Here is a 257,372-nt window from a genome sequence, read left to right on the forward strand (position 1 = left end):
AAGGATGAAATCTACAATTGGATTACACATAAATAAACAAAGGTACATAAATTAAGTATTAAAAGGAACAGGACAGATTAACCAGTGACACTGACTTCATGGACTCCTTAGGTGCGCATGGCATAAAAAGTTTGAAAACCCGTGTTCTAAGCCTTTGTTGCTCATGTATCTGTCAAAATGTCTTTTGAATGTTGTAAATGTATCCCTTTCTATGGATTGCTATGGCAGATTGTTGCATACACCTGAGACCTTATGTGTATAACATTGCTTCTTAGGTACTTACCCCACTAAACGGAAGCCTGCACCTGCTTGCTTTACCATACCCTCCCCTTGTAAAATGACAGTGATCATTCACCTTATCGATGCCCCTCATGATTTTATATACCTCTAATAAATGTCCGGTCAATATTCTAAGCTCCAGGGCAAAAATCACTGTCAATCCAACCCTCCATTGTGACTCTAGCCCTCCATCTCAGGAATGTCCTCATGATTTTTCTGCTCCACACTTTCCAGTCTCATGATATCATTCCAGTAACCTGAAGACCACAACTGCACATGCTATTTGAAGAGTGGTCTCACTAACAGCTTGTACAGACATAACATAACATAACAATCTTGTACAGAGTGTCCAAACAAAATAAATGTTCCAAATGGCTTCTTCATCATCCTGTCTACCTGTTTCATCACTTTCCGGTAACAATGTCCCTGGATGACTAGATCACTTTTTTGTAACATTCTCCATAGCTTCCTCCTACTATTTACTGTACATGTCTTGCACTGTTTTAACTTGCCAAAAAGCAAAACCTCCAATTTGAAAAACCCCACGGCAATCCACTAACTCATTCCACCAAGCCAATGTTATATTCAATTTGTTTGCTCAGCCTGAACATTTGGGTCGTTATCAAAGGCCTTGCTAAGTCTCAGATAGACAACATCCACTGCCCTTTCCTCATGAATCTGCTCAGTCTGTAATGAGCTCATGTGATTGTCAAACTGCTTGCCCTGGGGCATTCACTGCAGGACTTCTTCTGGGTCTGTTGAAGATGTTCCACAGTCCAGATGAGAAAAAATTTTGACATGACATTAGCAACAGTGCAACAATGAATGTGGAAACTGGTGTGGGATTTGGGGGAAGTTGACTTTTGTAGGAGAGCTGGTTTTAAGCAGATACAGTGTTTCCTTTATTAGATCCTTCAATGGTGAGTGCAGCGAGATTTGTAGATATTAACTCAGCTTCTCCCCATATGCTGATTGGTAAACACAAGTGTTCATACATACATAATTATACTATTTGGATCTTTTTAATAATTTATAATTTTTATGGATTTTAATTACTTTCAATGACTTGGTAAAGCACCCAATCTAACTGAAGACCCAACTTCCATTGACATGCTTTCTTGCTCTCCCCTCCTATTGGGCAGATATTACTGAAGTCTGAAAGCATGTACTACAAACTTCAAGGACAGCTTCTTTCTCACTGTTATAAATCTACCGGATGTTCTCCCAGTATAATAAAATGGGCTTTTGATCTTCTAATCTACCTGGGCTTGCACCTTACAAGAACATCCTTTCTTTTTATTTATTGAAAGATTTGGTCCAGAATAGGCCATTCTGGCCCTTCAAGCCACACTGCCCCTTTATAATCATGTTGACTATCCAAAATCAGATCTTGCCTTTGCATATTCAGGTAGAACCTGTCTCAGAGAATTGCTTCTGGTAATTTACCCACCACAGATCTTTTGCTCACTAGCCTGGAAAGGGATTAGTTCAGTAATCTGTTGATTCAGAATTTTGGAAACACACTGAGACATCACTGGGCAGTGATAACGATGACTCCAATCAAATAAAAATCGTTACTTGTTCTGAGGACATGATGAGGGACGATGCTGTTCTCTTTCCAGTCAATGTGGAATTCAATTACATCAATTGACATTGTGGTAGATTCCTTAGAACACATTATTTTTGCTTTCTTTATCATTTGTTTTTTTCTGTTTTGCTTCGGATCTAGAGGAACAATGATTTTGTTCTCCTTTACAATTGTGTACAGGAAATGACATTAAGTAATCTTGAATCTGCTTGTGTAAATTTGATTTTACCCATCCATTTTCAGAAGAATTTCTCCCTCAGTTTCGAGTGATTTATGGGCAGATGATAAAGTAAGAGGAGTTGTGGGAAGAGCGATCAGAATCGATTGTCACTATGCACCAATGTACCGTTCACACACAAAGTATTTCTGCCGCATAAGGAGTCACCAGTGCACATCCTTAGTGAATACAAATGGGCAAACTGAGCAGACTGGAAGAATGACAATCAGAGATAAGACATCCCAAGGAATATTTACTGTTACAATGGAGAATCTTGTCTTTCAAGATACAGGAGTTTACAGATGTGGAATTGCAACATCTGGCAAGACTCTGGTGATTGATGTGCAGCTACAAGTATATGACGGTAGGTTTCTCATTGATTACCTTTATGTCTCCAGTGAAATGTCTGATGCATATTTGTTCCAGGAAGTGCCAGGGAAGCATGGATATCCTGAGGCTCCTCAGCAGTGCAGACGCTGTGGGGAGTGGGCAAGGGTCGGGGAACCCCACATGTTGTCCGTCCACTGACTGGCCAACAATTTCCACTGGAAGGCTCAGCACACTTTCCTGCCGTCTTATAGCACGTGGTCCACATCCCTCAAATCCCTCATTTTCATATCCTCGTCCAAAAGCTTCTTAAATATAGTTATGATATCCCTTTCTACCAGCTCATCTGACTGTGAGTTCCATGCAGTCAGCACCATCACTGTAAATATAACTCATCTTGCAAACATTCTTTAAACGTTCCACCTATTGCCTTCAAACTATGCTCACTATTATTTGATATTTCAACCCAGGGAAAAGATTCTGACCAACTTCCCTACTGAGACTTCTGTAACTTTAAAAACCTCCATCAGGCCTCTCCTCAGCCTACTATACTGCAGCAAAAACAATCCAAGTTGATCAAACTTCTCCCTGTAGTTTCAATCCGGGTAACATTTAGTCATTTATTTATTTATCTATCTATCTATTTATTTGTTTGTTTGTTTATTTGTTTGTTTGTTTATTTATTTCATTTATTCATTGATTAAGATAAAGCGTGGAATGGACATTTCAAGCCCATAGAGCTGTGCCACCCCGTAATCCCCCAAACTTAACCCCAGCCTAAACCTCCGACAATCAGCAATGCCCAATTAACCTACCAACTTCTCGGTCGTTCGATTGTGGAAGGAAACTGGAGCACCTGAAAGAAACCCACACAAACATAGGGAGAGCATAGAAACTCCTTACACACAGAAGCAGGAATTAGCTTGGGAAAGCCTTGTGCTAACCATTAGACTACAATGCCACCCTTGTGACATTCTGGTGACATCTTTACCATCACTCTTTACCCTCAACTCCACATCTTTTCTATCGCGTTGCAATCAGATTTACAAATTACTGTGTGTCGCAAAAGTGCCCTAACCAGGGTCTTTTGAATCTACAAAATGCCTTTTCAGCTTTAGTTTCCAGTATGGAAAATGAAGAAGGAGAATGTGCTGAATGCTTTCATTTACATTATATCCACGAGGGTGCACTTTCAGTGAGCAATGGACTAGAACCCCAAGAACTCTCCTCATATCAATTCAAAAGGGATCCAGACATTAAATTCCAGGTGATGTAAAACTCCCCAATGCACGAGCAGCATTTGACGCCTCAGGGCCTCTACTTGCAGGAGCTTAGAAGAATGAGCACGGAAAAGCTGCTGGTTGCGGAGAGGATGTTTCCTAAACTGTGGATCACTAGGACCAGAGGGCACAGACTCAGAAACAAAGAGAGATGAGGAGGAATTTATTTTGACAGAGACTGGCGAATCTGTGGAATTCATTACCACAGGCAGCTGTGGAGGCCAAATGGTTGGGTATATTTAAAGCAGAACTCGACAGTTTTCTAGGATAACCACCAATGCTGTCTTTGCGAGTCAGGCTGTTGGGTGGCATTTAAACTGTGTCCTTGCTGCTGAGAGAGATTGTAACTCTGATTTTCACGCAGATACATACTCAGTGTCGTTACTGCTGTCCTCATCTGGAGACCTGCTGTGTTCAGGGATAATGGCAGACAAGGCAGTTCAGTCAGGTACAAGGATGTAGAGACACAGAGAGGTAGAGGAGCTGCTGAGATTCCAGATGTGTGTGTCCTGGTTGAGATACAGAACTGCTGAAATTTTTAGTGTGTTTGATTTTCGTATGTTTTTTGGTTGTTTTCCACAGAACCCGTGTCTGTTCCATTACTTCGATTTTCACCACTAACAAGAGGCTCAAGTTGTGGGAACTATGTGTCAGCGTTCTGTGAGCCTGTGCATGGATCCCTTCCCATTCAGTACTCATGGTACGAAAAGACCCCATCTGGGGATTCAAAGATCTCTGATACCAATAAACTGGATCTACATTGTCAATCCTTAAAATACAATAACTATCTGTATTATTGCAATGCCTCAAATGCGAATGGAACAAAGTCCAGTGAAATGATCAGAATGTCCACTTCCAACAATGTCAGGAACTGCAGATATGTGATTGAAGTCAACAGAATGGGTAAGTAGTGCAGAGATTGATTCGTTTTGATGGTCAATGGAGTACAACTGAATGACTGATGTGTACTGGATATTGTATTATTGGAACACAATATCCAATACATATGGCTTAGATGGTAAGGGGCTCCTGCTGCTTCGATACGCACCTGTGCCTGGGACTCGCTGCCTTGATTTGACCCATACCTGTCCTTTACTTTCCGGCCTGAAGTTTAAATCAGTCAGACTATCTCTTCTTCCTCCCTCTCATTCTACCAACTGTTTTGGTCTGATGAAAGATGTTCTTGTTCTGGAAGGAAGCCAGCAAAGGATCAGCAGACTGATTTCTGGGATGTCATGAGTGACACAGAACAGAGAAGCGGTTGATTAGCTTTTCATTTGCTAGTGTTCAGCAGGCTGAAAGGTGATCTCAGAGAAACCTGCAATATTTTACCAGGCTGATACAAACGCAGTTAGGACACTTCCATTACCCAGGAATTCTGGATAGTCAAGAGAATCTCAGCTCCAAGAGGATCACAAACTTGTTCTTAGATTTGGAGTCTTGCATGCCTCAATAACCTGTAAATGTATGTTGGCTGGAGTGAGGGCTTTATGCATTGGCTCTTTGTAGGGTCACCCATGCCTAAATAGGTCAAAGTGCAGAGGCCAGACTCAGAGTGATCCACCACTCCTCCAGGTTCGGGGATTTAGCTCAGGACTAATAAACCTGTGTGTTAAAACAAAATGGTTATGGAAACAGGAATGTAGAATCCTTTTACTTCAGTGACTTATGGTATTGCTCCATCTCGATTCGGGATGTGCATGACTGTCAGCAGTGAAGACCAAGAGGAATCTACTGACATGTTGAGGGAAGCCCTGAACAACTCCAGAGATGGAAAACCTGCACTGTTTCCCTCAAGCCCAGTGGTGTAATGGGCAGTAAGTAAGTAAGCATGGAGGATCAGAAATTATCTGAATGGTGAGACACTTAGGTCAGGGATTAGGAAACATTTCTTCTCCCTGTATTCAAGAAAGGTAGAGTTATTTTTCTCAGAGGTAGACGGATCAAGAGATCTGGGAAACAAAAGACTTGCCTTTTCATTGAAAATGTCCCCTGCATTATCCTGTTGGACAAAAAGTGTACTTGAACCATTATCTCCCTGAATACTCAAGTACAGCTATGACCACATCTGCAGAGAGTGTTGGGGAACTTGAAGGAGATTTCCGGATGCTGGCTGAGGCTATCTCCCTGTCTGGACCCTTACCTAATTAGACAGAATTTGAGTCTCCTCATTCCAAGACCTTTAACTTCTCCAGATGCATCTCCACAACATCAGTTTCTGAGTATGGGGAAGAATCTAAGGCGTCTGTAAATGTAATTGGGTGCACAGTAGAACAGCAATTAGTGATCAGTGATCAGTGATCATGGCCCAATTCCAGCCACTGTCTGCAAGTTGTTTGTAAGTTCTCCCAGTGACTGCAGGTGATTTCTTCGGGTGACGTGATTTCCTTCAGCATTACAGAGACACACAGGTTAGCTTTGGTAAGTCATAGGCAAGCTGTTCTGGCACTGGAAGCATGGAACAATTGCAGACTGCCCCCAGCACTTATTTTGTGATGGTCATTGTATATGATGAATTTCACTGATTGTTCTGATGTACATATAACGAAAAAAGGTTATCTTTAATATTTTATTGTGTAGTAAGTATTGATCACTTTTGGTCCACCATGCTCAGGTACCTATTGGTCTAACAATTGTGCTCTTTTGTTCCTCTAAATACAAAACAGACAAAATTGAATTTTATTTTCTTTTAACAGGGAGAATTCATTTCTGTGAAAACACAGTGACAGAATCGATGACAACTGCACAAAGAGAAAAAACTACTTCACCTGAAATGTAAAGTATAAGATTCTCTCTACAGGTGGTTTCAATGTTACTGCTTGAAAATAGAGCCAGTTGGGAGAAAAATATGTTTCTCTTTAACTGGTGTTAAACATATTTGACAGGATTAACATTGATGAAATGATGTATTGGAAACTGCGTATTCCTGATTTTCTTGCATATGCATCAATCCTGAGATCAAAGATAAATTTCTTTTTCCAAATATTTAAAAATTTAAATAACACAGTTGAAGCTCATGTTTTGATTCATAAAGTGCTTGTTGTGTGTTAGAACAACTGGCCCATCAGCCTGACACATCCAAATCAACCAAGATGTTCAAGTAGTTCAGCACATTTAATTTTATTTATTCCATACCCTCCTCTGCCAGGGATTCCCAACCTAGGATCAAGTTGAATCGAGTGAAGACAAGCTTATGGTCATATAACTGTAGAATGCATACCATCAAATGAAACAATGTTTCTCCAAACAAAGGTGTAACACACATAGCACTTAGTAACATATGAAAGTAAGGATGAAATCTACAATTGGATTACACATAAATAAACAAACAAAGGTGCATAAATTAAGTATTAAAAGGAACAGGACAGATTAACCAGTGACACTGACTTCATGGACTCCTTAGTTGCACATGGCATAAAAAGTTTGAAAACCCGTGTTCTAAGCCTTTGTTGCTCATGTATCTGTCAAAATATCTTTCGAATGTTGTAAATGTATCCCCTTCTATGGATTGCTATGGCAGATTGTTGCATACACCTGAAACCCTATGTGTATAACATTGCTTCTTAGGTATTTTTCCCAAATAAACGGAAGCCTGCACCTGCTTGCTTTTCCGTACCCACCCCTTGTAAAAAGACAGTGATCATTCACCTCATCAATGCCCCTCATGATTTTATATACCTCTAATAAATGTCCCGTCAATATTCTAAGCTCCAGGGCAAAAATCACTGTCAATCCAACCCTCCATTGTGACTCTAGCCCTCCATCTCAGGAATGTCCTCATGATTTTTCTGCTCCACACTTTCCAGTCTCATGATATCTTTCCAGTAACCTGAAGACCACAACTGCACAGGCAGGTGGTCTCACTAACAGCTTGTGCAGCCATAACATAACATAATAATCTTGTACAGAGTGCACAAACAAAATAAGTGTTCCAAATGGCTTCTTCATCATCCTGTCTACCTGTTTCATCACTTTCCGGAAACAATGTCCCTGGATGACTAGATCACTTTTTTGCAACATTCTCCGTAGCTTCCTCCTACTATTTACTGTACATGTCTTGAACTGTTTCAACTTGCCAAAATGCAAAACCTCCAATTTGAAAAAGCCCACGGCAATCCACTAACTCTTCCCACCAAGCCAATATTATATTCAATTTGTTTGCTCAGCCTGAACATTTGGGTCGTTATCAAAGGCCTTGCTAAGTCTCAGATAGACAACATCCACTGCCCTTTCCTCATGAATCTGCTCAGTCTGTAATGAGCTCATGTGATTGTCAAACTGCTTGCCCTGGGGCATTCACTGCAGGACTTCTTCTGGGTCTGTTGAAGATGTTCCACAGTCCAGATGAGAAAAAATTTTGACATGATATTAGCAACAGTGCAACAATGAATGTGGAAACTGGTGTGGGATTTGGGGGAAGTTGACTTTTGTAGGAGAGCTGGTTTTAAGCAGATACAGTGTTTCCTTTATTAGATCCTTCAATGGTGAGTGCAGCGAGATCTGTAGATATTAACTCAGCTTCTCCCCATATGCTGATTGGTAAACACAAGTGTTCATACATACATAATTATACTTTTTGGATTTTTTTAATAATTTATATTTTTTATTGATTTTAATGGCTTTCAGTGACTTGGTAAAGCACCCAATCTAACTGAAGACCCAACTTCCATTGACATGCTTTCTTGCTCTCCCCTCCTATTGGGCAGATATTACTGAAGTCTGAAAGCATGTACTACAAACTTCAAGGACAGCTTCTTTCTCACTGTTATAAAACTACCGGATGGTCTCCCATTATAATAAAATGGGCTTTTGATCTTCTAATCTACCTGGGCTTGCACCTTACAAGAACATCCTTTCTTTTTATTTATTGAAAGATTTGGTCCAGAATAGGCCATTCTGGCCCTTCAAGCCACACTGCCCCTTTAAAATCATGTTGACTATCCAAAATCAGATCTTGCCTTTGCATATTCAGGTAGAACCTGTCTCAGAGAATTGCTTCTGGTAATTTACCCACCACAGATCTTTTGCTCACTAGCCTGGAAAGGGATTAGTTCAGTAATCTGTTGATTCAGAATTTTGGAAACACACTGAGACATCACTGGGCAGTGATAACGATGACTCCAATCAAATAAAAATCGTTACTTGTTCTGAGGACATGATGAGGGACGATGCTGTTCTCTTTCCAGTCAATGTGGAATTCAATTACATCAATTGACATTGTGGTAGATTCCTTAGAACACATTATTTTTGCTTTCTTTATCATTTGTTTTTTTCTGTTTTGCTTCGGATCTAGAGGAACAATGATTTTGTTCTCCTTTACAATTGTGTACAGGAAATGACATTAAGTAATCTTGAATCTGCTTGTGTAAATTTGATTTTACCCATCCATTTTCAGAAGAATTTCTCCCTCAGTTTCGAGTGATTTATGGGCAGATGATAAAGTAAGAGGAGTTGTGGGAAGAGCGATCAGAATCGATTGTCACTATGCACCAATGTACCGTTCACACACAAAGTATTTCTGCCACATAAGGAGTCACCAGTGCACATCCTTAGTGAATACAAATGGGCAAACTGAGCAAACTGGAAGAATGACAATCAGAGATAAGACATCCCAAGGAATATTTACTGTTACAATGGAGAATCTTGTCTTTCAAGATACAGGAGTTTACAGATGTGGAATTTCAACATCTGAAAAGACTCTGGTGATTGATGTGCAGCTACAAGTATATGACGGTAGGTTTCTCATTGATTACCTTTATGTCTCCAGTGAAATGTCTGATGCATATTTGTTCCAGGAAGTGCCAGGGAAGCATGGATATCCTGAGGCTCCTCAGCAGTGCAGACGCTGTGGGGAGTGGGCAAGGGTCGGGGAACCCCACATGTTGTCCGTCCACTGACTGGCCAACAATTTCCACTGGAAGGCTCAGCACACTTTCCTGCCGTCTTATAGCACGTGGTCCACATCCCTCAAATCCCTCATTTTCATATCCTCGTCCAAAAGCTTCTTAAATATAGTTATGATATCCCTTTCTACCAGCTCATCTGACTGTGAGTTCCATGCAGTCAGCACCATCACTGTAAATATAACTCATCTTGCAAACATTCTTTAAACGTTCCACCTATTGCCTTCAAACTATGCTCACTATTATTTGATATTTCAACCCAGGGAAAAGATTCTGACCAACTTCCCTACTGAGACTTCTGTAACTTTAAAAACCTCCATCAGGCCTCTCCTCAGCCTACTATACTGCAGCAAAAACAATCCAAGTTGATCAAACTTCTCCCTGTAGTTTCAATCCGGGTAACATTTAGTCATTTATTTATTTATCTATCTATCTATTTATTTGTTTGTTTGTTTATTTGTTTGTTTGTTTATTTATTTCATTTATTCATTGATTAAGATAAAGCGTGGAATGGACATTTCAAGCCCATAGAGCTGTGCCACCCCGTAATCCCCCAAACTTAACCCCAGCCTAAACCTCCGACAATCAGCAATGCCCAATTAACCTACCAACTTCTCGGTCGTTCGACTGTGGAAGGAAACTGGAGCACCTGAAAGAAACCCACACAAACATAGGGAGAGCATAGAAACTCCTTACACACAGAAGCAGGAATTAGCTTGGGAAAGCCTTGTGCTAACCATTAGACTACAATGCCACCCTTGTGACATTCTGGTGACATCTTTACCATCTCTCTTTACCCTCACCTCCACATCTTTTCTATCGCGTTGCAATCAGATTTACAAATTACTGTGTGTCGCAAAAGTGCCCTAACCAGGGTCTTTTGAATCTACAAAATGCCTTTTCAGCTTTAGTTTCCAGTATGGAAAATGAAGAAGGAGAATGTGCTGAATGCTTTCATTTACATTATATCCACGAGGGTGCACTTTCAGTGAGCAATGGACTAGAACCCCAAGAACTCTCCTCATATCAATTCAAAAGGGATCCAGACATTAAATTCCAGGTGATGTAAAACTCCCCAATGCACGAGCAGCATTTGACGCCTCAGGGCCTCTACTTGCAGGAGCTTAGAAGAATGAGCACGGAAAAGCTGCTGGTTGCGGAGAGGATGTTTCCTAAACTGTGGATCACTAGGACCAGAGGGCACAGACTCAGAAACAAAGAGAGATGAGGAGGAATTTATTTTGACAGAGACTGGCGAATCTGTGGAATTCATTGCCACAGGCAGCTGTGGAGGCCAAATGGTTGGGTATATTTAAAGCAGAACTCGACAGTTTTCTAGGATAACCACCAATGCTGTCTTTGCGAGTCAGGCTGTTGGGTGGCATTTAAACTGTGTCCTTGCTGCTGAGAGAGATTGTAACTCTGATTTTCACGCAGATACATACTCAGTGTCGTTACTGCTGTCCTCATCTGGAGACCTGCTGTGTTCAGGGATAATGGCAGACAAGGCAGTTCAGTCAGGTACAAGGATGTAGAGACACAGAGAGGTAGAGGAGCTGCTGAGATTCCAGATGTGTGTGTCTTGGTTGAGATACAGAACTGCTGAAATTTTTAGTGTGTTTGATTTTCGTATGTTTTTTGGTTGTTTTCCACAGAACCCGTGTCTGTTCCATTACTTCGATTTTCACCACTAACAAGAGGCTCAAGTTGTGGGAACTATGTGTCAGCGTTCTGTGAGCCTGTGCATGGATCCCTTCCCATTCTGTACTCATGGTACGAAAAGACCCCATCTGGGGATTCAAAGATCTCTGATACCAATAAACTGGATCTACATTGTCAATCCTTAAAACACAATAACTATCTGTATTATTGCAATGCCTCAAATGCGAATGGAACAAAGTCCAGTGAAATGATCAGAATGTCCACTTCCAACAATGTCAGGAACTGCAGATATGTGATTGAAGTCAACAGAATGGGTAAGTAGTGCAGAGATTGATTCGTTTTGATGGTCAATGGAGTACAACTGAATGACTGATGTGTACTGGATATTGTATTATTGGAACACAATATCCAATACATATGGCTTAGATGGTAAGGGGCTCCTGCTGCTTCGATACGCACCTGTGCCTGGGACTCGCTGCCTTGATTTGGCCCATACCTGTCCTTTACTTTCCGGCCTGAAGTTTAAATCAGTCAGACTATCTCTTCTTCCTCCCTCTCATTCTACCAACTGTTTTGGTCTGATGAAAGATGTTCTTGTTCTGGAAGGAAGCCAGCAAAGGATCAGCAGACTGATTTCTGGGATGTCATGAGTGACACAGAACAGAGAAGCGGTTGATTAGCTTTTCATTTGCTAGTGTTCAGCAGGCTGAAAGGTGATCTCAGAGAAACCTGCAATATTTTACCAGGCTGATACAAACGCAGTTAGGACACTTCCATTACCCAGGAATTCTGGATAGTCAAGAGAATCTCAGCTCCAAGAGGATCACAAACTTGTTCTTAGATTTGGAGTCTTGCATGCCTCAATAACCTGTAAATGTATGTTGGCTGGAGTGAGGGCTTTATGCATTGGCTCTTTGTAGGGTCACCCATGCCTAAATAGGTCAAAGTGCAGAGGCCAGACTCAGAGTGATCCACCACTCCTCCAGGTTCGGGGATTTAGCTCAGGACTAATAAACCTGTGTGTTAAAACAAAATGGTTATGGAAACAGGAATGTAGAATCCTTTTACTTCAGTGATTTATGGTATTGCTCCATCTCGATTCGGGATGTGCATGACTGTCAGCAGTGAAGACCAAGAGGAATCTACTGACATGTTGAGGGAAGCCCTGAACAACTCCAGAGATGGAAAACCTGCACTGTTTCCCTCAAGCCCAGTGGTGTAATGGGCAGTAAGTAAGTAAGCATGGAGGATCAGAAATTACCTGAATGGTGAGACACTTAAGAAAGGGAATTAGGAAACATTTCTACTCCCAGAATGTGTTGAATCAGTATTCAAGAAAGATGGAGTTATTTTTCTCAGAGGTAGACCCATCAAGAGATATGGGAAACAAAAGACTTGCCTTTTAATTGAAAATGTCTCCTGCATTATCCTGTTGGACAAAAAGTGTACTTGAACCATTATCGCCCTGAATACTCAAGTACAGCTATGACCACATCTGCAGAGAGTGTTGGGGACCTAGAAGGAGATTTCCGGATGCTGGCTGAGGCCATCTCCCTGGCTGGACCCTTCCCTAATTAGACAGAATTAGAGACTCCTCATTCCAAGACCTTTAACTTCTCCAGATGCATCTCCACAACATCAGTTTCTGAGTATGGGGAAGAATCTAAGGCGTCTGTAAATGTAATTGGGTGCACAGTAGAACAGCAACTAGTGATCAGTGATCAGGGCCCAATTCCAGCCACTGTCTGCAAGTTGTTTGTAAGTTCTCCCAGTGACTGCAGGTGTTTTCTTCGGGTGCCGTGATTTCCTTCAGCATTACAGAGACACACAGGTTAGCTTTGGTAAGTCATAGGCAAGCTGTTCTGGCACTGGAAGCATGGAACAATTGCAGACTGCCCCCAGCACTTATTTTGTGATGGTCATTGTAAATGATGAATTTCACTGATTGTTCTGATGTACATATAACGAAAAAAGGTTATCTTTAATATTTTATTGTGCAGTAAGTATTGATCACTTTTGGTCCACCATGCTCAGGTACCTATTGGTCTAACAATTGTGCTCTTTTGTTCCTCTAAATACAAAACAGACAAAATTGAATTTTATTTTCTTTTAGCAGGGAGAATTCATTTCTGTGAAAACACTGTGACAGAATCGATGACAACTGCACAAAGAGAAAAAACTACTTCACCTGAAATGTAAAGTATAAGTTCCTCTCTACAGGTGGTTTCAATGTTACTGCTTGAAAATAGAGCCAGTTGGGAGAAAAATATGTTTCTCTTTAACTGGTGTTAAACATATTTGACAGGATTAACATTGATGAAATGATGTATTGGAAACTGCGTATTCCTGATTTTCTTGCATATGCATCAATCCTGAGATCAAAGATAAATTTCTTTTTCCTAATATTTAAAAATTTAAATAACACATTTGAAGCTCCTGTTTTGATTCATAAAGTGCTTGTTGTGTGTTAGAACAACTGGCCCATCAGCCTGACACATCCAAATCAACCAAGATGTTCAAGTAGTTCAGCACATTGAATTTTATTTATTCCATACCCTCCTCTGCCAAGGATTCCCAACCTAGGATCAAGTTGAATCGAGTGAAGACAAGCTTATGGTCATATAACTGTAGAATGCATACCATCAAATGAGACAATGTTTCTCCAAACAAAGGTGTAACACACATAGCACTTAGTAACATATGAAAGTAAGGATGAAATCTACAATTGGATTACACATAAATAAACAAACAAAGGTGCATAAATTAAGTATTAAAAGGAACAGGACAGATTAACCAGTGACACTGACTTCATGGACTCCTTAGTTGCACATGGCATAAAAAGTTTGAAAACCCGTGTTCTAAGCCTTTGTTGCTCATGTATCTGTCAAAATGTCTTTCGAATGTTGTAAATGTATCCCCTTCTATGGATTGCTGTGGCAGATTGTTGCATACACCTGAGACCCTATGTGTATAACATTGCTTCTTAGGTATTTTTCCCAACTAAACAGAAGCCTGCACCTGCTTGCTTTTCCGTACCCACCCTTTGTAAAAAGACAGTGATCATTCACCTCATCAATGCCCCTCATGATTTTATATACCTCTAATAAATGTCCCGTCAATATTCTAAGCTCCAGGGCAAAAATCACTGTCAATCCAACCCTCCATTGTGACTCTAGCACTCCATCTCAGGAATGTCCTCATGATTTTTCTGCTCCACACTTTCCAGTCTCATGATATCTTTCCAGTAACCTGAAGACCACAACTGCACATGCAATTTGAAAAGTGGTCTCACTAACAGCTTGTGCAGCCATAACATAACATAATAATCTTGTACAGAGTGCACAAACAAAATAAGTGTTCCAAATGGCTTCTTCATCATCCTGTCTACCTGTTTCATCACTTTCCGGAAACAATGTCCCTGGATGACTAGATCACTTTTTTGCAACATTCTCCGTAGCTTCCTCCTACTATTTACTGTACATGTCTTGAACTGTTTTAAATTGCCAAAATGCAAAACCTCCAATTTGAAAAACCTCACGGTAATCCACTAACTCATCCCACCAAGCCAATGTTATATTCAATTTGTTTGCTCAGCCTGAACATTTGGGTCGTTATCAAAGGCCTTGCTAAGTCTCAGATAGACAACATCCACTGCCCTGTCCAGATGAATAGTAATGAGCTCAGTCTGTAATGAGCTCATGTGATTGTCAAACTGCTTGCCCTGGGGCATTCACTGCAGGACTTCTTCTGGGTCTGTTGAAGATGTTCCACGGACCAGATGAGAAAAGAATTTGACATGACATTAGCAACAGTGCAACAATCAATGTGGAAACTGGTGTGGGATTTGGGGGAAGTTGACTTTTGTAGGAGATCTGGTTTTAAGCAGAGACAGTGTTTCTTTTATTAGATATTCAATGTTGAGTGCAGCGAGATCTGTAGATATTAACTCAGTTTCTCCCCATATACTGATTGGTAAACACAAGTGTTCATACATACATAATACATCCATACATACATACATCTTGAATCTGCTTGTGTAAATTTGATTTTACCTGTCCATTTTCAGAAGAATTTCTCCATCAGTTTCGAGTGATTTATGGGCAGAAGATAAAGTAAGAGGAGTTGTGGGAAGAGCGATCAGAATCGATTGTCACTATGCACCAATGTACCGTTCATTCACAAAGTATTTCTGCCGCATAAGGAGTCACCAGTGCACATCGTTAGTGAATACAAATGGGCAAACTGAGCAGACTGGAAGAATGACAATCAGAGATAAGACATCCCAAGGAATATTTACTGTTACAATGGAGAATCTTGTCTTTCAAGATGCAGGAGTTTACAGATGTGGAATTGCAACATCTGGCAAGACTCTGGTGTTTGATGTGCAGCTACAAGTATCTGACGGTAGGTTTCTCATTGATTACCTTTATGTCTCCAGTGAAACGTCTGATGCATATTTGTTCCAGTACGTGCCAGGGAAGCATGAATATCCTGAGGCTCCTCAGCAGTGCAGACGCTGTGGGGAGTGGGCAAGGGTCGGGGAACCCCACATGTTGTCCATCCACTGAGTGGCCAACAATTTCCACTGGAAGGCTCAGCACACTTTCCTGCCGTCTTATAGCACGTGGTCCACTTCCCTCAAATCCCTCATTTTCATATCCTCGTCCAAAAGCTTCTTAAATATAGTTATGATATCCCTTTCTACCAGCTCATCTGACTGTGAGTTCCATGCAGTCAGCACCATCACTGTAAATAAAACTCATCTTGCAAACATTCTTTAAACGTTCCACCTATTGCCTTCAAACTATGCTCACTATTATTTGATATTTCAACCCTGGGAAAAGATTCTGACCAACTTCCCTACTGTGACTTCTGTAACTTTATAAACCTCAATCAGGCGTCTCCTCAGCCTACTATAATGCAGCAAAAACAATCCAAGTTTATCAAACTTCTCCCTGTAGCTTCAATCCGGGTAACATTTAGTCATTTATTTATTTATCTATCTATCTATCTATTTATTTGTTTGTTTGTTTGTTTGTTTATGTATCTATTTATTTATTTCATTTATTCTTTGATGAATAATGAGACCTGCTGTGTTCAGGGATAATGGCAGACAAGGCGGTTCAGTCAGGTACAAGGATGCAGAGAAACAGAGAGGTAGAGGAGCTGCTGAGATTCCAGATATGTGGGTCCTGGTTGAGATACAGGACTGCTGAAATTTTTAGTGTGTTTGATTTTCGTATGTTTTTTGGTTGTTTTCCACAGAACCCGTGTCTGTTCCATTACTTCGATTTTCACCACTAACAAGAGGCTCAAGTTGTGGGAACTATGTGTCAGTGTTCTGTGAGCCTGTGCATGGATCCCTTCCCATTCAGTACTCATGGTACGAAAAGACCCCATCTGGGGATTCAAAGATCTCTGATACCTTTAAACTGGATCTACATTGTCAATCCTTAAAAGACAATAACTATCTGTATTATTGCAATGTCTCAAATGCGAATGGAACAAAGTCCAGTGAAATGATCAGAATGTCCACGTCCAACAATGTCAGGAACTGCAGATATGTGATTGAAGTCAACAGAATGGGTAAGTAGTGCAGAGTTTGATTCGTTTTAATGTTCAATGGAATACAACTGAATGACTGATGTGTACTGGATATTGTATTATTGGAACACAATATCCAATACACATGGCTTAGATGGAAGGGGTTCCTGCTGCTTCGATATGCACCTGTTCCTGGGACTCGCTGCCTTGATTTGTCCCACACCTGTCCTTTACATTCTGGCCCGAAGTTTAAATCAGTCAGACTATCTCTTCTTCCACCCTCTCATTCTACCATCTGTTTTGGTCTGATGAAGGATGTTCTTGTTATGAAAGGATGCCAGCAAAGGATCAGCAGACTGATTTCTGGGATGTCATGAGTGACACAGAACAGAGCACCGGTTGATTAGGTTTTTATTTGCTGGTGTTCAGCAGGCTGAAAGGTGATCTCAGAGAAACCTGCAATATTTTACCAGGCTGATACAAGTGCAGTTAGGACACTTGCATTACCCAGGAATTCTGGATTGTCAAGAGAATCCCAGCTCCAAGAGGATCACAAACTTGTTCTTAGATTTGGAGTCTAGCATGCCTCAATAACCTGTAAATGTATGTTGGCTGGAGTGAGGGCTTTATGCATTGGCTCTTTGTAGGGTCACCCATGCCTAAATAGGTCAAAGTGCAGAGGCCAGTCTCAGAGTGATCCACCACTCCTCCAGGTTTGGGGGTTTAGCTTAGGACTAATAAACCTGAGTGGTAAAACAAAATGGTTATGGAAACAGGAATGAAGAATCCTTCTACTTCAGTGATTTATGGTATTGCTCTGTCTCGATTCGGGACGTGCATGACTGTCAGCAGTGAAGACCAAGAGGAATCTACTGACATGATGAAGGAAGCCCTGAACACCGCCAGAGATAGAGAACCCTCACTGCCGCCCTAAAGGCCTGTGGTGTAATGGGCAGTAAGTAAGTAAGCATGGAGGATCAGAAATTATCTGAATGGTGAGACACTTAGGTCAGGGATTAGGAAACATTTCTTCTCCCTGTATTCAAGAAAGGTAGAGTTATTTTTCTCACAGGTAGACAGATCAAGAGATATGGGAAACAAAAGACTTGCCTTTTCATTGAAAATGTCTCCTGCATTATCCTGTTGGACAAAAAGTGTACTTGAACCATTATCTCCCTGAATACTCAAGTACAGCTATGACCACCTCTGCAGAGAGTGTTGGGGCCCTAGAAGGAGATTTCCCGATGCTGGCTCAGGCCATCTCCCTGGCTGGTCCTTTCACTAATTAGACAGAATTACAGTCTCCTCATTCTAAGAACTTTAACTTCTCCAGATGCATCTCTACAACATCAATTTCTGAGTACGGGGAAGAATCTAAGGCGTCAGCAAATGTAATTGGGTGAACTGTAGAACAGCAATAATAAATGTAATTGGGTGTACAGTAGAATCAACAGTGATCAGGGCCCAATTCCAGCCACTGTCTGCAAGTTGTTTGAAAGTTCTCCCAGTGACTGCAGGTTTTCTTCGGGTGCTGTGCTTTCCTCTAGCATTACAGAGATGCACAGGTTAGCTTTGGTAAGTCATAGGCAAGCTGTTATTGCACTGGAAGCATGGAACACTTGCAGGCCCAGTAAGTGCCCCCCAGCGCTTATTCTGTGATGGTCATTGTAAATGATGAATTTCACTGAGTGTTCTGATGTACATATAACGAAAAAAAGTTATCTTTAATATTTTATTTTGCAGTAAGTATTGATCACTTTTGGTCCACCATGCTCAGGTACCTATTGGTCTAACAATTGTGCTCTTTTGTTCCTCTAAATACAAAGCAGACAAAATTGAATTTTATTTTCTTTTAACAGGGAAAATTAATTTCTGTGAAAACACTGTGACAGAATCGATGACAACTGCACCAAGGGAAAAAACTACTTCACCTGAAATGTAAAGTATAAGATTCTCTCTGCAGGTGGTTTCAATGTTACTGCTTGAAAATAGAGCCAGTTGGGAGAAAAATATGTTTCTCTTTAACTGGTGTTAAACATATTTGACAGGATTAACATTGATGAATCATGTATTGAAAATGGAGTATTCCTGATTTTCTTACATATGCATCAAGCCTGAGATCAAAGATAAATTTCTTTTTCCAAATATTAAAAAATTTATATATCGAAGTTGAAGCTCATGTTCTGAGTCATAAAGTGCTTGTTGTATGTTAGAACAACTGGCCCATCAGCCTGACTCATCCAAGTCAACCAAGATGTTCATGTCGTTCAGCACATTTAATTTTATTTATTCCATACCCTCCTCTGCCAGGGATTCACAACCTAGGATCAAGTTGAGTCAAGTGAAGTCAAGTTTATTGTCATATAACTATAGAATGCATTCCATCAAATGAGACAAAGTTACTCCAAAGAAGGGTGTAACGCACATAGCACATAGTAACATATGAAAGTAAGGATGAAATCTACAATTGGATTACACATAAATAAACAAACAAAGGTGCATAAATTAAGTATTAAAAGGAACAGGACAGATTAACCAGTGACACTGACTTTATCGACTCCTTAGTTGCACATGGCATAAAACGTTTGTAGACCCCTGTTCTAAGCCTTTCCCGCTTATGTATCTGTCAAAATGTCTTTTGAATGTTGTAAATGTATCCCCTTTAATGGATTTCAATGGCAGATCGTTGCATACACCTGAGACCCTATGTGTATAACATTGCTTCTTAGGTACTTTCCCAGCTAAACGGAAGCCTGCACCTGCTTGCTTTACCGTACCCTTCCCTTGTAAAAAGACAGTGATCGTTCACCTTATCAATGCCCCTCATGATTTTATATACCTCTAATAAATGTCCCGTCAATATTCTAAGCTCCAGGGCAAAAATCACTATCAATCCAACCCTCCATTGTGACTCTAGCCCTCCATCTCAGGAATGTCCTCATGATTGTTCTGCTCCACACTTTCCAGTCTCATGATATCTTTCCAGTAACCAGAAGACCACAACTGCACATGCTATTTGAAGAGTGGTCTCACTAACAGCTTGTACAGACATAACATAACATAACAATCTTGTACAGAGTGCCCAAACAAAATAAATGTCCCAAATGGCATCTTCATCATCCTGCCTACCTGTTTCATCACTTTCTGGTAACAATGTCCCTGGAGGACTAGATCACTTTTTTGCAACATTCTCCATAGCTTCCTCCTACTGTTTACTGTACATGTCTTGCACTGTTTTAACTTGCCAAAATGCAAAACCTCCAATTTGAAAAACCCCACGGCAATCCACTTACTCATCCCACCAAGCCAATGTTATATTCAATTTGTTTGCTCAGCCTGAACATTTGGGTTGTTATCAAAGTTAAGTTTCAGATAGACAACATCCACTGCCCTGTCCAGATGAATAGTAATGAGCTCAGTCTGTAATGAACTTATATGATTGTCAAACTGCTTGCCCTGGGGCGTTCGCTGCAGGACTTCTTCTGGGTCTGTTGAAGATGTTCCACAGTCCAGATGAGAAAAAAATTTGATAAGACATTAGCAAGAGCGCCACAATCAATGTGGAAACCGGTGTGGGATTTGTGGGGAGTTGACTTTTGTAGGAGAGCTGGTTTTAAGCAGTCATAGCGTTTCCTTTATTAGATCCTTCAACTGCGAGTGCAGTGAGATCAGCTTTTCCCCATATCCTAATGGGTACACAGAAGTGTTCATACATACATAATTATACTTTTTCGATCTTTTTAATAATTTATATTTTTTATTGATTTTAATGCCTTTCAGTGACTTGGTAAAGCACCCAATCTAACTGAAGACCCAACTTCCACTGACATGCTTTCTTCCTATGGGGCAGGAATTACTAAACTCTGAAAGCATGAACTACAAACTTCAAGGACAGCTTCTTTCTCACTGTTATAAAACTATCGGATGGTCTCCCAGTATAATAAAAAGGGCTCTTGATCTTCTAATCTCCCTGGGCTTGCACCTTACAAGAACATCCTTTCATTTTACTTATTTAAAGATTTGGCCCAGAATAGGCCATCCTGGCCCTTCAAGCCACACTGCCCCTTTATAATCATGTTGACTATCCAAAATCAGATCTTGCCTTTGCAAATTCAGGTAGACCCTGTCTCAGAGAATTGCTTCTGGTAATTTACCCACCACAGATCTTTTGCTCACCAGCCTGGAATGGGATTGGAGCAGTAATCTGTTGATTCAGAATTTTGGAAACACACTGAGACATCACTGGGCAGTGATAACGATGACTCCAATCAAATAAAAATCATTACTTGTGAACAGCTCTGAGGACATGATGAGGGACGATGCTGTTCTCTTTCCAGTCAATGTGCAATTCAATTACATCAATTGACATTGTTGTAGATTCCTTAGAACACATTATTATTGCTTTCTTTATCATTTGTTTTTTTTTCTGTTCTGCTTCAGATCTAGAGGAACAATGATTTTGTTCTCCTTTACAATTGTATACAGGAAATGACATTAAGTAATCTTGAATCTGCTTGTGTAAATTTGATTTTACCTGTCCGTTTTCAGAAGAATTTCTTCCTCAGTTTCGGGTGACTTATGGGCAGAAGATAAAGTAAGAGGAGTTGTGGGAAGAGCGATCAGAATCGATTGTCACTATGCACCAATATACCGTTCACACACAAAGTATTTCTGCCGCATAAGGAGTCACCAGTGCACATCCTTAGTGAATACAAATGGGCAAACTGAGCAGACTGGAAGAATGACAATCAGAGATAAGACATCCCAAGGAATATTTACTGTTACAATGGAGAATCTTGTCTTTCAAGATACAGCAGTTTACAGATGTGGAATTGCAACATCTGGCAAGACTCTGGTGTTTGATGTGCAGCTACAAGTATATGACGGTAGGTTTCTCATTGATTACCTTTATGTCTCCAGTGAAACGTCTGATGCATATTTGTTCCAGGAAGTGCCAGGGAAGCATGGATATCCTGAGGCTCCTCAGCAGTGCAGACGCTGTGGGGAGTGGGCAAGGGTCGGGGAACCCCACATGTTGTCCGTCCACTGAGTGGCCAACAATTTCCACTGGAAAGCTCAGCACATTTTCCTGCCATCTTATAGCACATGGTCCACATCCCTCAAATCCCTCATTTTCATATTCTCGTCCAAAAGCTTCTTAAATATAGTTACGATATCCCTTTCTACCAGCTCATCTGACTGTGAGTTCCATGCAGTCAGCACCATCACTGTAAATATAACTCATCTTGCAAACATTCTTTAAACGTTCCACCTATTGCCTTCAAACTATGCTCACTATTATTTGATATTTCAACCCAGGGAAAAGATTCTGACCAGCTTCCCTACTGTGACTTCTGTAACTTTAAAAACCTCCATCAGGCCTCTCCTCAGCCTACTATACTGCCGCAAAAACAATCCAAGTTTATCAAACTTCTCCCTGTAGCTTCAATCCGGGTAACATTTACCCGTCTATTTATTTATTTATCTATCTATCTATCTATCTATCTATCTACCTACCTACCTATCTATCTATCTATCTATCTATTTATTTATTTATCTTTCTATTTATCTATTTCATTTATTCATTGATTAAGATAAAGCGGGGAATAGTCATTTCAAGCACACAGAGCTGTGCCACCCCGTAATCCCCCAAATTAACCCCAGCCTAAACCTCCGACAATCAGCAATGTCCAATTAACCTACCAACTTCTCGGTCGTTCGACTGTGGAAGGAAACTGGAGAACCTGAAAGAAACCCACACAAACATAGGGAGAGCATAGAAACTCCTTACACACAGAAGCAGGAATTAGCATGGGAAAGCCTTGTGCTAACCATTAGACTACAATGCCACCCTTGTGACATTCTGGTGACATCTTTACCATCACTCTTTACCCTCAACTCCACATCTTTTCTATTGCATTGCAATCAGATTTACAAATTACTGTGTGTCACAAAAGTGCCCTAACCAGGGTCTTTTCGAAATACAAAATGCCTTTTCAGCTTTAGTTTCCAGTATGGAAAATGAAGAAGGAGAATGTGCTGAATGCTTTCATTACCATTATATCCACGAGGGTGCACTTTCAGTGAGCAATGGACTACAACCCCAAGAACACTCCTCATATCAATTCAAAAGGGATCCAGATATTAAATTCCAGGTGATGTAAATCTCCCCAATGCACGAGCAGCATTTGACGCCTCAGGGCCTCTACTTGCAGGAGCTTAGAAGAATGAGCACAGAAAAGCTGCTGGTTGCGGAGAAGATGTTTCCTAAACTGTGGATCACAAGGACCAGAGGGCACAGACTCAGAAACAAAGAGAGATGAGGAGGAATTTATTTTGACAGAGACTGGTGAATCTGTGGAATTCATTGCCGCAGGCAGCTGTAGAGGCCAAATTGTTGGGTATATTGAAAGCAGAACTCGATAGTTTTCTAGGATAACCACCAATGCTGCCTTTGCGAGTCAGGCTGTTGGATGCCATTCGGACTGTCACCTTGCTGCTGAGAGAGATTGTTACTCTGATTTTCACGCAGATACATACTCAGTGTCATTACTGCTGTCCTGATCTGGAGACCTGCTGTGTTCAGGGATAATGGCAGACAAGGCAGTTCAGTCAGGTACAAGGATGCAGAGACACAGAGAGGTAGAGGAGCTGCTGAGATTCCAGATGTGTGGGTCCTGGTTGAGATACAGAACTGCTGAAATTTTTAGTATGTTTGATTTTCGTATGTTTTTTGGTTGTTTTCCACAGAACCTGTGTCTGTTCCATTACTTCGATTTTCACCACTAACAAGAGGCTCAAGTTGTGGGAACTATGTGTCAGCGTTCTGTGAGCCTGTGCATGGATCCCTTCCCATTCAGTACTCATGGTACGAAAAGACCCCATCTGGGGATTCAAAGATCTCTGATACCAATAAACTGGATCTACATTGTCAATCCTTAAAACACAATAACTATCTGTATTATTGCAATGTCTCAAATGGGAATGGAACAAAGTCCAGTGAAATGATCAGAATGTCCACCTCCAACAATGTCAGGAACTGCAGATATGTGATTGAAGTCAACAGAATGGGTAAGTAGTGCAGAGTTTGATTCGTTTTGATGGTCAATGGAGTACAACTGAATGACTGATGTGTACTGGATATTGAATTGTTGGAACACAATATCCAATACACATGGCTTAGATGGTAAGGGGTTCCTGCTGCTTCGATACGCACCTGTGCCTGGGACTCGCTGCCTTGATTTGGCCCATACCTGTCCTTTACATTCTGGCCCGAAGTTTAAATCAGTCAGACTATCTCTTCTTCCTCCCTCTCATTCTACCAACTGTTTTGGTCTGATGAAAGATGTTCTTGTTCTGGAAGGAAGCCAGCAAAGGATCAGCAGACTGATTTCTGGGATGTCATGAGTGACACAGAACAGAGATGCGGCTGATTAGGTTTTTATTTGCTAGTGTTCAGCAGGCTGAAAGGTGATCTCAGAGAAACCTGCAATATTTTACCAGGCTGATACAAACACAGTTAGGACACTTCCAATACCAGGGAATTCTGGATAGTCAAGAGAATCCCAGCTCCAAGAGGATCACAAACTTGTTCTTAGATTTGGAGTCTTGCATGCCTCAATAACCTGTAAATGTATGTTGGCTGGAGTGAGGGCTTTATGCATTGGCTCTTTGTAGGGTCACCCATGCCTAAATAGGTCAAAGTGCAGAGGCCAGACTCAAAGTGATCCACCACTCCTCCAGGTTTGGGGGTTCAGCTCAGGACTAATAAACCTGTGTGGTAAAACAAAATGGTTATGGAAACAGGGATGTAGAATCCTTTTACTTCAGTGATTTATGGTATTGCTCCATCTCGATTCGGGACGTGCATGACTGTCAGCAGTGAAGACCAAGAGGAATCTACTGACATGTTGAGGGAAGCCCTGAACAACTCCAGAGATGGTAAACCTGCACTGTTTCCCTCAAGCCCAGTGGTATAATCGGCAGTAAGTAACTAAGCATGGAGGATTAGAAATTATCTGAATTGTTAGACACTTAAGAAAGGGATTAGGAAACATTTCTTCTCCCAGAATGTGTTGAATCAGTATTCAAGAAAGATGGAGTTATTTTTCTCAGAGGTAGACGGATCAAGAGATCTGGGAAACAAAAGACTTGCCTTTTCATTGAAAATGTCCCCTGCATTATCCTGTTGGACAAAAAGTGTACTTGAACCATTATCTCCCTGAATACTCAAGTACAGCTATGACCACATCTGCAGAGAGTGTTGAGGAACGCAAAGGAGATTTCCGGATGCTGGCTGAGGCCATCTCCCTGGCTGGACCCTTCCCTAATTAGACAGAATTAGAGTCTCCTCATTCCAAGACCTTTAACTTCTCCAGATGCATCTCCACAACATCAGTTTCTGAGTATGGGGAAGAATCTAAGGTGTCTGTAAATGTAATTGGGTGCACAGTAGAACAGCAATTAGTGATCAGTGATCATGGCCCAATTCCAGCCACTGTCTGAAAGTTGTTTGTAAGTTCTCCCAGTGACTGCAGGTGTTTTCTTCGGGTGCCGTGATTTGCTCCAGCATTACAGAGACACACAGGTTAGCTTTGGTAAGTCATAGGCAAGCTGTTCTGGCACTGGAAGCATGGAACACTTGCAGGCTGCCCCCAGCACTTATTTTGTGATGATCATTGTAAATGATGAATTTCACTGAGTGTTCTGATGTACATATAGCGAGAAAAGTTTATCTTTAATATTTTAATGTGCATTAAGTATTGAACACCTTTGGACAACCATGCTCAGGTACCTATTGGTCTAACAATTGTGCTCTTTTGTTCCTCTAAATACAAAGCAGACAAAATTGAATTTCATTTTCTTTTAACAGGGAAAATTCATTTATGTGAAAACACAGTGACAGAATCGATGACAACTGCACAAAGAGCAAAAACAACTTCACCTGCAATGTAAAGTATAAGTTCCTCTCTACAGGTGGTTTCAATGTTACTGCTTGAATATAGAGCCAGTTGGGAGAAAAATATGTTTCTCTTTAAATGGTGTTAAACATAATAGACAGGATTAACGTTGATGAAATGATGTATTGGTAACTGAGTATTCCTAATTTTCTTGCATATGCATCAATCCTGAGATCAAAGATAAATTTCTTTTTCCAAATATTTAAAAATTGAAATATTGCAGTTGAAGCTCATGTTCTGAGTCATAAAGTGCTTGTTGTGTGTTAGAACAACTGGCCCATCAGCCTGACACATCCAAATCAACCAAGAGTGTTCATGTAGTTCAGCACATTGAATTTTATTTATTCCATACCCTCCTCTGCCAGGGATTCCCAACCTAGGATCAAGTTGAGTCGAGTGAAGTCAAGTTTATTGTCATATCACTGTAGAATGCATACCATCAAATGAGACAATGTTTCTCCAAACAAAGGTGTAACACACATAGCACATAGTAACATATGAAAGTAAGGATGAAATCTACAATTGGATTACACATAAATAAACAAAGGTGCATAAATTAAGTATTAAAAGGAACAGGACAGATTAACCAGTGACACTGACTTCATGGACTCCTTAGTTGCACATGGCATAAAAAGTTTGAAAACCCGTGTTCTAAGCCTTTGTTGCTCATGTATCTGTCAAAATGTCTTTCGAATGTTGTAAATGTATCCCCTTCTTTGGATTGCTATGGCAGATTGTTGCATACACCTGAGACCCTATGTGTATAACATTGCTTCTTAGGTACTTACCCAACTAAACGGAAGCCTGCACCTGCTTGCTTTACCATACCCTCCCCTTGTAAAAAGACAGTGATCATTCACCTTATCGATGCCCCTCATGATTTTATATACCTCTAATAAAGGTCCCGTCAATATTCTAAGCTCCAGGGCAAAAATCACTGTCAATCCAACCCTCCATTGTGACTCTAGCCCTCCATCTCAGGAATGTCCTCATGATTTTTCTGCTCCACACTTTCCAGTCTCATGATATCTTTCCAGTAACCTGAAGACCACAACTGCACATGCAATTTGAAAAGTGGTCTCACTAACAGCTTGTGCAGCCATAACATAACATAATAATCTTGTACAGAGTGCACAAACAAAATAAGTGTTCCAAATGGCTTCTTCATCATCCTGTCTACCTGTTTCATCACTTTCCGGAAACAATGTCCCTGGATGACTAGATCACTTTTTTGCAACGTTCTCCGTAGCTTCCTCCTACTATTTACTGTACATGTCTTGAACTGTTTCAACTTGCCAAAATGCAAAACCTCCAATTTGAAAAAGCCCACGGCAATCCACTAACTCTTCCCACCAAGCCAATATTATATTCAATTTGTTTGCTCAGCCTGAACATTTGGGTCGTTATCAAAGGCCTTGCTAAGTCTCAGATAGACAACATCCACTGCCCTGTCCAGATGAATAGTAATGAGCTCAGTCTGTAATGAGCTCATGTGATTGTCAAACTGCTTGCCCTGGGGCATTCACTGCAGGACTTCTTCTGGGTCTGTTGAAGATGTTCCACAGTCCAGATGAGAAAAAATTTTGACATGATATTAGCAACAGTGCAACAATGAATGTGGAAACTGGTGTGGGATTTGGGGGAAGTTGACTTTTGTAGGAGAGCTGGTTTTAAGCAGATACAGTGTTTCCTTTATTAGATCCTTCAATGGTGAGTGCAGCGAGATCTGTAGATATTAACTCAGCTTCTCCCCATATGCTGATTGGTAAACACAAGTGTTCATACATACATAATTATACTTTTTGGATTTTTTTAATAATTTATATTTTTTATTGATTTTAATGGCTTTCAGTGACTTGGTAAAGCACCCAATCTAACTGAAGACCCAACTTCCATTGACATGCTTTCTTGCTCTCCCCTCCTATTGGGCAGATATTACTGAAGTCTGAAAGCATGTACTACAAACTTCAAGGACAGCTTCTTTCTCACTGTTATAAAACTACCGGATGGTCTCCCATTATAATAAAATGGGCTTTTGATCTTCTAATCTACCTGGGCTTGCACCTTACAAGAACATCCTTTCTTTTTATTTATTGAAAGATTTGGTCCAGAAAAGGCCATTCTGGCCCTTCAAGCCACACTGCCCCTTTAAAATCATGTTGACTATCCAAAATCAGATCTTGCCTTTGCATATTCAGGTAGAACCTGTCTCAGAGAATTGCTTCTGGTAATTTACCCACCACAGATCTTTTGCTCACTAGCCTGGAAAGGGATTAGTTCAGTAATCTGTTGATTCAGAATTTTGGAAACACACTGAGACATCACTGGGCAGTGATAACGATGACTCCAATCAAATAAAAATCGTTACTTGTTCTGAGGACATGATGAGGGACGATGCTGTTCTCTTTCCAGTCAATGTGGAATTCAATTACATCAATTGACATTGTGGTAGATTCCTTAGAACACATTATTTTTGCTTTCTTTATCATTTGTTTTTTTCTGTTTTGCTTCGGATCTAGAGGAACAATGATTTTGTTCTCCTTTACAATTGTGTACAGGAAATGACATTAAGTAATCTTGAATCTGCTTGTGTAAATTTGATTTTACCCATCCATTTTCAGAAGAATTTCTCCCTCAGTTTCGAGTGATTTATGGGCAGATGATAAAGTAAGAGGAGTTGTGGGAAGAGCGATCAGAATCGATTGTCACTATGCACCAATGTACCGTTCACACACAAAGTATTTCTGCCGCATAAGGAGTCACCAGTGCACATCCTTAGTGAATACAAATGGGCAAACTGAGCAAACTGGAAGAATGACAATCAGAGATAAGACATCCCAAGGAATATTTACTGTTACAATGGAGAATCTTGTCTTTCAAGATACAGGAGTTTACAGATGTGGAATTTCAACATCTGGCAAGACTCTGGTGATTGATGTGCAGCTACAAGTATATGACGGTAGGTTTCTCATTGATTACCTTTATGTCTCCAGTGAAATGTCTGATGCATATTTGTTCCAGTACGTGCCAGGGAAGCATGGATATCCTGAGGCTCCTCAGCAGTGCAGACGCTGTGGGGAGTGGGCAAGGGTCGGGGAACCCCACATGTTGTCCGTCCACTGACTGGCCAACAATTTCCACTGGAAGGCTCAGCACACTTTCCTGCCGTCTTATAGCACGTGGTCCACATCCCTCAAATCCCTCATTTTCATATCCTCGTCCAAAAGCTTCTTAAATATAGTTATGATATCCCTTTCTACCAGCTCATCTGACTGTGAGTTCCATGCAGTCAGCACCATCACTGTAAATATAACTCATCTTGCAAACATTCTTTAAACGTTCCACCTATTGCCTTCAAACTATGCTCACTATTATTTGATATTTCAACCCAGGGAAAAGATTCTGACCAACTTCCCTACTGAGACTTCTGTAACTTTAAAAACCTCCATCAGGATTCTCCTCAGCCTACTATACTGCAGCAAAAACAATCCAAGTTGATCAAACTTCTCCCTGTAGTTTCAATCCGGGTAACATTTAGTCATTTATTTATTTATCTATCTATCTATTTATTTGTTTGTTTGTTTGTTTATTTGTTTGTTTATTTATTTCATTTATTCATTGATTAAGATAAAGCGTGGAATGGACATTTCAAGCCCATAGAGCTGTGCCACCCCGTAATCCCCCAAACTTAACCCCAGCCTAAACCTCCGACAATCAGCAATGCCCAATTAACCTACCAACTTCTCGGTCGTTCGACTGTGGAAGGAAACTGGAGCACCTGAAAGAAACCCACACAAACATAGGGAGAGCATAGAAACTCCTTACACACAGAAGCAGGAATTAGCTTGGGAAAGCCTTGTGCTAACCATTAGACTACAATGCCACCCTTGTGACATTCTGGTGACATCTTTACCATCACTCTTTACCCTCAACTCCACATCTTTTCTATCGCGTTGCAATCAGATTTACAAATTACTGTGTGTCGCAAAAGTGCCCTAACCAGGGTCTTTTGAATCTACAAAATGCCTTTTCAGCTTTAGTTTCCAGTATGGAAAATGAAGAAGGAGAATGTGCTGAATGCTTTCATTTACATTATATCCACGAGGGTGCACTTTCAGTGAGCAATGGACTAGAACCCCAAGAACTCTCCTCATATCAATTCAAAAGGGATCCAGACATTAAATTCCAGGTGATGTAAAACTCCCCAATGCACGAGCAGCATTTGACGCCTCAGGGCCTCTACTTGCAGGAGCTTAGAAGAATGAGCACGGAAAAGCTGCTGGTTGCGGAGAGGATGTTTCCTAAACTGTGGATCACTAGGACCAGAGGGCACAGACTCAGAAACAAAGAGAGATGAGGAGGAATTTATTTTGACAGAGACTGGCGAATCTGTGGAATTCATTGCCACAGGCAGCTGTGGAGGCCAAATGGTTGGGTATATTTAAAGCAGAACTCGACAGTTTTCTAGGATAACCACCAATGCTGTCTTTGCGAGTCAGGCTGTTGGGTGGCATTTAAACTGTGTCCTTGCTGCTGAGAGAGATTGTAACTCTGATTTTCACGCAGATACATACTCAGTGTCGTTACTGCTGTCCTCATCTGGAGACCTGCTGTGTTCAGGGATAATGGCAGACAAGGCAGTTCAGTCAGGTACAAGGATGTAGAGACACAGAGAGGTAGAGGAGCTGCTGAGATTCCAGATGTGTGTGTCCTGGTTGAGATACAGAACTGCTGAAATTTTTAGTGTGTTTGATTTTCGTATGTTTTTTGGTTGTTTTCCACAGAACCCGTGTCTGTTCCATTACTTCGATTTTCACCACTAACAAGAGGCTCAAGTTGTGGGAACTATGTGTCAGCGTTCTGTGAGCCTGTGCATGGATCCCTTCCCATTCAGTACTCATGGTACGAAAAGACCCCATCTGGGGATTCAAAGATCTCTGATACCAATAAACTGGATCTACATTGTCAATCCTTAAAATACAATAACTATCTGTATTATTGCAATGCCTCAAATGCGAATGGAACAAAGTCCAGTGAAATGATCAGAATGTCCACTTCCAACAATGTCAGGAACTGCAGATATGTGATTGAAGTCAACAGAATGGGTAAGTAGTGCAGAGATTGATTCGTTTTGATGGTCAATGGAGTACAACTGAATGACTGATGTGTACTGGATATTGTATTATTGGAACACAATATCCAATACATATGGCTTAGATGGTAAGGGGCTCCTGCTGCTTCGATACGCACCTGTGCCTGGGACTCGCTGCCTTGATTTGATCCATACCTGTCCTTTACTTTCCGGCCTGAAGTTTAAATCAGTCAGACTATCTCTTCTTCCTCCCTCTCATTCTACCAACTGTTTTGGTCTGATGAAAGATGTTCTTGTTCTGGAAGGAAGCCAGCAAAGGATCAGCAGACTGATTTCTGGGATGTCATGAGTGACACAGAACAGAGAAGCGGTTGATTAGCTTTTCATTTGCTAGTGTTCAGCAGGCTGAAAGGTGATCTCAGAGAAACCTGCAATATTTTACCAGGCTGATACAAACGCAGTTAGGACACTTCCATTACCCAGGAATTCTGGATAGTCAAGAGAATCTCAGCTCCAAGAGGATCACAAACTTGTTCTTAGATTTGGAGTCTTGCATGCCTCAATAACCTGTAAATGTATGTTGGCTGGAGTGAGGGCTTTATGCATTGGCTCTTTGTAGGGTCACCCATGCCTAAATAGGTCAAAGTGCAGAGGCCAGACTCAGAGTGATCCACCACTCCTCCAGGTTCGGGGATTTAGCTCAGGACTAATAAACCTGTGTGTTAAAACAAAATGGTTATGGAAACAGGAATGTAGAATCCTTTTACTTCAGTGACTTATGGTATTGCTCCATCTCGATTCGGGATGTGCATGACTGTCAGCAGTGAAGACCAAGAGGAATCTACTGACATGTTGAGGGAAGCCCTGAACAACTCCAGAGATGGAAAACCTGCACTGTTTCCCTCAAGCCCAGTGGTGTAATGGGCAGTAAGTAAGTAAGCATGGAGGATCAGAAATTATCTGAATGGTGAGACACTTAGGTCAGGGATTAGGAAACATTTCTTCTCCCTGTATTCAAGAAAGGTAGAGTTATTTTTCTCAGAGGTAGACGGATCAAGAGATCTGGGAAACAAAAGACTTGCCTTTTCATTGAAAATGTCCCCTGCATTATCCTGTTGGACAAAAAGTGTACTTGAACCATTATCTCCCTGAATACTCAAGTACAGCTATGACCACATCTGCAGAGAGTGTTGGGGAACTTGAAGGAGATTTCCGGATGCTGGCTGAGGCTATCTCCCTGTCTGGACCCTTACCTAATTAGACAGAATTTGAGTCTCCTCATTCCAAGACCTTTAACTTCTCCAGATGCATCTCCACAACATCAGTTTCTGAGTATGGGGAAGAATCTAAGGCGTCTGTAAATGTAATTGGGTGCACAGTAGAACAGCAATTAGTGATCAGTGATCAGTGATCATGGCCCAATTCCAGCCACTGTCTGCAAGTTGTTTGTAAGTTCTCCCAGTGACTGCAGGTGATTTCTTCGGGTGACGTGATTTCCTTCAGCATTACAGAGACACACAGGTTAGCTTTGGTAAGTCATAGGCAAGCTGTTCTGGCACTGGAAGCATGGAACAATTGCAGACTGCCCCCAGCACTTATTTTGTGATGGTCATTGTAAATGATGAATTTCACTGATTGTTCTGATGTACATATAACGAAAAAAGGTTATCTTTAATATTTTATTGTGTAGTAAGTATTGATCACTTTTGGTCCACCATGCTCAGGTACCTATTGGTCTAACAATTGTGCTCTTTTGTTCCTCTAAATACAAAACAGACAAAATTGAATTTTATTTTCTTTTAACAGGGAGAATTCATTTCTGTGAAAACACAGTGACAGAATCGATGACAACTGCACAAAGAGAAAAAACTACTTCACCTGAAATGTAAAGTATAAGATTCTCTCTACAGGTGGTTTCAATGTTACTGCTTGAAAATAGAGCCAGTTGGGAGAAAAATATGTTTCTCTTTAACTGGTGTTAAACATATTTGACAGGATTAACATTGATGAAATGATGTATTGGAAACTGCGTATTCCTGATTTTCTTGCATATGCATCAATCCTGAGATCAAAGATAAATTTCTTTTTCCAAATATTTAAAAATTTAAATAACACAGTTGAAGCTCATGTTTTGATTCATAAAGTGCTTGTTGTGTGTTAGAACAACTGGCCCATCAGCCTGACACATCCAAATCAACCAAGATGTTCAAGTAGTTCAGCACATTTAATTTTATTTATTTCATACCCTCCTCTGCCAAGGATTCCCAACCTAGGATCAAGTTGAATCGAGTGAAGACAAGCTTATGGTCATATAACTGTAGAATGCATACCATCAAATGAAACAATGTTTCTCCAAACAAAGGTGTAACACACATAGCACTTAGTAACATATGAAAGTAAGGATGAAATCTACAATTGGATTACACATAAATAAACAAACAAAGGTGCATAAATTAAGTATTAAAAGGAACAGGACAGATTAACCAGTGACACTGACTTCATGGACTCCTTAGTTGCACATGGCATAAAAAGTTTGAAAACCCGTGTTCTAAGCCTTTGTTGCTCATGTATCTGTCAAAATATCTTTCGAATGTTGTAAATGTATCCCCTTCTATGGATTGCTATGGCAGATTGTTGCATACACCTGAAACCCTATGTGTATAACATTGCTTCTTAGGTATTTTTCCCAAATAAACGGAAGCCTGCACCTGCTTGCTTTTCCGTACCCACCCCTTGTAAAAAGACAGTGATCATTCACCTCATCAATGCCCCTCATGATTTTATATACCTCTAATAAATGTCCCGTCAATATTCTAAGCTCCAGGGCAAAAATCACTGTCAATCCAACCCTCCATTGTGACTCTAGCCCTCCATCTCAGGAATGTCCTCATGATTTTTCTGCTCCACACTTTCCAGTCTCATGATATCTTTCCAGTAACCTGAAGACCACAACTGCACAGGCAGGTGGTCTCACTAACAGCTTGTGCAGCCATAACATAACATAATAATCTTGTACAGAGTGCACAAACAAAATAAGTGTTCCAAATGGCTTCTTCATCATCCTGTCTACCTGTTTCATCACTTTCCGGAAACAATGTCCCTGGATGACTAGATCACTTTTTTGCAACATTCTCCGTAGCTTCCTCCTACTATTTACTGTACATGTCTTGAACTGTTTCAACTTGCCAAAATGCAAAACCTCCAATTTGAAAAAGCCCACGGCAATCCACTAACTCTTCCCACCAAGCCAATATTATATTCAATTTGTTTGCTCAGCCTGAACATTTGGGTCGTTATCAAAGGCCTTGCTAAGTCTCAGATAGACAACATCCACTGCCCTTTCCTCATGAATCTGCTCAGTCTGTAATGAGCTCATGTGATTGTCAAACTGCTTGCCCTGGGGCATTCACTGCAGGACTTCTTCTGGGTCTGTTGAAGATGTTCCACAGTCCAGATGAGAAAAAATTTTGACATGATATTAGCAACAGTGCAACAATGAATGTGGAAACTGGTGTGGGATTTGGGGGAAGTTGACTTTTGTAGGAGAGCTGGTTTTAAGCAGATACAGTGTTTCCTTTATTAGATCCTTCAATGGTGAGTGCAGCGAGATCTGTAGATATTAACTCAGCTTCTCCCCATATGCTGATTGGTAAACACAAGTGTTCATACATACATAATTATACTTTTTGGATTTTTTTAATAATTTATATTTTTTATTGATTTTAATGGCTTTCAGTGACTTGGTAAAGCACCCAATCTAACTGAAGACCCAACTTCCATTGACATGCTTTCTTGCTCTCCCCTCCTATTGGGCAGATATTACTGAAGTCTGAAAGCATGTACTACAAACTTCAAGGACAGCTTCTTTCTCACTGTTATAAAACTACCGGATGGTCTCCCATTATAATAAAATGGGCTTTTGATCTTCTAATCTACCTGGGCTTGCACCTCACAAGAACATCCTTTCTTTTTATTTATTGAAAGATTTGGTCCAGAAAAGGCCATTCTGGCCCTTCAAGCCACACTGCCCCTTTAAAATCATGTTGACTATCCAAAATCAGATCTTGCCTTTGCATATTCAGGTAGAACCTGTCTCAGAGAATTGCTTCTGGTAATTTACCCACCACAGATCTTTTGCTCACTAGCCTGGAAAGGGATTAGTTCAGTAATCTGTTGATTCAGAATTTTGGAAACACACTGAGACATCACTGGGCAGTGATAACGATGACTCCAATCAAATAAAAATCGTTACTTGTTCTGAGGACATGATGAGGGACGATGCTGTTCTCTTTCCAGTCAATGTGGAATTCAATTACATCAATTGACATTGTGGTAGATTCCTTAGAACACATTATTTTTGCTTTCTTTATCATTTGTTTTTTTCTGTTTTGCTTCGGATCTAGAGGAACAATGATTTTGTTCTCCTTTACAATTGTGTACAGGAAATGACATTAAGTAATCTTGAATCTGCTTGTGTAAATTTGATTTTACCCATCCATTTTCAGAAGAATTTCTCCCTCAGTTTCGAGTGATTTATGGGCAGATGATAAAGTAAGAGGAGTTGTGGGAAGAGCGATCAGAATCGATTGTCACTATGCACCAATGTACCGTTCACACACAAAGTATTTCTGCCACATAAGGAGTCACCAGTGCACATCCTTAGTGAATACAAATGGGCAAACTGAGCAAACTGGAAGAATGACAATCAGAGATAAGACATCCCAAGGAATATTTACTGTTACAATGGAGAATCTTGTCTTTCAAGATACAGGAGTTTACAGATGTGGAATTTCAACATCTGAAAAGACTCTGGTGATTGATGTGCAGCTACAAGTATATGACGGTAGGTTTCTCATTGATTACCTTTATGTCTCCAGTGAAATGTCTGATGCATATTTGTTCCAGTACGTGCCAGGGAAGCATGGATATCCTGAGGCTCCTCAGCAGTGCAGACGCTGTGGGGAGTGGGCAAGGGTCGGGGAACCCCACATGTTGTCCGTCCACTGACTGGCCAACAATTTCCACTGGAAGGCTCAGCACACTTTCCTGCCGTCTTATAGCACGTGGTCCACATCCCTCAAATCCCTCATTTTCATATCCTCGTCCAAAAGCTTCTTAAATATAGTTATGATATCCCTTTCTACCAGCTCATCTGACTGTGAGTTCCATGCAGTCAGCACCATCACTGTAAATATAACTCATCTTGCAAACATTCTTTAAACGTTCCACCTATTGCCTTCAAACTATGCTCACTATTATTTGATATTTCAACCCAGGGAAAAGATTCTGACCAGCTTCCCTACTGTGACTTCTGTAACTTTATAAACCTCCATCAGGCCTCTCCTCAGCCTACTATACTGCCGCAAAATCAATCCAAGTTTATCAAACTTCTCCCTGTAGCTTCAATCCGGGTAACATTTACCCGTCTATTTATTTATTTATCTATCTATCTATCTATCTATCTATCTACCTACCTATCTATCTATCTATCTATCTATCTATTTATTTATTTATCTTTCTATTTATCTATTTCATTTATTCATTGATTAAGATAAAGCGGGGAATAGACATTTCAAGCACACAGAGCTGTGCCACCCCGTAATCCCCCAAATTAACCCCAGCCTAAACCTCCGACAATCAGCAATGTCCAATTAACCTACCAACTTCTCGGTCGTTCGACTGTGGAAGGAAACTGGAGAACCTGAAAGAAACCCACACAAACATAGGGAGAGCATAGAAACTCCTTACACACAGAAGCAGGAATTAGCATGGGAAAGCCTTGTGCTAACCATTAGACTACAATGCCACCCTTGTGACATTCTGGTGACATCTTTACCATCACTCTTTACCCTCAACTCCACATCTTTTCTATTGCATTGCAATCAGATTTACAAATTACTGTGTGTCACATAAGTGCCCTAACCAGGGTCTTTTCGAAATACAAAATGCCTTTTCAGCTTTAGTTTCCAGTATGGAAAATGAAGAAGGAGAATGTGCTGAATGCTTTCATTACCATTATATCCACGAGGGTGCACTTTCAGTGAGCAATGGACTACAACCCCAAGAACACTCCTCATATCAATTCAAAAGGGATCCAGATATTAAATTCCAGGTGATGTAAATCTCCCCAATGCACGAGCAGCATTTGACGCCTCAGGGCCTCTACTTGCAGGAGCTTAGAAGAATGAGCACAGAAAAGCTGCTGGTTGCGGAGAAGATGTTTCCTAAACTGTGGATCACAAGGACCAGAGGGCACAGACTCAGAAACAAAGAGAGATGAGGAGGAATTTATTTTGACAGAGACTGGTGAATCTGTGGAATTCATTGCCGCAGGCAGCTGTAGAGGCCAAATTGTTGGGTATATTGAAAGCAGAACTCGATAGTTTTCTAGGATAACCACCAATGCTGCCTTTGCGAGTCAGGCTGTTGGATGCCATTCGGACTGTCACCTTGCTGCTGAGAGAGATTGTTACTCTGATTTTCACGCAGATACATACTCAGTGTCATTACTGCTGTCCTGATCTGGAGACCTGCTGTGTTCAGGGATAATGGCAGACAAGGCAGTTCAGTCAGGTACAAGGATGCAGAGACACAGAGAGGTAGAGGAGCTGCTGAGATTCCAGATGTGTGGGTCCTGGTTGAGATACAGAACTGCTGAAATTTTTAGTATGTTTGATTTTCGTATGTTTTTTGGTTGTTTTCCACAGAACCTGTGTCTGTTCCATTACTTCGATTTTCACCACTAACAAGAGGCTCAAGTTGTGGGAACTATGTGTCAGCGTTCTGTGAGCCTGTGCATGGATCCCTTCCCATTCAGTACTCATGGTACGAAAAGACCCCATCTGGGGATTCAAAGATCTCTGATACCAATAAACTGGATCTACATTGTCAATCCTTAAAACACAATAACTATCTGTATTATTGCAATGTCTCAAATGGGAATGGAACAAAGTCCAGTGAAATGATCAGAATGTCCACCTCCAACAATGTCAGGAACTGCAGATATGTGATTGAAGTCAACAGAATGGGTAAGTAGTGCAGAGTTTGATTCGTTTTGATGGTCAATGGAGTACAACTGAATGACTGATGTGTACTGGATATTGAATTGTTGGAACACAATATCCAATACACATGGCTTAGATGGTAAGGGGTTCCTGCTGCTTCGATACGCACCTGTGCCTGGGACTCGCTGCCTTGATTTGGCCCATACCTGTCCTTTACATTCTGGCCCGAAGTTTAAATCAGTCAGACTATCTCTTCTTCCTCCCTCTCATTCTACCAACTGTTTTGGTCTGATGAAAGATGTTCTTGTTCTGGAAGGAAGCCAGCAAAGGATCAGCAGACTGATTTCTGGGATGTCATGAGTGACACAGAACAGAGATGCGGCTGATTAGGTTTTTATTTGCTAGTGTTCAGCAGGCTGAAAGGTGATCTCAGAGAAACCTGCAATATTTTACCAGGCTGATACAAGCACAGTTAGGACACTTCCAATACCAGGGAATTCTGGATAGTCAAGAGAATCCCAGCTCCAAGAGGATCACAAACTTGTTCTTAGATTTGGAGTCTTGCATGCCTCAATAACCTGTAAATGTATGTTGGCTGGAGTGAGGGCTTTATGCATTGGCTCTTTGTAGGGTCACCCATGCCTAAATAGGTCAAAGTGTAGAGGCCAGACTCAAAGTGATCCACCACTCCTCCAGGTTCGGGGGTTTAGCTCAGGACTAATAAACCTGTGTGGTAAAACAAAATGGTTATGGAAACAGGGATGTAGAATCCTTTTACTTCAGTGATTTATGGTATTGCTCCATCTCGATTCGGGACGTGCATGACTGTCAGCAGTGAAGACCAAGAGGAATCTACTGACATGTTGAGGGAAGCCCTGAACAACTCCAGAGATGGAAAACCTGCACTGTTTCCCTCAAGCCCAGTGGTATAATCGGCAGTAAGTAACTAAGCATGGAGGATTAGAAATTATCTGAATTGTTAGACACTTAAGAAAGGGATTAGGAAACATTTCTTCTCCCAGAATGTGTTGAATCAGTATTCAAGAAAGATGGAGTTATTTTTCTCAGAGGTAGACGGATCAAGAGATCTGGGAAACAAAAGACTTGCCTTTTCATTGAAAATGTCCCCTGCATTATCCTGTTGGACAAAAAGTGTACTTGAACCATTATCTCCCTGAATACTCAAGTACAGCTATGACCACATCTGCAGAGAGTGTTGAGGAACGCAAAGGAGATTTCCGGATGCTGGCTGAGGCCATCTCCCTGGCTGGACCCTTCCCTAATTAGACAGAATTAGAGTCTCCTCATTCCAAGACCTTTAACTTCTCCAGATGCATCTCCACAACATCAGTTTCTGAGTATGGGGAAGAATCTAAGGTGTCTGTAAATGTAATTGGGTGCACAGTAGAACAGCAATTAGTGATCAGTGATCATGGCCCAATTCCAGCCACTGTCTGAAAGTTGTTTGTAAGTTCTCCCAGTGACTGCAGGTGTTTTCTTCGGGTGCCGTGATTTGCTCCAGCATTACAGAGACACACAGGTTAGCTTTGGTAAGTCATAGGCAAGCTGTTCTGGCACTGGAAGCATGGAACACTTGCAGGCTGCCCCCAGCACTTATTTTGTGATGATCATTGTAAATGATGAATTTCACTGAGTGTTCTGATGTACATATAGCGAGAAAAGTTTATCTTTAATATTTTAATGTGCATTAAGTATTGAACACCTTTGGACAACCATGCTCAGGTACCTATTGGTCTAACAATTGTGCTCTTTTGTTCCTCTAAATACAAAGCAGACAAAATTGAATTTCATTTTCTTTTAACAGGGAAAATTCATTTATGTGAAAACACAGTGACAGAATCGATGACAACTGCACAAAGAGCAAAAACAACTTCACCTGCAATGTAAAGTATAAGTTCCTCTCTACAGGTGGTTTCAATGTTACTGCTTGAATATAGAGCCAGTTGGGAGAAAAATATGTTTCTCTTTAAATGGTGTTAAACATAATAGACAGGATTAACGTTGATGAAATGATGTATTGGTAACTGAGTATTCCTAATTTTCTTGCATATGCATCAATCCTGAGATCAAAGATAAATTTCTTTTTCCAAATATTTAAAAATTGAAATATTGCAGTTGAAGCTCATGTTCTGAGTCATAAAGTGCTTGTTGTGTGTTAGAACAACTGGCCCATCAGCCTGACACATCCAAATCAACCAAGATGTTCATGTAGTTCAGCACATTGAATTTTATTTATTCCATACCCTCCTCTGCCAGGGATTCCCAACCTAGGATCAAGTTGAGTCGAGTGAAGTCAAGTTTATTGTCATATCACTGTAGAATGCATACCATCAAATGAGACAATGTTTCTCCAAACAAAGGTGTAACACACATAGCACATAGTAACATATGAAAGTAAGGATGAAATCTACAATTGGATTACACATAAATAAACAAAGGTGCATAAATTAAGTATTAAAAGGAACAGGACAGATTAACCAGTGACACTGACTTCATGGACTCCTTAGTTGCACATGGCATAAAAAGTTTGAAAACCCGTGTTCTAAGCCTTTGTTGCTCATGTATCTGTCAAAATGTCTTTCGAATGTTGTAAATGTATCCCCTTCTTTGGATTGCTATGGCAGATTGTTGCATACACCTGAGACCCTATGTGTATAACATTGCTTCTTAGGTACTTACCCAACTAAACGGAAGCCTGCACCTGCTTGCTTTACCATACCCTCCCCTTGTAAAAAGACAGTGATCATTCACCTTATCGATGCCCCTCATGATTTTATATACCTCTAATAAAGGTCCCGTCAATATTCTAAGCTCCAGGGCAAAAATCACTGTCAATCCAACCCTCCATTGTGACTCTAGCCCTCCATCTCAGGAATGTCCTCATGATTTTTCTGCTCCACACTTTCCAGTCTCATGATATCTTTCCAGTAACCTGAAGACCACAACTGCACAGGCAGGTGGTCTCACTAACAGCTTGTGCAGCCATAACATAACATAATAATCTTGTACAGAGTGCACAAACAAAATAAGTGTTCCAAATGGCTTCTTCATCATCCTGTCTACCTGTTTCATCACTTTCCGGAAACAATGTCCCTGGATGACTAGATCACTTTTTTGCAACATTCTCCGTAGCTTCCTCCTACTATTTACTGTACATGTCTTGAACTGTTTCAACTTGCCAAAATGCAAAACCTCCAATTTGAAAAAGCCCACGGCAATCCACTAACTCTTCCCACCAAGCCAATATTATATTCAATTTGTTTGCTCAGCCTGAACATTTGGGTCGTTATCAAAGGCCTTGCTAAGTCTCAGATAGACAACATCCACTGCCCTTTCCTCATGAATCTGCTCAGTCTGTAATGAGCTCATGTGATTGTCAAACTGCTTGCCCTGGGGCATTCACTGCAGGACTTCTTCTGGGTCTGTTGAAGATGTTCCACAGTCCAGATGAGAAAAAATTTTGACATGATATTAGCAACAGTGCAACAATGAATGTGGAAACTGGTGTGGGATTTGGGGGAAGTTGACTTTTGTAGGAGAGCTGGTTTTAAGCAGATACAGTGTTTCCTTTATTAGATCCTTCAATGGTGAGTGCAGCGAGATCTGTAGATATTAACTCAGCTTCTCCCCATATGCTGATTGGTAAACACAAGTGTTCATACATACATAATTATACTTTTTGGATTTTTTTAATAATTTATATTTTTTATTGATTTTAATGGCTTTCAGTGACTTGGTAAAGCACCCAATCTAACTGAAGACCCAACTTCCATTGACATGCTTTCTTGCTCTCCCCTCCTATTGGGCAGATATTACTGAAGTCTGAAAGCATGTACTACAAACTTCAAGGACAGCTTCTTTCTCACTGTTATAAAACTACCGGATGGTCTCCCATTATAATAAAATGGGCTTTTGATCTTCTAATCTACCTGGGCTTGCACCTCACAAGAACATCCTTTCTTTTTATTTATTGAAAGATTTGGTCCAGAAAAGGCCATTCTGGCCCTTCAAGCCACACTGCCCCTTTAAAATCATGTTGACTATCCAAAATCAGATCTTGCCTTTGCATATTCAGGTAGAACCTGTCTCAGAGAATTGCTTCTGGTAATTTACCCACCACAGATCTTTTGCTCACTAGCCTGGAAAGGGATTAGTTCAGTAATCTGTTGATTCAGAATTTTGGAAACACACTGAGACATCACTGGGCAGTGATAACGATGACTCCAATCAAATAAAAATCGTTACTTGTTCTGAGGACATGATGAGGGACGATGCTGTTCTCTTTCCAGTCAATGTGGAATTCAATTACATCAATTGACATTGTGGTAGATTCCTTAGAACACATTATTTTTGCTTTCTTTATCATTTGTTTTTTTCTGTTTTGCTTCGGATCTAGAGGAACAATGATTTTGTTCTCCTTTACAATTGTGTACAGGAAATGACATTAAGTAATCTTGAATCTGCTTGTGTAAATTTGATTTTACCCATCCATTTTCAGAAGAATTTCTCCCTCAGTTTCGAGTGATTTATGGGCAGATGATAAAGTAAGAGGAGTTGTGGGAAGAGCGATCAGAATCGATTGTCACTATGCACCAATGTACCGTTCACACACAAAGTATTTCTGCCGCATAAGGAGTCACCAGTGCACATCCTTAGTGAATACAAATGGGCAAACTGAGCAAACTGGAAGAATGACAATCAGAGATAAGACATCCCAAGGAATATTTACTGTTACAATGGAGAATCTTGTCTTTCAAGATACAGGAGTTTACAGATGTGGAATTTCAACATCTGAAAAGACTCTGGTGATTGATGTGCAGCTACAAGTATATGACGGTAGGTTTCTCATTGATTACCTTTATGTCTCCAGTGAAATGTCTGATGCATATTTGTTCCAGTACGTGCCAGGGAAGCATGGATATCCTGAGGCTCCTCAGCAGTGCAGACGCTGTGGGGAGTGGGCAAGGGTCGGGGAACCCCACATGTTGTCCGTCCACTGACTGGCCAACAATTTCCACTGGAAGGCTCAGCACACTTTCCTGCCGTCTTATAGCACGTGGTCCACATCCCTCAAATCCCTCATTTTCATATCCTCGTCCAAAAGCTTCTTAAATATAGTTATGATATCCCTTTCTACCAGCTCATCTGACTGTGAGTTCCATGCAGTCAGCACCATCACTGTAAATATAACTCATCTTGCAAACATTCTTTAAACGTTCCACCTATTGCCTTCAAACTATGCTCACTATTATTTGATATTTCAACCCAGGGAAAAGATTCTGACCAACTTCCCTACTGAGACTTCTGTAACTTTAAAAACCTCCATCAGGATTCTCCTCAGCCTACTATACTGCAGCAAAAACAATCCAAGTTGATCAAACTTCTCCCTGTAGTTTCAATCCGGGTAACATTTAGTCATTTATTTATTTATCTATCTATCTATTTATTTGTTTGTTTGTTTGTTTATTTGTTTGTTTATTTATTTCATTTATTCATTGATTAAGATAAAGCGTGGAATGGACATTTCAAGCCCATAGAGCTGTGCCACCCCGTAATCCCCCAAACTTAACCCCAGCCTAAACCTCCGACAATCAGCAATGCCCAATTAACCTACCAATTTCTAGGTCTTTGGACTGGGGAGGAAACCGGAGCACCTGAAAGAAACCCACGCAGACAAATGCAAAACATACAAACTCCTTGCGCACAACAGCAGGAATAGGCACGGGAAAGACTTGTGCTAACCTTTATGCTACAATGTCACCCTGGTGACATCCTGATGACATCTTTACCCTCACATTTTACCCTCTCTGAAACCTCCAGATCTTTTCTATGGTTTTACCATCAGAATTACAAATTACTGTAAGTTGCAAATGTGTACTAACCAAAGTCTTTTGAAGCTACAAAATGCCTTGTTAGCTTTAGTTTCCGGTATGTAACATGAAGAAGGAAAATGTGCTAAATGCTTTCATTACCATTAAATCCACTTGCGTTGTCACTTTCAGGGAGCAATGGACTTGTTTCCCAAGAACTCTCTGTACATCAATTCTAAAGAGATCCAGATATTAAATTCCAGGTGATGTCAAACTCCCCAAATGTATTAGGAGTGTTTGAAACCTCAGGGCCTGTACTTGCAGGAGCTTAGAAGAATGAGCACGGAAAAGCTGGTGGTTGTGGAGAGGATGTTTCCTATAGTGTGGACCTCTAGGACCAGAGGGAACAGACTCAGAAACAAAGGGAGATGAGGAGGAAGTTACTTAGCCAGAGGCAGGTGTATCTGTGGAATTCATTGCCACAGGCAGCTGTGGAGGCCAAAGTGTTGGGTATATTTGAAGCAGAAATCAATAAGTTTCAAGGACACCCACAAGTGCTCCCTTTGCAAGTCAAGCTGTTGGATGCCATTCGGACTGTCTCCTTGCTGCTGAGAGAGATTGTTACTCTGATTTTCACGCAGATGCATACTCAGTGTCATCACTGTTGCCCTGATCTGGAGACCTGCTGTGTTCAGGGAAAATGGCAGACAAGGCAGTTCAGGAAGGTAGAAGGATGCAGAGAAACAGAGAGGTAGAGGAGCTGCTGAGATTCCAGATATGTGGGTCCTGGTTGAGATACAGGACTGCTGAAATTTTTAGTGTGTTTGATTTTCGTATGTTTTTTGGTTGTTTTCCACAGAACCCGTGTCTGTTCCGTTACTTCGATTTTCACCACTAACAAGAGGCTCAAGTTGTGGGAACTATGTGTCAGTGTTCTGTGAGCCTGTGCATGGATCCCTTCCCATTCAGTACTCATGGTACGAAAAGACCCCATCTGGGGATTCAAAGATCTCTGATACCAATAAACTGGATCTACATTGTCAATCCTTAAAAGACAATAACTATCTGTATTATTGCAATGTCTCAAATGGGAATGGAATAAAGTCCAGTGAAATGATCAGAATGTCCACCTCCAACAATGTCAGGAACTGCAGATATGTGATTGAAGTCAACAGAATGGGTAAGTAGTGCAGAGTTTGATTCGTTTTAATGTTCAATGGAGTACAACTGAATGACTGATGTGTACTGGATATTGTATTATTGGAACACAATATCCAATACACGTGGCTTAGATGGTAAGGGATTCTTGCTGCTTCGATACGCACCTGTGCCTGGGACTCGCTGCCTTGATTTGTCCCACACCTGTCCTTTACATTCTGGCCCGCTTTAAATCATTCAGACTATCTCTTCTTCCTCCCTCTCATTCTACCAACTGTTTTGGTCTGATGAAAGATGTTCTTGTTCTGGAAGGAAGCCAGCAAAGGATCAGCAGACTGATTTCTGGGATGTCATGAGTGTCACAGAACAGAGAAGCGGCTGATTAGGATTTTATTTGCTAGTGTTCAGCAGGGTGAAAGGTGATCTCAGAGAAACCTGCAATATTTTACCAGGCTGATACAAACACAGTTAGGACACTTCCATTACCAGGGAATTCTGGATTGTCAAGAGAATCCCAGCTCCAAGAGGATCACAAACTTGTTCTTAGATTTGGAGTCTTGCATGCCTCAATAACCTGTAAATGTATGTTGGCTGGAGTGAGGGCTTTATGCATTGGCTCTTTGCAGGGTCACCCATGCCTAAATAGGTCAAAGTGCAGAGGCCAGACTCAGAGTGATCCACCACTCCTCCAGGTTCGGGGGTTTAGCTTAGGACTAATAAACCTGTGTGGTAAAACAAAATGGTTATGGAAACAGGGATGTAGAATCCTTTTACTTCAGTGATTTATGGTATTGCTCTGTCTCGATTCGGGACGTGCATGACTGTCAGCAGTGAAGACCAAGAGGAATCTGCTGACATGTTGAAGGAAGCCCTGAACAACTCCAGAGATGGAAAACTGCACTGCTGCCCTCAAGGCCAGTGGTATAATCGGCAGTAAGTAATTAGCATGGAGGATTAGAAATTATCTGAATGGTGAGACACTTAAGAAAGGGAATTAGGAAACATTTCTACTCCCAGAATGTGTTGAATCAGTATTCAAGAAAGATGGAGTTATTTTTCTCAGAGGTAGACCCATCAAGAGATCTGGGAAACAAAAGACTTGCCTTTTCATTGAAAATGTCTCCTGCATTATCCTGTTGGACAAAAAGTGTACTTGAACCATTATCGCCCTGAATACTCAAGTACAGCTATGACCACATCTGCAGAGAGTGTTGGGGACCTAGAAGGAGATTTCCGGATGCTGGCTGAGGCCATCTCCCTGGCTGGACCCTTCCCTAATTAGACAGAATTAGAGACTCCTCATTCCAAGACCTTTAACTTCTCCAGATGCATCTCCACAACATCAGTTTCTGAGTATGGGGAAGAATCTAAGGCGTCTGTAAATGTAATTGGGTGCACAGTAGAACAGCAACTAGTGATCAGTGATCAGGGCCCAATTCCAGCCACTGTCTGCAAGTTGTTTGTAAGTTCTCCCAGTGACTGCAGGTGTTTTCTTCGGGTGCCGTGATTTCCTTCAGCATTACAGAGATGCACAGGTTAGCTTTGGTAAGTCATAGGCAAGCTGTTCTGGCACTGGAAGCATGGAACAATTGCAGACTGCCCCCAGCACTTATTTTGTGATGGTCATTGTAAATGATGAATTTCACTGATTGTTCTGATGTACATATAACGAAAAAAGGTTATCTTTAATATTTTATTGTGCAGTAAGTATTGATCACTTTTGGTCCACCATGCTCAGGTACCTATTGGTCTAACAATTGTGCTCTTTTGTTCCTCTAAATACAAAACAGACAAAATTGAATTTTATTTTCTTTTAACAGGGAGAATTCATTTCTGTGAAAACACTGTGACAGAATCGATGACAACTGCACAAAGAGAAAAAACTACTTCACCTGAAATGTAAAGTATAAGATTCTCTCTACAGGTGGTTTCAATGTTACTGCTTGAAAATAGAGCCAGTTGGGAGAAAAATATGTTTCTCTTTAACTGGTGTTAAACATATTTGACAGGATTAACGTTGATGAAATGATGTATTCCTGATTTTCTTGCATATGCATCAATCCTAAGATCAAAGATAAATTTCTTTTTCCAAATATTTAAAAATTGAAATATCGCAGTTGAAGCTCATGTTCTGAGTCATAAAGTGCTTGTTGTGTGTTAGAACAACTGGCCCATCAGCCTGACACATCCAAGTCAACCAAGATGTTCATGTAGTTCAGCACATTGAATTTTATTTATTCCATACCCTCCTCTGCCAGGGATTCCCAACCTAGGATCAAGTTGACTTGAGTGAAGTCAAGTTTATTGTCATATAACTGTAGAATGCATACCATCAAATGAGACAATGTTTCTCCAAACAAAGGTGTAACACACATAGCACTTAGTAATATATGAAAGTAAGGATGAAATCTACAATTGGATTACACATAAATAAACAAAGGTACATAAATTAAGTATTAAAAGGAACAGGACAGATTAACCAGTGACACTGACTTCATGGACTCCTTAGGTGCGCATGGCATAAAAAGTTTGAAAACCCGTGTTCTAAGCCTTTGTTGCTCATGTATCTGTCAAAATGTCTTTTGAATGTTGTAAATGTATCCCTTTCTATGGATTGCTATGGCAGATTGTTGCATACACCTGAGACCTTATGTGTATAACATTGCTTCTTAGGTACTTACCCCACTAAACGGAAGCCTGCACCTGCTTGCTTTACCATACCCTCCCCTTGTAAAATGACAGTGATCATTCACCTTATCGATGCCCCTCATGATTTTATATACCTCTAATAAATGTCCGGTCAATATTCTAAGCTCCAGGGCAAAAATCACTGTCAATCCAACCCTCCATTGTGACTCTAGCCCTCCATCTCAGGAATGTCCTCATGATTTTTCTGCTCCACACTTTCCAGTCTCATGATATCATTCCAGTAACCTGAAGACCACAACTGCACATGCTATTTGAAGAGTGGTCTCACTAACAGCTTGTACAGACATAACATAACATAACAATCTTGTACAGAGTGTCCAAACAAAATAAATGTTCCAAATGGCTTCTTCATCATCCTGTCTACCTGTTTCATCACTTTCCGGTAACAATGTCCCTGGATGACTAGATCACTTTTTTGCAACATTCTCCATAGCTTCCTCCTACTATTTACTGTACATGTCTTGCACTGTTTTAACTTGCCAAAAAGCAAAACCTCCAATTTGAAAAACCCCACGGCAATCCACTAACTCATTCCACCAAGCCAATGTTATATTCAATTTGTTTGCTCAGCCTGAACATTTGGGTCGTTATCAAAGGCCTTGCTAAGTCTCAGATAGACAACATCCACTGCCCTTTCCTCATGAATCTGCTCAGTCTGTAATGAGCTCATGTGATTGTCAAACTGCTTGCCCTGGGGCATTCACTGCAGGACTTCTTCTGGGTCTGTTGAAGATGTTCCACAGTCCAGATGAGAAAAAATTTTGACATGACATTAGCAACAGTGCAACAATCAATGTGGAAACTGGTGTGGGATTTGGGGGAAGTTGACTTTTGTAGGAGAGCTGGTTTTAAGCAGATACAGTGTTTCCTTTATTAGATCCTTCAATGGTGAGTGCAGCGAGATCTGTAGATATTAACTCAGCTTCTCCCCATATGCTGATTGGTAAACACAAGTGTTCATACATACATAATTATACTATTTGGATCTTTTTAATAATTTATAATTTTTATGGATTTTAATTACTTTCAATGACTTGGTAAAGCACCCAATCTAACTGAAGACCCAACTTCCATTGACATGCTTTCTTGCTCTCCCCTCCTATTGGGCAGATATTACTGAAGTCTGAAAGCATGTACTACAAACTTCAAGGACAGCTTCTTTCTCACTGTTATAAATCTACCGGATGTTCTCCCAGTATAATAAAATGGGCTTTTGATCTTCTAATCTACCTGGGCTTGCACCTTACAAGAACATCCTTTCTTTTTATTTATTGAAAGATTTGGTCCAGAATAGGCCATTCTGGCCCTTCAAGCCACACTGCCCCTTTATAATCATGTTGACTATCCAAAATCAGATCTTGCCTTTGCATATTCAGGTAGAACCTGTCTCAGAGAATTGCTTCTGGTAATTTACCCACCACAGATCTTTTGCTCACTAGCCTGGAAAGGGATTAGTTCAGTAATCTGTTGATTCAGAATTTTGGAAACACACTGAGACATCACTGGGCAGTGATAACGATGACTCCAATCAAATAAAAATCGTTACTTGTTCTGAGGACATGATGAGGGACGATGCTGTTCTCTTTCCAGTCAATGTGGAATTCAATTACATCAATTGACATTGTGGTAGATTCCTTAGAACACATTATTTTTGCTTTCTTTATCATTTGTTTTTTTCTGTTTTGCTTCGGATCTAGAGGAACAATGATTTTGTTCTCCTTTACAATTGTGTACAGGAAATGACATTAAGTAATCTTGAATCTGCTTGTGTAAATTTGATTTTACCCATCCATTTTCAGAAGAATTTCTCCCTCAGTTTCGAGTGATTTATGGGCAGATGATAAAGTAAGAGGAGTTGTGGGAAGAGCGATCAGAATCGATTGTCACTATGCACCAATGTACCGTTCACACACAAAGTATTTCTGCCACATAAGGAGTCACCAGTGCACATCCTTAGTGAATACAAATGGGCAAACTGAGCAGACTGGAAGAATGACAATCAGAGATAAGACATCCCAAGGAATATTTACTGTTACAATGGAGAATCTTGTCTTTCAAGATACAGGAGTTTACAGATGTGGAATTGCAACATCTGGCAAGACTCTGGTGATTGATGTGCAGCTACAAGTATATGACGGTAGGTTTCTCATTGATTACCTTTATGTCTCCAGTGAAATGTCTGATGCATATTTGTTCCAGTACGTGCCAGGGAAGCATGGATATCCTGAGGCTCCTCAGCAGTGCAGACGCTGTGGGGAGTGGGCAAGGGTCGGGGAACCCCACATGTTGTCCGTCCACTGACTGGCCAACAATTTCCACTGGAAGGCTCAGCACACTTTCCTGCCGTCTTATAGCACGTGGTCCACATCCCTCAAATCCCTCATTTTCATATCCTCGTCCAAAAGCTTCTTAAATATAGTTACGATATCCCTTTCTACCAGCTCATCTGACTGTGAGTTCCATGCAGTCAGCACCATCACTGTAAATAAAACTCATCTTGCAAACATTCTTTAAACGTTCCACCTATTGCCTTCAAACTATGCTCACTATTATTTGATATTTCAACCCAGGGAAAAGATTCTGACCAGCTTCCCTACTGTGACTTCTGTAACTTTAAAAACCTCCATCAGGCCTCTCCTCAGCCTACTATACTGCAGCAAAATCAATCCAAGTTGATCAAACTTCTCCCTGTAGCTTCAATCCGGGTAACATTTACCCGTCTATTTATTTATTTATCTATCTATCTATCTATATATCTACCTACCTATCTATCTATCTATCTATCTATTTATTTATTTATCTTTCTATTTATCTATTTCATTTATTCATTGATTAAGATAAAGCGGGGAATAGACATTTCAAGCACACAGAGCTGTGCCACCCCGTAATCCCCCAAATTTAACCCCAGCCTAAACCTCCGACAATCAGCAATGCCCAATTAACCTACCAACTTCTCGGTCGTTCGACTGTGGAAGGAAACTGGAGCACCTGAAAGAAACCCACACAAACATAGGGAGAGCATAGAAACTCCTAACACACAGAAGCAGGAATTAGCATGGGAAAGCCTTGTGCTAACCATTAGACTACAATGCCACCCTTGTGACATTCTGGTGACATCTTTACCATCTCTCTTTACCCTCACCTCCACATCTTTTCTATCGCGTTGCAATCAGATTTACAAATTACTGTGTGTCGCAAAAGTGCCCTAACCAGGGTCTTTTGAATCTACAAAATGCCTTTTCAGCTTTAGTTTCCAGTATGGAAAATGAAGAAGGAGAATGTGCTGAATGCTTTCATTTCCATTATATCCACGAGGGTGCACTTTCAGTGAGCAATGGACTAGAACCCCAAGAACTCTCCTCATATCAATTCAAAAGGGATCCAGACATTAAATTCCAGGTGATGTAAAACTCCCCAATGCACGAGCAGCATTTGACGCCTCAGGACCGCTACTTGCAGGAGCTTAGAAGAATGAGCACGGAAAAGCTGCTGGTTGCGGAGAGGATGTTTCCTAAACTGTGGATCACTAGGACCAGAGGGCACAGACTCAGAAACAAAGAGAGATGAGGAGGAATTTATTTTGACAGAGACTGGCGAATCTGTGGAATTCATTACCACAGGCAGCTGTGGAGGCCAAATGGTTGGGTATATTGAAAGCAGATCTCGACAGTTTTCTAGGATAACCACCAATGCTGTCTTTGCGAGTCAGGCTGTTGGGTGGCATTTAAACTGTGTCCTTGCTGCTGAGAGAGATTGTAACTCTGATTTTCACGCAGATACATACTCAGTGTCATTACTGCTGTCCTGATCTGGAGACCTGCTGTGTTCAGGGATAATGGCAGACAAGGCAGTTCAGTCAGGTACAAGGATGCAGAGACACAGAGAGGTAGAGGAACTGCTGAGATTCCAGATGTGTGTGTCCTGGTTGAGATACAGAACTGCTGAAATTTTTAGTGTGTTTGATTTTCGTATGTTTTTTGGTTGTTTTCCACAGAACCCGTGTCTGTTCCATTACTTCGATTTTCACCACTAACAAGAAGCTCAAGTTGTGGGAACTATGTGTCAGCGTTCTGTGAGCCTGTGCATGGATCCCTTCCCATTCTGTACTCATGGTACGAAAAGACCCCATCTGGGGATTCAAAGATCTCTGATACCAATAAACTGGATCTACATTGTCAATCCTTAAAATACAATAACTATCTGTATTATTGCAATGTCTCAAATGCGAATGGAACAAAGTCCAGTGAAATGATCAGAATGTCCACCTCCAACAATGTCAGGAACTGCAGATATGTGATTTAAGTCAACAGGATGGGTAAGTAGTGCAGAGTTTGATTCGTTTTGACAGTCAATGGAGTACAACTGAATGACTGATGTGTACTGGATATTGTATTGTTGGAACACAATATCCAATACACATGGCTTAGATGGTAAGGGGTTCCTGCTGCTTCGATACGCACCTGTGCCTGGGACTCGCTGCCTTGATTTGGCACATACCTGTCCTTTACATTCTGGCCCGAAGTTTAAATCAGTCAGACTATCTCTTCTTCCTCCCTCTCATTCTACCAACTGTTTTGGTCTGATGAAAGATGTTCTTGTTCTGGAAGGAAGCCAGCAAAGGATCAGCAGACTGATTTCTGGGATGTCATGAGTGACACAGAACAGAGCACCGGTTGATTAGGATTTTATTTGCTGGTGTTCAGCAGGCTGAAAGGTGATCTCAGAGAAACTTGCAATATTTTACCAGGCTGATACAAATGCAGTTAGGACACTTCCATTACCAGGGAATTCTGGATAGTCAAGAGAATCTCAGCTCCAAGAGGATCACAAACTTGTTCTTAGATTTGGAGTCTTGCATGCCTCAATTACCTGTAAATGTATGTTGGCTGGAGTGAGGGCTTTATGCATTGGCTCTTTGTAGGGTCACCCATGCCTAAATAGGTCAAAGTGCAGAGGCCAGACTCAGAGTGATCCACCACTCCTCCAGGTTCGGGGGTTTAGCTCAGGACTAATAAACCTGTGTGGTAAAACAAAATGGTTATGGAAACAGGGATGTAGAATCATTTTACTTCAGTGATTTATGGTATTGCTCCATCTCGATTCGGGACGTGCATGACTGTCAGCAGTGAAGACCAAGAGGAATCTACTGACATGTTGAGGGAAGCCCTGATCAACTTCAGAGATGGAAAACCTGCACTGCTGTGCTCAAGGCCAGTGGTATAATCGGCAGTAAGTAAGTAAGCATGGAGGATTAGAAATTATCTGAATTGTTAGACACTTAAGAAAGGGATTAGGAAACATTTCTTCTCCCAGAATGTGTTGAATCAGTATTCAAGAAAGATGGAGTTATTTTTCTCAGAGGTAGACGGATCAAGAGATCTGGGAAACAAAAGACTTGCCTTTTCATTGAAAATGTCCCCTGCATTATCCTGTTGGACAAAAAGTGTACTTGAACCATTATCTCCCTGAATACTCAAGTACAGCTATGACCACATCTGCAGAGAGTGTTGGGGACCTAGAAGGAGATTTTCGGATGCTGGCTGAGGCCATCTCCCTGGCTGGTCCCTTCCCTAATTAGACAGAATTAGAGTCTCCTCATTCCAAGACCTTTAACTTCTCCAGATGCATCTCCACAACATCAGCTTCTGAGTATGGGGAAGAATCTAAGGTGTCTGTAAATGTAATTGGGTGCACAGTAGAACAGCAATTAGTGATCAGTGATCTGGGCCCAATTCCAGCCACTGTCTGCAAGTTGTTTGTAAGTTCTCCCAGTGACTGCAGGTGTTTTCTTCGGGTGCCGTGATTTGCTCCAGCATTACAGAGACACACAGGTTAGCTTTGGTAAGTCATAGGCAAGCTGTTCTGGCACTGGAAGCATGGAACACTTGCAGGCTGCCCCCAGCACTTATTTTGTGATGGTCATTGTAAATGATGAATTTCACTGAGTGTTCTGATGTACATATAGCGAAAAAAGTTTATCTTTAATATTTTAATGTGCATTAAGTATTGAACACCTTTGGACAACCATGCTAAGGTACCTATTGGTCTAAAAATTGTGCTCTTTTGTTCCTCTAAATACAAAGCAGACAAAATTGAATTTCATTTTCTTTTAACAGGGAAAATTCATTTATGTGAAAACACAGTGACAGAATCGATGACAACTGCACAAAGAGAAAAAACTACTTCACCTGAAATGTAAAGTATAAGTTCCTCTCTACAGGTGGTTTCAATGTTACTGCTTGAATATAGAGCCAGTTGGGAGAAAAATATGTTTCTCTTTAACTGGTGTTAAACATATTTGACAGGATTAACATTGATGAAATGATGTATTGGAAACTGAGTATTCCTAATTTTCTTGCGTATGCATCAATCCTGAGATCAAAGATAAATTTCTTTTTCCAAATATTTAAAAATTGAAATATCGCAGTTGAAGTTCATGTTCTGAGTCATAAAATGCTTGTTGTGTGTTAGAACAACTGGCCCAACAGCCTGACACATCCAAGTCAACCAAGATGTTCATGTAGTTCAGCACATTGAATTTTATTTATTCCATACCCTCCTCTGCCAGGGATTCCCAACCTAGGATCAAGTTGAGTCAAGTGAAGTCAAGTTTATTGTCATATCACTGTAGAATGCATACCATCAAATGAGCCAATGTTTCTCCAAACAAAGGTGTAACACACATAGCACATAGTAACATATGAAAGTAAGGATGAAATCTACAATTGGATTACACATAAATAAACAAAGGTACATAAATTAAGTATTAAAAGGAACAGGACAGATTAACCAGTGACACTGACTTCATGGACTCCTTAGGTGCGCATGGCATAAAAAGTTTGAAAACCCCTGTCCTAAGCCTTTCCTGCTCATGTATCTGTCAAAATGTCTTTTGAATGTTGTAAATGTATCCCCTTCTATGGATTGCTATGGCAGATTGTTGCATACACCTGAGACCCTATGTGTATAACATTGCTTCTTAGGTACTTTCCCAACTAAACGGAAGCCTGCACCTGCTTGCTTTACCATACCCTCCCCTTGTAAAAAGACAGTGATCATTCACCTTATCGATGCCCCTCATGATTTTATATACCTCTAATAAATGTCCCGTCAATATTCTAAGCTCCAGGGCAAAAATCACTGTCAATCCAACCCTCCACTGTGACTCTAGCCCTCCATCTCAGGAATGTCCTCATGATTTTTCTGCTCCACACTTTCCAGTCTCATGATATCATTCCAGTAACCTGAAGACCACAACTGCACATGCTATTTGATGAGTGGTCTCACTAACAGCTTGTACAGACATAACATAACATAACAATCTTGTACAGAGTGTCCAAACAAAATAAATGTTCCAAATGGCTTCTTCATCATCCTGTCTACCTGTTTCATCACTTTCCGGTAACAATGTCCCTGGATGACTAGATCACTTTTTTGCAACATTCTCCATAGCTTCCTCCTACTATTTACTGTACATGTCTTGCACTGTTTTAACTTGCCAAAAAGCAAAACCTCCAATTTGAAAAACCCCACGGCAATCCACTAACTCATTCCACCAAGCCAATGTTATATTCAATTTGTTTGCTCAGCCTGAACATTTGGGTCGTTATCAAAGGCCTTGCTAAGTCTCAGATAGACAACATCCACTGCCCTTTCCTCATGAATCTGCTCAGTCTGTAATGAGCTCATGTGATTGTCAAACTGCTTGCCCTGGGGCATTCACTGCAGGACTTCTTCTGGATCTGTTGAAGATGTTCCACAGTCCAGATGAGAAAAAATTTTGACATGACATTAGCAACAGTGCAACAATCAATGTGGAAACTGGTGTGGGATTTGGGGGAAGTTGACTTTTGTAGGAGAGCTGGTTTTAAGCAGATACAGTGTTTCCTTTATTAGATCCTTCAATGGTGAGTGCAGCGAGATTTGTAGATATTAACTCAGCTTCTCCCCATATGCTGATTGGTAAACACAAGTGTTCATACATACATAATTATACTATTTGGATCTTTTTAATAATTTATAATTTTTATGGATTTTAATTACTTTCAATGACTTGGTAAAGCACCCAATCTAACTGAAGACCCAACTTCCATTGACATGCTTTCTTGCTCTCCCCTCCTATTGGGCAGATATTACTGAAGTCTGAAAGCATGTACTACAAACTTCAAGGACAGCTTCTTTCTCACTGTTATAAATCTACCGGATGTTCTCCCAGTATAATAAAATGGGCTTTTGATCTTCTAATCTACCTGGGCTTGCACCTTACAAGAACATCCTTTCTTTTTATTTATTGAAAGATTTGGTCCAGAATAGGCCATTCTGGCCCTTCAAGCCACACTGCCCCTTTATAATCATGTTGACTATCCAAAATCAGATCTTGCCTTTGCATATTCAGGTAGAACCTGTCTCAGAGAATTGCTTCTGGTAATTTACCCACCACAGATCTTTTGCTCACTAGTCTGGAAAGGGATTAGTTCAGTAATCTGTTGATTCAGAATTTTGGAAACACACTGAGACATCACTGGGCAGTGATAACGATGACTCCAATCAAATAAAAATCGTTACTTGTTCTGAGGACATGATGAGGGACGATGCTGTTCTCTTTCCAGTCAATGTGGAATTCAATTACATCAATTGACATTGTGGTAGATTCCTTAGAACACATTATTTTTGCTTTCTTTATCATTTGTTTTTTTCTGTTTTGCTTCGGATCTAGAGGAACAATGATTTTGTTCTCCTTTACAATTGTGTACAGGAAATGACATTAAGTAATCTTGAATCTGCTTGTGTAAATTTGATTTTACCCATCCATTTTCAGAAGAATTTCTCCCTCAGTTTCGAGTGATTTATGGGCAGATGATAAAGTAAGAGGAGTTGTGGGAAGAGCGATCAGAATCGATTGTCACTATGCACCAATGTACCGTTCACACACAAAGTATTTCTGCCGCATAAGGAGTCACCAGTGCACATCCTTAGTGAATACAAATGGGCAAACTGAGCAGACTGGAAGAATGACAATCAGAGATAAGACATCCCAAGGAATATTTACTGTTACAATGGAGAATCTTGTCTTTCAAGATACAGGAGTTTACAGATGTGGAATTGCAACATCTGGCAAGACTCTGGTGATTGATGTGCAGCTACAAGTATATGACGGTAGGTTTCTCATTGATTACCTTTATGTCTCCAGTGAAATGTCTGATGCATATTTGTTCCAGTACGTGCCAGGGAAGCATGGATATCCTGAGGCTCCTCAGCAGTGCAGACGCTGTGGGGAGTGGGCAAGGGTCGGGGAACCCCACATGTTGTCCGTCCACTGACTGGCCAACAATTTCCACTGGAAGGCTCAGCACACTTTCCTGCCGTCTTATAGCACGTGGTCCACATCCCTCAAATCCCTCATTTTCATATCCTCGTCCAAAAGCTTCTTAAATATAGTTATGATATCCCTTTCTACCAGCTCATCTGACTGTGAGTTCCATGCAGTCAGCACCATCACTGTAAATATAACTCATCTTGCAAACATTCTTTAAACGTTCCACCTATTGCCTTCAAACTATGCTCACTATTATTTGATATTTCAACCCAGGGAAAAGATTCTGACCAACTTCCCTACTGAGACTTCTGTAACTTTAAAAACCTCCATCAGGCCTCTCCTCAGCCTACTATACTGCAGCAAAAACAATCCAAGTTGATCAAACTTCTCCCTGTAGTTTCAATCCGGGTAACATTTAGTCATTTATTTATTTATCTATCTATCTATTTATTTGTTTGTTTGTTTATTTGTTTGTTTGTTTATTTATTTCATTTATTCATTGATTAAGATAAAGCGTGGAATGGACATTTCAAGCCCATAGAGCTGTGCCACCCCGTAATCCCCCAAACTTAACCCCAGCCTAAACCTCCGACAATCAGCAATGCCCAATTAACCTACCAACTTCTCGGTCGTTCGACTGTGGAAGGAAACTGGAGCACCTGAAAGAAACCCACACAAACATAGGGAGAGCATAGAAACTCCTTACACACAGAAGCAGGAATTAGCTTGGGAAAGCCTTGTGCTAACCATTAGACTACAATGCCACCCTTGTGACATTCTGGTGACATCTTTACCATCTCTCTTTACCCTCACCTCCACATCTTTTCTATCGCGTTGCAATCAGATTTACAAATTACTGTGTGTCGCAAAAGTGCCCTAACCAGGGTCTTTTGAATCTACAAAATGCCTTTTCAGCTTTAGTTTCCAGTATGGAAAATGAAGAAGGAGAATGTGCTGAATGCTTTCATTTACATTATATCCACGAGGGTGCACTTTCAGTGAGCAATGGACTAGAACCCCAAGAACTCTCCTCATATCAATTCAAAAGGGATCCAGACATTAAATTCCAGGTGATGTAAAACTCCCCAATGCACGAGCAGCATTTGACGCCTCAGGGCCTCTACTTGCAGGAGCTTAGAAGAATGAGCACGGAAAAGCTGCTGGTTGCGGAGAGGATGTTTCCTAAACTGTGGATCACTAGGACCAGAGGGCACAGACTCAGAAACAAAGAGAGATGAGGAGGAATTTATTTTGACAGAGACTGGCGAATCTGTGGAATTCATTACCACAGGCAGCTGTGGAGGCCAAATGGTTGGGTATATTGAAAGCAGATCTCGACAGTTTTCTAGGATAACCACCAATGCTGTCTTTGCGAGTCAGGCTGTTGGGTGGCATTTAAACTGTGTCCTTGCTGCTGAGAGAGATTGTAACTCTGATTTTCACGCAGATACATACTCAGTGTCGTTACTGCTGTCCTCATCTGGAGACCTGCTGTGTTCAGGGATAATGGCAGACAAGGCAGTTCAGTCAGGTACAAGGATGTAGAGACACAGAGAGGTAGAGGAGCTGTTGAGATTCCAGATGTGTGTGTCCTGGTTGAGATACAGAACTGCTGAAATTTTTAGTGTGTTTGATTTTCGTATGTTTTTTGGTTGTTTTCCACAGAACCCGTGTCTGTTCCATTACTTCGATTTTCACCACTAACAAGAGGCTCAAGTTGTGGGAACTATGTGTCAGCGTTCTGTGAGCCTGTGCATGGATCCCTTCCCATTCAGTACTCATGGTACGAAAAGACCCCATCTGGGGATTCAAAGATCTCTGATACCTTTAAACTGGATCTACATTGTCAATCCTTAAAAGACAATAACTATCTGTATTATTGCAATGTCTCAAATGCGAATGGAACAAAGTCCAGTGAAATGATCAGAATGTCCACCTCCAACAATGTTAGGAACTGCAGATATGTGATTGAAGTCAACAGAATGGGTAAGTAGTGCAGAGATTGATTCGTTTTGATGGTCAATGGAGTACAACTGAATGACTGATGTGTACTGGATATTGTATTATTGGAACACAATATCCAATACATATGGCTTAGATGGTAAGGGGCTCCTGCTGCTTCGATACGCACCTGTTCCTGGGACTCGCTGCCTTGATTTGGCCCATACCTGTCCTTTACTTTCCGGCCTGAAGTTTAAATCAGTCAGACTATCTCTTCTTCCACCCTTTCATTCTACCATCTGTTTTGGTCTGATGAAGGATGTTCTTGTTATGAAAGGATGCCAGCAAAGGATCAGCAGACTGATTTCTGGGATGTCATGAGTGACACAGAACAGAGCACCGGTTGATTAGGTTTTTATTTGCTGGTGTTCAGCAGGCTGAAAGGTGATCTCAGAGAAACCTGCAATATTTTACCAGGCTGATACAAGTGCAGTTAGGACACTTGCATTACCCAGGAATTCTGGATTGTCAAGAGAATCCCAGCTCCAAGAGGATCACAAACTTGTTCTTAGATTTGGAGTCTAGCATGCCTCAATAACCTGTAAATGTATGTTGGCTGGAGTGAGGGCTTTATGCATTGGCTCTTTGTAGGGTCACCCATGCCTAAATAGGTCAAAGTGCAGAGGCCAGTCTCAGAGTGATCCACCACTCCTCCAGGTTTGGGGGTTTAGCTTAGGACTAATAAACCTGAGTGGTAAAACAAAATGGTTATGGAAACAGGAATGAAGAATCCTTCTACTTCAGTGATTTATGGTATTGCTCTGTCTCGATTCGGGACGTGCATGACTGTCAGCAGTGAAGACCAAGAGGAATCTACTGACATGATGAAGGAAGCCCTGAACACCGCCAGAGATAGAGAACCCTCACTGCCGCCCTAAAGGCCTGTGGTGTAATGGGCAGTAAGTAAGTAAGCATGGAGGATCAGAAATTATCTGAATGGTGAGACACTTAGGTCAGGGATTAGGAAACATTTCTTCTCCCTGTATTCAAGAAAGGTAGAGTTATTTTTCTCACAGGTAGACAGATCAAGAGATATGGGAAACAAAAGACTTGCCTTTTCATTGAAAATGTCTCCTGCATTATCCTGTTGGACAAAAAGTGTACTTGAACCATTATCTCCCTGAATACTCAAGTACAGCTATGACCACCTCTGCAGAGAGTGTTGGGGCCCTAGAAGGAGATTTCCCGATGCTGGCTCAGGCCATCTCCCTGGCTGGTCCTTTCACTAATTAGACAGAATTACAGTCTCCTCATTCTAAGAACTTTAACTTCTCCAGATGCATCTCTACAACATCAATTTCTGAGTACGGGGAAGAATCTAAGGCGTCAGCAAATGTAATTGGGTGAACTGTAGAACAGCAATAATAAATGTAATTGGGTGTACAGTAGAATCAACAGTGATCAGGGCCCAATTCCAGCCACTGTCTGCAAGTTGTTTGAAAGTTCTCCCAGTGACTGCAGGTGTTTTCTTCGGGTGCTGTGCTTTCCTCTAGCATTACAGAGATGCACAGGTTAGCTTTGGTAAGTCATAGGCAAGCTGTTATTGCACTGGAAGCATGGAACACTTGCAGGCCCAGTAAGTGCCCCCCAGCACTTATTCTGTGATGGTCATTGTAAATGATGAATTTCACTGAGTGTTCTGATGTACATATAACGAAAAAAAGTTATCTTTAATATTTTATTTTGCAGTAAGTATTGATCACTTTTGGTCCACCATGCTCAGGTACCTATTGGTCTAACAATTGTGCTCTTTTGTTCCTCTAAATACAAAGCAGACAAAATTGAATTTTATTTTCTTTTAACAGGGAAAATTAATTTCTGTGAAAACACTGTGACAGAATCGATGACAACTGCACCAAGGGAAAAAACTACTTCACCTGAAATGTAAAGTATAAGATTCTCTCTGCAGGTGGTTTCAATGTTACTGCTTGAAAATAGAGCCAGTTGGGAGAAAAATATGTTTCTCTTTAACTGGTGTTAAACATATTTGACAGGATTAACATTGATGAATCATGTATTGAAAATGGAGTATTCCTGATTTTCTTACATATGCATCAAGCCTGAGATCAAAGATAAATTTCTTTTTCCAAATATTAAAAAATTTATATATCGAAGTTGAAGCTCATGTTCTGAGTCATAAAGTGCTTGTTGTATGTTAGAACAACTGGCCCATCAGCCTGACTCATCCAAGTCAACCAAGATGTTCATGTCGTTCAGCACATTTAATTTTATTTATTCCATACCCTCCTCTGCCAGGGATTCACAACCTAGGATCAAGTTGAGTCAAGTGAAGTCAAGTTTATTGTCATATAACTATAGAATGCATTCCATCAAATGAGACAAAGTTACTCCAAAGAAGGGTGTAACGCACATAGCACATAGTAACATATGAAAGTAAGGATGAAATCTACAATTGGATTACACATAAATAAACAAACAAAGGTGCATAAATTAAGTATTAAAAGGAACAGGACAGATTAACCAGTGACACTGACTTTATCGACTCCTTAGTTGCACATGGCATAAAACGTTTGTAGACCCCTGTTCTAAGCCTTTCCCGCTTATGTATCTGTCAAAATGTCTTTTGAATGTTGTAAATGTATCCCCTTTAATGGATTTCAATGGCAGATCGTTGCATACACCTGAGACCCTATGTGTATAACATTGCTTCTTAGGTACTTTCCCAGCTAAACGGAAGCCTGCACCTGCTTGCTTTACCGTACCCTTCCCTTGTAAAAAGACAGTGATCGTTCACCTTATCAATGCCCCTCATGATTTTATATACCTCTAATAAATGTCCCGTCAATATTCTAAGCTCCAGGGCAAAAATCACTATCAATCCAACCCTCCATTGTGACTCTAGCCCTCCATCTCAGGAATGTCCTCATGATTGTTCTGCTCCACACTTTCCAGTCTCATGATATCTTTCCAGTAACCAGAAGACCACAACTGCACATGCTATTTGAAGAGTGGTCTCACTAACAGCTTGTACAGACATAACATAACATAACAATCTTGTACAGAGTGCCCAAACAAAATAAATGTCCCAAATGGCATCTTCATCATCCTGCCTACCTGTTTCATCACTTTCTGGTAACAATGTCCCTGGAGGACTAGATCACTTTTTTGCAACATTCTCCATAGCTTCCTCCTACTGTTTACTGTACATGTCTTGCACTGTTTTAACTTGCCAAAATGCAAAACCTCCAATTTGAAAAACCCCACGGCAATCCACTTACTCATCCCACCAAGCCAATGTTATATTCAATTTGTTTGCTCAGCCTGAACATTTGGGTTGTTATCAAAGTTAAGTTTCAGATAGACAACATCCACTGCCCTGTCCAGATGAATAGTAATGAGCTCAGTCTGTAATGAACTTATATGATTGTCAAACTGCTTGCCCTGGGGCGTTCGCTGCAGGACTTCTTCTGGGTCTGTTGAAGATGTTCCACAGTCCAGATGAGAAAAAAATTTGATAAGACATTAGCAAGAGCGCCACAATCAATGTGGAAACCGGTGTGGGATTTGTGGGGAGTTGACTTTTGTAGGAGAGCTGGTTTTAAGCAGTCATAGCGTTTCCTTTATTAGATCCTTCAACTGCGAGTGCAGTGAGATCAGCTTTTCCCCATATCCTAATTGGTACACAGAAGTGTTCATACATACATAATTATACTTCTTCGATCTTTTTAATAATTTATATTTTTTATTGATTTTAATGCCTTTCAGTGACTTGGTAAAGCACCCAATCTAACTGAAGACCCAACTTCCACTGACATGCTTTCTTCCTATGGGGCAGGAATTACTAAACTCTGAAAGCATGAACTACAAACTTCAAGGACAGCTTCTTTCTCACTGTTATAAAACTATCGGATGGTCTCCCAGTATAATAAAATGGGCTCTTGATCTTCTAATCTCCCTGGGCTTGCACCTTACAAGAACATCCTTTCATTTTACTTATTTAAAGATTTGGCCCAGAATAGGCCATCCTGGCCCTTCAAGCCACACTGCCCCTTTATAATCATGTTGACTATCCAAAATCAGATCTTGCCTTTGCAAATTCAGGTAGAACCTGTCTCAGAGAATTGCTTCTGGTAATTTACCCACCACAGATCTTTTGCTCACCAGCCTGGAATGGGATTGGAGCAGTAATCTGTTGATTCAGAATTTTGGAAACACACTGAGACATCACTGGGCAGTGATAACGATGACTCCAATCAAATAAAAATCATTACTTGTGAACAGCTCTGAGGACATGATGAGGGACGATGCTGTTCTCTTTCCAGTCAATGTGCAATTCAATTACATCAATTGACATTGTTGTAGATTCCTTAGAACACATTATTATTGCTTTCTTTATCATTTGTTTTTTTTTCTGTTCTGCTTCAGATCTAGAGGAACAATGATTTTGTTCTCCTTTACAATTGTATACAGGAAATGACATTAAGTAATCTTGAATCTGCTTGTGTAAATTTGATTTTACCTGTCCGTTTTCAGAAGAATTTCTTCCTCAGTTTCGGGTGACTTATGGGCAGAAGATAAAGTAAGAGGAGTTGTGGGAAGAGCGATCAGAATCGATTGTCACTATGCACCAATATACCGTTCACACACAAAGTATTTCTGCCGCATGCAGAGTCACCAGTGCACATCCTTAGTGAATACAAATGGGCAAACTGAGCAGACTGGAAGAATGACAATCAGAGATAAGACATCCCAAGGAATATTTACTGTTACAATGGAGAATCTTGTCTTTCAAGATACAGGAGTTTACAGATGTGGAATTGCAACATCTGGCAAGACTCTGGTGTTTGATGTGCAGCTACAAGTATATGACGGTAGGTTTCTCATTGATTACCTTTATGTCTCCAGTGAAACGTCTGATGCATATTTGTTCCAGGAAGTGCCAGGGAAGCATGGATATCCTGAGGCTCCTCAGCAGTGCAGACGCTGTGGGGAGTGGGCAAGGGTCGGGGAACCCCACATGTTGTCCGTCCACTGAGTGGCCAACAATTTCCACTGGAAAGCTCAGCACATTTTCCTGCCATCTTATAGCACGTGGTCCACATCCCTCAAATCCCTCATTTTCATATCCTCGTCCAAAAGCTTCTTAAATATAGTTATGATATCCCTTTCTACCAGCTCATCTGACTGTGAGTTCCATGCAGTCAGCACCATCACTGTAAATATAACTCATCTTGCAAACATTCTTTAAACGTTCCACCTATTGCCTTCAAACTATGCTCACTATTATTTGATATTTCAACCCAGGGAAAAGATTCTGACCAACTTCCCTACTGTGACTTCTGTAACTTTAAAAACCTCCATCAGGCCTCTCCTCAGCCTACTATACTGCAGCAAAAACAATCCAAGTTGATCAAACTTCTCCCTGTAGCTTCAATCCGGGTAACATTTACCCGTCTATTTATTTATTTATCTATCTATCTATCTATCTATCTACCTACCTATCTATCTATCTATCTATCTATTTATTTATTTATCTTTCTATTTATCTATTTCATTTATTCATTGATTAAGATAAAGCGGGGAATAGACATTTCAAGCACACAGAGCTGTGCCACCCCGTAATCCCCCAAATTAACCCCAGCCTAAACCTCCGACAATCAGCAATGTCCAATTAACCTACCAACTTCTCGGTCGTTTGACTGTGGAAGGAAACTGGAGAACCTGAAAGAAACCCACACAAACATAGGGAGAGCATAGAAACTCCTTACACACAGAAGCAGGAATTAGCTTGGGAAAGCCTTGTGCTAACCATTAGACTACAATGCCACCCTTGTGACATTCTGGTGACATCTTTACCATCACTCTTTACCCTCAACTCCACATCTTTTCTATCGCGTTGCAATCAGATTTACAAATTACTGTGTGTCACAAAAGTGCCCTAACCAGGGTCTTTTGAATCTACAAAATGCCTTTTCAGCTTTAGTTTCCAGTATGGAAAATGAAAAAGGAGAATGTGCTGAATGCTTTCATTACCATTATATCCACGAGGGTGCACTTTCAGTGAGCAATGGACTACAACCCCAAGAACACTCCTCATATCAATTCAAAAGGGATCCAGATATTAAATTCCAGGTGATGTAAATCTCCCCAATGCACGAGCAGCATTTGACGCCTCAGGGCCTCTACTTGCAGGAGCTTAGAAGAATGAGCACAGAAAAGCTGCTGGTTGCGGAGAAGATGTTTCCTAAACTGTGGATCACAAGGACCAGAGGGCACAGACTCAGAAACAAAGAGAGATGAGGAGGAATTTATTTTGACAGAGACTGGTGAATCTGTGGAATTCATTGCCGCAGGCAGCTGTAGAGGCCAAATTGTTGGGTATATTGAAAGCAGAACTCGATAGTTTTCTAGGATAACCACCAATGCTGCCTTTGCGAGTCAGGCTGTTGGATGCCATTCGGACTGTCACCTTGCTGCTGAGAGAGATTGTTACTCTGATTTTCACGCAGATACATACTCAGTGTCATTACTGCTGTCCTGATCTGGAGACCTGCTGTGTTCAGGGATAATGGCAGACAAGGCAGTTCAGTCAGGTACAAGGATGCAGAGACACAGAGAGGTAGAGGAGCTGCTGAGATTCCAGATGTGTGGGTCCTGGTTGAGATACAGAACTGCTGAAATTTTTAGTATGTTTGATTTTCGTATGTTTTTTGGTTGTTTTCCACAGAACCTGTGTCTGTTCCATTACTTCGATTTTCACCACTAACAAGAGGCTCAAGTTGTGGGAACTATGTGTCAGCGTTCTGTGAGCCTGTGCATGGATCCCTTCCCATTCAGTACTCATGGTACGAAAAGACCCCATCTGGGGATTCAAAGATCTCTGATACCAATAAACTGGATCTACATTGTCAATCCTTAAAACACAATAACTATCTGTATTATTGCAATGTCTCAAATGGGAATGGAACAAAGTCCAGTGAAATGATCAGAATGTCCACCTCCAACAATGTCAGGAACTGCAGATATGTGATTGAAGTCAACAGAATGGGTAAGTAGTGCAGAGTTTGATTCGTTTTGATGGTCAATGGAGTACAACTGAATGACTGATGTGTACTGGATATTGAATTGTTGGAACACAATATCCAATACATATGGCTTAGATGGTAAGGGGTTCCTGCTGCTTCGATACGCACCTGTGCCTGGGACTCGCTGCCTTGATTTGGCACATACCTGTCCTTTACATTCTGGCCCGAAGTTTAAATCAGTCAGACTATCTCTTCTTCCTCCCTCTCATTCTACCAACTGGTTTGGTCTGATGAAAGATGTTCTTGTTCTGGAAGGAAGCCAGCAAAGGATCAGCAGACTGATTTCTGGGATGTCATGAGTGACACAGAACAGAGATGCGGTTGATTAGGTTTTTATTTGCTGGTGTTCAGCAGGCTGAAAGGTGATCTCAGAGAAACTTGCAATATTTTACCAGGCTGATACAAACACAGTTAGGACACTTCCAATACCAGGGAATTCTGGATAGTCAAGAGAATCCCAGCTCCAAGAGGATCACAAACTTGTTCTTAGATTTGGAGTCTTGCATGCCTCAATAACCTGTAAATGTATGTTGGCTGGAGTGAGGGCTTTATGCATTGGCTCTTTGTAGGGTCACCCATGCCTAAATAGGTCAAAGTGCAGAGGCCAGACTCAGAGTGATCCACCACTCCTCCAGGTTCGGGGGTTTAGCTCAGGACTAATAAACCTGTGTGGTAAAACATAATGGTTATGGAAACAGGGATGTAGAATCCTTTTACTTCAGTGATTTATGGTATTGCTCCATCTCGATTCGGGACGTGCATGACTGTCAGCAGTGAAGACCAAGAGGAATCTACTGACATGTTGAGGGAAGCCCTGAACAACTCCAGAGATGGAAAACCTGCACTTTTTCCCTCAAGCCCAGTGGTATAATCGGCAGTAAGTAACTAAGCATGGAGGATTAGAAATTATCTGAATTGTTAGACACTTAAGAAAGGGATTAGGAAACATTTCTTCTCCCAGAATGTGTTGAATCAGTATTCAAGACAGATGGAGTTATTTTTCTCAGAGGTAGACGGATCAAGAGATCTGGGAAACAAAAGACTTGCCTTTTCATTGAAAATGTCCCCTGCATTATCCTGTTGGACAAAAAGTGTACTTGAACCATTATCTCCCTGAATACTCAAGTACAGCTATGACCACATCTGCAGAGAGTGTTGAGGAACGCAAAGGAGATTTCCGGATGCTGGCTGAGGCCATCTCCCTGGCTGGACCCTTCCCTAATTAGACAGAATTAGAGTCTCCTCATTCCAAGACCTTTAACTTCTCCAGATGCATCTCCACAACATCAGTTTCTGAGTATGGGGAAGAATCTAAGGCGTCTGTAAATGTAATTGGGTGCACAGTAGAACAGCAATTAGTGATCAGTGATCATGGCCCAATTCCAGCCACTGTCTGCAAGTTGTTTGTAAGTTCTCCCAGTGACTGCAGGTGTTTTCTTCGGGTGCCGTGATTTCCTTCAGCATTACAGAGACACACAGGTTAGCTTTGGTAAGTCATAGGCAAGCTGTTCTGGCACTGGAAGCATGGAACACTTGCAGGCTGCCCCCAGCACTTATTTTGTGATGATCATTGTAAATGATGAATTTCACTGAGTGTTCTGATGTACATATAGCGAGAAAAGTTTATCTTTAATATTTTAATGTGCATTAAGTATTGAACACCTTTGGACAACCATGCTCAGGTACCTATTGGTCTAACAATTGTGCTCTTTTGTTCCTCTAAATACAAAGCAGACAAAATTGAATTTCATTTTCTTTTAACAGGGAAAATTCATTTATGTGAAAACACAGTGACAGAATCGATGACAACTGCACAAAGAGCAAAAACAACTTCACCTGCAATGTAAAGTATAAGTTCCTCTCTACAGGTGGTTTCAATGTTACTGCTTGAATATAGAGCCAGTTGGGAGAAAAATATGTTTCTCTTTAACTGGTGTTAAACATAATAGACAGGATTAACGTTGATGAAATGATGTATTGGTAACTGAGTATTCCTAATTTTCTTGCATATGCATCAATCCTGAGATCAAAGATAAATTTCTTTTTCCAAATATTTAAAAATTGAAATATCGCAGTTGAAGCTCATGTTCTGAGTCATAAAGTGCTTGTTGTGTGTTAGAACAACTGGCCCATCAGCCTGACACATCCAAATCAACCAAAATGTTCATGTAGTTCAGCACATTGAATTTTATTTATTCCATACCCTCCTCTGCCAGGGATTCCCAACCTAGGATCAAGTTGACTCGAGTGAAGTCAAGTTTATTGTCATATAACTGTAGAATGCATACCATCAAATGAGACAATGTTTCTCCAAACAAAGGTGTAACACACATAGCACTTAGTAACATATGAAAGTAAGGATGAAATCTACAATTGGATTACACATAAATAAACAAAGGTGCATAAATTAAGTATTAAAAGGAACAGGACAGATTAACCAGTGACACTGACTTCATGGACTCCTTAGTTGCACATGGCATAAAAAGTTTGAAAACCCGTGTTCTAAGCCTTTGTTGCTCATGTATCTGTCAAAATGTCTTTCGAATGTTGTAAATGTATCCCCTTCTTTGGATTGCTATGGCAGATTGTTGCATACACCTGAGACCCTATGTGTATAACATTGCTTCTTAGGTACTTACCCAACTAAACGGAAGCCTGCACCTGCTTGCTTTACCATACCCTCCCCTTGTAAAAAGACAGTGATCATTCACCTTATCGATGCCCCTCATGATTTTATATACCTCTAATAAATGTCCCGTCAATATTCTAAGCTCCAGGGCAAAAATCACTGTCAATCCAACCCTCCACTGTGACTCTAGCCCTCCATCTCAGGAATGTCCTCATGATTTTTCTGCTCCACACTTTCCAGTCTCATGATATCATTCCAGTAACCTGAAGACCACAACTGCACATGCTATTTGAAGAGTGGTCTCACTAACAGCTTGTACAGACATAACATAACATAACAATCTTGTACAGAGTGCACAAACAAAATAAGTGTTCCAAATGGCTTCTTCATCATCCTGTCTACCTGTTTCATCACTTTCCGGAAACAATGTCCCTGGATGACTAGATCACTTTTTTGCAACATTCTCCGTAGCTTCCTCCTACTATTTACTGTACATGTCTTGAACTGTTTCAACTTGCCAAAATGCAAAACCTCCAATTTGAAAAAGCCCACGGCAATCCACTAACTCTTCCCACCAAGCCAATATTATATTCAATTTGTTTGCTCAGCCTGAACATTTGGGTCGTTATCAAAGGCCTTGCTAAGTCTCAGATAGACAACATCCACTGCCCTTTCCTCATGAATCTGCTCAGTCTGTAATGAGCTCATGTGATTGTCAAACTGCTTGCCCTGGGGCATTCACTGCAGGACTTCTTCTGGGTCTGTTGAAGATGTTCCACAGTCCAGATGAGAAAAAATTTTGACATGATATTAGCAACAGTGCAACAATGAATGTGGAAACTGGTGTGGGATTTGGGGGAAGTTGACTTTTGTAGGAGAGCTGGTTTTAAGCAGATACAGTGTTTCCTTTATTAGATCCTTCAATGGTGAGTGCAGCGAGATCTGTAGATATTAACTCAGCTTCTCCCCATATGCTGATTGGTAAACACAAGTGTTCATACATACATAATTATACTTTTTGGATTTTTTTAATAATTTATATTTTTTATTGATTTTAATGGCTTTCAGTGACTTGGTAAAGCACCCAATCTAACTGAAGACCCAACTTCCATTGACATGCTTTCTTGCTCTCCCCTCCTATTGGGCAGATATTACTGAAGTCTGAAAGCATGTACTACAAACTTCAAGGACAGCTTCTTTCTCACTGTTATAAAACTACCGGATGGTCTCCCATTATAATAAAATGGGCTTTTGATCTTCTAATCTACCTGGGCTTGCAACTTACAAGAACATCCTTTCTTTTTATTTATTGAAAGATTTGGTCCAGAAAAGGCCATTCTGGCCCTTCAAGCCACACTGCCCCTTTAAAATCATGTTGACTATCCAAAATCAGATCTTGCCTTTGCATATTCAGGTAGAACCTGTCTCAGAGAATTGCTTCTGGTAATTTACCCACCACAGATCTTTTGCTCACTAGCCTGGAAAGGGATTAGTTCAGTAATCTGTTGATTCAGAATTTTGGAAACACACTGAGACATCACTGGGCAGTGATAACGATGACTCCAATCAAATAAAAATCGTTACTTGTTCTGAGGACATGATGAGGGACGATGCTGTTCTCTTTCCAGTCAATGTGGAATTCAATTACATCAATTGACATTGTGGTAGATTCCTTAGAACACATTATTTTTGCTTTCTTTATCATTTGTTTTTTTCTGTTTTGCTTCGGATCTAGAGGAACAATGATTTTGTTCTCCTTTACAATTGTGTACAGGAAATGACATTAAGTAATCTTGAATCTGCTTGTGTAAATTTGATTTTAACCATCCATTTTCAGAAGAATTTCTCCCTCAGTTTCGAGTGATTTATGGGCAGATGATAAAGTAAGAGGAGTTGTGGGAAGAGCGATCAGAATCGATTGTCACTATGCACCAATGTACCGTTCACACACAAAGTATTTCTGCCGCATAAGGAGTCACCAGTGCACATCCTTAGTGAATACAAATGGGCAAACTGAGCAGACTGGAAGAATGACAATCAGAGATAAGACATCCCAAGGAATATTTACTGTTACAATGGAGAATCTTGTCTTTCAAGATACAGGAGTTTACAGATGTGGAATTTCAACATCTGGCAAGACTCTGGTGATTGATGTGCAGCTACAAGTATATGACGGTAGGTTTCTCATTGATTACCTTTATGTCTCCAGTGAAATGTCTGATGCATATTTGTTCCAGTACGTGCCAGGGAAGCATGGATATCCTGAGGCTCCTCAGCAGTGCAGACGCTGTGGGGAGTGGGCAAGGGTCGGGGAACCCCACATGTTGTCCGTCCACTGACTGGCCAACAATTTCCACTGGAAGGCTCAGCACACTTTCCTGCCGTCTTATAGCACGTGGTCCACATCCCTCAAATCCCTCATTTTCATATCCTCGTCCAAAAGCTTCTTAAATATAGTTACGATATCCCTTTCTACCAGCTCATCTGACTGTGAGTTCCATGCAGTCAGCACCATCACTGTAAATATAACTCATCTTGCAAACATTCTTTAAACGTTCCACCTATTGCCTTCAAACTATGCTCACTATTATTTGATATTTCAACCCAGGGAAAAGATTCTGACCAACTTCCCTACTGAGACTTCTGTAACTTTAAAAACCTCCATCAGGCCTCTCCTCAGCCTACTATACTGCAGCAAAAACAATCCAAGTTGATCAAACTTCTCCCTGTAGTTTCAATCCGGGTAACATTTAGTCATTTATTTATTTATCTATCTATCTATTTATTTGTTTGTTTGTTTATTTATTTCATTTATTCATTGATTAAGATAAAGCGTGGAATGGACATTTCAAGCCCATAGAGCTGTGCCACCCCGTAATCCCCCAAACTTAACCCCAGCCTAAACCTCCGACAATCAGCAATGCCCAATTAACCTACCAACTTCTCGGTCGTTCGACTGTGGAAGGAAACTGGAGCACCTGAAAGAAACCCACACAAACATAGGGAGAGCATAGAAACTCCTTACACACAGAAGCAGGAATTAGCTTGGGAAAGCCTTGTGCTAACCATTAGACTACAATGCCACCCTTGTGACATTCTGGTGACATCTTTACCATCTCTCTTTACCCTCACCTCCACATCTTTTCTATCGCGTTGCAATCAGATTTACAAATTACTGTGTGTCGCAAAAGTGCCCTAACCAGGGTCTTTTGAATCTACAAAATGCCTTTTCAGCTTTAGTTTCCAGTATGGAAAATGAAGAAGGAGAATGTGCTGAATGCTTTCATTTACATTATATCCACGAGGGTGCACTTTCAGTGAGCAATGGACTAGAACCCCAAGAACTCTCCTCATATCAATTCAAAAGGGATCCAGACATTAAATTCCAGGCGATGTAAAACTCCCCAATGCACGAGCAGCATTTGACGCCTCAGGGCCTCTACTTGCAGGAGCTTAGAAGAATGAGCACGGAAAAGCTGCTGGTTGCGGAGAGGATGTTTCCTAAACTGTGGATCACTAGGACCAGAGGGCACAGACTCAGAAACAAAGAGAGATGAGGAGGAATTTATTTTGACAGAGACTGGCGAATCTGTGGAATTCATTGCCACAGGCAGCTGTGGAGGCCAAATGGTTGGGTATATTTAAAGCAGAACTCGACAGTTTTCTAGGATAACCACCAATGCTGTCTTTGCGAGTCAGGCTGTTGGGTGGCATTTAAACTGTGTCCTTGCTGCTGAGAGAGATTGTAACTCTGATTTTCACGCAGATACATACTCAGTGTCGTTACTGCTGTCCTCATCTGGAGACCTGCTGTGTTCAGGGATAATGGCAGACAAGGCAGTTCAGTCAGGTACAAGGATGTAGAGACACAGAGAGGTAGAGGAGCTGCTGAGATTCCAGATGTGTGTGTCTTGGTTGAGATACAGAACTGCTGAAATTTTTAGTGTGTTTGATTTTCGTATGTTTTTTGGTTGTTTTCCACAGAACCCGTGTCTGTTCCATTACTTCGATTTTCACCACTAACAAGAGGCTCAAGTTGTGGGAACTATGTGTCAGCGTTCTGTGAGCCTGTGCATGGATCCCTTCCCATTCTGTACTCATGGTACGAAAAGACCCCATCTGGGGATTCAAAGATCTCTGATACCAATAAACTGGATCTACATTGTCAATCCTTAAAACACAATAACTATCTGTATTATTGCAATGCCTCAAATGCGAATGGAACAAAGTCCAGTGAAATGATCAGAATGTCCACTTCCAACAATGTCAGGAACTGCAGATATGTGATTGAAGTCAACAGAATGGGTAAGTAGTGCAGAGATTGATTCGTTTTGATGGTCAATGGAGTACAACTGAATGACTGATGTGTACTGGATATTGTATTATTGGAACACAATATCCAATACATATGGCTTAGATGGTAAGGGGCTCCTGCTGCTTCGATACGCACCTGTGCCTGGGACTCGCTGCCTTGATTTGGCCCATACCTGTCCTTTACTTTCCGGCCTGAAGTTTAAATCAGTCAGACTATCTCTTCTTCCTCCCTCTCATTCTACCAACTGTTTTGGTCTGATGAAAGATGTTCTTGTTCTGGAAGGAAGCCAGCAAAGGATCAGCAGACTGATTTCTGGGATGTCATGAGTGACACAGAACAGAGAAGCGGTTGATTAGCTTTTCATTTGCTAGTGTTCAGCAGGCTGAAAGGTGATCTCAGAGAAACCTGCAATATTTTACCAGGCTGATACAAACGCAGTTAGGACACTTCCATTACCCAGGAATTCTGGATAGTCAAGAGAATCTCAGCTCCAAGAGGATCACAAACTTGTTCTTAGATTTGGAGTCTTGCATGCCTCAATAACCTGTAAATGTATGTTGGCTGGAGTGAGGGCTTTATGCATTGGCTCTTTGTAGGGTCACCCATGCCTAAATAGGTCAAAGTGCAGAGGCCAGACTCAGAGTGATCCACCACTCCTCCAGGTTCGGGGATTTAGCTCAGGACTAATAAACCTGTGTGTTAAAACAAAATGGTTATGGAAACAGGAATGTAGAATCCTTTTACTTCAGTGATTTATGGTATTGCTCCATCTCGATTCGGGATGTGCATGACTGTCAGCAGTGAAGACCAAGAGGAATCTACTGACATGTTGAGGGAAGCCCTGAACAACTCCAGAGATGGAAAACCTGCACTGTTTCCCTCAAGCCCAGTGGTGTAATGGGCAGTAAGTAAGTAAGCATGGAGGATCAGAAATTACCTGAATGGTGAGACACTTAAGAAAGGGAATTAGGAAACATTTCTACTCCCAGAATGTGTTGAATCAGTATTCAAGAAAGATGGAGTTATTTTTCTCAGAGGTAGACCCATCAAGAGATATGGGAAACAAAAGACTTGCCTTTTAATTGAAAATGTCTCCTGCATTATCCTGTTGGACAAAAAGTGTACTTGAACCATTATCGCCCTGAATACTCAAGTACAGCTATGACCACATCTGCAGCGAGTGTTGGGGACCTAGAAGGAGATTTCCGGATGCTGGCTGAGGCCATCTCCCTGGCTGGACCCTTCCCTAATTAGACAGAATTAGAGACTCCTCATTCCAAGACCTTTAACTTCTCCAGATGCATCTCCACAACATCAGTTTCTGAGTATGGGGAAGAATCTAAGGCGTCTGTAAATGTAATTGGGTGCACAGTAGAACAGCAACTAGTGATCAGTGATCAGGGCCCAATTCCAGCCACTGTCTGCAAGTTGTTTGTAAGTTCTCCCAGTGACTGCAGGTGTTTTCTTCGGGTGCCGTGATTTCCTTCAGCATTACAGAGACACACAGGTTAGCTTTGGTAAGTCATAGGCAAGCTGTTCTGGCACTGGAAGCATGGAACAATTGCAGACTGCCCCCAGCACTTATTTTGTGATGGTCATTGTAAATGATGAATTTCACTGATTGTTCTGATGTACATATAACGAAAAAAGGTTATCTTTAATATTTTATTGTGCAGTAAGTATTGATCACTTTTGGTCCACCATGCTCAGGTACCTATTGGTCTAACAATTGTGCTCTTTTGTTCCTCTAAATACAAAACAGACAAAATTGAATTTTATTTTCTTTTAGCAGGGAGAATTCATTTCTGTGAAAACACTGTGACAGAATCGATGACAACTGCACAAAGAGAAAAAACTACTTCACCTGAAATGTAAAGTATAAGTTCCTCTCTACAGGTGGTTTCAATGTTACTGCTTGAAAATAGAGCCAGTTGGGAGAAAAATATGTTTCTCTTTAACTGGTGTTAAACATATTTGACAGGATTAACATTGATGAAATGATGTATTGGAAACTGCGTATTCCTGATTTTCTTGCATATGCATCAATCCTGAGATCAAAGATAAATTTCTTTTTCCTAATATTTAAAAATTTAAATAACACATTTGAAGCTCCTGTTTTGATTCATAAAGTGCTTGTTGTGTGTTAGAACAACTGGCCCATCAGCCTGACACATCCAAATCAACCAAGATGTTCAAGTAGTTCAGCACATTGAATTTTATTTATTCCATACCCTCCTCTGCCAAGGATTCCCAACCTAGGATCAAGTTGAATCGAGTGAAGACAAGCTTATGGTCATATAACTGTAGAATGCATACCATCAAATGAGACAATGTTTCTCCAAACAAAGGTGTAACACACATAGCACTTAGTAACATATGAAAGTAAGGATGAAATCTACAATTGGATTACACATAAATAAACAAACAAAGGTGCATCAATTAAGTATTAAAAGGAACAGGACAGATTAACCAGTGACACTGACTTCATGGACTCCTTAGTTGCACATGGCATAAAAAGTTTGAAAACCCGTGTTCTAAGCCTTTGTTGCTCATGTATCTGTCAAAATGTCTTTCGAATGTTGTAAATGTATCCCCTTCTATGGATTGCTGTGGCAGATTGTTGCATACACCTGAGACCCTATGTGTATAACATTGCTTCTTAGGTATTTTTCCCAACTAAACAGAAGCCTGCACCTGCTTGCTTTTCCGTACCCACCCTTTGTAAAAAGACAGTGATCATTCACCTCATCAATGCCCCTCATGATTTTATATACCTCTAATAAATGTCCCGTCAATATTCTAAGCTCCAGGGCAAAAATCACTGTCAATCCAACCCTCCATTGTGACTCTAGCACTCCATCTCAGGAATGTCCTCATGATTTTTCTGCTCCACACTTTCCAGTCTCATGATATCTTTCCAGTAACCTGAAGACCACAACTGCACATGCAATTTGAAAAGTGGTCTCACTAACAGCTTGTGCAGCCATAACATAACATAATAATCTTGTACAGAGTGCACAAACAAAATAAGTGTTCCAAATGGCTTCTTCATCATCCTGTCTACCTGTTTCATCACTTTCCGGAAACAATGTCCCTGGATGACTAGATCACTTTTTTGCAACATTCTCCGTAGCTTCCTCCTACTATTTACTGTACATGTCTTGAACTGTTTTAAATTGCCAAAATGCAAAACCTCCAATTTGAAAAACCTCACGGTAATCCACTAACTCATCCCACCAAGCCAATGTTATATTCAATTTGTTTGCTCAGCCTGAACATTTGGGTCGTTATCAAAGGCCTTGCTAAGTCTCAGATAGACAACATCCACTGCCCTTTCCTCATGAATCTGCTCAGTCTGTAATGAGCTCATGTGATTGTCAAACTGCTTGCCCTGGGGCATTCACTGCAGGACTTCTTCTGGGTCTGTTGAAGATGTTCCACGGACCAGATGAGAAAAGAATTTGACATGACATTAGCAACAGTGCAACAATCAATGTGGAAACTGGTGTGGGATTTGGGGGAAGTTGACTTTTGTAGGAGATCTGGTTTTAAGCAGAGACAGTGTTTCTTTTATTAGATATTCAATGTTGAGTGCAGCGAGATCTGTAGATATTAACTCAGTTTCTCCCCATATACTGATTGGTAAACACAAGTGTTCATACATACATAATACATCCATACATACATACATCTTGAATCTGCTTGTGTAAATTTGATTTTACCTGTCCATTTTCAGAAGAATTTCTCCATCAGTTTCGAGTGATTTATGGGCAGAAGATAAAGTAAGAGGAGTTGTGGGAAGAGCGATCAGAATCGATTGTCACTATGCACCAATGTACCGTTCATTCACAAAGTATTTCTGCCGCATAAGGAGTCACCAGTGCACATCGTTAGTGAATACAAATGGGCAAACTGAGCAGACTGGAAGAATGACAATCAGAGATAAGACATCCCAAGGAATATTTACTGTTACAATGGAGAATCTTGTCTTTCAAGATGCAGGAGTTTACAGATGTGGAATTGCAACATCTGGCAAGACTCTGGTGTTTGATGTGCAGCTACAAGTATCTGACGGTAGGTTTCTCATTGATTACCTTTATGTCTCCAGTGAAACGTCTGATGCATATTTGTTCCAGTACGTGCCAGGGAAGCATGAATATCCTGAGGCTCCTCAGCAGTGCAGACGCTGTGGGGAGTGGGCAAGGGTCGGGGAACCCCACATGTTGTCCATCCACTGAGTGGCCAACAATTTCCACTGGAAGGCTCAGCACACTTTCCTGCCGTCTTATAGCACGTGGTCCACTTCCCTCAAATCCCTCATTTTCATATCCTCGTCCAAAAGCTTCTTAAATATAGTTATGATATCCCTTTCTACCAGCTCATCTGACTGTGAGTTCCATGCAGTCAGCACCATCACTGTAAATAAAACTCATCTTGCAAACATTCTTTAAACGTTCCACCTATTGCCTTCAAACTATGCTCACTATTATTTGATATTTCAACCCTGGGAAAAGATTCTGACCAACTTCCCTACTGTGACTTCTGTAACTTTATAAACCTCAATCAGGCGTCTCCTCAGCCTACTATAATGCAGCAAAAACAATCCAAGTTTATCAAACTTCTCCCTGTAGCTTCAATCCGGGTAACATTTAGTCATTTATTTATTTATCTATCTATCTATCTATTTATTTGTTTGTTTGTTTGTTTGTTTATGTATCTATTTATTTATTTCATTTATTCTTTGATGAATAATGAGACCTGCTGTGTTCAGGGATAATGGCAGACAAGGCGGTTCAGTCAGGTACAAGGATGCAGAGAAACAGAGAGGTAGAGGAGCTGCTGAGATTCCAGATATGTGGGTCCTGGTTGAGATACAGGACTGCTGAAATTTTTAGTGTGTTTGATTTTCGTATGTTTTTTGGTTGTTTTCCACAGAACCCGTGTCTGTTCCATTACTTCGATTTTCACCACTAACAAGAGGCTCAAGTTGTGGGAACTATGTGTCAGTGTTCTGTGAGCCTGTGCATGGATCCCTTCCCATTCAGTACTCATGGTACGAAAAGACCCCATCTGGGGATTCAAAGATCTCTGATACCTTTAAACTGGATCTACATTGTCAATCCTTAAAAGACAATAACTATCTGTATTATTGCAATGTCTCAAATGCGAATGGAACAAAGTCCAGTGAAATGATCAGAATGTCCACGTCCAACAATGTCAGGAACTGCAGATATGTGATTGAAGTCAACAGAATGGGTAAGTAGTGCAGAGTTTGATTCGTTTTAATGTTCAATGGAATACAACTGAATGACTGATGTGTACTGGATATTGTATTATTGGAACACAATATCCAATACACATGGCTTAGATGGAAGGGGTTCCTGCTGCTTCGATATGCACCTGTTCCTGGGACTCGCTGCCTTGATTTGTCCCACACCTGTCCTTTACATTCTGGCCCGAAGTTTAAATCAGTCAGACTATCTCTTCTTCCACCCTCTCATTCTACCATCTGTTTTGGTCTGATGAAGGATGTTCTTGTTATGAAAGGATGCCAGCAAAGGATCAGCAGACTGATTTCTGGGATGTCATGAGTGACACAGAACAGAGCACCGGTTGATTAGGTTTTTATTTGCTGGTGTTCAGCAGGCTGAAAGGTGATCTCAGAGAAACCTGCAATATTTTACCAGGCTGATACAAGTGCAGTTAGGACACTTGCATTACCCAGGAATTCTGGATTGTCAAGAGAATCCCAGCTCCAAGAGGATCACAAACTTGTTCTTAGATTTGGAGTCTAGCATGCCTCAATAACCTGTAAATGTATGTTGGCTGGAGTGAGGGCTTTATGCATTGGCTCTTTGTAGGGTCACCCATGCCTAAATAGGTCAAAGTGCAGAGGCCAGTCTCAGAGTGATCCACCACTCCTCCAGGTTTGGGGGTTTAGCTTAGGACTAATAAACCTGAGTGGTAAAACAAAATGGTTATGGAAACAGGAATGAAGAATCCTTCTACTTCAGTGATTTATGGTATTGCTCTGTCTCGATTCGGGACGTGCATGACTGTCAGCAGTGAAGACCAAGAGGAATCTACTGACATGATGAAGGAAGCCCTGAACACCGCCAGAGATAGAGAACCCTCACTGCCGCCCTAAAGGCCTGTGGTGTAATGGGCAGTAAGTAAGTAAGCATGGAGGATCAGAAATTATCTGAATGGTGAGACACTTAGGTCAGGGATTAGGAAACATTTCTTCTCCCTGTATTCAAGAAAGGTAGAGTTATTTTTCTCACAGGTAGACAGATCAAGAGATATGGGAAACAAAAGACTTGCCTTTTCATTGAAAATGTCTCCTGCATTATCCTGTTGGACAAAAAGTGTACTTGAACCATTATCTCCCTGAATACTCAAGTACAGCTATGACCACCTCTGCAGAGAGTGTTGGGGCCCTAGAAGGAGATTTCCCGATGCTGCTCAGGCCATCTCCCTGGCTGGTCCTTTCACTAATTAGACAGAATTACAGTCTCCTCATTCTAAGAACTTTAACTTCTCCAGATGCATCTCTACAACATCAATTTCTGAGTACGGGGAAGAATCTAAGGCGTCAGCAAATGTAATTGGGTGAACTGTAGAACAGCAATAATAAATGTAATTGGGTGTACAGTAGAATCAACAGTGATCAGGGCCCAATTCCAGCCACTGTCTGCAAGTTGTTTGAAAGTTCTCCCAGTGACTGCAGGTTTTCTTCGGGTGCTGTGCTTTCCTCTAGCATTACAGAGATGCACAGGTTAGCTTTGGTAAGTCATAGGCAAGCTGTTATTGCACTGGAAGCATGGAACACTTGCAGGCCCAGTAAGTGCCCCCCAGCGCTTATTCTGTGATGGTCATTGTAAATGATGAATTTCACTGAGTGTTCTGATGTACATATAACGAAAAAAAGTTATCTTTAATATTTTATTTTGCAGTAAGTATTGATCACTTTTGGTCCACCATGCTCAGGTACCTATTGGTCTAACAATTGTGCTCTTTTGTTCCTCTAAATACAAAGCAGACAAAATTGAATTTTATTTTCTTTTAACAGGGAAAATTAATTTCTGTGAAAACACTGTGACAGAATCGATGACAACTGCACCAAGGGAAAAAACTACTTCACCTGAAATGTAAAGTATAAGATTCTCTCTGCAGGTGGTTTCAATGTTACTGCTTGAAAATAGAGCCAGTTGGGAGAAAAATATGTTTCTCTTTAACTGGTGTTAAACATATTTGACAGGATTAACATTGATGAATCATGTATTGAAAATGGAGTATTCCTGATTTTCTTACATATGCATCAAGCCTGAGATCAAAGATAAATTTCTTTTTCCAAATATTAAAAAATTTATATATCGAAGTTGAAGCTCATGTTCTGAGTCATAAAGTGCTTGTTGTATGTTAGAACAACTGGCCCATCAGCCTGACTCATCCAAGTCAACCAAGATGTTCATGTCGTTCAGCACATTTAATTTTATTTATTCCATACCCTCCTCTGCCAGGGATTCACAACCTAGGATCAAGTTGAGTCAAGTGAAGTCAAGTTTATTGTCATATAACTATAGAATGCATTCCATCAAATGAGACAAAGTTACTCCAAAGAAGGGTGTAACGCACATAGCACATAGTAACATATGAAAGTAAGGATGAAATCTACAATTGGATTACACATAAATAAACAAACAAAGGTGCATAAATTAAGTATTAAAAGGAACAGGACAGATTAACCAGTGACACTGACTTTATCGACTCCTTAGTTGCACATGGCATAAAACGTTTGTAGACCCCTGTTCTAAGCCTTTCCCGCTTATGTATCTGTCAAAATGTCTTTTGAATGTTGTAAATGTATCCCCTTTAATGGATTTCAATGGCAGATCGTTGCATACACCTGAGACCCTATGTGTATAACATTGCTTCTTAGGTACTTTCCCAGCTAAACGGAAGCCTGCACCTGCTTGCTTTACCGTACCCTTCCCTTGTAAAAAGACAGTGATCGTTCACCTTATCAATGCCCCTCATGATTTTATATACCTCTAATAAATGTCCCGTCAATATTCTAAGCTCCAGGGCAAAAATCACTATCAATCCAACCCTCCATTGTGACTCTAGCCCTCCATCTCAGGAATGTCCTCATGATTGTTCTGCTCCACACTTTCCAGTCTCATGATATCTTTCCAGTAACCAGAAGACCACAACTGCACATGCTATTTGAAGAGTGGTCTCACTAACAGCTTGTACAGACATAACATAACATAACAATCTTGTACAGAGTGCCCAAACAAAATAAATGTCCCAAATGGCATCTTCATCATCCTGCCTACCTGTTTCATCACTTTCTGGTAACAATGTCCCTGGAGGACTAGATCACTTTTTTGCAACATTCTCCATAGCTTCCTCCTACTGTTTACTGTACATGTCTTGCACTGTTTTAACTTGCCAAAATGCAAAACCTCCAATTTGAAAAACCCCACGGCAATCCACTTACTCATCCCACCAAGCCAATGTTATATTCAATTTGTTTGCTCAGCCTGAACATTTGGGTTGTTATCAAAGTTAAGTTTCAGATAGACAACATCCACTGCCCTGTCCAGATGAATAGTAATGAGCTCAGTCTGTAATGAACTTATATGATTGTCAAACTGCTTGCCCTGGGGCGTTTGCTGCAGGACTTCTTCTGGGTCTGTTGAAGATGTTCCACAGTCCAGATGAGAAAAAAATTTGATAAGACATTAGCAAGAGCGCCACAATCAATGTGGAAACCGGTGTGGGATTTGTGGGGAGTTGACTTTTGTAGGAGAGCTGGTTTTAAGCAGTCATAGCGTTTCCTTTATTAGATCCTTCAACTGCGAGTGCAGTGAGATCAGCTTTTCCCCATATCCTAATGGGTACACAGAAGTGTTCATACATACATAATTATACTTTTTCGATCTTTTTAATAATTTATATTTTTTATTGATTTTAATGCCTTTCAGTGACTTGGTAAAGCACCCAATCTAACTGAAGACCCAACTTCCACTGACATGCTTTCTTCCTATGGGGCAGGAATTACTAAACTCTGAAAGCATGAACTACAAACTTCAAGGACAGCTTCTTTCTCACTGTTATAAAACTATCGGATGGTCTCCCAGTATAATAAAATGGGCTCTTGATCTTCTAATCTCCCTGGGCTTGCACCTTACAAGAACATCCTTTCATTTTACTTATTTAAAGATTTGGCCCAGAATAGGCCATCCTGGCCCTTCAAGCCACACTGCCCCTTTATAATCATGTTGACTATCCAAAATCAGATCTTGCCTTTGCAAATTCAGGTAGACCCTGTCTCAGAGAATTGCTTCTGGTAATTTACCCACCACAGATCTTTTGCTCACCAGCCTGGAATGGGATTGGAGCAGTAATCTGTTGATTCAGAATTTTGGAAACACACTGAGACATCACTGGGCAGTGATAACAATGACTCCAATCAAATAAAAATCATTACTTGTGAACAGCTCTGAGGACATGATGAGGGACGATGCTGTTCTCTTTCCAGTCAATGTGCAATTCAATTACATCAATTGACATTGTTGTAGATTCCTTAGAACACATTATTATTGCTTTCTTTATCATTTGTTTTTTTTTCTGTTCTGCTTCAGATCTAGAGGAACAATGATTTTGTTCTCCTTTACAATTGTATACAGGAAATGACATTAAGTAATCTTGAATCTGCTTGTGTAAATTTGATTTTACCTGTCCATTTTCAGAAGAATTTCTTCCTCAGTTTCGGGTGACTTATGGGCAGAAGATAAAGTAAGAGGAGTTGTGGGAAGAGCGATCAGAATCGATTGTCACTATGCACCAATATACCGTTCACACACAAAGTATTTCTGCCGCATGCAGAGTCACCAGTGCACATCCTTAGTGAATACAAATGGGCAAACTGAGCAGACTGGAAGAATGACAATCAGAGATAAGACATCCCAAGGAATATTTACTGTTACAATGGAGAATCTTGTCTTTCAAGATACAGGAGTTTACAGATGTGGAATTGCAACATCTGGCAAGACTCTGGTGTTTGATGTGCAGCTACAAGTATATGACGGTAGGTTTCTCATTGATTACCTTTATGTCTCCAGTGAAACGTCTGATGCATATTTGTTCCAGGAAGTGCCAGGGAAGCATGGATATCCTGAGGCTCCTCAGCAGTGCAGACGCTGTGGGGAGTGGGCAAGGGTCGGGGAACCCCACATGTTGTCCGTCCACTGAGTGGCCAACAATTTCCACTGGAAAGCTCAGCACATTTTCCTGCCATCTTATAGCACATGGTCCACATCCCTCAAATCCCTCATTTTCATATCCTCGTCCAAAAGCTTCTTAAATATAGTTATGATATCCCTTTCTACCAGCTCATCTGACTGTGAGTTCCATGCAGTCAGCACCATCACTGTAAATATAACTCATCTTGCAAACATTCTTTAAACGTTCCACCTATTGCCTTCAAACTATGCTCACTATTATTTGATATTTCAACCCAGGGAAAAGATTCTGACCAACTTCCCTACTGTGACTTCTGTAACTTTAAAAACCTCCATCAGGCCTCTCCTCAGCCTACTATACTGCAGCAAAAACAATCCAAGTTGATCAAACTTCTCCCTGTAGCTTCAATCCGGGTAACATTTACCCGTCTATTTATTTATTTATCTATCTATCTATCTATCTATCTACCTACCTATCTATCTATCTATCTATGTATTTATTTATTTATCTTTCTATTTATCTATTTCATTTATTCATTGATTAAGATAAAGCGGGGAATAGACATTTCAAGCACACAGAGCTGTGCCACCCCGTAATCCCCCAAATTAACCCCAGCCTAAACCTCCGACAATCAGCAATGTCCAATTAACCTACCAACTTCTCGGTCGTTTGACTGTGGAAGGAAACTGGAGAACCTGAAAGAAACCCACACAAACATAGGGAGAGCATAGAAACTCCTTACACACAGAAGCAGGAATTAGCTTGGGAAAGCCTTGTGCTAACCATTAGACTACAATGCCACCCTTGTGACATTCTGGTGACATCTTTACCATCACTCTTTACCCTCAACTCCACATCTTTTCTATCGCGTTGCAATCAGATTTACAAATTACTGTGTGTCACAAAAGTGCCCTAACCAGGGTCTTTTGAATCTACAAAATGCCTTTTCAGCTTTAGTTTCCAGTATGGAAAATGAAAAAGGAGAATGTGCTGAATGCTTTCATTACCATTATATCCACGAGGGTGCACTTTCAGTGAGCAATGGACTACAACCCCAAGAACACTCCTCATATCAATTCAAAAGGGATCCAGATATTAAATTCCAGGTGATGTAAATCTCCCCAATGCACGAGCAGCATTTGACGCCTCAGGGCCTCTACTTGCAGGAGCTTAGAAGAATGAGCACAGAAAAGCTGCTGGTTGCGGAGAAGATGTTTCCTAAACTGTGGATCACAAGGACCAGAGGGCACAGACTCAGAAACAAAGAGAGATGAGGAGGAATTTATTTTGACAGAGACTGGTGAATCTGTGGAATTCATTGCCGCAGGCAGCTGTAGAGGCCAAATTGTTGGGTATATTGAAAGCAGAACTCGATAGTTTTCTAGGATAACCACCAATGCTGCCTTTGCGAGTCAGGCTGTTGGATGCCATTCGGACTGTCACCTTGCTGCTGAGAGAGATTGTTACTCTGATTTTCACGCAGATACATACTCAGTGTCATTACTGCTGTCCTGATCTGGAGACCTGCTGTGTTCAGGGATAATGGCAGACAAGGCAGTTCAGTCAGGTACAAGGATGCAGAGACACAGAGAGGTAGAGGAGCTGCTGAGATTCCAGATGTGTGGGTCCTGGTTGAGATACAGAACTGCTGAAATTTTTAGTATGTTTGATTTTCGTATGTTTTTTGGTTGTTTTCCACAGAACCTGTGTCTGTTCCATTACTTCGATTTTCACCACTAACAAGAGGCTCAAGTTGTGGGAACTATGTGTCAGCGTTCTGTGAGCCTGTGCATGGATCCCTTCCCATTCAGTACTCATGGTACGAAAAGACCCCATCTGGGGATTCAAAGATCTCTGATACCAATAAACTGGATCTACATTGTCAATCCTTAAAACACAATAACTATCTGTATTATTGCAATGTCTCAAATGGGAATGGAACAAAGTCCAGTGAAATGATCAGAATGTCCACCTCCAACAATGTCAGGAACTGCAGATATGTGATTGAAGTCAACAGAATGGGTAAGTAGTGCAGAGTTTGATTCGTTTTGATGGTCAATGGAGTACAACTGAATGACTGATGTGTACTGGATATTGAATTGTTGGAACACAATATCCAATACATATGGCTTAGATGGTAAGGGGTTCCTGCTGCTTCGATACGCACCTGTGCCTGGGACTCGCTGCCTTGATTTGGCACATACCTGTCCTTTACATTCTGGCCCGAAGTTTAAATCAGTCAGACTATCTCTTCTTCCTCCCTCTCATTCTACCAACTGGTTTGGTCTGATGAAAGATGTTCTTGTTCTGGAAGGAAGCCAGCAAAGGATCAGCAGACTGATTTCTGGGATGTCATGAGTGACACAGAACAGAGATGCGGTTGATTAGGTTTTTATTTGCTGGTGTTCAGCAGGCTGAAAGGTGATCTCAGAGAAACTTGCAATATTTTACCAGGCTGATACAAACACAGTTAGGACACTTCCAATACCAGGGAATTCTGGATAGTCAAGAGAATCCCAGCTCCAAGAGGATCACAAACTTGTTCTTAGATTTGGAGTCTTGCATGCCTCAATAACCTGTAAATGTATGTTGGCTGGAGTGAGGGCTTTATGCATTGGCTCTTTGTAGGGTCACCCATGCCTAAATAGGTCAAAGTGCAGAGGCCAGACTCAAAGTGATCCACCACTCCTCCAGGTTCGGGGGTTTAGCTCAGGACTAATAAACCTGTGTGGTAAAACATAATGGTTATGGAAACAGGGATGTAGAATCCTTTTACTTCAGTGATTTATGGTATTGCTCCATCTCGATTCGGGACGTGCATGACTGTCAGCAGTGAAGACCAAGAGGAATCTACTGACATGTTGAGGGAAGCCCTGAACAACTCCAGAGATGGAAAACCTGCACTGTTTCCCTCAAGCCCAGTGGTATAATCGGCAGTAAGTAACTAAGCATGGAGGATTAGAAATTATCTGAATTGTTAGACACTTAAGAAAGGGATTAGGAAACATTTCTTCTCCCAGAATGTGTTGAATCAGTATTCAAGACAGATGGAGTTATTTTTCTCAGAGGTAGACGGATCAAGAGATCTGGGAAACAAAAGACTTGCCTTTTCATTGAAAATGTCCCCTGCATTATCCTGTTGGACAAAAAGTGTACTTGAACCATTATCTCCCTGAATACTCAAGTACAGCTATGACCACATCTGCAGAGAGTGTTGAGGAACGCAAAGGAGATTTCCGGATGCTGGCTGAGGCCATCTCCCTGGCTGGACCCTTCCCTAATTAGACAGAATTAGAGTCTCCTCATTCCAAGACCTTTAACTTCTCCAGATGCATCTCCACAACATCAGTTTCTGAGTATGGGGAAGAATCTAAGGCGTCTGTAAATGTAATTGGGTGCACAGTAGAACAGCAATTAGTGATCAGTGATCATGGCCCAATTCCAGCCACTGTCTGCAAGTTGTTTGTAAGTTCTCCCAGTGACTGCAGGTGTTTTCTTCGGGTGCCGTGATTTGCTCCAGCATTACAGAGACACACAGGTTAGCTTTGGTAAGTCATAGGCAAGCTGTTCTGGCACTGGAAGCATGGAACACTTGCAGGCTGCCCCCAGCACTTATTTTGTGATGATCATTGTAAATGATGAATTTCACTGAGTGTTCTGATGTACATATAGCGAGAAAAGTTTATCTTTAATATTTTAATGTGCATTAAGTATTGAACACCTTTGGACAACCATGCTCAGGTACCTATTGGTCTAACAATTGTGCTCTTTTGTTCCTCTAAATACAAAGCAGACAAAATTGAATTTCATTTTCTTTTAACAGGGAAAATTCATTTATGTGAAAACACAGTGACAGAATCGATGACAACTGCACAAAGAGCAAAAACAACTTCACCTGCAATGTAAAGTATAAGTTCCTCTCTACAGGTGGTTTCAATGTTACTGCTTGAATATAGAGCCAGTTGGGAGAAAAATATGTTTCTCTTTAACTGGTGTTAAACATAATAGACAGGATTAACGTTGATGAAATGATGTATTGGTAACTGAGTATTCCTAATTTTCTTGCATATGCATCAATCCTGAGATCAAAGATAAATTTCTTTTTCCAAATATTTAAAAATTGAAATATCGCAGTTGAAGCTCATGTTCTGAGTCATAAAGTGCTTGTTGTGTGTTAGAACAACTGGCCCATCAGCCTGACACATCCAAATCAACCAAAATGTTCATGTAGTTCAGCACATTGAATTTTATTTATTCCATACCCTCCTCTGCCAGGGATTCCCAACCTAGGATCAAGTTGACTCGAGTGAAGTCAAGTTTATTGTCATATAACTGTAGAATGCATACCATCAAATGAGACAATGTTTCTCCAAACAAAGGTGTAACACACATAGCACTTAGTAACATATGAAAGTAAGGATGAAATCTACAATTGGATTACACATAAATAAACAAAGGTGCATAAATTAAGTATTAAAAGGAACAGGACAGATTAACCAGTGACACTGACTTCATGGACTCCTTAGTTGCACATGGCATAAAAAGTTTGAAAACCCGTGTTCTAAGCCTTTGTTGCTCATGTATCTGTCAAAATGTCTTTCGAATGTTGTAAATGTATCCCCTTCTTTGGATTGCTATGGCAGATTGTTGCATACACCTGAGACCCTATGTGTATAACATTGCTTCTTAGGTACTTACCCAACTAAACGGAAGCCTGCACCTGCTTGCTTTACCATACCCTCCCCTTGTAAAAAGACAGTGATCATTCACCTTATCGATGCCCCTCATGATTTTATATACCTCTAATAAATGTCCCGTCAATATTCTAAGCTCCAGGGCAAAAATCACTGTCAATCCAACCCTCCACTGTGACTCTAGCCCTCCATCTCAGGAATGTCCTCATGATTTTTCTGCTCCACACTTTCCAGTCTCATGATATCATTCCAGTAACCTGAAGACCACAACTGCACATGCTATTTGAAGAGTGGTCTCACTAACAGCTTGTACAGACATAACATAACATAACAATCTTGTACAGAGTGCACAAACAAAATAAGTGTTCCAAATGGCTTCTTCATCATCCTGTCTACCTGTTTCATCACTTTCCGGAAACAATGTCCCTGGATGACTAGATCACTTTTTTGCAACATTCTCCGTAGCTTCCTCCTACTATTTACTGTACATGTCTTGAACTGTTTCATCTTGCCAAAATGCAAAACCTCCAATTTGAAAAAGCCCACGGCAATCCACTAACTCTTCCCACCAAGCCAATATTATATTCAATTTGTTTGCTCAGCCTGAACATTTGGGTCGTTATCAAAGGCCTTGCTAAGTCTCAGATAGACAACATCCACTGCCCTTTCCTCATGAATCTGCTCAGTCTGTAATGAGCTCATGTGATTGTCAAACTGCTTGCCCTGGGGCATTCACTGCAGGACTTCTTCTGGGTCTGTTGAAGATGTTCCACAGTCCAGATGAGAAAAAATTTTGACATGATATTAGCAACAGTGCAACAATGAATGTGGAAACTGGTGTGGGATTTGGGGGAAGTTGACTTTTGTAGGAGAGCTGGTTTTAAGCAGATACAGTGTTTCCTTTATTAGATCCTTCAATGGTGAGTGCAGCGAGATCTGTAGATATTAACTCAGCTTCTCCCCATATGCTGATTGGTAAACACAAGTGTTCATACATACATAATTATACTTTTTGGATTTTTTTAATAATTTATATTTTTTATTGATTTTAATGGCTTTCAGTGACTTGGTAAAGCACCCAATCTAACTGAAGACCCAACTTCCATTGACATGCTTTCTTCCTCTCCCCTCCTATTGGGCAGATATTACTGAAGTCTGAAAGCATGTACTACAAACTTCAAGGACAGCTTCTTTCTCACTGTTATAAAACTACCGGATGGTCTCCCATTATAATAAAATGGGCTTTTGATCTTCTAATCTACCTGGGCTTGCAACTTACAAGAACATCCTTTCTTTTTATTTATTGAAAGATTTGGTCCAGAAAAGGCCATTCTGGCCCTTCAAGCCACACTGCCCCTTTAAAATCATGTTGACTATCCAAAATCAGATCTTGCCTTTGCATATTCAGGTAGAACCTGTCTCAGAGAATTGCTTCTGGTAATTTACCCACCACAGATCTTTTGCTCACTAGCCTGGAAAGGGATTAGTTCAGTAATCTGTTGATTCAGAATTTTGGAAACACACTGAGACATCACTGGGCAGTGATAACGATGACTCCAATCAAATAAAAATCGTTACTTGTTCTGAGGACATGATGAGGGACGATGCTGTTCTCTTTCCAGTCAATGTGGAATTCAATTACATCAATTGACATTGTGGTAGATTCCTTAGAACACATTATTTTTGCTTTCTTTATCATTTGTTTTTTTCTGTTTTGCTTCGGATCTAGAGGAACAATGATTTTGTTCTCCTTTACAATTGTGTACAGGAAATGACATTAAGTAATCTTGAATCTGCTTGTGTAAATTTGATTTTAACCATCCATTTTCAGAAGAATTTCTCCCTCAGTTTCGAGTGATTTATGGGCAGATGATAAAGTAAGAGGAGTTGTGGGAAGAGCGATCAGAATCGATTGTCACTATGCACCAATGTACCGTTCACACACAAAGTATTTCTGCCGCATAAGGAGTCACCAGTGCACATCCTTAGTGAATACAAATGGGCAAACTGAGCAGACTGGAAGAATGACAATCAGAGATAAGACATCCCAAGGAATATTTACTGTTACAATGGAGAATCTTGTCTTTCAAGATACAGGAGTTTACAGATGTGGAATTTCAACATCTGGCAAGACTCTGGTGATTGATGTGCAGCTACAAGTATATGACGGTAGGTTTCTCATTGATTACCTTTATGTCTCCAGTGAAATGTCTGATGCATATTTGTTCCAGTACGTGCCAGGGAAGCATGGATATCCTGAGGCTCCTCAGCAGTGCAGACGCTGTGGGGAGTGGGCAAGGGTCGGGGAACCCCACATGTTGTCTGTCCACTGACTGGCCAACAATTTCCACTGGAAGGCTCAGCACACTTTCCTGCCGTCTTATAGCACGTGGTCCACATCCCTCAAATCCCTCATTTTCATATCCTCGTCCAAAAGCTTCTTAAATATAGTTATGATATCCCTTTCTACCAGCTCATCTGACTGTGAGTTCCATGCAGTCAGCACCATCACTGTAAATATAACTCATCTTGCAAACATTCTTTAAACGTTCCACCTATTGCCTTCAAACTATGCTCACTATTATTTGATATTTCAACCCAGGGAAAAGATTCTGACCAACTTCCCTACTGAGACTTCTGTAACTTTAAAAACCTCCATCAGGCCTCTCCTCAGCCTACTATACTGCAGCAAAAACAATCCAAGTTGATCAAACTTCTCCCTGTAGTTTCAATCCGGGTAACATTTAGTCATTTATTTATTTATCTATCTATCTATTTATTTGTTTGTTTGTTTATTTGTTTGTTTGTTTATTTATTTCATTTATTCATTGATTAAGATAAAGCGTGGAATGGACATTTCAAGCCCATAGAGCTGTGCCACCCCGTAATCCCCCAAACTTAACCCCAGCCTAAACCTCCGACAATCAGCAATGCCCAATTAACCTACCAACTTCTCGGTCGTTCGACTGTGGAAGGAAACTGGAGCACCTGAAAGAAACCCACACAAACATAGGGAGAGCATAGAAACTCCTTACACACAGAAGCAGGAATTAGCTTGGGAAAGCCTTGTGCTAACCATTAGACTACAATGCCACCCTTGTGACATTCTGGTGACATCTTTACCATCACTCTTTACCCTCAACTCCACATCTTTTCTATCGCGTTGCAATCAGATTTACAAATTACTGTGTGTCGCAAAAGTGCCCTAACCAGCGTCTTTTGAATCTACAAAATGCCTTTTCAGCTTTAGTTTCCAGTATGGAAAATGAAGAAGGAGAATGTGCTGAATGCTTTCATTTACATTATATCCACGAGGGTGCACTTTCAGTGAGCAATGGACTAGAACCCCAAGAACTCTCCTCATATCAATTCAAAAGGGATCCAGACATTAAATTCCAGGTGATGTAAAACTCCCCAATGCACGAGCAGCATTTGACGCCTCAGGGCCTCTACTTGCAGGAGCTTAGAAGAATGAGCACGGAAAAGCTGCTGGTTGCGGAGAGGATGTTTCCTAAACTGTGGATCACTAGGACCAGAGGGCACAGACTCAGAAACAAAGAGAGATGAGGAGGAATTTATTTTGACAGAGACTGGCGAATCTGTGGAATTCATTGCCACAGGCAGCTGTGGAGGCCAAATGGTTGGGTATATTTAAAGCAGAACTCGACAGTTTTCTAGGATAACCACCAATGCTGTCTTTGCGAGTCAGGCTGTTGGGTGGCATTTAAACTGTGTCCTTGCTGCTGAGAGAGATTGTAACTCTGATTTTCACGCAGATACATACTCAGTGACGTTACTGCTGTCCTCATCTGGAGACCTGCTGTGTTCAGGGATAATGGCAAACAAGGCAGTTCAGTCAGGTACAAGGATGTAGAGACACAGAGAGGTAGAGGAGCTGCTGAGATTCCAGATGTGTGTGTCTTGGTTGAGATACAGAACTGCTGAAATTTTTAGTGTGTTTGATTTTCGTATGTTTTTTGGTTGTTTTCCACAGAACCCGTGTCTGTTCCATTACTTCGATTTTCACCACTAACAAGAGGCTCAAGTTGTGGGAACTATGTGTCAGCGTTCTGTGAGCCTGTGCATGGATCCCTTCCCATTCTGTACTCATGGTACGAAAAGACCCCATCTGGGGATTCAAAGATCTCTGATACCAATAAACTGGATCTACATTGTCAATCCTTAAAATACAATAACTATCTGTATTATTGCAATGCCTCAAATGCGAATGGAACAAAGTCCAGTGAAATGATCAGAATGTCCACTTCCAACAATGTCAGGAACTGCAGATATGTGATTGAAGTCAACAGAATGGGTAAGTAGTGCAGAGATTGATTCGTTTTGATGGTCAATGGAGTACAACTGAATGACTGATGTGTACTGGATATTGTATTATTGGAACACAATATCCAATACATATGGCTTAGATGGTAAGGGGCTCCTGCTGCTTCGATACGCACCTGTGCCTGGGACTCGCTGCCTTGATTTGACCCATACCTGTCCTTTACTTTCCGGCCTGAAGTTTAAATCAGTCAGACTATCTCTTCTTCCTCCCTCTCATTCTACCAACTGTTTTGGTCTGATGAAAGATGTTCTTGTTCTGGAAGGAAGCCAGCAAAGGATCAGCAGACTGATTTCTGGGATGTCATGAGTGACACAGAACAGAGAAGCGGTTGATTAGCTTTTCATTTGCTAGTGTTCAGCAGGCTGAAAGGTGATCTCAGAGAAACCTGCAATATTTTACCAGGCTGATACAAACGCAGTTAGGACACTTCCATTACCCAGGAATTCTGGATAGTCAAGAGAATCTCAGCTCCAAGAGGATCACAAACTTGTTCTTAGATTTGGAGTCTTGCATGCCTCAATAACCTGTAAATGTATGTTGGCTGGAGTGAGGGCTTTATGCATTGGCTCTTTGTAGGGTCACCCATGCCTAAATAGGTCAAAGTGCAGAGGCCAGACTCAGAGTGATCCACCACTCTTCCAGGTTCGGGGATTTAGCTCAGGACTAATAAACCTGTGTGTTAAAACAAAATGGTTATGGAAACAGGAATGTAGAATCCTTTTACTTCAGTGATTTATGGTATTGCTCCATCTCGATTCGGGATGTGCATGACTGTCAGCAGTGAAGACCAAGAGGAATCTACTGACATGTTGAGGGAAGCCCTGAACAACTCCAGAGATGGAAAACCTGCACTGTTTCCCTCAAGCCCAGTGGTGTAATGGGCAGTAAGTAAGTAAGCATGGAGGATCAGAAATTACCTGAATGGTGAGACACTTAAGAAAGGGAATTAGGAAACATTTCTACTCCCAGAATGTGTTGAATCAGTATTCAAGAAAGATGGAGTTATTTTTCTCAGAGGTAGACCCATCAAGAGATATGAGAAACAAAAGACTTGCCTTTTAATTGAAAATGTCTCCTGCATTATCCTGTTGGACAAAAAGTGTACTTGAACCATTATCGCCCTGAATACTCAAGTACAGCTATGACCACATCTGCAGAGAGTGTTGGGGACCTAGAAGGAGATTTCCGGATGCTGGCTGAGGCCATCTCCCTGGCTGGACCCTTCCCTAATTAGACAGAATTAGAGACTCCTCATTCCAAGACCTTTAACTTCTCCAGATGCATCTCCACAACATCAGTTTCTGAGTATGGGGAAGAATCTAAGGCGTCTGTAAATGTAATTGGGTGCACAGTAGAACAGCAACTAGTGATCAGTGATCAGGGCCCAATTCCAGCCACTGTCTGCAAGTTGTTTGTAAGTTCTCCCAGTGACTGCAGGTGTTTTCTTCGGGTGCCGTGATTTCCTTCAGCATTACAGAGACACACAGGTTAGCTTTGGTAAGTCATAGGCAAGCTGTTCTGGCACTGGAAGCATGGAACAATTGCAGACTGCCCCCAGCACTTATTTTGTGATGGTCATTGTAAATGATGAATTTCACTGATTGTTCTGATGTACATATAACGAAAAAAGGTTATCTTTAATATTTTATTGTGCAGTAAGTATTGATCACTTTTGGTCCACCATGCTCAGGTACCTATTGGTCTAACAATTGTGCTCTTTTGTTCCTCTAAATACAAAACAGACAAAATTGAATTTTATTTTCTTTTAGCAGGGAGAATTCATTTCTGTGAAAACACTGTGACAGAATCGATGACAACTGCACAAAGAGAAAAAACTACTTCACCTGAAATGTAAAGTATAAGTTCCTCTCTACAGGTGGTTTCAATGTTACTGCTTGAAAATAGAGCCAGTTGGGAGAAAAATATGTTTCTCTTTAACTGGTGTTAAACATATTTGACAGGATTAACATTGATGAAATGATGTATTGGAAACTGCGTATTCCTGATTTTCTTGCATATGCATCAATCCTGAGATCAAAGATAAATTTCTTTTTCCTAATATTTAAAAATTTAAATAACACAGTTGAAGCTCCTGTTTTTATTCATAAAGTGCTTGTTGTGTGTTAGAACAACTGGCCCATCAGCCTGACACATCCAAATCAACCAAGATGTTCAAGTAGTTCAGCACATTTAATTTTATTTATTCCATACCCTCCTCTGCCAAGGATTCCCAACCTAGGATCAAGTTGAATCGAGTGAAGACAAGCTTATGGTCATATAACTGTAGAATGCATACCATCAAATGAGACAATGTTTCTCCAAACAAAGGTGTAACACACATAGCACTTAGTAACATATGAAAGTAAGGATGAAATCTACAATTGGATTACACATAAATAAACAAACAAAGGTGCATAAATTAAGTATTAAAAGGAACAGGACAGATTAACCAGTGACACTGACTTCATGGACTCCTTAGTTGCACATGGCATAAAAAGTTTGAAAACCCGTGTTCTAAGCCTTTGTTGCTCATGTATCTGTCAAAATGTCTTTCGAATGTTGTAAATGTATCCCCTTCTATGGATTGTTGTGGCAGATTGTTGCATACACCTGAGACCCTATGTGTATAACATTGCTTCTTAGGTATTTTTCCCAACTAAACAGAAGCCTGCACCTGCTTGCTTTTCCGTACCCACCCTTTGTAAAAAGACAGTGATCATTCACCTCATCAATGCCCCTCATGATTTTATATACCTCTAATAAATGTCCCGTCAATATTCTAAGCTCCAGGGCAAAAATCACTGTCAATCCAACCCTCCATTGTGACTCTAGCACTCCATCTCAGGAATGTCCTCATGATTTTTCTGCTCCACACTTTCCAGTCTCATGATATCTTTCCAGTAACCTGAAGACCACAACTGCACATGCAATTTGAAAAGTGGTCTCACTAACAGCTTGTGCAGCCATAACATAACATAATAATCTTGTACAGAGTGCACAAACAAAATAAGTGTTCCAAATGGCTTCTTCATCATCCTGTCTACCTGTTTCATCACTTTCCGGAAACAATGTCCCTGGATGACTAGATCACTTTTTTGCAACATTCTCCGTAGCTTCCTCCTACTATTTACTGTACATGTCTTGAACTGTTTTAAATTGCCAAAATGCAAAACCTCCAATTTGAAAAACCTCACGGTAATCCACTAACTCATCCCACCAAGCCAATGTTATATTCAATTTGTTTGCTCAGCCTGAACATTTGGGTCGTTATCAAAGGCCTTGCTAAGTCTCAGATAGACAACATCCACTGCCCTGTCCAGATGAATAGTAATGAGCTCAGTCTGTAATGAGCTCATGTGATTGTCAAACTGCTTGCCCTGGGGCATTCACTGCAGGACTTCTTCTGGGTCTGTTGAAGATGTTCCACGGACCAGATGAGAAAAGAATTTGACATGACATTAGCAACAGTGCAACAATCAATGTGGAAACTGGTGTGGGATTTGGGGGAAGTTGACTTTTGTAGGAGATCTGGTTTTAAGCAGAGACAGTGTTTCTTTTATTAGATGTTCAATGTTGAGTGCAGCGAGATCTGTAGATATTAACTCAGTTTCTCCCCATATACTGATTGGTAAACACAAGTGTTCATACATACATAATACATCCATACATACATACATCTTGAATCTGCTTGTGTAAATTTGATTTTACCTGTCCATTTTCAGAAGAATTTCTCCATCAGTTTCGAGTGATTTATGGGCAGAAGATAAAGTAAGAGGAGTTGTGGGAAGAGCGATCAGAATCGATTGTCACTATGCACCAATGTACCGTTCATTCACAAAGTATTTCTGCCGCATAAGGAGTCACCAGTGCACATCGTTAGTGAATACAAATGGGCAAACTGAGCAGACTGGAAGAATGACAATCAGAGATAAGACATCCCAAGGAATATTTACTGTTACAATGGAGAATCTTGTCTTTCAAGATGCAGGAGTTTACAGATGTGGAATTGCAACATCTGGCAAGACTCTGGTGTTTGATGTGCAGCTACAAGTATCTGACGGTAGGTTTCTCATTGATTACCTTTATGTCTCCAGTGAAACGTCTGATGCATATTTGTTCCAGTACGTGCCAGGGAAGCATGAATATCCTGAGGCTCCTCAGCAGTGCAGACGCTGTGGGGAGTGGGCAAGGGTCGGGGAACCCCACATGTTGTCCATCCACTGAGTGGCCAACAATTTCCACTGGAAGGCTCAGCACACTTTCCTGCCGTCTTATAGCACGTGGTCCACTTCCCTCAAATCCCTCATTTTCATATCCTCGTCCAAAAGCTTCTTAAATATAGTTATGATATCCCTTTCTACCAGCTCATCTGACTGTGAGTTCCATGCAGTCAGCACCATCACTGTAAATAAAACTCATCTTGCAAACATTCTTTAAACGTTCCACCTATTGCCTTCAAACTATGCTCACTATTATTTGATATTTCAACCCTGGGAAAAGATTCTGACCAACTTCCCTACTGTGACTTCTGTAACTTTATAAACCTCAATCAGGCGTCTCCTCAGCCTACTATAATGCAGCAAAAACAATCCAAGTTTATCAAACTTCTCCCTGTAGCTTCAATCCGGGTAACATTTAGTCATTTATTTATTTATCTATCTATCTATCTATTTATTTGTTTGTTTGTTTGTTTGTTTGTTTATGTATCTATTTATTTATTTCATTTATTCTTTGATGAATAATGAGACCTGCTGTGTTCAGGGATAATGGCAGACAAGGCGGTTCAGTCAGGTACAAGGATGCAGAGAAACAGAGAGGTAGAGGAGCTGCTGAGATTCCAGATATGTGGGTCCTGGTTGAGATACAGGACTGCTGAAATTTTTAGTGTGTTTGATTTTCGTATGTTTTTTGGTTGTTTTCCACAGAACCCGTGTCTGTTCCATTACTTCGATTTTCACCACTAACAAGAGGCTCAAGTTGTGGGAACTATGTGTCAGTGTTCTGTGAGCCTGTGCATGGATCCCTTCCCATTCAGTACTCATGGTACGAAAAGACCCCATCTGGGGATTCAAAGATCTCTGATACCTTTAAACTGGATCTACATTGTCAATCCTTAAAAGACAATAACTATCTGTATTATTGCAATGTCTCAAATGCGAATGGAACAAAGTCCAGTGAAATGATCAGAATGTCCACGTCCAACAATGTCAGGAACTGCAGATATGTGATTGAAGTCAACAGAATGGGTAAGTAGTGCAGAGTTTGATTCGTTTTAATGTTCAATGGAATACAACTGAATGACTGATGTGTACTGGATATTGTATTATTGGAACACAATATCCAATACACATGGCTTAGATGGAAGGGGTTCCTGCTGCTTCGATATGCACCTGTTCCTGGGACTCGCTGCCTTGATTTGTCCCACACCTGTCCTTTACATTCTGGCCCGAAGTTTAAATCAGTCAGACTATCTCTTCTTCCACCCTCTCATTCTACCATCTGTTTTGGTCTGATGAAGGATGTTCTTGTTATGAAAGGATGCCAGCAAAGGATCAGCAGACTGATTTCTGGGATGTCATGAGTGACACAGAACAGAGCACCGGTTGATTAGGTTTTTATTTGCTGGTGTTCAGCAGGCTGAAAGGTGATCTCAGAGAAACCTGCAATATTTTACCAGGCTGATACAAGTGCAGTTAGGACACTTGCATTACCCAGGAATTCTGGATTGTCAAGAGAATCCCAGCTCCAAGAGGATCACAAACTTGTTCTTAGATTTGGAGTCTAGCATGCCTCAATAACCTGTAAATGTATGTTGGCTGGAGTGAGGGCTTTATGCATTGGCTCTTTGTAGGGTCACCCATGCCTAAATAGGTCAAAGTGCAGAGGCCAGTCTCAGAGTGATCCACCACTCCTCCAGGTTTGGGGGTTTAGCTTAGGACTAATAAACCTGAGTGGTAAAACAAAATGGTTATGGAAACAGGAATGAAGAATCCTTCTACTTCAGTGATTTATGGTATTGCTCTGTCTCGATTCGGGACGTGCATGACTGTCAGCAGTGAAGACCAAGAGGAATCTACTGACATGATGAAGGAAGCCCTGAACACCGCCAGAGATAGAGAACCCTCACTGCCGCCCTAAAGGCCTGTGGTGTAATGGGCAGTAAGTAAGTAAGCATGGAGGATCAGAAATTATCTGAATGGTGAGACACTTAGGTCAGGGATTAGGAAACATTTCTTCTCCCTGTATTCAAGAAAGGTAGAGTTATTTTTCTCACAGGTAGACAGATCAAGAGATATGGGAAACAAAAGACTTGCCTTTTCATTGAAAATGTCTCCTGCATTATCCTGTTGGACAAAAAGTGTACTTGAACCATTATCTCCCTGAATACTCAAGTACAGCTATGACCACCTCTGCAGAGAGTGTTGGGGCCCTAGAAGGAGATTTCCCGATGCTGGCTCAGGCCATCTCCCTGGCTGGTCCTTTCACTAATTAGACAGAATTACAGTCTCCTCATTCTAAGAACTTTAACTTCTCCAGATGCATCTCTACAACATCAATTTCTGAGTACGGGGAAGAATCTAAGGCGTCAGCAAATGTAATTGGGTGAACTGTAGAACAGCAATAATAAATGTAATTGGGTGTACAGTAGAATCAACAGTGATCAGGGCCCAATTCCAGCCACTGTCTGCAAGTTGTTTGAAAGTTCTCCCAGTGACTGCAGGTGTTTTCTTCGGGTGCTGTGCTTTCCTCTAGCATTACAGAGATGCACAGGTTAGCTTTGGTAAGTCATAGGCAAGCTGTTATTGCACTGGAAGCATGGAACACTTGCAGGCCCAGTAAGTGCCCCCCAGCACTTATTCTGTGATGGTCATTGTAAATGATGAATTTCACTGAGTGTTCTGATGTACATATAACGAAAAAAAGTTATCTTTAATATTTTATTTTGCAGTAAGTATTGATCACTTTTGGTCCACCATGCTCAGGTACCTATTGGTCTAACAATTGTGCTCTTTTGTTCCTCTAAATACAAAGCAGACAAAATTGAATTTTATTTTCTTTTAACAGGGAAAATTAATTTCTGTGAAAACACTGTGACAGAATCGATGACAACTGCACCAAGGGAAAAAACTACTTCACCTGAAATGTAAAGTATAAGATTCTCTCTGCAGGTGGTTTCAATGTTACTGCTTGAAAATAGAGCCAGTTGGGAGAAAAATATGTTTCTCTTTAACTGGTGTTAAACATATTTGACAGGATTAACATTGATGAATCATGTATTGAAAATGGAGTATTCCTGATTTTCTTACATATGCATCAAGCCTGAGATCAAAGATAAATTTCTTTTTCCAAATATTAAAAAATTTATATATCGAAGTTGAAGCTCATGTTCTGAGTCATAAAGTGCTTGTTGTATGTTAGAACAACTGGCCCATCAGCCTGACTCATCCAAGTCAACCAAGATGTTCATGTCGTTCAGCACATTTAATTTTATTTATTCCATACCCTCCTCTGCCAGGGATTCACAACCTAGGATCAAGTTGAGTCAAGTGAAGTCAAGTTTATTGTCATATAACTATAGAATGCATTCCATCAAATGAGACAAAGTTACTCCAAAGAAGGGTGTAACGCACATAGCACATAGTAACATATGAAAGTAAGGATGAAATCTACAATTGGATTACACATAAATAAACAAACAAAGGTGCATAAATTAAGTATTAAAAGGAACAGGACAGATTAACCAGTGACACTGACTTTATCGACTCCTTAGTTGCACATGGCATAAAACGTTTGTAGACCCCTGTTCTAAGCCTTTCCCGCTTATGTATCTGTCAAAATGTCTTTTGAATGTTGTAAATGTATCCCCTTTAATGGATTTCAATGGCAGATCGTTGCATACACCTGAGACCCTATGTGTATAACATTGCTTCTTAGGTACTTTCCCAGCTAAACGGAAGCCTGCACCTGCTTGCTTTACCGTACCCTTCCCTTGTAAAAAGACAGTGATCGTTCACCTTATCAATGCCCCTCATGATTTTATATACCTCTAATAAATGTCCCGTCAATATTCTAAGCTCCAGGGCAAAAATCACTATCAATCCAACCCTCCATTGTGACTCTAGCCCTCCATCTCAGGAATGTCCTCATGATTGTTCTGCTCCACACTTTCCAGTCTCATGATATCTTTCCAGTAACCAGAAGACCACAACTGCACATGCTATTTGAAGAGTGGTCTCACTAACAGCTTGTACAGACATAACATAACATAACAATCTTGTACAGAGTGCCCAAACAAAATAAATGTCCCAAATGGCATCTTCATCATCCTGCCTACCTGTTTCATCACTTTCTGGTAACAATGTCCCTGGAGGACTAGATCACTTTTTTGCAACATTCTCCATAGCTTCCTCCTACTGTTTACTGTACATGTCTTGCACTGTTTTAACTTGCCAAAATGCAAAACCTCCAATTTGAAAAACCCCACGGCAATCCACTTACTCATCCCACCAAGCCAATGTTATATTCAATTTGTTTGCTCAGCCTGAACATTTGGGTTGTTATCAAAGTTAAGTTTCAGATAGACAACATCCACTGCCCTGTCCAGATGAATAGTAATGAGCTCAGTCTGTAATGAACTTATATGATTGTCAAACTGCTTGCCCTGGGGCGTTCGCTGCAGGACTTCTTCTGGGTCTGTTGAAGATGTTCCACAGTCCAGATGAGAAAAAAATTTGATAAGACATTAGCAAGAGCGCCACAATCAATGTGGAAACCGGTGTGGGATTTGTGGGGAGTTGACTTTTGTAGGAGAGCTGGTTTTAAGCAGTCATAGCGTTTCCTTTATTAGATCCTTCAACTGCGAGTGCAGTGAGATCAGCTTTTCCCCATATCCTAATGGGTACACAGAAGTGTTCATACATACATAATTATACTTTTTCGATCTTTTTAATAATTTATATTTTTTATTGATTTTAATGCCTTTCAGTGACTTGGTAAAGCACCCAATCTAACTGAAGACCCAACTTCCACTGACATGCTTTCTTCCTATGGGGCAGGAATTACTAAACTCTGAAAGCATGAACTACAAACTTCAAGGACAGCTTCTTTCTCACTGTTATAAAACTATCGGATGGTCTCCCAGTATAATAAAATGGGCTCTTGATCTTCTAATCTCCCTGGGCTTGCACCTTACAAGAACATCCTTTCATTTTACTTATTTAAAGATTTGGCCCAGAATAGGCCATCCTGGCCCTTCAAGCCACACTGCCCCTTTATAATCATGTTGACTATCCAAAATCAGATCTTGCCTTTGCAAATTCAGGTAGACCCTGTCTCAGAGAATTGCTTCTGGTAATTTACCCACCACAGATCTTTTGCTCACCAGCCTGGAATGGGATTGGAGCAGTAATCTGTTGATTCAGAATTTTGGAAACACACTGAGACATCACTGGGCAGTGATAACGATGACTCCAATCAAATAAAAATCATTACTTGTGAACAGCTCTGAGGACATGATGAGGGACGATGCTGTTCTCTTTCCAGTCAATGTGCAATTCAATTACATCAATTGACATTGTTGTAGATTCCTTAGAACACATTATTATTGCTTTCTTTATCATTTGTTTTTTTTTGTTCTGCTTCAGATCTAGAGGAACAATGATTTTGTTCTCCTTTACAATTGTATACAGGAAATGACATTAAGTAATCTTGAATCTGCTTGTGTAAATTTGATTTTACCTGTCCGTTTTCAGAAGAATTTCTTCCTCAGTTTCGGGTGACTTATGGGCAGAAGATAAAGTAAGAGGAGTTGTGGGAAGAGCGATCAGAATCGATTGTCACTATGCACCAATATACCGTTCACACACAAAGTATTTCTGCCGCATGCAGAGTCACCAGTGCACATCCTTAGTGAATACAAATGGGCAAACTGAGCAGACTGGAAGAATGACAATCAGAGATAAGACATCCCAAGGAATATTTACTGTTACAATGGAGAATCTTGTCTTTCAAGATACAGGAGTTTACAGATGTGGAATTGCAACATCTGGCAAGACTCTGGTGTTTGATGTGCAGCTACAAGTATATGACGGTAGGTTTCTCATTGATTACCTTTATGTCTCCAGTGAAACGTCTGATGCATATTTGTTCCAGGAAGTGCCAGGGAAGCATGGATATCCTGAGGCTCCTCAGCAGTGCAGACGCTGTGGGGAGTGGGCAAGGGTCGGGGAACCCCACATGTTGTCCGTCCACTGAGTGGCCAACAATTTCCACTGGAAAGCTCAGCACATTTTCCTGCCATCTTATAGCACATGGTCCACATCCCTCAAATCCCTCATTTTCATATCCTCGTCCAAAAGCTTCTTAAATATAGTTATGATATCCCTTTCTACCAGCTCATCTGACTGTGAGTTCCATGCAGTCAGCACCATCACTGTAAATATAACTCATCTTGCAAACATTCTTTAAACGTTCCACCTATTGCCTTCAAACTATGCTCACTATTATTTGATATTTCAACCCAGGGAAAAGATTCTGACCAACTTCCCTACTGTAACTTTATAAACCTCCATCAGGCCTCTCCTCAGCCTACTATACTGCCGCAAAATCAATCCAAGTTTATCAAACTTCTCCCTGTAGCTTCAATCCGGGTAACATTTACCCATCTATTTATTTATTTATCTATCTATCTATCTATCTATCTACCTACCTATCTATCTATCTATCTATCTATTTATTTATTTATCTTTCTATTTATCTATTTCATTTATTCATTGATTAAGATAAAGCGGGGAATAGATATTTCAAGCACACAGAGCTGTGCCACCCCGTAATCCCCCAAATTAACCCCAGCCTAAACCTCCGACAATCAGCAATGTCCAATTAACCTACCAACTTCTCGGTCGTTCGACTGTGGAAGGAAACTGGAGAACCTGAAAGAAACCCACACAAACATAGGGAGAGCATAGAAACTCCTTACACACAGAAGCAGGAATTAGCATGGGAAAGCCTTGTGCTAACCATTAGACTACAATGCCACCCTTGTGACATTCTGGTGACATCTTTACCATCACTCTTTACCCTCAACTCCACATCTTTTCTATTGCATTGCAATCAGATTTACAAATTACTGTGTGTCACAAAAGTGCCCTAACCAGGGTCTTTTCGAAATACAAAATGCCTTTTCAGCTTTAGTTTCCAGTATGGAAAATGAAGAAGGAGAATGTGCTGAATGCTTTCATTACCATTATATCCACGAGGGTGCACTTTCAGTGAGCAATGGACTACAACCCCAAGAACACTCCTCATATCAATTCAAAAGGGATCCAGATATTAAATTCCAGGTGATGTAAATCTCCCCAATGCACGAGCAGCATTTGACGCCTCAGGGCCTCTACTTGCAGGAGCTTAGAAGAATGAGCACAGAAAAGCTGCTGGTTGCGGAGAAGATGTTTCCTAAACTGTGGATCACAAGGACCAGAGGGCACAGACTCAGAAACAAAGAGAGATGAGGAGGAATTTATTTTGACAGAGACTGTTGAATCTGTGGAATTCATTGCCGCAGGCAGCTGTAGAGGCCAAATGGTTGGGTATATTGAAAGCAGAACTCGATAGTTTTCTAGGATAACCACCAATGCTGCCTTTGCGAGTCAGGCTGTTGGATGCCATTCGGACTGTCACCTTGCTGCTGAGAGAGATTGTTACTCTGATTTTCACGCAGATACATACTCAGTGTCATTACTGCTGTCCTGATCTGGAGACCTGCTGTGTTCAGGGATAATGGCAGACAAGGCAGTTCAGTCAGGTACAAGGATGCAGAGACACAGAGAGGTAGAGGAGCTGCTGAGATTCCAGATGTGTGGGTCCTGGTTGAGATACAGAACTGCTGAAATTTTTAGTATGTTTGATTTTCGTATGTTTTTTGGTTGTTTTCCACAGAACCCGTGTCTGTTCCATTACTTCGATTTTCACCACTAACAAGAGGCTCAAGTTGTGGGAACTATGTGTCAGCGTTCTGTGAGCCTGTGCATGGATCCCTTCCCATTCAGTACTCATGGTACGAAAAGACCCCATCTGGGGATTCAAAGATCTCTGATACCAATAAACTGGATCTACATTGTCAATCCTTAAAATACAATAACTATCTGTATTATTGCAATGTCTCAAATGGGAATGGAACAAAGTCCAGTGAAATGATCAGAATGTCCACCTCCAACAATGTCAGGAACTGCAGATATGTGATTGAAGTCAACAGAATGGGTAAGTAGTGCAGAGTTTGATTCGTTTTGATGGTCAATGGAGTACAACTGAATGACTGATGTGTACTGGATATTGAATTGTTGGAACACAATATCCAATACATATGGCTTAGATGGTAAGGGGTTCCTGCTGCTTCGATACGCACCTGTGCCTGGGACTCGCTGCCTTGATTTGGCACATACCTGTCCTTTACATTCTGGCCCGAAGTTTAAATCAGTCAGACTATCTCTTCTTCCTCCCTCTCATTCTACCAACTGGTTTGGTCTGATGAAAGATGTTCTTGTTCTGGAAGGAAGCCAGCAAAGGATCAGTAGACTGATTTCTGGGATGTCATGAGTGACACAGAACAGAGATGCGGTTGATTAGGTTTTTATTTGTTGGTGTTCAGCAGGCTGAAAGGTGATCTCAGAGAAACCTGCAATATTTTACCAGGCTGATACAAATGCAGTTAGGACACTTCCATTACCAGGGAATTCTGGATAGTCAAGAGAATCCCAGCTCCAAGAGGATCACAAACTTGTTCTTAGATTTGGAGTCTTGCATGCCTCAATAACCTGTAAATGTATGTTGGCTGGAGTGAGGGCTTTACGCATTGGCACTTTGTAGGGTCACCCATGCCTAAATAAGTCAAAGTGCAGAGGCCAGACTCAGAGTGATCCACCACTCCTCCAGGTTCGGGGGTTTAGCTCAGGACTAATAAACCTGTGTGGTAAAACAAAATGGTTATGGAAACAGGGATGTAGAATCCTTTTACTTCAGTGATTTATGGTATTGCTCCATCTCGATTCGGGACGTGCATGACTGTCAGCAGTGAAGACCAAGAGGAATCTACTGACATGATGAAGGAAGCCCTGAACAACTCCAGAGATGGAAAACCTGCACTGCTGTGCTCAAGGCCAGTGGTATAATCGGCAGTAAGTAAGTAAGCATGGAGGATTAGAAATTATCTGAATGGTGCGACACTTAAGAAAGGGAATTAGGAAACATTTCTACTCCCAGAATGCGTTGAATCAGTATTCAAGAAAGTTGGAGTTATTTTTCTCAGAGGTAGACGGATCAAGAGATATGGGAAACAAAAGACTTGCCTTTTCATTGAAAATGACCCCTGCATTATCCTGTTGGACAAAAAGTGTACTTGAACCATTATCGCCCTGAATACTCAAGTACAGCTATGACCACCTCTGCAGAGAGTGTTGGGCACCTCGAAGGAGATTTGCCAATGCTGGCTCACGCCATCTCCCTGGCTGGACCCTTCCCTAATTAGACAGAATTACAGTCTCCTTGTTCCAAGACCTTTAACTTCTCCAGATGCATCTCCACAACATCAGTTTCTCAGTATGGGGAAGAATCTAAGGCATCAGTAAATGTAATTGTTTGCACAGTAGAACAGCAATTAGTGATCAGTGATCATGGCCCAATTCCAGCCACTGTCTGCAAGTTGTTTGTAAGTTCTCCCAGTGACTGCAGGTGTTTTCTTCGGGTGACGTGATTTCCTCCAGCATTACAGAGACACACAGGTTAGCTTTGGTAAATCATAGGCAAGCTGTTCTGGCACTGGAAGCATGGAACACTTGCAGGCTGCCCCCAGCACTTATTTTGTGATGGTCATTGTAAATGATGAATTTCACAGAGTGTTCTGATGTACATATAACGAAAAAAGGTTATCTTTAATATTTTATTGTGCAGTAAGTATTGATCACTTTTGGTCCACCATGCTCAGGTACCTATTGGTCTAACAATTGTGCTCTTTTGTTCCTCTAAATACAAAACAGACAAAATTGAATTTTATTTTCTTTTAACAGGGAAAATTCATTTCTGTGAAAACACTGTGACAGAATCGATGACAACTGCACAAAGAGAAAAAACTACTTCACCTGAAATGTAAAGTATAAGATTCTCTCTGCAGGTGGTTTCAATGTTACTGCTTGAAAATAGAGCCGGTTGGGAGAAAAATATGTTTCTCTTTAACTGGTGTTAAACATATTTGACAGGATTAACGTTGATGAAATAATGTATTAGAAACTGAGTATTCCTGATTTTCTTGCGTATGCATCAATCCTGAGCTCAAAGATAAATTCCTGTTTACAAATATTTAAAAATTTAAATATCGCAGTTGAACCTCATGTTCTGAGTCATAAAGTGCTTTTTGTGTCTTAGAATAACTGACCCATCAGCCTGACACATCCAAGTCAACCAAGATGTTCATGTAATTCAGCACCTTCAATTTTATTTATTCCATACCCTCCTCTGCCAGGGATTCCCAACCTAGGATCAAGTTGAGTCGAGTGAAGTCAAGTTTATTGTCATATAACTGTAGAATGCATACCATCAAATGAGACAATGTTTCTCCAAACAAAGGTGTAACATACATAGCACTTAGTAACATATGAAAGTAAGGATGAAATCTACAATTGGATTACACCTAAATAAACAAACAAAGATGCATAAATTAAGTATTAAAAGGAACAGGATAGATTAACCAGTGACACTGACTTTATCGACTCCTTAGTTGCACATGGCATAAAAAGTTTGAAAACCCCTGTTCTAAGCCTTTGTTGCTCATGTATCTGTCAAAATGTCTTTTGGAAGTTGTAAATGTATCCCCTTCTATGGATTGCTATGGCAGATTGTTGCATACACCTGAGACCCTATGTGTATAACATTGCTTCTTAGGTACTTTCCCAACTAAACGGAAGCCTGCACCTGCTTGCTTTACCGTACCCTCCCCTTGTAAAAAGACAGTGCTCATTCACCTTATCGATGCCCCTCATGACTTTATATATCTCTAATAAATGTCCCATCAATATTCTAAGCTTCAGGGCAAAAATCACTATCAATCCAACCTCCATTGTGACTCTAGCCCTCCATCTCTGGAATGTCCACATGATTTTTCTGCTCCACACTTTCCAGTCTCATGTTATCATTCCAGTAACCAGAAGCCCACAACTGCACATGCAAATTGAAGAGTGGTCTCACTAACAGCTTTTCCAGCCATTACATATCATAATAATCTTGTACAGAGTGTCCAAACAAAATAAATGTTCCAAATGACTTCTTCATCATCCTGTCTACCTGTTTCATCACTTTCCGGAAACAATGTCCCTGGAGGACTAGATCACTTTTTTGCAACATTCTCCATAGCTCCCTCCTACTGTTTACTGTACATGTCTTGCACTGGTTTAACTTGCCAAAATGCAAAACCTCCAATTTGAAAAAGCCCACGGCAATCCACTAACTCTTCCCACCAAGCCAATGTTATATTCAATTTGTTTGCTCAGCCTGAACATTTGGGTCGTTACCAAAGGCCTTGCTAAGTTTCAGATAGACACTGACCTTTCCTCATGAATCTGCTCAGTCTGTAATGAGCCCATGTGATTGTCAAACTGCTGGCACTGGGGCATTCACTGCAGGACATCTTCTGGGTCTGTTGAAGATATTCCACAGACCAGATGAGAAAAAAATTTGACATGACATTAGCAACAGTGCAACAATCAATATGGAAACTGGTGTGGGATTTGGGGGAAGTTGACTTTTGTAGGAGAGCTGGTTTTAAGCAGATACAGTGTTTCCTTTATTAGATCCTTCAATGGTGAGTGCAGCGAGATCTGTAGATATTAACTCAGCTTCTCCCCATATGCTGATTGGTAAACACAAGTGTTCATACATACATAATTATACTTTTTGGATTTTTTTAATAATTTATATTTTTTATTGATTTTAATGGCTTTCAGTGACTTGGTAAAGCACCCAATCTAACTGAAGACCCAACTTCCATTGACATGCTTTCTTCCTCTCCCCTCCTATTGGGCAGATATTACTGAAGTCTGAAAGCATGTACTACAAACTTCAAGGACAGCTTTTTTCTCACTGTTATAAAACTACCGGATGGTTTCCCAGTACAGTAAAATGGGCTTTTGATCTTCTAATCTACCTGGGCTTGCACCTTACAAGAACATCCTTTCTTTTTATTTATTGAAAGATTTCGTCCAGAAAAGGCCATTCTGGCCCTTCAAGCCACACTGCCCCTTTAAAATCATGTTGACTATCCAAATTCAGATCTTGCCTTTGCATATTCAGGTAGAACCTGTCTCAGAGAATTGCTTCTGGTAATTTACCCACCACAGATCTTTTGCTCACTAGCCTGGAAAGGGATTAGTTCAGTAATCTGTTGGTTCAGAATTTTGGAAACACACTGAGACATCACTGGGCAGTGATAACGATGACTCCAATCAAATAAAAATCATTACTTGTGAAGAGCTCTGAGGACATGATGAGGGACGATGCTGTTCTCTTTCCAGTCAATGTGCAGTTCAATTACATCAATTGACATTGTTGTAGATTCCTTAGAACTCATTATTATTGCTTTCTTTATCATTTGTTTTTTTCTGTTCTGCTTCAGATCTAAAGGAACAATGATTTTGTTCTCCTTTACAATCATATACAGGAAATGACATTAAGTAATCTTAAATCTGCTTGTATAAATTTGATTTTACCTGTCCATTTTCAGAAGAATTTCTTCCTCAGTTTCGGGTGATTTATGGGCAGATGATAAAGTAAGAGGAGTTGTGGGAAGAGCGATCAGAATCGATTGTCACTATGCTCCAATGTACCGTTCACACACAAAGTATTTCTGCCGCATGCGGAGTCACCAGTGCACATCCTTAGTGAATACAAATGGGCAAACAGAGCAGACTGGAAGAATTACAATCAGAGATAAGATATCCGAAGGAATATTTACTGTTACAATGGAGAATCTTGTCTCTCAAGATACAGGAGTTTACAGATGTGGAATTGCAACTTCTGGCAATACTCCAGTGTTTGATGTGTATCTACAAGTATCTGACGGTAGGTTTCTCATTGATTACCTTTATGTCTCCAGTGAAATGTCTGATGCATATTTGATCCAGTACGTGCCAGGGAAGCATGGATATCCTGAGGCTCCTCAGCAGTGCAGACGCTGTGGGGAGTGGGCAAGGGTCAGGAAACCCCACATGTTGTCCGTCCACTGACTGGCCAACAATTTCCACTGGAAAGCTCAGCACATTTTCCTGCCATCTTATAGCACATGGTCCATATTCCTCAAATCCCTCATTTTCATATCCTTGTCCAAAAGCTTCTTTAATATTGTTATTATATCCCTTTCTACCACCTGGTCTGTCTGTGTGTTCCATGCAGTCAGCACCATCAGTGTAAATAAAACTTGTCTTGCAAACATTTTTTAAACGTTCCCCCTATTGCCTTCAAATGATGCTCACTGTTATTTGATATTTCAACCCTGGGAAAATAATTCTGACCAACTTCCCTACTGTGACTTCTGTAACTTTATAAACCTCCATCAGGCCTCTCCTCAGCCTCCTACACTGAAGCGAAAACAATCCAAGTTTGTCAAACTTCTCCCCATAGCTACAAACTGGGTAACATTTATTTATTTATTTATTTCTACATTTATTTGATTTATTAATTGATTAAGATACAGCGTGGAATAGCTATTTCAAGCCCTGTGAGCCGTGCCTCCCAGTGAACTCCCAGATTTAACCCCAGCCTAATCCTCAGACTATCTACAATGACCAATTTCTAGGACTTTGGACTGTGGGAGGAAACTGGAGCACCTGAAAGAAACCCACATGGACATAGGAAGAGAATACAAACTCCTTACTCACAGAAGCAGGAATTAGCATGGTAAAGGCTTGTGCTAACCATTATGCTACAATGCCACCATGGTGAAATCCTGATGACACCTTTACCCTCTCTAAAAACTTCACATCTTTTCTTTAGTGTTGCAATCAGAATTAGAAATTATTGTATGTTGCAGATGTGCCCTAACCAAAGTCTTATGAAGCTACAAAATGCCTTGTCAGCTTTAGTTTCCAATATGGAAAATGAAGAAGGAAAATGTGCTGAATGATAGCATTACCATTATATCCACTTGTGTTGCCACTTTCAGAGAGCAATGGACTTCAACTCCAAGAACTCTCTGTACATCAATTCTAAAGGGATCCAGATAATAAATTCCAGGTGATGTCAAACACCCCAAATGTATTAGGAGAGTTTGAAACCTCAGGGCCTGTACTTGCAGGAGCTTAGAAGAATGAGCACGGAAAAGCTGGCGGTTGTGGAGAGGATGTTTCCTATACTGTGGACCTCTAGGACCAGAGGGAACAGACTCAGAAACAAAGATAGAAGAGGAGGTATTTATTTAGATAGATAGATAGATAGATAGATAGATAGATACTTTATTCATCCCCAAGGGGAAATTCAACATTTTTCCAGTGTCCCATACACTTATTGTATCAAAACTAATTACATACAGTATTTAACTCAGTATAATTATGATATGCATCTAAAATCACCCTCCCAAAAAGCATTAATAAATAGCTTTTAAAAATTTCTTAAATAGTTTACTAAAGTGCATTGAGTGGTAACTTAAGCTCAGTCCTAACCCCGGCACTTTAACATGTCTTGCCCCTGGTGGTTAAGTTGTAGAGCCGAATGGCATTGGGGAGTAATGATCTCTTCATCCTGTCTGAGCAGCATTGCATTGACAGCAACCTGCCGCTGAAGCTGTTTCTCTGTCTCTGGATGGTGCTGTGCAGAGGATGTTCAGGGTTTTCCATGATTGACCGTAGCCTACTCAGCGCCCTCCTCTCTGTCACCGATGTCATACTCTCCAGTTCTGTGCCCACAACAAAGCCCGCCTTCCTTACCAGCTTATTAAGATGTGAGGCGTCCCTCTTCTTAATGCTGCCTCCCCAGCACGCCACACAAAGAAGAGGGCGCTCTCCACAACTGACCGATAGAACATCTTCAGCATCTCACTACAAACATTGAATGACGCCAGCCTTCTGAGGAAGTACAGTCGACTCTGTGCTTTCCTGCACAGGGCATCTGTGTTGGCAGTCCAGTCTAGCTTCTCGTCTAACTGCACTCCCAGATACTTGTAGGTCTTAATCTACTCCACACATTCTCCATTAATGATCACTGGTTCCATATGAGGCCTAGGTCTCCTAAAGTCCACCACCATCTCCTTGGTCTTGGTGATATTGAGACGCAGGTAGTTTGAGTTTCACCATGTCACAAAGTCCTGCATCAGTTTTCTATACTCTTCCTCCTGACCATTCCTGACACACCCCACTATTTAGCCAGAGGCTGGTGAATCTGTGGAATTCATTGCCACAGGCAGTTGTGCAGACAAAATTGTTGGGTATATTTAAAGCAGAACTTGATAGTTTTCCAGGACACCCACAAATGCTGCCTTTACAAGTCAAGCTTTTGGGTGCCATTCAGACTATCTCCTTCCTGCTGAGAGAGATTGATTTTCACGCAGATACATACTCAATATCATCACTGTTGTCCTGATCTGGAGACCTGCTGTGTTCAGGGATAATGGCAAACACAGCAGTTCAGGCAGATACAAGGATGCAGAGACACAGAGAGGTAGAGGAGCTGCTGACATTCCAGCTGTGTGGGTCCCGGTTGAGATACAGAACTGCTGAAATCTTTAGTGTGTTTTATTTTTGGATGTTTTTTGGTTGTTTTCCACAGAACCCGTGTCTGTTCCGTTTCTTCGATTTTCACCACTAACAAGAGGCTCAAGTTGTGGGAACTATGTGTCAGTGTTCTGCGAGTCTGTCAATGGATCCCTTCCCATTCAGTACTCATGGTACGAAAAGACCCCATCTGGGGATTCAAAGATCTCTGATACCAATAAACTGGATCTACATTGTCATTCCTTAAAATACAATAACTATCTGTATTATTGCAATGTCTCAAATGGGAATGGAACAAAGTCCAGTGAAATGATCAGAATGTCCACCTCCAACAATGTCAGGAACTGCAGATATGTGATTGAAGTCAACAGAATGGGTAAGTGGTGCAGGGTTTGATTCTTTATGATGGTCAAAGGATTACAACTGAATGACTGATGTGTACTGGATATTGTATTGTTGGAACACAATATCCAATACACATGGCCTAGATGGTAAGGGGGTTCCTGCTGCTTTAATACACTCCTGTGCCTGGGACTCGCTGCCTTGATTTGGCCCATACCTGTCCTTTACATTCTGGCCCGAAGTTTAATTCAGTCAGACTATCTCTCCTTCCTCACTCTCATTCTACCAACTGTTTTGGTCTGATGAAAGTTGTTCTTGTTATGGAAGGAAGCTAGCAAAAGATCAGCAGACTGATTTCTGGGATGCCATGAGTGACACAGAACAGAGAAGCAGTTGATTAGGTTTTTAGTTGTTGGTGTTCAGCAGGCTTAAAGATGATCTCAGAGAAATCTGCAATATTTTACCAGGCTGATACAAATGCAGTTAGGACACTTCCAATACCAGGGAATTCTGGGTAGTCAATGGAATCCTACCTCTAAGAGGATCATAACCTTGTCGTTATATTTGGAGTCTTGCATGCTTCAGTAACCTGGAAATGTACGTTGGCTGGAGTGAGGGCTTTTTGCTTTTGCTCTTCCTAGGTTCAACCAACCCCAAATAGGTCAAAGTGCAGAGGCCAGAGTTCGAGCGATCCACCAGTCCTCTAGGTTTGGGGGTTTAGCTCAGGACTAACAAACCTGAGTGGTAAATCAAAATTGTTACGGAAAAAGGATGAAGAATCCTTCTACATCAGTGAATGATGGTATTGCTCAGTCTCCATCTGGGACTTGCATGACTGTCAGCAGTGTAGACCAAGAGGAATCTACTGACATGATGAAGGAAGCCCTGAACACCGCCAGAGATAGAAAACCTTCATTGCTGCCCAAAATGCCAGTGGTGTAATGGGCATCATGTAAGTATGCATGACTGCTTAGAAATTAGCTGAAGGGTGAGACATTTAATACTGGGTTTAGGAAACATTTCTTCTCCCAGAATGCGTTAAACTTGCATTTAAGAAAGACTGACGTACTCTTTTCAGAACTACAGAGATCAAGAGATATGTGAAATAAAAAATCTTGCCTTTTCATTTGAAAAGCCACCTTTATTATCCTATTGGACAAAATGTGTATTTGAACCATTATCTCCCTGTATACTCAAGTACAGCTATGGCCACCTCTGCAGAGGGTGATTCAGCCTAGAAAGAGATCTCCCCATGCTGGCTGAGTCCATCTCCCTGGCTGGATCTTTCTCTAATTGGATAAAATTCCAAGTCATTTAACTTCTCCAGCTGCATCTCCACACCATCAGTTTCTGAATATGGGAAAGAATCCAAGGTATCAGTAAATGTAATTGGGTGCACAGTAGAACAACAATTAGCGATCTATGATTGGGGTCCGATTCCCACCATTGTTTGCAAGTTGTTTGTACGTTCTCCCATTGACTGCATATTTTTACTCCGGTCGCCGTGCTTTCCTCCTGCATTCCAAAGACACACAGGTTAGTATTCGTTATTCACAGGCAACCTTTTTTTTGTCACTGGAAGCATGGAACACTTGCAGGCTGCCCCCAGCACTTATTCTGTGCTGGTCATTGTAAATAATGCATTTCACTGTTTGATCTGATGTACATGTGATGAAAAAAGTCATCTTTAATATTTTAATGTGCATTAAGTGCTGATCACCTTTGGCCCACCATGCTCAGATACCTATTGGTCTAACAATTGCGCTCTTTTATTCGTCTAAATACAAAGCAGATGAAATTGAATTTTATTTCCTTTTAACAGGGCAAATTCATTTCTGTGAAAATACTGTGACAGAATCAATGACAACTGCACAAGGGAAAAAAGCAACTTCATCTCAAATGTAAAGTATAAGGTTCTCTCCACCAGTGGTTTCACCTTAATTAGTTTCAAATAGAGCCAGCTATGAAAGAAATGTTTCTCTTTAACTGGTGTTAAACATATTCGACATGATTAACGTCGATGAAATGATGTCTTGGAAACTGAGTATTCCTGATTTTCTTGTATATGCGTCAAGCCTGAGATCAAAGATAGATTTCTTTTTCCAAACACTTAATTTTTTTTATTTTAAAATCTTTTTTATTAATTATTATTGAAGAGCAACAAAAAAAGATGCATTAAGTCAATATGTCACTATGTGAAATGATGAATTAAATTAGCAAATAACTGATTAACAAAGCAAAGCAATATATCAATAATAAGAAAAAAATAAAGTGTTGAGAATATTTTTTGCAAGCGTAAGGAAGGGAAAAAAAAACCCTTCAATCTTAAAAAAACCCTACTAACTGAAAAAAAAAACCCAAAAAAATACCATTGCGAGTACAACCTCATTGCTATACATCATACATGCTTCCATAAAAATACCATCAATCCACCAACTCAAATCATTTTAAATAAAAATCAGAAGGAAGCCATATTAATTAACTCAAATCAGAGGATAGTAGCGGGTGAATGAAACCCAAATTTTCCCAAAGTCAAATCAAAAGTTCAACTTCTGATTTTCTCCAAACCAAGACATAACATCACCTGAGAAAACCATTGTATCAAATTAGGAGCAGAAGCATTTTTCCATTTCAGCAAAATAGCCCTTCTGCCCAATAATTTAACAAATGCAATTACACATTGGTCTGATGGAGAAATACCATGAATATATTGAGGGATTATACCAAATAAAACTGTCAATTTATTAGGTTGTAAATTAATTTTTAAAACGTTAGAAATTGTAGAGAAAATGGACTTCCAAAAATGTTTCAATACAGAACAAAACATATGTGTCATTGTGGCTGTCTCGGTTTTACAGCTATCACACTGACTATCAACATTAGGAAACATTTTAGACATTCTTTCCTTTGTTAAATAGTAACGATGTACAATTTTAAATTGAATTAAAGAGTGACTGGCACAGATTGAAGAAGAGTTAACCAACTTCAAAATCCGCAACCAATCTTCTATTATCAAGGACATGTTAAGCTCCCTCTCCCAACCTTGCTTAATCTTAAGTGAAGGGTAATTGTGCTGTTGAAACAATAAATTATAATTTTTCCCAATAAAAACCACTGAAGGATTAATTTTTAAAATAATATCCAACAGGTCAGAATCCTGTATATATGGGAAATTACTCAAATATTCCTGTAAGAAGTGTCTGACTTGAAGATATTGCAGGAAATGTGAATACGAGAGAGAGTATTTAGTTACTAATTTCTCAAAAGATATCAATTGGCCATCTTGGAACAATCCGTGAAGGAATAAACTCCTTTATTCCTTCAAAGAAGAAAGGCAGGATCACTTAATGAAGGTTTAAATAAATAATTTTGATAAATCAAACTGAAAAGTTTAAATTTTTTGAGATTAAAAAAATTACGAAACTGGAACCAAATTCGTAATGACTGCTTAATCACAGTATATAAATTTAAATTAATAATTTAGAGAACTACTTATTAAGCTCCTAATAATGAGGTTAAGTGAAACTGTTTCAGAGCATTCAATTCCAAATCAGCCCAAGGTGGTCATTCATTTTTATCAGCCCAATATAACCAAAAACACATATAACATATATTTACATTCTTAAATTAGGCACACCAAGACCTCCATTTTTTTGATTTTTTGTAAATGATATTTACCAATTCTTGGTCTTTTATTATTCCAAACAAAAGATGAAATAATAGAGTCAACCTGATTGAAAAACTTCTTAGTTAAAAAATAGGGTATTTTGAAATACAAATAAAAATTTTGGTAAAATCATCATTTTAACTGCATGAATTCAGCCAACTAACAAAAGTATAAGTGGATTCCAGCTACAAAATAATTGTTTCATAAAATCCACTAAAGGAACCAAATTACCTTTATAAATATATTTATGATTTTTAGTAATAATGAAACCTAAATATTTAAATGAGTCTGTAACTCTAAAAGGAATATCATCAGAAAGAAACAGAATCATTTAGGGGAAATAATTCACTTTTATGAAGGTTTAGTTTATATACCAAAAACTTTCCAAAGTCGTCTAATAGTTTCAATAAACCAAGAATGGATTCTTCGATAAAAATCTAAGCAATTGTCAGCATAAAGGGTGATTTTGTGAACAGTCGCATTTATGAGAATTCCGTGAATATCTTTAGCTTCACGAAGTGCAATAGCCAAGGGTTCCAGCACTAATTTAAATAACAAAGGACTTAACGGACATCCTTGTCTCGTACCCTGTGAAAGCTGAGAAAAAGTAGATCTGCAATTATTAGTAATAACAGTAGCAACAGGGCTTTTATATATCATACTGATCCACTTATTAAAATTAATACCAAAGCAGAATTTCTCTAAAATATTAAATGTATTTCCATTCAACTCTGTCAAATGCCTTTTCAGCATTGAGAGAGACAACACATTGGGGAGACTTAGAAAAGGATGAATATAGAACACTTAACAATGTCCAAACATTAGAGAAGGAATTACAGCCTTTTATAAAACCTGTTTTCTCTTGAGAGAGAATTGTAGTTATAAAATTCTCCAGCTGATTAGCCATTATTTTTGAAAGAATTTTAGCATTCACATTTAATAATGAAATAGGTCTATATGAAGCACAATCAGAAGGGTCTATGTCTTTCTTAAGAATTAAAAAAATAATAGAAGCTACCTAAAATGTAGGAGGTCACTCTCTCCTATCAAAAAAGCATCTTTAAGCATTTCCAACATATATGAAGAGAGCAATTTTTCAATTTTTTTAAAATAAAATCCTACAGAATAGTCATCCAGTCCAGGAGCATTACCAGATTGCATTGAAAAAAATAGCTTTCTGAATTTCATTTTCAGTAGTAGGAGCATCAAGAGTTTGTTGATCTTCAACAGAACTTCGAGGAAAATCGACCTTTTGTGAAAAGGCATTCATTTTAGAAGAATCAACTGGAAACTGTGATTTATAAAATTCAATATGAAATTCTTGAAAAATTTTATTAATATCTTCATAATTAAATGCTAAAATACCATCCTCCTTATGAATTTTTAAAACTTGTCTTTTAGCTCTAGTTGCTTTTAATTGAGATGCTAATAGCTTATTATTTTTATCTCCGAACACATAAAATTGACTTTTCAATTTAAGCAAATTTCTTTCAATAGGATGTTAATAATAAATGATATTGTGTTTGGAGTTCAACTCTTTAAATAAATCAATGTTAGGAGAGATTGCATAAATATTATCCAAGTCTTTAATTTGTTTGGAAATCTTATCTAAGCCAGTTTTTGTCTGTTTCTTAAGCTTAGCTGAATAGGAGCTCATATGATGTGCAAACGTGCTTTAAATGTATCCCATATAATCAATTTTGACACATCTCCAGTATTATTAAAAAGTAAAGAATCTTTTATCTGTGTCTCTATAAATGTGACGAAGTCCAAACTTTGCAATAAATTTTCTGGAAAACATCAAGGCAAATTTGTAATAACGACTTCATTGAATTCAAAAGCTAAGGCATATGATCTGAGAGACCTACAGCATATTCACATTTCTGGATTTTGGACAAAAATCGAGAATCAACTATAAAGTAATCGATTCAGGAATATTTTTTGTGAACATGTGAAAAAAAAGAATAATCTCTATCATTATGGTGTCAATGTCTCCAAATTTCAACCAGGCCAAAATCAATTGAAAAAGAGTTAATAAGTGATGCAGCACGACTTGGAAACCGCTGATTGGTTGAACTCTTGTCAATGAAAGGATTTAAACAACAGTTGAAATCACTACCCATTAACAACATATATTAATTTAAATCGGGCAATAAAGCAAATACATTTTTGAAAAAAGAAGGATCATCTACATTAGGTCCATATAGGTTAACCAGAACAAGTTTTCTATTACAAATTTTTCCTTTAACAATTAAAAATCTACCAGTAATATCTGACACAATGTCTTCTTGGATGAATTAAGTATTAGATTTAATAAAAATAGATACTCCCTTTGTTTTATTTTGACAAGTAGCATCAAATTGAAGTCCCTTCCACATTTTAAAAAATCTGTTTTGATCGCCCATTTTGATATGCGTTTCTTGAGCAAAAATTATATTGGGTTGGAATCAATTAATGATTTTAAAAGTCTTCTTTCGCTTAGTAGGATGATTCCAACCACATATGTTCCAACTTATAATGTTTATCTGTTTAGTTACCATAAAACAATTATTTTATTTAACACATAAATACATGCATACCAGCGCGAGCTAATCAAAAGTGGTGGTGGCAAGTATAGCCATATATAAAACATGCATGCTCCGGAACTCTGTAATGGAAAAAAAAAATACAAAAAAGAAAACTAAAATTTGTTTTACAGTTAATCCTATAACTCAAAACTAACTCCAATCCTCCCACCACCCCAAAATCCCGAAATTTGGCAAAAAAATCTGAAATGCATACCCATAGTGTAAAAAAGAGAGAGACTCCACCAGCTGCCCATTTTATAATAATGATTTTAAAAGCTTTCCTTAATTCCTCCCCCAGTTACAAAAAAAAAATACGGCCCTAAAATAGAAAAGCCCTGCAAAGATAAAACGTATTTTGCTAAATATAAAAAGCCAAACACTACAGAACAACACACCACTATATCAAGTCATGTTAACTGTTTCTTCTGCCCACTTACAGGCCTTGCTTCTAACTGATAAATATGCAATTTAAATATCAATTTACTTTGATGCCTTCCATTGCTTTATATAGTACTATTGTGCTGGTACAATGGACACTGGTGAGGCTGAGTAATCATTAAAACATGGAACAGATTCCTAGCACAAATGGCTAATACAAGAGGGCACAATTTTACGGTGATTAGGGAAAAGTATAGGGATCTCAGAGATGTGTTCTTTTTAATAGACCAGTGTATACGTGGAAAGATCTGCCATGGGTAGTCATCGAGGCAGACACAGTAAGGACATTTAAGAGACTCCTAGATAGGCTCATAATGAAAGACAAATGCAATACTCTACAGGACGGAAGCATTAGATTAACCCTGAAGTAGATTGAAAGGTCAGCAGAACCTCATGGGTCAAAGGGCCTGTACTGTGCAGTATTGTTCTACAATATCTAGCTCCCCACATTCAGCATAAAAATTCAGAGAAAATTTTTTTTATACTTAATCCTTAAAAACAATCTGTGGAATGCAGAAACAATCTCCAAAAACACCAAAACAATAAAATTAAACAAAGAGAAAAATGCCTATGTAATCCCTAATGAAGAAAAATCAGCACCATTTTCCATTTAACTTACACGCCTAATTAAAAATTGTTTTTAGAAAAAACTAAATATCTATCTACTAAGCACTCGCAACTATGTGTATATAAGAAAAAGTCCTTATGAACTATGAAAACTATCACTTAATTAATGAAAATAAAGGAGGATAAAAACAAATAATCAAACAATCTGTCCATTGTGTTAATTCGCTCAGTAGACCAAACAGATTTTGGAAAAGTCATTCATCATTCACATCAAAAAGTTAACATCTTCTTTAAATGGTCGAGAGATCAAAGGACATCTTAAGCAAATCAGAAATCTTCAAAGCTTAACTTCTTTCCGAAATATCAATTATTCAGCAGACCTAAAACCACTCAAACCTCAGCTACAACTGAAAGATAGTTAACATAGTCCAGTACCTCTTTGGGGTCCAGAAAAACACATGGAGTCAAATCTTTTGGAGATAATTTTAATCAGGCTGGATATTGAAGTGATAGGAATAATCCCTTATCATTGGCTATCTACATGGTTGGAATGAATTAAGACCACAGGTCCATAACTTTCCATGGATAATCCTCATAAAAACGAATCTCAGAACCTTTAAATTTAAAAATTCTGTGCTTCCTTGCATATTTTATGATTTGATCTTCAACTCTGAAATGAAGGAAGCAGACCAAAACTGACCTTGGTTTATTCAGAGTCCACGATTCCAAAGTGATAATTCTATGCGCTCTTTCGATATCAGGAGGTTGAGGTAAAATATCCGGAAACAGAGATTGAAACAAGTTAGCAAAATAGCTCAATAAATCTCCACTCTCAGATCCTTCCTTCCGTCCAACAATCCAAATATTTTTCTGATGAGATCTTGCTTCCAAATCAATAATCTTATGTTGAGATTTTTCCAAGTGAGCTGAAATATCCACTATTTGACGCTTCGCATCTTTAAGTTCAAAGTTCAGGGTATTAGTATTTTCTAGCACAAGTTGAAAACTCACTCATAATGACTTCATCACAGAAGAGGTAACATCAAGTTTTCCTGTGTTGTTGTCTATTTTCTTGTTGAGAACCATCTGCCCAAGCTGCGTATCCTCTGATTTTTTTTCCCTTTCCATGCTGGATTCAGGAATCTGCTTTCCACTTCTTAAATATTGTGGCATAGTAACATCTATTCCACTCTAAGATCTGACAAATAAAAGTATGAAATTCAAAGTTTAAACTGGGGAAAAGGAAGAATTAATAGGAGCCACACAAAACTGTGTGTCACTCCATTATACAGTAGGCAGAGTCTCCCTATATCAAGTGAGACAATGTTTCTCCAAACCAGGATGAATATGCTTGTGTAAATTTTGTTTTACTTGTCCATTTTCAGAGGAGTTTTTCCTGCAGTTTCACGTGCTTTATGGGCAGAAGATAAAGTAAGAGGAGTTGTGGGAAGAATGGTCACTATTGATTGTCACTATGCACCAATGTACCGTTCACACATCAAGTGTTTGTGCCGCATGCGGAGTTACCAATGCGCATCATCAGTGAATACAAATGGGACAAATGAGCTTTATGGAAGAATGACAATCAGAGATAACACAGCCCAAGGAATATTTACTATTACTATGGAGAATCTTGTCCCTCAAGATACAGGAGTTTACAGATGTGGAATTGCAACATCTGGCAAGACTCTGGTGTTTGATGTGCAGCTACAAGTATCTGACGGTAGGTTTCTCATTGATTACCTTTATGTCTCCAGTGAAACGTCTGATCCATATTTGCTTTCGGAAGTGTCAGGGAAGCATGGATATCCAAAGGCTCCTCAGCAGTGCAGAGCCCTGCGGGGAGTGGGCAAGGGTGGGAAACCCCACATGTTGTCCGTCCACTGACTGGCCAACAATTTCCAGTGGGAGGATCAGCACATTTTCCTGCCTCTGAACTGTATGAATTGCCACCATGATTTCATGTTCTCTGGCCCCGAGCATCTTATTTTCACTATGCATGCATGTTCCCTATTTACCTCTATCCTCCACCAGAAAGGCTTCAAAGATCTCTGCTTCTGTCTCGACACCAGAGCCACCCAGTTCCTCTCCACCACCACGCTCCTCCATCTTGCGGAACTTGTTGTCACTCTCAATAATTTCTCCTTTGGCTCCTCCCATTTCCTTCAGACAAAAGCTATGGGTACTTGCATGGGACCCAGCTATGCCTGCCCTTTTGTTGGCAGCATGGAACAATTTGCGTTCCGAGCCTACACTGGTCACATTTCCTACGCTACGTCGAAGACTGCATTGACTGCATTGGTGCTGCTTCCTGCCCCCATGCTGAGCTAATCGACTGCATCAACTTTGACTCCAGATTTCCAGGTCAATTTTCGACACCTCTCTCCCCTTTCTTGAACAGTCTGTCTCTATCTCTGGAGACAGTTTATCTCTGATGATTGCTACAAACCCCATGACTTATGCAGCTACCTGGACTATACCTCTTCCCACCCTGTTACTTGTAAAAATGCCAAACCCCTTCTCTCAATTTCTCTGTCTCTACCGCATCTGCTCTCAGGATGAGGCTTTTCACTCCAGAAGTATAGAGATGTCCTCCTTCTTGAAAGAAAGGGGCTTCCCTTCCTTCACTATTAAATCTGACGCTACTGCATCTCTTCCATTTCACACACATTTGCCCTCACCCTGTGCTCCCACCACACCACCAGGGCTAGGGTTCCTCTTGTTCTCCCCTACCACCCCGTAAAGCTCCGCATCCAGCATATATTTCTCTGAAATTTCCACCATCTCCATTGGGATCCCATCACCAAGTACTTCTTTCCCTCCCCCCCACTTTCTGCTTTCTACAGGGATCGCTTCCTACACAACTCCCATGTCCATTCACACCTCCCCAATGACTCCCTCCTGACATTTATCCTTGCAAGCGGACAATTGCTACACCTGCCTGTACACCTCCTCCCTCGCTATCATTTAGGATCCAAAACTGTCCTTCCAAGTGAAGCAACACTTCATCTGTGAGTCTGTTGGGGTCATCTATTGTATCCAGCACTCCCGGTGTTACCTCTTGTATATCAGTGAGGCCCAGCGTAGAACGGAAGCCCACTTTGCCGAGCACATACACTCCATCCCCCAGAAAAAGCAGGACCTCCCAGTGGCCACGCATTTTAGTTCCACTTTCCAAACCTATTCCAACCTGTGAGTCCCTGGCTTCTTCTATTGCTGTGATGAGGCCACACTCAGGTTGGAGGAGCTACACCTTATGTTCCATTTGTGTAGCTTCCAACCTGATGGCATGAACATTGATTTCTCAAATTTCCAGTGATGTTCTCCCCCTTCTCTATTGCCCATTCCCATTTCCCTCTCTCACACTTTCTTGCCTGACCATCACTTCCCTCTGGTGCTCCTCCCCGTTTTTCTTCCTCCATGGCCTTCTATCCTCCCCTATTAGATTCTGCTTTCTCCAGCCCTGTATCTCTTTCACCAATCAACTTCCCAGCTCTTTACTTTACCTCTCCCCTCCCTCCTGGTTTTGCCTGTCTCTTTATGTTTCCCCCTACTGGTTTCAACTATCACCTTGTGCTTCTCCCTCCACTCGCCCAACCTTCAAACTCTGACTACTCACCTTTTTTTCTCCTGTCCGGCTGAAAGGTCTGAGCCTGAAATGTCAACTGTATTCTTTTCCATAGGTGTACCCTGGTCTGCTGAGTTCCTCCAGCAATTTGCCTGGGTTCCTTAGATCAATGCAATCATTGTAGCAAAAGTGCTTGTCTCACAAATTCACATTAAACTGTCCTCATCTCACCTTCGAATAATGCTTGCATTAATTTTTTTGAACACCACTGGTGCCTGTGTCCTTGTAGCTGTGAGAGATTGTACCATGATTTTCACACTGACACATCATATCCTCAGTGTCATTGCTGCTGTTCTGATCTGGACTCCTGCTGTGGTTTGGAATAATGGCAGACGTGGCCACTCAGGCATCTGGGATTGATGTGGAGTTCAGATGCCCACCTATTGATTTCAATATGTTCACTGATTCTTTCCCACAGAACCGGTGTCTGTTCCTGTGCTTCAATTTCTCCCTACTGCAAATATTGTGTGCGTTGGGGGCTCTGTGACAGTGTCCTGTGAGTCTGTCCAGGGATCCCTTCCCATTCAATACACATGGTATGAAAACATCTCATCCGTGGATTCAAAGATCACTGAAAACAGTAAACTGGATCTATGTTGTCAATCCTTCAATCACCAGCACCTTCAATATTACTGCACAGCCTCGAATACTTGTGGAGCAAAGTCTAGTGAAATAGTGAATGTGTCCACCTACACCAGAGGAGGCAATTGCAGTCTTGTGATTCAATTCAATGGCACTGGTAAGTGGTGGAGGCTGTGAATCATCAGGGAGATTGATTGAGTATCATGTACTGCTTTCAAGATTCAAGATTGCTTAATGTCGTTTCCAATATGCAAGTGTAAGGACAACAAAATAATAGTTACTTTGGATCTAATACATCCCAACAAAAAATAACAATAAGATATGGAACACAATCATTAATAAACACGACACATATAAATACATAAAATTGTTTATATACATTAGTTGTATGTAAGTAAAGAGCTGCTAGGCACAATAGTGTTTCTACTTAAGGTGCCTGACATGAAATGATAAAGTGGTGATGGTGGGGGTTGTGGAGGGGTGAATTACTGAATGGGAGTGTTCACCTGTTACGTTTGTTAAGCTGCATTGTGACAAGTCTTGCAGGGAATAACATGCGATGTCTGGTAGCTGAGAAGTGAGTCCCTCACCAGAGAGCTTTCTGTCTGTAGCCTGCTCTTGCCATGCATGGCGGCTGGTGTAAATTGCTGAAGCTTCGAGTTGCTGACTGAAATTTTCTCATCCTTGAGAACCAGCAAATACACAAACTCACACCTTCTGGCTTTATAATCAGTTTCCAGTAGTTGTTTCATGGAAAATAGAGAGAATTATACAGGCTAAAGAAGGAATGGAAGTCACACACAATTGGTGTAAGAAGCGAACTCAAGAAAACAAGCAGGCTGTTTGGTGTCTCAAGACTACTCCACTATTCAATATAATCTTGGCTGATCTATACCAGGCTGTCTTTGCTCTTCTGTGTCATTTTCCTACAGTACTCCATTCCCTGATCTATATCAAAAAATATCTACTGTACTTTCTGTTTAAGTATCCCCACTGATCCAACCTCCACACCCATCCAGGTGTAGGACTGCTAGGATTGTGAATTTAAATCTAAATTTAAATTACCTGATCCTTACCTTGTTACAGTGCCTCTTCAATTGAGATACTCTAACAATTGAAATTTGTTTTCCCACAGAAGACAGAGGGTCTCAGTAGATAGTGTATTCTGCTAGGAGATAGTGACCGGGGATATTAAACAATTACCTCACAAATGTTGATCTCAATCCTCTGATTAATGTAGGCCTGTCCTTTTCAGGGACGAGCTTATTGTGAGCATTTCTGTGCCTATTATCTAAGATAAGATGTGTTGGCATTGGAGATAGTTAAAAGGAGGTTCACAAGAACAATTCAGGAATGAAAAGATTATGATATGAGCAGCAATTGAAGGCTCAGGACTTGTACTCACTGGAATTTAGAAGGATATGGGGAGATCTGATTGAAACTGATTGAATGTTGAAAGGCCTGGACACAGTGGATGTGAAGAGGATGTTTCCATTGGTGGGAGAGTCAAAGACTAGAGGGCACAGCCTCAAAAGAGAGTGATGTCCATTTGGAACAGTGATGAGGAGGAATTTCTTTAGCCAGAGGGTGATGAGACTGGAATTTGTTGCAGCTGTTAGTGGTGGAGGTCAGATCACGAGATACCTTTATGGCAGTGGTTGATAAGTTCTTGATTAGTCAGGACATGAAAGGTTATGGGGAGAAGGCAAGAAAACTAGGTTGAAAGGGAAATGGATCAGCTGTGCTAAAATGGTGGAGTAGACATGATGGGACTAGCTCAAGCTGGCTAGTGTGGATGAGTTGAGATGAAGGGTGAGTTCCCATACTGTATAATTCTATGGTGTTCAATGATATTTGCAATCCCACTATTACAACAGGAACAGAAGAGATTCTGTAGATGCTGGAGAACAAGAACAACATATACAAAATGCTGGAGGAACTCATCAGCTCAGGCAGCATCTATGCAAAGAACTAAACAGTCAACTTTTCCTGCCAAGATCCTTCATCAGAACGTTCTTGGTCTGAAACGGTGACAGTTTATTCTTTCCATAGATGCAGCCTGAACTATTGAGTTCCTCCAGCATTTTACATTATACACGGAGATGTTTTTTCATTGTGAACAGAAGCATTATCCTGTTGTATCAACAACTGTACTTGGTCCAATATCTCCACTTTCTTTCAGTGCAGAGCTGTGTACGTCTTTCTGGTGTGTGTTGCAACCCCAGCAACAGATCTCCCAGACCTGGAAGATGTCAATTGCCTGGCTGGAACTTTTATTTCTGCTTGCTTAGGATTATGGTTTGCAAACCATCCAAATCAAGCCTTATAACTTCCATAGCAACACTGGTGTTAAAATACTCACAGGAAACAGAAATTACTCATCTCCATGTAACCAATCAGCCTTTTACTCAAACCATGAGTTTCCACCTGCCAATCGTGTACTCTTGCTTGACTGCACTCGGAAAACACGCGAGACTGAATTTTTCTTTCCTTGCCTCAACAGGACATGAATATTCATGTGAAACATTTACAACAGCATCAACGGCAAGGTAAATCACTTGATCCAGTTCTGCTGAAAGGTACTGTACAATGTTCTCATTGCTAGTGCCAGGATTGGCCCCGCTCTCATGTGAGAGATAATTCAGGGAAAAATTAAAATTTTTATTTACTTGTACAAAATTCCTGTGAGAATATTGTTTTCAATTACACAACCAATGCTCGAAGACATGTTTTAATCCCAGGAGTCCAAGATAAATTAACCTCTCTAAATATTCTGTAATAAGTTCGACATGAAAGTTAATATATGTTTTCACTTTGGAAGTAGATTATTGGAATGGATAATGGAAAACCAAAGGAGATAACTTCATTCAACTCCACTTGCCGTATCATTGATTGGCGTATGCAATAAATTGACTCATTTTAAAGGACACTTCATCTTATGTACTCAATATTTTTAGCTTCTTTATTTATTATTATTATCTCTTCTTTTACACTTTGCACAGTTTGTTGTTTATTGCGCATTGGTTGAACACTCTAGTTGAGTGGTTTTCCTTTGATTCTGTTGTCGTTATTAATCTATAAATTTATTGAGTATGCCCACAAGAAAATGAATCTCAGAGTTGTATATGGTGACAAATATGTATTTTGATAATAAATCCACTTTGAATTTTAAGCTCAGGATTCACAACCTGCTGTTGTGTAACAGATTCATATGGTCCCAGAGTCATACAACACAGACAAAGATTATGTGGATTTCCATTGCACATCCATCTACAGTATATTGCAAATGCCTTCGGCACCTTCAATTCTTATATGGATTCAGATGGCATGATCTTCACAGAGTCCTGGTCACAACATTGAGGCTGTCTGGGATTGCTTGGACAGAAAGAAGACAAAGTCTGCAAAAGAAGGGTGGCAATTTCTCCAAGACCCCTGGAAAAACTTAACAGCTGATCTTCAAATAAAATTACATGACAGGATACCTGAAAGAATTGAAGTAGTTTTAAAGGCAAAGTGTGGTGCCACCAAATTTTGATCTGGTTTAGTTTATTGCTGCTTGATGCACATTACAGTATTTTTTAATATTTAAAAATTCTTCATTTCATTACTTTTGAAAGCATCGTCACTGTACAGAATTCTTCTACATGCACCTAAGTCTTTTGCACAGTAATTTATCTAATCTCTATCTTCCAGCACAAGGTCAAAAGCCTCCTATGGAGATGTGGCTTGAGATCTCATTCAGGCACTTCACAAACACTGACTGTGTCTCTGTTTCCACCATTGTCTTGCTGAAAACAATCCCTTCAAATCCCTTCTAAATCTATGTCATCTTGTTTTATTCATCTCTGAGAATGGGCAAGTTTGCTGTCGCCTATCCAACCTGTACATCTCATGATTTTATATCCCTGGTGAAAAGGATTTTGGAGAATTACAGAGGATCGTGATCAGCTGGGTATTTGGGCTGAGGAATAGCAAATGGAGTTCATTTCAGAATTGTCTGAAGTCTTGTATTTTCAAAAGTCAAATCAAGTAAGACTTTCAAAGTGATTGGTTGGGCCCTGGGAAGTATTAAAGAACAATGGGATCTTGGAATTCAGGTACATGGCTCCTTGAAAGTGGAGTCACTGTACTGAAGAAGGTTTCTGGTATCAGTCAGAGTAGAGAAGTTGGTACTCTGCTAAAAAAAGAATTGTTATTCAACTGGATGAAGTGCAGAAGAAATTTCAAAGATTAAAGTAAATTTATTATCAAGGTAAAGTTATTATACGACCCTGAGATTCATATTCTAGTTGACATACTCAGTAATTCCTACAACCATAATAGTATCAGTGAATGAATGCTTTGTAAGATATTGCCATTGCCTCGAGAAAATTAGGTTTTATTTCAACTGATAATGTTTTTCTCCCTTCTCCAATCTGCCATTCAGTCAACATTATTTACTCCTCTGGCTCTGCTTATTGACCTCGCTCCACTCCAGTAAGCTTACAAAGGAAACAGGAGGTAAATATCTCAAACACAAAGCCATCTAATTTCTGTATCTAATCAGTTCTGTTACTCTTCCCCTTTGCTCAGTTCCATGATGTGGAAGGTGGGTCGTTGGCTGCTCTTTGCCCTCCTGATGATCAGCATTATTTCAGTCACATAGTTCACAAGAAAACTAAGGTAGGTTTATGGAAAACAATAGAATTTGCATTCAAATATACTGATTATTTGAGGAAAGACATTTAAACACACTGATGTTTTCTTATCCAATGGTCAATGCAAAGCTACTTGCAGATGATATTGACACAATGTATGTGTACAGAATGCTTGATGTGAATATAATTGAATTCAAGCTCCAGCAGAGTTCCCAGTGTCGATGATTCTGATGATTTGACCATTTCCTTTTGCAGAGACAGGATAAATCAGATCCTCCTAGACAGGTCTATAAGGTAAAGTGAAGGCTTCTGGATCACACAGATTGTGCCGGAATTTTGGACCAAGATCAAATATTCATACTACTTCAGAATTAGTGCAAATTTAACATTTGTGGAGAATTAACCTCTCATCATTCATTTTCAACTTCATGAAGCTGAAGAAATAATGTTACCATTGACTTTCTTTAACCATTTCCAAAATGTCACCCCCATTGCTCTAAATCATATGGCACCTTTTCACAATTAATTTTTTTTTCATTGCACAAGCAACAATTTTTAACCCTATCATGGCTGTGAGCTGCTTAAGATCATTTTACTCCATTAAATGCTGTTCTATGGACTCAAATGCCTGAGGTTGTTGTTGTATGTTTCAATAACTAATAAATAATCAGTTAATATTCTTATGAACAAATTGTTGATGTTAATAGTTAATTTACCCTTTGATTTAGTTGAGAATGATATTCAAACATAATGAACAGATCACATTTAGGCTCCTGGATTTTCTTGATGGAATCAAGAACATGGGGCCATAAACACAGGACCAGGATAAAGCCATTCAGCCTGTAAAGTTTGCTTCGGCATTCTATCATAGCTGATTTATTATCCCAGTAAATCCTATTCTGCCTTCTCCCTGTAAGCTTTAATGCCCTCACTAATGAAGAACCTCTCCGCCTTTGCTTTAAATATACACAATAACTTGGTCTTCTCAGCCATCTGTGGTAATGAATTCCACAGATTCACCACCCCCTGGCGAAGGATATTCCTCCTCATTTCTGTTCTAAAGGGATGTCCCTTCATTCTGAGACTGTCCTCTGGCCCTTGGCTCCCCTACTAGTGGAAACTGTATTTAATATTTCAGTTCTATTTGAGTAAATGTGTGTGTGTGTGTGTGTGTGTGTGTGTGTGTGTGTGTGTGTGTGTGTACAAATTATAAAAATAATATATAATGGGTTACAGGTATAAGTATGAGGTAGAATGAAGATGTATTTAATTCACACGATACATGCATGCCTCACTTAAAGTGAAGAATGAGGTGAAAACTTACCCCGACTCCCGTATTTTCTTTAGATTTAGTTTGATGTTTTGAAGTTACAAAACATAGCACAGGCAATGGTGTAGCTTTAAAATGAATGCTAGATAGCTGTGAACCTACTGAAACGCAGCAAAAGGTTTGACTAAAAAAAGCACTCCAAGTTAAAAAAATCGTAGCCCAGTACATGAAGAGATAGACAATAGACAATAGGTTCAGAAGTAGACCATTCGGCCCTTTGAGCCTGCACCGCCATTCTGAGATCATGCCTGATCATCTACTATCAATACCTGGCTCCTGCCTTGTCTCCATATCCCTTGATTCCCCTATCCATAAGATACCTATCTAGCTCCTTCTTGAAAGCATCCAGAGAACTGGCCTCCACTGCCTTCCGAGGCAGTGCATTCCAGACCCCCACAACTCTCTGGGAGAAGAAGTTTTTCCTTAACTCTGTCCTAAATGACCTACCCCTTATTCTTAAACCATGCCCTCTGGTATTGGACTCTCCCAGCATCTGGAACATATTTCCTGCCTCTATCTTGTCCAATCCCTTAATAGTCTTATATGTTGCAATCAGATCCCCTCTCAATCTCCTTAATTCCAGCGTGTACAAGCCCAGTCTCTCTAGCCTTTCTCGGTAAGACAGTCCGGACATCCCAGGAATTAACCTCATGAATCTACGCTCCACTTTCTCTACAGCCAGGATGTCCTTCCTTAACCCTGGAGACCAAAACTGTACACAATACTCCAGGTGTGGTCTCACCAGGGCCCTGTACAAATGCAAAAGGATTTCCTTGCTATTGTACTCAAATACCTTTGTAATAAAGGCCAACATTCCATTTGCCTCCTTCACTGCCTGCTGCACTTGCTCATTCACCTTCAGTGACTGATGAACAAGGTGTCAGGGTCTGGTCTGGTCCGGAATCTGCGTTCCGGATCTCGATCCGGTCTGAGGGCTCCGGACTCCGGGTCCTGCAGTTGTCCCTCCCATCACCCATGATCTAGTTAGGGCCCTCCTAACTCAAGGAAACACACCTGTGACTCATTGAGCTGCAAGTGTTCATAAGGGGCCTTGGGACTGGGATGAGGTGGGTGGTTGTTTTGTTCTGTTTCCTGTTCTCTGCTGGCTCTGGACTCTTCTCTGTATTCTGTTATCCTGCCTGGGCTCAGATCTACTCCTCATCATGCTTCTGTGCCCCGTACCAGTACTGCCAGGTTGGTCCTCTCCCCCACCTTTCTTCCCAAGCGCTGGTCCCAATTCTCCGCTTGTTTGTGTTGTTTGCGCGGTTGTGCTGTCTGCCTGCCTTTCCCGATTTTCCTGTTATCATGGCTGTTGTGTTGGTCACCCTGAACCTATGCCTATTCCTATCCCTTGCCTCCGTCGGGCAGGTCCGGCCGACCTGCTGCTGCCCGGCGGTGGTTCTGCCCATTCCTATCCCTTACCTCCATCGGGCAGGCCTGGCTGGTCTGCTGCTGCCCTGCAGGAGTTCTGCCCTGTCCTCCTCTTCTGCCTGAACCCTGGGATTGTGCCCCGCACCCGCCTAGGGGTCTGCGTCTTGCCCAGGCTTCCAGTGTTTCCACCTGGGAGGCGGCCCTATCTGGGATATATGCCACCCATCCAAAGTATGAACATATGTTTACACATGACACAAAGGTTGTTGGTGTGTTGGATTGTAGAGAAGGTTATTGTCAGTCACAAGAGGACATAGTTGAAGTAGTTGACATTGTCACAAGTTGAAGCTCTGAGGGTTGAAATGGTAGATGGAGTTTAACTCTAAAAAATGTGAAGTGATACACTTTGGATGATCAAGCTTGGATGCAGATTACAAGTTTAATGCAGAAATCTTTTTTTATTAGTTTTTTTAATACATTTTCTACATCGCTACAGATAAAAAAAACCCAGATCAAAATGAAGAACATTGATACAGTGCAAAAATAAACATACAATAATAATATGGTACAAAAAAAAATCATTGAGAAAGCACCCAAATTGAAGACATGTAAAATTAGTATCCTCCCCAAGCCCCGCAACAAAATAAAAAGAACTACAGACCAACCACAACACAATATAGAGAATATAAATCAGGACAATCAAACCCCCATACTGTAAATACACTTAGCAACAGAAGATATTAATGCCTAGTACCAAAAAAAAAGGAGCTGAAAGCAAGGGACCGGGAAAAAAAGCCTTAGTTAAGAGGAAGGTTATGAAAGTACTCAATAAAAGGTCCCCAGACCTTATGGAACTTTATATCCGAATTAAGAACTGAATAATGAATTTTTTCAAGGTCTAAGCAGGCCATAATATCGTTAAGCCATTGAGCATGCATGGGCGGGGCATCATCTCTCCATCTAAGGAGGATTAAATGTCTAGCCAGGAGAGAAGCAAAAGATAATATTCAAAGAGAGCACAAAGAGAGGCTGAATTAACCAATTTGAGAATCGAGTCCCAAGTCTCATCAGATAAGGAGGTACTTAAATCATGCTCCCATGCCATTTTAATTTTATCCACAGGGGCATGTCGTAAGGCTGCTAATTTATCATGAATAAATGATATTAAACCTTTACCTAGTGGATTAATAGAAAGAAATAAATCCATAACATTTTTCTCAGGCATTTCAGGGAAGTTAGAAATTAAAGGATTAATAAAGTGTCTAATTTGGAGATATCTAAAAAAATGAGCATTGGGCAGATTGAACTTAGCAGAGAGCTGTTGAAAAGAAGCGAAGCGATTATCAATAAAAAGATCTTCAAAATGTCTAATGCCCTTCCCATACCAATCATGGAATGCTGAATCATACGTAGTAGATAAAAAAAAAAGGTGATTATGTAAGATAGGGCTAGTAAAGGAAAAACCATGGAAACCATAAAATTTCCTAAACTGAGCCCATATACGCAAAGTGTGTCTAACAGGAGGATTAACTATTGATCTGGACAAACTACTAGGGAGTACAGAGCCAAGAAGTGCAGAGATAGATAAATCTTTAGTGGAGCTCAACTCCATTGCCACCCAATTAGGGCACTCGGGTTGGCCATGGAAAAAAGACCAAAAGGTAGCACAACGTATATTGGCTGCCCAATAATATAAACGAAAGTTAGGTAAAGCCATGCCGCCCTCTTTTTTAGATTTTTGGAGGTAAACTATTAATTCTAGAGCACTTATTCTTCCACAGATATGACAAAATAATAGAGTCTAAGGAATCAAAATAAGATTTAGGAATAAAAATTGGGATTGATTGAAATAAATATAAAAGTTTAGGGAGAACGTACATTTTAACAACATTAATATGACCTACCAAAGACATAGATAGAGGTGACCATTGTAACAGACTCTGTTTTATAGTATATGAAAGATTGGCAAAGTTTTCACGAAAAAGATCTTTAAACTTCCTTGTGACTGTAATCCCAAGATAAGAAAATTGATTATGAACTACTTTAAAAGGGAGATCACGGAATGTTAATTCTTGTGCTTCTTTATTAATTGGGAAAAGTTCACTCTTATGCAAATTAAGTTTATAGCCAGATATCTGGCTAAGTTGATCAAGAAGTGAAAACATTGGAGGTAAGGATGTAGACGGATTTGAAAAGAAAAGTAATAAGTCATCAACATAAAGAGAAACTTTATGCTCAACACCCCCTCTCCAAATCCCGGTCAATTCAGGACAATTTCGAAATGCTATCGCCAAATGTTCTATAGCCAAATCAAAGAGAAACGGACTTAAAGGGCATCCCTGACGGGTGCCAAGTTTGAGGTTAAATAACTGGGATTTCTGAAAATTAGGCAAAACAGAGGCAGTAGGACACGGATACAGCAATTTGATCCAAGAGATAAAACTTTGACCGAGGTCAAATTTTTCTAAAACTGCGAAAAGGTAGTTCCACTCTATACGATCGAATGCTTTCTCCGCATCGAGGGAAATAACACATTCAGGAATCCCAGTTGGAGGTGAATATAAAATGTTAAATAAATGCCTAATGTTAAAAAAAGGAAGACAGTTTTTAATAAAACCACTTTGATCCTCAGAAATAATAGAGGGAATAACAATTTCTAATCTATAAGCCAAAACTTTGGCCAAGATTTTAACATCAACATTAAGCAAAGAAATCGGCCTATACGAGGAACACTCTGTTGGGTCTGTACCCTTTTTTAATAAAAGATTAATAGATGCCTCATTAAAAGAGTGTGGCAATTTACCATAATTAAACGAATCAGATAATACTGAGAATAACTGAGGAGAAAGAAGTGAAGAGAATGATTTATAGAATTCTATGGGGAACCCATCAGGTCCAGGAGATTTCCCTGAAGATAATGCAGAAATTGCAAAAGATATTTCTTCTGATGATATAGGCGCATTAAGTTTAGCTTTAAAATCAGATGATAGCGAAGGAATATTCAGATTATTTAAAAATGATCAACAGAGATATTCTCATTCAGAGATTCAGAGGAATAAAGTCGAGATTAAAAATTTTTAAATGCGTCATTGATTTCTAAGTGATCCGATGTAAAGTCTCCATTCTCCTTCCGGCTCTTTGTAATATGTTGTTTGGCTTTGGAACGCCTCAGCTGATTGGCTAGAAATTTACCAGACTTGTCACTATGAATATAAAAGTGACTCCTACATTCAAGGAGTTGGCGTTCAACAGGTTGAGTAGACAGAAGATTAAATTTAGTTTGAAGTTCTACACACTTCTTGTATAATTCAGGATTCTTAGTTTGAGCATACAGTTGATCCAATTCTTTAATCTGATTAATGAGATCTAATCGATCTGCACGGGACTTTCTATTAAGATTTGCTGTGTAGGAGATTATTTGACCCCTCAAATATGCTTTCATGGCATCCCAGACAATCTGGGATGACACTTCAGATGATGTATTGGTGTTAAAATAAAAGGTTATCTAATCCTTAATAAGTTTTAGAAAATCATCGTCCGATAATAAAGTCGAATCAAACCACCAGTGCTTATTCCTCTGAGGGAGACCAGGAAAATTTAAAGACAGAGTAATTGGGGCATGGTCAGAAATCAGTATACTCTGATAATCACAACAATAGACAAATGGAATAAGTTGATTATTGAGTAAGAAGTAGTCAATTCCGGTAAAGGTATGGTGAACATGTGAAAAAAAAAGAATAATCTCTCTCAGTAGGATGAAGGAAATGCCATATATCAGAGATACCATAATTAGAGAGAAACGATTGAATAGCTAAGGCAGATTTAGTAGGTAGTCTAGTAACAGAGGAAGATTGATCCAAATTAGGATCTAACCAACAATTGAAATTGCCACCCAGTATAAGAGAGTATGAGTATAAGTCTGGTAGTGAGGAGAAAAAACGCTCAAAAAAATTAACATCATCAAAATTGGGAGCATACAGGTTTGCTAGTACAACTTTAGTATTACATAATTTACCAGAAACAATAATAAAATGGCCATTTGTATCAGATATCTTATTATGGAGTTGAAAAGGAATATTTGAGTTAATAAGAATGGAGACCCCCCCCCCCTAGCTTTGGCGGCAAAGGATGAATGAAAATGCTGACCCGCCCACTTTGACAAAAGCCGAGAGTTATCAAAACTACGAATGTGAGTTTCTTGAAGGAAAGCAATGTCAGCTTTGAGTTGTTAAAAATGTGAGAGGACCTTCCTTCTTTTAACAGGGTGATTCAATCCCTTTACATTCTAGCTCACAAATTTAAGTGTATTAACCATTATCAATTGTTAGTGCATAGAAGGCAGCAGGCATATAAAAAATCGAGCAGTACAATAACAGTCTGGGAGCAAAAATGTAAACATAGATCCGTAGAATCAAAACAGAGACATGTCCTGAATAACAAAGGAAAGCAAAAGCAACAGTGAGTAGTGTTGGAACTGGAGAACCCACCCCGCCCTCGCAACCCAAAACAAGACAGCTACCTAAAAAAGCAACTAGCTCCATCAAAAAAATTAACCCAAGTATGACATCCAGTTCTGTGTCGTTAACAACAGTTCCGTCTAAATACTATAGCAAATAGTAACTAGTTTATGCACTAGGAAATATAATTACAAATAGGAATAACTTCAACAGAAGTATAAAACTTAATACAAAGAAAATCAGAAGAAAACCAAAACTAACCTACCCATGAAAAATTATAAAAGATTAAAAGAAAAAAAAAGGGAGGGAGAAAAGGGGGAAATTATAGATTCGAAGAGAGTACTTATCAACCATTTAGAGAAAAAAAAGCAAAACTTAAACTATGAATCAACCAACAGGGAGGCCTTCAATAAAAACTCCAAACCTCCAAAACAAGTTAAAGTCAATTGTTGAACTCTATAGATAAAGTTATACAAAAATAAAATAGATTACTCAAGTACAATCTAAATGTCCGCAGGGAAACATTAAACTCAGATTATCTATTTAGTAATAAAGCACCAAGTCCAGGGAGAGATTGTCTACAGCCCTTAGAGTTTCAATAGATAATGTCTGAATTATTCAAGTAAAGTCTGAGTCCGGAAAAAATAGTTTTACTTCAAGAGGTACTCATCAACCATTTTAGAAGGTCAGGCCAGTTCCGAAGAAGACGGGGTGGCCAGAAGACTTCCAACAAACGCCTCAGCCTCCTTCACTGATTTAAACCACTTATAATCTCCAGTGGAAAGCGTAATTCGAAGATCGGCTGGATTTCGGAGAGAGGGTCTGAGTCCACGATCAAAAAGCACTTTCATTACACCTTTAAACTCAGCACGCATCTTCAGAACCTGGGGGGCAAAATCCTCCAAAAAACAAATGACCGTATTTTGAAAAGCAAAAGTACCTCTGCGGCGTGCCTCCATAATCAAACGGTTTTTCACCTAGTATTGATGAAAGCACAAAATTACCGGCAGTGGACGGGAACCCAGAGTTGCACGGGGAACATACATCCTGTGAGCCCTTTCAAGCTCAGGTGGAGTCGGAAGAAATTCTTTCCCAAATATCTCACAGAGAAAATCGGAAAAAAAAATTCAAGGGAGAGCCCTGTTTGGTGGCCTCTGGCAAACCAAGAATTCGTAGATTGCAACGTCTGCTCTGGTTTTCAAGATCCAACATTTTGGAAAAAAGTTTACTATTCTTCTCCTCTAGGCTGGAGCAGAGAGTTTCAAGATATTGAACAGGGCGTTTTAAATCTTCAGAAGTTGAGTCAATGCGAGATAAATGTTCAGCATGTTCATTCACTCTAGCATTGATCCGATCCAATTTGACATCCAGCTGGTTGAAAGAAGTTCTAAATTCCTTTAAAATATCTTGTCGATGTTGTTCCAAAGCAGCGAGAATGTCAGCTGGCAAAGCCGTAGAGGTTTCCTTTTTCCTGGTTTTAGTACTTTTGGTAGCCATTATAAGATAGATGTGTTCGCAGGCAGGTAAAAGAGAACAAATAAAATACCTAACTAAGGTTTAAGAAGGGAGACATATAGTGCAAAGATAGGAAGAATGATGAAGCAAAAGTTCGGAGCAGTTAAACAATCGCCATCTTACTGGAAGTCCCATGCAGAAATCTTAACAATGTTAGGGTCCAGAGTGATATTCAATTCCAAGTCCGTAAATTCCCCAAAGTTGCTGTACAATTTGTCAGGGTGTGAAAAACGTATAGAATGTGCTTGACCTCAGCAGATTTGGGGAATGCTACAGCTTGGTAAAACACTGGTTTGATCATTCTATTGTGGAGTATAGAGCATAGATTCAGTGAACAGCCAGCACCTCTTTCTCATGGTGACAATGACCAATACCAAAGGACATCCATTTTAGGTGAGCGGAAGAAAGTTTCAGGGAGATATAAGAGGTAAGGTTTTTTTTTACAGTGTTTGATGGGTCCCTGGAACACACTGCAGCCATTGTGGTAGAGGCAGATACAACAGGGACATTTAGAGACTTTTAGAAACTTACAGAACCAGTACAGAGCCTATGAAAAGTGTTCTACCCACCCCCCCACCCCTTGGAAGTTTTCATGATTTAAAATTTTACAACATTGAATAACACTGGATTTAATATGAAAAGTGTTCTACCACTTTGGAAGTTTTCATGTTTTAACGTTTTACAACATTGAATAACAGTGGATTTAATTTGGCTTTTTGACACTGATCAATGGAAAAAGAACTTCTCATGTCAAAGTGAAAACAGATCCCTATGAAGTGTTTTAAATTAATTAAAGATAGAAAACACAAACTAATTGATGGGAACAGCTTGTCCATAAGCCCACTGGGGATCAGCTGTTTTTGGATTGGGTGCTGTGTAATAAGCCTGAGGTGATTAGGGAGCTAGAGGTAATGGAACCCATTGGAAGTAGTGATCATAATATGATCGAGATCAGTTTCAAATTTGAAAAGGAGAAGCTGGTATCAGGTGTATCAATAGTTCAGTGGAACAAAGGAAATTGCAGTGGTATGAGAGAGGAACAGGCCCAAGTTGATTGGAAAAGTAAGCTAAATGGAGGGACAGTAGAGAAGAATTGGATGAAATTCCTACAAGAAATAAGGAAAGTGCAGGAAAAATATATTCCAAGAAAAAAGAAAGTCATAAAAGGAAAAATGACACAAATTTGGCTAACAAGAGAAGTTCAGGCCAAAATAAAAGCAAAAGAGGAAGCAAAAATTAGTGGGAAAACTGAGGGCTAGATGAATTTTAAAAATTTACAGAAAGAAACTAAGAAAGTCATTAGGAAAGAAAAGATGAATTATGAAAGGAAACTGGCAATGAATATAAAAAGGACACTAAGAGCTTTTTTAAAAATATATGAATAAAAAAATAGTGACACAGGTAGATATAAGACCTACTGAAAAGAATGCTGGAGAAGTTGTAATAGGTAACAAAGTGATGGCAGAGGAACTAAATGAGTATTTTGCATCATTCTTTACAGTGGAAGACATTAGCAACATACCTGATAGCCAGAGGTCTCAGGGAATAGAATTAGGTACAGTCAAGATCACTAGAGAGAAAGTGCTCGAGAAGCTAAATGGTTGCCAGTTACTAGTGGTGTTCCGCAGGGGTCAGTGTTGGGGCCTCTTCTTTTTACACTGTATATCGATGATTTAGATTATGGATTAAATGGTTTTGTGGCTAAGTTTGCGGATGACACCAAGATAGGTGGAGGAGCAGGAAGTGTTGAGGAAACGGAAAGGTTGCAGAGAGAATTGGTCAGTTTAGGAGAGTGGACAAAGAAATGGCAGATGAGATACAAGGTTGAGAAATGTATGGTTGTACATTTTGGAAGAAGAAACAATCAGGCAGATTATTATTTAGAAGGGGAGAAAATTCAAAAGTCGGAAGTGCAAAGGGATTTGGGGGTCCTAGTGCAGGATACACTAAAGGTTAACCACCAGGTTGGATCGGCAGTAAAGAAAGCGAATGCTATGTTGGTATTCATTTCAAGAGGAATAGTGTATAAGAGTAAGGAGGTGTTGATAAGGCTCTATGGGGCACTAGTGAGACCCCATTTGGAATACAGTGTGCAGTTTTGGGCCCCCTATCTTATAACGGATGTGCTCATGTTGGAGAGAGTTCAGAGAAGATTCACGAGGATGATTCCTGGAATGCAGGGACTAACATATGGGGAACGTTAGTTGGCCTTTGGATTGTATTCATTAGAGTATAGAAAAATGAGAGGGGATCCTATAGAAACAGTTTGAATGTTGAAAGGGTTGGACAGAGTAGATGTGGAAAGGCTGTTTCCCTTGGTGGTTGAATCCAGGACAAGAGGTCACAGTCTTAGATTTAGAGGGTACTCATTTAAAATAGAGATTAGGAGAAATATTTTTAGCCAGAGGTCCGTGGATTTATGGAATTTGTTGCCACATACATCTGTGGAGGCCCAATCATTGAGGGTTTTTAAGGAGGAGATTGACAGATATCTAATTAGTCAGGGTATCAAGGGATATAGGAAAAAAGCCGGAAATTGGAATTAGACAGGAGAATAGTTTAGCTCATGGTGGAGTGGCAGAGCAGAGTCGATGGGCCAAATGGCCTGCTTCTGCTCCTTTGTCTTGTGATCTTGTGATGGCCTTTGGTCCTATTTATTCTCTTTCTCATCTACTGTGTGGAAATAACTTATGCTATACCACATCGTTATCTGATTACAAAGAATCTTCTAATATTTTGCACTTTGTTATCATGCAGTGATGATTTTGACATTTGCAAACAGCTCCCTTCATGAGGCACATCCATTGGTTACAGTTACATGTCAACTCTGAAAAAAGTAGCACCTTCCATTTGCAGCTTCACACCCCACTGACCTTTACAAGCTGCAGCAAGTTCAGCTTTTAATTCCATTGTTCATTAATCTTTAAGTCCTTTGAATATTCACTGGAAATGTACCCAATTTCAATCATTTTAAATGTTATGTTGATGAAATGATCGGTGAAATTATCCACTCTGGTTTAGGAGCCTAATGGTTAAGGGGTAAGATCTGTTCCTGATCCTGGTGGTGTGGGACATGAGGCTCCTGTCCTTGCTTCCTGACAGCAACAGGAATAAGAGAGCATGGCCTAGTTCAGGGGTCGGCAACGTTTACCACTGAAAGAGCCAATATGGACCCATTTCCCACAGAAAAGAAAACACAGGGAGCCACAAAACCCGTTTGACATTTAAAATGAAATAACACTGCATACAACGGTATTTTTTTGCCTTTATGCTATGTATAAACAAACTATAATGTGTTGCATTTATGAAATTGATGAACTCCTGCAGAGAAAACAAAATTACATTTCTACATGCAACAGAAACATTTTGAACTCCGAAAAAAAGACGTTGGGTTGAAGGTTACTCCATAGTTAGCCTACCTTGGATCGAAGAATTAAAAGAAAGCGCGCACTGGCGGGTGTCAGGCATTGGCAGTGGTGATGTATATTAATAGTGATAAAAATCACATTGTAGCGTTGTGCTACACGCAGCGCTAAAATAAAGACACTGCAGTCAAAGGTAACTTTATTCGAACTAAACAGCCTTGCTTTAAAGCCTCCCTCAACCCGTCCCCGTGGGCGCGGATGCGCCAAAAGACACGTACTCACAAACCCCCGTAGGCTATCTCCCTTAGCCGGAACGCTGGTTAATTCTGAGCCGGTTCGGATGTGCCAGGAAATGGGGACTCCACAACGTTTTTAGATTGTACAAGATCACCATAATCTTCAAATTTCGAATTACATTTCAAAAACTAACAAACCACGGGGAGCCGCAGCACAGAGATGAAAGAGACGCATGCGGCTCCAGAGCTGTGGGTTGCCGACCCCTGACCTAGTTGATTATGGATGCTGTTTTTAGTGTGACAATGTGCTCCACAGTGAGGAGGGATTAATCTGTGATCAACTGGACTTTATCCACTACCTTTTATAGGTTTATCCATTCAAGAACATTAGTGTTTCCATACCATGCCATGATGCAACCAATAAGAATACTCTCCACTATGCATCTATAGAACTTTGTCGGTTTTAGGTGACAGTCTGATATTTGCAAACTTTTAAGTAAATAACGAGGTGCTGTCCTTGCTTTGTAATGACAATTGCAAGGTGGACCCAGGACAGACCCTCTAAAATGATAACGCCAAGGAATTTAGAGTTACTGACCCTTTCCACCTCTGAATCCCTGCTGAGTGCTGGCTCATAGATCTCTGGATTCCACCTAATGCAGTCTTTGATTTTGCTGATGTTGAGTGAGAGATACAGTGTCCCCCCCTTTTACGAAGGTAGAGAGTTCCTATAAACCTTTTTTAAGCTGAAATGGCATAAAGTGAAGAACCATTAATTTATATGGGTAAAATTTTCATAAAAGCAAAAATCCTCTTTGTAATGCGAAACCAGGTAACTAATGTAGGTCTTTCGTAAAAGTGGCGTAAAGTGAATCTTTGTAAAGCGGGGTGCGCCTGTAGTTGTGACACCATTCGGTCAGATTTTCAACCTCATTCCTAAATGCTGATAGAACAGACACAAGTGCAGAAGGAACTCAGCAGATCATGCAGCATCTACAGAAAGGAATAAGCAATTCATGTTTTGGGCCAAATCCCTTCATTGAACCCAGTTTAAGATCAGGGACCCCTCCTCAGATCTGGATTAAAAATGGAAAACTGTCAGTTTAGGAAGCAGATCTGGTCAGAGGAAAGATGTGTAAGATAAAAGATGAAATAGTTCAGTCCCAGGTTATGAACTCCTGATTTATGGACACTTCTATATCTGAAGAAGCCTCTATAATGTTACTTAATTCAAAAGTCGGGAGTATGTACATATGTTTACACATGACACAAAGGTTGTCGGTGTGTTGGATTGTAGAGAAGGTTATTGTTAGTTACAAGAGGACATAGAAAGGTTGAAGCAATGTGGGGTGAAATGGTAGATGGAGTTTAACTCTAAAAAAATGTGAAGTGATACATTTTGGGTGATCAAGCTTGGACGCAGATTACAAGTTTAATGCAGAATTCTTGACAATGCTGAGGTCCAGAGTGATATTCAATTTCAAGTCCGTAAATTCCCCAAAGTTGCTGTACAATTTGACAGGGTGTTAAAAAGGTATAGAATGTGCTAGACCTCAGCAGATTAGGGGATTGAGTTCAAGAATAATGAGGTAATGTTACAGCTTGGTAAAACACTGGTTTGATCATTGTATTGTGGAGTATAGGGCATAGATTGAGTGAACAGCCGGAACCTCTTTCTCATGGTGACAATGACCAATACCAGAGGACATCCATTTTAGGTGAGCGGAAGAAAGTTTCAGGCAGATGTAAGAGGTAAGTTTTTTTTTGCAGTGTTTGATGGGTCCCTGGAACACACTGCAGACATTGTGGTAGAGGCAGATACAACAGGGACATTTAGAGAGTTTTAGGCACTTACAGTACCTCTACCGAACCTATGAAAAGTGTTCTCCCCCCTTGGAAACTTTCATGTTTTAACGTCTTACAACATTGAACGACAGTGAATTTAATTTGGCTTTTTGGCACTGATCAATAGAAAAAGTGAAAACAGATCTCTACTAAGTGTTTTAAATTAATTAAAGATAGCAAACACAAAGTATTTGATTGCTTAAGTATTCACTCCCCCCTCCACCTTCAAGTCAGTATTTAATAGATGCACTTTTGGCAACAATTACAGCCTGGAGTCTGTGTGGCTAGGTCTCTGTCAGATTTGCTCATCTGGACACTGCAATTTTTCCCCATTTTTCTTTACAAAACTGCTCATGAATGCCTCACATAAACAAACTGCCCCATCCTCTTCCTGCATTGCCTAAGGACTTCAGACTGTAAGACAATGACACATAGGAGCAGAAGAAGACCATTGAATCTGTTCCACCATTCTATTATGGCTAAATTATTCCCCGTCAATCCCAATTTCAGTAATTTTTGACACCCTATCTAATCAAAAACCTATCAACCTCTGCTCTAAATATATCCAAGGACTTGGTCTCCACAGTTGTCTGTGATAATGAATTACTGGCCAGGGAAACGTCCTCGTCACAACACTCTATCCCACTTCTAGGCCCTTCATTATTCAAGAGGTTTCAATAAGAAACCCCACACCCCATCCCCAGTTTTCTTAACTCCAGCAATTACAGACCCAGAGTCATCAAACACTTCTCATACATTAACCCTTTCATTCCTGTGATCGCTCACGGGAACCTCCTCTGGACCCTCTCCAATTACAGCATATCCTTTCGAAGATAAGGGTCACAAAACTGTTCACTATATTCCATCTGCAGTCTGACGAATAACTTATAAAGCTGCAATTTTTATATTGCTTCTCAACAATAGAATGGAAAATGTTTTACAATCCCACGGTTGTATTTACAGGTTGTATGTTGTATGCACTGGCATTAGTTTTAAACACAATGATTAAATGGCTTTTCTCTTATCTTCAAATAATTATTATTTTTGTTCAGTGGTTTAGTTGTTGAAAGAAAAATGCTTTGCTGAAGATGTGCTAAAAACAAATGTAACAACCACAAAATTACAAAAGGTCTCCATGTATCCTGAATTATTTTATCATTTATCTCTTCATATACAATGTGAAATTAATTGTTTATAAACAATTGCAAAGTCAGCAACAAAAATTCAGGAAAATATATATCAGCCACATTCATGCATCACCTCAACCTTCACACTACAATGACATCAAAAGCAACACATAAAATACTGGAGGAACTCAGCAGATCAGGCAGAATCTATGGAAATGAATAGATAGTCGATATTTCGGATCAAGGCCATTCCTCTCCTGTTCCCACTTGTCTTTTACTTCCCCCGGTTCCCTTTTCCTTCCATTTCTCCTTTGATTCACTCTATCCTCCTATCATATTACTTCTTTACAGCCTTTACCACCATTCCCGTCCACCTGGCTTCACCGATCATCTTCCAGATAGCCTTCCTCCTCTCCCCCATTTTTTATTCAGACAGCTTCCAACTTCCTTCTCAGACCTGAATAAGAGACCAGGCCTGAAAAGTTGATTATCTATTCATTTCCACAGATGCTGCCTGAGCTCCTGAGTTTCCTCCAGCTTTTTCTGTGTGTTGGTTTGGATTTCCAGCATCTGCAGATTTTCTTGTGCTCACAATGAAATTAAAGTTAAACGGTTATCATTGTTCAGTTAAAATTCAGGATGACATCGATAAGTGGTGACTCTGTGCAGAACCCCAATGGTAATCATCGAATATTCCCATTTAGGACTGCTATATTTAATTTCATGACATACAGTATGTTGGTGTTATTAAAACTGATTCTGATTCTGAATCTGTATTACTTCTCCAACATGTGTGACATCTGAGAATTGTTATCCCTTGTACTGAAGCTCTCCTCAGACTTCATCTGCCCCAGGGAATCACACAGCATGAATCTGGATAGATCACTCTTTGACTGACAGAGTGATGCACCATCAATAACTCTTGGAGACGTGAGGTGAGATATAGGCTTTTATTGACTGGAAGAAAGAACAAGCAGCAATTGACCACCACACTACATCCTGGAGAATGAGACCAGGGCTCAGGCTCCAATCACCTTTATACCGGGGTCCGTGGGAGGAGCCACGGTCAGAAGGAGGAGCCACAGGAGCAGTCAAGGGTGGGGGGCATGTCCAGACAGGTATATGTAGTTCACCACATTCACCTCCCCGCCTTTATTTTAAAAGAGAGTCCCCATGGGGCGAAGTTTCTTACAAGTATATTTACAAGTTAAGTCTATCAGGTGGTCGAATCTGTCGCTGCGATCTACGTAGCACCGGCTGTGATTCTACAGGTGCCAGTGGTGATTGCACCGGAGACGATGGTTGTGCTGGTTCCGGCCTGACTGGAGGTGTCAGCCCACTAGGCGTCAGTGATCCCTCATGCGTGTGCGAGGCACCTGGTATATGCGTGTGCGAGACACCCGGTATAGGAGTGTCATGAGCAGTCTGTGTAGGGCTCGGTGTGCGCGGTTTCACCTCAGGTACAGGGTTCATAGTTACTGTGGAGTGTTCGGGGTAGTGGTCTGCTGCTCCTGCGGGTGCCAGGTCGCGGATGGAGACCGTGTCCTCCCGCCCATCAGGTAAGACCAAGTAGACATACTGGGGGTTCGCATGTAGAAGGTGAACCCTCTCACCCAGCGGGGAGTATTTATTGCTCCTCACATGTTTCCAGAGCAGCACTGGCCCTGGGGATGTCAGCCAAGCTGGTAGGGTGGTCACTGTGGCAGACTTCCTGGGAAAAGAAAATAGGCATTCGTGAGGGGTGGCATTGGTGGACGTACATAACAGGAAGCAGATAGAGTGGAGTGTCTGGGGAGGACCTCCTGCCATCGAGAGACTGGTAATTTCCACACTGCGGCATTCTCCCTTTCCACCTGTCCATTTCCCCGGGGATTGTAGCTCATGGTCCTACTAGTAGCAATGCCCCTAGCCAGCAGGTACTGGCGCAGCTCGTCACTCATAAAAGAGGACCCTCTATCACTGTGGATATAGCAGGGATATCCAAACAGAGGGAAGAGCTGGTGTAGGGCTTTTATGATGGATGTGGCAGTGGGGTCGGGGCAGGGAATGGCAAAGGGGAACCGTGAGTACTTGTCGATAATGTTGAGAAAGTAGACATTGTGGTCAGTGGAGGGAAGAGGGCCCTTAAAGTCAACACTCAGTCACTCAAAGGGGCGGGTGGCCTTGATAAGTTGTGCCTTTTCAGGACCGTAGAAGTGTGGTTTGCACTCAGCGCAGACTTGGCAGTCCCTGGTCATCATCCTGATGTCCTGAAGGGAGTAAGGCAGTTTCCGGGCTTTCACAAAATGGTAAAATCGGGTGACCCCTGGGTGGCAAAGATCTGCATGGAGGGCGTATAGCTGGTCAATCTGTGTGCTGGCGCACGCTCCTCGGGATAGGGCATCAGGGGGCTCATTGAGCCTTCCAGGCCGGTACAGGATATCATAGTTGTAGGTGGAGAGTTCTATTCTCCACCGCAAAATTTTATCATTTTTGATTTTGCTCCGCTGTTGGTTGCTGAACATGAACGCAACTGAGCACTGGTTGGTCAGCAAGGTGAACCTTTTGCCGGCGAGATAGTGCCTCCAGTGCCTAATAGCTTCCACTATGGCCTGGGCTTCTTTCTCCACTGTGGAGTGCCGAATTTCAGACCCTTGAAGGGTACGAGAAAAGAATGCTACTGGCCTGCCTGCCTGAATGAGGGTAGCAGCCAGTGCAAAATCGGAGGCATCACTCTCTACTTGGAAGGGAATGGTCTCATCCATCACATGCATCGTTGCTTCAGCAATGTCCCCTTTAATGCGGCTGGAGGCTGCGCTGGTCTCGGCAGAGAGGGGAGATGTGGTAGACTTGACCGGGGGGGGGGCCTTGTCTACATAATGGGGGACCCATTGGGCGTAATAGGAAAAGAAGCCGAGAGACTGTCTGAGGGCTCTGAGGGTGGTGGGAAGAGGGAGTTCTAACAGGGGGCTAATAAGGTCGGGATCCGGGCCAATGACCCCGTTTTCCACGACATACCCAAGGATAGCGAGACGGGTGGTTCGGAACACACACTTGTCCCTGTTATAAGTAAGGTTCAGGGCTTTGGCCACTTGGAAAAATTGTTGGAGGTTGGTGTTGTGATCCGGCCAGTCGCGACCACAGATGGTGATGTTATCCAGATAGGGAAATGTGGCCTTCAGCTGGCACTGGTCCACTATCCGGTCCATTTCCCTCTGGAAGACAGAGACACCATTTGTGACACCGAAGGGGACGTGCAGGAAGTAATAGAGCCTGCCGCCTGCATCGAAGGCGGTGAAGGGGCGGTCCTCTGGGCGTATGAGGAGCTGGTGATAAGCGGATTTCAGATCTATTGTCGAGAACACCTTGTACTGAGCTATCTGGTTGACCATATCCGCGATGTGGGGTAGGGGGTACGCGTCAAGCTGCGTGAACCTATTGATGGTTTGACTATAGTCCACCACCATCCTATTTTTCTGCCCTGTCCGAACAATAACCACCTGGGCCCTCCAAGGACTTGTGCTTGGCTCAATGATCCCCTCCCTGAGCAGCCACTGCACCTCTGACTGAATGAAGGCCCTGTCCCCCGCGCTGTACCTCCTGCTTTTAGTTGCCACAGGTTTACAGTCAGGGGTCAGGTTGGCGAACAGCGGTGGGGGAGGGATCTTGATGGTGGAGAGGCTACAAGTGGTGTCAGTAGCTGAGCTGTCAGCACGGTGCTGGGAGGGATGTGTGGGTCGGTGTATGTGTGTGGTCAGTAGCGGGGTATATGACAAAGCCCCACAAAACTGAGGATTCCTGACAGTGAGTGGTGGGAGGGGCCCATCATATGCCATAGTCACACTTTCTAGGTGGCTCTGGAAGTCCAGCCCCAATAGCATAGGCGCGCACAGTTGAGGCATGACCAGTAGCGCAAAGTTCCGATATTCTGTACCACCAATGTCACTACACAGCCCACACGGATGTCTGTGGAATGCGACCCAGAAGCCATGGTGACCCTCTGGCTTACCGGCCGTGTCATGAGTCTGCAGCGTTGCACCGTGTCCAGGTTAATAAAACTCTCAGTGCTGCCAGTGTCAATCAGGCAGCTAGTCCTGTGCCCCTCCACCAGGATGTCCATCATTGACCTTGCAAGCTGGTGTGGGGCGCTTTGGTCGAGGGTTACGGAGGCCAGAGTTGAACTACCGTCTTGGTGCCCGGTAAGCACCGGTGGGTCTGGGGCAGGGCAAGGTGGCGCTGACAAAGATGGTTGCCCCCTTGCCTCGCACGAGGCGGGCAGGCAAGATGGCGGCGACCAAGATGGCGGCCCCCATGCCTCACACGCAGTGCTGCCCAACCCCGCTTGAGGTTCCGACTTACAGACCTTGGCGAAATGGCTCTTCTTCCCTCAGCTGGAGCAGGTAGCTTCTCGGGCTGGGCAGCGTTTTCAGGGGTGCTTTTCAAATCCGCTGAAATAACACTGCATGGACTTGCGACTGGCAGCAACTGTGGTCAGTTTCAGGGGGTTCGTGGACTCGCGACTGGCAGCAGCGGTGGTGAATTCGCTCATGGGAACCTGCGGCGGCAGGCTCTGCAGTGTCCACAGAACCGGCGGGGGATCACACGGCTGGACAGCGTCAGCATTGTGCAGAGCAGCCTCCAGTGTGTCGGCCGTCTTGATCACCAAGCGTAAGGTAAGATCGGCATTTTCCAGCAGCAGCTGGCGCACGTACACTGACCTGATCCCCGTAACGAAGGTGTCTCGTATTAGCAGCTCCTCATGTTGTTCCGCTGTCAGTCCTTTGCAGTCGCAGGCCTGCACGAGTGTCTGTAGGGCTCGGAGAAACCCAGCGCTCGACTCGTTGGTTCGCTGTCACCGCGTCGCTAAGCGATGTCTTGCGTAGACGGTGTTCACCGGCCGCAGGTACTGTCTTTTGAGGGTGTCCAGTGCCCCTTGGTCGGTCGGCAGGTCCCTGATAAGTGAGTAAACTTTGGGGCTGACCCTCGAAAGGAGGATTCTATGCATAATAGCGGGCTCAGTCACACAAACCTCCTGCAAGTATGATTGGAAGCATGCAAGCCAGAGTTCAAAGGCAAGAGCTGCTTCTGGGGCTTGGGGGTCCAAGTCTATTTTTTCCGGATGTAAAATACTTTCCATGTTTTAAAACTTCCAGCCAATAAAATTGATGCACCATCAATAACTCTCAGAGACTTGAGGCGAGATATAGGCTTTTATTGGCTGGAAGAAAGAACAAGCAGCAATTGACCACCACACTACATCCTGGAGACTGAGACTGGGGCGGTGTCTCCAATTGCCTTTATACCGGGGTCCGTGGGAGGAGCCACAGGAGGAGTCAGCGGGGGGGGTGTGTCCAGACAGGTATATGTAGTTCACCACACATGGAACGATCTAACCTGGTGAACAGGGATACTGTGATACTGGAGACTGAGAGTCTGAGCAAAGGTATGTAGGGTTAGGGGAAAGGGAGACCGTGGAGCTGAGCTAGGTAATATAGTAATGTCTTCTCCTTGGATACGTGTGACCTGCCCATTTACTGTGCCCTATGATTCTATGAGAAATAGAAAACTACAGGGGTCGTCTACTTAACACAGACAATTTCCTGTCAAAATGGAGTTGATTTGTTTTAAGAACATTTCTGACAAGGATTTTACTCCATTGTGACTGTGTAATTCCTTTCACTTGGTTTCCCCTCACATCAAAGTGAAATTCCATCAGAGCTCTTGAAATTGCATCAACAAATGGAACAGAATTCAGAAGGGGTGAGTTTTAAAGTTTCCTTCAAATGGCAGACACAGCTTTCAGAGAGGATAGGGAATGAAGTGAAGTACTGTATGCTGAGTTTGCATAAAAAGCCCCTTCAACATCACACCTATTTCCTACTTTGCTCCCTCTTCAGCATCAAGTTCCCCAAAACATATTTGATTGAATTATCAAAATCAGAATGAAAATCACGGTTATTATTACCAGCAAGTGTCGTAAAATTTGTTAACTTAGCAGTTGCAGTTCAACTGAATATATAATACAGAAGAGAAATAATAATTATAAATAAATAAAACATTTACAGAAAAGATGCTATCGCAACATCTTGGGCATCTCATACTTGGACCACATCACAAACGAGCAGGTCCGCAAGTCCATCCAGCACAACACTGGCCCCCATGAAGACCTTCTCACAACAGTGAAGAAAAGAAAGCTGAGATGGTAACAAGATCCAGTGGCCTTGTGAAGACCGTTCTACAAGGAACTGTGGAGGGGAAAAGAAGGAGAGTCAGACTGAGGAAAAGTGGACAGACAACATTATAGAATGGACAGGGAAAACATTTGCGGTGACCCAGGCTCTGGTACACAACCGCGACAGATGGAACAGACTGGTGCAAAGCTTGTCATGACGGCATCCCAACATCTCCACCAGGAGTTACGGGTGCAAAAAGAAGAAGATTCAGTATACTTTATACGGTATATGTATATTGAATAGATTAAGAATCATGTAGAAACAGAAATAATATGTATTTAACAAGTGACGTAGTGTTCACGGGTTCAATGTCCATTTATGAATCAAGTAGCAGAAGGGAAGCTGCTGTTCCTGAATCGCTGAGTGTGTGCCTTCAGGCTTCTGTTTCTCCTAACTGATCGAAACAATGAGAAAAAGGTATGTCCTGAGTGCTGGGGGTACCAAGGCAAGATCCAGAATGATGTACACATCTTGGAGTGTATGTCCATAACTCCCTGAAATCTGGAACAGAAAGAGATTGTAAAGTAGCTGATAAAGAGAGTTTATGACAATGGACCAGCATTGTGCATATCAGAATTCATGTTGCAAATTTTAAAAATAAGGTTAATACACACTTTAGGTTGGTGTGTCGTTGTGTCTGCAGCATAGCATTAAGGGTGTGGAAACATTGGAAGGACTGCAGAAGAGATTCAATAGATTTTGCCTGTAATAGCAGACCATAAGATCAAAAGATTAGGCCATTCTTCCATTTGAGTCTATTCTACCATTCCATCATGCCTGATTTATTTTCTCTCTCAACCTTATTCCCCTGCCTTCTTTCCTTAATCTTTGATGCCCTTAATATTCAAGAACTTATCAATTTCCACTTTAAACATATCCAGTAAATAGGCCTCCACAGCCATCTGTGGCAGTGAATTTGACAGATTCACCACCCAGCAGCTAAAACAGTTTTCCCTCATCTCTGTTCTAAAGGAACGTGTATGTACTCAGAAGCACTGCCCTCCAATCCTAGAACTCCCCATCACAGGGAACATCCTCTCCACAGCCACTCCCCCTTGTCCTTTCAATATTCAATAGGTTTGAATACGATTCCCCCTCTCCGCCTCATTCTTCTAATCTCCAGTGAGTACAGACCTAGAGCCATCAAACTTTCTACTCACTCCCACAACACTCAATATGGGCTCTTTCACTTTCCATCATTAACTTTCATCATGAACACTTTCCCTAATGACACCCCACAGCTAACATTATCAGTCAAGCAGAAAATAAATTGAGCTTCAGGAGTCAAGTGGTCAACGTTTCAGATTAATTCCCTGCTTCAGGGCACATCCAGTTGTTTATTTTGACTTCAGATTAGAACATTTACTGTTTTTTGTGTATAATATTTTAACCCCTCTCAGCATTTTATTCAGCCTTTGAGAATTGTTCAGATGTTCCTGTCCTGTTAAATATAACAAAAAGCTTTTCAGATTGTCACGTACCACACACCAATTGTTTTACTATAGATTTTGATCGAACTTCCTGCTGCCTTCTTCCTTATTTTTATTTCAGTCATTTCTCTCTGAGGACAGACAGGTCCTGGTTGTGTCTCTGTGAATAAAATGCTGTGGACATTGATTCTTCTGATTGGTTTCCTACCTGGTGAGTGACAGACAGCACAGGACAACTGCATAATCAGTGTTGGATTGGGGGTCGTACAACATTTCCACATCAGTGCTTGAATAATTGTAGACACTAAAGATGTCGGAAACTGGAGTTAAGAGTACACTCCTGGAGGAAATCAGTGGGTCAAGCACCTTCTGTCAGTGGGAGGAGGAGGGGAGATGTCAAATGTTTGTGTCGAGACCTTGTGTCATGTGTGAGTGGAGAGGGAGAAGGTGTAAATAGGAGAGGGGGAGGCGTGTAACTGGGTCCACAAGCTAGTCGGGGCTAACGAATTGTGAAGCACAACAGACAAATGAAACGGGGTGAGAAAGGGATGGTGTTTGGAGGTGGGTGAGAGGTGGAAGCAGATAAGAAGAACAGAGGAATAGTGTAGACCCAGGATTGGGGAGAATATGTCCAGCTGGAGAAATCTCCTGGAACCTGTTAAGCAAGACCATCAGGTCTACCATTGCTGGAATCTGATCTCACTCTGTAGGGATCACTATGACATTCAACATTATTGTCTTGAAATCAGAGTTCTTCCTGGGCCACTCCAGTGGTGCAGTTAGCAGAGAACGTTATCAGATCTGGAGTCAAAGTAAACCAGGGTTTTAGGGATGCGAGATTTCTCTCGCTAAAAGCCTTTCCAATCCAGATAGAATTTTGACAATCTGGCAGTTCATCATTGTCATTATTGATATGTTTTTTTTCAATTCCAGAAATAATAAGTTACTGAAGTCACACCTGAATTTCTAGACACTAAAGTACTAATGAACTAATGAGGACTGTTGCACCACCTTCTAACTACCCACAGAAATACTTGATAGGTACAATAATTGCAATTTGCTTCAGAACCAGATGGCAGTTTCAGACATCATGAGGGGTCCCTTTCTGTAGTTTATAAACTTGTCTGAACACACACGCACACTCACTCACTCACTCACTCACACACTCACACTCACTCACTCACTCCCATTTGGGAGCATCTTAAATGAAATAGCTGGGACCTGTGTGGACATTCTGAAGCAACTGAAATTTCAACACTTTCAGGGCCTCAGAAGCCATGTATGGTATTGAATTCCATGGATTCAGCACACGCTGTCTACACTGCCACTCTCCCTCAGTACTGCACTGGAATATCAACCCTCGGTTTCTGCTCAGGACTCTGGAGTGGGAAGTGTACTGAGACAGGGGAGAGTTCACTGACACGACTGACAGAGTAACAGCACTGAAAGCACCTCAAGCCAAAATCATTGGCTGTGGTGTTATTGTCCACATGCTGGGCATGACCTGCACCTGTTTTCACCGGCATGTTCAAAAATATGTGTTGCATTAAGTTGTTACTTTTTCCTCAAATCGGAAAATGCCTCCCTCAGTTTCAGGTGCATTGTGGGCAGAGCAGTATGTAAGAGGAGTTGTGGGAAGAGTGATCACAATCGATTGTCACTATGAAGCAAAGTACCGCTCACACACAAAGTATTGGTGCCGTGGATGGAGTCAACAATGTTCAGTTTTAGTGGAAACAAAAGGGCAACATGGATGGAGTGGACGAGTGTCAATCACAAATAACCCGGAACGGGGAATATTTACTGTTACTATGGAGGATCTTTGCTCTGGAGATACAGGATGGTACAGCTGTGGAATTACAACACCAGGTGCTGATCCGATGTTTAATGTAGATCTACAAGTATTTGATGGTAGGTTTCCCAGTGATTGATTTCTGCCTTTCATAAAATAAATGTCTCATGATCTTTGTCCAGACCCTGTCCATCCCTCACTATCTCTGCATTAATATCAGTGCCAAATGTTTCCCTTTAAACACCAGGTCACTGAACCCGGACACTATTTCATTCTCTCCTGAAAGCCACCAAGCTTGTGAGAGATTTCTGAAAAGTTGCTGCCTTAAACAATTAGTGGCTGCTTTATTAGGCATCTCCTGTACATAATAGAGTGGCCATGGAGTGTATGTTCATGGTCTTTTGCTTCTGTGTCCCATCCACTTCGAGGTTTGACGTGCTGTACTTTCAGATGCTTTTCGGCACAACGCTGTCGTAACGCCTGGTTATTGAATTACTGTCACATTTCTGTCAGCTTGAACCAGTCCGGACATTCTCCTCTCTCATTAACAAGGCATTTTGTTCACAGAATTACTGCTCTCTGGATGTTATTTCATGTTGTTAGCTCCATTCTCTGTAAACTTTAGAGACAGCTGTGTGTGAAAATCCCAGTAGATAAATAGAACCTGAGATATTTAAACTACCCTGCCTGGCCCCAGCAATTATTTCATGGTCAAAGTTACTTAGATCAAATTTCTTTCTCATTCTGATATTTGGCCTGAACATTGACTAAACCTCTTGAATACTTCTGCATGCTTTTATGGGCGGAGGTGCTGCCACATGATTGATTAATTAGATGTTTGCATTAATGATCAGGTGAATATTTATACCTGATAAAGTGGCAGAAGAGTGTATGATTTTCAGATGTTCATTCAGTGTCTGAATGTTTAATTCTTTCCCACAGAACCTGTGTCTGTTCCTGTGGTTCGATATCTATCACCAGCAAATGTCTCACGTCTCGGGGGCTCAGTGTCAGTTTCCTGTGAGTCCCTCCAGGGATCCCTTCCCATTCAGTACAGCTGGTATGAACAAACCTCATCTGGGCATCGAAAGGTATCAGGCACCAATGAACTGGCTCTGCATTGTCAATCCTTCAACCACCAGCACTATCAATATTACTGTGGAGCCTCAAATTGGAAGGGAGCAAGATCCAGTGCAATGGTTAATGTGACAGTCTTCAACAATGGAGAGATCTGCAGTCATGTGACAGCAATCAATGGCACCAGTAAGTTCTCCTTTCAAGAGCAGATACTTTTAAATCTTTCTTTATGTTACTCTGTTACTGCAGCTCTTGTACTGTTGGTGAGGGCAAGGCATATCTTTGCATTTGTAGAAGCTACACATTGCAGCCTCCATGGGGTAGAAATAAAGTGCAGTGAACAGTTAAGTCTGTCACTTCCTCCTGGAAGATGTGGAACATCTCAAACATAGTTGGACTTGTGTATCCAGACTGATTGAGAACATTCTATTAATACTTTACTTTGAAAAGCATAGTATAGTTGTTGAGTTGTGAGACAGTGTCATTCTCATGAAAGCAAAAGGAAGGATTTATAATATTGCAAATATTATTGGGAATGACAGAAATTGGGCAATGTCAGGGGTCAGAAATGAGTGTGGTTGCTATTACTAAGCTGGAGGTGCTTAGGAAGCTGTGAGATCTGAAGGCAGATCAGTCACTTGGACCAAAAGGACTACACCCCTGCGTCCTGAAAGGGTTATATAAAGAAATTGTGGAGGCATTAGTGGTGACCTTTCAAGATTCACTAGACTCTGGAATGTTCAAAGGACTGGAAAATTGGAAATATCAACACCACTCTTTAAGAAAGAATGGAGGCAAAAGGAAGGAATTTGTCAACCAGCTAAAGTGAATTCAGTGGCTGGGAAGATCCTGGAGTCCATTATTAAGAACAGGATTTTGGGATAGTTGAAGGTAAATGATCAAATATGGTTCCTTTATGGGGAAATCTTACCTGAAAAATCAACCTCGGAATGCACGGACATCCATTTATTTTATTTGTCTTCTGACCGAGTGCAGAATAGGTCCTTCCAGCACTTTGGACCACAACACCGAAGGAACTCTCGACAAACCCAATTAACTGTAACCTAATCACAGGGCAATCTCCAAGACCAATTAACTTAATCTGAATATCTTTGGACTGTAGGAAGAAACAGCACCAGCCAGGGAGACCCCATACATTCCACATGGAGAATGTACAGATTCCATACATCAGAACAGAGATGAGGAGGATTTTCTGTGGCCAGCAGGTATTGAATCTGTGGAATTCAATATGATGCATGGCTCTTGAGGCCAAGTCATTGGGTTTATTTAAAGCGTAACTTAATAGTTTATAGTATAGGAAAGGCATCAAAGATTATGAGGAGAAGTCAGGAGAATGGAATTGAATGGGGTAATAAATCAGCCTTGATGGAATAGTGGAGCAGACTGTATGGGCCAAATGGCCTAATTCTCCTCCTATGTCTTATGATCTCACTGTCTATGGTCGTCTCTAGTTTGTGACTATCTGAGCAGCCTAGGTAAATTACTAACTGCTGAAACTGAGTTTCTGATTGTTGAATAAAAAACCTCACTCACTTTGAGACATGAGCAGGGAATCCATTACTTCAATTTAAGTTTACGTACGATATGAACAAGGCTGCTGTATTTCATGATTACAACAAGGTAACTAAACCTTGGGTTTGATTGTTATTTTTGTTTTATGGTTGCCTGGAAGGAAGTAAATCTCAAAGTTGTGTATGGAATAGGTTTTTTGATAATAAATATACTTCGAACTTTGAACTTTGAAATTGCAGTGCAGACTGGCTGTGATTCCATAAGCTGTCACATCTATGCAATGAAATAGAATTCTGAATTTAACCTTTCAAAAGTGTGTTCCAGTTTAGAGAGGATGCTGCAGAGTCAGAGAGTTACAGGTTATGGGTACAGGAGCTTCACTCCAAATCGTCCATGCTGATTACAGTGTCTTCCTGAGCTTCTCCCATTTCCCTGCACATCTAAAACCTTCCTGTACATGAACTTGTCCAAATGTATTTTAAATAGTTTATTTTACCCTTCTCTAGCATTGCTTGTTGCAATTTTTCCATGCACACACTGCTCTGTGGAAAACACTGCCACTCCAGGCTCTCTAAGAATTTCCCCTCACTCCTTGAACCGAGAGTCTCTAGTTTTCAACACCCCTACCCTGGAATAAAGACAGTGATTATCCACCATACCTTTGTCAACAAAGTAACACAATAGAATCCACTTAAAACCACACACAACAAAGGCTGACAAACAAACTATGTGCAAAAGATGACAAATCGTGAAAATAATAAAAATACTTAAACAAATAATACATAGAACATGATAGGCAGAGTCCCTGAAAGTGATTTCACAGCTGCAGAGTCAGTTCAGAGCTGTGGCGTGTGAAACTAATCCAGGGGCCTGATTGCTGTCGGACAACAACTGTTTACGAACCCTGTGGTGTCGGCCCTAAGACTCCTGCACCTTCCACCTGATGGTAGTACCGAGAAGAGAGGGAGACGGGTCAAATACAAGCAGACAGGACAGGCTCAGGTGGGGGGGGGGGGGAGCTTGCTGGCACTGAGTATTGGGGCTGAACACCGGCTCATTTTCAAGATCCTGTTTTAAACTTAGAAAACTCATGTCCACTCCACTATAGTGTCATCCATAACGTAGAAATCATGCTGTCTGCATTATCATTCTAATTATTAAAATTGATGACAAATAAGAGTGGTTAACAAATAGCAGCACTGATCCCGATGGCACACCACTGGTGATAAAGTCTGACGTTGTCAGAAAACCAACACTGCACCACCACAATCTGACTCCTTACACGAAGCCTATTCAGTATCCATCCAGCGAGCTTATCATGTGATCTCACATTACAAATCAGTCTACTATGCAATGCATGGTCATAAGCCTTGCTAAACTCAACTGCTAAATTCTAAGGTCCTGTCCTCATTAGTTCCTTTGATCATCTCTCAAAGAAAACTCAGTCAAATATTTATTTTTGTAATTCAAATTTTTATTATTATTTATTCTTATTTTACAAAGCAGCACAGCATATCATAGAGCAGGTACAGTACAGCATATTTATACAGCCATCCCACGACAGGAAAACATTTAAAACTAAGAAACAGAAAAATTCTAATTTAAGTTTAAATTAACATAAACCAAAATTGATCCCATGTGTCTTGCTCTTTTCCCTCACTGTTAATTCTTCCCAACATGCATTCATAAGATGAACTCTTCATCATTCCCTCACAGTGGGACATCTGGGTTTTTTCCAGTTTTGCAATATAATTTTTGCAGCTGTGTTGAGACCCACCTTTAAAATCGTAAATATGTCATTGTTTACTTTAGGTATCAGAGGATTTACCATGCACAAAATCATGTTGACTATCCAAAATCAGATCTTACCTTTGTAAATACAGGCCTCACTCAATCACCTCCAGCACGTTAGCCACCACTGATCTTATACTCACCTGCCTGGAATGTGACTGAATCAGTAATCTATTGACTCAGAACCATAGAACCATAGAAAATTACAGCACAGAAACAGGCCTTTTGGCCCTTCTTGGCTGTGCCGAACCATTTTCCTGCCTAGTCCCACTGACCTGCTCCTGGGTCATATCCCTGCAAACTCCTCTCATCCATATACCTGTCCAAGTTTTTCTTAAATGTCAAAAGTGAGCCAACATTCACCACTTCATCTGGCAGCTCATTCCACACTCCCACCACTCTCTGTGTGAAGAAGCCCCCTCCAATGTTCCCTTTAAACTTATCTCCCTTCACCCTTAACCCATGACCTCTTTTTTTCTCCCCCACTCTCAGTGGAAAAAGCCTGCTTGCATTCACTCTATCTATACCCATCATAATTTTATACACCTCTATCAAATTACCCCTCATTCTTCTACACTCCAGGGAATAAGAACTGTGGAAACACACTGAAACATTATTGGGCAGTGACAATAATGACTCTAATCAAATAAAAATCATTACTTGTGAAGAATTTTGAGCCCGTGATGAGGGACGTTGCTGTTGTCTTTTTTCAGTCCATGTGGAATTCAATTATACCAATAAACAGTGTGGCAGATTCCTTAGAACACAACGACAGCTTTAAATAAAATACCTTTATTTTTACTATGATGATTGCATTTCTTATTTTTTGTGTCGATCCAATGTGATAATAACTTTGTTCTCCTTTACACCTTTGTACAGTAAATGACATGAAATGATCTGGAGTCTTGCATCTCCCTGTGTTGATTTGATTTTTCCTGTGCATTTTCTGAGAAACTTCTCCCTCAGTTTCAGGTGCTTTGTGGGCAGAAGATGAAGTAAGAGGAGTTGTGGGAAGAGCGGTCACAATCGATTGTCACTATGCTCCAGTGTACCGTTCACACACAAAGTATTTCTGCCGCAAGTGGGGTCGCAAGTGGGGTGCACATTGTTAGTGAATACAAATGGGCAAAATGAGCAGTCTGGAAGAGTGACAATCAGAGATAACACATCCCAGGGAATATTTACTGTTACTATGGAGAAGCTTGTCTCTAATGATAAAGGAGTTTACAGATGTGGAATTACGACATCTGGCAAGCATCCAGTGTTTGATGTGCATCTACAAGTATCTGACGGTAGGTTTCTCATTGATTCACTTGATATCTCCACTGAAATGTCTGATTCATGTTTTCTCTTGGAAGCGTCAGGGCAGCAGGAATATCCTGAAGCTCCACAACAGTACAGAGCCCTGTGGGGAATGGACAAGTGTAAAGAAACCCCCCTCATGTTGCTCTCACCCAGTTCAGGGTCTGACCCACTGATGAGACACCAATTTCCAGTGGAAGGCTCGGCACACGTTCCTAGCTCTGAACTCCATGAAACATCGCCCCGTCAAAAGAGGAGGTGTTTGCCATCCTGAGGCAAATCAATGTGAATATATCCCCAGGGCCTGCTAATTAGACAGATAGACGGACAGACATACTTTATTGATCCCGAGGGAAATTGGGTTTCATTACAGCCGCACCAAGAATAGTGAAGAAATATAGCAAAATAAAACTATAAATAATTAAATAATAATGTTAATCTTGCCAAGTGGAAATAAGTCCAGGACCAGCCTATTGGCTCAGGGTGTCTGAAACTCAGAGGGAGGAGTTGTAAAGTTTGATGGCCACAGGCAGGAATGACTTCCTATGACGCTCAGTGTTACATGTCTGTGGAATGAGTCTCTGGCTGAACGTACTCCTGTGCCTAACCAGTACATTATGAAGTGGATGGGAGTCATTGTCCAAGATGGCATGCAACTTGGACAGCAGCCTCTTTTCAGACAACACCGTCAGAGAGTCCAGTTCCACCCCCACAACATCACTGGCCTTACAAATGAGTTTGTTGATTCTGTTGGTGTCTGCTACCCTCAGCCTGCTGCCACAGCACACAACAGCAAACATGATAGCACTGGCCACCACAGCCTCATAGAATATCCTCAGCATCGTCCAGCAGATGTTAAAGGACCTCAGTCTCCTCAGGAAATAGAGACGGCTCTGCCCCTTCTTGTAGACAGCCTCAGTGTTCTTTGACCAGTCCAGTTTATTGTCAATTCGTATCCCTAGATATTTGTAATCCTCCACCATGTCCACGCTGACCCCTTGGATGAAAACAGGGGTCATTGGTGCCTTAGCCCTCCTCAGGTCCACCACCAGCTCCTTAGTATTTTTCACATTAATCTGCAGATGATTCTGCTCACACCATATGACAAAGTTTCCCACCGTAGCCCTGTACTCAGCCTCATCTCCCTTGCTGATGCATCCAACTATGGCAGAGTCATCAGAAAGCTTCTGAAGATGGCAAGAGTCTGTGTTGTAGTTGAAATCCGAGGAGTAGATGGTGAAGAGAAAGGGAGACAGGACAGTCTCCTGTGGAGCCCCAGTGCTGCTGACCGCTCTGTCTGACACACAGTGTTGCAAGCGCACGTACTGAGGTCTGCCAGTCAGGCAATCAATAATCCATGACACCAGGGGTTTCCTCTGACCTTACTGGAGGCAACTGCAGAGTTTACCAGGGCCCTGGCAGACATATTTAAACAATTCTTAGTGACAGGAGAGGTACCAGAAGACTGGAGTGTGGCCAATGCTGTTCTGCTGTTTAAACAAGGTTCTTAACATAAACCAGGAAGTTCTAGGGCAGTGACGATCAGATGTAGAAAAGTTATTGGAAGGTATTCTAAGAGTTTGGATGTATATAATATTTGGATAGACACGGACTGAATAATCATAGTCAGCACAGCTTTGTGCGTGGTAGTTTACGTCTAACTAACCTTATAAAGTTTGTGAGGAGGTTCCCAGGAAAGTGGATGAAGGCAAGACAGTGGATGTTGTTCACATGGACTTTAGCAAGGCTTTCACTGAAACCCTGCATGGGTGGTTGGTTAACAAAGTTCAATCGCTGAGCATTCAAAATGAGGTGGTAAATTGCATAGACATTGCCTTTGTGGGAGAAGCCAAAGAGTGGTATTAGAAAGTTACCTCTCTGACTTGAGGCCTGTGACTAGTGGAGTGTCGCAGGGACTGGAGCTGGGTCCATTATTGTTTGAATCTGTAGTGGTGATCTGGATGATAATGTAAACAGCATCAGCAACTTTGTGAATGACACCAGGACTGGGGATGGTGCATTGGACCATGAGGAAGGTGATCATGGCTTGCAGAGAGATCTGCAACAGATGGAAAAATGGGCGGACAAATGGCAGATGGAATTTAATGCGGACAAGTGTGAGGTTTAGCACTTCGGTAGGACCAACCAGGGTAGGTCTTACACAGAAAATGGTAGGGCTCTGAGGAGTGTGGTAGAACAAAGGGAATACTGGTCAATAATTTTTGTAAGTTGTGTCACAGTAAGATAGGATTGTAAAGAAAGCTTTTGGCACATTGACCATCATAAATCAATGTATTGAGTACAATAGATGGATGTCATGTTGAAGTTGTATAACATGTTGGTGAAGCGAAATTTGAAGTATTGTGTGCAGTTTTGGTCACCTACCTGGAGGAGAGATGTAAATGAGGTTGAAAAAGTACAGAGAAAATTTACAAATATTTTGCCAGGTCTGAAGGACCTTATCTAGAAGGAAAGAATGACTAGGTTATGCCTGTATTACTTACAACGTAGAAGCTGGATAGGAGATTTGATGGAGGTGCACAAAATTATGAGGGGTATAGAAAGGGCAAATGGAAGCAGGCATTTTCCACCAAGGTTGTGTAGAAGAACAACCAGTGGTCATGGGTTAAAGGTAAAAAGTTTAAAGGGAACATGAAGGGAAACTTTTTCAGTCAGAGGATCTTAAGTGTGAGGAATGAGCTGTCAGCGCAGGTGGTCTGTGCAAGCTTAATTTCAATAAGAGAAATTTGGATTGGTGTATGGATGTTAGGGTTTGGAGGGTAATTGTCCCAGTGCAGGTGGATGTGAGTAGGCAGGTTAAATGGTTTAGCATGGATTAAATGGGCTGAAGGGCCTGTTTCTGTGCTAAATTACTCCATGACTCTGTAGCATGCAGTCCACATCCCTCCAATCCCTGCCTTTTCATGTCCTTGTGCAAAAGCCTCTTAAATATAGTTCTTATCTGTTTCCTCCAGTTGGTCTGACAATGGGATCCACGCATTCACCAACAACTTGTCTCGCAAAAGTCCTTTAAACTTTCCCCCTATCACCTTAAAACTATGTTCACTATTATGCAATATTTTAACCTTGGAAAATATGTCTAATTATCTTCCCTATCTTTGACTTCTCTAACTTTATAAACCTCTATCAGTTCGCACCTCAGCCTCCTGAACTCCATTGAAAACAATCTAAGTTTGTCCAATTTCTGCCCACAGCTAACACACTCCAATCCAGGTGACATCCTGATGAACCTCTTCACCCTCTCCAAAAACATCCACATCCTTTTTATCGGGTTGCCAATAGAAGCACACATTATGTTCTAATTGTGCTCTAAACAAAGTTTTATGAAGCTACAAAATGCCCTGTCAGATTGAGTCTCCAACATGTAGAATGAAGAAGGTAAATGTGCTGAATGCTTTCATTACCATTATGTCCAGTTGTGTTGCCACTTTCAGGGAGCAATGGACTTGTACCCCGAGAACTCTCTGTACATCAGTTCTAAAGGGATACATCTGTTAAATTCCAAGTGACGTCAAACTCCCTGAATTTGTGAGCACCATTTGATGGCTCTGGGCCCGTCCTTGCTGGAGTTTAGAAGAATGATTGGATTTTATTGAAAGCTATTGAGCTTTGCCAAGCCCAGTGGATGTGAAGAGAGGTTTCCAACAGGGTGGCATCTAGGACCAGAAGGCACAGGCTCAGAATAGAAGGATGACCCTTTAAAAGAGAGATGAGGAGGAACTTTTTCAGCCAGAGGCTGGTGAATCTGTGAAATTCATTGTGACGAGTAGCTGTGGAGGTTAAGTCATTGGGTATATTTAAAATGCAATTTCATAGGTTCTTAATTAGTAAGGGCATCAAAGGATACGGGGAGAAGGCAGGAGAATAGATTTAGAGGGATAATAAATCAGCCATGATGGAATTGTGGAGCAGATTCAATGGAGAGAGTGGCCTAACTCTGCTCCAATGTTTCATGGTGTTATGGTCTATGATCTCACATGATTCCTTGTTGGCTTTATATAGTTATCAGTCCCTTGCTGCTGTAGGTCACTGAAAGCAAATCACAATTACACTCTCTCTTTAAAGTCACCATTCATTTTGTATGTATCTGACAATTTCCTGCTTTCAGATTAGGGTGAGTTTTCCAGGACACACACAAATGTTGCCATTGCGAAGTCACACTGTTAGGTCTCACTTCAGACTGTCTCCTTGCAGCTGAGAGAAACTGAAGCTCAGATTTTCACACTGACACTGTTGTTCTGATCAAGAATCCTGTTGTTTTCAGTGATACTGACAGACATGGCAGTTCAGGCAGATGTGAGGATGCAGAGACACAGTGAGCTAGATGAGCTGCTGAAATTCCAAACTTGTGGGTTCTGGTTGAAATACAAACTGCTGATATCTTTAGTGTGTTTGATTTTCAGATGCACACTGATTCTTTCCCACAGAACTCGTGTCTGATCCTTTGCTTCAATTTTCTCCACCAACAAGTGGCTCAAGTTGTGGGGACTCCGTGTCAGTGAGTCTGTCCATGGATCCCTTCCCATTCAGTACTCATGGTATGAAAAGACGCCATCTGGGGATTCAAAGATCTCTGACACCAACAAACTGGATCTACATTGTCAATCCTTAAAATACAAAAAATATGTGTACTATTGCAAAGCCTCAAATGTTAATGGAGAAGAGTCCAGTGAAATGGTCAATGTGTCCATCTCCAACAGTGTCAGCACCTGCAGAAATGTGATTGAAGTCAACAGCACGGGTAAGTGATGCAGGGGTTGATTCTTTATGATGGTCGATGTAGTACAACTGAATGACTGATGCGTGTTGGATATTGTGTTGTTGGAACACTCTCAGGAGCATGAAGTGTATATTGTCACCACCTTTCAGAGAATGAAAAACTTTTCAGCACAGCAGTTCAAATGTGAGTCACTCACCACAGTGTCTCCAGCCTCTGATCTGATCTCACTGGCTGGGTGTGAATGTGACTCATCTGGCAATATTTCCAGACATTAATTAAGATAGTCCTTCCAGGAATAACCACTTCAAAGTTCAAAGTAAATTTATCGTCATAGTACATATATGTCATCATAATTTACTCTGAGATCCATTTTCTTGCAGGCATTCACAGTAGATACAAATAAATACAATAGAATCAATGCCAAACTACATATAATCAAAGATGGACAAAAAACCAAAAGAAGAAAATCTGTGCAAATATAAAAGAAAAAAATGATTAATAATAAAATTAATAAATAAAACAAACTGAAAACGTAAGTTGCAGAGTCCTTGAAAGTGTCCACTGGTTGTGGAATCTGTTGAAGTGAGTGAAGGTATCCATGCTGGTTCAGCAGCCTGATAGTTGAAGGGTAATAACTGTTTCTGAACCCGGTGGGGTGAGACCACCTCCTCACTGGCAGCAGCGTGAAGCAAGCATGGCCTGAATGGTCGCAGTCCTTGATGATAGATGCAGCTTTTTCATGGCAATGTTCCTTGTAGACTTTTATCCACATTTGCTCTGCCTGTATTTATAAGCAACTATCCGTTCTGTATTTTATGGCAAATAGACTGAATCATAAAATCAAAGCAGTTGTATCTTGATGAAAAGTACAGAAATCACATGGATTGTGAATGTCTGTGTCCTGAAAGCCAACATATCTTTTCCTGGCAAGTGGGATTGTGAAATGTGACCTCAAAAATCTATGCATCCTCGTTCACTGAGTCTCCAAGCAGAAGTGTGGAAAAAAGGAGCTCAAGTGAATTCTATGGTGAGCAGTTTCAAGGATAGAAACATTATTGAAGAGGGTAGGTTTATATTGGAACCACTGAAACACTCAACCACTGGGGCTTGGATTGCCTTATTTCCCCTATTCAGTGAATTGAAAATTCTTGGGCAAAAATATTAGTATTGCTTAGACTGGCAAAAACAGGAAGGTAGATAATTACCTGGATGGCAATAGAATAGAAAAAGGGGGAATGTTTTGCGTGTCCTTGTACATCTTTCACTGAACGGAAACATGCAGATGCAGCAGGGCATAAAGAATGCAAATTGTATTCAGATTTTCAGAGCGAAGATCCAAGGAAAGGAACAAGCATGAAACACTACATTGAGACAGAGCCATTATCATTTGGTACCAAAGTTCAAAGTATAATTTTTTATCGATGTATACCATATACAACCTTGAAATTTGTCTCTTTCCTGATAGCCACAACAAAAAGAAACCCAATGGAACCTATCAAAAAAAGACCATCAACCACCCAATGTACAAAAAATAAACTAATCAATCAAACAATAATAGTAAGCAAATAACATTCAAAACTGAAGTTCATACAAGTGAGTCCCCAGCCATGAAGCCAGTCACAGCCAATCTCAGAGCCCGTTAGTTGCAGGCCTCAGCCTCAGTTCAGTGCAGAGATGAGTAAACACTGTGGAGAAGTTAGCCTCACATCAGCCCGTCCCTCACGTCCAGCCTTGACCACCCTGAACTTTTCAATCTGGCTCCGTGTTTAAGTAAGCCAATCCGAACGTTGTTCCTCACACTTACACTCAGGCCCTGTCGCTCGATGTGCTCTCATGCTCGGGACCCGCTGACTCGATTCAATTTATACCCAAACTTTCTATTCTGGCCCAAAGCTTAAATCAGTGAGACATCAAATTGTTCCTTACTCTCGGCTACTAGAACTGTGTGCAGATCTGGTCCGATGAAAGATGTTCTTGTTATAGGTGAGCAGTTCATTCCTCGCTCTCTGACACGTGGCCCTGCCACTTCGATATGCTCTCATGCCCAGAACTCAATGCCTTGATTAGGCCCATAGCAGACATTTCCAATCTGGCTCAGCACCCAAATTCATCTCAGGGAACCAGCGTTATGTGCAGTTTTGGTCCGATGACAAATGTTCTTGTTCTGGACAGAGCTGAGCAAAAGACCAGCAGACTGATTTCTGGAATGTCACAAGTGACAAAAGATCAGAGGTTTCATTAACGAGGATTTTATTTGCTGCAGTTTAGAAGGTTGAGAGGTGATCTCATAGAAATCTGCAATATTTTAGCCGGGTGATACAGATTCATGTTAGATGCTTCCAATGCCAGGGAATACAGGATTGTCTCCGGACTCTAAGAATAATCTAAAGGGTGAGTCATTTAAGACTGAGATTAGGAAAGGTTCTTTCTCCCAGAAAGTGGTGAACCTGTATTTAAGAAAGATTTGAGTTATTTTTCTCAGAGGTAGAGAGATCAAAAGATATGGGAAACAGTTAGTCTCCCAGAGATCTCCAGGTTCTATTATTCTACGCCCAGAACATAAAGAATCAGCACAAGAAAGAAATAGATGCATTGCTGGCCATTTCTAATTTCAATGGGTTGGGAGGAAGATAACAACTCTATTTTTAAAAAGCGGTAGAGATAAAAGAGGAAATTATAGAGCAATTAGCCTGACATTGGTGATAGGAAGAAGAACAAAAGGCAAAGCCAATGTATTGAATTGCTCTTGGGTTTCTTTGTGCCCATTATAAACTCCCCCAACTCTGTCTGTTACTTGTTTTAATTCACAGTCTCTTTATGTACTGATTGAAGCGTTCATGTAAGTATATATATTCCCTACAAACCTCTCATTTTCTAAAGTTTCAATGTTTTAATCAATTGCTTTGCTTGATTTTGAATTCTGAACTTTTTCTTTGCAGCTTTTGCTGAACGTGACATATTTCCTTGGATCTAATTAATTCACAAGTTTCTTTTGAACGTCATGCATGGTCATCAAAAAGCTTCTGAGGGGATCGCTTTAATAATGAAATATTCCCTGGGGGATGGTTGGAGTTCATGTTGAAAGGAATGTTTCACAGGCTACAGGGTCTGGAATGGGGAAAATTCCAGGAGAATATTGATCATCATTTTGTTATTGTACATTTTGTTAAGTCTATTACTCTGTGCAGTTTGAACGGATGTTTCAGAAATGAAGAGCTTTATTTAAATACCAGAGTGCTAACTGGAGGGTTAGAAACTCTCCCACCAGCAAGAAAATCAGCAGAATTATATGCACAGAAAATTATTGCCAGGATTTTACGACTGCTTCTGAGAATGGTTGAGGTTTCTGTCACTAGTGCAAATACAGAAAGCTAGAGATATATTTTACACACACATTGTACAAATGATTGAATTTAATTGGAGTTTGTATTGAGGAGCAGTTTATTGAATATACTTCCAAATTCAAAAGCTCATTGCCCCAATGGGTGAAACCATCTCAATCTTTCTTCTACCCATCCTCTTGGTTCTCTGCCATTCCACACCTGAAGTGAAATTCCATCACTTCATTTATTCAGCAATACAGCATGGTATTGCATGGAATTGCATGGTATTCCAGCCCTTTGAGACATGCTGCCCCAGCAAACCCTACGAAACCCAATTAACCCTAACTGAATTATGGGACAATTTACAATGACCAATTTCTTTACTCAGTTGTCTTTGGATTCTGGGAAGAAACCAGAGGACCCGGAGAAAATTCACACATTCCACAGGGAGGACATACCGAGATTCCTTACAGAGCAGTGGCAGAATTGAACTCCAAGCTTTGGAATGCCCTGAACTGTAATAGCATCACTCTAACTGCTGAGCTACCATGGCACACAGGGTACATTGACTTTCTGTTTATTGTTTTAAAAGACTTTGTCTTTTCATTGAGAAAACTTCCTGCATTATCCTGTTGGACAAAAAGTGAAATTGAACCATTATCTCCTGAATGCTCAAGTACAGTTATGACCATGCCCCTGCAGTAGGTGATGGGGCCCCGGAAAGAGGTCTCCCCATGGCTGGCAGAGGCCAGCTCCCTGGCTGGAACTTTCCCTTATGATTAGGATTACAGTTCCCTCAGTCCAAGTCCCCAGCAGCATCACCAGTGCCTGAATATGGGAAAGAATCCAAATTGTAAGTGAATGTAATTGGGTGCTCAGGAGAACAGCAATAAGCATAACGCTGTTACAGAGCCAGTGATCAGCGATCGGGGCCCAATTCCCACCACTGTTGCACGTTGTTTGTGCACTCTCCCTGTGACTGTGTGGGTTTCCTCTGGGTGCTCTAATTTCCTCTTACATTCCAAAGGCACACAGGAAAGTATTAGTAATTCAAAGGCAAGCCATTTTGGTGCTGGAAGTGGAACACTTGCAGGCTTCCCCCAGAACATATTCTGTGTTGGTTGTTATTGCTATTGATGCATTGCACTGTGTGATCTGATATACATGTGACAAATAAATTCTCACCTTTAATCTGTAAATGTGTATTGGATAACAGATCACCTTTGGTCCACCATGCTCAGGTACCCATTGGTCTAACAATTGTGCTCTCTTGTTTTTGCAAGTAGAAAGTAGATAAAATTTAATTTGATCTTCTTTTAACAGGGCCAATCCATCTCTGTGAAAATACTGTGGCAGAATCTATAACTACACAAGGGGATGAATCTACATCAGATGAAATGTAAAGTATAAGTTTCTCTCTAAGGGTGGTTTCACTGCTACTCCTTCCAAATAGAGCCAGTTGGGAGAGAAACTGTTATTATAAACATCTAACATGATTAACTGCAATGAAATGATGTGTTAGAAACTGATTTTCTTCTACAGGTGTCAAGCCTGAGATCAAAGATAATTTTCTTACCCTGGGGCAGTGTTGGATCTCCTGTTAGGGAATGAGATAGGACAGGTGACGGAGGTATGTGTTGGGGTGCACTTCAGGTCCAGTGATCAAAATGCCATTAGTTTCAATATAATTATGGATAAGGATAGGACTGGACCCAGGGTTGAGATTTTTGATTAGAAAAAGGCTAACTTTGAAGAGATGTGAAAGGATTTATAAGGAGTGGATTGGGACAATTTGTTTCATGGGAAGGATGTAATAGAGAAATGGAGGTTATTTAAAGGTGAAATTTTGAGGGTACAGAATCTTTATGTTCCTGTTAGGTTGAAAGGAAAGGTTAAAAGTTTGAGAGAGCCATGGTTTTCAAGGGATATTGGAAACTTGGTTCAGAAAAAGAGAGAGTTCTACAATAAATATAGGTAGCATGGAGTAAATGAGGTGCTCAAGGAATATAAAGAATGTAAAAAGAATCTTAAGAAAAAAATTAGAAAAGCTAAAAGAAGATATGAGGTTGCTTTGGCAAGTAAGGTAAAAATAAATCCAAAAGGCATCTACAGTTATATTAATAGCAAAAGGATAGTAAGGGATAAAATTGGTCCCTTAGAGAATCAGAGTGGATAGATATGTGTGGAGCCAAAAGAGATGGGGGGGATTTTGAACAATTTCTTTTCTTCGATATTCACCAAGGAGAAGGATATTGAATTGTGTAAGGTAAGGGAAACAAGTAGGGTAGTTATGGAAACTATGATGATTAAAGAAGAGGAAGTACTGGTGCTTTTAAGGAATATGAAAGAAGATAAGTCTCTGGGTGATGGGGTGGTAAATTGGATTAGTAAGTATGCAGATCATACTAAGATAGGTGGCGTTGTGGGTAATGAAGTAGGTTTTCAAAGCTTACAGAGAGATTTAGGCCAGTTAGAAGAGTGGGCTGAAAGATGGCAGATGGAGTTTAATGCTGATAAGTGTGAGGTGCTACATTTTGGTAAAACTAATCAAAATAGGACATACATGGTAAATGGTAGGGCATTGAGGAATGCAGTAGAACAGAGTGACCTAGTGCATAGTTCCCTGAAGGTGGAATCTCATGTGGATAGGGTGGTGAAGAATGCTTTTGGTATGCTGGCCTTTAAAAAACAGAGCATTGAGAATGGGAGTTGGGATGTAATGTCAAAATTGTACAAGGCATTGGTGAGGCCAAATTTGGAATATTGTGTACAGTTCTGGTCACTGAATTATAGGAAAGATGTCACCAAAATAGAGAGAGTACAGAAGAGATTTACTAGAATGTTACCTGGGTTTCAACACCTAAGTTACAGAGAAAGGTTGAACAAATTAGGTCTTTATTCTTTGGAGCGTAGAAGGTTGAGGGGGGACTTGATAGAGGTATTTAAAATTATGAGGAGTATAGATAGAGTTGATGTAGATAGGCTTTTTCCATTGAGAGTAGGGGAGATTCAAACAAGAGGACATGAGTTGAGAGATGGCAGGCAAAAGTTCAGGGGTAACACGAGGGGGAACTTCTTTACTCAGAGAGTGGGAGCTGTGTGGAATGAGCTTCCAGTAGAAGTGGTAGAGACAGGTTCGATTTTGTCATTTAAAAAATAATTGCATAGGTATATGGACAGGAAAGGAATGGAGGGTTATGGGCTGAGTGCAGGTCAGTGGGATTAGGTCAGAGTAAGCGTTCAGCACAGACTAGAAGGGCTGAGATGTCCTGTTTCCATGCTGTCATTGTTATATGGTTATATGGTTAGACTTTGTTATATACTAGAACAACAGGCCTTTCAGCCTGACTCATCCAAACCAACCAAGAGTCTAGACAGTCAGGAAACAAAGAAAACTATGGAAGCTGTTCAAAGAAGAGGTACAGCTTCATGGTCGGCAATGCTGTCTCTCTGAGAAGAAGCCTCTAATCAATCCTTTAATGTAACAGTTCCAATGAAATGTTTGTAAAAGAACATGGGAGTGTTCGCAAATGGCCTGGACAATAATTACTTATTAACCAACATCATTATCATTGGTCATGATCCCATTTCTGCTTGTGAGACCTTGCTGTGATCAGAATAGTTGTTGCAATTTCCCACTGCTGTCAACAGTGTGTAATATTCATTTCTGAGTTGCAGACATCCTGAGTTCATGAAAAATGCTGTGTAAATGTCAGACTTTACAAATGGCCAAGAATAAGTGATGAACCAGGACTGACCTTTTCCTATTCTTTACCACAGACCCACTTACATAATTGTGCTCACTGTCATTGGGATTCTTCTTGTACTAATTATCGTTTGTCTACTTTGCTACCTGAAGAGAAAAAACAGGGGTAGGTTTCTTTTTTCCTTTAATTATTTCATGATGAATACGATAGCTAGCTGCTGAATCTTAAGGAGCTTGATGTGGCTTCAGTCAACAAAAAGCCAGGATTAGAATGCCAATGTGTGGGTTTACAACACATGAATGAATGGTGTTGTTTCCACTGTAACCTGGTGACTCCATTATTCCCAAAACATCAGGCGATGGAATCTGACCTCAAACGTGGAGTGGTAGAGGACCAAGCTGTTGGGTAGAAGAAAGATTTAGATGGTCTCACCTGTACTACTCAGGTTTGGGGAATTAGCTGTTGAATTTGAAAGTGTATTCAATAAGCTCTTCCTCAGTACAACTTCCAATTAAAAGCAATCATTGGGACAGTTTATGTGTAAGATCATTCTCTCATGTCATTCTCAAAAAAAAGATCAGGAGTATCTTTCACCTATCTACCACTCACTATATGTCACTGGACAACATACCCTGCTCTCATTGTACAAAGTTGCTGTAGATTAAGTCACAAGTCTGCTTTACGGAGATGATCCTGAGATGGGCACCATGGTAGTGTAGAGGTTAGCACCACACTGTTACTCCTCGGGGCTTTTTGGAGTTTGGATTTCAATTCCGATGCTGTCCTGTAAGGAGTCTCTGTGTCCACCCCACTGAATGGTTCCCTGGGTGCTCCAGTTTCCTCCCATTGTCCAAAGACAGTTCTTTGGTTGTTATAAATTGTTCCATGATGGATGAAGTTTAATCAGGCTTGGCGGGGTCACTGGGTCAGCATGGCTCAAAGGGCCGAGAGGGCTTACTCTGCGATGTATAAATAAATAAATAATCTTATGTCCTTTAAATAGACTTTGTAAACCAGTGAAGAGAACAGTGAGTACAGTGATCATCTGTGTGTTATTATCAGATGGGGAAATGGAGTTGATCACTGGAAAATAAAGCCCCTGCAGCCTCCAGTTCACTGGCTGATGGAATATAACACTTTGGCTGAAAATTAAAACAACTAGTAATTCAACTGCCCCCCGTGATGTAGTTCCTGGCCTCTCTCTCTCCCGCCAACAAACCAAACAGCTACTTTCAACGTAGTATTATCCCCTAATCTTTGTTTATTGCAAAGATCTGAACAAAAGGAATGCATTGTTTTCTAAAGAGAAATTACCTAAATGATCAATACCTGAGATATTGGCAGAAAGTGCTGGGAATGCTCAGTATGTCAGACGGCAGCTGTGGAGAGAGGAACAGCTGATCCTTCAAGGCAATGACCTTACACCAGAACTGGAAAATGTGAGCGATAACATGTCTTGAGGTGCAGAGAAACAATGGAAGGAAGCACAAAAGGGAGGGTTTCTGAGGGAGTACAAGACAGAAAAAAGTATGTCAGGAAAGACGCTGTGTGAGGCAAAAGGTGTGTGATAATAGGATAAATGAAGATTTAAAGATGGGCTAGCTTTGAAATTTGATTTTTGCATTGGTGACATTATCCTCATCAGTAACAGTACTGCTCTTGATTTCCTTTGATATTTCTCCTTATATGGTTAGCTACTATTAATAACAAAAAATGGAACAGGTTTTGGGAAATAAAATCTGTTCACAATTCAACTTGCACTATTCTGCCCTCACTCAAGAGTTTTCCCCATTTTCTTAAGCTGGTCAGATAGGTGAACTCCAGTCCAGGTGTAGTAGTTTGAAGGCAGTTCTGTTGTTCAGCAACACATTACAGTAAGCCAAAATCTGAGGGAAAAAAAGTGTTTCTAGGTATTTTCACAAGTGATGGATTCAAATGTAGATTAAAATTCCTTTGATTCATAACAGATGAATGAGTAAATATACAAGCAATTATAAAATGGCTGACCTGATGTTGAAGGTCAATTGCTTAGAAACACAGTAGTAAGAAATGAACAACCGCTGTAAACTTACAAGTAAGCAGTGATTTCTAGTGGCTAGAAATAAAATGGCAAACCAGATTCGGGGGAACACAACGTTCACTAATCGTCTCAAGCCATAAAAACAGTTCATTGAGGATAGGACATTCAGTTTCCATATGAAATTGTTGATCTCCGTGTTGAATTTGAAAGCAGGCTTTGTGGCCAGTAGGAAATTGAGATGATTTTTCTTTTGGACAGTTTGTTCCTTCTTTCTGAGGGACAATCTGCCACAGTGTCCGAGAGAGATCAGTGAGATGTTCATGGGACAGTGTGAATATAGTCAGGTAATCTGCTCCATCATATTGTGAAGTAGAAATATTAGCTAAACACACACACAAACAATGTAGAAAATGTAGGTAAATCAGACAGAATTTGTAGCAATAAAAAGAAAAATTAAATTTTAAATCCAAATTCTTCATTACAATGTTCGAAGATGAAATACGTTAGCTTTCAGTAGCAGAGGAGGTGGGGTATAACACAACATGATCCTTTCTGAATATTGTGCAGTAACCGGAGCAGAGGTTTGCTCTGTAAGGAGAATCATTATTGTGTTGCAGCCTGGGTTCCCGTGTTTCTGAGATTCAGTATGGGGGCCATGCTACTGTCATGGTAGCATACTGATTCACACAAAGCTATTACAGCTTGGGGCGTTCCGGAGTTTGCAGTTCAATCCCAGTGCCGTTCTGAAAGGAGTCTCTGAATGTCATCCCTGTGGGATGCATGGATACACTCCGGGTCCTCCAGTTTCCTCCCACAGTCCAAAGACATACCAAGTAGGTTAATTGGTCAATGGAAATGTCCCGTGGTTAGGTTTGGGTTAATCTGGATTGTCGGGGGTTGCTGGGTGGTGAAGTTCAAGGGTTGCAAGTGCCAACTCTATGCTGTATCAATCAACCAATCAATAAATACATACATATACACATAGATGTTTATGTCCGTAACAGCCATGGAATTTTTAGCAGTAATGTTGTATTTTCCAGAATCCAAGCTCATCACACCTCACGGAGAAGGCAGCAATGAAACCCAGGTATGGACATGATGTATAAATTGTCTGAACATTTTGGAATGTTTAAAATTTGGATTACATGGGAGTTTACAGATCAACCATCCCCCCCACAGTCCAGTCCAGTATTAATATTAGACACAGACCTCCGAACACCCCTCTCATTGAATCCCATCAGCATATCCTTCCAGTTGTTTGTCCCTTGCTCATCCAACTTTTCCTTCAGTCTATCCACAATACTTTACGTGACTAATCTTCAAAGTGCTTCAGTCCTTATTACGTTACTGAAAGGTGAAAAGCGAAACTGGTCATTTCTCTACTGTTGGAGATGGAACACCTAATTGTGTACATCTCCCTTTGGGTTCAATGACTTTTCAGTTTACGATTTGTGTATTCCCCCTGAGTCTCAAAGTCTGATGTGAAATCAGAAAAAATAGGGCAGGTCTATTCAGAATAATAAATTGGGGGTGGCATGGTAAGGTCGCAGTTAGCATAACTCTATTGCAGTGCCAGTGACTTGGGTTCAGTTCTGCTCCTGTCTGAAGGAGTTTGTATGTTCTCCCTGTGACCATGTGGGTCTCCTCTGTGTGCTCCAATTTCCTCCCACATTCCAAAGAGGTTACTATGTTAATTTGGTCACATGGGTTTAATTGGGTGATGTGGGCTTGTTGGGCCAGAATGGCCTGCTTCCATGCTGTATCTCTAAATAAGTAAATATCTGTTCTGTGCTGACCTCACCCACCCACTTTCTCACTCTACCCTTCAATCCTGACAGCAGTACTAATACTCTAATGTCTCTTTGGACTGTTATGAACAACCTTTGTTAGTGATATTTTCCACAGTTTTTAGCTTGCTAGTTATTCTTACCTTCTTAATTAATGTCTCAATTGATTTATCTTTTTTCCCTATTGAATGATTGGGTTCAATATTATCAAAGAGCTTCAATTGTTTTCTCAACTTCATCAGTTGCCTTTCTTATTCCCAAAGGTAACTGCAGGGTGGAGACTGTTGAAGGATTCTGCTCTGCCGTACATTTTCCCTTGTTGGCATCACTTTCCCACCAAGAGCTGTACCCTCAGAGAACTCTTATCCATCCTCCACTCTCTGAATTCCACCCCCAATGTCAGTAGCTTCAGCTGCCCAAATCCCACAACCTAGGAAAATCCCTCAAATCCCCGAACTCCTGCAATTCTGTCCTCTTAACTTTTGTTCACTAGGGATACAGCAGAGAAACAGGTCCTTCTGGTCCACGAGCCACCCAATTACACCCATCCGATCAATTTATCTACTACGACAAACCATTTAAACTGAACCATAAAAGTATTGTAATTTGCCCAAGTAATTCCCAACTTCATTTTCAACCTCTTCTCTTGCTGAACCCCTGTGAAACACCTCGGACCTTGTGAAGCAACATGCTAATGTTGTACATTTAGTAGTGGGTCCTCACTGAGGATCACTACCACGCAGTCATAAACTGTTATCAAACATTCTGAAAAAATATATTCTACAAGCTGATTGAAAAAATTGGGATTTATTTAAAAGCAGAAAACTGAGGGTGCTCTGGTAGATGTCTGCAACAGTATCCAATTGTTTTATAGAGTAGAAAACATGTTTCTATCTAGAGATGAGAGCAGAAGTCAAGCTATAAACATAAGATAAATAATAAAAATCCACTGACAAGTCCATAAACCATAAGGTATAGGAGCAGAATTAGGCCTTTTGGCCCATCAAGACTTCTCTACACATCAATCATGGCTGATTTATTTTCTTTCTCACCCTATTATCCCACCTTCTCCCAGTAACTTTTCACACCCTCACCTTCCACAATCATCAGACATAAAATAGATCTTGGAACTTGTTTATCATTTCAGGAAATGGCCACGTTGGAAGAAAACGTCGTTTATGCAGATCTGCACCATGTTCGAAACAATAAGGCAGCTGCCCAGTCGGCTAACAATGAAAATGGAACTGTGTATGCAAACATGAAATTTAAAAGGAAATCAAGAGCAGGATGCTCTGTTATGTATGAGGACAACACCACCTATGCAGATATCAAATTTCAAAGCCAACCCACAAGGCCCAAATAAAAAGCTTACTTTCCTGGTACTCCACTGGACTCAGAATAAGATTGATAATATCATTATGTGGATCGATTTAAGGCAGAAGAGTTACACACAGAAGCCACTTTATTAAGTGCACCTGGACACCTATTTGTTAATGCAAACATCTAATCAGCCAATCATGTGGCAGCAGCTTGATGCATAAAAGCATGTGTATTGGCATGTTGTGCATTGAAAGGTATTCTTCTGCACACCACTGTTGTAATGCATGTTTATTTTGTTTACTGTCACATTGAACCAGTCTGGCCATTGTCCTCGATTGGACCGCTGTTAATTTACTGATCCTTCGGGTTCTTGCAGCAGTCAGGAATGTTAAACAGTCTTAATTCTAATGGTCATTTATTTTAAAGTACAAGAATAACATACAAATACTAAGGAATGCACACAAAATGCTGCAGGAACTCAGCAGATTAAACAAACTAAATAAGGTGCTGAGAAATTATGCTGAGAGGTAAATGAACGGCATAAAATGTGAAGTCAAAATGATGGGGCCACTGAAAAATCCATGACTTATAGGCAAGATCAGGAAAATTCCTTCGATAGAAATAAACTAGTTAATAGGCCACAGAATAAAAACAATTACCTCATGTGCATAATGTGCTAATACCTCACCAGTGAGAGTGGATAAACCACGACATACTGTGAAAAATATATGAGTATGTTAAAAAATACATACCTTAAAAGAAGTATGGATTAAAAAAGCAGTTGTTTCCATCACCTCTGCACTCTCTCAGCAACAAGGACTTTGCGCGCACAGAACTGCCACTCACTGGCATTTTGTTTATCGCTTATGTCACATTTATTCTCCATTCCAATGTTTGACCTGAACAACAACTGAACCCCTTGATCACATCTGCACGCTTCTATGCATCGTGTGGCTGCCCCGTGATTCGCTGATTATGGTATTCACATTAACGAGCAGGTGTACAGGTGCATCCAATAGAGTGACCACCGAGTGTAACTCTTCCGCCTCAATCTATCCACTTAGTGACTCTGTCAAACTTAACTGAAAGTCAGCTGCCCTACGGCAGCTCGAACAGTTCCTAAAGCAATAATGTAAAAACATTCCTTAGAGTGATAATGTAAAAAGTCCAAGTGATTTATACAATCAGTTAGGAGAGATTTTCCTAGAAGTAACGAATTCCTCGATGTCAGGACATTACTGCTGATCCCAGCCAAAATTTGCCTTGCCCAAAGGATTTATGATGAAGGAAATAAAAACGGCTTAAAGGCACTGACCTTTCCTTGGCGAAACCCTGCTCCAGTCCTTTCTGCTCTTTAGCAGGGACTATCTTGGATTGCAGGTGAATAATTCTTCCAAATGAAGATCAAATAAGGTTGGACCAGCAGCTAGTCTACTAAATTTCAGATGTGCTGTTCATTTGGGATGTTCTCCCATTGTAAATATACAATTCTGCAAAAGTTACCTGTCTATTTTCAGCAATTAAAGTTAAAGGTTAACTAACAATAACTAATAAAATGCATTTAATCACTGATTGTTGTCTTTTTGTTTACAAAGTATAAAACATCCCTGTATTGTTATATGTGGAGAGAGCAGAAATAGATTTTCTCGATCTGCTGCCTTGAATAAAGTTCTTCTATATCTCACATGTTCCGTTTCCATGTCACTCAGTTCAGCACTCACAACAATCTCGTAGAGTTACAGAGCAATACAGCATGGGTAAAGGCCTTTTGGCCCAGTCTGTCCTTGCTGACCAGTGCCCATCCCAGCTGGTCCCAATTCAGGAAGGGAAGTGGAGTGAACACACATCAGTCCACAGCGCGGTATCAGCAGTGGAAAGGGTGAACAGTTTCAAGTTCCTCAGTGTCAACATTTCCAAAACATCTTCAACCCCTCCACCAGCAGCCCTATGAATGGACAGTGAACCCATGAACATCACCTCACTATTTTTCCTCTCTTTTTGCATTGCTTACATATAGTAATTTACACGAGAGCCTCCTCTACATCCTCTCTAAAACATCTACGTCCTACATATAATTGTCATAAGGGGGGTGTTGGGACTGGACCCAAATGCAGGACACAGACACTGAAGTACAAGGAACAGGACGTGAGAAAACTAAAGGACGGGACATGTCAGACAAGGCTAGGGAAGCAGGAGCAGGAGGAGGAGGAGGGATTGGGAAAAAGGATCCTGGGGTGAACTCCAAGCCCAAGACTGGACATGGACCCAGAACCTAGGTCTTGACTCGAGCTCGGGCTGGGACACCAAACCAGGCGAAGACGTGACAAGGCCTGGGTTCAAAGGATCTTGAGACTTGAATAACTCGGAGGCTGGAGCATGGAGGCTTGAGGCGTGGGTTCTTGGAGACCAGGCTTGAGGCTTGGGTTCTTGGAGACCAGGCGAAGATGTGACGAAGCTTGGTTTCTTGGAGCTTGAGGCTTGAGGCTCGGGTTCTTGGAGACCAGGCAAAGACATGACAAGACTTGGAGCTGAACACAACACTCCGAGTCTGGCATAACCAGGGTCTTTATAGAGTTGCTACAATACCTAATAGTTTTTAAACTTAGTAATCATGATGCTGTTGCTGCCTGTCATCACAGATTGTGGTTTGTTGGTCAGGAAGTTAAGGATCCTATTGCAAAGGGAGATGCTGTCCCCCATATCTAGGAGTTTTGAAATGATTGTACTTCGAATTATTGTATTGAAAATTTAGCTTTATTCAATAAGCAGTCTAACATAGGTGTTTTTACTGTCTGAAGCTCCAGAGAAGAGTATAAGGGAAGGAAGGTAGCCTGCACCATAGAGTTGTTTTTGCAGTAGTTGAACTACAGTGGGTTGAGATTGTCCAGGTGGCTAATGTTAATGTGTGCCACAACCAGCCTCTCAAAGCACTTCAGGATAGTGAATGTCAGAGCTAACAAGCGATGGTGGTTAAGGCAAATTACTTTGTTTTACTTTGGTATCAGGATGATAGTGTTCTTCTTAAAGCAGAAAAGAACATCAAGATGGAGGCAGGAAGAAATTAAAAATGTCTGCCAAATCCTCACAGGATCTGAGAGCATGGCCAGGTCCACCATTCAGGCCAAACACTTTCCGCACATTGGGTCTCCAGACTGAATTGACATCTGTAACATTGATTGTGGGATCAGGAGCACAGGAGGCTGTCAGGGCAAGTGATGACATTCCAAACCCTTTCTGTTTAAAAACAGTTCCGGAGTGGCCCAAACCATCTACATTCAAACAGGTACGGTGATTAATGGGGTTTGTGAACTTTTATCTACGCTTCATCCGAAATTTCGGCCCAATCGCTACTCCCATAAACAGACTCAGCAGAAAGACTTTGGAAGGATTCCTGGACGAACGCTACCGACCGAGCATTCCCGGATTGAAAGCGACATTTCACCACTACCCCAGTGCTGCAACACCAGTACCCTTCAAGGCCTTTCACAGTCAAGGTCGATGCATCCGGCATTGGTGATATCCTCTCTCCGTGCTCTTTGGCGGATAGCCGGCTGCACCGCCGCGTCTTTATTTCTCGTCGCTTGTCTCCGGCCGAGATAATTATAATGTTCAGAACAGGGAATTTATGGCTGTCAATGAGGCCTTGGAGGAATGGCGACACTGGCGGGAGGAGGCTGAGAAGCCTTTCTTGGTTTAGTGACAGATCAATAAAACCTTTCCTACATTCAGAATGCAAAAAGACTCAACTCAATTCAAGCCTGTTTTGCTTCACCTGGATTAATTTTATCCTCACCTATCGTCCTGGCAGCAAAGATACCAAGGCCAATGCTCACTCTTCATAGTTGAAGACAATGTCAATCCAGAACCCGTTATCCTCACTCCTGATTGCTGTTCCGGTGATCTGGAAAATATAGGCAGAGGTGAGGGCTGCCCAACAGTAAGGAGCTCCCAAATGGTTTGGGCAGAGATCACTCACAATAACTTCCACAGCTATGTCCCCACTCTTCCCTGACCAGGAGATTGTTGTAGGAGTTCCTGATGCTGAACATCTGACTCAACGCAACAGCGCACTTTGAGACCAGCCGAAGCTTCTCACCTGCGCGCCCGGAAACAACATGCCCGACAGGCTGATCGGCTCCGCCGACATATGCGCACTTTCATGCCAGGAGAGGAGATCTGCTGGGCATCAGGGAATCTTCCCCTGAAAGTTGAGAGCCACAAATTGATCCCGCGACACACAGGGCCATTTGTCGTGGAAAAGGCTGCAACAAGGTCTGGGACAGATTTTGTCTACCAGCATTATAAAAGGTCCACCCAAAGTCCCAAGTTTTTTAGCTCTTACCGGTTACCAGTACCCTCCTCCTCCCCGCTTGGTAGATCGTTCATTGGTCAATACTGTACGGCACCTCCTGTTGTCTCACCGGAAACGGGGTGAGGTTCAGTACCTTGAGGATTGTGAAGGGTACGGGCCTGAAGAACGTTCTTAGCTCCCGGTGCAGGAATTCTTGGACAAGTCTCCCATTCGAGTCTTCCAGCGGGCAGAGGTTTGTAGCGACTCAGCAGCTGCACCGAGGGAGGGATCACAGTCACAACCACGGACTCTGTTGCAGTGTTAAGGCTGATTTATGCTTCTGCCTCAAATGAATGGCATAGGTAAGGTGTAGCTACGTAACCTATGCTTTACCCTACGCCATATCCTGACGTGCACCTCTCCAAAAATGTAAATTGTGTCATGGCGACGCAGACCGCAACAACTGTGATTGGTCCACTTTGGTGGCATTGCATTTCCTCCTGTCTATAGGCCTGCTGTGTGTGCACTGATGCAAAATAAATGGTTGGAGATGATGAACCAAATTGTCAAAACTACCTGCCGACATCTGAAAATATTTGAAATGCATTTCCTTGTCCATGTCTCTCAGTGGCCGGACAAGCACAGGAAATTCACCCTCCTTCTGCCTCAATCCGTTCAATGGTCATACACACCATCTCCTCCGACGTCTTCTCTCTTTTCTGCATTGCAGTAATTTCAATAAAAGTAACCCTTGTTCAACATTTATTAGCTCCAACTCCAACATGATGTGCTCAGTACACGAAGAAGCTCTACACAGTGGCATAGAAACCCCACTGCCAACTAGAGTTTTGGCTTTGAATTGCAGAGCAACGCAGACACACGAACGCACAGGTATAAATGTCCACAACGGTGCAGGCCACTTACAAAGGCTACGGCATAGGCTACCACGCAGAAGTATAAATCAGCCTTTACACTGCCTGCTTGCAGTCAACTGACGCCACTAACTCACGGTATTCACTGTATATTTAGATATTCCTTTCAGCCGCGGTGTTTACCATCTGAGAGTTTTGGTTAACTAACCTGCCTGATTTTGTGTTTATTGTTTTCTTTTCCATTAAAATCCTGTTCGCATTAAAGTCTGTAATCTGTAAAGTCCTAGATTCCACCACCATGGGAAACAACTTTGCCACATCCACTCTGTCCATGCCTTTCAACATTCAAAATGTTTCTATGTGGTCACCCCTCATTCTTCTAAACTCCAAGGAGTACAGACCAAGAGTGGTTAAACATTCCTCATATGTTAACCCTCTCATTACCAGAATCATTCTAGTGAACCTTCTCTGAACCCTCTCCAAAATCAGCACATCCTTTCTTAAATAAGGAGCCCAAAACTGAACACAGTACTCCAAGTGATGTCTTACCAGTGCCTTTTAGAGCCTCAACATCACATCCCTGCTCCTATACTCTATTCCTCTAGAAATGAATGCCAACATTGCATTCGCCTTCTTCACCACCGACTTAACCTGGAGGTTAAACTTAAGGGTATCCTGCACGAGGACTCCCAAGTCCCATTGCATCTCAGAACTTTGTATTCTCTCCACATTTAAATCATAGTCTGCCCATTTATTTCTTCTACCAAAGTGCATGACCATACATGTTCCAACATTGTATTTCATTTGCCTCTTCTTTGTCCATTCTCACAATCTACCCAAGTCTCTCTGCAGACTCTCTGTTTCCTCAGCACTACCAGCACCTCCACCTCTCTTTGTATCATCAGCAAACTTAGCCACAAATCCATCTATTCCATAATCCAAATCATTGACATACAATGTAAAAAGAAGCAGCCCCAGCACAGACCCCTGTGGAACACCACTGGTAACTGGCAGCCAACCAGATGGGATGCCTTTATTCCCACCCTCTGTTTTCTGCCAATCAGCCAATGTTTTATCCATGTATGTAACTTTCCCGCAACTCCATGGGCTCTTATCTTGTTTATCAGGCTTATGTGCGGTACCTTGTCAAAGGCCTTCTGAAAATCCAAAAACACAACATCCACTGCAACTCCCTTGTCTAGCTTACTTGTAATTTCCTCAAAAAATTGCAATAGGTTTGTCAGGCAGTATTTTCCTTTAAGGAAACTCTACTGAGTTCTGCCTATCATGTCATATACCTCCAGGTACGCCATAACCTCATCCTTGACAATCGACTCCAACAACTTCCCAACCACCGATGTCAGGCTAACAGGTCTATAATTGCAAACATGAGGAAATCTGCAGATGCTGGAAATTCAAACAAAAACACACACAAAATGCTGGTGGAACACAGCAGGCCAGGCAGCATCTATTTTTGCCTATAATTGCCTTTTTGCTTCCTGCCACCTTCTTAAATAGCAGAATTACATTTGCAATCTTCCAGTCCTCCGGAACCACGCCAGAATCTATTGACTTTTGAAAGATCATTGCTAATGCTTCCGCTATCTCCACAGCTACTTCCTTCAGAAAACAAGGGTCCAGGAAATTCATCTACCCTTAGACTATTCAGCTTCCTGAGTACTCTCTCTGTCGTAATTGTGACTGCGCATATTTCTCTTCCCTGACACCCTTGAATGTCCGCTATATTGCTGATGTCTTCCTCAGTGAAGACTGATGCAAAATACTCATTCAATTCCTCCGCCATCTCCTTATCTCACATTACAATTTCTCCAGCATCATTTTCTATTGGTCTTATATCTACTCTCATCTGTCTTTTACTCATTATAAGCTTGTAAAAGCTTTTAGTATCCTCTTTGATATTATTTGCTAGCTTCCTTTCATAGTTCATCTTTTCTCTCTAATGACCTTCTTAGTTTCTTTTTGTAAGCTTTTAAAAACTTCCCAATCCTCTGTCTTCCCACTAATTTTTGCTTCCTTCTATGCCTTCTGATTTGCTTTTACTTCGGCTTTGACTTCTTGGACATTCAGCTCCCAGAGACATGCATCCTTTAGCCACGTCTCAGTGATGGCCACAATATCATAACTGCCAATCTGTAGCTGTACAACAAGATCATCCACCTTATTCCTTATGGCTAGCATGCATTTAAGTATAACTCCTTAAGTCTATTATTTGGTACTTTTGCTTTGATTGCACTGCAACTCATCCCAATGTCTGCAAATTTGCCCCATCACCTGCCCTGTCCTTCCTGACATCTCTACTACTCACTATCATAGACTTATTTATGTTTTCCTCCTCCTCCACTCTATCATTCTGGTTCCCATCCCCTTGCCAAATTAGTTTAAACCCTCCCTAACAACTCTGTTAAACCTTCCACCAGGATATTGGTCCTCTTTGGGTTCAGGTGTAACCCGTCCTTTTTGAACAGGTCATACTTCCCCCAGAAGAGATCCCAACGATCCAGGAATCTGAAGCCCTGCTTCAGGACTGTACCAGTCTGTCAGCCACACATCCCCTTTCTTTTTGGACTCCCCTTCTTTTTGATTCTGCTTATGAAACCTAAAGCTTTCTGCAATCAACAATAATGTTCTCGAGAACATTAGCAAAGCTAATTTCTGCTGGTTTATTTGGAACAGTCAACTTTGAAGCAAACTATTTGCCTTTAAAGGGAAATCACTCAGAAAAAATTGCACTCATTGTTGTTGACTATTACATTTTCTTCAAACTAATGTTGAATTAGCTCATTATACATATTCCAGTTATCTGCTAAGGAATCAAACGAGCCAATCTTTCTGATATTGCCATCTTTTTCTGCTGTTTTAAATTATGTTTGTCGCCCAGTACTCACTCTTTATGAATGGATGAATTCTTCTGATTTTTGACATTTTAAAACTTGATCGTGTCCTCCCTTCAGAAGAACATGTGCTGTGCTCTTTTTTTATTATTATTAAACTTGACCATCTCTGCATATGCTGGGCTACGATTTTTCAAACTTGCAGTGTTTTTTTTAGTTCAAATCTTTTGCTGCATTTCAGTAGGTTGACAGCTATCTAACATTCATTTTAAAGATACATCATTGCCAATGCTATGTTTTGTAACTTCAAAACATCAAACTAATTCTAAAGAAAATACAGGAGACGGGGAATGTTCTTCACTTTGTTCTTCACTTCAAGTGAGGCATGTATGTATCATGTGAATTACATACATCATCATTCTACCTCATATTTATGCATGTAACCCATAATTTATTATTTCCAAAATTTATATATATATATATATATATATATAGTAGATAGATACACATGCGTTGGTGCATAGCCAAGTGGTTAAGGCATTTGTCTGATGGTCTGAAGGTCTCTAGATTGAGCCCTGGGTGAGGCTGCGTGTGTGTTCTAGAGCAAGGCACTCAACCACACATTGCTCTGTGACAACACCGGTGCCAAGCTGTATGGGCCCTAATGCCCTTCCCTTGCACAATATCGGTGCCATGGAGAGGGAAGACTTGTAGCCTGGGCAACTACCAGTCTTCCATAAAAAAAACCTTGCCCAGGTAAATCCATGGTCTGTTGAGACTAACAGAGGCCTACAGACACAAACACACAAACACACACACACACACACACACACACACACACACACACACACACACAAACACACAAACACACACACACACACACACACACACACACACACACACAAACACAAACACACACACACACACACACACACACACACACACAAACACACAAACACACACCACACACACACACACACACACACACACACACACACACACACACACACACACACACACACACACACATTTACTCAAAGAGAACTGAAATACTAAATACAGTTTCCACTAGTAGGGGAGTCACGGACCAGAGGACAGTCTCAGAATGGAGGGTCATCCCTTTAGAACAGAAATGAGGAGGAACATCCTTCACCAGAGGGTGGTGAATCTAGAAATCATTACCACAGATGGCTGAGGACAATAGCCAATAGAAAGCAGGTGCAGGAGTAGGCTGTTCAGCCCTTCTAGCCAGCACTGTCATTCACTGTGATCATGGCAGATCATACACAATCAGTACCCAGTTCCTGCCCTCTCCCCATATCCCTTGATCCCACTATCTATAAGAGCTCTATCTAACTTTCTCTTGAAAGCATCCAGAGACTTGCCATCCTTTGCCTTCTGGGGCAGAACATTCCACATATCCACCACTCTCTGGGTGAAAAAGTTTTTCTGTATCTCTGTTCTAAATAGCGTAGCCCTTATTCTTAAACTGTGGCCTCTAGTTCTGGACTCACCCATCAGCGGGAACATGCTTCCTGCCTCCAGCGTGTCCAATCCCTTAATAATCTTATATGTTTCAATCAGATCCCCTCTCATTCTTCTAAATTCCAGTGTATACAAGCCCAGTCGCTCCAATTTTTCAACATATGACAGTTCTGCCATTCCGGGAATTAACCTTGTGAGCCTATGCTGCACTCCCTCAATAGCAAGAATGTCCTTCCTCAAATTTGGAGTCTAATACTCCAGGTGGGGTCTCACCAGGGCCCTGTACAGCTGCAAAAGGACCTCTTTACTCCTGTACTCAATTCATCTTGTTATAAAGGCCAGCATGCCATTAGATTTCTCACTGCCTGCTGTGCCTGCATGATTACTTTCATTGATTGATTGATGTACAAGAACACCTAGATTTCATTGTACTTGCCCTTTTCCTAACTTGACTCCATTTAGATAGTAATCTGCCTTCCTGTTCCTGCACCAAAGTGGATAACCTCACATTTATCCACATTAAAACTGCATCTGCCATATATTTGCCCACTCACCTAGCCTGTCGAAGTCACCCTGCATTCTCATAACATCCTCCTGCATTTCACACTGCCACCCACCTTTGTGTCATTGGGCAAATTTGCTAATGTTACTTTTAATCCCTTAATCTAAATCATTAATGTATATTGTAAAACAGCTGCGGTCACAGCACCGAACCTTGCGGTACCCCACTGGTCACAGCCTGCCATTCCGAAAGGGACCCGTTAATCACTACTCTTTGTTTCCTGTCAGCCAGCCAATTTTCAATCCATGTCAGTACACCAATACCATGTGCCCTAATTTTGCCCTAATCTCCTATGTGGGACTTTATCAAAGGCTTTCTGAAAGTCCAGGTACACAACATCCCTGGCTCTCCCTTGTCCATTTTCATAGTTACATCCTCAAAAAATTCCAGAAAATTAATCAAGCATGATTTTCTCTTCATAAATCCATGCTGACTCGGACTGATCCTTCTACTGCTATCCAAATGCGTCATAAATTCCTCTTTTATAATTGACTCCAACATTTTTCTCACCATTGACGTCAGGCTAACCGGTCTATAATTCCCTGTTTTCTCTCTCCCTCCTTTCTTGAAAAGTGGGACAACATTAGCCACCCTCCAATCTGCAGGATCTGTTCCTGTATCTATAGAACATTGGAAAATGATTACCATTGCGTCCATGATTTCTAGAGCCACCTCCTTAAGCACCCTGGGATGCAGACCATCAGGTCCCGGGGACTTATCAGCCTTCAGACTCAACAGTCTATCCAACACCGTTTCTTGCCTAATATAAATTTCCTTCAGTTCATCCTTTACCCTAGTTCCTTTGGCCACTATTACATCTGGGAGATTGTTTGTGTCTTCCCTAGTGAAGACAGATCCAAAGTACCGGTTCAACTCATCTGCCATTTCCTTGTTCCCCATAATAAATTCAGCAGTTTCTGTCTTCAATGACCCAATTTTGGTCTTAACTATTTTTTTGGGTATATTTAAAGCAAAGATGGATGGGTTCTTCATTAGGAAGGCATTAAAGCTTTCAGGGAGAAGGCAGGAGAATAGGATTCACTGGGATAATAAATCAGCTATGATAGAATACCGAAGCAAACTTTACGGGCCAAATGAACTTATCCTGCTCCTGTGTTTATGGTCTTATGGTCTTGATTCCATCAAGGAAATCCAGGAGCCTGAATGTGATCTGTTCACCATGTTTGAATTTTCATTCTCAACTAAACCAAAAGGATAAATTAGTAAATAACATCAACAATTTGTTAATAAGTATATTAATTGATTATTTATTAGTTATTGAAACATACAACAACAACCTCAGGCATTTGATTCCATTCAACAGCATTTAATGGAGTAAAATGGTCTTATGCAGTTCACAGCCCTGATAGGGTTAAAAATTGTTGCTTGTGCAATGAAAAGAAAACATTGTGAAAATGTGCCATACAATTGATATCAATGAGGGTGACATATTGGAAATGGAATGCAAGAAAAAGTCAAAGGTAACATTATTTTTTCACCATCATGAAGTTGATAATGAATGATGAGAGGTTAATTCTCTACAGATGTTAAATTTGCACTAATTCTGAATATTTTGATCTTGGTACAAAATTCCAGCACAATCTGTGTGATCCAGAAGCCTTCACTTTACCTTATAGACCAATCTAGGAGGATCCAATCTTTCTGGTCTCTGCAAAAGGAAACAGTTAAATCATCAGACTCATCAACACTGGGAACTCCACTGTAGAGTTGTATCTGGAGCTTGAATTCCATTTTATTCACATCAAGCATTCTGTACACATACATTGTGTCAATATCATCTGCAAATAGCTTTGCATTGACCATTGGATAAGAAAAGATCAATGGGTTTAAATGTCTTTCCTCAAATAATCAGTATATTTTAAGGCAAATTCTATTGTTTTCCATAAGCCTACCTTAGTTTTCCTTGTGAACCATGTGACTGAAATAGTGCTGATCATCAGGAGAGCGAAGAGCAGCCAACGACCAACCTTCCATATCATGGAACTGAGCAAAGGGGAAGAGTAACAGAACTGATTAGATACAGAAATTAGATGGCTTTGTGTTTGAGATATTTACCTCCTGTTTCCTTTGTAAGCTTACTGGAGTGGAGCGAGGTCAATAAGCAGAGCCAGAGGAGTAAATAATGTTGACTGAATGGCAGATTGGTGAAGGGAGAAAAACACTATCAGTTGAAATAAAACCTAATTTTCTCGAGGCAATGGCAACATCTTGCAATGCATTCATTCACTGATACTATTATGGTTGTTGGAATTACTGAGTATGTCCACTAGAATATGAATATCAGGAATGTATAATAAGTTTACCTTGATAATAAATTTATTTTGAGCTTTGAAATCTTTTCTGCACTTCATCCAGTTGAATAACAATTCTTTTTTTAGCAGAGTACAACTTCTCTACTCTGACTGATACCAGAAACCTTCTTCAGGACAGTGACTCCACTTTCAAGGAGCCATGTACCTGAATTCCAAGATCCCATTGTTCTTTAATACTTCCCAAGGCCCAACCAATCACTTTGAAAGTCTCATTTGATTTGACTTTTGAAAACGCAAGACTTCACACAATTCTGAAACAAACTCCATTTGCTATGAACGTCAGAGGAAATCATTCCTACCTGTGGACATCAAACTTTACAACTCCTCCCTCGGAGTGTCAGACACCCTGAGCCAAAAGGCTGGTCCTGGACTTATTTCCACTCAGCAAGATTAAATATTATTATTTAATTATTTATGGTTTTATATTGCTATATTTCTACACTATTTTTGGTTGGCACGGCTGTAAAGAAACCCAATTTCCCTTGGATTCTATAAAGTATTTCTGTCTGTCTGTCTGTCTGTTTATTCCTCAGCCCAAATACCCAAGATCCTCTGTATTCTTCAAAATCCTTTTCACCAGGGACATAAAATTATGAGATGCACAGGTTGGATAGGCGACAGCAAAATTGCCCATTCTCAGAGATGCGTAAAACTAGATGACATTGATTTCGAAGGGATTTGAAGTGTTTGTGTTCACCCAGAGAGCGGTGGAAACAGAGACACAGTCAGTATTTGTGAAGTGCCTGAATGAGATCTCAATTCACATCTCCATAGGAGGCCTTTGACCTTGTGCTGAAAGATAGGGTTTAGATACATTACTGTGCAAAAAACTTAGGCAGATGTAAAATAATTTTGTAAAGTGATGATGCTTTCAAAAGTAATGAAATTAAAAAATTTTAAATATTTAAAAAATACTATAATGTGCAACAAGCAGTAATAAAGTAAATCAAATCAAAATTTGGTGGCACCATACTTTACCTTTAAAACTACTTCAATTCTTTCAAGTACCCTTTCATGTAAGTTTATAAGAAAATCAATGGTGGGGCAAGTGACATTGAATGAAGTTATCTCCTTTGGTTTTGTATTATCCATTCCAATAATCTACTTCCAAAGTAAAAACTTGTATCAACTTTCACATGGAAGTTATTGCAGAATATTTAGAGAGAATAATTTATCTTGGACTCCCCGGATTAACACATGTCATAGAGCATTGGTTGTGTAACTGAAAACTTTATTCTCACAGGCATTCAGTACAAGTAAATAAAATTGTAATTTTCCCCTGAATTATCTCTCACATGGGAGCGGGGCCAATCCTGGCACCAGCAATGAGAACATTGTACAGTACCTTTCAGCAGAACTGGATCAAGTGGTTTACCTTGCAGTTGATACTGTTGTAAATGTTTCACATGAATGTTCACGTCCTGTTGAGGCAAGGAAAGAAAAATTCTTTCTCGTCTGTTTTCAGAGTGCAGTCATGCAAGAGTACATGATTGGAAGGTGGAAGCTCTTGGTTTGAGTAAAAAGCTGATTGGTTACATGGAGATGAGTAATTTCTGTTTCCTTTGCATATGGAAGTCTATAGCGGGGGTATTCCCTTCTGCCGCCAGCGTGGGATCGCAAGTCTATCAGGATCTGGGGGACTTGTGGAAACTGTGTGGTGATTTCTTTTGAACTTATAGTCCTTTAACCTCTTTGGATTATTTTTACTGTGCCCAAGGTCTGTTTTTTTTTTATCAATTATGCTATTGTTTGCACTGTTGTAATTATGTGGTTTTGTGCAGGCCTTGTAGCTTTAGTTTTTGGTCTTTGTTTTGTCTGGCAGTTTGGTGCTCCTTTCTGGGAAACGTGCTAAGATTGTAGCGTGATATTAATACGCAGCAGCCTCTCTGGACTCTGGATTGGGAATTGCCAAACGTTATCTGGATTTTCTGGTGTAGTCTGTTTTGTCATGTGCTTTTGTGATGTCATTCTGAAGGAATGTTGTCTTATTTTTTAACTGCATTGCACTTGTGGTTTCTAAAGGACAATAAACTGAATCTGAATCTGAATCTGAATTTGAACACCAATGTTGCTGGGGAAGTTATGAGGCTTGAGTTGGAGGGTTTGCAAACCATAATCCTAAGCAAGCAGAAGTAAAGGCACAGCCAAGAAGGGCCGAAGGGCTTGTTTCTGTGGAAACACTGGTCACCATCTCCTAGCAGAATACACTATCTACTGCGACCCTCTGCCTTCTGTGGGAAAACCAATTTCAATTGTTAGAGTATCTCAAATGAAGAGGCATTGTAACAAGGTAAGGATCAGGTAATTTAAAATTAGATTTAACTTCACAATCCTTGTAGTCCTAAACCTGGATGGGTGTGGAGGTTGGATTAGTGGGGATACTTAAACAGAAAGTACAGTAGATATTTTTTGATACAGATCAGGGAATGGAGTACTGTAGGAAAATGACACAGAAGAGCAAAGACAGCCTGGTATAGATCAGCAAAGATTATATTGAATAGTGGAGTAGTCTTGAGACACCAAACAGCCTGCTTATTTTCTTGAGTTCGCTTCTTACACCAATTGTGTGTGACTTCCATTCCTTCTTTAGCCTGTATAATTCTCTCTATTTTCCATGAAACAAACTACTGGAAACTGATTATAAAGCCAGAAGGAGTGAGGTTGTGTATTTGCTGGTTCTCAAGGATGAGAAAATTTCAGTCAGCAACTCGAAGCTTCAGCAATTTACACCAGCCGCCATGCACGGCAAGAGCAGGCTACAGACAGAAAGCTCTCTGGTGAGGGACTCACTTCTCAGCTACCAGACATCACATGTTATTCCCTGCAAGACTTGTCACAATGCAGCTTAAAGAACATAACAGGTGAACACTCCCACTCAGTAATCCACCCCTCCACAACCCCCACCACCACCACTTTATCATTTCATGTCAGGCACCTTAAGTAGAAACACTATTGTGCCTAGCAGCTCTTTACTTACATACAACCAATGTATATAACCAATTTTATGTATTTATATGTATCGTGTTTATTAATAATTGTGTTCCATATCTTATGTTATTTCTTTTGGGATGTATTAGATCCAAAATAACTATTATTTTGTTGTCCTTACACTTGCATATTGGAAATGACATTAAGCAATCTTGAATCTTGAAAGCAGTACACGATACTCAATCAATCTCCCTGATTATTCACAGCCTCCACCACTTACCAGTGCCACTGAATCGAATCACAAGACTGCAATTGCCTCCTCTGGTGTAGGTGGACACATTCACTATTTCACTAGACTTTGCTCCACGAGTATTCGAGGCTGTGCAGTAATATTGATGGTGCTGGTGTTCGAAGGATTGACAACGTAGATCCAGTTTACTGTTTTCAGAGATCTTTGAATCCACGGATGAGATGTTTTCATGCCATGTGTATTGAATGGGAAGGGATCCCTGGACAGACTCACAGGACATTGTCACAGAGCCCCCAACACGCATGATATTTGCAGTAGGGAGATATCGAAGCACAGGAACAGACACCGGTTCTGTGAGGAAGAATCAGTGAACATATTGAAATCAATAGGTGGGCATCTGAACTCCACATCAATCCCAGATGCCTGAATGGCCACGTCTGCCATTATTCCAAACCACAGCAGGAGTCCAGATCAGAACAGTAGTAATGACACTGGGGATATGATGTGTCAGTGTGAAAATCATGGTACAATCTCTCACAGCAACAAGGAGACAGTCAGCAGTGGTACAAAAAAGCTGGATGAACTCAGCACGTTGGGCAGCATCCGTTGAAAGGAGCAGTCAACGTTTCGGGTCAAAACAACATTTGCAGTGCACTTTGTGTCTGTTAGTCACCAGTGGTGTTTGAAAAAATTAATGCAAGCACTGTTTGAAGGTGAGAGAAGGATAGTTTAATGTAAATTTGTGAGACACACTCTTTTGCTACAATAATTGTGGTGACTCCCTGCATTGATCTAAGGAACCCATACAAATTGCTGGAGGAACTCAGCAGACCAGGGTACACATATGGAAAAGAACACAGTTGACATTTCAGGCTCAGACCTTTCAGCAGGACAGGAGAAAAAAAGGTGAGTAGTCAGAGTTTGAAGGTTGGGCGAGTGGAGGGAGAAGCACAAGGTGATAGTTGAAACCAGTAGGGGGAAACATAAAGAGACAGGCAAAACCAGGAGGGAGGGGAGAGGTAAAGTAAAGAGCTGGGAAGTTGATTGGTGAAAGAGATACAGGGCTGGAGAAAGCAGAATCTAATAGGGGAGGATAGAAGGCCATGGAGAAAGAAAGAGGGGGAGGAGCACCAGAGGAAAGTGATGGGCAGGCAAGAAGATAGTGTGAGAGAGGGAAATGGGAATGGGCAATAGAGAAGGGGGAGAACATCACTGGAAATTTGAGAAAACAATGTTCATGCCATCAGGTTGGAGGCTACCTAAATGGAACATAAGGTGTAGCTCCTCCAACCTGAGTGTGGCCTCATCACAGCAATAGAAGAAGCCAGGGACTCACAGGTTGGAATAGGTTTGGAAAGTGGAACTAAAATGCGTGGCCACTGGGAGGTCCTACTTTTTCTGGGGGATGGAGTGTATGTGCTCGGCAAAGTGGGCTTCCGTTCTACGCTGGGCCTCACTGATATACAAGAGGTAACACCGGGAGTGCTGGATACAATAGATGACCCCAACAGACTCACAGATGAAGTGTTGCTTCACTTGGAAGGACAGTTTTGGATCCTAAATGATAGCGAGGGAGGAGGTGTACAGGCAGGTGTAGCAATTGTCCGCTTGCAAGGATAAATGTCAGGAGGGAGTCATTGGGGAGGTGTGAATGGACATGGGAGCTGTGTAGGAAGCACAACTGTAGAAAGCAGAAAGTGGGGGGGAGGGAAAGAAGTACTTGGTGATGGGATCCCATTGGAGATGGTGGAAGTTTCAGAGAAATATGTGCTGGATGCGGAGCTTTACGGGGTGGTAGGGGAGAACAAGAGGAACCCTAGCCCTGGTGGTGTGGTGGAAGCACAGGATGAGGGCAAATGTGTGCAAAATGGAAGAGATGCAGTTGCTGCAGATTTGATAGTGGAGGAAGGGAAGCCCCTTTCTTTCAAGAAGGAGGACATCTCTATACTTCTGGAGTGAAAAGCCTCATCCTGAGAGCAGATGCGGTAGAGACAGAGAAATTGAGAGAAGGGGTTTGGCATTTTTACAAGTAACACGGTGGAAAGAGGTATAGTCCAGGAAGCTGCAAAAGTCATGGGGTTTGTAGCAATCATCAGAGATAAACTATCTCTAGAGATAGAGACAGAAAGGGGAGGGAGGTGTCGGAAATGGAACTGGAAATCTCGAGTCAGAGTTGATGCAGTCGATTAGCTCAGCATGGGGGCAGGAAGCAGCACCAATGCAGTGAATGCAGTCTTCGACGTAGCGTAGGAAATGTGACCAGTGTAGGCTCAGAATGCAAATTGTTCCATGCTGCCAACAAAAGGGCAGGCATAGCTTGGACCCATGCAAATACCCATAGCTTTTGTTTGAAGGAAATGGGAGGAGCCAAAGGAGAAATTATTGAGAGTGACATCAAGTTCTGCAAGATGGAGGAGAGTGGTGGTGGAGAGGAGCTGGGTGGCTCTGGTGTCCAGACAGAAGCAGAGATCTTTGAAGCCTTTCTGGTGGAGGATAGAGGTAAATAGGGAACATGCATGCATAGTGAAAATAAGATGCTCAGAGCCAGAGAACATGAAATCATGTTCTAATTTGTCATGTTCTGATTTCTGGTGGCAGTACATACAGTTCAGAGGCAGGAAAATGTGCTGATCCTCCCAGTGAAAATTGTTGACCAGTCAGTGGACGGACAACATGTGGGGTTCCCCTACCCTTGCCCACTCCCCACAGCGTCTGCACTGCTGAGGAGCCTCAGGAAATCCATGCTTCCCTGACACTTCCTACAGCAAATATGCATCAGACATTTCACCGGAGACATAAAGGTAATCAATGAGAAACCTACCGTCAGATACTTGTAGCTGCACATCAAACTCCAGAGTCTTGCCAGATGTTGCAATTCCACATCTGTAAACTCCTGTATCTTGAGGGACAAGATTCTCCATAGTAACAGTAAATATTCCTTGGGATGTGTTATCTCTGATTGTCATTCTTCCAGGCTGTTCAGTTTGCCCATTTGTATTCACTAACGATGTGCACTGGTGACTCCTTATGCGGCAGAAATACTTTGTGTGTGAACGGTACATTGGTGCATAGTGACAATTGATTGTGATCGCTCTTCCCACAACTCCTCTTACTTTATCATCTGCCCATAAAGCACGCGAAACTGTGGTAAAAGCTCTTCTGAAAATGGACAAGTAAAATAAAATTTACACAAGCAGATTAACCCTGGTTTGGAGAAATATTGTCTCATTTCATGGTATACATTTATATAGTTATATGACAATAAACTTGACTTGACTCGACTTGGTCCTAGGTTGGGACTCCCTGGCAGAGAAGGATATGGGATAAATAAATTTAAATGTGCTGAACCTAGATGAACATCTTGGTTGACTTTGACGAGTCAGGCTGATGGGGCAGCTGTTCTAACATATTACAAACATTTTATGACTCAGAACGTGAGCTTCAACCACGATGCTTAAATGATTAAATATTTGGAAAAAGAAATTTACTTTTTATCTCAGGCGTCAAGCCTGTATTTTCATATACAAGAAAATCAGGAATACTCAGTTTCCAATACATCATTTCATCGACATTAATCCTGTCAAATATGTTTAACACCAGTTAAAGAGAAAACATATTTCTCTCCCAGCTGGCTCTATTTGAAAGCAGTTACAGTGAAACCACTTGCAGAGAGAATCTTATACTTTACATTTGAGGTGAAGTAGTTTTCTTCCTTTGTGCAGTATTTTCACAGAAAGGAACTGGCCCTGTTAAAAGAAAATAAAATTTAATTTCATCTGCTTTGTATTTAGAGGAACAAAAGGGCACAATTGTTAGACCAATAGGTACCTGAGCATGGTGGACCAAAGGTGATCAATACTTAATACACATTAAAATATTAAAGATGACTTTTTTTCGTTACATGTACATTAGATCACACAGTGAAATGCATCGTTTACAATGACCATCACAGAATAAGTGCTGGGGGCAGCCTGCAAAAGTTCCATGCTTCCAGTGCCATAACAGCTTGCCTATGACTTACCAAAGCTAACCTGTGCGTCTCTGTAATGCTGGAGGAAAGCACGGCACCCGGAGAAAACTCAAGCAGTCTGGGAGAACTTACAAACAACCTGCAGACAGTGGCTGGAATTGGACCCTGATCACTGATCACTAATTGCTAGTCTACTGTGCACCCAATTACACTTACTGACGCCTTGCATTCTCTCCCATACTCAGAAACTGATGATGTGGAAATGTATCTGGAGAAGTTAAAGGACCTGGAATGAGGAGACTGTAATTCTATCCAATTTTGGAAAGGTCCAGCAAAGGAGGTGGCCTCAGCCAGCATGGGGAGATATCTTTCCAGGGCCTGATCACCCTCTGCAGAGGTGGTCATAGCTGTACTTGAGTATACAGGAGATAATGGTTCAAGTACACTTTTTGTCCAACAGGATAATGCAGGGGACATTTTCAATGAAAAGGCAAGTCTTTTGTTCCCCATATCTCATGATCTGTCTACCTCTGAGAAAAATAACTCCCTTTCTTGAATACAGGTTCAACACATTCTGGCAGAAGAGATGTTTCCTAATCCCAGTCTTAAGTGTCTCACCTTTCAGATAATTTCTAATCCTCCATGCTTTCTTACTTACTGCCCATTACACCACTGGTGTTTAGCGCAGCAATGAAGGTTTTCTATCTCTGGCAGTGTTCAGGGCTTCCTTCATCATGTCAGTAGATTCCTCGTGGTCTTCCCTGCTGACAGTCATGCAAGTCCCAAATCTCTGATGTAGAAGGACTCTTCATTCCTGTTTCCATAACCATTTTGTTTTACCACTCAGGTTTATTAGTCCCGAGCTAAACCCCCGAACCTGGAGGAGTGGTGGATCACTCTGAGTCTGAACTCTACACTTTGACCTATTTAGGCATGGGTGACCCTACAAAGAGCCAAAGCATAAAGACCTCACTCCAGCCAACATAGATCTCCAGGTTATTGAGGCATGCTAGACTCCAAATCTAACAACAAGGTTGTGATCATCATTCTGGTCAGATTCCATTGACTATCCTATATTCCCTGGTACTGGAAGTGTCCTAACTGCATTTGTATCAGCCTCGTAAAATATTGCAGGTTTCTCTGATCACCTTTTAGCCTGCTGAACAGCAGCAAATAAAAACCTGATCACCCAGTTCTCTGTTCTGTGTCACTCATGGCATCCCATGCTGATCAGTCTGCTGATCCTTTGCTAGCTTCCTTCCATAACAATAATACCTTTCATCAGACCAAAATTGTTGGTGGCATGAGAGTGAGGAAGAAGAGATTGTATGACTGATTTAAGTATGGGCCAGAAGGGAAAGGTTGGATATGGACCAAATTGAGTCACCAGGAGATGCTCATGGAGTGAGTACTGTTTTAGATTCGCTCCATAACCTTTACTTTTTTAACCTAAGGTCGATCACCCTTATTTAACTTATCTTTACCTACACCAGAAGATTTTTTGGACTTATTTGGACTTATCTTTAATACTGTGAATTTTGAAGAAATGAATATAGAAATGGCTTTAAGATCTAAAGGGCAAGACCCTGGGAAAGATTCTAATGGCAATGGATAAAAAAAAGGCTGATCCTAAGTGTACTGAATTGACTTATGATACATTATTGGAGCTCTTTGAAGAACAACGACAAACTTTCAAAGAAGATTTAAAGGCTTTCCAGGATTCTCTGGATAAGATTGAGCATGAAGTTAAACAGCATCAAACTCTAATCGCAATTCTGCAAGAGGATGCTCAGAAGCGAGACTTGAAAATCGAGAAACTGGAGCAGAAATCATCTTCGGCGATTAAGCAGTTGGAAATACTTAAAGCCAAGAGTGTCGATTTTTAAAATCGATCTAGAAGACAGAACTTACGCATACTTGGTCTCCCGGAAGGTATCGAACAAGGGGACCCTCAAAGTATTTTGCTCAACTTTTAAAGGATGCGTTCCCTTCTGCATTCCCAGATAGTCCTCCATTACTTAATCGTGCCCATGCGCCGATCACCAAGTTTTTCAACTAAACCACCTGTCGTAATTGTTCATTTTCATTATGTGCATGTTAAAGAGCACCTTATTCGTTTGGCTCAGCGTTTAGGATGGTTAAATTGAGAGAATTCCAATTCCGGCTTGTGGAGGATTTTAGCTGAGAAGTGATGAAAGCACAGCTTGCTTTTAAACCTTTGAGGTCTGAATGTTATGAGAAAGGCCTAAAACCAGCGCTTTTATACCCTGTGAAACTTAGAATCTTGCCTTAGGATGCACCACGGCGTGTTTTTCTCTTTACATCTGATGCTCAAAGCTTTCTGGATGAGAATTATCTTACTGCTTCGGATTCTCGTCTCTAATAAATGTGTGGTTTTGATCGTTACAAGATAATTTTTGTTTCCAAAACCAGGTTCTGTTTCTGGCTATTGGTGTAGGTTTATTTTACATTTTGTATTCCAATTAAAGTTTTTCTTTATTGATGTACTAATCTTTTTAATTTACTTACGTTAACCATTGTATTTTATTTTTGGTCATTATTATTAATCCTTTGAAGGTGAATTTTTTTAATGTTTTGATAGATATCTTTTTCATTTTTTGTGTAACTAAGATGGTGGTTTCTTTTCTAAAATATTTCTTGCTTTTTTTTTGATTTCGCCATTTTTTTGTCTTCTTCTTCCTATAATGCCTTTCTTATCACATCCTAACTTTTATTTGTTTGTGTTTTAACCCGATTTATAAGTTACCAGCCTTCATATTCTTTTTGTTTTCTTTTTACTAGCAATTATATTAAGAAGTCTGTTTTAGCATAGTGTTAATTACTTTTTCGGATTTTGGGTGTATTTTTTTTCCTCCTTTATATATTTGGAGTTGCCTTCTGGAGACACAGGGGTAGCTTTTTTCTGACCTCCTTTAGGCGCATCAGGGTCTCTTTTTCATGGGTGGTGGGCGGGGGGTTCCTTTCTAATTCTTATGGTCTTTTTATTAGGTGTTCTAGTTTTTTCATTTGGGCCGATTTCAAACTACTAAAATGTCTGCTGTGTCGTCATTTCTGGGTCCTCCCCTTACTTTTGTTCCTCTTCCGGGTGCATGAGTTCATACTTTGGTTAACTCTTTATATACCAAAGGGTTGATTTTAGAAATACGGCTCAAACCATTAATTTTGTCTCTTGGAATACTAATGGCTTAAACCATCTGATTAAACAGAAAAAGATTTTTAAAGTATTCCAAAGACTGAATGCACATATTATTTTTGCACAAGAAACTCATATGAGGAAAGAGGATAATCAGCATTTTTTTAGGTTTTGGAGGGATTAACAGTTCCATTCGAATTTGAATGCCAAAGTAAAAGGAGTTACAATTTTTATTGACTCCTCTATTACATTTGTTCAACACGATATTATTTCAGATCCGAGTGGTAGATTTTTGTTAATTACTGGGCTACATTTTAATAAGAAGATTGCTATGGTTAATGTTTATGCTCCAAATGTGGATTATCCTGATTTCTTTAAGTCTTTATTTACTTCTCTACCTAATCTAAATGAATATATGTTAATAACAGGTGGTGACTCCAACTGCTATTTAAATCCTATGCTGGATAGATCTATATCCATTCAGAGTTTACCAAATAAGTCGGCCACTTACATAAATTCTTTTTTGACTGATAATGGAATTTTTGTTATTTGGAGATTTCTGCATCCTAAGGACAAAGAGTTTTCATTTTTCTCACATGTTTATCATTCTTACTCGAGAATTGACTATTTTTTCATTGACTCTCGTTTTATTCCATCTGTAATTGGTTGTAATTATGACATTATAGCCATCTCTGATCATGCTCCAATAAAACCTTCTATTAAATTAATGGACACAGCTTCTAGTACTAAGCAATGGCGATTTGATTCTACCTTATTGCTAGATCCGGATTTTATTAAATTTATGAAGGAACAGATTGATTTCTTCTTTTCAACTAATTCCACAGATGAAATTTCCTGTGGAACACTTTGGGACACTTTTAAAGCATATATAGGTGGACAGATTATCTCCTATTTTGTTGGTTTGAGAAAACATATTAAGAAGGAAACTCTTTTATTGGTTGATAAGATTAAAGAAATTGATTGCTCCTAGTAAGGAGCTTTACAAACAAAGGGTTGAGCTTCAAATGGAACACACTTTATTACTTACATCTTTGATTGAAAATCAATTAATGAAAACCAGAAGAGATATTTATATACATAATGAAAATTGGGTAAACTGTTAGCTAATCAATTGAAGAATGCTTCGGTTAAACATCAAATTATTAAGATTCGTCAACAGAATGGTGAACTGACAATTAATCATGATGAGATAAACAAATCTTTTCAAGAGTTTTATACCTCTCTGTATTATTCTGAATTTTGTCAAGATCATAATACCATGCGTGATTTTTTTGGGAATTTGAAATTTCCAAAATTATCATCAGAAAATCTTTTAATATTAGAAACTCCTGTTACAGATGCAGAAATTAAAGGTGTTAATTCCTCTATGAATTTGGGTAAAGCACCAGGTCCAGATGGGTATACAGTTGAATTTTTTTCCTCTACTCTTTCTCCTTCCTTGGTTTTCAAAGAAGCAATTAGACTAGGTGAATTACCACAATCTTTTTACAGAGCTTCCATTTCTTTAATATTGAAAAAAGATAAAGACCCTACTGACTGTGCATCCTATAGACCAATATCCTTATTAAATGTAAATTCCAAGATCTTTTCTAAGTTACTGGCGACCAGGCTGGAGAAGGTATTACCTCAAATTATCTCGGAGGATCAAACTGGTTTTATGAAAAATCGCTATTCTTTTTTTCAATATTAGGAGATTATTGAATATTGTTTATACTCCTTCACGCAGTGCCTCAGAATGTGCCATTTCATTAGATGCGGAGAAAGCATTTGATAGAGTTGAATGGCCATATTTATTTACTGTGCTTGAGAAGTTTAATTTTAGTCCGACATTTATATTGTGGATTAAATTGATATATCTTACACCAGTAGCCTCGGTTTTTACTACCAATCAAAGATCTCCCTTTTTTCGTTTATTTCGGGGTACCAGGCAAGGCTGTCCTCTTAGTCCATTATTATTTGATATTGCTTTAGAACCTTTGGCAATTGCTATTAGAGAATCACCTAACATTTTTGGCATTACTCGCAGGATGGATATACACAAGTTATCATTATACGCAGATGACTTGTTATTATACATTTCTGATCCTGAGAAATCCATTCCTGCAGTTCTATCATTGTTGGCACAGTTTAGTAATTTTTCTGGGTATAAATTAAATCTTAATAAGAGTGAATTGTTCCCCTTAAATAGACAGGTTCCAATTTATGGAAATTTACCTTTTAAATTAGTTAATGACTTTTTTATATATACTTAGGGATTAAAATCACAAAAAGCACAAGGAGTTATTCAAGGTTAATTTTATTTACCCTTAATTGATCAGATTAAATGTTTGTTCACTAAATGGTCACCATTGTCTTCATCTCTGATAGGTCGGATTAATGCTATTAAGATTATTATTTTACCCAAGTTCTTGTATATATTACAAGTGGTACCAATTTTTATTCCAAAATCCTTTTTTGACAATGTTGATCCAAAATTTCCTCATGTATATGACAGAATAAAAATCCTAGATTTAGTAAAAGATATTTACAGAAGTCTAGGAAGGAAGGTGGATCGGCATTGTCTAATTTTAGATTTTATTATTGGGCAGTAAATATTCGACATTTGAAACGTTGTTTGAAGGATTGGGATTTATCTCCTAGCCCTCATTGGGTAAATCTGGAAACTAAATCTGTACAAGAATTTTCATTGGGTTCTATTTTAGGGACTTCTCTTCCACTTGCTCTTTCTAAATTACATAAACGAATTGACAATCCGATAGTCAAACATGCTTTACGTATATGGTTTCAATTCAGAAACTTTTTTGGGTTGAATCAATTTGTTTTAACTATTTCTATTGTATCCATTTTCTTTTTTCATCCCTCTATTATGGACCAAGCTTATTCAGCTTGGAAGACTAAAGGCATACTACGATTTTCTGATTTATTTTTGGATAATTTTTTATGTCTTTTGAACAATTATCTAATAAATATAATTTGCCTAGTTCTCATTTTTTTAGATATTTACAGATTAGGAATTTTTTAAACACTGTACTTCCTACCTTTCCAAATCTTGATTCTTCAGGTATTTGAGAAATTGTTAAAATTAAATCCTTTTCAGAAAGGTGTAATATCAAATGTTTACAATATAATTATAAAAATACATTCAGAGGCCTTTTATAAGATTAAAAATGATTGGGAAAGAGAACTTAACCTTACTATCCCTGTTGAAAATTGGGATAAAATTCTTCAATTAGTTAATTTATCCTCTATATGTGCTAAACATTCATTGATACAGTTTAAAGTTGTGCACAGGGCTCATATGTCCAAGGATAAATTGGCTCGTTTTTATTCCCATATAAATCCTATATGTGACAGATGTGATTCCGAGATAGCTTCTTTAACTCATATGTTTTGGTCATGTCCACTTTTGAAAAAAGATTGGAAAGATTTTTTTGATATTATTTCCACGGTATTGAACATTGATTTACAACCTCATCCTATTACTGCAATCTTTGGTTCACCAATGATGGAGTCAATTCATTTATCTTCTTCTGCTTGTTAGATGATTGCATTTCTTACATTAATGGCTAGAAGATCTATTTTGTTGAATTGGAAAGAAATTAATCCCCCACCATATTTCAGTGGTTTTCTCAAACTATGTTATGCCTAAATTTTGAAAAAATTAGAAGTGTCGTATATGACCCTTCTATTAAATTTGAAAAGATTTGGAGGCCATTTATTTAATATTTTCACATGATGTAATTTGACCCTGTTCCAATCCTATTTGTTTTTCTGGTTTTGATTTTATATATATATATGTTGAGAGGATGGGAGTTGGGGACACTGATGATTTTGTATCTTTTATAGATATTATAAACAGCTGATTTTTTTCTTCTTTTTCTTTTCTTTTTTTTCTCTTTATTAGTTAGTGATCAGTTTGTTAGATTAATTTTTCTTAGGGTAATAATTTTTTTCTCCTCTTCTCTTTTCTGTTTTTTCTCAACATGATATAACTAGGTTTTTTTGTTTCGTTTATATGATATTTGTATCATTCATGATTTGGGAAGACTTAACTATATTGTGCTTATTGCTTGTGTATCCTTTTATGTTCATTTTAATTTTGTAAGTTTGTACTCTCACTATCTATGTATTAATCTTATCATGTTGATATTAATAAAAAGATTGAAAAAGAAAGGATATGGACCAAATTGAGGATAAAGTTGTCAAATTTTATAATGTGATCTGGAAAATGAACCAGTGTTCAGCCGCATTACACTGTACCAGCACAATCCTTCCACTTGAGTCCATCCCCCTTGCCTGAATTTGAAACATCTACCTCTTTTCTCGCTACCACCTTTGGGTAGGATGTACAGGGGTCCTGGACCCATTTTACTCACCTCAGCACTGAACTGACTCCCAGCTGTGGACTCACTTTCGGGGACTCTGCGACTCATGTTCCATGTATCATTTGCTTACATATTTTTATTATTTGCATCATTCATCATCTTTTGCACATTGGATGCTTGTTACTATTCTTGTGTGTGGTTTGTTGTGGATTCTGTTGTGTTTCTTTGTTTTGTAGGTATCTGCAGGAAGATGAATCTCTAGATTTTTTTATGGTATACATAGATTGGTAATAAATTTACTTTGAACTTTGAACTGGGGAAGTGGCCAAGGTGATGGAGTTGAACTCAGACACTGTGAAGTGCTACATTTTGGGAAATTAAACAAACACAACTTACACAGTAGGGAACGAGGCGTGCAACTACATTGGTCCCTGAAAGTGGCAACACAGTTGGACAAAGTGGTGACCAAGGCAAATGCCATGCTTTCCTTCATTGAATGGGGCATTAAGTACAGTTGGGACGGCATTCTAGAGCTGTAAAGGACATTGACAAGACTTCACCTTGTCCAGAGGAAGAGTGTGATTAAATTAGAGAAGATACAGAAAACATCCACAAAGACATTGCTGGGACTGGAAGGTTTGGATCATGGGTAGGCTGGGACAGTTTTCCCTGAAATGAACTCTGCTGCGGGGTGACCTCACTTTAAAAATTAAGAGGAACAAAGGTATAGTGGATAATCACAGTCTTTATTGCAGAGCAGGGCCTTCAAATTATGGACAAGTTCATGTACAGGAAAGCTTTAGAAGAATGTGGACCAAATGTAGGGAAATGGGTGAAGCTCAGGAAGACACTGCAGTCAGCATGGACGATTTGGGCCAAAACACCTGTACCCATAACCTGTAACTCTCTGACTCTGCAGCATCCTCCCTAAACTGGATCACACTTCTGAAAGTTTAAATTCAGAATTCTATTTCATTGCAAATGTGTGACAGCTTATGGAGTCAGTCAATCAGATTACACTTCAAATTTCAAAGTTCAAAATTGAAGGTACATTGATTATCGAAGTATGTATGCTACATACAAACTCGAGATTCATTTTCCTACAGACAGCCAAAAACAAAAAAATACCAAATAGAACCCATTAAAAAAAACTGTCAAAATGTGCAAACCATAAAAGTAAGCAAATTGCACTCAAAACTGAAATTCATGAAAATGAGTCACAGACACAAAGCTGGTCATCACTGCAGCCGATTTAGGAGCCAATAAATTGAAGGCCACAGGCTCAGTTCAGGACAGTTCAGTTCAGCCTTGCAGAGAATAAGTTGAACACTGGTATTTCCCTCACCAATGACAGGCATAATTGTAGTGTTTTACAAGAGTTTTGAATGTTTATTATCGTGTTCAGAATCATGAAATGCAGCAGCCTTGTTTGTATCTGTAAATTCACTCTTTCTAGTCCTTTCAGTATTCGATAGGATTCAATGAAATAACTTTCCATCAAAGTCAAAGTAAAAATTTGTTATCAGTGTGCATACTTCTCACCACATATAACCCTGAGATTCTTTTTCTGCGGGCATACTTAGCAAATCTACAGAACAGTAACTGGAAACAGGATCAATGGAAAACAAACCATGCAAACTTTGACTTTGACTTTATTGTCCCCAAACTTGGCCACAAAGCCATCAATACTGTCATCCAAATCACTGACATGAAATGTGAAAAGAAGCGGTTCCAACACAGACCACTGTGGAAAACCTTGAGTCAATGACATCCAAACAGAAAGGCACCATTTTGTTCATGCTGTATGCCTCCTGCCAGCCAGCCAATCTTCTAACCATTCTTGAATCTTTCCAGTACCACTGTGGCTTCTTCTTTAGCAGCCTCCAGTATGGCATCTCATTAAAGGCCTTCTAGAACTCCAAGTAAACAATATCCACTGACTCTTTTGTCTATCCTGCCTGTAATTTCCTCAAAGAATCTTAACTGACTTTTCAGGCAAGATTTCCCCTGTATGAAACCATATTTAATCATATGCCTTAAAGTAACCAAAAACCTCATCCTTGATAATGGACTCCAACATCTTCACAACTACTGAAGTCAGGCTAACTGGACTATAGTTCCCTTTCATTTGCCTTCCTCTATTGTTAAAGAGTGGAGGAACATTCCCAATTTTCCAGTCCTAGAAAACCATTCCAGAATCTAGTTATTCTTTGAAGAACACTTCTTATTCCTCTTTCAGAACGCTGGGGTGCAGTCTATCTGGTCCAGGCAACCTATTGACCTTCAGACCTTTCAGCTTCCCAAGCACCTTCTCCTTAGTAGTAGCAACTACACTCACTTCAGCCCCCTGACATTCTCGAGTTTCTTTCATACTGCTTGTGTCTTCTTCAGTATCCTTCCTTTTGTTTATATGACAGTGTCACTGTCTCACAACTTGACATCCATTCTCACATCTTCAATTCAGAAGTCACAAGAGCAACTATGTTTGAGATGCTCCACATCTTCCAGAAGGAAGTGCCAGACTTAACTGTTCTCGGCACTTTATTTCTACCCCATGGAGGCTGCAATGTGTAGCTTCTACAAATGCAAAGATATTCCTTACCCTCACTAAAAGTATAAGAGCAGCAGTAACAGAGTAACAAAAAGAAATATTTAAATGAATCTTCCCTTGAAATTAGAACTTACTGGTGCCATTGATTTCTGTCACATAACTGCAGATCTCTCTGTTGTTGAAGACCATCACTTTAACTATTCCACTGGATCTTGCTCCAAGCTGATTCGAGGCACTGCAGTAATATTGATGGTGCTGGTGGATGAGGGATTGACAACGCAGAGCCAGTTCATTAGTATCTGAGATCTTTTGATGCCCAGATGAGGTTTGTTCATACCATGTGTACTGAATGGGAAGGGATCCCTGGAAGGACTCACAGGAAAGTGACACAGAGCCCCCGAGACATGAGACATTTGCCAGTGACAGATATCGAACCACAGGAAAAGACACAGGTTCTGTGGGAAGGAATTCAACAATCAGACACTGAAGGAACATCTGAAAATCAAAGTCTTCTTCTGCCACTTTATTAGGTACACCTGTTCACCTAGTCATTAATGCAAGTATCTAATTAGTCAATTATGCGGCAGCAACACAGTCCATAAAAGTATGCAGACATAGGCAAGACATTCAGTTGTTGTTTCAGCAAAACATCAGAATGGGGAGGAAATGTGATCCTACTGACTTTGACAATGGAATAATAGTTGGTGCCAGATGGGGAGGTTTGAGTATCTCAGAAACTGTTGATCTCCTCGGATGTTCATGCACAACAGTCTCCAGAGTTTACACAGAATGGTGCAAAAACAAAAAGTGAGCAGCAATTCTGTGAGCAAAAATGCCCTCTTAATGAGAGAGGTCGGAGGAGAATGGCCAGACCGGTTCACCTGACAGAAAGATGACAGGAATTCAAATAACCATGCATTATGACGATGGCGTGCAAAAGAGCATCTGAACCTTGAAGTGAGTGGGTCACAGCAGCAGAAGACCAGGAATATACACTCAGTGGCCTATTTAATAGTTATGGGAGGCACCTAATAAAGTGGCCACTGAATGCTTAAAGGCAGCAACTTGTGAGATATCCGTCACATGTTCAGTGGTTTTCATGAAAAAAATGACTTGCCGTAGAGAGGGAAACTTTTGACACGGATATTAACACAAAGGTAGTGAGGGATGGACAGGGTCTGGACAAAGATCTTGGAAACTGTGCTGAGGCTGAGCAGGAGGAGGAGTTTGCAGTTCTTCAGACACATCCACGAGATGGGCTTTTCTCCATTCTACAAGATTAACCCTGGGATCGGCAGGTCGTCACTTCCCAAGACATCTAATGCTCTGACCCTTCCCAGAGGAAACATGGATGAGACGTTTATTTTACTGAAGGCACAAAGTCAGTCACTGAGAAACCTACCTTCAGATACTTGTAGATGTAAATTAAATCTTGTATCAAAACCTGATTCTGAAATTCCACAGCTGTACCATCCTGTATCTCCAGAGCGAAGATCCTCTATAGTAACAGTAAATATTCCCCATTCCGGGTTATCTGTGATTGACATTCGTCCATTCTGTACATGTTGGCCATTTGTTTCCACTAAAACTGAACATAGTGGAGTCCATCCTTGGCACCAATACTTTGTGTCTGAGCTGTACATGGCGTCATAGTAACAATCGATTGTGATCGCTCTTCCCACAACTCCTCTTACATATTTCTCTGCCCACAATGCACCTGAAACTGAGGGAGGCATTTTCAGATTTGAGGGGAAAGGAACAATTAATGCAAACTAATATTTTTGAACATGATGATAAAAACCTGTCCCGGTCATATGCAGCATGGGGCATTTGTTGCCACAGCCAATTACTTTAGTGTGAGGTGCTGACAGTGCTCTTACTGTGTCAGCTGTGTCAGTGCTCTCTCCCCTGAGTCAGTACATTGTGGGTTCACTACCACTCCAAAGTCCTGAGCAGAAACCCAGGACTGACTTTCTAATGCAGTTCTGAGGGAGAGGAGCAGTGTTGAACTTTCAATTACCTCCTCTCAGCCTTTCAAATGTACACAAAGTTCCCAATGAATTAATTTGGGATGCTCCCAGATTTTTGCGTGTGTGTCTCAGATTCCAGGAAATTGCAACTGGAGGCGAAGCCTAACGGCAACTCCTTTGCTTGCATCTTCGGAAACGGCTCTATTTCTATCTTTGATAACTCTTTTTATCCCTCTCAAGATTCTTTTGAAGTCCCTGACCTGAAGTTACACGCTCAATTCAATTCTTGGCAGAAATGGGACCCGCTTTCGGGGCCTCATGACTAGCCGCTTTTCGATATGCCAAGGATGCAGGCATGGAAGACCAGTGCACCTTCAAGGTGCTGGATATTCATGGCTCTGGCGGGCGGATTCAAGGCTGGTGCATTGTGGGAGTACACGGAAGATCGTAAGTGGCGAACTGATTGCAGCCTTTGTGCCCAGGGCCCAAGTTCTTTGGGCACAGGGCTTGGAAAATGCAACACAACAGACTTTTAACACCATAAAATCAGCGATTCATATAACCATATAACTATATAACAATTACAGCATGGAAACAGGCCATCTCAGCCCTTCTAGTCCGTGCCGAACACTTACTCCCACCTAATCCCACCGATTTGCACTCAGCCCAGAACCCTCCAATCCTTTCCTGTCCATATACCTATCCATTCACTTTGTTATGTCTCCTGTGAAACTGTGAAACTGGGACACCTCTAGTCTTTGGGGAACTTTAAGTCTGTGTCTTTATTGATGCTTTGCTGCATACTTGAGTTCTCAGTGGGGGGTTGGTGATGCTTTTTTGTTGGCAGGGGGGTCATTGCTTTGCTGCTGTTTATGAGTGGGGGGGAGTTGGGGGGTATTTGGGGTTCTAACATTTAATTGTCATTTGTTCTTTGAGACACTCCTCTGTTTTTGTGGATGTTTGCTCAGGAAGAGAATTTCAGGATGTACATGGTATACATTTCTTTGATATTAAATGTACCTTTTGAAATGGGGTGGGTAAGATCATTTGAGATGATGTTTCAATTCTTGCCATTAGGCTGGTGTCCTGATTTACCCCTCATGATGTCTAAAACTGGACACTCTGATTCTGATGGAAGTTTTATATTTTGTACCTATCAAGTATTTCTCTGTGGAATTAGTAGGTGGTGCAACAGTGGTCATTAGTACTTTAGCGTCTAGAAATCCAGGTGCAATTTCAATTTCTGTAAGGATACATTGAGAGATTATATAGATAATGTATTAATTATTTCTAGATTAAAAACACACATAATGATAATGATCAACTACCAGACTGTCAAAATCCCATCCGGATTGGAAAGGCCTTTCAGGACAGAAATCTTTCATCCCTACCCACCCTGGTTTACCTTTGACACTAGATCTAGTAATGTTCTTTACTAATTGCCCCACTGAAATGGCCCAGGAATCACACTGATTTCAAGACAATAACATCAATTGTCATACTGATCCCTGCAGAGTGAGAACAGTTTCCAGAAATGGGAGACCGGATGTTCTTGCTTAACAGCCGCCAGGAGATTTCTCCACCTGGACATATTCTCTCCCGACTGACTTCACACTGTTCCCCTTTTCTCCTAATCTGCTTCCACCACTCACCCACTCAAAACTCCACCCCCTTCCCTCTCCATTCTATTTGCTCACTGTGCTTCAGCCCTCCTCAATCCCTGACCACCTAGTGGACCCAGTCTCACCCCCTCCCCCTCTCCTATTTACACGTTCTCCCTCTCCATTCACACTTGAAGCAGAGTCTCAACCCGAACCGTTGACGTTTCCCCTCCCTCTGACACAAGCTGCTTGACCCATTGAGTGAACTATGAACTCCAGTTTCTGACACCTACAGGTATTCAAGTACTGTTCTGAAAATGGTCTACGACTTCCAAACCAAAGCTGATTGTACGAATGTCCAGCGCAGTTTGTTACTCACCAGGTAGGAAACCAATCAGAAGGAATGAGGTCCACATCATTTTATTCACGGAGACCCAGCCAGGACCTATTTGTCCTCAGAGAGAAACAAAAATGGGGAAGAAAGCAACAGGGAGTTTGATCAAAAACCACAACTGGAGAGTGGGAAGTGATGATCTGCAAAGCTTTTAGCTGTATTTAGCAAGAGAGAAACACTTAAACAATTCCCAAAGATGGAATGAAATGGTAAGAAGAGCTAAAATATTCGGATCAGAAAATATATTAACAGGATGAGCTGCAACGTAAAAAGCAGACAAAATTAAAAAGGGTGAATACAGGACTGAAGGTGTTATATCTAAATGTGTGCAATATCCGAAATGAGTTAGATGATCTTGCAGCACAGTTGCAGATTGGTAGGTGTGATGTTGTAGGCTTCACTGAATCATGCTGATAAAAGATTTTAGCTGGCAGTTGGACGTCCAAGGATACACATTGTATCAAAAGGACAGACAGGAAGGAAGATAGGGTGGGGTGACTTTATTGGTAAAACATGAAATCAAATCATTAGAAATAGGTGACATATGGTTGGACAGTCCTGAATCAATTGTAGATAGAGCTAAGGAACTGCAAAGGCAAAAAGACCCTGATGGGAGTTGTATACAGACCCCCAAACAGTGGTAAGGATGTGGTCTGCAAGTTACTACAGGAGATAGAAAATGCATGCCAAAAGAGCTGGAGGAACTGAGCTGGCCAGGCAGCATCCGTGGGCTCAAAATATTGACTGCACTTCTTTCCATAGATGCTGCCCGGTCTGCTGAGTTCCTCCATTGTCTTGGGTGTGGTGCTCAGATTTTCAGCATCTACAGATTTTCTCTTGAATTTTACACCAGTCATGGGAGACTTCAATGTGCAGGTAGATTGGGAAAATCAGACTGGTGCTGGATTCCAGGATAGGGAATTTCTAGAGAGCCTCTGGAATGTCTTTTTAGAGCAGCTTGTGGCTAAGCTCACTGAGGGATCAGTTATTCTGAATTGGGTGTCGTGCAATGAATTAGGATTTATTTGGGAGCTGAAGGTAAAAGAACCCTAAGAAAAACTGATCATAATATTGTGACACCGCCCCTGAATTTCTAATAACCAGCACTATTTATTGCTCTTGTTTTAAAATGTTTTTATGTGATTATGGTGGGAAGTTCCAGTTCATTTATTGTTACATTTTCGCTTGGATTATACAGTTATTTGCTTGTGTATTTGTGGGTCACCCTAACTGTAACGGGGGTGTGTGATGGTTACCTCCCCTGTCTGTATGAGACTGGTTGGGTTCACTTTCCAGATCATGGCTATTTTGTGGTTATCAAAATATAATGGTTATTGAGTTCAATGAGTATCCTCATCTGTCATTGTGGACCAAATATTCGCCACATTGGTGTCAGGAGTCGGATGCAAAATTGACGACAAGATTGAAGAGCTACGATATTGTATAGAGTGTCTTAAGACACGGGTAATATGTCCAGGACCGAGCGGTATGCCTGCCCCATACCGGGCTCATGAGACGAGACCCGAAGGAGGACCTGGGAACTGAGGTTCATGCCTTCCCAGGGAGCCCCGATGGAGCGATCGTACCAGGATCTCCAACCCGGGGGACACGGCGGAGTGCATCACCCGCCTCTGTCACGATGCGCACCAGGGAATACAAGACGTCGTAGCTACGGGAGGATGGGCACGATGGCAGATGCCGCTGGAGCAAGAGGAAGACCAAAGGGCATCAACCATTCACGCCACAAGATCAACCCTGGAGCTCCCAGACACAACGGTCCAGCTGCCTGGAGCAAGTCAAACTAACTTGCCGCATGGCACAACAGGTAGAGCCCACCGGGATGGCGGGGCACCTTGCCCTGGCTCTGGAGGGGTTGTCCCTGTAAGCCCTCATCGACCTAACATTGGCTGAGCAGCGTGACTACCACGTCCTTGTATCAGTGCTGGAGCGCCGTTTCGAGCAATGAGGGAAGAACTGTGCCACAGACGACACAGTGTGGGAGAAAGCTTGGGGGCCCTTGCAGCAGATCACTGCCCCTGTACTGGGCAAGGCTACCGCCAGTTCCCTCCTGCAGCCCAGGAAGAGCTCGCCTTCTTCACTTCTGTAAACGTGCTGACGTCAGAGCGTCTTCAGCAGCATGTTCGCCCGACATCGGCAGCGTCGCTGGCCGGGGCAGAGAGGGCAGAAGCAATTTTAGCGCCCCAAAGACATCCCTTTTGAACAGAGATTAGGAAGTAGGTGGGATGTAGAAGCAGCTTTCATGCAAACTCAGCACACAGTACTCCACTTCATTCCCTCTCTGAAGTCTGTGCCCATTCTTTGAAGTAACTTTTAGAGCTGACCTCTTCTGAATTCTTTTCCCTCCGTTGGTGCGATTTCAAGAGCTCTGATGGGATTTCACTTTGCTTTAGTTAGATGTGAGGGGAAAACCTACTGAATGGAATTACCCATTCACAATGGGGAAAAGCCACATCGGATCTGTTCTTAAACCAACTCAACTCCATTTTGATAGGAAATGGTCTGTGTAAGTAGACAACCTCTGTAGTTTCTATTTCTCATAGAATTATAGGGCATAGTAAACAGACAGGTCACACTTGTCTAAGGAGAAGACATTTTTATCTTACCTATCTCACCTCCATACCCTAACCCCACATAACTTTGCATAGATTCTCAGTTGCTTGCTTCGCAATATCCCTGTTCAACTGGTTAGATCTTTCAATGTTACTCAAACAGTGATCTATCCAGAGTCCTGCTGTGCAATTCCCTGGACCAGATGAAATCTGAGAGAGCTTCAGTACAAGGGATAACAATTCTCACAGGTCACACTTGTTGGAGAAATATTACAGAATCAGGTTTAATATCACTGGCATATTGTATGTCCTGAAATTATTTGTATCGACACCATCTAAAGTTTAATTTAACAATGTTAATTGTTCAACTGCCTGAACTGCTGAGATCCCCCAGCATTTTGAGTGTGTTGTTTCATTGTTCATCCTTGATTTCATTGTAGTGTGAGGATTGAGGTGATCCAAGAATGTGGCTGATTTATATATTTATATTGTCCTGAATTATTGTTGCTGACTTTGCAATTATCTATAAACACTTAATTTCACATTGCATAGAAATGGATAAATGATAAAATAATTCAGTACAGACAGAGAGTTTTTGTTACTTTGGGTTTGTTACATTTGTTTTAGGGGAAAACAGTGCAGTATATTAGCTGTGAATGTATAGCTGCTTAAACTCTGTACTTTGTAGAGTATGAGTGCTGTCACTGCTGTCATCTGTGCAATGTTTATCCTCAGCGAAGGACGTGGTCAGAACTTCTGTCTTTATTTATCTTACCAAATAGAATATACAGAAGTACCAATAGATGCTATATATAAACAAATTGTTCCACCCTCTTCCTGTATTGCCCCATCGCTCCTTGGAAAGCTTCTCAACAAGTATGGTTCAATATGCTGATGAGGACAAGTGCAGATATGCAATATATCTTCAGATAAGCATTTTTCTTTCAGCAAGATCTCTGAACAACAATAACAATTCCATGAAGAAAAGATTTTTTGACCTTTGTGTTTAAAATTAATCCCAATCCTGTGCACAGCTGTAAATACTTCTATGTGATCATAAAACGTTTTCCTGTAGGTTGTTGGGAAGACATCCAAGAACTGAGGCTTTAGAAGGTATTGGTCAGACTGCACTTGGAATATGTTGAACAGTTTAGGAATCCCTATCTACGAAAGGATGTGCTGTATTTGGAGGAGATTCATAGGAATGATCCCAGGAATGAAAAAGCTTGAGTTTAGAAGAATGAGGGGGAAATTTCATTGAAACCTCTTGAATAGTGAAAGGCCTGGATGGAGCGTATGAGCAGACGACATTTCCTATCGTGGAGGAGTTTCGGACAAGAGGACACAGCAACAATATGATAACCCTTTTGCAAAGAGATGAGAAGGAATTTGTTTGGTCAGAGAGTGATGAACCTGTGGAATTCATTGAAAAAGACGGCTGTGGAGGCTACATCATTGTGAATATTTGAAGTGGATGTTGCTGATTCTTGATTGGTAAGGGTGTCGAAAGTTATGCGGAGAATGGGGCTGAGGTGGATAATAAATCAGCCATTATAGAATGGTGGCATAGATTGATGGGCTAAATGGTCATTATGTTCTTGGATTATTGTCTTCTGGTCTTAAGTGATGAAATAATACAGGAAGAGAATGGAACAATTTGTTTACATCAGACATCCACTGGCACTTCCTTAAAGTCTGATTTATAAGTCAAGTAAAGAGCACAGAAGTTCTAAACACATCCACTGAGAATTTCTTTGGGATGTCCTTAGAAAGAGGATGGGCCTCTTTCAGAATCAGAATCAGGTTTGTTTTCACTGTCTTCTGATGTAAAATTTGCTGTTTTGCCACAGAAAAAAAAAACGAGCAAGTTCCTTCCCTTAGACTTGTAATGAGCTTGGGTTGATCAAGTCCAGATTCACAAGTGGGTCCACTGTAACTGGAATTATCTCGGGCTAATCAACAGCCAGACCTAACCTGTAGAAGTCAAGAGCTCCAAACAGCCTCTTTTTGCTTCACATCCTCACACAGCTAGTAAGGGATATCGTGCCATATTCCTCCTTGTCAGTGAGGCACTTCAAAGTTCAAAATCAAATTAAATTTATTATCAAAAGACTTGTATGTCACTATATACTGTGCTACCACAACTGCAGTTACAATAATGCAGTTCACCTGTTTTACTTCCAAGACATTTTATTCTATGTATGTACATTTATGGGTTACAGGCACATGTTAGTACTGAGAAAAGTTACACAGTCTGTTACAGGTTTACAACCTGATAACCAATGTAAACTACAATAATTTGCAGCTCACTCATTTTAATCAACACTCAACTTTTATTTCTCTTGTTTATTCTCCTTTAGGATATTTGTGCATTGACTGGGAATCATCATGCTTGTGTCCCTTTCTCTATTTATTCACTATGCATTATGATAGGTCAGTAAACTTGCACCTTATCAAAGTTCAAAAAGTTTATGATAAATTTATTATCAATGTACATATGTGTTACTATATCCTATCCTGAGATTCATTTTCTTGCAGACATTCACAGTAGAACAAAGAAATATAATAGAATCAATGAAAAACTACAGACAAAGAATTACAACCAATGTGCAAAAGACAAATTGCAAATAAAAATAATAATTTTAGGAAATGAATAAGACTGAGAGCATAAGTTGTAGAGACCTTGAAATTGTTTCCACAGGTTGTCTAGTCAGTTGAGGTGACTGATTCGGGAGCCTGATGGTTTAAGGTTGATAAATGTACCTGATGATGTGGTGTGGGACCAAAGGCTCCTTTACTTCCTTCCTGGTGGCATCAGTGAGAAGAAAGCATAGCCTAGATGGTGGAGTAGTTTTTACCTGAAACTGCACCAGCAAATGATGAGGAACTATTGCGTACTTGCTCTTGTGGAAACATAGCTCTGGGACAACATCCCCTGCACCATCAGACTTCAGACCATGCCACTCAGGGATTTGGACAAATATTATTGATAATTATGTTTCTCAATGTATGTGCTATCTGAACCATATGTGCCATGTGGTGTGCTGTGTGTTACTGTGTTCTGAAGCTCAGGACATCCAAGGTGGTAATCTCCGGATTACACCCGGTGCCATGAACTAGTAAAGGTCAGAACAGGAAGATAGCGCAAGGGATTTAGGTGGGGTGGAGTTTGTTAGGTGTATTGGGGAAGTTTTCCTGATGCCATACATAGATAAGTCAACTAGAAGAGAGGCAGTACTTGATCTGGTATTGGGAAATGAACCTGGTCAGGTGTCAGATCTCTCAGTGGAATAGCATTTTGGAGATAGTGATCGCAACTCTTTCTCCTTTATCTTAGCACTCGGAAGGGATAGGAGCAGACTGTTTAGGAAAACATTTAATTGGGATAGGGGGAAATATGATTCTTTTAGGCAGGAATTTGGGAACATAAGTTGGGAACAAATGTTCTCAGGAAAATGCATGGCAGACCTCCATGGGTTTGTTCCACTCAGGAAAGGGTGGTAGGGTAAAATAACCATGTCATATAAAAGATGCAGAAAATCTATTTAAGAAAAGAAACACTTACAAAAGGTTCAAGAAACAAGATACTTTTTGAGCTCTAGGAAATTAGAAGGGTGCCAGGAAGGAGTTCAAGAATGAACTAGAAAGAAAGAGCTAGAAGAAGACATGAGAAGGCTTTGCTGAGCAGGATTAAGGAAAACCTCAAGACATTCTACAAGTATGTGAAGAGCAAGTGGATGAGTCATGTGAGAAGAGGACCAATTAGGAGTGATAGTGGAATCATGTGCATGGAGCTGATGGAAATAGCAGAGGAACTTAATGAATACTTTGCTTCAGTATTCACCAGTGAAATACACACACTTCTATGTCAGGAATAATTCTTAAAACTTTAAGATGGTAAAGAATACATCTACTTCCTATAGATGCTGCCTGACCTGCTATGTGCCACCAGCATTGTGTGTGTGTTGCAACTAATTATTTTGTGTTTTATATTTTAAATAATTTACATCACTTTGTAGAGATCTGCTTTCACTTTGACATGTAAGATTATTCTTCTGTTGATCAGTGTCAAAAAAAGCCAAATTAAATCCACTGTAATTCCATGTTGTAGAACAATAAAACATGAAATGTTACAAGGGGGAAAATACATTTTACAGGGACAGTACACGTACTGTATGTACGTATCTAAGATCCTCTAAATGTCCCTGTTGTATCAGCCTCTACAGCCATGCCCTCAGTGCATTCCAAGGACCGGTGAAACAAAATTAAATCTTACATTGCCCCTAAACTTTCTTCTCCTCACGTTAAATGGATGTCCTCTGGTGCTGGTTATCCTCACCATGAGAAAGGGATAATGGCTGTTCACTAAAGCTATGCCTTATACTCCACAATACTGCACAGGTTTTATCAAGCTGTAGCATTACCTTGCAGCTCTTGAAATCAATCCCCTCGACTACTGAAGTCCAGCACATCCTACAGCTTCTTTAACACCCTTTCAAACTGTACAGCAAATTTGGTGAATTTATGAACTTGGATCCCAATATCCCTCTAGACCTCCGCATTGTGAAGAACTCTGCATTAATCTTGTAATCTGCCTTCAAATTTGATCATGCAAAGTGTATCACTTCACATTTTTCAGAGTTAAGCTCCACCCAGCACTGCAACCTGTCTATCTCCTCTTGTTACTTACAATAACCTATACAACCCAGAACACCGACAATTTTCGTGTCATGAGTCAACATATATACATGCTTCAGACTTTTGAATTAAGCAACATTACAGAGGCTTCTTCATATGCAGAAGTGTCCATAGATCAGGAGTTCATAACCTAGGACAGAACTGTATTGTATTTTATCTTACACATCTTTCCTCTGAGCAGATCTGCTTTCTAAACTGATAGTCTTCCACTACTTATGCAGATCTGAGGAGGGTTCCCAGATCTGAAACTGGGTTCAATGTAGGGTCTTGGCCCAAAACATCCTTTGCTAATTCCTTTACATAGATGCTGGCTGATCTGCTGAGTTCCTCCAACATTTGTGTGTGTTCAATCAGTATATCGGAGGACGTTTGAAAATCTGGCTGAATGGTGTCACGACAACAATATCCCATTCAACATCTTCAAAACCAAAGAGCTAATTATCGATACAGTGTGAGGTATCCAGAAATGCATGAGCCAGTAATCAGCAGGAAATCAGAGGTGGAAAGAGTCAGTAACTTTAAATTGCTTGGCATTATTATTTTAGAGGTTCTGTCCTGGGTCCAGTACCCAACTGCCATTAAAAAGAAAGGACAGCAGCACATTATTTACTGAAAAGTTTGCAAAGATCAAACTGCCATCTAAAACTTTGACAAAGTTCTATAGATCCACAGTGGAGAATATTCTTACTGGTTGCATCATGGCATGGTATGAAAACACTGATGACCTTGAATTGATAAACCTATAAAAGGTAGTGGATAAAGTCCAGTTGATCACAGATTTTTTACAATCTCTGGACTCACCTTCAAGGATTCTACAACTCATGTTCTCAAATATTATTTAGAACTCATTTACCTATTATTATTATTATTATTATTATTATTATTATTATTATTATTTTGCTTTTCTTTTAGTATTTCCATATTTTTTTACTCATTGTTTATGTGTCTGTCTTTTTCGTGTGTAGTTTTCATTGATTCTATTGTGTTTCTCTGTATTTATGCTGAATGCCTGAAAGGAAAGGAAATTGTCTATGGTGACATATAGAGCATGTCCTTTAATAATAAGTTTAATTTTCTTTTCTGAGAATCATGCTATCATTTGATTAGTATAGAATAAGTGCATTGAAATTGTGTATATTTCCACTCAATATTCAAGGGTATTAAAGACTAATGAACAAATAAATTAAAAGTTGGGCATTGAACAAAACGAGTGATTGCAGCTTGATGCAGCTTGCAATGGTCAGTGGGGTGTGAATCTGCAAATGGAAGGTGCTACTTTTCTCAGAGTTGACATGTAACTGTAACCCGTGGATGTACATTTAGCCTCAGAGCTGCTACATGAAGGGAGTTGTTTGCAAATGTAAAAATCATCACTGCATGTGCGCAATATTAGAAGATTCTTTGTAATCAGATAATGATGTGGTATAGCATAAGTTTTTTTTCACACAGTGGATCAGAAAGAGAATAAATAAGACCAAAAGACATCATTACATTGAAAACTGTGGCAGGTCACTATTATGCAGCAAGTTTCAACATGGAGTAAAACTGCTATCTACACACCAATTTTAAGCTTATTTTAGTTGTATATCTTTCACCATTGATTAAGATAATGTCAGTTTCTTTGATTAAATTGACAGATGAATTCCAACAAATTTGTCAGGGTAGAATTCTCCTTATGCAAATTATGCTGACTACAGTCTATTTTACCATATCTATTATAGTTAAATAGCAGGATACTTGGTAGTGTGGAGGAGCAGAGGGATCTGGGGGTACATGTCCACATATACCTGAGACTTGCCTCATAGGTAGATCGGGTAGTTAAGAAAGCTTATGAGGTGTTAGCTTTCATAAGTCAAATGATAGCGTTTAAGAGTCGCGAGGTAATGATGCAGTTCTATAAAACTCTGGTTAGGTCACACTTGGAGTATTTTGTCCAGTTCTAGTCACCTCACTATAGGAAGGATGTGGATGCTTTGGAAAGGGACAGAGGAGATATACGAGGATGCTGCCTGGTTTAGAGTATGCATTATGATCAGAGATTAAGGGAGCTAGGGCTGTACTCTTTGGAGAGAAGGAGGATGAGCGGAGACTTGATAGAGGTATACAAGATATTAAGCGGAATAGATAGAGTGGACAGCCAACACCTCTTCCCCAGGGCACCACTTCTCAATACAAGAGGACATGGGTTTAAGGAAAGAGGTGGGAAGTTCAAGGGGGTTATTAGAGGAAGGTTTTTTTACTCAGAGAGTGGTTGGTGTGTGGAATGCACTGCCTGAATCAGTGGTGGAGACTGATGCACTAGTGAAATTTAAGAGACTACTAGACAGGTACATGGAGGAATTTAAGGTGGGAGTAAAATGGGAGGCAGGGTTTAAGGGTCAGCATAACATTGTGGGCTAAAAGGCCTGTGCTGTGCTGTACTATTCTATGTTCCATGTTCTGTCTCCAAGTACTCTGAAACCTCATTCTTAATACTAGATTCTAACATCTTACCAACCACTGAAGACAGACTAATCATCCTATAATTTCCTGCCTTTTGTCTCCCTCTCTTCTTAAAAGGATGAATGACATTTGTAATTTTCCAGTCCTCTGGAACCATACTTGAAAAATTATTACTCATGGCTCCACAGTCTCTTCAGCTTCCTCATTCAGAACCCTGGGGTGCAGACCACGCAACTAATCCTAATTCACCATGTCCTCTCTCCTGTTTACACTATCTTCCCTCTCCACACAGATTCAATGCAGGGTCTTGACCCAAACCATTGACAATCCCTTCCCCCTGATTGATGTTGCTCGACCTGCTGAGTTCCTCCAGGAGTTTTCTCTGAACTCCAGATTCTGACATCTTTAGTGTCTACATGTATTCAACCATTATTCTGGAAACAATGCATGAACCACAAACCAATGCTGATTATAAAAATGTCCCATGCTGGTTCTCACTCACTGGTTAGGAAACTAATCAGAAGAATCAAAATCCACATTGTTATATTCACTGAGACCCAGTCAGCACTTGTCTGTTCACAGAGTGAAATTACTGTCAAATAAAAATAAGGAAATAGAGGGCAGGAAGTCAGATTGCGAAACCACAGAGAGCCAACTGCAGTTTGATATATCATATGAAAAGCTGGAAGAGGAGGAGTGATGGGCTCGTGAGGTAATTGGAAGGGACAAATGAAAGGACAGGTAACTGAACAGGAGTGGCCAGTGGTGTGAGTGGCTCAGGGTACGAGTGGAGATTTGAGGCTTTGGCTCGAGAGGCTTCGGCGTGCAGAGGCTGAGGACGAGTTTGCTCCAAGTGAGGTAAGGCCAGGTAAGTTCCTCTAATTAATTTAATTAACTTAGGAGTAGGGAATGGAGGCAGCATTTAGGGCAGTCGAGTGCTCCATATGCAGGATGTGGGAAGTCAGGGACAACACAATTGTCCCTGATGACTACACCTGTAAAAGGTGCATTCAGCTGCAGCTTCTAACAAACCAAGTTAGGGAACTGGAGCTGGAGCTGGATGAACTTTGGATGATTCAGGAGGCAGAGGCAGAAACAGATAGGAGTTTCAGGGAGATTGTCACCCCTAAGAGTCAGGAGACAGGTAGCTGGGCGACTGTCAGGAGAGGGAAGGGGAATAGACAGGAAGAGTAGAGCACTCCTGTGGCCATTCCCATTAACAATAAGTATACCGTTTTGGCTACTGTTGGTAGGGATAACCTACCAGGGACAAGTTGTAGTGGTCCTGTCTTTGGCACTGAGACTGGACCCTCAGCTCAGAAAGGAAGGACAGAAAAGACGAGAGCAGTAGCGATAGGGGATTCAATAGTTGGAGGACAGATAAGGGGTTCTGTGGAATAGATCGAGAATCTCAGATGGTCTGTTGCCTCACTGATATCTCGAATCGAGTTACAGTATTCTCAGGACAGACCAATAATGTGTCTAGGTAGAAGGAGGGGGTCCTGCAAAGAGAGCTTAGGAAGTTAGGTGCAAAGTTGAAGGACAGGACCTCTAGGGTTGTAATTTCAGGATTGTTCCCTGTGCCACGTGCTGGTGAGGCTAGAGATAGGAAAATAATGCAGCTAAATAGGTGGCTAAGGAGATGGTGAAGGAGGGAGGCCTTCATGTTTCTGGACAATTGGGCTTTGTTCCAGGGAAGGTGGGACCTGTTTTGATGGGACGGATGGAAACTGAACTGGGACTAATATCCTTGCGGGTAGGTTAGCTAGAGCTGCTCCGGGGGGGGGGGGGGCAGGGGAGGGAAACCAGAGTGTTAGAGCAGATGATGAGGTGGAGGAGGATAAAGGTCATGCAAGGACTGCTTGTGTGTCCAGTGCTGTCTGTAACTCACCAGGTAGGAAACTAATCAGAAGAATCTATGTCCACAGAATTTTATTCACGGAGATGCAGCCAGGACCTCTGTCCTCAGAGAAAAATGCCTGGAATAAAAATAAGAAGGCAGCAGGAAGTTTGATCAAAAGTAAACTACTGTAACACAATTGGTGTGTGGTACATGACAATCTGAAAAGCTTTTAATTATATTTAGCAGGACAGGAACATTTAAACGATTCTCAAAGATTGAATGAAATGCTGAGATATGTTAAAATATTAGACACCAGCAACAGCAAATGTTCTCATTTGAAATAAAAATAAATGCCAGGACATGTCCTGAAGCAGGGCATTAATCTGAAATATTGACCATCTGACTCCTGAAGTGCATCATTAGGGAAAGTATTCATGGTGAAAAGTTAATGATGGAAAGAGAAAGAGCCTATGCTGAGTGTTGTGCGAGTGAGTAGAAAGTTTGATGGCTCTGGGCCTGTATTCACTGGAGATTAGAAGAAAGAGGGGCAATCTCATTGAAACCTATTGAATATTGAAAGGACAAGAGAGAGTGGATGTGGAGAGGATGTTCCTGTGCTGGGGAGTTCTAGGATCAGAGGGCACAGTCTCTAAATATAAGCACATTCCTTTAGAACAGAGATGAGGACGAATTCATTGAGCTAGAGAATGGTGAATCTGTCAAATTCACTGCCACAGATGGCTGTGGAGGCCAATTCACTGGGTATATTTGAAGTGGAGATTGATAAGTTCTTGAATAGTAAGGAAATCAAATATACTTGGGAGGAGGCAGGGGAATAAGGTTGAAAGAGAAAATAAATCAGCCATGATGTAATGGTGGAATAGACTCAATAAGAAGAAGGACATAATTCTTCTCCTTTGTACTGCTAAGTCTTATGGTTTTCTAATACAGGTAATAATCTGCTGGACCTCTTCTGGAATCCTTCCAAAGTTTCTACATCCTTCTTGCTACGCTGCAAACACAACTACACACCAACCTCAAGTGTTCCCTAACCATATTTTCAAACCATTTACAACATGAATTCTCATATGCAGAATGCAGGTCCATTGCCATAAACTCTCTATCAGCTACCTTACCATCTCCTTCTGTTCTAAATTTCAGAGTAATGGACTTACACTCCAAGATTTGTACATCAGAGGGCACAGTTTTAAGGTGCTTGGAAATAGGTGCAGAGGAGATGTCAGGGGTAAGTTTTTTTATGCAGAGAGTGGTGAATGCGTGGAATGGGCTGCCAGCAACCGTGGTGGAGGCGGATACAATGGGGTCTTTTAGGAGATACCTGGATAGGTAAATGGAGCTTAGAAAAATAGAGGGCTATGGGTAACCCTAGGTAATTTCTATAGTAAGGAAATGTACTGCACAGCTTTGTGGGCCAAAGGGCCTGTATTGTGCTGTAGGCTTTCTATGATTCTGGATCTTGCTTTGGCACCCCTAGCACACAGGGCACACCCTTTTCTCATTGTTACCATCAGCTAGGAAATACAAAAGTCTAAAGTCACACACTCAGCAATTCAGGAACAGCTGCTTCTCCTCTGCCATCCGATTCCTAAATGGACATTGAATGCATGAAGACCATCTCACTTTTTAAATATATATTATTTCTGTTTTGTGCAATTTTTCAGCTACTCAGTGTATGTATACTGTAAATTATTTATTTAATTACAGTATACATATACAGAAGTGTCAAAGCCGTCTCTATTTCCTGAGGAGACTAAGGTCCTTTAGCATCTGCCGGAAGATGCTGAGAATGTTCTACGAGTCTGTGGTGGCCAGTGCTATCATGTTTGCTGTTGTGTGCTGGGGCAGCAGGCTGAGGGTAGCAGACACCAACAGAATCAACAAACTCATTTGTAAGGCCAGTGATGTTGTGGGGGTGGAACTGGACTCTCTAACGGTGGTGTCTGAAAAGAGGATACTGTCCAAGTTGCATGCCATCTTGGACAATGACTCCCATCCACTCCATAATGTACTGGTTAGGCACAGGAGTACATTCAGCCAGAGACTCATTGCACCGAGATGTAACACTGAGCATCATAGGAAGTCATTCCTGCCTGTGGCCATAAAACTTTACAACTCCTCCCTTGGAGTGTCAGACACCCTGAGCCAATAGGCTGGTCCTGGACTTATTTCCACTTGGCCTGATTAACTTATTATTATTTAATTATTTATGGTTTTATATTGCTTTATTTCTTCATTATTCTTGGTTGGTGCAGCTGTAATGAAACCCAATTTCCCTCAGGATCAATAAATTATGTCTGTCTGTTTGTTATTATTAGTTTGTCTCTTTTTCCATATTATGTATTGCATTGAACTGCTGCTGCTAAGTCAACAAATTTCAGGACACATGCCGGTGATAATAAACCTGATTCTGATTCTGGTTCTGATTTTGATTCTGATAGTTTGATCTTTGTTCAAGGAGCAAAGTAGGAAATAGGTGTGATGTATAAAGGCTTTTCATGCAAACTCAGCATACGGTACTTCACTTCATTCCCTCTCCTCTCTGAAGGCTGTGTCTGCCATTTGAAGGAAACTTTAAAGATCACCTTTTCTGAATTCTTTTCCATCTTTTGGTGCAATTTCAAGAGCCCTGACGGAATTTCACTTTGCTACGGTTAGATGTGAGGGGAAATCAACTGAATGGAATTGTACGTTCACAATGGGTAAAATTAACATCAAATCTGTTTCAAAACTAAATCAATTCCATTTTGACAGAAAATGATCTGTGTTGAGTAGACAAACCCGCTAGTCTCTATTTCTCATCGAACCATAGGGCACAATAAAAGGGCAGGTCACACTTGTCCAAGGAGAAGACATTTCTATTTCAACTCCATGGTCTCCCTTTCCTCTAACCCTGTATACCTTTGCTCAGATTCTCAGTCGCTAGCATCACAGTATCCCTGTTCACCAGGTTAGATCTTTCTATGTCACTCGAAGTGTGATCTATCCAGATTCATGCTGTGTGATTCCCTGGGGCGGATGAAGTCTAAGAAGAGCTTCAGTACAAGTGATAACAATCCTCACTTGTCACACATATTGGAGAAGTCATACAGGATCAGAATCAGTTTTAATATCACCAACGTACTGAATGTCGTGAAATTAAATGTAGCAGTCCTAAACGGGAATATTTGATAATTACCATTGGAGTTCCACACAGAGTCTCCACTTCTCGATGCCATCTTGAATTTTAACTGAACAATGTTAAATCTTCAACCTTGGTTTCATTGAAAGCAGAAGAAACTCTGCAGATGCTGGAAATCCAAACCAACACACAGAAAATGCTGGAGGGAACTCAGCAGGTCAGGCAGCATCTGTGGAAATGAATAGATTGTCGACATTTCAGTCCGAGGCTCTTACTCAGGTCTGAGAAGAAAGTGAGAAAATTGTCTGAAACAAAAGATGGGGGAGGAGAGGAAGGCTATCTGGAAAGTGATCGGTGATGCCAGCTGGATGGAAACAGTTGTAAATGCTGTAAAAGGAGAAAGCTGACAGGAGAAGGAAGTGGACCATAAGAAAAAGAATTAGGAGGGCCCCAGGGAGAAGTACTAGGCTGGTGAGACCTGGTAAAAGAAGGGCCTTGGACTGAAAGCTTGACTATCTATTCATTTAAAGTAATTCTAAGTAAAACTAAATTCATAATATTTGGAAACCACGTACCAAACTCACATTGTAATCTTAGAATAAATGATGTTGGAATTGATAAGGTATCTGAAACAAAATTTTTTAGGAGTGGTAATAGATAGTAAATTAAGCTGGAAACCACAAATAAATTATGTCAAAACAAAAACGTCAAAATCTATTGCAGTACTGTACAAATCGCACGATTTCATAATCAGGAATTTACTAGAATACAAATCAGAATACATTATAGTCTTCGCTTATCATCTTATTCATGATTTACTGTATAGAGATATGGGGAAGATCAAACAAAACAGGTACAAATTCTATTTTTCTATTCCAAAAGAAAGTTACACAAATTGTAAATAAGACAAGTTATTAAGAGCCAGTCAACCCACTATTTATTCAACTAAACACTTCAAAATTCAGACATTTCATAGATTTTAAAATAATACAAATTATGTATAAAGTAAAAAATGGACATCTGCCACAAAGTATCCAAAAGTTGTTTAAAATGAGAGAAAGTCAAAATGATTTGAGGGGAACATGTATATTTCAAAAACAAAGGATAAGAACAAATGTAAAAAATCATTTTATTTCACTCAGAGGGATGAATCTATGGAATAGTTGTAGTAAGAATTTAAAACCATGCACTACACTTAACAGATTTAAAATTATTTAATAAACAAACATAAAATACATGATTTAAAATGAATCGGAGTAACTTAAATGAATGACATTTGGAATTGGATTTTGTGTTAAGAGATTATGAATTTTTGTTTTAGATGTGATGATTGGCGTCAAATATGCTATTGTATAAGTAAGAGGGGTAGGCATAATAAGCTGTGGCTTCAGCCTACACCCTTTTGGTCTGTTTTAAAGAATATCTATGTTTTTTGTTGTAATTTTGTCCCATGAAATCATCGTTGTAAATGATGCCTTTTGTTATATTTGCACTGACCGAAATAAGTTAATTTAAATTCATTAATAAATTAATTCATTCATTCAAAAAATTCATTCCCATAGCTTCTGACTGATCTGCTGAGTTCCTCCAGTATTTTGTTGTGTTGCTTTTGATTTCATTGTATTTCGAGGGCTGAGGTGATCCCAGAAGGTAGTTCATTTATATTTTCCTGAACTTTTTTTTGCTGACTTTGCAATTGTTTATAAACACTTAATTTCACATTGTATATAAAAAGATATATAATAAAATAGATCAGTATACAGGGAGAGCTTTTGTTACTTTACATTTGTTACATTTATTTTAGGGGAAAGCAGTGCAGTATATTAGCTGTGAATGTATATCAGCTTAAATTTTGAACATTGTATAGTATGAGTGCTGACTCTGTTGCATCAGTCACTGCTGTCATCTGTGTAATGTTCACCCTCAGTGACGGATGTGGTCAGAACTTCTGTTTTCTTTATTTGTCTTACCAAACAGAATATAGAGAAGTAACAACAGATGCTACACATTGATCTACTGCTCTGGTCTCTTCATGCATTGCCCCATCACTTCCTGGAAAACTTCTCAAAAACCATGGTTCAATATGCTGTTATCTGTGTGAAGTTCACCCTTAGCAAAGGATGTCATCAGAACTTCAAGTCAAGTCAGTTTTATTGTCATTTCGACCATAACTGCTGGTACAGTACATAGTAAAAACAAGATAAAATTTTTCAGGACCATGGTGCTACATGAAACAGTACAAGAACTACACTGAACCACGTGAAAATAACACAGAAAGAAACTACACTGGACTACAGACCTACCCAGTACTGCATGAAGTGCACAAAACAGTGCAGGCATTACAATAAATAATAAACAAGACAATAGGGCAGTAAGGTGTCAGTCCAGGCTCTGGGTATTGAGGAGTCTGATAGCTTGGGGGAAGAAACTGTTAAATAGTCTGGTTGTGAGAGCCCGAATGCTTCGGTGCCTTTTCCCAGACGGTGGGAGGGAGAAGAGTTTGTATGAGGGATGCATGGGGTCCTTCATAATGCTGTTTGCTTTGTGGATGCAGCATGTAGTGTAAATGTCTGTAATGGTGGGAAGAGAGACCCCGATGATCTTCTTAGCTGACCTCACTGTCCGCTACAGGGTCTTGCAATCCGAGATGGTGCAATTTCCGAACCAGGCAGTGATGCAGCTGCTCAGGATGCTCTCAATACAACCCCTGTAGAATGTGATGAGGATGGGGCATGGGAGATTGACTCTCCTCAACCTTTGCAGAAAGTAGAGAGGCGGCTGGGCTTTCTTTGCTATTGAGCTGGTGTTGAGGGACCAGGTGAGATTCTCCACCAGGTGAACACCAAGAAAATTGGTGCTCTTAACAATCTCTACCGAGGAGCTGTTGATGTTCAGTGGGGAATGGTCGCTCTGTGCCCTCCTGAAGTCAACAACCATCTCTTTTGTTTTGTTCACATTCAGAGACAGGTTGTTGGCTCTGCACAAGTCCATTAGCTGCTGCACCTCCTCTCTGTAAGCTGTCGTTCTTGCTGATGAGACCCACCACAGTCGTGTCATCAGCGAACTTGATGATATGGTTCGAGCTGTGCAGCAGAGTAAACAGCAGTAGACTGAGCACACAGCCTTGGGGGGCCCCCATGCTTAGTGTGATGGTGTTGGAGATGCTGCACCCGATCCGGGCTGACTGAGGTCTCCCAGTCAGGAAGTCTAGGATGCGGTTGCAGAGGGAGGTGTTCAGGCCCAGTGGGCTCAGCTTTCCAATCAGTTTCTGAGGGATAATTGTGTTGAATGCTAAACTGAAGTCTATGAACAGCGTTCAAACGTACATGTATTTTTTGTTCAGATGGGTTAGGGCCAGGTGGACAGTGGTGTCAATGGCGTCATCTATTGAGCAGTTGGGACGGTACGCAAACTGCAGGGGGTCCAGTGAGGGGGGCAGAAGGGTCTTGATGTGCCTCATGACAAGCCTTTTGAAACACTTCATGATAATCGATGTAAGTGTAATGGGATGGTAGTCATTGAGGCAGGACACTGAAGACTTCTTAGGCACAGTTACGATGGTGGCGGCCTTGAAGGATGTTGGAACGGTGGCGCTGCTCAGGGAGATGTTGAAGATGTCAGAGAGAACATCTGCTAGCTGGTCTGAACATCCCCTGAGCACTCTACCAGGAATGTTGTCTGGTCCAGCAGCCTTCGGTGAGTTGACCCTGCACAGGGTTCTTCTCACAACAGCCACGGTGAGACACAGCACCTGGTCATTTGTAGGAGGGGTGCACTTCCTCGCCACCATGTCAATTTCTGCCTCAAAGTGAGCGTAGAAGTTATTCAGCGCATCTGGGAGGGAGGCATCACCCACACAGTCAGGTGATGTTGTCCTGTTTTTGGTGATGTCCTGGATGCACATCCATAGCGCCGCGTGTCGCCGCTGTCCTGGAAGTGGCTGTGGATTCACTGGGCCTGTGCTCGCATTGCCCTTCTGATGGACCAGGACAGTTTGGCCGTTGCTGTTGTTAGGGCTCCTTTGTCACCTGCTCTGAAGGCGGAGTCACAGGTCCTCAGCAGTGCACGCACCTCCGCGGTCATCCATGGCTTCTGGTTAGCGCGTGCAGTGATGGTCTTGGACAGAGTAACATCATCAATGATGTGGCTGGTCACTGATGCTGTGTACTCCTCTAAGTTGGTAGAGTCACCACCAGTTGCAGCCACCCTGAACATGTGCCAGTCAGTGTGCTCAAAGCAGTCTCGAAGAGCAAAATGGCTCCTGTTGGCCAGGTTTTCATCTGCTTCTGAACTGGTCTGGAGCACCTGATGAGCGGTCTGTATGCTGGGATTAGCAAAAAAGAGATGTGGTCTGAGTAACCAAGGTGGGAACTTCTGTCTTCTTTACTTGTTTTACCAAGCAGGACATGGAAAAGTAACACCAGATGCTACATATTGACAGATTGTTCTGGCCTCTTCCTGCATTGCCCCATCACTTCTTGGATGTCTTCTCAAAGGTCATTTTTATAAATGTCCTGGATAAGGAAGTGCAGGGATGGGTTAGTAAATTTGATGATGACAAAAGTTGGGGGTGTTGTGGATAGTGTGGTGGGCTGTCAGAGATTACAGCGGAACATTGATAGGGTGCAAAACTGGGCTGAGAAGTGGCAGATGGAGTTCAACCCAGATAAGTGTGAAGTGGTTTATTTTGGTAGGTCAAATATGATGGCAGGATATAGTCTTAATGGTAAGACTCTCTGCAGTGTGAAGGATCAGAGGGATCTTGGGGTCTGAGTCCATAGGACACTCGAAGTTGCTGTGCAAGTTGACTCTGTGGTTAAGAAGGCTTTCAATGTACTGGCCTTCATCAATCGTGTGATTGAGTTTAGGAGCCGAGGGGTAATATTACAGCAATATAGACCCCTGTTCAGACTCCACTTGGAGTACTGTGTTCAGTTCTGGTTGCCTCATTACTGGAAGGATGTGGAAACCATAGAAAGGGTGCAGAGGAGATTTACAAGGATGTTGCCTGGATCGGGGAGCATGCCTTACGAGAATGGGTTGAGTGAACTAGGTCTTTTCTCCTTGGAGCGACGGAGGATGAGAGATGACCTGATAGAGGTGTATAAGATGATGAGAGGCGTTGATCGTGTGGATAGTCAGAGACTTTTTCCCAGGACAGAAATAGCTAGTATGAGAGGGCACAGATTTAAGGTGCTTGGAAGTAGGTACAGGGGAGATATCAGGAGAAAGTTTTTAATGCAGAGAGTGGCAAGTGTGTGGAATGGACTGCCAGTGATGGTGATGGAAGAGGATACGATAGGGTCTTTTAAGAGACTCCTGGATAAGTACATGGAGCTTAGAAAAATAGAGAGCTATGGGTAACAATAGATAATTTCTAAGGTATGGACATAGCTTGTGGGCCGAAGGGCCAGTATTGTGCTGTAGGTTTTCTACGTTTCTACCTATGGTTCAATATGCTGATGAGAACAGGTGCAGAGATCAAAACATCTTCCGCAAAGCATTTTGGTTTCAGCAACTTTATCACTGAACAGCAATAACAATTTGGTGAAGAAAAGTAAAGCCTTCTTCTGCCATTATGTGGCCATCATCTTATGATCTGAAATGATTGGGCAATAGAGGGAAAGGTTGCAATAGTTTGTTTACTGAGGCATCCATTCGTACTTAACTATATTCTGGTCTTATGAGACAAGTAAAGAGCACAGAAGTCTGAACACAGACTCAAGGCGGTAATTGTTGCAAAAAGTGCTTCTACTAAGTATTGAGTTGAAGGAGTGAATACTTTTGCAATTAATTATTTTGTGTTTTATATTTCAAATAATTTACATCATTTTGTAGAAATCTGCTTTCAGATGCAGAAGTGTCCATAAATCAGGGCTTCATAACCTGGGGCGGAACTGTATCGTCTTTTATCTTACACGTTATTCATCTGAGCAGATCTGCTTTCTAAACTGACAGTCTTCCAACTTTTGGAGGAGGGGTACCTGACCTGAAACTGGATTCAATGAAAGGTCTTGGCCCAAAACATCCACTGCTAATTTCTTTATATAGATGCTGCTGAGTTCCTCCAACACTTGTGAGTGTTCAATCAGTATATAGAAGGATGTTTGAAAATCTGGCTGAATGGTGTCACAACAACTATCTCTCACTAAACATCAGCAAAATCAAAGACTGCATTAGGAGGTATCCAGAGGTCCATGAGCCAGCACTCAGCAGGGGATCAGAGCTGGAAAGGGTCAGGAACTTTAAATTCCTTGGCATTATTATTTTAGAGGATCTGTCCTGGGTCCAGCTTGTACCTGCCATTACATAGAAAGCATAGCAGGCATCATTTACTGAAAAATAATGCATTAGTGACAGTCTAAGGGGGAAAACCATAGGAGAGTAGACGGGTAGTGCAGAGCACCTCTGTAGCCATTCCCCTGAGTAATAAGTTTACCGTCCTGGATACTGTTGACAAGGACGCCCAACCAGGTGTGAGCCACTGTGTCTGGCACTGAGTCTGACCCTGTGGTGCAGAAGGATGGGATGGAGAAGAGGAGAGCTGTCGTCATTGGAGACTCTATTGTCAGGGGAGCAGACAGAGATATTGTGGATGTGAGAAGGACACCAGCATGGTTTGTTGCCTCCTGGGTGCCAGGGTCTGGGAAGTCTCTGACCAGATGCGTAACATCCTGGTACGAAAGGGAAAGCAACCAGAAGTCGTGATACATGTTGGTAACAACGACATAGACAGGAAGAGGGATGAAGTCCTGAAGTGTGAGTTTCGGGAACTAAGCAGAAGGCTAAAGGTCAGGACCTCAAGGGTGGCGTTCTCAGGATTGCTGCCAGTGCTACGTGATAGTGATGGTAAGAATTAGAGGAGATGGCAGTTGAATGTGTGGCTGAGGAGTTGGTGCAGGGCATTAAGGTTTTAGATTTTTGGATCACAGGGATTTCTTCTGGGGAAGGTGGGACCTGTACAGATTGGATGGGTTGCACCTGAACTCGAGGGGGAGCAATATCCTTGCAGGTAGGTTTGCTAGCATTGTTCGGAAGGGTTTAAATTAATTTGCAAGGGGGATGGGACCCGGAGCGACAGAGCGGTGAAAGAAGTGCATGGAGTAAATCCAGATGTAACATATAGAGAGGCTTTTAGGAAAGAGAAGCAGAATAAAGAGTGTAAAGGTCGTACGGTAGAAGGGCTAAAGTATGTGCAAGAAGCATCAGGAACAAAGGTGATGAACTGAAAACTTGGATACATACATGGAATTATGATGTAGTGGCCATTACGGAGACTTGGCTGGCACCAGGGCAGGAATGGATTCTCAATATTCCTGGATTTCAGTGCTTTAAAGGGGATAGAGAGGGGGGAAAGGGGAGGATGGGTGGGATTACTGGTCAGGGATACTATTACAGCTGCAGAAAGGTTGGGTAAGGTAGCAGGATCCTCTTTTGAGTCAGTATGGGTGGAAGTCAGGAACAGGAAGGGAGCAGTTACTCTACTGGGGGTATTCTATAGGCCCCCTGGTAGCAGCAGAGATACTGAGGAGCAGATTGGGAGGCAGATTTTGGAAAGGTGCGAAAAAAAAAACAGGGTTGTTATCATGGGTGACTTTAACTTCCCTAATATTGACTGGCACTTGATTAGTTCCAAGGGTTTAGATGGGGCAGAATTTGTTATGTGTGTCCAGGATGGATTCCTCTCACAGTATGTTGACAGGCCGACTAGGGGGAATGCCATACTTGATCTAGTATTAGTTAATGAACCGGGTCAGGTCACAGATCTCTCAGTGGGTGAGCATCTGGGGGACAGTGTACACCATTCTCTGGACTTTAGCATTATCATGGAAAAGGAGAGAATCAGAGAGAACAGGAAAATTTTTAATTGGAGAAGGGCAAATTATGAGGCTATGTGGCTGGAACTTGCGGGTGTGAATTGGGATGATGTTTTTACAGGGAACTGTATTATGGACATGTGGTTGATGTTTAAGGATCTTTTGCAGGATGGTAGGAATAAATTTGTCCCGGTGAGGAAGATATAAAATGGTAGGGTGAAGGAACCATGGGTGACAAGTGAAGTGGAAAATCTAGTCAGGTGAAAGAAGGTAGCATACATGAGGTTTAGGAAGCAAGGATTTATTGATCCCTTTGATGGGTCTATTGAGGAATATAGGGTAGCAAGAAAGGAGCTGAAGAAAGGGCTGGGAAGAGCAAGAAGGGGGCATAAGAAGGCCTTGGTGTGTAGGGTAATGGAAAACCACAAGGCATTCTTCAATTATGTGAAGAACAGGAGTGGAGGTAGGATGGATTAGAGATAAAAGTGGGAAGATGTGCCTGGAGGCTGTGGAAGTGAGCAAGGTCCTCTGTGGTGGGAAAGCTGTTGGAAAAGATTCTTAGAGATAGGATCTATGGGCATTTAGAGAATCATAGTCTGATCAGGGACAGTCAGCATGGCTTTGTAAAGGGCAGATCGTGCCTAACAAGCCCAATAGAGTTCTTTGAGGAGGTGACCAGGCATATAGATGAGGGTTGTGCAGTGGCTGGGATCTACATGGATTTTAGTAAGGCATTTAACAAGGTTCCACATGGTAGGCTTACTCAGATAGTCAGAAGGCATGGGATCCAGGGAAGTTTGGCCAGGTGGATTCAGAATTGGATTGCCTGCAGAAGGCAGAGGGTTGTGGTGGAAGGAGTACATTTAGATTGGAGGGTTGTGACTAGTGGTGTCCCACAAGGATCTGTTCTGGGACCTCTAATTTTTGTGATTTTTATTAAGAACCTGGATGTGGGGGTAGAAGGGTGGGTTGGCAAGTTTGCAGATGACACAAAGGTTGGTGATGTTGTAGATAATGTAGAGGATTGTCAAAGATTGCAGAGAGACATTGATAGGATGCAGAAGTGGGCTGAGAAAGGGCAGATGGAGTTCAACCTGGAGGAATGTGAGGTGGTACACTTTGGAAGGACAAACCCCAAGGCAGAGTACAAAGACATAGTAAGTGGCAGGATACTTGATAGTGTGGAGGAGCAGAGGGATCTGGAGATACATGTCCACAGATCCCTGAAAGTTGCCTCACAAGGTAGATAGAGTAGTTAAGAAAGCTTATGGGGTGTTAGCTTTCATAAGTCGAGGGATAGAGTTTAAGAGATGCGAAGTAATGATACAGCTCTCTAAAACTCTAGATTCAAAGGTCTTAAAGATGAATGAACAATGGAATTAAAAGTTGGGGATTGACCAACATGAGTGGTTACAACTTGATGCAGCTTGCAATGGTCACTGGGGTATGAATCTGCAAATGGAAGGTGCTACTTTTCTCAGAAAAACATGTAAATGTAACCAATGGATGTAGAAATGGCCTCGAAGCTGCAACATGAAGGGAGCTGTTTGCAAATATAAAAATCATCTCTGCAAGATAACAAAGTGCAAAATATTGAAGGATTCTTTGTAATCAGATAATGATGTGGTATAGCATAAGTTTTTTTTTCCACACAGTGGATCAGAAAGAGAATAAATAAGACCAAAGTTCATCATTACATTGAAAACTGAGGCAGGTCACTATAATGCAGCAAGTTTCAACATGGACTAAAACTGCTGTCAACACACCAAGTTTGAGTTTAGTTTAGTTGTATATCTTTCAACATTGATCAAGATTATGTCATTTTCTTTGATTAATATGACAGAGGATTGACATTTTAATGCATCAAGTTTCAGTAACTGACAGACTGTAGTTTCAAGATCAGGCACCTGAATCAGCATGGATAACTTCACTCTCCTCAACACTGAACTGATCATTAAACACAATGGGCTCACTTTCAAGGACTTTCCTCAGCTCATGCCCGCAGTATTTCCTTCCTGTCCATGTAGCCCATTTGTTTCCACTGAAACTGAATTTGGTGACCACAGCACCAACACATTGTGTGTGACTGATTTACTGTTGTAGAGGAGCAATCAATTGTGATCACCTTTCTTACAACTCCAGTTACCCCATCTCTCCATCTCCAGAATTCCATCTCTCTGTAACCAAAAGTAAACTGAAATTGAAAGCAAAGTTCTTGAGGATCTGAAGACAATTCGCAATTGGAGCGAATGAAGGTGAGAGGCAACATAATAGAGCTGTATAAGATGATCAGAGGCATAGATTCAGCAGATATCCAGAGAACATCTCAGGGCAGAAATGGCTAATGTGTGGTGGAATAATTTCAAAGTGATTGGAGGAAAGGATTGAGAGGGTGTCAGAGGTATGTTCTTGACACAGAGAGGTGGGTGCACGGAATGCCTTGCCAGGAGTGATGGCAGAGGCAGATACATTTAAAAAACTCTTAGATAGGCTTATGGATGATAGGAGAGCTTTAGAAAGGAAGGATTAGTTTGATCTAATAGTAACACACAATTACTGGAGAAATTTAGCAGGCCAGGCAGCTTGTAGAGAAACAAGTACTGTCTACGTTTCAGGCTCCTCTCCCCTCCAATTCAGCATCCACTCCCCAATTTTCAGGAACAGTAATTACCCTTCAACCATCAGACTCCTGAACCGATGTGGAACACTTCAGCTCTGAATTGACTCTGAACCCATGGAATCAGTCTCACTTTCAGCGATTCTGCAGTTCACACTGTCAGTATAAAAATAATGTATTATAATGTGTATTTTCACTTGCACTATTTGTCTTCTTTTACAGCTTGGTTGTTTGACTTCTTTTAAGTAGGTTTACACAAATTCTATCACATTGGTTTATTTTTCTCTAAATGCCTGAAAGGAAATGAATCTCACGGTAGTAAACAGTGACATAAACGTACTTTGATAGTAAATTTACTTTGAATTTGACTAGTGCAGCACTTTGTCAAAGGCCTTCTGAAGATCCAAGTAAACAACATCCACTGATGGACAAAGTCTTCTTTCTCTGTGCAGCCTGTTAATTCCTTAAGGAATTGCAACAAATTTGTCAGGGTAGATTTCTCCTTAAGCAAATTATGCTGACTTCAGCCTATTTTACCATCTATCTCCAAGTACTCAGATTCTAACATCTTACCAACCAATGCAGTCAGGTTAATTGGCCTGTAATTTCCTGCTTTTTGTCTCTGTCCCTTCAGAAATTGAGGACTGTAATTTTCCAGTCCTCTGGAACCATACATGAAAGATCATTACTCATGCCTCCACAACCTTTTCAGTTACCTCAATCAGAACCCTTGGGTATAGTCCAGGTAACTGACCCTGTTTCACAATGTCCTCTCTCCTATTTACACTATCTTCTCTCTCCACTCAGATTCAATACAGGGTTTTGACACAAACCATCAACAACTCCGTTCTCTCTGACAGATGCTGCTTGGCCTGCTGAGTTCCACCAGGGCTTTTCACTGAAATCCAGAATCTGACATCTCTAGTGCTACACATATGCAAGTACTGTTCTAGAAATGATGCAAGACCCCCCCCCCCAAACCTATACTGATTATAAAAATGTCCCATGCTGGTTGTCACTCACCGGGTAGGAAACTTATCAGAAGAATCAAAATCCACATCACAGAGTCCTGTTCAGCATTTGTCTGTTCACAGAGTGAAATTACTGTTGAATAAAAATAAGGAGGAAGGAGGCAGGAAGTCTGATCATGAAACCACATTGAGCCAACTTTGGCTGACGTGATCATATGCAAAGCAACACACAAAATTCTGGAAGAACTCATCATGTCAGGCAGCACCTATGGAAATGAACATATAGTCGATGTTTTGAACCGAGATCCTTTATCAGGTCTGAAAAGGAAAGGGGAAGGCACCAGGTTGAAAAGATGGGGTGAAGGGATGCAGGCCAGCTGGAAAGTGATGTGAAGTCAAGTGGATGGGTAAGGTAAAGGACTGGAGAGGAAGGAATCTCGTAGGAGAGCACAGTGGAACACAGAAAAAACAGTAGGAGTGTACCCAGGGGTTAGTTTTAGGAAGGTGAGATGATGTAAGTGGCCAGAATATCAAAAGCTAGTAATTGAAATTAAACAAAATAAAAGACAATTCACATCGACTGATAGAAATGATGAGAAAAGTTGAATTGTTAGACACCAACAACAGTAGACGTTATAATCTGGAGAAAAAAAAATATACTGCCGGAGGTGTCAGGAAGCAGGGTTTTAAACTGAAGTGTTGACCATTCTGCATCTGCTGATGCTGTCTGACTCCCTTGGTTCATCAGGGAGTGTGTTTTCTTGCGAGTTAAAATGTCAGCCATGATGAGTCATCGAGTAAAGGGTTCACAACGAAAAGTTGACTGAGGAAGAGAAAAGAATGAGAGGAAGAGTAAAGTTATGGTCGAGAGGTTCAGTTGTTCTTCAGAACAAATGTCAGATTGGGTAGAAATGTGGTCTAGGTGTCTTTATTGTGGAATGATTGTAGGTGCCAGAAGGGGTAGTGGGAGTATCTCAGTAACTGCTGATCTCCTGGGATTTGCACACACTACAGTCTCTGAAGTTCACAGAACATGGTGCAAAATGGAAAAAAGAAACCCTGCGAGTGGCAGTTCTGTGGGTGAAAATGCACTGTTAGCGTGAAAGCCAGAGGAGAATGGTCAGACTGGTTCGTGTTGACAGGAAGGGTCAGTAACTCAAATAAACATGCATTTACCACAGTGGTGAGCAGAAGAGCATCTTTGAATGCATAATACGCTGAACCTTGATGTGGATGGGCTACAGCAGGTGAAGACCACTGACATACACACAGTGGCACTTTATCGGGTACCTCCTGTTGAGTTTATGTTGAGTGTTATTTTGTGTGTGAGTGGAATAGTCTGCCCCCCATACCCCTCCCCCTTCCATTTTTAATAACAACGGGGATTTAAATAAACCCACAGCTGTAGCAGTTGATGCAGATTTTGTTCACAGAGGCAAAGGGAAATGTCGGAGTGTCTCTGAGCTTGTAACATTCAACAATCATGTTAGCAGTGATAAATTAGCTCAATGTTTAAATTTAGAAGAATAAGAACGGGTTCACATTTAAGGCAAGTTAAACTTTTTAACAAATATATATATATATATATAAGTCAAATCAATAGCTCCAATTACCTCCCCTATGCAGTTTGTTTCTCCTGTGGCAATGGATACCCATCAAAAATGAGGAGGCCTTTGATCATTGGGGATCCGTATGGGTGGTCACATGGTAAACAACAATTCTGCTTCTGCACACTGACCTCAAACTTGTATATTGAATGTCAGTAACATTCTCCACTTGCTGCTAATTAACATGAAGAGGATTAGAACTCAAAACAGACTCTGGTCGTATTGCATCACTTCCTCACATATCAGGTGAAGGATGTTATGTCACCTGATCACTTGTACTTGATCAATAATCTGTGTTTTCTAGCTTCATAGTTACAACAATGGAGTTACCTTCTGTCATTTTCAAAGAAGATAATTTATTGTGCAATCATGGGTTACAGTCACAGATCGGCTTTGAGATACACAACATCTCCATTTTGGAATTTCACAGCCCGTTGACCAATACAACCTCCAACAAGTTGTGGATCACTCATTCTATTCAGCTCCCTATATTACTTTCTATTGTTTTTTGTCCTTTCACACCTTTCTACAGTGGCACAATTGTATCTGTATTGAATAATTCATCACAGCAATCATTGTGTAGCAATATTTCTGAACACACAAGCAAATTAAGATGATGGCGTGTTGGATTGTAGCGGCTTCTATAACCTCAATCACATGTATTATTGTCCTTTTTAAATGTATTATTTTGCAAGCATGTGACCCTGCAGGACATTAAGAACTTAAAGTATCGCAGGTATACCCCGTCAGTGAGTTTCTCGTCGGTGGAGAAAGAGAAGGAGCTGGACTTGGTGCGGCCTGTGATGTTGCATGGGACAGAGAGGTTTCGGTGCACAAAGATACTGTGCAAACTCACAGCAAGTGATCATCTTAGTCGATTTCCTTGCAATCACACAAACTTGTGGAAATTTTGAATTTGCTGATTCGCTGATTTATTGGTAGGTGGCGGGGGAGCTGCTTGGCCTCGGTCGCAGTGAGCACTGGGCCTCAAGACACAGCATTACCTGTTACAGCCCCCAGAGTCACTGCACTCCACCGGAGGCGGTGTGATGTGCGTTAAAACTAGAGTCCATGCTGCCCCCCAGTGTTCACTTGGCAGATTGTATTAAATTGTAAATTGCTGCAGCATTCATTGACTCATGATCTTGGATAATATTTCTTCTTATGTGTCTGTATTTTTCTGATATCTTATAGTGCTTGCTGTCTTATTTGTATTATATGTGCTTTGTGTTGTGTCTGACTGTTAGTACTGTGTTTTGCACCTTGACCCTAGAGTAATGCTGTTTTTTTTTGTCTGTGTACATGTCAGGATGAATGACAATTAAACTTGAACTATGAACTATAAATACGTGCCTGTCTGAAATTAAATCGGCGAATAATACATATACTCAGAAGGTCAGACAGCTTCTGAAGAGATCAAAGTCAAGCTAATAATAAATTTGTTCTGATGGAATGTCAGAATGAGTGATTAACTGTTTCCCTTTCCTGAAGATTCACAACTGTTGACAACAAAGGGAAGTCCAGGAGCCTGAATGTGATCTATTTCCCATGAATGCATTTCAGTTCAAAGCAAAACCCTTATTGATAACATCAATTTATGAAGAGGCATCTAAATTGATTATCACTCATTGGCTATTAGAACAAAACAACACCTGCAGGCATTTGAATCCATAGAACGAAGTTTAACAGTGTAAAAGTGTATTAACCAGTCCACAGGTATGTGGGGGTTAAATCTTTTTGCTGGGGTGATGAAGGAAACATTGGGATAACTGTTGTAATATTGACATCAATGAGGGTAACATCTTGGAGAAGGAATTCAAAAATAAAAGTCACTATCTTGAAGGATGACAACATTATCTTGTTTATTTTTATCTTTGTGGGATTAACAGATTAGCTCTCAATGCACAAACTGTGCAGAAGCACAAACCATTGATGCTGATGCTAAATTCCAGCACAGTCAGTGTAATCTTGGAGACTTCACTTTACCTCCTGGACCACCAGACTGTGAGGATCAGATTCATCACGTCTCTGCAAAAGGCAATGGTCAACCCATCAGATTCTTCAACAATGGGAACTCTGCTTTATTTCAGATGACCACTCACAGTGGAATTTTGTCTGAAACAAGCATTCCATACATTCACATCAAGCATTCTACACACAAGTGAGCATGTTAAAGCCAAGTCATATCATCAGACCATAAGATATCATCAGACCAAAGGAGGAAAGTAGGCCACTCTGCCATTTAATCATGGGCTGATCCAATTCACCAGTCATCCCCACTCCCCTGCTTTCACTTCATACCCTTTGGTGTCCTGGCTAATCAAGAACCTATCTATCTCTGCCGTAAGTACACACAGTGACTCAGCCTCCACAGTCGTTTGTGGCAACAAATATCAACTGCATAAAGTTTACTTTGACCATAAGATAAGAAAGGATTCATGCATTTAAATGTTTTCCTTCAAATGATCAGTATGTTTGATTCCACTGATCTCCATAAGACTACCTTAGTTTCTCTTGTAAACCACGAGACTGAACTCCGCCGATTATCAGGGGAGCGAAGAGCGGCCAACGACCCACCTTCTACATCATGAAACTGAGAAAAGGGTAAGAGATATAGAATCAGTACGAGGAAATGAAGAGGCTTTGTGATCCCTCTGTAATCTCAGCGGTGTGGAGTGAGGTAAAGCGGCTGAGCCAGGGGGGTTCAGACAGTAAGCTAAACTAGTGTATATTACAAAGTCGTATTTAGTATATATTATTTAATTATTTATGGTTTTATATTGCTATATTTCTACACTATTCTTGTTTGGCGCGACTGTAATGAAACCCAGTTTCCCTCGGGATCAATAAAGTACGTCTGACAGAGAGAGAGAGAAAATAACATCTGACCATCAGTTACAGATCTCATTACTGGGACATGCCTGCAGAAAAAATGTAGACTGTAAATCAGAATTTGCAAAGTGAAAATAAATTTTGGAAATGAAGAGAAGGAAATAGTGAAGAGCAGAGGTCAGAATCTCCGGCATGTGTCTGGAAATTTGTTAACAGCAGCAGCATTTCAATGCAATACATAATATAGAAGAAAACAAAATAAAATAATAATAATAATAAATAAATAAATAAATAAATTGCCATATACATATATTCAATAGACTTTTAATTGTGTAGAAACAGAAAAATATATAGTTAAAAAGTGAGGTAGCATTCAAGGGTTCAATGTCCATTTAGGAATTGGATAGCAGAGGGGAAGAAGCTGTTCTTGAATCACTGGGTGTGTGCCTTCAGGCTTCTGTACCTCCTACCTGATAGTAACAGTGAGAAAAGGGCACGTCCTGGGTGCTGGAGATCCTTAATTATGGACACTGCCTTTCTGAGACACCACTCCTTGAAGATGCCCTGGGTACTTTGTAGGCTAGTAAGTTGGAGCCGACTAAGTTTATGACCCTGTCCAGTTTCTTCCAGTCCTGTGCAGCAGCTCTGCCACACCAGACAGTGATACAGCTTGTTGGAATGCTCTCCATGGTGCATCTGTAGATGTGTTTGAGTGTATTTGTTGACATACCAAATTATTTCAATCTCCTAATGAAGTATAGTCACAGTCTTGCCTTCTTTATAACTGCATTAATATGTTGGGTCAGGCTAGGTTCTCAGATATCTTGACACCCAGGGACTTGAAACTGCTCACTCTCTCCACTTCTGATCCCTCTATGAGGATTGGTGTGTGTTCCTTCATCTTACCTTTCCTGAAGTCCACAATCAGCTCTTTCATCTTACTGATGTTGAATACCAGGTTGTTGCTGTGACACCACTCCATTAATTGGCATATCTCACTCCTGTACGCCCTCTCATCTAAGTATCTACCAATTATGGTTGTATCATCAGCAAAATTATAGATGGTATTTGAGCTATACCTAACCATGCAGTCAAAGGGTATAGAGAGAGTAGAGCAGTGGGCGATGCACACATCACTGAGGTGCACCAGTGTTGATCATCAGTGAGGAGGAGATGTTATCACCAACCCACACAGACTGTGGTCTTCCAGTTAGGAAGCCAAGGATCTAATTGCAGAGGGAACTACAGGGGATCAGAGGTGGAGAGAGTCAGTAACTTTAAATTCCATGCCATTATCATTTTGGACGACCTGTTCTGGATCCAGCACATATCTACCATCACAAAGAAAGCATGGCAGCGCATTATTTACAAAGAAGTTTGAAAAGATCAAGATTTCCACTTTGAGTGGATGCATCACAGCATGGTATGAAACACTAATACTCTTGAATGGAAAAAAAATGCAAAATGTTGTGGATATGGCCCAGTCCATCCCAGATAAACTCCTCCTCACTGAGGAGCACATTGCTAGACTATGAACAGCATCCATCATCAATTGGACTATGCTCTCTTCTTCCTGTTGCTGTCTGCAAGCAGGTTCAGGAACAGTCATTACCCCCTAACCATCGGGCTTCTGAACCAGAGTGGATAATTTCACTGATCACTGAACTGATTCCACAACCTATGGACTCACTTTCAAGGACTCTACAACTCATGTTCTCAAATATTATTTAGTAATTATTTACCTATTATTATTATTCTTTAATTTTTCTTTTAGTAATTCACTTTTTTTGTCTTTTACACATTGATTGTTTGTCTGTCTTTCTTCATGGGCAGCTTTTCATTAAATTCTATTGTGTTACTTTGTATTTACACTGATTGCCTGAAGTAAATAAACGTCAGGATAGTATAATGGCGACAAATACAGTATGTACTTTAATATTAAATTTCAGTTTCTTTTCTGAGAATGATACAACAATTTGATCCACATAACATTAAGAATGATTGAAATTGGATACATTTCCAGCCTTAAAGATGAATGGACAATGGAATTAAAAGTTAGGCGTTGAACAAAATGAATCGTTAAGGCTTGGTGCAGCTTGCAATTCTCAGTGGGGTGTGAATCTGTAAACAGAAGTTGCTGCTTTTCTCAGAGTTGACATGTAACTGTAACCCGTGGATGTACATTTAGACTCGGAGCTGCTACATGAAGGAAGCTGTTTGCAAATGTGAGAATCAACACTGCATGATAGCAAAGTGCAAAATTTTAGAACATTCTTTATAATCAGATAATGATGCGGTAGAGCATAAATTTATTCACACCATGGATGAGGGAGGGAAGAAAGTGACCAAAGGCCCATTTAAATGGAAAACTGTGTCAGGTCACTCTTACACAACATGGAATAAAAATAACACCAATTTGGAGCTTATTTTAGTTGTATAGATTCCACCAACCATTGATCAAGATGATGTCATTTTCTTTGATAAATATGACTTAGAGAATTCACATTTTAATGTGTCAAGTTCCAGTAACCGACTGACTGTAGTTTCAAGAACGGGCACTTGAACATCATGGATAATTTCATTCAGCTCAACACTGAACTGATCACGACACACAAACTATGGGCTCACTTTCGAGGACTCTACAACTCATGTCCTCAGTATTTATTTATTTGAAGATACATCACAGTACAGGCCTTTTAGGCCCAATGAGCCACGACTCCCAGTAACCCACTTATTTAACCCAGCCTAATCCCAGCACAGTCTTGACCAATTTGATTTGACACAAGAAGATGCATTTTGCTGTATATTTTGATGTTTTCATGTACATGTGACAAATAAAAGGCCAATCTTCTTAATAAAACAGAATATACATGCAATAGTTCCTTCTTGTCTATGTAGCCCATTTGTTTCCAATAAAACAGAATATTGGCGACCAATATTCCACCAATACCTTGTGTAATACTGATTTACTGTTGCATAGGGGCAATCGATTGTGATTGCTCTTCCTACAACTCCTCTTACCCCCCTCTCCATCTACACAACTCCATCTCCTTCTAAGCAAAAGGAAGTTGAAAGTAAAAGCATAATTCTTGAGGATCTGAAGACAATTTAAAAAATGGAGCAAATGAGGGTGAGGGACAAAATGATAGAGACTTACAAGATGATCAGAGGCACATATCAAGCAGATACCCAAAGACTTTCCCAGGGCAGAAATGGCTAATGTGTGGGGGAATAATTTCAAGGTGATTGGAGGAAAGAATTGAGAGGGTGTCAGAGGTATGTTCTTTACACAGAGTGGTGGGTGCATGAAAAGCCTTGCCAGGAGTGATTGATAATGTAAGACCATAAAATGAGAGAGATACACCTTACGATTGTCAGGTGTAAGGTGTATCTCTCTCATTTTACTCAAAACCCATGTGTTTTTTTATTGTTAATTGACCTTTCATCTGTTTATCCAATGACTGAAAATGTGCTTAAGCTGAATAAGTATTTGTTGTTGGTTGAAAATGAGAATCGCCTCTGCTTCCTCTCTAAAGCAACCAAATCCTTCATGTAATGAGATGACCAAAATACTCTGTTACATACCCCATAACTGGGTGTCTTACCAGCAAAGATAGAAGTGTCCATTGGAGTCCGGTGATACTATTTTCAACAATATTTATTAGCAAAAATATACAAAATAATATCAATGCGAATATACACAGAATATACGTTAGCAATACTAAACCTAATAATAATCACTAATGAAACAAGCTTTATCGTTTTCTAGGGGATAATGAATTGTCAGATAGAAATCTAATGTTCAGTTCAGTTCATGCAGGTAGTTGTTTGTCGATGTGTTGCAATTGTTGGAGAGAGAGAGAGAGGAGAGAGGAGAAAGGAGAGAGAGAGAGAGAGAGAGAGAGAGAGAGAGAGAGAGAGAGAGAGAGAGAGAGAGAGAGAGAACATGTGAACAGTAACAGCTATTATCTTGCCATCCTTCCTTTACAATTTTGATCCGTCGATGCGTTGTTGTTGTGGCCATTCACGTATGACCCCTCCGTCCTTTAGCTAGACGTTTCTTCTGTGGTGACGTTTCTTCGTTCGGTCTCTGATCGCCCACCCTGTCTCTTGGGGGGGGGGGGGTGTTCTGATGCTCACTAGTGTTTCTCCTGGTGCGTCTGAGGTGTGTTACCCCAGACCTCACTTTTATCCCCACTCACGGGGTCTCAGGTGTCAATCAGGTTGGGATGATATAACCCATCAAACCAGACCACTCTGGTTGCCCCCTGAGGGGTTTCAATGAATAGAACAGTACCAAGTAAACAATCCTCCAAAAGACAATAGCTGTAATCAATGGTTCCGCTGCTCTTTTGTTAGTAGGAGCCATTCCACCATGGGGTACCACTTAGCTGTGTCTGTCTCTCTTATTCTCTTTCATGAGCTGTTATCAATAACAACTGCCCTGGCAGATTTCTTTTGTCTCTCTTACTTCCTTGATCACAGCATCAAAATAGTAGCGATTTGGGATTCTCCAAAAGGGAGGGGGCATGGGAGACTCTGCACCCTCCTGCCCTTCAGAGTTGTTCATCCTTCGTAACAATCCCATCCTTCGAAGAATTTTCACCAAAGAGGAAAATTAACTAATACAGAGTCTTACAGAATTACAGAATCTAACACAATACAAAAGAGTTTTTAACTACAGAGTAATACAGATATACATTCAACTTAGCATCTAAACAGTTAGCGATTCCATTGTCACTTCCTTTAATATCTTAATATCTTGTACCTTAATAAATTCCTGTAGTATCAGACTCCAATTTAATAACCACCTATTTTTATTCCTTTTCTTCAGCAAAAACAAAACTAAAGGGTTGTGACCTTAAGTATATATTACAAAATGTGAACCAATACATGTGTGATTATTCTGTAGTACATTACAAAAGTTTATGCAAATACTAATTATTTTACTTTTAAACTTAACAGTCAATCTTCCATGGTGTTGTCTTTATTATTTACATGCTTTGTCGAAATCCCTCAAAACCAGATCCTGTTATTTAAAGTGGCATTTTGTCAACCTTTGCCTCTTTTCCATTTAACTCTCATGTGGTTAGCTTTCTCACCAGTGTGGAATAGGGTTTTGCATACTCCTCTCATAGGGGTCATTTTATCAAGAACATTTTCCAGACTTAGCCCATTTTCTGAACTTCCACACAATTCTTTATTTTTAAGCAAGTCATTAATTTTATCTTCAGGACCCTTCATTCTATTAGTTTTCAGTTTAACATCTGCAAGTTGTTTACCTCTAAATTCCAAAACAAACTGTAATTGATTCACAGGTGCCTTGTTAACAAGCCATTGTTCCTTCAGCCTGGTTATTGCTTCTGAAACCAATCCAGACTTTAAATTTTCTTTCTTCAATTTAGGAACTACACTTTTCCCTTCTCCTTCAATAATAATATTCACATCACCAGCTCCCATCTCCTCACTAGCTTTTAACACACCTTCTAACACAAACAACTGAGAATTCTAACTTCCCACTGGTACCAAGGTTAACCCTTTCTTCACTGAACCAAGTCCATCTGACCTAAAAGGACTATTCCTTTTCAACTGTTACGTAACCCCGTAACTTACCAGCAAAGATCGAGAGGTCCGTTGAAGTCTGATGGTACTATTTTTAACAGTATTTATTGATAAAGGGGCACAAAAGTAAGATTAATGCAAACATACAGATAATATACGTCGTCAATAATAAATCTAAAAGCGCGGGTATAATAATAATCAACAAGAAATAGCTCTATCGTTGTTTAGGGGATGATGTATTGTCCGATGGAAATATAAAAGTCACTGTTAGTTCATTCAAGCTGCAGCATTTTGGGTTTAAGAGAGAGACGGGTAAAACTTGCCCGGGTCTTTTATGATGCCAATCCTTTGAGTCGTGGGGAGTTGGTTTCCCCGTTGTTAGCTAAAAGCCATTTTCCATGGTACAAGCCACCAGTTCCAGGCAAACGGAACCGAACGCACGTTGCCGCCTTCCAATGGCTTCCGCTATTATGGGATCACTAGCGTTTCTTCTGGTGCGTCTGAGGGGCTGTCCCGCAGACTCTCTTTTATCCTGACTCACAGGGTCGTCGATGTCAATCAGGTTGGGGGTGATGCAATCCCTCCCTCAACCAGCCCACTTTGCCTGAGGGCTTCCACATAGCACAGTATTTTCAATCCACAAGTTCATCTTCAAGAGACAATGGCCGTGTCCCGTAGCTTTATATCGCCGGGGGAATGAGACATTCTGCACGTCTGTCTCTCATTTCCTGGGTCTCCTGACCCAACTCAATAGTGATCTTGCGATTCTCACAAAGGAGGTGGCTACAGGCAAAACACAACTAAATCAGATACCTCAGACTTTTCCTGAGTTTCATTACTAGGTTCAGTACCATGTGCATCCACATCTTGAACACACTCAAACGGGACATCTACCTCTTCCAGGCTTTCCATACCAGTCCCTTTTTCAAATTCTAAGTTCCCCTGATCCTCCCAGTTACTCTCTGGGCAAATCTCATCCGGAGTAAACTCAACCCTGCGGGTTAAAACAATTTCATCTGCTAACACAGCAGACTCCTTCAAGGTAACGGCATCCGTTTCATCTAGGACTGCCCTTATATCATTATCGGGAACACAATTCAACTGTTCTTCAAACAGTTCCAATAAGCCAGACAGATCATCCATGTCCATCCCTGGACCTTCCAACTGCCTTATCTGTTTCTCAATCTTTACTCTGTGCCTCTATAAATTCCCTCTTGGCTAAGGGTAGGTCTACCTCCTCTCCTTTACTCTCTTTCACCTCCCTATTCTCCATTTTACCATCCCCTAACCCCTCTTGGTACAGTTTCGGGAAAAACGTCTCAGCCAAATCGACACCAGACTGATTTAAACTGGTCTGCTTCTCAGCTGCCTTTCTCGACATGCTGCGAGTGATCGCACATGCAGGATAGATTTTGGAATCTAGGGGCAGGTCCTCAACACTTACAGGCTTGCTCGTCAGCTTCACTGCTGAACACACCTCACCACCTGCTAAATCATTGCCAAGAAGGATGTCCACGCCATCTCTCAGTAATTCTGACTGCACCCCTATTTCAAATGGTCCAGATACCAGATCACAATTTATAATGATCCCATGCAAAGGCATAGCTTCTGTCCCTTTTCCAATGCCTCTCAAGACTACCTCTCCAGTCTCAGGACCAAAATCTCGTACCTTACTGAGAATCAATGACTGCTCAGCTCCAGTATCTCTCCAGATCCTCACTGGAACTGGGGTTTCTCCCTCTTTCACAGACACGGTCCCTTTTGAAATAAATTTCTCATGCCCCTCTTGTATTTTATCTACCTGGGCCTTTCTTGTTGATTTGCTGATCGACACAATACACCCTGTAGGGACTGCTGCGTCCCCTTTTCCTGTCTCCTTCCTCGGAGCAAAGCACTTAGATGCAATATGACCAACCTTTCCACAATTAAAACATGTCAAGCCAGGAACCCTCCTGCCAGCCTGCCTTTCTTCCTCCTTGCCTTTACCACTAGCTCCCAGCTTATTTTCTACCTTAGCCGGCGGGCTTTCTCTACCATCCCTACAGTCTTTCTGGTAACTCATATTTGAGGAAAACTTTGTCTTGTGGGTTAGGGCATATTCATCAGCGAACCTGGCATATTCTGATAGAGACTTATTCGGCTTCTCATTCAAATACGTCTAGATATCATCCAAAACACAACCTTTAAATTCCTCAATCAGAATTAACTCTCTGAAATGCCGGAAATCCTGTTCTGCTGCACACCAACGATCCAAGAGCACACCCTTCTCAAAGGAAACTCTGCATACGTCTGATTCCACAATTTCTTTAGATCTCTGAACTTTTGTCTATATGCTTCAGGGATTAACTCATAGGTCCAAAGGATGGCCCACTTTATTTCCTCATAACCCGCAGACACATCCATGGACAATGCCGCATATGCCCGTTGAGCCTTCCCTTTTAACACACTTTGTAACAATGCCACCCACTGATCTCTGGGCCACTTCTGATTCACTGCCACCTTTACAAAATGTAAGAAATAACTATCAACATCTGTCTCCTCGAACGGAGGTAATAACCTATACTCCCAACTAACATTAAACTTCTCCTCTCGGTCTGCACCTTGGACTCTTCCACCTTGCTTTAACTTCTCCTTTTCCAGCTCATGCTGCCTCTATTTCTCCTTTTCTTCATACTCCCTCTGTTTTTCAGCTCTTTCCTTCTCCCTTTCCTCTGCTTCCAGCTGTTTTAACCTGTTCATGCTCCCTCTGTTTTTCAGCTCTTTCCTTCTCCCTTTCCTCTGCTTCCAGCTGTTTTAACCTGTTCATGCTCCCTCTGCTTTTCAGCTCTTTCCTTCTCCCTTTCAGCTCGTTCTTTCTCCCTTTTCGCTTCTAACTCCTTTAGCTGGAGCTCATACTCCCTTTTCTTCTGTTCTGCGTCCAGCCTCAATTTTTCCAACTCTACCCGCACCGTCTCAATAGCTGGTACCTTTTCAGGGATATGTTCCAATACTTCAGCCGAAAACACATCCTTCTCAATATAATACTGAGTTGTGGTCCTCCGCATCTCCCACTTTTTCATTGCCGACTTCACCTCTGTGAGATTTAATCCTATCGCAATATTTACCAAGTCCGTCTTTGTGGCATGCTCTAGTGCCTTCAAAGTCGGGTTTTGGCTAAATTTGTCTATGTTCATCTTTGCTAGTTTCCCATCTGGTTACCCATGCAACCAGATCCAAGTCTGGACTTATAGCCCGATTCACTGGCCCTCCAATGTAGTAACAAATCCCGAATGAGCCCCCAATTTTTTACATACCCCTTAACTGGGTTTCTTACCAGCAAAGATAGAAGTGTCCATTGGACTCTGGTGATACTATTTTCAACAATATTTATTCTCAAAAATATACAAAATAATATCAATGCGAATATACAGAGAATATACGTTAGCAATACCAAACACAAAAGTGTGGGTATAATAATAATTGCGAATGAAAAAAGCTCTATCATTGTCTAGGGGATAATGAATTGTCAGATGGAAATATAAAGTTTAGTTCAGTTCATGCAGGATGCAGTAGTTGTTTGTCGATGTGTTGCAATTGTTGGAGAGAGAGAGAGAGAGAACGTGTGAACAGTAACAGCTATTATCTTGCCAACCTTCCTTTATGATTTTGATCCGTCGATGCGTTGTTGTTGTGGCCATTCACATACGAACCCTCCGTCCTGTAGCTAGACCGTTCTTCCGTGGTGGACTCGTCACCCAGGCAAGGGTGGGCACACACACAAGCCCCCACCGGTCTCGCTACAAAACACAGTGAGTTAAAATTTACCGACCCTTCATTCGGTCTCTGATCTCCCACCGTCTCGTGGGGGGTGGGGGTTCTGATGCTCACTAGTGTTTCTCCTGGTGCATCTGAGGGGTGTTACCCCAGACCTCACTTTTATCCCCACTCACGGGGTCTCAGGTGTCAATCAGGTTGGGATGTTGTAACCCATCCAACCAACCCACTCTGGTTGCCCCCTGAGGGGTTTCAATGAATAGAACAGTACCGAGTAAACAATCCAAAAGACAATAGCAGTAATCAATGTTTCCGCTCCTCTTTTGTTAGCTGTGTGTCTCTCTCATAAACTTTCATGAGCTGTTATCAATAACAACGGCCCTGGCAGATTTCCTTTGTCTCTCTTAGTTACTTGATAACAGCATCAAAATAGTAGCGATTTGCGATTCTCCAAAAGGGAGGGGCATGGGCGACTCTGCACCCTACTGCCCATCAGTGTTGTTAAACCTTTGTATCAAATTTAAGTGAGTACCAGACTGGTATATGGAAGAATTTAAGGTGGGAGGATATATGAGTGGCAGGGGTTAAGGGTCAGCACAAATTGTGGGCCGAAAGTCCTGTATTGTGTTGTCCTATTCTATCTTCTATAAAGTGAGTTCATCGTTTGTGGGAATAGTTCAGTGTTGGGGTCAGAAAAAAATGTGTGAAACGTTCCTCCCACTCAATGTTACTCCCTCAGTCCATAACTGAACATGTTCCCAGTTACGTCACAGGCTATACTTCCATTCTACACAGCACCCTGGCCTGTGTGTACCCTTCTCTGATGATTGTAATGTTGTCATGGTGACTGGCTTGTGAGTTCCTGAGATGCCAAGAGCTATGCCATCTGGAGTTTATCTCCTGGTCAGTTACTTTTGGCGGTATGGTCAAAAGGAACTTTCCAGACAAAAAGTGATCCAACAAGGTCCTCAAAGGTAGGGCTGGCAGAACATGGTTATACATCACAATGGCAATGAAGACGGACGAAGGCTGCAGCAGTGGAGGTCTGCACATGTCTTGCACTCCATGCCAAAGGACCCTGAACTCGATCTGTTAAGGATTGTGTCTGTGCATCAGCCTCCCCATGTTAAACAAAGTTATACACAGACATTTATCCATAAAGGGAATAAGGAGACTATCACACCCAACTGGAGTGATAGCAGTATTTTTGTCACAGTCACCATTAACTCCTCGGTCAGCTTTTCATTAATATTTTTACTGACAGTAGCTAACTTCATCATTTTTGTCAGTTAGTTAAAATTGGATTTGATTCATCTATTCAGTCAAGGGGGCCTCAGATTCTAAGGCATCAGACTGCAGCATCTGACTCACTGCGGTTTCTCTGTTAAACTTCCTGCTGCCTTCTTCCTCATTCTTCTCTTGCACTGATCTATTTTTTGTTCATTCACTTCCTCTAACTGGGAGCATTTGCTTTACTCATCAGCACCCAGTAATTCTTTTCTTCAGCATATTTTTCCATTTTTCTAAAAAAAAATTATGGGTGCTCTCCCTGCAGGGGCACAAGGCTGGTATTTACTGTCTTCATTTGTTTTACTGAGTAATTCCAGGCAGGCAATTTGCAGAGTTCAATGAGGAAATTTGACAAATAGTTCCCTTAAAAATTCATTTCCCCCCCTTACAGCCATCATAAGTAAAAGTATTTGGAAAAGGATACTTGGTAGTGTGGAGGAGCAGAGGGATTTAGGGGTACATGTCCACAGATCCCTGAAAGTTGCCTCACAGGTAGATACGGTAGTTAAGAAAGCTTATGGGGAGTTAGCTTTCTTAAGTTGAGGAATAGAGTTTAAGACTCATGAGGCAATGATGCAGCTCTATAAAACTGTAGTTAGGCCACACTTGGAGTACTGTGTCCAGTTCTGGTCGCCTCACTATAGGAAGGATGTTGAAGCATGGGAAAGGGTTCCGAGGAGATTTACCAGGATGCTGACTGGTTTAGAGAGTATGCATTATGTTCAGAAATTAAGGGAGCTAGGGCTTTACTCTTTGGAGAGAAGGAGAATGAGAGGAGACATGATAGAGGTATACAAGATATTAAGAGGAATAGATAGAGTGGACAGTCAGCACCTCTTCCCCAGGGGACCACTGCTCAATACAAGAGGACATGGTTTTAAGGTAAGGGGTGGGAAGTTCAAGGGGGATATTAGAGGAAGGTGTTTTACTCAGAGAGTGGTTGGTGCATGGAATGCACTGCCTGAGTCAGTGGTGGAGGCAGATACACTAGTGAAATTTAAGAGATATATGGAGGAAGTTAAGTTTGGGGGGGGGGGCTGTTATATGGTGGGCAGGATTGAAGGTCAGCACAACATTGTGGGCTGAAAGGCCTGTACTGTGCTGTACTATTCTATGTTTTATATGATTGCTTGTGAGTTCAATGACATTCAGTACTCATTGACAATGCAGACTCAAATGGAAGAGGCATGGTGAAGACACCTGCAAATGGAATGAAATTGATCAGGTAATTGACAAGAAGGAGAAAAGCTTTTCACCCGAGGGAGAATTGGATGGTCACTGGGGCAGAAAAATTGCAAGGAGAATCAACTAGAAGATAGAGCAGTACTTTAGCCTACAATATTGTGCTGAACTAATTAAATTAGTAATCAAATGGCCAACTAAACTTATCCCTTCTGCCTGCACAATGTTGATATCCTCCTATTTTCTTCACATTTAAATTCATGTGCCAACCTAAATATCTATTAAAAATTTCTAATGTACCAGCCTGTACACCAGCCCAAACAACGCGTTCCTGGCACCTACCACTCTCTGTGTAACAAAAAAACTTCCCTCTCATATCTCATTTGAAATTACCCCTTCTCACCTTAAATGCATGCCCATGGGAAAAATTATACTGTCTGTCTGCTCTATCTATGCCTCTCATGATCTAATAAACCTCTCTCAGATCTCCCCTCAGTCTCTGCCACTCCAGAGGAAACAACACAAGTTTGTCCAACCTCTCATTGTAGCACATACATTAAAACTACAGAATGAGAGGCAATGTATAAAGAAAAAGAGTGTCTATATTCTTTTAACACACACGAAATGCTGGTGGAACACAGCAGGCCAGGCAGCATCTATAGATTATAGAATATTATAAATGCTGCCTGGCCTGCTGTGTTCCACCAGCATTTTCTGTGTCTTGTTTGAATTTCCAGCATCTGCAGATTTCCTTGCATTTGCTCTATATTCTTTTCTTTTTTTTTGTTTTGTGCCTTACCTTATGATGTAGGTGATGATGGTCTTTCCATGACTACGATTGTTCTTGGAACCTACTCCTGTGGACGTGATTTGTCATGCCTTCTTCTGGACAGTGTCTTTAGAAGACAAGTGACCCCAGCCATTATCAATACACTTCAGAGATTGTCTGACAGATGTCAGTAGGTCCATAACCAGGAATTGTTATATGCACCAGCTGCTCAAATGACCAGCCCCCACATGCTCCCATGGCTTCATGTGACCCTGATGGGGTGGTGGGGTGGCTAAGCACGTGCTACACCTTGCCCAAGGGTGACCTAGACAGGTTAGTGGAAGGTAGGGGCACCTTACTCCTCCCTTGGTAGAGAGGTATCTCCGCCCCACCACCTGTGCATTAATGGATAAGTAAATACAAGGACATTGAGGAATGTGAGGATCAAAGGGACCCTGGTGATTGTGATCACTGATCACTGAGTGTGATTGAAGAAGTAGATAAGGCGATTAGAAAGGCTGACAAAATGGCTTCCTTGATTTGCATATTCTGAGGATATAGGAGCAGTGTGGTTATGTCCATGGCTTGAACACCGCAGTCATTTGTGTCAACCACGTTACCAGAAAGACAAGAATGCATTGGAGAGACTGCAGAAGAGATTGGTGAGGGTCTGCCTGGGTCTGAGTGCTTCACTCATTGGATTGACTGGATTGGCTGGGCTTGCTTTGTCTGGAACTGAGGAGGCAAAAAGGAGACTTAATTGAGTTGTGAAAAATTATAAAGGGCACCAAAAGCATGAATGGGAAGAATATTGATCACTTGGATGAGTTATTAAAGATAGGGCTCCTAGGTTAGAAGTTAACTGTTCTTAGGATTAGAGGGGAGATGAAGAAAACGCTTCTCTCCCAGGGAGGAGATTACTCGTAGTGTAATCACTCAACTCATGAATGATGTTCTCCTAAGGAGTTGTCTATTGGAGGGTCCTCGGAAGACAGTAGAATCCACAAAATCACAATTCTGCCCCCTCACGCTGCTTGCTGATCACCACCAGTTTTAATCTGGGATGTTAGGATGGAGTCCCTTGCTGGAGAACACCTGTGTATGATTGTATTTAATGTAGCGAGGTTGATGCCTTGGCAGCCACAACCCAGTCCTTGACATATGGGAGTAAAGGTCAGGAGGCATGTAATGCAAAATGACTGGGGACCATTCACTAGTGCAGCCTTCCTCCATCTTCACTGCTGTTGTGATGTGTCATCATCTTCCACTGGATCCACTGTTGAGGACCTGATTGGATTGCTCTTTGTCTGCAATCTCCCCCTTAATTTTACCACCATGGAAGACACAACCAGTAGCTAAGCTCCAGATGGCATCACTCTCAGACCTCAGGAACTCACAAGCCTATCCACCACACAAAGTGATGATGCATGGAGAAGTGAGACAGTGGTAGGCTTCTGAAACTTACTTCCTGAAGGGTTGGTAGACACAGGAACCTTCAGCAAAATAAACAGAGCCTGGAAGGTGCATTTGAAAAGCCTTCACCTGCCAGGCTAAAGACCAAATGTTAGAGAGTGGACCAGAACAGAGACAGCCTTTTGACCAGTATGGAATGAAGGGCCGAACAGCCTCCTATGTTGTACAATCCTGCACTAGGAAGTGTCCTTTTTTGCTAAGTTATGAAACCAGAATGTGTGAGGAAACAGGAACCCTAGTGTCATTTTGGGGTTCAACATTTTCTGCATATATAGTACTTTCACATGCCCTCAGATTTCGGGTGAATATAAATAAACTATTTTCTCAGATCACCTGAAATCTCACACTACGTTAAAATCAAGAATAAACAGCTAAACAGAATGCATTACTCCTCCAGTTTGAGTAAATTAATGGCAACTGTTATCCCTTGTACTGAAATATACATCAGAATTCATCTGTTGAAGAGAATCACCGCACGAACTGGATAGAGCCCACTTAGGTGAACATCTGAAGATCTAACCAGGAGAACAGCAATATTGTGGATTTATACTGTAAAAACAAACAACTCGCAGATGCCAGAAATCCAGAGCAACACAAACAAAATGCTGGAGGAATTCAGCCAGTCAGGCAGCATTTATGGAAAGGCATAAGCAGTTGACATTTCAGGCCAAAACCCTTTTGCAGGACTGGATTATCATGACATATTGTGGAATATTGGGAAAAAAATCCTCCTCTCCCTTCTTATTCTACTTCCAATCTGGTCTCTTACCTCTTCTTAGCTGACTATCACATTCCCCAGGTCTCCTCCCCTTCCCTTTCCCCTATGGACCCTCTCTCCTCTCCTATCAGATTCCTTCCTCTCTAGCTCTTATCTCTCCAACCTATCACATTCTAGATATCCTCTTTCTGCTCCCGCCACAATTTAATTCCAGCATTTCTGCCTTTCTGCCCAGTCTAAAGAAGAGTCTCACCTTTAAATGTCAACTGTTTATTCATTTCCTCTGATGCTGTCTGTCTTGCAGTGTTCCTCAAACATTTGGTGCATGACGCTTTGGAATTCCAGCAGCTGCAGAATGTCTTGTGTTCATATATTGTGGAATTGGCAACTTCCATTTTCTAACAAAGTGAGTGAAGGTATGCTGGGCTAGAGGTAAGGGAGACCATAGGAGGAGATAGATACTGTACATGTGACCTGTCCAAATTCTGTCCTCTATCATTCTATGAGAAATGTTTAAGCAACTCACACAGACAATTTCCTGACAAATGGGATTTAATTTGGTTCAAGAACAGAGCTGACATGGATCTTACCACTGTGATACACTGAAAAGCACCTTCTACATCACCCCTCTTTCCTGCTTTGCTCTTTCCTCAGAGGCAGGTTCTTCAAAACACGCTTGACTGAATTATCACCAAGGCAGGTCCAAAATGATCTACAAATCTTAGAGTGCACGTCCGTATCTCCATGAAGGTGGCTACGTGGGCAGATATAATGTCAATGGTAAAATAGTCTTCAGTCTTGACATTAAACAAAAATGTCTGGAATATGTGTAGTTGCTGTACAAAACTTTGCTAACCCCACATTGGGAGCATACATGTAGTTCTGGTTGCTGAAAACAGGAAAGATCTGGACCCTTTAGGAGAGCTGCAGAAGAGATTCACCTGTTTTTTTTTCTGAATTAGAGCATACAAGGTGAACAGAGAGGTTGAAGAAACAAGGATTGTTTTTTTCTTTAGAAACTGAAGACACACCAGCTAGAAGTTTATGAAATTAAGTGCAGTAAAGATAGTCAAGAGTCTTTTTTCCCTAGGATCTAATATGAGAGGTGAGAGTGGTGACACATAAATAAATTTACCAGTGAGAATTCTACACAGAATAGTACATGCCTGGAATGCACAGATAGGATAGATAGTGGGAGAAGACATCATAATGTCATTTAAGAGGCAATTAGTCATGTACAAGAACATGTTAGGGATGGATTGATATGGACATATAAGGACAGATGGATTAGATTCTTTGCCATAGTCAGAGCAGACCTTTTCCTGTTCTTTACTGTTTCATGTTCTATTAACTAACCATAAGCATGGAATACATTTTGTGACTACTCCAACCAATGCAAAATGAAGGCAAGTGGATGGTGTTTATGAATTGTCCAAATGGAGAGTTTCTGTGCTTTCACATTCTGACTCCAGGACTCTAGTTTGCAACAAGTGAAAAGCATTGCTGAAGTTCACAATACAAGTTTTATGTAACTGTGCAGAAGCAGAATTGACGTTTACCTTGTGACCACTCATGCGGACTGCCAATGATCAAAGGCACACCATCTTTGATGGGGATCCATTACCAGTACAGGGATAGAGGGATCAGCTGGAGAAACCGGCCACGTGGGGGAGTTAATTGCAGCTATTTTTTTTTGATTTAGACATTCTTGTATAAAAGTTTTTAAGTTGCCTTAAATGTGTACCCACTCTTATTCTTCTAAATTTAAACATTGTCCTAATTTATCATTGTGAACGTAATTGTTCAATGTTACAGGCTCAGAGACACTCAGACATTTCCCTCTGCCTCTGTGAACAAACTCTACATCAACTGCTACAACTGTGGGTTTATTTTAAGTCCCTGGTACTATTGAAAACAGAAGGGTGGAGTGGAGGGTCTATTCCGATCACACCCAAAATAACACTCAGCATAAACTCAACAGGAAGTACTTGATAGTGTGCCACTGGGAGTATGTTCATGGTCTTCTGTTACTGTAGCACATCCACTTCAAGGTTTGATGTATTCTGTGTTCAGAGATGCTCTTCTGCACACCACTAAGGAAATGCATGTTATTTTTTGAGTTACTGTCCCTTCCTGTCAACTTAAACCAGTCTGACCATTCTGCTCTGACCTCCCATCAGCAAGGCATTTTCACCCACTGAACCACCTCTCGCAAGATGTACTTTTTTTCATTCTCTGAAAACTTTAGAGACTGTAGTGTGTGCAAATCACAGGAGATCAGCAGTTTCTGAGATACTAAAACTACCCCACCTGGCATCTACAATCATTTCACAGTAAAGTCGCTTAGATCACATATCTTCTCATTCCGATGTTTGTTCTGAAGAACAACTGAACCTCTTGACCATGATTTTTCTCTTCCTCTCATTCTTTTCTCTTCCTCAGTTAACTTTTAGCCATCAAACCTTTACTCGATGACTCAACATGAATGGCATTTTAACTCAAGCAAGAAAAGAAAAGCTTCTGAAGGAACTTAGGGAGTCTGATAGCATCTGCAGATTGAATTGAATTGAATTGACTTACTTCTTACATCCTTCACATACATAAGGAGTAAAAACTTTATGTTACGTCTCCGTCTGATTGTGAAATGTGCAAATTACAGTGATTTGTAATAAATAGTATGTACAGTAAGATATACAACAGGACAGTCAATATAGCTTAGAAATATACTGTAATTGTGTCAGTGTGAATTAATCAGTCTGATGGTCTGGTGGAAGAAGTTGTCCCAGAGCCTGTTGATCTTGGCTTTAATGTTGCAATACCGTTTCCCAGATGGTAGCAGCTGGAACAGTTTGTGGTTGGAGTAACTTGGGTTGCCAGTAATCGTTTGGGTCTGTTTTTTTGCACCTGTCACTGTTAATTTCC

The 257,372-nt window shown here is 40.9% G+C and overlaps 6 protein-coding genes across 6 annotated transcripts; 5 read left to right on the plus strand and 1 right to left on the minus strand.

Annotated features, from left to right (window-relative positions):
- The first annotated feature begins 45,662 nt into the window (after positions 1–45,662).
- LOC132380895 (polymeric immunoglobulin receptor-like) lies at positions 45,663–56,874 on the plus strand. Its single transcript, XM_059949813.1, has 3 exons — positions 45,663–45,778; positions 49,354–49,691; positions 56,390–56,874. The coding sequence occupies exons 1-3, from the start codon at positions 45,663–45,665 to the stop codon at positions 56,872–56,874; spliced, it is 939 nt and encodes a 312-aa protein (XP_059805796.1).
- Positions 56,875–58,376: 1,502 nt separating this feature from the next.
- Positions 58,377–70,433, plus strand: LOC132380896 (polymeric immunoglobulin receptor-like). Its single transcript, XM_059949814.1, has 6 exons — positions 58,377–58,401; positions 58,536–58,856; positions 60,677–60,755; positions 63,366–63,703; positions 65,560–65,880; positions 70,384–70,433. The coding sequence occupies exons 1-6, from the start codon at positions 58,377–58,379 to the stop codon at positions 70,431–70,433; spliced, it is 1,134 nt and encodes a 377-aa protein (XP_059805797.1).
- A 188-nt stretch (positions 70,434–70,621) lies between these two features.
- LOC132380897 (polymeric immunoglobulin receptor-like) lies at positions 70,622–87,021 on the plus strand. Its single transcript, XM_059949815.1, has 9 exons — positions 70,622–70,721; positions 72,531–72,851; positions 74,651–74,732; positions 76,598–76,935; positions 77,797–78,117; positions 79,934–80,012; positions 82,623–82,960; positions 84,817–85,137; positions 86,939–87,021. Exons 1-9 carry the CDS (start codon positions 70,622–70,624, stop codon positions 87,019–87,021), a joined length of 1,983 nt encoding a protein of 660 aa, XP_059805798.1.
- LOC132381036 (uncharacterized) lies at positions 86,985–128,866 on the plus strand. The gene is made up of 18 exons (XM_059950148.1): positions 86,985–87,017; positions 89,641–89,978; positions 91,804–92,124; positions 93,924–94,005; positions 95,877–96,214; positions 97,080–97,400; positions 99,220–99,298; positions 101,907–102,244; positions 104,092–104,412; positions 106,215–106,293; positions 108,920–109,257; positions 111,955–112,275; positions 114,064–114,142; positions 120,866–121,203; positions 123,527–123,847; positions 126,194–126,239; positions 128,263–128,352; positions 128,583–128,866. The coding sequence occupies exons 2-17, from the start codon at positions 89,738–89,740 to the stop codon at positions 128,333–128,335; spliced, it is 3,636 nt and encodes a 1,211-aa protein (XP_059806131.1). The 5' UTR covers positions 86,985–87,017; positions 89,641–89,737; the 3' UTR covers positions 128,336–128,352; positions 128,583–128,866.
- A 20,991-nt stretch (positions 128,867–149,857) lies between these two features.
- On the plus strand, positions 149,858–166,425 carry LOC132380898 (polymeric immunoglobulin receptor-like). Its single transcript, XM_059949816.1, is given in 9 exon segments — positions 149,858–149,995; positions 151,357–151,426; positions 152,806–153,126; positions 153,950–154,270; positions 158,375–158,490; positions 158,493–158,700; positions 163,159–163,230; positions 163,233–163,472; positions 166,391–166,425. Coding segments are annotated over 9 exon segments (1,521 nt in total).
- A 20,581-nt stretch (positions 166,426–187,006) lies between these two features.
- LOC132381039 (polymeric immunoglobulin receptor-like) lies at positions 187,007–235,394 on the minus strand. The gene is made up of 12 exons (XM_059950152.1): positions 235,317–235,394; positions 234,348–234,449; positions 220,769–220,856; positions 209,153–209,218; positions 206,605–206,925; positions 205,337–205,657; positions 194,870–194,927; positions 194,003–194,340; positions 191,212–191,532; positions 189,379–189,424; positions 187,584–187,674; positions 187,007–187,339 (listed from the first exon to the last, which is right to left on the minus strand). Exons 4-12 carry the CDS (start codon positions 209,190–209,192, stop codon positions 187,292–187,294), a joined length of 1,584 nt encoding a protein of 527 aa, XP_059806135.1. The 5' UTR covers positions 209,193–209,218; positions 220,769–220,856; positions 234,348–234,449; positions 235,317–235,394; the 3' UTR covers positions 187,007–187,291.
- Positions 235,395–257,372: the final 21,978 nt, after the last annotated feature.

Source organism: Hypanus sabinus, chromosome 25 (assembly GCF_030144855.1).
Source record: "Hypanus sabinus isolate sHypSab1 chromosome 25, sHypSab1.hap1, whole genome shotgun sequence".
NCBI lineage: Eukaryota > Metazoa > Chordata > Chondrichthyes > Myliobatiformes > Dasyatidae > Hypanus > Hypanus sabinus.

Bases quoted from the DNA above. Each gene is read 5' to 3' on its own strand.
- LOC132380895 (XM_059949813.1), top strand. From the start codon at position 45,663: ATGACTGTCAGCAGTGAAGACCAAGAGGAATCTGCTGACATGTTGAAG. The intron at 45,779-49,353 runs GTAAGTAATTAG...ATCCATTTTCAG, and splicing joins GGCCAGTGGTATAATCGGCA to AAGAATTTCTCCCTCAGTTT. The intron at 49,692-56,389 runs GTAGGTTTCTCA...TTTCTCCCTCAG, and splicing joins GCAGCTACAAGTATATGACG to TTTCGAGTGATTTATGGGCA.
- LOC132380896 (XM_059949814.1), top strand. From the start codon at position 58,377: ATGGCAGACAAGGCAGTTCAGTCAG. The intron at 58,402-58,535 runs GTACAAGGATGT...TGTTTTCCACAG, and splicing joins AGACAAGGCAGTTCAGTCAG to AACCCGTGTCTGTTCCATTA. The intron at 63,704-65,559 runs GTAGGTTTCTCA...TGTTTTCCACAG, and splicing joins GCAGCTACAAGTATATGACG to AACCTGTGTCTGTTCCATTA.
- LOC132380897 (XM_059949815.1), top strand. From the start codon at position 70,622: ATGGAGAATCTTGTCTTTCAAGATACAGGAGTTTACAGATGTGGAATT. The intron at 72,852-74,650 runs GTAAGTAGTGCA...ATTTTCTTTTAG, and splicing joins GATTGAAGTCAACAGAATGG to CAGGGAGAATTCATTTCTGT. The intron at 78,118-79,933 runs GTAAGTAGTGCA...TTCTTTTAACAG, and splicing joins GATTGAAGTCAACAGAATGG to GGAAAATTAATTTCTGTGAA.
- LOC132381036 (XM_059950148.1), top strand. From the start codon at position 89,738: ATGTACCGTTCACACACAAAGTATTTCTGCCGCATAAGGAGTCACCAG. The intron at 96,215-97,079 runs GTAGGTTTCTCA...TGTTTTCCACAG, and splicing joins GCAGCTACAAGTATCTGACG to AACCCGTGTCTGTTCCATTA. The intron at 114,143-120,865 runs GTAAAGTATAAG...GTCCATTTTCAG, and splicing joins AAAGCAACTTCATCTCAAAT to AGGAGTTTTTCCTGCAGTTT.
- LOC132381039 (XM_059950152.1), bottom strand. From the start codon at position 209,192: ATGATGTGGACCTCATTCCTTCTGATTGGTTTCCTACCTG. The intron at 194,341-194,869 runs GTAAAGTATAAG...GTCCATTTTCAG, and splicing joins AAAACTACTTCACCTCAAAT to AAGAGCTTTTACCACAGTTT. The intron at 187,675-189,378 runs GTAAACCACTTG...CCCTTTGCTCAG, and splicing joins ACAACAGTATCAACTGCAAG to TTCCATGATATGGAAGGTTG.